Source organism: Myotis yumanensis, unplaced genomic scaffold (genome assembly GCF_028538775.1).
Source record: "Myotis yumanensis isolate MYYU_CA2020_CCGP unplaced genomic scaffold, mMyoYum1.0.hap1 SCAF_11, whole genome shotgun sequence".
Classification (NCBI taxonomy): domain Eukaryota; kingdom Metazoa; phylum Chordata; class Mammalia; order Chiroptera; family Vespertilionidae; genus Myotis; species Myotis yumanensis.
The window spans coordinates 40,994,317-41,282,674 of NW_027223762.1; the positions used below are offsets into that span (position 1 = coordinate 40,994,317).

At 42.7% G+C, this 288,358-nt stretch overlaps 6 protein-coding genes and 3 pseudogenes across 10 annotated transcripts in view; 7 read left to right on the forward strand and 2 right to left on the reverse strand.

Moving 5' to 3' along the window:
- The first annotated feature begins 449 nt into the window (after nucleotides 1–449).
- Nucleotides 450–55,406, forward strand: ANXA4 (annexin A4). Its single transcript, XM_070429402.1, has 13 exons — nucleotides 450–598; nucleotides 20,484–20,529; nucleotides 25,747–25,834; nucleotides 30,247–30,341; nucleotides 34,083–34,196; nucleotides 35,251–35,341; nucleotides 36,871–36,950; nucleotides 39,428–39,484; nucleotides 45,854–45,947; nucleotides 48,301–48,396; nucleotides 48,972–49,030; nucleotides 50,122–50,244; nucleotides 55,224–55,406. The coding sequence occupies exons 2-13, from the start codon at nucleotides 20,527–20,529 to the stop codon at nucleotides 55,281–55,283; spliced, it is 960 nt and encodes a 319-aa protein (XP_070285503.1). The 5' UTR covers nucleotides 450–598; nucleotides 20,484–20,526; the 3' UTR covers nucleotides 55,284–55,406.
- Nucleotides 3,059–3,127, reverse strand: LOC139020281 (U4 spliceosomal RNA; annotated as a pseudogene).
- Nucleotides 55,407–61,396: 5,990 nt separating the features above from the next.
- Nucleotides 61,397–116,757, forward strand: GMCL1 (germ cell-less 1, spermatogenesis associated). Of its 2 annotated transcripts, XM_070429403.1 has the most exons (14): nucleotides 61,399–61,866; nucleotides 68,659–68,782; nucleotides 70,606–70,702; nucleotides 72,047–72,144; nucleotides 74,418–74,530; nucleotides 75,166–75,231; nucleotides 78,662–78,746; nucleotides 83,369–83,459; nucleotides 89,597–89,734; nucleotides 97,689–97,758; nucleotides 100,381–100,456; nucleotides 104,630–104,775; nucleotides 106,734–106,821; nucleotides 114,654–116,757. In XM_070429403.1, exons 1-14 carry the CDS (start codon nucleotides 61,607–61,609, stop codon nucleotides 114,780–114,782), a joined length of 1,581 nt encoding a protein of 526 aa, XP_070285504.1. In that variant the 5' UTR covers nucleotides 61,399–61,606; the 3' UTR covers nucleotides 114,783–116,757. The 2 variants fall into 2 exon arrangements, with proteins under 2 accessions (XP_070285505.1, XP_070285504.1); XM_070429404.1 differs by lacking the exon at nucleotides 89,597–89,734 and having other exon boundaries at nucleotides 61,397–61,866.
- Nucleotides 116,758–121,111: 4,354 nt separating this feature from the next.
- Nucleotides 121,112–129,286, forward strand: LOC139019976 (U4/U6.U5 small nuclear ribonucleoprotein 27 kDa protein-like). 3 transcript variants are annotated; one of them, XM_070429405.1, is made up of 7 exons: nucleotides 121,112–121,286; nucleotides 122,897–123,017; nucleotides 123,693–123,796; nucleotides 125,109–125,188; nucleotides 127,392–127,450; nucleotides 127,780–128,025; nucleotides 128,866–129,286. In XM_070429405.1, the coding sequence occupies exons 1-6, from the start codon at nucleotides 121,163–121,165 to the stop codon at nucleotides 127,979–127,981; spliced, it is 690 nt and encodes a 229-aa protein (XP_070285506.1). In that variant the 5' UTR covers nucleotides 121,112–121,162; the 3' UTR covers nucleotides 127,982–128,025; nucleotides 128,866–129,286. The 3 variants fall into 3 exon arrangements, with proteins under 3 accessions (XP_070285506.1, XP_070285507.1, XP_070285509.1); XM_070429406.1 differs by having other exon boundaries at nucleotides 123,693–123,784; XM_070429408.1 differs by lacking the exon at nucleotides 127,780–128,025.
- An 11,460-nt stretch (nucleotides 129,287–140,746) lies between these two features.
- On the forward strand, nucleotides 140,747–148,823 carry LOC139019977 (U4/U6.U5 small nuclear ribonucleoprotein 27 kDa protein). Of its 2 annotated transcripts, XR_011473176.1 has the most exons (7): nucleotides 140,747–140,834; nucleotides 141,815–141,935; nucleotides 143,213–143,316; nucleotides 144,839–144,918; nucleotides 147,096–147,160; nucleotides 148,410–148,585; nucleotides 148,672–148,823. XR_011473176.1 is itself a non-coding variant. In XM_070429409.1 (6 exons), the coding sequence occupies exons 1-6, from the start codon at nucleotides 140,801–140,803 to the stop codon at nucleotides 148,462–148,464; spliced, it is 459 nt and encodes a 152-aa protein (XP_070285510.1). In that variant the 5' UTR covers nucleotides 140,747–140,800; the 3' UTR covers nucleotides 148,465–148,823. The 2 variants fall into 2 exon arrangements, 1 of the variants encoding a protein (XP_070285510.1); XM_070429409.1 differs by having other exon boundaries at nucleotides 148,410–148,823.
- Nucleotides 148,824–157,420: 8,597 nt separating this feature from the next.
- On the forward strand, nucleotides 157,421–179,954 carry MXD1 (MAX dimerization protein 1). The gene is made up of 6 exons (XM_070429410.1): nucleotides 157,421–157,697; nucleotides 158,394–158,493; nucleotides 163,009–163,038; nucleotides 175,242–175,356; nucleotides 177,135–177,294; nucleotides 177,527–179,954. The coding sequence occupies exons 1-6, from the start codon at nucleotides 157,625–157,627 to the stop codon at nucleotides 177,712–177,714; spliced, it is 666 nt and encodes a 221-aa protein (XP_070285511.1). The 5' UTR covers nucleotides 157,421–157,624; the 3' UTR covers nucleotides 177,715–179,954.
- A 16,484-nt stretch (nucleotides 179,955–196,438) lies between these two features.
- The window catches only part of ASPRV1 (aspartic peptidase retroviral like 1), a 116,173-nt gene continuing 24,253 nt past the window's right edge, over nucleotides 196,439–288,358 (reverse strand). Inside the window, 5 exon segments of the mRNA XM_070429411.1 lie at nucleotides 196,439–197,938; nucleotides 197,941–198,256; nucleotides 200,638–200,731; nucleotides 209,151–209,339; nucleotides 281,989–282,093. Coding sequence (XP_070285512.1) covers nucleotides 197,003–197,938; nucleotides 197,941–198,114 — 1,110 coding nt within the window. The 5' untranslated portion in view covers nucleotides 198,115–198,256; nucleotides 200,638–200,731; nucleotides 209,151–209,339; nucleotides 281,989–282,093 and the 3' untranslated portion in view covers nucleotides 196,439–197,002.
- LOC139019225 (large ribosomal subunit protein eL28 pseudogene) lies at nucleotides 237,019–239,080 on the forward strand (annotated as a pseudogene).
- LOC139019226 (small ribosomal subunit protein uS14-like) lies at nucleotides 251,280–253,664 on the forward strand (annotated as a pseudogene).

Below are 288,358 nucleotides of genomic sequence, written 5' to 3' on the forward strand. Positions count from 1 at the left end.
AAGATCTGGGGCTGCTGCTAACTCCTGTCTCCAAAGGCTCCCCCCAAGGAAAGGAACTCAGTTTTCCACCAGAGAGAAGTGGAACTACTAGGAACTCTTGCACCGTATATTTTAACGCGCAAGAGGGCAATGATGTGACTTTCCACTTTTCCAGCCACAGGCTCAGCGTGAGCCCCGCGGTGAGAAAGTGCAGTTGGCTGCAGCGCAGAGGCCCGCGGGCACCGGAGCCGCGGAGGGTACGGGAGCTCCCACTCTTCAGGGCAGGAGCGGGGCGGGACGGTACCGGGAGGGCTGGGCGATCCGGTGCCGGGAGAGTGGGACCTGCCGATGCCTGGGGAGCAGGCACGCGTCTGGTGCAAACCTCCCCCCCACCCCCACCCCCGGTGACGCCCCCCGCGGTCGTAGTCTGGGGTTCCGGTGCGCTTCGCCCCGGACGATTTTCCGGTCTCGTGGGCCGAGGAACAACCAGGAACTCTGGCTCAGTCTCCACCCTGAAGTGGGGCGGGTCCGCACGGAATAAGACCGGCTGCCCAGCCCCGACGAGGGTGTGACCTCCGTAGCCACTGAGGACAGGCGAAGCCCCGTCTCGGCGCGATCGGTAAGGGGACCCCGGGCCGGGGTCCTGCGCGCGGGGAAGCGGGCGCGGCGGCCACTGAGCGCCTCGCGGGGGAAGCCGGGCCTGCGCCGCGCTCGGGAGGGGGTTCCCGTCGCCGGCAAGTGGCGGCCGGCCCTGGCGGCGCTGGGTGGAGCGGGAGGCCCGGGCCAGGACTCGCTCCCAGGGGACAAACGCGGCCTTTACCCAGAAGGACCCCCAGAGCAGGTTACACAGCTCTGGACCCCAATCGTTCACGCGCCAAGCACTGTGCGGGTTTGGGCATTAAAAACGAAGGACTGAGCTCATATTCCCTGGAGCTGGCTCAGTCTGACACCCAAGTTTTACTTTTTAATTCTTTCCTTGAACCTTTTAAGAAACTTTCTCCTACTTTCTTACCTTTTCTCTCCTTGTGTATCTGATGCCCTCCGCACAATGCCTGGCACATAGGACTCTGTAACTAATATTATTATTATTATTATTGAATCTGTAACTAATATTATTATTATTATTATTGAATATGTTATTATTATTAGATAATAATTGTTTAATCTGCCAGCGGTTCAGTTTCACTGCTTTGTCGTGGCTTTGACCAGTTGGAGACTTGATATTATCGCTTTTCAACTATCTTCCCAACATTTGTGGGAAGAATGGATAGGACCCCCTCCTCTGAATGATCCATCCCATTGTCCATCAATTCCTCCTTCCATTGCCAGTAACTTTATCGATAGCCAAGCCAGGGACTTGTCAGATGGCAGACAGGTGGAAGAGCAAGCAGGAGAAGAAGGGGACAGGATTTAGAAAATGGGTAACCATAGCCAGCCAAAGCCGGCTTACTTCCCAAAGCCCTGTCTGGCCAAGGCCAGCTCCCCTACATTCATCGTAGGCCAGATTTGTATTGCTTTGGGCACATACATACATACACACATAGACACAAGCATGCACAAACACAACTACCGAATCAACGGTGTCAATGAATTTCCCTCCTAGGTGTTCTTGTCTTTGTTAGGGATAATTTTTCTCTGAAAGTGATTTCAAGTCAAGTGGGACCACACCAGCCCTCAGCATCTGAAGACGGAGCCTCCTGGTCACCCCCAGACTCATGTCTTGTGGCTTGTTTCTTTGCTTATGTCTGGTCACTCATTTGTTTTCCTCATCTTGCTCATCTGCTTGTAAACTAAGCCTGCTCCTCTCCAAGGGAGATGGAGGTGAATGGCAGGTCCTGGGGATGGTAGACAGTATGCTAGGGATCACCTAAAGTTTCAGAATAAATAAGGGGGGGGGGGGGGATTTTCCTTGGGTGTCAATTTTACCCAAATATTTAAGGCTAAAAAAATATTTTTTTTATACAACCACAGATAAATTTTGGAGTAGAATAGAATTTAAAGTGTAAATACCTTTTTAATATAAAACAAGAAACTTCAAAACATTTTTGCATAGGCTTTGGGCTGTGATTTGGCCCAAATCTAGCCCTTGAGGGTTTGCTTTCACTGCAATTAGGGCTACTTATGAAGGCAGTTTGATAGGTGCTCCATTGTCTTTCCTGGAGGGACTTTGAATAACAGTTACCCAGGTTACTCATTTTAATCTTTATTATACAGCCTGAGGTGGGGTTATTAACCTGGTTTTATAGATGAGGCTCCCAAGTCTCCACATTGTGATCTTTGGTCAGGGTCAGACTACTGGAAACAGATTTAGTCTCTGCCTGACTATGGCTCCATCAGTGCTTGGTTCATAGTGACCTGGGGTTTGGATTTGTGGCTTCCTGGCTTGTTAACTAAATCGTGACCAAATATCTTTCTCTTCCTCTTTAACTTTCCTTTTGTCAACCATATCTTAAAATATGGTTAAAAGAACTAGAGCTGTTTCCACTAGAGTGGGTAGACTGAGGTGGGTGTGGGGACACATGCTTGAGGGGCTTGGCAGGTAGGAAATCAGCGCACTCTGTGTGGAGCAGAGCTGGGTAGGAGTTTTTTGGGTGGTAGCTTCTGGTTAAATTTAAGGAAGTGACTTTTGAAACCCGTAGGCTGGGTGGGCTTGGAGTTGGTGAGCACTCTCTCACCAGAGGTATCTAGGCAGAGGTATTCACAGACTGTGAATTCTCCATTTCTGATGGAGCTGTGAAGGGTAGAAGGCTAACCTAAGACGACTTCTAAAGCCATGGTTTCCAAGCTGCAGGTACATCCCCCAGGAAGCTTGCACAACATGCAGATTTTTGTCGCTCTCCTAAAAATTCATATCTAGTAGGACAGGGTAGGACCCAGAAATCTGCCTATTTAAGAGGCTCCCTGGATGATTGTAATTCAGGAGTTTCTTGGACCTTGCTTTGATGAACTAAGTTTTAGAAGCATGCTTCTAACCATTTTATGAATATGTGCATGTTTGATAAATACAGCATTAACGAAACCATAGGCCTGTTATTATGCTATGAACTCTAAGTAATGTGGTAAATGCTGAAATTGCCCCATTCTCAATGAGTAATAATCACACCTCAGATAAACCTCATTGGCTATGATATTGCCATTGCTCAAGGCTGAAATTGTCCCCATTCTCGCTTTTTATTATACCTCCTGTTATACCTATCACATCAAATTCACCCCATAGTTTTACAGTGCTTAACACCTCTAGACCAATATAGATTTCCAACAAGTTTTTTTGCTTATTTTATTTTATTTATTTTTTAAAATATATTTTATTGATTTTTTACAGAGAGGAAGGGAGAGGGATAGAGAGTTAGAAATATTGATGGGAGAGAAACATCAATCAGCTGCCTCCTGCACACCCCCTACTGGGGATGTGCCTGCAACCAAGGTACATGCCCTTGACTGATATCGAAACTGGGACCTTTCAGTCCGCAGGCCGATGCTCTATCCACTGAGCCAAACCAGGTAGGGCTTTTTTGCTTATTTTAAAATAAACAAAGTTGAAACTGAGATGGGTTACTATATTAAGACTAATTTCCCTAAGATAAATAGGGCTAGGGATGTAATGTACAATATGATAAAGATTGTTAACACTGCTCTATGATATATAAGAAAGATGTTAAGAGAGTAAATCCTGAGTTCTGTTCATGTGGAGAAAAGTATTTCTTCTCTTCTTTTTATTATATCTGAGATGATGGGTATTGGCAGAACCTACTGTGGTAATCATTTCACAGTATATGCAAATCAAACAAATAAAAATAAAGTTTAATTTCCCAAGGAATTTAGGCTTTCTATTGAGGCCTCTTGCTGGTTTTGTGGGAGTAAGTTGTTGGTGTCCAGTTGTGTTTGAACTAGACTGAAAGTGTTTGCTATGGAAACCTGAACCACCACTTCTGAAGAATTCTTTTGAAAGGTTCAAGATGTCTGAGGTCAGGAAATTACCATATCACTTCTTGGTCTGGACTGCTAGACATGAATACCACAGTGAATCTTTTTTTTTTTTTTTTTTTTTTTTTTAAATATATTTTATTGATTTTTTACAGAGAGGAAGGGAGAGAGATAGAGAGTTAGAAACATCGATGAGAGAGAAACATCGATCAGCTGCCTCCTGCACATCTCCCACTGGGGATGTGCCCGCAACCAAGATACATGCCCTTGACCGGAATCGAACCTGGGACCTCTCAGTCCGCAGGCCGACGCTCTATCCACTGAGCCAAACCGGTTTCGGCCCACAGTGAATCTTTTATCTGTAATCACCAGCAGACATAAATTGCAGCTAAATGCCAGAACGTAAATTACTCTGGAAAAGACCTTTAACTTTCTTCCTCAACACCATTAACCCTTTAAGGCCTAGACGTAAGGCAGCATGACTAGCCTGACTTGTCATGGAGCAGGGGTCCCCATGAATGGCCAAAGAATCACTATGGATTCGAAACCCTGGTTTAGGGCACTCACCTTTCCACTTCCAGGAGGTAATAGTAAGTTACTAGCAGAAAGTAATGTAGAGGGGCCCTGTGGTGAGTGGGAGCAAGGTTCCTCACTTACGTGTAATTGAGCCATCTTCCCTGGAGGAGGTCCATTACAGGTACAAGCCCAGTGGTAATAATCAGCCTCAAACATCGCCCCCCTCACTCCTCCAGGGAGCTCAGGAAAGCATTCCCTGGGCCCTGCTTAGCTTCAACTTCTGCTACAGTTGCTTTTTGATGCTGTACAAGGACTTGTTGACTCACTGGTTCTTATCCTTGTTAGAGTCACAGACCCCTTTGAGAATCCGATTAAAGCCATGAATACTGTCTCGAGAAAAACACACATTTGACATTTTTCATACAGTTTCAAGGGGTTTACAGACACCCTTCTAAACCCAGTCACAGACACCTAGCAGGTATATAGACATTAAGTTAAGAATTGCCCTGGATTGCCCAGCCTGTGGGCTGCAATATTGATGGCTGCCACCCTCATGACATCATAGATGACATCACCAAATCAACAGTAGTGCAGTGGAATGCCCAGCTAGTTAAGAACTACAAAGGAGCCCTGGCTAGTGTTTCTCAGTGGTTAGAACACCAGCCCACGCATCAAAGGGTTGTGGGTTCAATTCCCAATCAAGGGCACATTCCTGGGTTGCAGGTTCAATCCCCTGCCCCGGTCAGGGCACATGCAGGAGGCAACCAAGCAATGTGCCTCACGTTGATGTTTCCCTCTCTCTCTCCCCCCACCTCTCTCCCTCCCTCCCTTCAATTCTCTCAAATATCAATGGAAAAAAAATATCTTTGGGTGAGGATTAACAACAACAACACGGCAACAACAACATCAAAACATCAACAAAAAGAACTACAAAAGAGGATATTTCAATTAAAGATCATTTGATATGGGTGTTTTGGCTAAGATCATTTGATAACCAAAAAAAAAAAAAAAGCCCTGAAATTGGGCAATGTTTGTAAAAAAAAAAAAAAAAAAATGCATTTACCTTTGTTCCAGCAATTTGAATTCTAGGAATTTATTCCAAAGATGTACTTGGGCATGTGTGTAGAGGCATGTGTACAAGGGTATATGCATTGCAGCCTCTTTTGTAGCAATAAAAGGTTATCAGTGGCCTAAAGGTCTATCAGCAAGAGACTGATTAAATTATGGACTATCCATGCAAAGCAATATTATGCAGCTTTTAAAAAGTAATAAGATTGCCCTGGCTGGGTGGCTCAGATGGTTGGAGTGTTGTCCCGTACACCAAAGGGTTGTGGGTTTGATTCCTGGTCAGGGCACATAAGGAGATTGTGGGTTCAATCCTCGGTCAGGGCACATACAGGCGATAACCAATTGATGTTTTTCTTTCACATGGATATTTCTTTCTCTCTCCCTCTCTCTCTCTCTTAAAAAACATATCCTTGGGTGAGGCTTTAAAAAAAAGTAACGCAGATTGGTAGAAATAGATATAAGATGATATCAAAGATACTTTTTTTCTTAAAAAAGCAAAATATAGGTTTTCATGGTAAGCTACCATTTCTGTAGATAAGAATGACAGAGGCCATCTATATTCTTGTATACTTGTTAATACATTAACTACTTCTGAAAGAATACACAGGAAAAGAGTTACCAATATCACCTGCCCATTTTAACATTGTAAAGAAGAAGAATGAAACAGAGATGAAGAATGTATAATTATCAAATTTTCCACCTTCAGAATTAATGTATGATCATATACGTTCTCATTTGAATACAAAGAGCCAACATGCAATTATGCTTCAGCATCCACTCAACTACTACACTACACACTCCATCTGCCTTAAGTTAATTTCAGTTCCTCTCATCTTCTAACTTATCTCATGTCAGTCCTAGTGTTTTGGTTTTGTCCTGAGTTTCTTTCTTTGTCTTTCCGTACCTTGATGAGGTTTTAAAAATATATATATTTTTATTTATTTTAAAAAGAGAGTAAGAGAGAGGGAGAGAGAGATAGAAACATCGATCGGCAGCCTTCTGCACACTCCCACCAGAGACAGAGCCCGCAAGCTGGGCATGTGCCCAGACAGGGAATCGAACTGTTGCCCTCTTGGTACAAGGAAGGATGCTCAATTCAATGAGTCACACTGGCCAGGCCTTCATGAGGTTTTTCAATGAGAATTCGGGAGAGGCTGCATCAGAAATAGCAAGTTCCTTATGTGAATCAGAAATCCCCTGTGGAAGGTTTTTAACAGTTGTGTTTTTGTATTCTTCTGCCAGGGTCAACTTGGATTCTGGAAAGATTTGGAACTAGAACCTTGCCCTGGCCCACTGAAGGAGTGGCTGAACCAGGGCAGGGGGAGTTGCCCACAAAGCTAGAAGATTTGTAGGGCATAGGAGGCATCAGAATAAAATGGAACATTTGAGAGCAGTGTTTATTCTTAGCTCACTCCCAGATCTCTAAGGCTGCCCTGGCCCACTGAAGGAAACTCTATGAAGGAAAATTCAGCTGCTTTTCCTATCCACCTGGGCAGTGTTTGCATCCCTCAGGGGCAAACAGAAATGGTGTTGTAGGGAAATGACTAGACTGCATAATACCTGTCTTCTTACCTACAGGCAAATAAGACCTAGCAGGACAACAGGAAGCCTGGCTGCATGGCTGCCTTTCTCACGGACTCACTGCACAGTATCCCTTCCCTCCTGCACAGTATCTCCCTTTATACACGCGAGATACGTTCCAAGAACCCCAGTGATGCTTAAAACTGCAGATAGTACTGAATCTGATGAACACTGGGTTTTCCCATACAGGCATACCTATAATAAGGTTTCATTTGTAAATTAGACACAGTAAGAGATTAATAGCAATGACTAATAATAAAATAGATCAATTATAACAACACACTGTAATAAAGTCAATTGTAACATACTGAATGTGCTCTCTCTGTCTCTGATAACCAAGATAGCAACTAAGTGACTAACAGGCAAGTAGTGTATACAGCATGGATATTGCTGGACATAGGGGCGAGTCCCATCGTGGGTGGAACAGAATGGGACAGTGCGGGATTTCACCCTGCTACTCAAAACAGCACGAAATTTAAAACTATTAATTGTTTATTTCTGGAATTTTCCATTCAGTGTTTTTGGACTGTGGTTGACCATGGGTAATTGAAACCACAGAAAGTGAAACCGCGGATAAGGGAAGACGACTATACTTTAGTTTTCTATTTGGGTCTGGTCTGTCTCTCCCCTTTCTGCATCACAAGGATTTTGTAAAGAAAGATGCAGTGGATTTTAGTTTCTTTGGGAAAACTAAAGAATAAGAGAAAAGACCAGATGTTAAATTCAAGGTTCTTTTTTTTTCTGATGAGAAAATTATTTGAATACAAAGAGCCAACATGTAGTGATGCTCCAGCATCTATTCTACCACCCTGGTATCTACCTCAACACCTCTTGGCTGGTTTGGGGGTGACTAGGGTCACTGATAGGTCCACCTCACAGTTCCTTAACTCAGGTGCTCCATCGAAGGCGCTCCTCTTGTTTTATCCCTAAGGCTTCCGGTTGCTGAGACAAGAGAAGCAATCAACCTTGGGATTTCAGCCTCAGGATAAGGTAGCCTGTAGTTTGTGACTCATAGGGACAGGCCAGTGGTGACGCAAGTGCAGTTGGACCTATGAGAGTTCCTGGTAATAGAACAGATGAGAACTGGAGATCAATGCCAGTAGCTTATGATCAACTGGGTTCCCTCCATTAAATTGTGACTTGCCTAGAGTAATTTACTTATGGTATTTCTGAAGAAGGAACATGGAATTTAAGTGACCCTTGATTCTAAAATAACTCTGGAAGTGAATCAGGAAACAAGATGAAAGACTAACTATGCTGGACAATTTTTTTTCTTTGAATAATTGTTATACCTGAGGACATATGATTTTACCCAGGATGCTGTGCAAAAGATATATGGATTTTTAGATTCTCCACTGAGTTGGATTTTTACCTCAGAGTGGTTATCACTAAATGAAGGATAACAGCAGCATGCTTCCCCTGAGAGGCCTCGGTCACCCTACAAAGCTGAGACCTTGGCCTCTTTTTATTGAGGCATAGTTCACATACAATAAAATGCACATATTGTTAGTAGTTAGTTTGATGAGCATTTTTGCATTTTATTTTTCTACAAATCCTATTATTTTTTTAAAAAACCTATTGTTTTGTTGATGAGCATTTTTTTAAAGGAGTTCACATTTTTTAAATTACTTTTACAAATTGCAGTAAAATACATATAAGATTTGCCACATTAACTATTTTTAAGTGTACAGTTCTTAAGTGTTAGGTGTAAGTTAATTATTTTTAAGTACATTTACATGGTTGTGCAATCATCACAAACATCCATCTTACGAAACTGAAACTCTACCTGTTAAACTATATACTAGTAACTCCATATTAGCCCCTTCTTCCATCCCCTGCTACTGCCATTCTACTTTCTGTTTTAGGAGTTTGCCTACTCTAAGTATCTCACTTAGCATCATGTCCTCAAAGTTCATCCATGTTGTAGCATGTGTCAAATTTCCTTCCTTGCCCAGCTGGTGTGGCTCGGTGGTTGAGCGTTGACCCATGAACCAGGAGGTCAGAGTTTGATTCCCTGTCAGGGCACATGCCAGAGTTTGCAGGCTTGATACCCAGTAGGGGGCATGCAGGAGGCAGCCGATCAATGATTCTCTCTCATCACTGATGTTTCTCTCTTTTCCTCTTGGTTCCTTTCTCTGAAATCAATGAAAATATTTTTTAAAAATTCCTTCCTTTTTAAGGCTGACTAGTATATCATTGTATGTATGTACCACATTTTGTTTATCCATTAATTCATCAATTGACACATGTGTTGCTTCCATCCTTTGGCTACTGCAAATAAGGCTCCTGTGAACATGGCTGTATAGATATTTCTGAGTCCAAGAAGTGGAATTGCTGGATCATATAGTAATTATTCTGTTTTTACATTTTTTAAAAGAATTTTTCCCCAAAAGAATTTTTATTGACTTTGAGAGAGAGAGAGAGAGAGAGAGAGAGAGAAACATCAATATGAAAGTGAAACATTGATCGGCTGCCTCCTGCATGCCCTCTACCAGGGATCAAGCCGAAACCAAGCATGTGCCCTGACTGGGAAAGGAACTGGCAACCTTTCAGTGCATGGGACGATGCCCAACCAACTGAGCCGCATTGGCCAGGTCTATTTTTAACTTTTTGGGGAACCACCATGCTGTTTCCACAGTGGCTGTACCATTTTATACATGGGTTCCAGTTTCTCCACATTACTAACACTTACTTCTGTTATGTTTTGTTTTATAGAAGCATTCGCAATAGGTGTGAGGTGAGTTCAGTGAGTTTTGACAAATGTATACATCTGAATGCTACTACCCCAATCAAGATAAGGAACATTTCTATTACTCCCTAAAGTTCCTTCTCTTACACTCTCTGGAGTTAGTACCCCCTCTGCCTCACCACCACCCCCAATCCCTGGCCCCAGGCAACCATTTTTGTGCTTTTTAGCAGCATAGATAAACTTTTTTAAAAATACATTTTTCATTGATTTCAGAGAGAGAGGGAGAGGGAGAGGACGAGAGAGAGAGAGAGAGAGAGAGAAACATCAATGATGAGAGAGAACCATTGATCAGCTACCTCCTGCATACCCCACACTGGGGATCAAGCCCACAACCCAGGCATGTGCCCTATCCGGGAATTGAACCTCGATATCCTGGTTCATAGGTCGATGTTCAACCACAACCATGCCAGCCGGGCAGTATATATAAGCTTTGCTTGTTCTAGAATTTCATATAAAACTTTGTTTGGCTTCATTTATTCAGAATAATGTTTATTTATCAATATTGCCTTTTATGGCTACTACTTTTTTGTATCTTCAGAAATCCTTGCCTACCCCAAGGTAGAGAATACAATAAGCCCCAATGTGACTGGCGTAATCGAAACTATGCTAATGCTTCTTTAGTGAATACCCTGGGGCTCAGAAACAAGGTGAGAGGAGGAGACTGTGGGTATAGCTGAAAGGGCTGTGGGGAACCTTCCTGGAGACCAGGCCTTCAGGAAGCTCAAGGAGCCAAGGTGATTAAAACTGGTCCTGCGGCTGCAGGAGCAGCTAGTTCAGTTAGTCAGCAAGCATTTCTTGCAGGTGCACTGTGTGTAAGGTCCTGTTAAGAATCCGAAGCTGGGCCCTTGCTCGTGTGGCTCATTGGTTAGTACATCGGCCCTTGGGCTATAGGGTCACAGGTTCGGTTTGGGTTCAGTTCCGGTCAAGAGGGCATACTTCAGTTGCAGGCTGTGTCCCCAGCCCTGGTCGGGGCATGTGTGGGAGGCAGCCAATCAGTGTGTTTCTTTCACATCAATGTTTCTCTGTCTCTCCCCCTCCCTTCCACTCTCTCTGGGAATTAATGGGGGAAAAATGTCCTTGGGTGAGGATTAACAAACAAACAAACAAACAGAAGAATTAGAAGCAGGAAAGTTGGGGGCCCAGGATGGGCATCTGGTGAGCAGAGTCCAGGGAAGTGCTGTCTTAGAATTCAGACAACTGTGAGGGCAATGATTTTATCAGAGGACAAACACATACTCACACAGAGTGCCTCATTGATTTGGTGGCCAAAAGGAAATCTGGTTTGACTTGCTGGTAGATGTGAAAGCCTGAACTCTACACCACAGATGTTTTTAATATGAGTCGAGTTGATAACCACGACCTTAGCTCACTGAACAGCTCACTAGAATATAAAGATAATGGAAGATACTTGGAGAGCAGAGTAATAAAAAGAATAGCTAACGTTTGTTGAGTACATAATGTGTGCACCTTTCTGATATAATAATTTGATTAATCTTTGCAACAACCCTATAAAGTACTGCTATTAATTCCGTGTGACCAATGAGGAAACTGAAGTACAGAGAAATAACTTGCCCCAAATCATACAGCTAGGAAGTGGGTATGGAGGTTTATAAACCCAAGTGATTGGGTTCTGGACTCCAGCCACTCTGTGAGGATGGTGTGGTCTTTGAAGGAGGAGTTCCTGCCTGAATGGCCATCATGGGAAATTAGCAACTAGGCTGTGAAGTTGGCTCCACCAACTCAAATCAGGACCTTCGCGTAGCTGTTTCTCATCAGGAGGATGGCATGGATGCTCCCATCTTAGTGGGCACTTGTGCTGTTCACGATGCCAGCACCTGCCAGACCTCGGGTCCAATGAGTGAACCCAACACGTTGTTACCGTGCACATTACCCAGAAAGTGGTCTTGGGTCTGTTTTCTGTCTACAAAATGAAGGGGTGGGCTAGACACTCTCTCAAGTCTTCCCTACCTGATAATCCAGCACTGGCGGAAATTATCTCTTTTAAGGGGGCAAGCATTCCTCCTCCCGCCCTCCCGCCCTCCTGCTTTCTTTGTGTACTTACATCTCAGCCTTGGAATTGCGCTCTCACCTGTGGTTAGCTTAACATTTTGATCTCATTGTTATTGGAAAGGGGACCTGGCTCTGAAAAGGCCTTCCTAGGGCCAGCCGGTAGTGTCGTACGGGACAAATTTCACAATGTGAGTCCAGGTGAATTTTATTTTCTTTTTTAAAAATATATTTTTATTGATTTCAGAGAGGAAGGGAAAGGGAGAGAGAGAAACATTAATGATGAGAGAGATTCATTGATCTACTGCCTCCTGCACACCCCCTACTGGGGATTAAGCCCAAGATCTGAGCATGTGCCCTTCACCGAAATCAAACCTGGGACCCTTCAGTCTGCAGGCCAACACTCTATCCCAGTGATTCCCAAAGTGGGCGCTACCGCCCCCCGGTGGGCGCTGCAGCGATCCAGGGGGTTGGTGATGGCCACAGGTGCATTTGGGGGCGATGATTAACTGCTATTAAAATTTTTTAAAAAATTAATTTCCAGGGGCTGAGTAATATTTTTTTTCTGGAAAGGGGGCGGTAGGCCAAATAAGTTTGGGAACCACTGCTCTATCCCCTGAGCCAAACCAGCTAGGGCTAGGCCAGGTGAATTTCAGAGGATGTTTATTAAAGCTGGGTACAGTGAAACAAGAAAGGACTAGGGAAATGAGCCCAGGCTGGTCTACTTTGGCTCACTAGGAAGTCAGAGAAAAGGGGGGCTTGGGGACAGGTTCAGGGTTTGTCTGGGACGAACTGCTGCTGCTCATTGCTGACCTGGTTGCAAGCCTCAGAGTTTAGGAGATGCAAGTCTGTGGGGGAAGAAGGCGGGGGAGGCACGGGCAGGCGTGCTCCTGGGAAGGAGAAGGCTCGCTGAGTCCTTTGTCTGGAGGCTTTTATCTCTCTCTTGCAGGCAGGAATCTTAGGGGAGTTCTCAGGGGAGGGTTTCAACAGAATATTTATCAGTTTTCTAGGTGTGCTCCTTCGGGGTTGTGGTCTTCACTGATTGGTTAGTGTCAAGACAGGGGGTCATTAGTCATTGCTGCTGGTACTGGTGTTGCCCACTTGGTTGCTGCTTTTCTGGATCTGGACGTGAGATATTACTGAGGCCTCCTCTTTCTAGGGAGGTGGCCTGTGTCTGCTGTAACTTGCTCTGCCAGTTTGTTCCGTTATCCGTCTCAGTTTCCCTATTCCACTTGTCCTGGCTTACTGGCCTGCCTCATTGTAAACTCTGTGATCAAAAGAACAGTTATGTTTTAAAGCTAAAGGGGCACTGCCTCTAGCAGTATAAGCAACTGCCACCAAGGGCTTGAGAAAACATGTCATAGCTGTGCCGAACCCGTAGCTTTGAATGAAAGTCTGTAATGTTTTTGGTTCAGAGCAAAAGCTAGAAGAGCTATTTCTGGTATTTCTTCTCTCACTTGCTACTGATGCATACTGGATAATATTATTATTGTATTAATGTGGCTAGCACTAGGATAAATAAAATCAAAAGGGTAATTATTTCTAAACTCCTTTGATACTAGCTGCAGAGCACAGAACAAAGAATGCAAGACTGGCTTTCCTGATGCTGAGCCACTAAGCAGTGGCCGGCCTGTCCTGTGGAGAAGTGAGCCCCATGACCAGAGGGAGTATGACTGAAGGCTGGGAGGTGACCATTGAGAAAGGCTGTAGAGAGCCTTGCAATGGGAAGGAAGTTCGACTGAGTCATCCCAACAGCCTCCAGAAAATTATTCCATATGCCTTTTCGGTTCAAGAATAGCTTCTTTTTAAACAATAGTCTACTCTTGAACTGAGAAGGCATATGGGATAATTTTCTATATGGAGGGGATACAGGTGGAAATTGAAGTTTGCCTTTTAGTGCCCAGAGTGGTACCAGGCATGGACAGGCATTCAGATAATGCTTGCTGAATGAGTGAACATGAAACATCAGTGCAACTATCATATCAGTCTCATGACTGTGAGCAAAAATCAGCATCGCCAGCACATCAGCTTCTTGTTTCAGTGGTCACTGACGTGGGAGGAGGGGAATCCAGTTTGTCTGCAGTTAAAAGGCAGAATAGTTCAAAAACACAGACACCAACCGAAAACCACCCACTAGAATTCCCGAGGTCTCCAGTTCACAGATTGTACTAGGAGTCACTCAGATAACAAAAGAAAACCAGCCCTAGCTCGTTTGGTTCAGTGGATAGAGCGTCCGCCAGCAGACTGAGTTCGATTTCAGTCAAGGGCACATACCTCTGTTGCAGGCTCCATCCCTGAGCCTGGTCGGGACCAGTGCAGGAGGCAACCAATTGAGGTCTCTCTAACATCGATGTTTCTCTATCTCTCCCCTTCCCTTCCACTCTTTCTAAAACTAATCAATGGAAAAATATCCTCGGGCCCTAGCTGGTTTGGCTCAGTAGATAGAACGTCGGCCTTCAGACTGAAGGGTTGCAGGTTCGATTTTGGTCAAGCGCACATGCCCGGGTTGTGGGCTCGATCCCCAATGTGGAGTGTGCAGGAGGCAGCCGATCAATGACTCTCATTATTGATGTTTCTATCTCTCCCTTCCTCTTTGAAATCAATAAAAGTATATTTTAAAAAATAAATAGAAAAATATTCTCGGGTGAGGATCACCTCCCCCCCACCCCCCCAAAAAAAGAAGAAGAGGAAGAAAAGAAAACCACTTGTGAAAAATTTCAAGCACTAAACTATGTAAGCTGAATTCAGTACCCAGAGAAACAAGGTAGGGTAGCTATCTATTTATAAAGCTTATTAGAATATGCTTTGATTTATGCCTTACTAGAAATTTCTGTCTGGGGAAACTGAGGAATTATGTGAAGTAGAAATAGAAAGACCTTTAGCAAGGCAGGCATTGAACAAAGAATAGTACCCAACCAACTCTCCCAACAATCGTTTAGGCCACCTCAGTGCTCTTTTTATTTTTCTAATCTTAGTGTCTCCAAAGGTTATTGAGTAGGTTAGTAAGATAATGCAGAGGAGTATTTAATAGATGTTTCTTCCCTCCTTTCCCCTGCCTTTTAGACCAAGGAATCATTGGAGTAGAGTAGAAACTTTAATAGACTGCTGTGAATCAGTGGCTAAAACTCAGACAAAAGTCCATCAGTAAGTTACTTGCCAGGTGCTGGGTTGGATTAGATTCTTCCCTAAGAATACTTAGGCAGGTTTCCAAATTTGTCTGCTTTGATTTAGCTCACACCCTTTGTCTTTGATTAAATGTTTGACTCTTATTTCTCCAGACTCAAAGCCCAGCTCTTCAAGTTCCTTTACTTTTAGAAGGATCTTAAGGAAAAAGAGTTGCTTTCATTTTCCTATTACATAGACAGTTTTGAAAGCCTTTGTGTTTGGGTGGGGCCCAGTCACACCCTCTACAAAGCCACAGACTAGAAGTATAAATTTGTCAGCCTGTGGGTTGTAAAATGAAACCATGTACCAAAGGAAAATGGTGAATGACTCACTCACATGTGATCTTCCGGGAGGGAGAGGGATTCAGTACGAATGTGACACAAGGACAGCAAATCCCTTCAGAATGACTGTTCGGGTTCCCTGTTCTGGGATGTGGGTCAATGTTATGAATCTGAATGGAGGCCACCAAGTTCAGTTGGAATCTCAAAGATAGTATCCGCTACTGGGGTGAATTCATCCTGTTGCCACAACCAGCAGGACCAGGGAAATTGTATTCATCAGCACATCAAGAAGGGGTTCAACTCTTAAGGACAGGTTTATATTTACAGGCTTATCATACACACACACACACACACACACACACACACACGCACACATGCACTTATACACAAACAGACACACTGCTAATGTATTTATTTACATTGAGAAATGCAATTGTTACTTAGATAAAAAGCCTTATGCTCTAGTACTTTGTAGACAGGTACACCTGGGAAGCCAAACTCTAGTCCAGAGGTTGCTTGGCAACCATGGAAGTAGAACAAAGGGTTTTCGATGGATAAAATTCATCTTCACAGTGGGGAAATATCTGACTCTGGACCATTGGATCCTGGGACTAAGCCACTCTTTCCTTAGGACTGGGCTTTGAATAATATTCCAGAGTAAGCGTCTCAGGATTTTGTGTGGAGTTTGCATAGCAATGGAAACAGTTTTTCTTTAAATATGCTAATACCTTTCAGCAAGTTAACGTCAGTTCAGGAGCCACTCTTTCTCATTGAAATTAGTTTGTATATCTTTGTTTTGGTGCTTATTTGCTGATTTTACTCATCTATGGCTCAGGGAACAATATAATTTGCCTGCTTTCCAAATTTTCGGTATGTGGGGAGGAATGCACCACACAGCCGTCTCCTTGTAAAGGCCCACTGAAGTATTACTTGAAATCTGAGGTTCTTGTTCCACAGACCTGCCATCTGCCATAAGGACATAAGAAACTTTCTCCTTGAGTCAGCACTCAGCTTTCAATTTCTGGCAGTGATCCCAGTGGGCAGTTTGCTGGATGGTGTAATAATGATCCTTCTAGACATTCAACCTGAAAACAATATGGATGTGCTCTCCACATATTTAATTTTTTCTTTATGAATCCATCATAAATTATCTCTGCAAATTTTTGTAATCTTACCTGAAATAGGTTGAACTTACTTACAACACGTTATTTCCTTATGTAACTGCTTTTGGAATAGGTTTCTTATGTTTAGTTCCTAGCTTTCTTTCAGTTTGCTCTAAAACAATGCCTTAAAATCTTCAGGAGCCCTGCCATGAACCCTCACGGCAGAATTCCATATTGTAAAGAAGTTACAGTTTCCCACCCACATACTGCCTACCGCTTAGGTATTTTTAGTGGTCACAAACATATGGTCCCTTCCGTCTTCATCGATCCTTCTTGAAGAATCCCGATGTTTTTAGGGTCACTTGAACCACACCCCGTCCTGAGTGTGTCTGTGTTTTATAGGTATCAAGGCTGAGCCACAGTTGTTCAATATTTTGCTCCACCTGTGAGCAGCAACAGAGTTTTTCAAACCCCGACACAAAGTCCGAGTCATTGTGAACTTGGTCACATGGTTCAGTTTATGGAATGGCAAGCTGGCCCTCAGAGAGAGAGAGAGAGAGAACGAATGAATTAAGGAAGCCAAGGCAGAAAAGGATTCCCATAAAGAATCCTTGGCTCTGCAGGGCGATGGGAAATATGGGAGGACTTAGACCAGTAGTGAGCTTCCCAGGGAGAAGGGCCTTTCATCCTTTGGGGGCTGGTCATTTCGTGCGGTTAAGAAGAGGCCTACTGCATTCTGTATTGGGAGAGGGGTGTGTGGGGCTCCTTCCCCTCTTTCCACTCCTCCCCTATACTTGCCAAGCTTTACTGAGACCTTACTGGGTGTCAGATATTATGCTAGTAAGCATTAGTATGGATTAATTTTACATGGATTATCTGATAGCTAATGAAAGAACCAAGGAGTGCCTTTTCTACATTCGTTTCTTGAATCTCTTTTGAAACTGCTTTGGTACTAGTAAGTAATAAATGCACAACAGCTGTCTTTCTATAAATGGGATTATGCTGTGTACTGTCCAAGTTTCAAAATAAATTGCCTGGCTAAAAGTACCCTGTGTTCAAGTACGGTACGTTTTTTCCTTTAGTAAAATATTTCTAGCTCATTGAATAATACCTCTCAGTTATTTCCAGAAGGCTTTGCTCAAACAGTCTTTCCACTTCTTGATGTGGACAAAAGAACTGAAAGTATTTGTATTAAAGTCTGGCTTCTGTGGGAGGTGTCCCCCTTCCCTGCTCTTTCACTCATTGTCCTTTAGTCCAAAACCACGTGGAAGCAAAGGGAGGGCCCTTGCTCCTAAAAGCAGTGTCTGCCAGGCTGTCAACCAATCAGCAGCAATTCAATCCAACTCACATGTTGATTATATTAATGATGAATGTGGGAGCATTTGATAATTTATATGAGATAAAACAGGGTCTCTAGATCAGGGGTGGGGAACGTCCAGCTCATGGGCCATATTACGCCCACAAAATCATTTGGTCTGGCCCTGCCAAGGCATTAGGGGTGAGTTAATTATATGTTTGACCAAATATAGCAGGCTAATTTTTAAGGTGATAATTTTGTATGGCCCGCTAATGATGTTATAAATATCAAGATGGCCATTGACAGGCACAAAATTCCCTGCCCCTGCTCTAGATGAAGGAGTGGCAGAGGCCCACGAAAGTCTCAAAAAGCCCTGCTCTTGGCTTACCCTGGCACATTCTGGGCAAATGTGAAAGAGGCACCTCTTCCTGCCTCCACAGATGGTCTTGGCCCTACTCCATCCCCATTTCATGCCACTCTGCCCCTTGTTCTTGTATTTTTAATATTTTATTTTATTGATTTTAGAGAGGAAGGGAGAGGGATAGAGAGATAGAAACATTGATCGGCCACCTCCTGCACAGCCCCCACCAGGGATCTAGCCAGCAACCTGGGCATGTGCCCTTACCGGGAATTGAGCAGGTGACCTCTTGTTTCAGGGGTTGATACTCAGCCACTGAGCCACACAGCAGGGCTGCCCCCTGTTCTTGAAGCTTTTGTCTATCCCTCAAACACAGGAAGTTTATTCTTGCCTCAGGACCTTTGCGCTAACTCCTCCATCTCTAGAACTTTGGATGGCTAGCCCCTTCTTAATTCTTAGCTCAATGTTATCTCCTTGACAGAACTGACTATAGATGTGACAGTGCTCCAATAAGTCTTCACTGATGAAGATTGAACATTGAGTTTCATGTAATTTTCACACCTCACGAAATATTCTTTTGATGTTTTTTATCAACTATTGACAATGTAAAAACCCTTCTTAGCTTTTAGGCTGTACAAAAAAACAGGATTTGGCCCATGAGCTGACCCTCCATACCACGAACCTGTTGTATTTCCATCTTACTGGTATCTGAAATTATCTTATTTACTCATTTGTTTATTTGTTGTTCATCTCTCCAGGTAGACTGTGAGCTCCTGGGAGGCAGGTTCTTTGTCTTAGTCACTGTGTTATCTCTATCAACTAGAACAGTGCCTGGACTGTGGAGGTGCTTTCTGAATATTTGGTGATAGGATTAATAAATCTATGTTTCACGAGCCACCAAATCCAACAAGGTCCTCGTTCCACATCTCTCTTATGTATGCGCTCTTCCAGGTGCCACACCTACCCAGGTCTTTGCCTCTCTCTGTCTGTCCCTGTAAGTAGTATCTCAAGCCTTCCTGAGCCCTTGTCTCTCTCCAGGCTACCTTATAGTAGAGTCCCTTGCTAAATAAAGTATGTCTTTTACTGTTTCTCTGTGAAAACCAAAACTTTTTCATAATTTTCCCATCATCTACAGTATAAAGTCCAATTCCTCAGTTAGGCTCTTACTAATCAGTTCCCTGCCTGCTTTTCCAGCCTTATTTCTGAGCCTTCCCTGGAATGAGCCCTCTGCTTGAGCAGTCTCATCTCCTCATTGACCCTGAAGCTCAGGCTGCCCCCCAGAACCCATTAGCATTCCCCTCAGGCAGGCATCCCCCTGTAATAGGAGGTAAGTGCGGTGAGTGATGGACAACAGGAAGGATGGAGCGGAGCCTAAGGAGAGCAGGAAGATGAAAAGTGAACGTGACCAAAGGTGACTCTTGTCGGTAATAAAAAGTGGGTTAAGGAGGATTTAGTTATTTGGGGAATCATTGAAAAGCGCTGCTTGGTAGTGTAATCTGGGCTAGTGCTTTTCAAACTACTATTCCGACAGATATTCAAGGAATCTTGTTAAAATGCAGATTCTGGCCTTAGGTCTGGGGTAGGGCCTGAGATTTTGCATTTTTAACAAGCTCCCTGGTGATACCTATGCTTCTGGCTCTGGGACGATTCTTTGAGGATCAAGAATCTAACTAAATATTTAAGAAAGGAGCCTTTTCCATAGGACTTAGATACGGAAACAGGAATTGGCCTCCCCTCAGAGACCGGCCTGTATATCATGAGAACCCCCAAAGGTCCTAGCCGACACTAAAGACATTTCTTGCGGTCTGAACGACTGGATGAATGAGAGAGGATTTGTCTTCTTGGTGAAGCAGGGGTTGCTAAAGAGAACTAATGAGTGTGTTCTCTGCAGCTTAAAGGAAGAAGCACCTTTAAGTCCTGAGTTGGTGGCAGTGAAAGTGGCTGTTGGGAAATGAAAAGAGGCTAATGTTGGTTGGGCTGCTGGCCTATCATCTCACACACACACACACACACACTCTCTCTCTCTCTCTCTCTCTCTCTCTCTCTCTCTCTCTCTATCACACACACACAGACACACACACACACACACACACACACACCCAAGGAGACACCTCTTCTGATCCACTAGAGCATACAGTTCAGAATCTAGGTTTTGGTGGAGTACAGTAATGTACTTCACTGTAACAAAAAAGGAATCGTTTCTGTAATGTGTATCTCCAAACAGAAGAGCAGGCAGGAAAGTATTTTGCTGGTATAATAAGCTTGCGTGTTCAAACAGTTTCTCTTTAATTATTAGCCTGGCCCTTGTAGCTTTGGCTAATCGATAGCTGGCCTTTTGATGAAATCGGGTGTCATTTCCTGTGGTTTAACTTTGTGCAAACTGTAAATTGTCCAGATTAATGATTTTAAAGGCACTTCCTTAACATCAGTAATTTTCCCTCTGCTTTTATCACAGAGGAACTTCTGCTCGAGTGACTGAACTCTGATCTTGACACAGCATGGTAAGTTGTGGAGTGCCTCACCCTACCTGGTGCCAGCCGCAGACAGGTACAGGATGCTTACTCAGTGGCTATTGACTTACACAGAGGGTTGTTTGCTCAACAGAGGGCAGGGAGGAGGAAATGAAAAGGCAGTTTCTTTCTTTGTTCTTAATATTTTTATTGATTTCAGAGAGGAAGGGAGAGGGAGAGAGAGATAGGAACATCCATGATGAGAGAGAATCATTGATTGGCTGCCTCCTGCACGCCCCGGCTTGGAGATGGAGGCCACAACCCAGGCATGTGCCCTTGACAGGAATTGAACCCGGGACCCTTCAGTCCACAGGCCAATGCTCTATCCACTGAGCCAAACCAGCTAGGGCAAGGCGGTTGTTGTTTTTTTGTGTTTTGGTTTTTTTAAAAGTAAATTTTATTGATTTTTTTTACAGAGAGGAAGGGAAAGGGAAAAGGATAGAGAGTTAGAAAAATCGATGAGAGAGAAACATCGATTCAGCTGCCTCCTGCACACTCCTTACTGGGGATATGCCTGCAACCAAGGTACATGCCCTTGACCAGAATCAAATCTGGGACCCTTCAGTCCGCAGGCCGATGCTCTGTCCACTAAGCCTAACCGGTTAGGGCCAGTGTTGTTTTTTTTAAGCACCATTTTAATTTCTTGTGGGGGTGGTGAGTAACTTGACCCTGAAAATTAATTCAAAGAGAATCCTTTGAATCCTTCTAACATCCTGAAATACAGAAACAAGTTGTAGGCCATTATAGAAAATTTAGGCAAAGAAAAAGGAAAAACTGAAAACCCTGTAGATTATACCATCAGGAGATGAGTGCCGTCCGCATTTTGGTGTAACCCCGTGGTTACAGACTCATCAAGAAGGCAGTATCCAGCCAGATGGGCTTGTCATCTGCCTCCTGCTTTTGACTGTGACTGGACTCCTCAGAGCTTGGTTATCTGATCTTTGAGACAGGCGGGCAATTGAATCCCTTTGAGGATTCCAGAAAGTTCAGGGTGAGATGGAAACTGAGACTCTTAGTTGCAAACATGGCTCTACCTGAGGCTGGCCATCTGCTCTCCTTCTCCCACCCAAATACGGTTTCTGAATAGGCGGGTGATTCTGACCCCTGGTGTTTGGGAAGAGAATAATAGAAGTAGAATCTTATACTTGGGAGAACTAGAGATCCCGTCAGATCTGGACGCCTTCCTTTAGGAAGATGGACTTGTAAACTATCCTGAACAAATAGTAATATTTAAAAAAATGTTTACGTTAGACATTCCAGAATTTTCTTCATCATCCCTGGCAGTCAAAAGCTTACTCATGTCTGTTCCAAATCATTTATGCTTTCATTTAAAATTCATTCCTTCTTGATAGATTCTCCTTGGACATGTCAAACATTTATTCAGAAATATTTACAGTGCCCTTACTTTGTGCCAGATTCGGTATTTGGCTCTGGGGACTCAAAATTAATAGGACACCCTTCCTGTCCGTAACAAGTTCACAGCCTTCCCACAGGTGATGACTGTAATCAAGAGATCCTTTAATGTGCTTTCTACTTGAGGAAAATTACCTCAGTTGCTCTCATCTTTCCTCCTGGGGCCTGTTTTCCCATCATGACTGTTACTTATTGAACAGGTGAAGGAAATTTTTTTAAATATATTTTTATTGATCTCAGGGAATAAGGGAGAGAGAGATAGAAACATCAATGATGAGAGAGAATCATTGATTGGCTGCCTCCTGCACACCCCCTGCTGGGGATCGAGCCAGCAAGCTGGGCATGTGCCCTTGACCAAAATCGAACCCAGGACCCTTCCATCTGCAGGCCTAGGCTCTATCCACTGAGCCAAACCAGCGAGGGCTAGATGAAGGAAATTTTTAAATGAAAGGAAAAACACACAATAGTCACAATATTGTAATTTCTAATTATTTTTCATCATTTTATTTTATACCCTACTCAGATATATCATGGTTTTTAAACAGTAGTAATAAGAGCATAAATAACAGTTAAGTATGTATTTACTCTAATTTTTGCAATGCTAACATGTTTATATTACATTTTGTACCTTATTAAAATTATTTAATCTAGATGATGAAAGTATGGATGTTTTCATTTTCTTCATAAATTTTTAAAAATATTTTCCAAATCTAGACAGTGATTATATGATACATTTCTAAAGGGAAAACGTGTTTTAAAAGCTATTGTACTCAGGCATTTAAAAAAATTTGTAGAGGTTTAATTTACATGCAGTGAAATGCAGAGCCCTTACGGTTACTGGTAAATGAGTTTTGACAAATACTTGTACCATGTCATGTATTTCTCTATCACGAGAGGACATTTTATCACTCCAGGAAGTTCACCGATGCCCCTTTCAGGTCCCCACTCTGTTTCTCACCCCACACCGGAAATGCAGCCATTTTTCTGACTGTTACCACCATGGATAGTGACTGTTTTGTCTGTTCTAGAACAGCCCATACATGTAAACACAGAGCCTGTACTCTTTTGTGTCTGGCTTCTATTGCTGAGCATTATATTTTTTGTAATCCATCTGTGTTGCTGTATCAGCAGTTTGTTACTCCATTGCTTTTTATTGTTGATTAGTATTCCATTATGTTGCATCCAATCCTTTTTACTTTTATCACCTTTTTTATCATTTCAATAACTGGATAATATCTCATTGGTTGTGATATATCACCTATTTCTAGCTATTCATTTTTGTCATTCTCCCCCACACCCTTCCTGTTCCCTTTGCCTGCTATCACAAGAAATTTTTCTGGGGTGGAATCCCCTGCCTTCCCAGAATGCATAATGGTACATTATGCCCTGGAATGTGATCAATACAAATATTTTAGAGGTGACAGGAACAAATTTCCCAAGCTTATCTTTTTCCTGGAAAAAAAAGAGTCACTAAGAATGCTAATGGATAAGCTGAACCATGTTTGCAAATCCCTCTATCGATTCATCTTGTTAGATAGTAATTTTCATCTCTTAGTCCCTTAGTAATGCATTTTGAATGTAGTGTTTGAGTACCATCCAATTTTTTTTTCAACACTGGAGTTCCAAAAGAACCTTGTGAAACATTCAACTCAGGAAGCTGTCTCATGGTAGGGTCAAGGGCTGAATTAGGCCATGTTGGAATTTTGATAGCAAATTATAAATATGCTTATTACAGACAATATATAGTAGAAGAAAAGAAGTGCCTGTGTTAATTTCCTGTAACAAATACTATGACCTGGGTGACTTAAAATAATAGAAATTTGTTTCCTCACAATTCTGGAGCCAGAAATCCGTAATCAAGGATTGGCACAGCCATGATCTCTCTAAAACCTATCGGGTGGTTTGCTGTCAATCTTTAGGTGTTCCCTGGCTTGCAGCTGCCTCGCTCCCATCTCTGCCTTAATCGTCATATGGTGTCCTCGCTGTGTGGATCTGTCTTCACATGCTGGTTTCTTATAAGGATACCAGTCATATCGAATTAAAGAATCAATCTACTTCAGTATGGCCCCATCTTAATTTATTAATTACATGTATAATGACCCTATTTCCAAATAAGATCACAATCTGAAGTACTGGGGCTTAGGACTTTAACATATCTTTTCGGGGGGGAGGGGGATGCAACTCCAGCCACAGCAGTAACCAAGAAAGCTAAGGTCATAGATTTCTACTTCCCTCTGTCAGGTGTATGAGGATGCTGACCAAGTGCTGGATGCTGACCACATCTAGGAGGTGAATGCCTGGTCTTTCAGCAGATGAGGCCCACGCTGTATGGTACCTGAGGCCTTTGGATGGGCTTGGTGTGGTCCAGAGGGGGCCTGAGAGGGCCAGGCCAAGGTGGACCAGCTCAAAGAGCTCAAGTCTGACTTGCCAGAGAACTTCCCTAGTGTAGAAAACTCCTCCATGCCATTAGATGACCCATATTGCATCATTGGGGCAAATTAAATCGTTAGAAAGCTTTACATCTATTCTACATGGTTTTTGACACCTTATAGAAATATTCTATTCCGGGTTTTGCTTTGGCATTATCCCATAGGCTTGCATTAGGGATTTTAACAGAAATATATATACAGTATAAGAATTTCACAATTATGTTCATTGTGGAGATGTTGCTGAAGTCATATTTAATTATGGCGATGATAGCCACTGAGGTTGGGTTTTTGTTTTAGAGTTTACTGTTTGCTGGGTTCTATGCTAAGTGCTTCCCTATATTATCCTGCTTCATTATTACAACAACCCCGTGAGTTGATGTTATTATCCTTAATATACAGGTGGGGAAAATTAAATTTCCCCTAGACCGTACAACTAGAAAGAATTGAAGCCAAGATTCAAACTCGGGTCTATCCCACTCCGATTTCTGTGTTCCTCCCCACTAAGCTTTACTACCTCTCACTATAGCCTATAATAAAATAAAATAGGACCACAGTATCATCATCATACCTAAAAAAATGTTTACACTGATTCCTTAATGTCATCAATATTTTCAGTGTTCAAACTTCCAATTGTCTCATAAATATCATGTTTTTTTACTGTTTGATTCAGGAGGCAAATAAGGTTCACCCCTTGTGATTTATTTATCTATAACCCTGTGGTGTGGGTTAATATTTTCTTCTCTCATATTTACTGTAAGTTGGTATTTGACTCTAGAGGCTTGATCAGATTCAGATTTGATTTTCTTTTTCCCTTTGTGTATCTGTGTGTTGGGGGGTAGGGGGTTGGGTGAGCAAAATTACTACATAGGTTGCTGTATCACTTATTTGACCACTCTGCTCTTTGCCCACCCCCTTGAGCCCCCCTGGCCTCTGTCCAGCTGCTCCCATAAAAGCTAGTTCCAGCCCCAGGGCCTTTGTCTTAGCTGTTCCCTCTGCCTGTAACACTTACCCCCGATCTTTGCATGGTCAGCTGCTTCATGTCACTGGGACCTCGGCCTATACGTCCCTCCACAGAGCAGCCCCCCAGGACCTCTCTATCTGATCCATAACACTTCTCACCTCCGGACACTTGGAGGAACATTTATTTGTTGGCTTGTTTACTATCTGCCCTTCCCTCCCCTCCCCCCTGAACTAGAACATCTGCTCCGTGAAAGCAGGAACCTCGTCCCTCATGGTCCCTATTGTATTCCTCGCACCTAGAATAGTGTCTGGTCCATGGTAGGTGCTCAGCAAATTTTGCTGAATGAGATGCTTCCATGTCAGTCAGATGCTGCTGCCTCTCAGTCACCTCTTTCTCTGTGTTCAGGCAACCAAAGGAGGCACCATCAAAGCTGCTTCAGGATTCAATGCCACTGAAGATGCCCAGACCCTGAGGAAGGCCATGAAAGGGTTGGGTAAGTGTTGTGCGCCACAGAGCTGCACAGAGTGCTCTGTCCACTGGCCACTGTGAAGAGGTCTCACTCTAAAAAAAACACAGTGGGAACCAGTTGGCTCTTCAGGACAAATTAGATGGAAGCGTCTTAATTATTAATTTGACTATAAAAATTTTAATTTAATGTTCTCATTCTATCTTTTTCCAATTATTTAAACCTGTTTTGCATCACAGCATTTTGAATCTATATATAAATATTTAGAAATGTATTTGTTCTCCGATTAATGCTAGATGTGTGTAGTGCCACAAGGTTTATAAAGCACTTTCACAAATACTATCTCAGTGGGTATATACAGTGACCCTGTGACTTAGTGAAAGCAGCTATTGCTACTGTTTCTTTTGCCCCATTCTACAAATGTGAAATTGAGCCCCAGAGAAGTTAAGTAACATAGTAAGACACATAGTAAATAGAACTGAGCCATGACTTACAGTCAACAGACCCAGTGCCAAGCTTGGCTTGCCCACGCTAAGGTCACATTCTTTCCCTTTAGTCCCTCTGCCTGTTGCTGTGATAGGCACAGCTGCCCAGGACCAACGTGCAGTGTATGGGACTTTATGTGACAAGACTGTGTGTACACGACTCGGAGGGCTTGCCTTCCCTCGCACTACCCTCCACTTAGCTCCCTGAGGCCAAGGCTTCATGCCAGGTGCACTGCAGGCTACCCTGGCCCGGTCCTTGCCTGGGTAGACATTTGGCCAGAGAAGTGCTCCCTGGTTGTAGCTGCTATTTAGAATTTCCCTGAGATTTAGATAAAAATCTTGGCCATGAGGCCTCAGTGCTTCGTTTTTCTATCTAAGAAGAAATCATTTTACTTAGCCCCAATGCTCCTAATTGCAGCAGCAACAATAACAATTATAATGAACATTTGGTAAGCCCTACTATGTGTCAGGCACAATGTATTACAAGGATTAACTGTTTTAATCCTGATAGCACTTTTACTGATGTGAAAATTGAGATTTAGCCTGGCCGGCATGGCTCAGTGGTTGATCAAGGACCTATGAACCAGGATTCCCAGTCAGGGCACATGCCTGGGTTGTGGGCTCGATCCCCAGTAGGGGGCGTGCAGCAGGCAGCCGATCGATAATTCTCTTCATTATTGATGTTTTTATCTCTCTCTCCTTCTCCCTTCCTCTCTGAAATCAATAAAAAAAAAAAAATTTTTTTTAAAAAAAAGAAAAGAAAGTTGAGATTTAGGGAGGTTTGCTAACTTGCCCAAGGCCTCAGAAGGAGTCAGTGTTAAAGTCAGGATTTTGGCAATTGCAGATTGTCTGACTGCAGAGCTGGAGTTTGAGCCACTCTGCTATAATGCTGCCCAGCTCTGAACAGATCATTGTTCTAAGTCCATGTATTTATCTCCTCATTTTCTATTTTTCATTTTTAAAAATAGGAATATGTACCTGGCCCACTCTTTTTCTCAGGTTTACCCTGATTCTTTGGTACATGTCAAGAACACCAAAATTTCAGAACTTGGACCACATGGCATTCAGAATTGTCAAATCAGTGTCAGGAGACATTTGACAGAGCCAGTGCTTTTCAGTGCTGCTGTGTGTAGGCCGTTGGAAGTTGGACGGTTGGAGGAGACAAGGGTTATAAAACCTAGCCCTTGTGGTCAACTAGTCCATGGAGACAAGGCGGCTAAGGCAAATGCAGAAGTAACTGTGACCAGTTCATAATATGACGGCAATAGGAGGGGCACAAATAAGATCCTATTAGGGTTCAGAGAGGAGATAGGAACCCCCACACTGCATTTGGGGACATCAGGCAAAACTTCTTGGAGAATGTAGACTTTGAGGTGGGCCTTGGGAAACAGATTGAGTTTTAATAAGTAGCGCTAACAGAGAATGCGTTTCAGGCGAATGGAATAGTGTGAACAAAGACACGGGATGAGTGTGAGGATCGTCCCATTCTCCAGTTTAGCTGAGGCCTAGGCAAGTCACGGTAAATACATGGAAAGGCTTTTAACCTGGGTGTTAGCGTTTTAGAGACCCTTCAGGCGTCCTGGCCACCGACTAACAGCTCCCTCCCCAGCCGGGACCTCTTGGCAAGACTGTAACTAGTGATGTCTGTACAACCAAAGACTCTATTTTGTGGTCTAAGGAAAATAAAATTGACTATATTTAAAAAAAATACATGGAAAGGTCACTCGTAGCAGGAGGTACTTGCAAAGCAGGAGTTGGCTGCCTGGGAACTGTCTGAGAAGGCAGGTAGCAAAGGGAAGTCTTAGAGTGCTACTGAAAAGGCCACCTGTGGCGTCACAGACATGGAGGGTGGATGGCCCACAGGCATTGGCCAGGAAACAACCAGTGCCAGAATCATGATGCCAGATGGAGAGGCTTAGGGAGACAAACCGATAGACTGGTGGTGAAGGAGGCCAGGAGCATGGAGTACAGCACAGTGGGGGCAAGGACAATAAGTCAAGAGCTTAGTCTGTGGGTTTGGCTGCCTGGTATCCTTTTATATGGATCTCTCTTCACACTAGTGAATGGGATGCTGTACAGAGTCTCAAATGCCTGTAGTAAAGCCAGCAGACAGTGGGGAGCTGTTGTGTACTCCTGGTTAGGGGAGGGGACACTGTGAGAGCTTTTCTTTCTAGGAAAATGAATCTGCAAAACTTTAGAAAGACCGATTGGTAGGTAAGCATACGGGTTAGCAGACTTTTGCAGTCGTTTAAGAAAAAAAACCCTAAAATCCTGAATGGGAGTGGTAGTGGTAGGAATTCAAAAGAGGGACCAGATGCAAAAAAGATCCCAGAGCTAGATTTTGCATGACTTGACAGGAAATTTGAATGTGGAGGAAGAACGAGGGTAAAAAAAAAAAAAGTCAAAGCTATTTTGAGGGTTCAGACTTGACTGGAAGAAGGATGGTGCCTTTCACAGAAAATGTGGTAAACAAAAGGTGATGAGACTTTTCTCCCTACCTGAGATTTCTAAAAGAGTAAATAATGGTTGTATCTATTACCCTCTTTGAGAGAAAGAGAGAGAGAGAGAAAAGAGAGGTGGATGCCTAAGGCATGTAAGTTTAAAGTCTTGTAGTTTCTTCCCTACACCTCACATTTTTCTGGATCTCTGATCTTGCAAAGAATGACCCTGGTGAATTTATAGTTTTTCATTTCTCTCTGAAATTTTTTAATAGAATCTTCTGTAACCCGTAACAACTCCCACACAGTACAAACAATGAGGAAACAGAAAACTCACGAAACATATGTGAACATGCAGCTATTGCTAAGACGAGGGACCAATTTGAAAATTCAGAATAAATGACCCTGTCAAAAAGTTGCTGCAAAAAAGCAGGCAAACACAACTTAGGGCATTTCTAATTTGTAATTCATATTGTGAAGTTTTGGTAGTGTAGTGCATCATGGAAATTTATGGGCAATTATAAAAAAGGAACCATCTGAGATCAGGAAAGACAGCTTGGAAATGAAAAACACTATTACTTATATTAAAATGCAGTAGATGCAGTAGATGCAGTGAGCAGCCAAAGTGCCAAATCAGTGAATTAAAAGCAAATTTGAATTGTTTCAAAACTCAGAGAAAATTATAAAGAGATTAAAAATGAGGAGAGAAAAGGTAAGAACATGGAAATAGATACAGGAGACCCAAAAGGCAGTATAACAATTCCAGAGGAAGGGAAAAAGCGTGCTCCCAATCAACATTTATTGACTACGTGCTAAGTCAGCGATTTTCAACCTTTTTCATTTCACTGCACACATAAACTAATTGCTAAAATGCTGACAAAAATTTAGGTATAATTTTGATTGACTTGCAAAAAAAAAAATAATAGTAATTACGTACCCCTTTTGCTCCAAAGTGACTTTTTAAAAAATCAGGTGCCTATACTTGTATATAAGGATTTCTGTTACCAAGAATTAACCAATCAGATGCAACCTTAATATGTGACATGAATAATAAGATGCAGTTGTGTTATATGACCTATATATTTATGGTTCAAATGGGGGATTCACACCCAGCAAACATTGTTGTGTTGGCTGTTGTCATTTTCTTATTTGGCAATCTAAGGGAAAAGAGGTCAGTGCCTTTTAAATAGTCAAGTATTGCATGTTTTAAAAATTCTTGCATCACACCGGTAAATCACTGTGCTAAGTAATTCACTTAATTGCTCTAGGTAACACTTGTAGTGACCTTGAGATCACTCACATTTATAGATAAGGAAACTAATGCTCAAAGAAGTTAACTATTTTGTTGGGTGGTATATTGTTAGACTAAGACTAGTGTCTGTGTTCCCCCAAAACAAACAAACCTCTTTTCTTAGAAAGCTCTCTGCATGAGTTTGGGTGACTTCAGTTTCCACAGAGGAACTCATTTTCTCATTCCTCTCTCAAATCGCACTCACTATCTTCGCTACCCCGCCAGGCACCGACGAGGATGCCATCATCAGTGTGCTCGCCTACCGCAACACGGCCCAGCGCCAGGAAATCAGGACGGCCTACAAAACCACCATCGGCAGGGTAGGTCACAGTCTCTCTGATCTAGATGCCCAAAGTGGCCCCGTGTTTTTGAAAGGTGGATGCTTTGCCTTGTTTAAAGATGTTCTTGAAAAAAACACACAAAGCGGTTTCAACAGACTTCCTCACCTCTCCTTGGCAAGAAGAGATTTCAGGGAGCTCTTGATTCACAGAGCTCAGGGCCAAGCTTGGTCTCTTCCCACCCAAGTCCTTGCAGGGACCTGGTTGTTGAATGGACTCAACCATTGAGCCCCAGGCAGAGCTGAGCTTGCAGCATTGCTCCCTGACCCTGACTAGGCTTCTTTTAGGCCACTGTGGATGAAGACCCTCCACACTGACTAAAATATTTAAATCCAGTTTGTTTTAAACAGGCTCTCCTAGGGTTTAGGGCAGGGGTGGGCAAACTTTTTGACTCGAGGGCCACAATGGGTTCTTAAACTAGACCGGAGGGCCAGAACAAAAGCATGCATGGAGTGTTTGTGTGAACTAATATAAATTCAAAGTAAACATCATTACATAAAAGGGTACGGTCTTTTTTTTTTTTTTTTTTTTTTTAGTTTTATTCATTTCAAACGGGCCGAATCCAGCCCGCGGGCCGTAGTTTGCCCACGGCTGGTTTAGGGTTTATTCCGACGCTCCCACATAAACCCGTCTGTAGCATATGTGCATTCCTTTGATGATCCTCAATTGAGGAACCCCTCAGATTCTAGAATGGGGCTTATGTGTTTGTGTATATGTGTGCAATTCATTAATGTATGCATTCAGAGGTTGTTTATTCACCATGTTTTCCCCTTCTGGCTTGAATCCCACACCCCTCAAGAACCCTCTCAGTCATTTTCAACGACTCACTTACCAGAGTCATCACATCCCGTTTTTCCACATCACTGAAAACCTACCTGTGTGATGAGTGAGAATCTTTTTATTGAGGAAACATCAATGAGTTTTCCAGGTCTCAGAGTCCAGAAACTCTGATAAGTGTTTCTATTCTTTTTTTTAATATATATATTTTTAAAAATATATTTTATTGATTTTTTACAGCGAAGAAGGGAGAGAGATAGAGAGCCAGAAACATCGATCAGCTGCTTCCTGCACATCCCCGACTGGGGATGTGCCCGCAACCCAGGTACATGCCCTTGACCGGAATCGAACCCGGGACCCTTCAGTCCGCAGGCCGACGCTCTATCCACTGAGCCAAACCGGTTAGGGCTTTTTAATATATTTTTATTGACTTTTTTTTTTTTTTTTTTACAGAGAGGAAGGGAGAGGGATAGAGAGTTAGAAACATCGATGAGAGAGAAACATCGATCAGCTGCCTCCTGCACACCCCCTACTGGGGATCAAGCCTACAACCAAGGTACATGCCCTCGACTGGAATCGAACTCGGGACCTTTCAGTCCACAGCCCGAGGCTCTATCCACTGAGACAAACCGGTCAGGGCAAGTGTTTCTATTCTTGAGATACTTTATAACCAGTCAGACTGTGGCTACTACTCAAAGATAGGCATTAAACTGCTGGGTGGGAGAGGGACAGGCCTGGCTCAGCCGCTCCCCAGGGCATCTGCATGCAAACCTTGCTGGGCACCCCAGTAGGGAATGTGATTATCCATAGCTCAGACTATCTCCATTCCCAATGAATTTTAATGACCGCAAATAGGCATGGGTGTGCATGTGATGTGGGAACTAAAGCATGTTGCCCCACACATTTGGGGTTAATTATTCCAAACTTCAGAACTAAGCTCATCTAATGGCAGTTTCTTAAGATGACCAACCTTAATGGATTAAGCACTAATGTATTTGTTCACTCATTCATTTGATATGTGGATGTAATATAAAAATAATCACAATAGATTGAAATATTGTGCTATGGAATCAGGTTTGTGAGGACCAGAGAACTTGACTTGACTAGCAGCTTGGCTCCTTACTGGTTGGTTGATGTTAAGCTGGTTCTTAAACTCTCCCAACCTGGAAATGTGAATAAATGTTTTTAGAATTTGGTACTTTGTCCAAATAATTACAGTTCTTTTTAGGAATTGAGCTGTAAGAAATAATTATGAATGACCAAAAAGATACAACTAAATTCCTGTGTCTACAACATTAGAAAGAGAGAAACACGGGACTGGTTAAAGAAGTTATATTGCATTTATATATAGACATTTCTGCAGCTATTAAAAATGTCATAGGTGAAGACTCAGATACAGAGAACAAAATGACACTTGACAAAGGGGAGGGTGATTGGGAGACTGGGTGAAAAAAGAGAAGGGATTAAGAAGTACACATTGAGCCCTAACTGGTTTGGCTCAGTGGCTAGAGCGTCGGCCTGCGGACTGAAGGATCCCGGGTTCGATTCCAGTCAAGGGCATGTATCTTGGTTGCAGGTGCATCCCCAGTAGGGGGTGTGCAGGAGGCAGCTGATAGATATTTCTCTCTCATCGATGTTTCTAACTCTCTATCCCTCTCCCTTCCTCTCTGTATATATTTTTTAAAAAGAAGTACACATTGGTAGTCACAAAATAGTCATGAGGATGTAAAGTACAGCATAGGGCCCTAGGCAGTTTGGCTCAGTGGATAGAGGGTCAGCCTTTGGGCTCAAGGGTCCCAGGTTCAATTCTGGTCAGAGGCATGTACCTCAGTTGCAGGCTCCTCCCTGGCCTGGGCCCTGGTCGGGGATCATGCGGGAGGCAGCCAATAGCTGTATTTCTCTCACATCAATATTTCTCTCTGTCTTTCCCTCTCTCTAAAAATCAATGGGAAAATATCCTCGGGTGAGAATTTAAAAATTTTAATTTAATTTAAAAATAAAGTACAGCATAGGGAATATAGTCAATAATATTGTGATAACTATGTATGGGGCAAGGTGGGTACTTGAAATATCAGGGGGACCACTCTGTAAAGTACATGATTTCTAACCACTATACTTTATATCTTAAACTAATACAGAATAATATTGAATGTAAACTGTAATTGAAAAAATGTCATAAGTGAATATTGACTGGAAATACATATATTGTTTTGTGTACAAATACATTTACGTTAGTGTCTATAAACTTTCTGATCTCGTGACACCTTTATACTCTTAAATTATTTAGAACATTTTGTTTTTATGGGTTACATCTATTGATATTTACCATATTAGAAATTAAAATTTAGGACATTTAAAAATATGTATTTGTTGTTAATTTATTAAGAAAATAATAAAGCCATTACATTAAAATTTAGGACATTTAAAAATATGTATTTGTTGTTAATTTACTAAGAAAATAATAAAGCCATACAAATAACATTTTCATGAGAAATGGCTACATATTCCAAAAAAAGAATTTTAGTGAGTAGATTGGCATTGTTTTATAGTATTTTTCAAAGTTCTGTGTTGCCTGGCTTATTGGAAGACAGCTAGAGTCTCATATCTGCTTCTTCATTGTTTGTTTGCTATTGTGTGGCTTTGGTTGAAGTATATGAAGAAAACCTGGTCTTGTACAGATATGTAGTTGCAAAAGGGAGGAGTATCTTAATAGCCTTTTAACATACTTGTAGATTTGTTGATATATCAAATAGTCTTTGGAAAACTCCACTCTACAATTGTGAGAGAAGGACAGTGAGGAGGCAGATGATGTCTTAGTGTTATTATGAAGATGGCTTTGGCCTTGCAGGTCCACTGAAAGGGTTGCGAAGACCCAGGGACCACACTTGGAGAACGACTAGTTTGAGTTCCCGTGACGGTTAAGCAAGCTGCTTTCTTGCGTTGCAGGACCTGATAGATGACTTGAAGTCGGAACTGACTGGCAAGTTTGAGCGTGTGATCGTGGGGATGATGACGCCCACCGTGCTGTACGATGTGGAGGAGCTGCGAAGGGCTATGAAGGTCTGTGCTTCTCTCCTCTCGCGCTCCCCATGCTGCTGGTGCAAATCTGCGAGCTTTCTCCTGAAACCCTGACAAAGGCCCTCTGAGAGGGGAGGAGTGGGGCTGAGGCCTAGGAGAAAGATTTTCCTTCCTTGATGACAACTTGAAAACATGGCATTACACTATAGCGATTGTAATTTAAAAGTTGTTTTCCAGCCCGGCTGATGGGGCTTCATGGTTGAGCAGGTCACGGTTTGATTCCTGGTCAGGGCACATGCCCCGGGTTGGATCCCCAGTTGGGGGGGTGCAGGAGGCAGCCGATCAATGATCCTCTCTCATCATTGATGTTTCTATCTCTCTTTCCCCTTCCCTTTCTCTCTGAAATCAATAAAAAAAAAATCTTTTTTAAAAAAAAGTTGTTTTCCCAAAAGGTATGGAATTATTCTCTTTCCTGTGGCTCCGTAGGGAGTGGTTACGGTGCTTTTGGTGCAGCTCCAGAAGCTTTCTTGCCGTGTTAGCTACGTTTGAGACATGAAACTTTGATGCGGACACCTTGGGGGCCTCTGGGTCTGTTGCAGGCTCAGAACTGGCAGAAAAGCATTCTCAGCCTCCCTGGATGCCAAGCCACTGTGCTTCAGCCCAGGGCTCTGCTGATTTTTAATGACCAAGTTTAACCTTCAAATCCAAGTACTCTCCTCAACCGCGTCAATAAATATTTAGTCTCATGGATGGTTCTTGAAAAACAAGGACATAACAGCCTTTGCCTGAAGATGCTGCCTTTCAAGGAAAGCACAGCCCGATCTAGGGAAGAGTAAGCCCCTGGAGAGCAGAAACTGTGCCTAACCTGGCACAGTAACCAACACATAGAAACACCCCATACGTTTGTTTTATTAGCAGTGATCACTGTAAATGCATTGGAATTTGAGCAGGACAGTTAAAAAGGAGAAAATCCTGTCGCTAAAACCCTGTGGGTAGTCTTTATTCTCTGCAGATTCCTGGTTCTATTCCTTCTCTCTCTGGGACTGGACTTTGTGAACTGACTCACAAAGCCCTCTCCTCTGGGTTTCCCATGCAGGGGGCTGGCACGGATGAGGGCTGCCTGATCGAGATCCTGGCCTCCCGGACACCTGAGGAGATCCGGCGCATCAACGAGACCTACCAACTGCGTATGTAGCATCCTCAGTGGCCCTGGCTGAGGTTTCATGGTGATCTGAGAACTAGACTAGCAATGGCAGGTTACCCACGGATCAGACTTTCTTCATAGAAACAACACTACGAGGGATTCTCACTTCTAAGCTCCATGTTAAGGCAGATCCCTGGCCAGACAAATGATTGTCTGTTGGCTTCCCATGACTTCTCAGGGGAATTTGTTACTCTACGTCGGCTACCCAGTACCTAAGGGACCTACTACCATTCATTACTCTGAAAGCTGGAAAGTTGTTCCTTATCATCAGAGAATCGAAGGTGCTTGTTCAAAAGTGGTGGCACCAGTGAATCTTTTCCAGGGAATGGCCTGGAGGGGCTCTCTCGCCCAACTCCTTACCTTCATTCAGACTGGACTGTATGTCCTCCAGCCATCTCAGGAAGATAGCCATTATTCCCTTCTTAGAAATCTCCAGAGGCTGGTACATATGAAGAGCCTGATATGATGCCTGCCTTTTTGCCCTAAAGATATAATAAAGAATGCACAAAGATTTAGATCTCATAGTGTTTATTCGGTATTTGTTATATTAGCTAAAAATGTCCAACAGTTTAGCAGATTAGCTAAATAAAATATGGTACACCCACACAGCACACTATTACATAGTCATCAAATATATATTGTAAGATATTATTAAGTTACATTAAATAGTATGGTATATGGATAAGTGAAAACTACAAATCATAAAATAGTATGACATGATCCAATCTTTTTAATAGAAGGATCAATAATATGGGTATGTGGGGTAAAAATAAGGAAAGATATGCACCAAAATGTGATCAATAATTATTTTTGAGTGATTAGATTATGGTGAGTTTTTTTGTTTGTTTGTTTTTAATCCCCCCACCCACCCCTGCATTTTACTTATTTACTTTTTCCTATGTTTTCTGTAGTAAATATGTACTAGTTTGGTAGAAAAAAAAAACAAAAAAAATAATGTTTTTTTGGTAAGTATTTAGAGAAGGCTGTTCTAAACCTTGGGAGTTTGGTTCTACACTGGATGCCCGCGTCTGCCGAAGGCAGGTCTTCCCCCCGTGAGAAGGGCAGCTGGAGGGCTGTAAGGGTTGGAGCTTAACTGAGTGACATGGCAGAAAAGGCACGTGCTAGAATTGGGGCTTGACAACCCCCAGCGTGTTCCCAAACGTGGTTCTGAAACTCCTGTATTTGTTTTTCAATGGTTACTGTTCTCTCCATCACTGAAAACTCTGTTTAGACAGCCCCCTCAAGAGTAGGAGCAGTGAGGAGTACGGCCCAGCCTTCTCCACCTCCGACTGTAAGGAACAAGAACATCTTGTTTCCACTGTAATGACAAGCTGCACTTATGGTGACCATTTCGCCAGAGTTGTTTTTGAGAAACTGTGCGTAAAGTGAAAAACCTCATGAGGAGCTGCTTGGGTAAACAGGCTGTTCCCGGAGGGGACAGGAGGCTCTGGAGTGTGGCTCAGCGCCGAACAGGGCTCCATCCTGATGTGGCCAATCTTACTTTCTTGCTAGAATACGGGAGGAGCCTTGAAGATGACATTCGCTCTGACACGTCCTTCATGTTCCAGCGGGTCCTGGTGTCTCTGTCCGCTGTGAGTGGCGCCCTCTGCTGGCTGCTTCTGATAGGGGTTGGGCTTATTGGCATGCTCACTCTATTCCTGTTTCCAGGCTGTCTCATCCTTTCAGCTTCCCAAATGTGAACATTCTTGGGCCTCTGTGGTGTTTTCTCTTCTCTCCTTTAGAAACTCTGACTAGGCATGTACATCCATTGGTTCTAATTCGTATGTACAAGTACCTAATATCAGCCTGGTCTCCTTGTGACTTAATGCACTGAGAGTTATGAGGATGATTAACAGGCAGCTCCTGGGCTTTAGGAGCATCCTATATAATAAAAGGCTAACATGCAATTTTCCCCTCAACCAGAGTTCAGCCAGGAGTTCTACCGGGAGTTCAACCAGGGAGCGGTTGGCCCCTCAGCCCGGCCAGCCTAGCCCAATCAGCCCTGATCGGGGGCGGGCCGGACAGACCCCACCCGGGCACGAATTCATGCACCAGGCCTCTAGTATTGTCATAGGGAATATATCAGGCACACAATTGCTATAAAGGCTTGAAGCATACGTTTCTAAGGAGAGACACAGAGTAAAAGGAAGGTTCAAGGAGAATTTTGGCTACAGAAGCAAACAAAAGGCTTCACAGCAGAGGTGCAGGTTCAGAGAGGACTTGGAGTCTTGCTAGGATGTCAAGAAGCAGAGGTGTGGTTGGGTACATTCCAAACAAGAAGAAAGCAAGAAGAAGGCAAGGAGGCAGGAAACACGGGGTGTGATCTGGGAACAACAGACTGAGCAGCCAGGCTGGTAATTCCATTAACAAGATGGAAGGATGAACTGGGATTCTATGTTGGGGAGAGTTACACTTCTTTGGAGAGTAGTAGGGAGCCACTGAAGGGCTGGGAGCAGTAGAATGATGCGGTTAGAACTGCATTTTTACAAGAGTAATGTAATAGTCGTGGGTAAGATTAATTGTCATGGCAATGAATTGGAGGCTGGAAGATGAGGTAGAAAGTCGCCTCAATAGTCTATATGAGAAATAAAGCAGTTCAGGGCTAGTGTGGGAGCAGGGGTGCCAGAAAAGAGATGATACACGAGATATTTCACATGACTTCCCAATTATATCTTTATCCCTGACCTCCTTCCTAAGTGTGAAATTCATTTCTCGCTGCTTTTTAGAGGTTTCCTTATAGATATTCTGCCATCACCTCAAATTGGTCCTCCTAAACTAAACTCATTTTGCCTCCACATTAGTTCTTCTTCCTGACTTGTCTTTTTTTGTTAATATTGTTATTGTTCAAAGCAAAACCCTGGAAATCATTGCCAACTCCCATCTTGCTCTGCCTCTGATATTTACTTAGTAATGCAGCTGGCATTTCTTACTTCTTACCCATTTTCCCCCCTTTCCTCCTTACTTACCACTAGAGGCCCAGTGCACAAATTCGTGCACTGGAGGGGTCCGGCTGGCTGGCCCGCCCCTGATTGGGGTGGGGGTGGGGCCAATTGGGGGCAGGGCCAGCTGTGGGGAGGGGCTGTGGGTGGTGGGCTGGCCAGCCCCGCCTCCAAATGGGGTGGGGGGACCAATCAGGGGTCAGTGGCCGGGGAGGGGCCGTGGGAGGTTGGCTGGCCAACCCCATCCCCAATTGGTGTGGGGGAGGGGGGGAGACAATCAGGGGTGAGCTGGCTGGGGGGCGGGGCCACAGGCCAATCAGGGTGGTGGGGGTCAATCAGGAGTGGGGCTGCAGGAGGTTGGGGTAGGAGGGGCGATCAGGGGTGGGGCCAGCCGGGGGGAGGGGGCTGCAGGAAGTTGGTCGGCTGGCCCCACCCCCGATCGGGCAGTTTGCTGGCCGCAGTAGGCCGGCGCCATAGTGACCAGTTGTTCAGGTCGTTATGGCGTTCTGGTCGCCAGCTTTTTATGTTTATAGATAGATTCTGCTGCACCATGCCTAGACCATAGAACATTGAGACAGCATAGCAATAAATATAGTCTGAGAAACTAGAGGAAAGTAGCCTGTTTTGCCACTCTTTAGCATTCCTCCTGCCCCGGTGCCCTGGTGATGTCAAAGAGGCATGTTTTCATGTGCTCCTTCAGCTCCCCCTGCTGGCTGGTCCCAGACATTCTTGATTCTCCTCTGTTCCACCCATTCGACAGAATTCATCAGTGTAGACTTGCCGGCTCCAAAGGCTTGAATCCGCTGGAAAGAGGCAGGACTGGGGGGCGGAGGGAGGTAGTAGTGGAGTGGGCAGTCAGCAGGCAGCACTCATTCCCCTTCCCTTTCTAATGTTGCAGAGATGGTGCAGCAGGGACTCTCCCTCTGGTAATGTTCTCTCGGCTCTGATCAGAGCCATAGGAAAAGCGCAGGCACCCTCAGAGGACGTCTGTCCTTTCTCCCTAGGCTGGAAGTGTGACCCTTGTGGCATTCTGCCTTGTTATCATGTCATTGGGTTCCCAGAAATTCTGTCTTCTCCAAATCTTCGTGACTACCCTCTCATTCTCTTTGGTTTGTTTTTCCCATCCTCAGGGTGGCAGGGATGAAAGCAATTTCCTGGATGATGATCTCATGAGGCAGGATGCCCAGGTGAGTAGAACTGCAGCTTCTTTCTTCTCTTCTGCCAGTAAGACAGTCCTTAATTGCCGAACCCCCTCTTATATTTCAGTGCATATTGGTCTGGCCTGGATATGTTAAGAAAAATATTCCTCACCGATAATGTATAAGAGCACAAGTTTCTTTCAGAAAAACCTGGGGCTTGGGGCTGGCATGAGGCATCTTTATATAAGCACCCCTGGATTTAGATTTCTTGACAGTGGGGCCATGGTGTGGCCACCCCAGAGAACCATGGAGTGTCTTCTGAATCACTTGGAGGTGAAGGGACCTGCCTTGCATTTTTATTTCCCCAAAGAGATTTTTGATATGATCTGTGTGAAACAGCTTGGCACAGTGTGTACCCTGTTGGGTAAAATCAATATCAAACCCAAACAGGCAGTTGCTTCTTTGGTACCCAGCCCACTAGTGGCTGTCCTGGCACCAACCCTTGGTCTCTTTTTTAAAAATATATATTTCATTGAATTTTTACAGAGAGGAAGGAAGAGGGATAGAGAGTTAGAAACATCGATGAGAGAGAAATATCGTTCAACTGTCCCCTGTACACTCCCCACTGGGGATGTGCCCGCAACCAAGGTACATGCCCTTGACCGGAATCGAACACGGGACCTTTGAGTCCGCAGGTAAATGCTCTATCCACTGAGCCAAACTGGTTAGGGCAACCCTTGGTCTATTTACTATGGCCAGATAACACTAATAATAATAGCTGATAAAAAGTGGGTCTTTTGCCCTAACTGGTTTGGCTCAGTGGATAGAGCGTTGGCCTGCATACTGAAGGGTCCCAGGTTTGACTCTGGTCAAGGGCATGTACCTTGGTTGTGGGCACATCCCCAGTGGGGGGTGTGCAGGAGGCAGCTGATTGATGTTTCTCTCATTGATGTTTCTAACTCTCTATCCCTCTCCCTTCCTCTCTGTAAAAACTCAATAAAAAATATATTTTTAAAAAATTTAAAAAAGTGGGTCTTTTAACAGGTACCAAACACTGTTTTAGCTCTTTTTAAAAATTTTTTATTTTATTTTATTGATTTTTTACAGAGAGGAAAGGAGAGGGGATAGAGAGTTAGAAACATTGATGAGAGAGAAACATCAATCAGCTGCCTCCTGCACCTCCCCCCCCCCCACCCCCCACTGGGGATGTGCCTGCAACCAAGGTACATGCCCTTGACCAGAATCGAACCTGGGACCTTTCAGTCCGCAGGCCGACGCTCTAGCCACTGAGCCAAACCGGTTACGGCTGTTTTAGCTCTTGATATGTCATTGAATCCTTGTAGTATTCGTATGAAGTAAGTATTGTTACCCCTATTTGGTGGAAATGGAGACTCAGAGAAGTCAAGTTCCTTGCTCGAGTTCATAGAGGTAATAAATGACAGAACTGGGACTTGAACCTAGGCAGTTTGGATATACAACCATAGAGGAGGACTAGTCCCATTCAGTCTGTGAGGCATGAACCACTGTGGATTCTGCAGGCAAGAACCTGTTGCTGTCCCTAGAGGAGAGAGGGGTATGTGTGTCATAGACAGGCAGCATTCTGAGGACTCAGGGAGGCCCAGGCCACACAGGAGACACAGGAAATTGCCTTCAATCCAGAAGCTTTGAGGAGGGAGAAGGTATTGAAAACCATGGAACTCTAGAATGCTTTTGTGAATGTCAGCTACCTCAAGGAGAGCATTTGGGGGCATGCTGGAAGGAACCTCCGGAGCCCAGGTGAATCCCAAATTAAATGAAGACTTAGTGAGCAATTTATTCCTGAAACATTATATTCATTATCAAATTTTTGTGGGTTTGCTAAGTGCCAAGCATTGTGTTAACTACTGTACATGTTTTCCTTATGGCAAATCTGGGCAGAGATTATGACATCTGTTTTAAAGACTAGGAAACTGATGCAGATATTTCAATAACTAGTCCAAGATCACAAGGTTGGTAGAATTGGGCTGTTTGAATCCACGTCTGTCCGATTTTTTTTAAACCATGCAATTCAACAAACACATATTTTTGGGCTCTTCAAAGAGCACTGTTCTCCTTGGAGGTGGTCATGTGGAAAGGTGCTTCGAAACAGGTTTGGGCTGGGGAAGTTGGATAGAGGAGTAGAACTTAGAAGAAAGTTTTTCTGGATTTTCCATGTCTTAACAAGAGGCAAGGAATTTAAGAACAACTCCAGTCGAGGCTTCAGCTCCTCCAGGATAAGACAGTAGAAAAACCTTGTCAATCTTTGCTCTTTAATTTGCTTCAGCAGCAAGGGTATCATTGGCAGACCTTGGTTATTATAGCTGGATTTTGATGTAGGAAAGTAAATGAGCTTGAGATGAGGAGAATGATCAGGGCAGGTGGAATTTGGTAGTAATTACTTATAAAAGGTAGAAATGTTACGATGTAGAGGCTATTATCTAACCAGTTCAATCTTCTCTGTTCTTGAGATGAAACTAGCACAAAGTGGAAATAATGGGTAGTGTTCAGAATTCCTACTTTAAAAAGAAATTCATAATGTGTTAAAAATGCCCTTCAAAGCTTTTGCTAGAAGATGGCCCAGATTTGATTCCCTTGTTCTGGGGGGCGGTGTGGGGGGAGGACCAGGGAATATAAAAATAGGGAAAACTGCTTCAGCACCGGAAACTACGGAGGAGGGCCATTACAATGCCAGATGGGCAGCAAACCTGGGCCAAGGACGCAGGAGGGCCACCCTGTCCCAGAAAAGAGGCTGAGCTCCCTCCAGCTGGGAGCAGGCTTCATGAAAACAGGAAGAAACTCCTCAGAGAAGACTTGTGCTATGTTTTGGCTGCCCTCAGTGGACTAGCTATAAGTGCTCCTGCTTGAAATTCATCCACATGAAAAGTGAGGAGCTCCTAGAAGAATCCACTCACCTTGTTCCGGGGCTGTGTGTTTGGGGGGTTGGTGGGGATCAGGTCTGCATAGACTGCTCATCATTTAAGGATGAAAGAGCTTGAAAATCAACAGATTCTCGCCTCAAACGCCATGTGGCCTATAAACAAACTGAGGCATGAAGGGAACCAAATAGGGTCACGCTGTAAGAAAGAGGAAGATGCCAGATTGCTTTGGGCCCTAAAATAATTGAGAGAAAACATGGGTTATAATTAAATGAGAGCTTTAAATAAAGATGCAGTGAGAAAATAGCAGAGATGAACAGGAGCTGGGCGAAGGGCAAGCAGAGCTGCTTTGAAAAGGGGAGCTAGATGAGTTGAGGAGAAATGTTCTTAGATAAAACAAGGAAAGCCAGGATTTTAAAGTTCATTAGAAGCAGGAATGATTTAAAATCATTTTGCTGAAAATGGAATTATTGTTGTGGAAAGCTATACAGAAAAAATATCTCCAGAATTCAGAAGAAAAGGATGAAGCAATTAGAGAAAAGGAGGAATGTAGAGGAAAAATGATGGCGATTAGAATTGTGACAAAAAGGATGTGGAAAACTTTGTACTGATACATACTTAAAGGTATAATAAAGGTAAAAAGTAAATTAAGGAATGTGGTCTTGGTGTAAGAATGTGAGAACCCAGGGAGTGATTAGAAAGTGTAAGAGCAGAGCCAAGCCTATGTGGGAATAGACAGGCAGCATTCTAAATCTGAGGAAAACAGAGTAATTAGTGGAGTTGGGACAACTGACTAACCATTTGGGAGAGAAAGAAGTTAGATCCCAATTTTCATATCATAATGAATTCCAAATAGATTAAGTGTTTAATGTAAATAAATGAGATCAGAAAGATACTATAACACAATGTTAAATATTTTTTAATCTGGAACTGGGAAAGGATTTTATATGCCTGACACACAAGACAAATCATAAAGGAAAATGGCTGGTAGTTTGGCTACATTAAAAAACAACAAAGCCCTGGCTGGTTTGGCTCAGTGGATAGAGCGTCGGCCTGTGGACTAAAGGGTCCCAGGTTTGATTCTGGTCAAGGGCACATGCCCGGATTGCAAGCTCGATCCCCAGTAGGGGCATGCAGGAGGCAGCCAGTCAATAATTCTTTCTCATCATTGATGTTTCTATCTCTCTCCCCCTCTCCCTTCCTCTCTGAAATCAGTAAATATATATATATAAACAACACAACAACATCATACAAATTTTTCAGATAATACCCGAAATAAAATTCAAGGTCAAATGATAGAATGGGGAAAAGTGTCACCTTATGTATAATAAGCTTAACATATACTGTGATACTAGAGCATAAGAATGCTCTCGTATTTTAATAAATGGACAATAGACTTTTTATCGAACTTATTGGGGGGGCTTTGGTTAATAAAACTATATAGTTTCCAGGTGTAGGGGCAATGGACTTTAACAGGCAACTCAAACAATTAGAAATAGAAATGGCAAATACACAAAAGTTGTTCAACCTCACTAGGTATTAAAAAGATTTTAACACAAAAAATACAATTTCCACCCATTATTTAAAAGGTTACTCTTTTCAAGGTCATTTTTATGGTATTTTACAAAAGTATCGTTCTGTGACAGATTGTAAATTGTTTCTTTGTCCACATGTTCTAGTTTCTATTGCTGCTTAACAAACCACCTCAAACATAGTGACATAAAAACAGTCACCATTTTATTATGCCCATGGATTCTGTGGGTCAGGAATTCAGACAGAGCTGCCTGACCTTTTATGATCTAGCCTCAGAAATCAGTGTCCCTTCCACCATAACTTTTTTTTAGGTTTATTTTTTATTGTTGACAGTATTACAGATGTTCCCTATTTGCCCCCTCCATCCAGTTGATTGAAGCAGTCAAGTCTGCTCAAATTAAAAGTTGAAAAACACTGAATTAGATGAACACTTCATGTCCTCCCAGCTTTAAAATTTCATGATTCTGTGAATTGGCACTAAAGCAATTAGGGAATTAGAGAAAGAAGGGAAGAAATAGATGAGGAGATGGAGGTAAGCCCAATGAATGACAAAATGTGTCAAGGGCATTTTGAAAAAATTAACAAGCCAGCTGTTCATTATACATGAACAGTAGGGTTTTAAAACATTTTTTAAATAAAATACACATAGCATACTAGTAAAATTTACCATCTTAACCATGTTAAGTGTACATCCAGTAGTGTTAATTAACTCTATGCACATTTGCAACCAATCTCCAGAACTTTTCCTCTTGCTAAATTGAAACTGTATACCCATTAAACAACTCATTTTCCCCACTCCTCAGCCACGCACCATTCTACTTTGTGTTTCTATGAGTTTGACTACTCTAGACACTTCATATATAAGTGAAATCATACAACATTTGTCTTTTTATGACTGGCTAATTTCACTTAGCATAATGTTCTCAACGTTCATCCATGTTGTAGCACATGTCATAATTACTTTTTAAGGATACATCGTATTCCATTGTATGCATATATCCCATTTTATTTATCCATTCATGTGTCGATGGAATTTGGGTTGCTTCTACCTTTTGGCTATTGTGAATAACACTGCTATGAACATGAGTATACAAATATCTTCTGAAGAACATGAGTATACAAATATCTTCTGAAGATCCAATTCTTTTGCATATATCCTCAGAAATAGGATTGCTGGGTCATATAGTATTTCTATTTCTAATTTTTTGAAGAACGACCATACTGTTTTCTACAGAGGCTGCCTTATTTTACATTCCCACCAACAATGCACAAGGATTCCAATTTCTCCACAACCTTGTTGATACTTTTTTTTTTTAAATAGCAGCCATCCTAATAGATGTGAGGTGATATGAACAGTTGTGTCGATTTACCAATAGCATAGCTAAAGCAAGTAGAATCAATTTCTTATATTCCTACCTGGTTGGAATATAAGTCATTCCTGATGGGTCTTGGTTTTACTGTGAGACCTTTGTAGCCCCAAGCAAATCACAACTCCTTTTAGAGCAGTGTTGTCCGATAGAACTTTCTGCGATGTGTGGAATGTTCTACTCTGCACTATTATGAGCAGCCACTAGCCACATGTGGCCACTGAGCACTTGACATGTGGCTGGGAGGCTGAGGAGTTGAATTTTTATTTGTTTATTTAATTTTAATTAATTAAAATTTAAATAGCCACATGTGGCTAGTGGCTATTGTAGAGGACAACCCAAATCTAGAGCATGCCTTTTAGCTCTTAAGACAGAACCATGTCGTCTGCATGTAGGAGCTGCTAGTGACCGCCCTGACTCTTGTGAGAGTTTATAGGGCCCCGTTAGTTATATACCTAAGGAAAAATCCTGAGTCATTACCACTCACCACCAATACCTCTTCTACTCCCATCACCAGCAAAATCAAACTAAGCCAGCTCAGCTCTTTAAGTTCTGGAAATAATGTGGATATGTGCTGGCACCTTCTCTGTGGTGTTTTAAACTTGTGCTTTAATTGGTTTCAGGACCTGTATGAGGCTGGAGAGAAGAAATGGGGGACAGACGAGGTGAAATTTCTAACTGTTCTCTGTTCCCGGAATCGAAATCATCTGTTGCATGGTAAGGCACTGGCTTCATCCTCCAAAGAACCTGTTTGAAAGCTAGTGAACACTATATTGCCCATAATTAATGGATAGCCTTTCCTCCTTTATTTGCTGCAAACACTGATTGTCCTGAACTGTCTTACATGTCTTACCTTGGAAATGTGTGAGTGTAATTATGTGCATGAGGGCCAATTTCTGAAAGATTAATGATGAATAATTAACGGATGTATTCATAGAAGTTTGGCATTCCTGTTTATAGTAAACCGACCTTCATAGTCAACCCTGTTTCTAGAGCAGCTCTATTTAAATTGAGTTACATAAGAAAAAATCTTCAGTACATCAGCGAGCGAGAAAATAGAAATAAATGTTGGTTGGCATTTATTCCTATTTAACATCCAGGTTGTAAAACTAACAGACGTGATCTCTTTGGGGGGTATGTTCCATCAGATGAACAGTGGATAATTTAAATTTTATTTCCTAAGTGGAATGTTTCTAATTTGCTTCTGATAATGCTAGTCTACATAATGTGCTTTTAACTTCTTTGGGGAAAAGATACCAAACAATTGTAGAATATTTGTTGTCAGGTTTATTTTCTTCTTGTAAACAGTAATGAGAGTTTAATAAGATATTTCATTTTTTATAAGCTCTTTAAGTCTTTATGCTATCTCATAATTTTATAAACCCACCGTGGCCTTATAATCACAATTTACAAAACTTGTGGGAAATTTGAGAATGAGTTCGCAAAATTGAAAACAAAGTAATTGAAAATTACAACACATTTGGAAGTTGAAATTATTTCAGATGTTCCACAGTGATGAGAAATAGGTGATTCCTCCTGTTAATAAGTGTCATGGACTATGTCACACACCAGATGCACCACCTTCCGACAGCTCCCTGTTCCTTCGCCTTGCCTTGCCTGATTACTGTGCTAATAACACAAATCTCCCCCTGGTGGTACTTTCCAAAAACTGCAGGTCCTCAGAAGTCAATTTCATGCAAATACATTTGTTACAAATTTCACTTCCAAGCACAAGTCAATAGTTGGACAGTTTAAAATAATCTGTTTGTAAGCCACTGGAAGAAAATATTTTAAGCATTATTTTAAAGAAAACTTTATAAGTTTCTTACCAACCAACAATAATAGTAAGAATTCATAACTAAGGTTTCGTTAATTCTCCAACTTCTAGGTGTTAGTGCTAAGCATATTATAAGCGTTGTTTGTTCAAAATCCCAATGGAACAGCTATTATTTTCCCCATTTTACAGTGAAAAAGACTGAGGTTTAGGAAATGTGTCAATTAGATTTTTTTATTCCAAGCAATATACACTGATTCCAATTTAAGATTTTTTAAAAAAGGAAATAATATAGAATGGGACAAGAGGGAAAATGGAGACTATTGGTGGCTCAATGAATTGAAGGGAGAACTGAACGACTCCAGGAAGAACAAAAATTAAAGCAGATCTTGGGGGTCTCGCTAGAAGGGAGTCATGGATTTTATTTCTAAGGCAGTTTCCCAAAGTCTCGTCTCCATGGAAAATGCTGATTCTTGAACCCCTACTTCAGACTGGCTGACTTAGAACAACCTCTGAGAGTGGCCCTCAGGAAGTATAACAGGCTCCCCAGGTGATTCTTTTGTTCTCTGAACGTGCTTTTGGCCATCCCCATGATCTCTGTACTCAATTTAAATATTCCCAGGAGCGTAAGACTGATTGGTGATGGTTGGGTGAACTGCTCACTGATTCGGTAGAGCTTGTGGTGTATGTTGAGGGACAGCGGTGTTCTTGGATTGACAGCCCTGTGAGAATCACACTATTGGGAGGCCAGCATGCCAAAGAAGGTGATGCTAAGATGATAAACAAAACAGGTATCCACTCTAAGAAGGCAGCAAGAGAGGAAGATACATTTATCACATTCAAAAACTTGATAAAAAAAAAGTGAAAAGTGTCATTATGTTAAAATCTATTAAAAGATGCAACCAATTTTGAAGAGGTTGGATTGCTCTAGTTTTGATGAGCCAAAAGGAGGATAATGGGTGATTGCCAAGGCCAAAATGATAGAAAGACACATTCATCTGATTACGGAAACAATGAGAACAGAAAGCAGATCTCTCCGAAGGTTATCTCCATTTGATGCGTGAGCAAACAGGGTCTCAGATAAAGGAGAAGACTTGCCTGACATCCTCTTCTCCTCAGGCTCATTCCATTTACCGCAGGCCTCCTGGGTTTCACCCCATTGCTAATTAGTTTCTTCCAGAAATATGCCGAAGAATAGTGTGATCTTGTTAAAAGATGCTCATTCCCTCCATAAATGTTAATTTCCTCTGTTCTTTTTTTTTATTATTTGTAATTCCATTTTGTTATTGTTTGTAGTATTTGATGAATACAAAAGGATATCACAGAAGGATATCGAACAGAGTATTAAATCGGAAACATCTGGTAGCTTCGAAGATGCCCTGCTGGCCATAGGTAAGCTTGGCAGGGGATGGGGTGGAGAAACGAATGTTTATAGACTTTGCTATCAGTTTGTAGTCATGGGATGTAGAAATTTTTTTCAGGGATAAAAAAAAAAAAAATTGTTTAAATCACCCATGCTGTGATCCACAATTTTAAACAAGAACTATTATATACAAACCTAATTTTCATTGTACCGTGTGGCTTTCTATATTTTATATCCTCTGTGCCTTTGTATTTAAGGGTGTGAGAAAGATAATCCTTTACTAGCTGCAACTTATAAGTCTGTGAATGGTTAAAACGAATAACTTCATATGGTAGAGATGGTTATTATGTTTAAACTATATGCTGCCTTTTGCTTTAATGGCCTTTGTTAATTACTTCTCCAGGAACCTGACAATAAATGAGTGCTTGCCATCTGTGAAAGTGCTTTCAGCATAGCCTGTCTTCATAAAACTTTGCTTGGCTACAATTTTTCTGACAAAGAGATACTACTTCATAGTTTATAGAAACAGAAGGAACAACTGTCATGTTTTCTCATAGATTTTATCGGTAATCTTTTCATTTCTTTTTTTTAAATCTCTTAACAGTAAAGTGCATGAGGAACAAATCTGCATATTTTGCTGAAAGGCTTTATAAATCTATGAAGGTAAAGGCTTCTTTTTAAGCATCTGAATGGCTCTGACATGTCTTGTGTCCAAATGAGACAAAATCAGTCTAATATATTCAGTTTAAATGATCAATACTTCACTGAGTGCCTGCTAATAGTACTACTAGGTAATATTTATTGAGTACTTATAATGTGTGATCATTCTTCCTAATATTCTATACATATATAGGGTGTCCCCAAAAATGTATATGCATACTTTGAATGACTATAAAGACAGTGCTTATTAAAATACATTTCATTTTCAAAATTGAGCTATAAGCTGTTAAAGTATGTATACATTTTGGTGAGGAAACCGTGTAGAATAGTTTTATTCCAAAACAACCTTATGAGGTAGGTACTATTATCAACCCCCATTTTACAGATGAGTAAACTGAGGGGTAGAGAGGATATGCAATTTGCCCAGGGTCCTCATTGAAGAAGTAATGGAGTTGGGATGCACACACTGGCAGTTTGGCTTTAGAACTCAAGCTCCTAACCATGCATTGTACTCTGTGCCGGTACCTTTGCTGGGAACCAGGGGCGGTGCAGGAAAGATGAAAATGTAGTCCTTGCTCTCAAAGAACTTCTAGCCTTGAGGGGAAGGCAGGTATGTGCAAAACACCAATAAGAACAAAATAGAATGCGATACAGTAGTTGAGGATCAAAACGTTACAGGAACAGAGAGGATAGGGTATTTTTTTTCCAAACATTTGGTTTTTTTAGAAGGTGTAGATCAGAAAAGAATATATAAAGAAATTGTTATGTCTAAGCAGGACCTTACAGGAAGTTTGACATTGGAAGATATTACCTGGGAGAAAGGGTGGGGAGGAACGGAGGCCATGGGCTAGATGGGTGGGAAGGAATCATTGCAAGCGAAGCTTGTAGCTGGAGAACACAGGGTATGTCCAGAGTGTCAGAACAGAGGACTGGGAAGGTAAGTTGGTGAGGAGAGGTATTCCACACGCCCCTTAGGTCGTGGCATAAAGGACATCATCAGGACAGTCATGCACAGTCTTGCCCTGACAGACTAAAGAGCACTGAATGGAAACCATCTAGACCTTACTAGGGTGGGGTCTTGTTCTCTTCCCTAGGGCCTGGGCACCGACGATGACACCCTTATCAGAGTGATGGTTTCTCGAGCGGAGATTGATATGTTGGACATCCGGGCACACTTCAAGAGGCTCTATGGAAAGTCTCTGTACTCCTTCATCAAGGTAGGGAGTCTTGCCCTGGCCCCGGGGGGAGCTCTGATGAAAGGACGGGGTTCTGACCTCGGTATTTAGACATTTCTTATCCTCCCCTTGGCAGATAATCATTCCCTTTAAAGGTGCTACTCTAATTCAGAAATTTCCAGTCTCTCTCCTTTCACACAGATGTTTCAATCTCTGCCAGGTTAGAAGCTGGAAATCTTTGCATTGTAAATATACTAATTATTTCATGTTGATCCCAGACACAGAAAGATTATATTTTAATGAATACTTTAAGAGCCACAATTTCTCTGTCTACCTGCTTACAATGAAAGATAAGCAACTAAACCAATCCTCCAGAATCCGACCCAGGGCCAACTGAGGTCTGCTGAGAATATAGGAAAGCATATTCACCATCATGTATTGCTGTTCTTTTCCTGGCACTAGACTTCAAGGCGGGCTAACATGGCATGGGAGTGATGAGAAATGAGTCACATCCCTAAAAAACCCTCATTATTTGGGTTTTGCTTCTGGAGGAAAATTATGAGGCCATGAATATGAAGCCAAGACCCATTTCCCTAGAAGTTGGTGTTGCCTGTACAACAAATTCAAATCAGAATGTGATCTGTGAATTAAATATTCTGTGAATTAAATAATCCTACTGAGAGCTTGGAGAGGTACAACTATTAGGTGATTTGAGCTACAGATTTTCATGGTAGTATTATTTATTCAAGAACTTGCTTCTATTTCTGTCTGGTCTATGAGGCAACTTTATTTTGCAGAGCCGATATATAACTAGGTGTAAATAAAATACTTTAAAGATTCATAGATGGCCATAAACACAGTTATGGGAAAAAATATTTATAACATATAAAATAGGGTTAGTATCTCTGTATTAAGAGCTTCTATAAATCACTAAGGAAAAAGAAAGAGAAAACCCCAAAAACAAACCTGGGAAAGGATATTAAATATGCACTCATGAAAGACAAAACACAAATGGCCAATTTATAAAAAATACTTAATCTCATGAATATTCAATGAGTTGAAAATAAAAATAAATCATTTTTCATCTAATATCTTCACAAAATTTGGAGAGTTCATAACCAGCCTTGGGAGGGGTTGGGGCCAACTCACCATCTCTTATGGAAGGACAATAAAACTGGTCTAACCTTTCTGGAGGCAATTTGGCAATTATCTGTTTGAAAGATGAACTCTACCATTACATGTTTAGGAATTTCTTTAGAAAAAAATAAAATAAAAGCCCATTAATCCACAGAATGGGAGAAAATATTTGCAAATTGTATCTGATAAATTGGGTTTATTATCCAGAATAGGTAAAGAACTACAACTCAATAACAAAAAGACAAACAGCCCATTTTACAAATGGCAAATAAGCACATGAAAAGATGGTCAACAATATTAATCATTAGGAAATGCAAATCAAAACCATAATGAAATACCACTTCATACTTAGTAGAATGCTTATTTAAAAAAAAAAAAAAGAAAATAATAAATGTTGGTGAGAATATGGAGAAACTGGAACCTCGTGCATTGCGAGTGGGACTGTAGAATGGTGCAGCCACTGTGGAAGAGAGTTTGGTGCTTCCTCAAAAAGTTAGACGTAGAATTACCATATGACCCAGCAATTCCATGCCAGGTATATACTCAAAAGAAGTGAAAACGGGGACTCAAACAGGTATTTGTACGCCAACGCAAACATTATTCACAATAGCCAAAAGGTGGGAACAAGCTAAGTGTCCATCACAGGTGAATGGATAATCGAAATGTGACATATAGATATAGACATAGACATAGACATAGACATAGACATAGGCATAGACATAGACATAGGCATAGGCATAGGCATAGACATAGGCATAGGCATAGGCATAGGCATAGGCATAGGCATAGGCATAGATATAGATATAGACATAGACATAGGCATAGGCATAGGCATAGGCATAGGCATAGGCATAGGCATAGACATAGACATAGACATAGATAGATATAAAGAATGAGGTTTCTGAAACATGGATGAACCTTGAAAACACGCTAAGTGAAATAAACCAGACACAAAAGGGCAAATACTGTATGATATCACTTACATAATGTATATAGAATAGATAAATTTATACAGACAGAAAGTGGATTAGAGGCTACCAGGGACTGAGGGAAGGGGGAAAATGGTGAGTTACTACTTCTTGATGACAGTTTCTGTTTGGGTTGATGCAAGGGTTTTGGAAATAGCAATGAGGGTTGCACAACATTGTGAATGTAAATAGTGCCACTGAATTATACACATAAAAAGGGCTAAAATGGCAAATTTTGTTATATATCTATTTTACCACATTTTTAAAAATCTATGACAGAATCTGAATAAAATCGTTTCATGAAATGTTAAAAAATACACTAAAGATTATATTTTTATTGTAGCATTTCTTATGTTATATTATTTTATATTATTTACTAGAGGCCATTGCACGAAGAGGCCATTCGCACAATAGGCCTTCCTTCCCTTGGCTGCCGGCACCGGTTTTCCTCCGGCACCCAGGACCCAGGCCTTTGGTCCAGCTGAAGCGAGGCTTGGCTTCTCCGCTGCAGCCACAGCAGAAAAGCCAAGCCTCCTCAGTCTTCAGTCTTCAGTCTTCAGTCTTCATTCGGGCCGGAGCCTTTATTCTTAGCTCCGTGCCTGTATATGCAAATTAACCACCATCTTTGTTGGGTTAATTTGCACGGTTGCTCTGATTGGCTGGTGGGCGTAGCAGAGTGGCACCAATTTGCATGTTTCTCTTTTATTAGTGTAGATATTTGAATAAATAATATGGCATCCATTTTTGTTTTGTTTTTGGTTAATCCTCACCCAAGGATATTTTTCCATTGATTTTTAGAGAGAGTAGAAGGGAGAGGGAGAGACAGAGATAGAGAAACATGGATGTGAGAGAAAACATCAACTGGTTGCCTCCTGCACGCACCCTGACCAGGGCTGGGGATTGAACTTGCAACTGAGATACATGCCCTTGACCAGAATCAAACCAGGGACCCTTCAGTCTGTGAGCTGACGCTCTATCTACTGAGTCAAACCAGCCAGAATGAGATACTTTTATAGTGTATAATGTATTATATATTCTCATTTTTTATTGACCAATGGGGTGACTTAAATAAATTATGGAACATCCATACAATGTAATACTATACAGACACTAAAATGATGGGGTACAAAAATATAGGGAGGGGCAAAAGTAGGTTTATAGTTGTGAGTAGGCAAAACAAAGTTTAATCTTGTTTTATGATTTATTAGTTATTATATTTTCCATATAAACAACTGTAAACCTACTTTTGCCCCATCCTGTATTGATTGGCCTGGGAGAACATCACTATAAATAAATTTATATTACATGTTTATATATATATAAATATGTAAATATATATGTATATACATACACACAACATTGTAAAAGACTAAAAATAAGGAATACATTGTCCATTCAATAACAATTTTCAGAAAGGGCATAATAGAAATACAAAATATGTAAGTAATAAAAAATGACAGAAATAAGGTAAAAATGTAAGTTATAATAAAAATAAGTAAACTCTCATGTAAGGTAAAAATATAAAATCCAACTCCATGGTATTTATAAGAAACAACTATAATACAGTGACATGTAAGAAGCTTATCAAAAGACCATGGAAAAGAACATTTGACAAACACGAAAAAGAAAGTAGGGTTATACTATAAATAAAAAAAAAGAATTTAAGAAGAAAAGGCATTAATAGGAGAAAGTGGATCACTTTATATCAGCGATTCTCAACCTGTGGGTCGCGACCCCTTGGGGGGTCGAATGACCCTTTCACAGGGATCGCCTAAGACCATCGGAAAACACATATATAATTACATATTGTTTTTGTGATTAATCACTATGCTTTAATTGTGTTCAATTTGTAACAATGAAATTGGGGGTCACCACAACATGAGGAACTGTATTAAAGGGTCGTGGCATTAGGAAGGTTGAGAACCACTGCTTTATATTGATAAAGGCAGTGATTCACAATAAAGATTAAATTCTTATGAAACTTTAGGTGCCAAATAGAATTGCATTCACGTATACAAATAAGACATTCGAGGCTCCAAAATAAGACATTAATAAAAATGCTGTGCGAGGGAGATTTTAACATACCCTTATTCTTTGGCAGATCGATGAGGCAAAGTATAAACAAGAATATATTACATGTATTTTAACAGATGTAAATTAAACTTTGAACCCTATAAACACAGATTCCATCTTTTTTAGTGCCCATGAAGCACTAGCAAAAACTGATCTATTAGCCCATAAAATTTTCTATGTAGAAATTATAGCACCTTCATGTAGGCTATTTTGCAACCCTTATCAAAAGACTTAAGATAATACATGATCATTAATCCAGTAATTCCCATTTTATGAAAATTTATCCCGAGTAAATCATCAGGGAAATGCAAAAAAATTGAACCATGATATACTTATTGCAGCAGTGTTTGTAATAGTGCAAAATTAGCAACAATACAAATATCCAATAATGGGGGGAAGATCAAATAAATTATTTACCTATGTACAGTGGAATTCTCTGTGGTAATTAACTAATGATGCTGTAGAAGAATATTTAATGCATTAAAATAGAGAAATATTCAGGCTATTTTAAGTAAAAAATCAGAATACAAAATACTACAGTCCCATCATATAGGAACCTGTATGCATAGAAAAAGGTCTGGAAGGATATGCACAAACCAAAATGTTAAGAATAGTAATCTCTAGATGGTGGAATTATGGATGATTTTTATGTTCTTTTGTGTCTTCATTTTCTTCATCGAACAGTAATATTACAAGTATTACTTTTGTAATAAGCAATAACAAATGTTATTTTTAAAACTCTGAGAAAAATCCAGACAAGCTTTACAAAGCTAGAGACTTCGAGCTGTGTATTCCATTTTAGAACTCATTTATCTGACTGTAACTTTGCTTCCCTCCCCTCAGGGTGACACATCTGGAGACTATAGGAAGGTTCTGCTTATTCTCTGTGGAGGAGATGATTAAACTGAAATCCTGGAAAGACAAGAGGATTCCCAAAACCTTGATATTTTTTAACTTCATTTTTCTACACTGCTATTAGCATTATCTCAGAACACTTATTTCCAAATTTAAAACGCCTACGTTTGCCTCCTAGGCTATAGACTGTGTTATTATTCATCTATAATTATAACTCATGATGCTTGAAAGCTATACTTGTATTTCAAAGCTTATAAAACTTAAAAGGAGATTTAAAATTAGAAATAATAATGTGCTCCATGTTTTTAACAGATCTCTTCCTCATCTGTGTTTCACAGAAATTGGATATATGAAATTATTTCATGTTTTCTTTTTGGTGAAAATCTATAAAAGTGGAAGACTGGAAGGCTATTCTAAAATCACTTTTCTTTCCTATTTCTAAAGTGGATAGTAATTTCTTAATTTGAAATTGTGAGCTTCTAGTTAGTAAGAACATCTGTCCAATTTCCTATTTCACATAGTCATAGTTTGAAAGCACCCACAAATGTTCTTTGTTTAGGTTTTGTTGATAGCATTAATTGATCTTTACTATGTTTGATGTGAAATACTTCCTCCATCACATCTTATGTTAAGATCACTTACTCCAATTTGAAGTATACCAAAATCACCAAGTTGTCTGAACAAATTAAATTCTAACTATGGTATACAGATCATATATGTCTGGTTACCAAACATAAATGCTGGACATTCCACAATATTTTTGTTAATGTCTTAAGTCAGTTTGAAGATGAATGTAACGCTCTGAATTTTACTTAAATTTTTTTGTGCTAAAAATAATTTTTTAAGTCATTTTGGATTTTGTCAATTTGTATTCATTTACATTTGCACTGTGTCTTTCAACTCTAGAATTATTTTGATTAAAAAGTTCAGTTTGTATACATCATGGAAAAATAATTTGAATAAAACATGGTGTCTTTAAGATGAGGTATACTCTTTATCTGACTTTACCACTTGTGAATTTTTTCATCCTGAAACCTGAAAGATATTTTTGAAGGACTTGTGTTACTCAGTTTCTATTAAGAACTAAAATATTGAGGGAAAAAACAACATAATTAGTCTTATATACTGGTACACCTACTGCTGTAAAACTAATGTTCACATATATCAAACAGTATTCTTACTTAATGACATAAAAATAATGTATTTAATTTATTCTCTGAAAATGAGTGATGCTCTCCATTCTAAGTGGAACACTTATCCTATCTAATAAAAGGCAAAAGGTAATTAACCATACCTCCGCTATGCTTCCCATTGGCTAATCAGGGTGATATGCAAATTAACTGCCAACAAAGATGGTGGCCGGCAGCCACGCAGCTGAAGCGAACACGAGGCTTGCTTGCTCCAGTGATGGAGGAAGCCAAGGTTCCCCGCCTGCTGCGGCCCAGCTCTGAGCTACACTCTAAGCAACAATGTTTCAATTATAGAAGCTAAACAAACCCCAGATACCTGCTTTCAGCCAGCCGCAGCCTCAGAGCTGGGAGCACCAGTGACGGCAACAATGTTTCAATTATAGAAGGTAAATAAATCTCAGAATAAAAAAAAGAAAGAAAGAAAAAAAGGAGAGGCTGGGAGCTTCAGTCCCATCCAGCCTGAAAACGGCCCTCAGCCCCTCACCCAAACTGGCCAGGCACCCCAGTGGGGACCCCCACCCTGAAGGGGGTGTGGCCAGCTGCAAACAGCCATCAGCCCCTCACCCAGGCTGGCCAGGCACCCAAGCAGGACCCCCACCCTGATCCGGGATACCCTTCAAGGCAAACCAGCCGGCCCCCACCCGTGCACCAGGCCTCTATCCTATATAGTAAAAGGATAATATGCAAACTGACCCTAACAGCAGAAAGACTGGGAATAACTGGTCACTATGATACACACTGACCACCAGGGGGCAGACACTCAATGCAGGAGCTGCCCTCTGGTGGTCAGTCACTCCCACATGGGGGAGCTCTGCTCAGCCACAAGCCAGGCTGATGGCTGCCAGTACAGCAGTGGTGGTGGGAGCCTCTCCTGCCTCAGCAGTGCTAAGGATGTCTGACTGCAGCTTAGGTCTGCTCCCCACTGGCAAGTGTACATCCCCCGAGGGCTGCCGGGCTGCCAGAGGGATGTCTGACTGCCATCTTAGGCCCAATCCCCCGGGGAGCAGGCCTAAGCCAGCAGGTGGTCATCCCCTGAGGGGTCCCAGTCTGCGAGAGGGCACAGGCCGGGCTGAGGGCCCCCCACCCCAGTGCACAAATTTTTGTTCACTGGGACTCTAGTCTATAATAATAAAAGTGTAATATGCTAATTAAACCAGATGACCTTCCAGACAAAGCAGGGGCTGCAGCCATGGGATCGAGGCAGCTGCCAAGGCTGCAAGGGAGGGATCCAGGCAGCCACCAAGGCTGTGAAGGCCTACTCTTGCATAAATTTCATGCATCGGGCCTCTAGTATTAAATAAGAATATTTTTCTTCTTTGTTCATTCTATACTATTTGTATTTTGACAGGTGAAATATTAGGGTTTGTTTTTCAATTTGTTTCTACTTGCTTATTATACTAGTAAGTGCTCAAGCAATTGGTAAAAGCTATTTACATGAATACTTAGTAATTCTAGTTAAATATAGGAAATGGTACTGCTGCTTTGATACCTACTCAGAAGAGCATGAAATTTCCAAATAATTTTATTTGATTTTAGAAGCATTACACTTTTTTTGGTAGTTTTACCTTTAAATTGTATATGACTTAGCCTGAATTTTAAAACAAATTGCATTTGTTGACTAGAAGTTTTCTAGAGGGCAGGATAAAGCCAACCTAGAGGAATGTTTGTTTTCCTATATGATAAAAGCATAGTATGCAAATTGTCCCCTCGACTGGCAGTTGTCCAAAAGTTTGACCAGGGGGTGGGGCTGGCCTGGGGAAGGGAAAGAGTACCCAGCCAGCAGCCGTTAGCCACTAGGGACCCTACCAGTGCACAAATTTTGTGCACTGGGCCTCTAGTATTCAATAAGTCTGATGTAATACTATAATTATGAAGTTACTTTATTTTTCTCTCCCACCATTTATATTTACTTATTAGGCCCAATTCTTCTGTCTTTAGATGAAAATTCCAATAGAGGATAGAGTTATAACTTTTTTGGTCACTCTTCCAACCTAGCCAGGGTTGTAGTAGTGTTGCCAGTGGAAATTTGTTGTGGGCTCCAGTTGGCTACTAGCTGAGAGGGAGAGAGAGAGGAAGAAGAGAAGAAAAGAGAAAAGAGAAGAGAAGGGAAGAAAGAGAAGAGAAGAGAAGAGAAGAGAAGAGAAGAGAAGAGAAGAGAAGAGAAGAGAAGAGAAGAGAAGAGAAGAGAAAAGAGAAGAGAAGAGAAGAGAAAATGAATCTCTTTGTTCCCCTGGGATTATGAGGTTATAGTATCTCAGGCTTGTAAAAGACTAGGACCACCTTTTTCAAAATAACCAGTCAATTTCCCAAGCTTTCCAGACTGCACTGGGCCCACCTTCCAACCAATCTAGTATGGTATTTCCCCAGGCTATGGTCAAGCACCTCCCCCTGTGCCATTCTGACTTCTCTTGTGCATGTGCTTAAGTTCCTCTTCATTGTTCTATCCCTTTCCCAGTGTTCTGTGGGGAACAGAAAGGTGGTTTCCTGGGGAATGTGTGAAGCTGTGACTTCCTGGCAAAGCAAGCAAGCTCATGCTCCCCAGTTGATTATACTTAATAATATCTACCTCCTGCCTTTATGAATAACTAGCTAACTGCCTCCACTAACATTACCTGACTGTGCTCTGGTGTTGGTGGTCATGCTGTGTGCTGTTGGCAGATGTTTAAAGCTGATTCTTGTGGGCATTCTCTTGGGTTCTTTTATCAACCCCATCATCAGGGAATTACACATCTTCGGTTCCTTTGGCAAGGCAAATGAAATTCTTGTTTTTCAGCCTTTAAGAATTTGATGATAACTTCAGGTTCTCTGTGCTGCACTGTTTGTCCCTCCATCCAGGCTTCGTGCACAGGCTCTACGATGATCTCATGCTGATGTCTTATGGTGGCCCACATCTGCTTCATGGCAAACACTGGCATATCCTTTGTGTTGACAGATTCTGGGCTGATCCCCTTGCGGCCATCATTCTCCTTTCCCAGCCCCTACCCCAAACTGCCCCAGCCAATCTTTCTCAATTCAGATTTCTCAGCGTAAGACACCAGGCCCTTGGGGCTCCCAAACTACATATACTGCTGACAGGAGTATAAATTGGTGAGATCATTTCAGAAGCAATTTAACAGTTAAAATTGAAAGTTTCTAGTAAATTCACTTCTGGGAATTTACCTGGTGAATCTCTTGCACAGGGTGTTCATTACTGCTCTATTAAGAGCATTAAAGTAGGAAAACCTAACTCCTTCAGTAAGGGAAAAAAATAAATTATGGGTTAGTCACACAATGAGCACTGAAAATTAACTAGAGATTTGTCAGTTGGATAAGTCTCAAAAGTATAATTTTGAGAGAGGAGAAAGGTGTAGAATGATAGGTATAGTATAATTCCACTTAATTACATGTCTAAATGTGCAAAAGAAAGTATATTGCTAATGTGTGTGTGTGTATAAATATGTGTGTGCACATGTGAACATGCATGGGAATAATGATATACACCATCATCAAGATAGTGGTCACTGTAAGTGAGGGAGAGAGACAGACTGAGATGAAGAGGGAGTGTCTACCTTTCTGTATCCCATCCTGTCTAATAAAAGAGTGATATGCAAATTGACCATCACTCCAACACACAAGATGGCCACCCCATGTGGACACAAGATGGCCACCACAAAGATGGCCGCCACAAAGATGGTCAGCACAAGATGGCCACCGCAAGATGGCTGCCACAAAAGATGGCCAGCAGGGGAGGGCAGGTGGGGGGAACCAGGCCTGCAGGGGAGGGCAGTTGGGGGGGACCAGGCTGACAAGGGAGGGCAGTTAGGGGTGACCAGACTAGCAGGAAAGGGCAGTTGGGGGCGACCAGGCCTGTAGGGGAGGACAGTTAGGGGAAATCGGCAGCAGGGGAGCAGTTAGGCGTCAATCAGGCTGGCAGGGTAGTGGTTAGGGGGCGATCAGGCTGGCAGGCAGGCAAGTGGTTGGGAGCCAGCAGTCCTGGATTGTGAGAGGGATGTCCGACTTCCCGTTTGGGATTGGGCCTAAACAGGCAGTCGGACATCCCTCGAGGGGTCCCAGATTGGAGAGGGTGCAGGCTGGGCTGAGGGACACACACACACACACACACACACTCACAAATTTCGTGCACTGGGCCTCTAGTTCTATATAAAAGAATGAATCAAAGCAAGTATAATAAATTTGAGTTTTTATTAAAATTTGTTATTATAGTTATGGTGGGTCCACAACTTATTACTAATTATTTATCTTATTACTCTGAGTAATTCATTATAAATATTTTATTTAAAAAGTAGCCAGAGGGAGTCAAGGAGTGAGAGTTGTCCAGAGTCCAGAGCAAGGGCTGCACACGCTGAGCAGACACCTGTAGCTTTTATGCAGGCACCTGTACATTGCGCTCCGGCCTCCAGAAGGCATTGGAAGCCCTGACCGTCCCAGCGCAGACCCCACGGCCCCTGGGTGGAAAGGAGAGGAGTGCAGGGAACGTTTACCATAATCCGTAGAGGAAGCCGAGAATCGATGCTTAAGGAACCCAAGAGCCTAGCATTCCAAGCCGCACATTCTAGGTCCTCCTCCCTCGGAAAGCCAAGCCCCCCTGCGGCAGGGCGCGACCCCAGCACGCGGTGACTCCTCCACGGAAGCGCTCGAACAGCACTCTTTGTGGCCCCTAGAGTAGCACAGGGCCCAGTAGACCTCTAGAGCTCAAAGAGCTTTTGCAGAAACAATGAGCTGCAATTCCCGGTCTAGTTAACACAAAGGGTGTGTGTGAAATCATGCTGAAAGCTAAGTCGGCCCCCAAATTCAGGCCGGTGGGAGATACAGGCCGATCACAGCGCAGACATCACAAGCCCTGGCGAGCGCCCGGCGCCCTTCGCCCTGGTCCGGTTCCGCGCAGGCTCCGCCCCTTCCGGAGGCTCGCCGCGAGCATGCGCCGTCCGGGCCGCGCTTATTTGCAAGAGCGAGGGGTTAAGGTCCTGCAGCCCGGAGACGCCGCGCGCACAGACGCGGCGGGCGGGGCGGCGGATGGAAGCGGCGGCGGCGTTCCCTGCAACGGTTGAGGCTGCGCGTGAGAAAGGGGTCGTGTAGGCACCCGGGCCTGGTGGAGACCGGCGGCGGCCGGGCCATGGCGGGAGACCGGGTCCGCCGGGCTCCCTGAAGTGCGCCCCCTGACATCCCGGGGAGCCGTGGCCCATGGGCTCGCTGAGCAGCCGAGTGCTGCGCCCCCCGGGGCGAACCCGGGCCCAGCCGGAACCGGGTTCCGGGGCGGGGGGCTCGGCCCGGAGGCCGGAGGCTGGCGGCGACGCCGCCGGCCACGGCTTCTGTTACTGCCCCGGCAGCCGCAAGCGTAAGCGGAGCAGCGGGGCCCTCTGCTACTGTCACCCCGAATCCGAGACCGACGAGGAGGAGGAGGAAGGGGACGAGCAGCAGCGGCTCCTCAACACCCCGCGAAGGTAGGTGGAGGGACGCGCCCGCACCTGTTGGGCGGCTCCCGCGGCCGGGCCGGGCCGGGGGACTAACCGGGCGGCGCTGGCGGGGTGCGACGTGTCCTGGACCAGGCACAGGTGGGAGCCGGCCCGGTGCCGCGCAGGTGGGGAGCGCCTTGGGGGACGCTGGGGGTTCGGGACGACAAACCACAGACGCCGCCCGGATGCTGCGACGGCCCCGAGAGGAGACCCGGCAACGCCAAGCCGAAGCTGGCGCCTCGTTAAACCGTGGACGCGACCTGCCGGCTGCCCCACGCGATACACCTTTGTCTTCTCCGAGTGGGTGGCGGTAAAGTTAGCTGTTTGGCATCCGGGGGCCTTAAATAGTACAGACGAGTAAGTTTAGTGTCTGCGATGGGCACTCCCGTGGTGGAGCACTCGGGGTGGCGGAAGTGACTGCGGTTCTTAGCTGTAAAGGTGGCGTTTACCGATGGTGCGCGGACGTTCCTGCCTCGGAACCGTCTTTCAAAGCCCCGAGCGCTTGACCGCTCACCGTGCGTGTGCATCAGGCTGTGCAGCAGCTGGCTCGACCTTTTTTTTTTTTTTTTTTCCGAAGAGTTGCAAACCAGGATGTTGACTTGTGAACTACAATGTTGTTTCTAAGTAGAAAATGTTTTCACACACACAGTCTGGTTGCTCGGTTTGTTTTTAAAGGTCACCAGTGGGGTCACCTAGGTTTAACTTTTGTAATGACATTTTTTTTTTAATGATTCAAAAATGTTTTGCTGACACAACCATTAGGTATTGTAAAATAAAAGCATTACAGATAACTTATGTTGATAGTTTGGTTTATAACATCTTTCATACAGTTTTAGGTAAGAATGCTTGTCCAGAAATGGACCCCCCCCCCCCCCCACTGTCAAATGGCTACCTTTGGGGAGAGTCATCGTAATGTAGTTTTAACAGCTCAGATTCCGAGTTCTAGTCTGTATTCTGCACATAATAGCCTTATTTCCTCATTAGTAAAATGGAGATATTAATAATTGCCATAAAGGGTTTATTAAAATGCATACAATGAGCAGTGCTTGGTATAGAAGAACTCAGTAAATCTGTCTCCTTGATGAATTGACTCCCTTTATCGTTACAAAATGTCTCTCTTTATCCCTGATAATATAGCCACCTCCACTTTATTTTAATAAGTGTTTGAAAGGTATATATTTTTCTACTTTCTATAACACTACCTGTGTTATATTTAAAGTGGCATCTACAGCATACAGATGGGGTGTGTGTGTGTGTGTGTGTGTGTTTTCAATGGGATAGTTTCTGCCTTTTAATAAGTATTTAGGTCACATATTTAATATGTCATTATTGAAATATATGTTAGGGTCTATTTGAAAGAGAAATCACACAGTAGTTTGAACAGGAAAAATTTAATATAACCAAATAACTGGAAATTAACTACTGAAGGTAAACTACTAAGGTAAAGAAATCTATAAAAAAAATAGAGCAGTCACTACTTTTAGGGCTGAGTCAGAAATACCCAAGGAAGGAACAAATTTGGACTAGAGCTGCCTTTTCCAAGCTGAGATTCTGATGTTGAAGGAGGTGTAGCTATAGCCCAGAAATGAAGTTTGCTGAGATGTGTAAGGGTGAGGCTGGCAAGCAGGAAACTGCCCACTAAGATGCTGGCAAAATTTTCTTGGAGGCCATCTGGCTTAGACAGCTGAGAATATTTACTGTCTAGACCAGGGGTGGGCAAACTTTTTGACTCGAGGGCCACAATGGGTTCCTAAACTGGACCGGAGGGCCGGAACAAAAGCATGGACGGAGTGTTTGTGTGAACTAATATAAATTCAAAGTAAACATCATTACATAAAAGGGTACGGTCTTTTTTTTTTTTTTAGTTTTATTCATTTCAAACGGGCCGGATACGGCCCGCGGGCCATAGTTTGCCCATGGCTGGTCTAGACCTTTACAGAAACAGTTTGCCAACCCCTGGACATGAGTGAATTGAAATGGAGACTTTTAAAAAAAATGTATTTGTATTGATTTCAGAGAGAAAGGGAGAGACAGACAAAACCATCCTATATAATAAATAGTAATATGCAAATTGACCATCACTCCAACACAAGATGGCCACCCCATGTGGACACAAGATGGCCAACAGGGGAGGGCAGTTGGGAGGGACCAAGCCTGCAAGGGAGGGCAGTTGGGGGGGTCAAGGCCTTCAGGGGAGGGCAATTGGGGGTGACCAGGCCTGCAGGGGAGGGCAGTTGGAGGTGACCAGGCCTGCAGGGGAGGGCAGTTGGGGGTGACCCAGGCCTGCATGGGAGGGCAGTTAGGGGTGACCAGGCCTGTAGGGGAGGGCAGTTGGGGGGGGACTAGGCCAAGAGGGGAGGGAAGTTGCAGGGGGACAAGGCCTTCATGGGAGGACAGTTGGGGGGGGGGGGGGGGTCCAGGCCTGCAGGGGAGGGGAGTTGGAGGTGACCGGGCCTTCAGGGGAGGGCAGTTGTGAGTGACCAGGCCAGCAGGGGAGGGCAGTTAGGGGTGATCACGCTGGCAGGGGAGGGCAGTTAGGGGCAATTGGGCCAGCAGGGGAGCAGTTAGGCGTTGATCAGGCTGGCAGGGGAGTTGTTAGGGGGTGTTCAGGCAGGCAGGCAGAAGCAGTTAGGGGCAATCAGGCAGGCACACAGGCGAGTGGTTAGGAGCCAGCAGTTCCGGATCTGAGAGGGATGTCCGACTGCCAGTTTAGGCCCGATCCCACCTGGCGGACATCCCTTGAGGGGTCCCAGATTAGAGAGGGTGCAGGTTGGGCTGAGAAACACACACACCCATGCACAAATTTTGTGCATTCGGCCTCTAGTCAATGATAAGAGAGAATCATTGATAGGCTGCCTCCTTCATACCCCCTCCTGGGGATTGAGCCCCCAACCTGGGCCTGTGCCCTGAACTGGGGATCAAACTGTGACCATCTAGTTCCTAGGGGGATGCTCATCCACTGAGCCACACTCACCCAAGCTGGAATGGAGACCCTTTTAAGCAAACTTTTAGTAGAAAATGCACATCAGAGTTTCGTATGTGTATATTGGTGGTAGGTGCTTGGTTTATTTAGCGCAGTATGGATGAAGGTATAAGAAAAAAGACCCAGACTTTTGGCACTAATATGTTTCCTGAGGTTGCCTATCCCACTTCAACCAACCACTGCATGAAAAGCTTGGCTACCAGGCCCACCTTACACCTCATACCTTTTGTCAACTGCATGTTTTACTTTATATTAACAAGATTGTTAAAAACTCAGCTGTTCTGCAAACACTCAGATCATGAGTGTTTTGTCCCTAGACTGTCTCTAAATATTGAAGTCTATCATTAGTATTTGTTGTTATAACTATGTAAATACTGTTCACTGTAGTCAAGTAGTGTGCTAGGACTGTAAATAATATTTCATGGGCCCAATGTCACATCCCTCTGTTTTTCTCATAGAGATTTTCTAACCTTACAGTTAAATGGAATATTTTTCTTATATTCCATCAAATGCATTGTCAGGCCCTGTTTTCATGTGTATGTTAATGGAGATACTGCCTTTTTTTATTGCTTTATTCATCTAGTTTCTAACTACCTCTTCCTCCCCTCCCCCCACACCCTCCTTGTTGACAAAAGAATATTCCTTCATCATATCTTCAAGTTTTTCTATCTTTCCAAATACACCTGCATGGACTCCTTCTGTACCCAAGGCCTTCCTCCTGGGTCCTGCCATCCTCCGTTCCCAGTCTGGATCCATTACTCTCTAGGTCTGCACTTATCCTGGGACTTACTTTCAAAACATTTCTAGGATTGGATCCACTGTTTTCTGTAGCCTGTATCTTCTTTCTCACTCATTTTAGGCAACTACATCCTGAAGTATTTTCTTAAGAAAGGATGCAAAAGGAGGTAATTTGTGTTTCCTCAGCGCTTCCTCAGAAGCACAGTGTTGATGAAAAATATGATGCTGGTGACCTTTTTATTTTCCTTTCTGGAACTTTTGGAATTTTTTCTTTTTATTTAGGTATTTAACTAGAATATGCTAAGTGTGGGTCTTATAATGGCCTTGGTACTTGTTGTATTGTTACAATCTAGAGACTACTTCAGTTGGAAAAAACTTTCTTCCATTCATTTTCTTTCTTCTGTTATCTTTGTTTTCTCTTTCTTGGACCCTTTTTAATTGGATTTCTTGGATTACACCTCTTTCTCTTCTTCTTCTTTTTTTTTTTTTTTTTATCCTTTCTAGGTCTTATTTGCTTTTGTTTTGAGAAATTTCCTTAACTTTGCCATTCAGCCTTGCTTAGGGCTTTTTCATTTCAGCAACCATGTTTTTAGTGTCTAAGAGCTCTTTTATTTTCTTGTTCTGAGTAATCCTTTATCATAGCATTCTGTTATTTTATGATTGTAATATTCTCAGATCTCTAGATGTATTAATTAGACTATTTTTGTTTTGTTTTGCTTTTAAGTTCTTTTTTCCCTGAATTATGTTTCTCTGGGGTCAGTTTCTCTCTTTTTAACAATACTTCATATTTTCCTCAGGTTGGATGATTCTAGGTTGTCTGCTTTTGTTTAAGAATGAGGAACTGGTGTGTGTGTGTGTGTGTGTGTGTGTGTGTGTGTGTGTGTGTGTCTGTCTGTCTTAATTAAGTAAGTAGATCTAGTATTACTAATCTCCTTTGCGTAGGGACACTGATTACTACATTGGATATGGGTGGGGCTTGCTTTGTTTTAGAGTAGAGCTTCCAAACTTTGTTTAAAACACCCTTAGTATCTCAGCTATTTTCTTCTTGGCACATTGGGTCCTAAAGAAATACCTGATAGTTAGGTCCAACCAACTTAATGGTAGTAGATTGCATGGTATCTGAAAGATGTTGCTGAGTTTCCTTCAAATTTAGAATAATCCATATACTTACCTGAGTTTGCTGTGGTGCTCCAGGTGCTTTGACTCACAGTTTGGGAACCATGTTTGGGTATTGGGAGCTATCAGGCTATAGATTCTTCATATGCTAGAATGAAGATTGCTTTGTCTGGGGCACTGACACCGGCACTAAAGTCTTAGATCTTTTTGATAGATCTGCTTTATTTTTTTCTAGAAGATCCTTGGAATCTTTATACCTGATTTATCCGTACTCTGTGTTCGTAGAGAGTGGAGAAGGCCTTTAGAGGAACAAGTTTCCCCATTTTCTGCCTCAGTTTCTATTTCTGCCTTTTGTTTACCCTGAGACATCTTCCCAAGTTACACACACAGGTTCTGAAGGGCAAATGGGCTTCAGCCTCCATCCTAGACCCTCATGATATATTTTGGACTGTGGCTTTTGAGGCTCTTTTTCATTCCAGTTTATTTTCTAACTTCCAGATTGTAGAATTCTGTCATCAATTAATAAGCCCTTTTTGCTGTTTGAGCTTATTCCTTTTTTATGTAAGTTGGGGAGGATGCTATAAGGAACTGGAATTTACATTGTCTCATTTATTTCTCCCAGTAATGCAACGAAGTGGGCGCTATTGACACCCTTTTTACATCTGGGGTAACTGGGCTGTGGTAAAGCTGGGACTCAAACCCAAGTCTGTCTACCACCAAAGAATGTGCTACTATTTCTTCTGCCTGTTGGGAAGAGATGTTAAATACTCTGGTTCAAGAAACCATCTGAAACAATTACTTCATTATTAAAATTTGTTAACTACTAGGAAAGCTGTCAGGCTTGGCCAGGAATATAAAGATATTGATAAGCCTCTACCTAGGGCTTTTCATACGTACTAAACCAGTGGTTCTCAACCTGTGGGTCACGACCCCTTTGGGGGGGTCGAACGACCCTTTCACAGGGGTCGCCTAAGACCATCGGAAAACACATATATAATTACATATTGTATTTGTGATTAATCACTATGCTTTAATTATGTTCAGTTTGTAACAATGAAAATACATCCTGCATATCAGATATCTATATTACGATTCATAACTAGCAAAATTATAGTTATGAAGTAGCAACAAAAATAATTTTATGGTTGGGGGTCACCACAATATAAGGAACTGTATTAAAGGGTCGCGGCATTAGGAAGGTTGAGAACCACTGTACTAGACCATCTTGAGCAAGACTATCAAACTTAAAAAAAAATTCTTTGTTTAAATTGCATCTTATGCAGAAATCCAAGATGCTTACAAATATAATATGTGATGCCACTCTGAAGTTAGGTGGGATGCCCTGCATTCACTTCTCGGCTCTTGGTGGCCACTTTTTCATTGAGCGTAATTTTGAGAACCTTTGGTCTAAGGCTGCAAACCCATTGTCCACTTGGGGGTGAGGTGACATTTTAACTAGTTTTTAAAATAGTTTGATACCAAAGTAAATTAAATGTAAATTATTTTTAAAATTACTTAGATGGATGAAATTTTTACGCATGTTCTCCATTCTGTAATTGTATAGTAGTATTATTGTAGTTGTATTGAGATGCTCCTTAGTGCTGATTTCTAAATAAGGGAATAAGTAAAAATAACTCTGACTTATCTTAATTTATTGAACAGGTAATCAAACATTGCAAAAACATGTATAGTGAAAGATGCTTCCCCCATTTATCCACTATTACCCCTCTTGGGAATAGAGTACCTCAGAGATAACCACTACTACTAGTTTCTTAATGTATCCTACTGTACATGAGCAAATTTAAGTATATAATATACCTCTGTCCTTTTACTCATTGGTTCTATTTAATACAAATTGAATAAAAAGAGTATTTTGAGTTATTTGCAAAATCAGTTAAACATTCAGTTTTACACATATGTAACAGTTGCATTTATTTTAACAGGAAGAAATTAAAGAGTACATCTAAATATATTTATCAAACATTATTTTTGAATGGTGAAAATAGTGACATTAAAATTTGTGCTCTGGGAGAAGAGTGGAGCTTACACAAAATATATTTATGTCAAGTAAGTATTTTATTTTTCTGTTTGAATGACTACATGTAAAAAACTCAAACTCTTTTAAATCATGTTCTTTATATTTGCATTTCATAGTAATCTTTTGCATGGATAGTGGTTAACTCCTATCATCTAATAAAAAGTATTTTATTAAGAACTATGACGAACATTGTTAGTGAAAGCTTAGTTTGGTCTAGAAAACAGATTTTGAATTTTCATTGTAATAAGGGCCTAGCAATAAATACCGTTTTGTCATTACTTCAGTAGGGTGCTTATTTTGGTGCCTTCTGTTGACAAAAGGGAAAAAAAATGTTTAACATTAAGGCTAAGATTGCTGCATTTGTTTAATATGTGTATGATTATTTAGTTGGATGAACTCAGAATGTTACTTTGTAGTTAACATTAAATGTGAATGGAAAGTTCTTGACACAATCTTCCTTTTCTTCTGGAAAATGCAGTTAAAGACAACATCAAAAAAGTATATAGACTAACTCATTTAGCTAATACACTTATTTGATTTCTGTGCTAAAAATACTGCTATCTGTCACCACATTTTAAGATTCAAAAATTTCAAAATAAAAGAAAATATTGCTTTAATGGCTCAAATATTTTATTTATTTTCTTATCAAATCTGTCTTTTCTTCAAATCATTGTTCTAGGCACTTGGGATAGAGCAGTGAACAATTCAGTTCTTATCCTGTGGAGCTTATATTTTTCCCTCTCTTTTTCACCATTTGACAATAATTACTGGTAAGATAGTATAGTTTAAGATTTTTTAGTTTAACATTTGAAAGAAATTTTTCTCTAACATTTTAATCATAGTTTTTATTTAATTTTTTGAACAGTTTTATTTTGCCTTAAAGTATATTGCCTAGAGAATACATCAGAACATTGGTCTCAGCTTGAGGATATGGTTCATATCTTTCTTTTTAATCTCTCAAAGCAGTTTTGTGATTTTAAGGATGAAAATGCCTCTTTCCATCTCAAGAGAAACTGGATTGATTATATGCAAGCCACATGCTAAATTATAAGCCCCCTGAGGACAGAAGCAGTGTGTTTTCTTTACTGCTATATTCATAGTGCCTTGTATGTACTAAGTACTCAGAAAAGTTTTTTAAATAAATTGGTTAATATTTGATCCATTCCAAAGTAATTCTGATTATGAGAGGTGCTATCTAGTAAGTAACTAAATACTTCATCCATTCTGGAATCTTTCCAAGAATTCAGGTTCATTCTGGAATTTTCTGATTAGATAAAATTAAACTTTGGATTTTCCCTAATTTCTTGGGAATCATCCTATTAGTGTTGACTTGGGACTGGTCTGGATCCTTTACAGCCACTGAGGTACAGTAGAGTAGAAACTTAACAGTTTGAGGGCTTTATTCTATTCTCCTTCCTTTATACATTTTTATTTATCCACCTTGTGTATTGTCATATGTTTGAGATACTTAAATATGTAACATAATTTCTAAATTTCAATTTAGAATGTCATTGACAAGGAAAACATATACATGTAATATTCTCAGAAATTGTTAAAAGCTAATGAGGTACATATATTACTATATAGGAATTCAGTTCAGATAATAATAGGAGAATTTGATTTAGTTTTCATTGAATTAGTACTAAATTGAAACTATTTTTGTATATCTAACAGTGTCCTTATATCAATTTCTTTCTCCTATAGACACATTTGGCAATTATTTTTCTCTTGAAATAATATGATAGGTTTGTTTCAATAGAATAGTTGGCTTAAAGTTAGAAATGGGGAAATAATTTGGAAGACATAGAAAGTACTGGGTAATCATTTATTTTTTTTATTTTTTATTTTTAAGTCTGGCTACTTTTCTAGTATGTTCAGTGGTTCTTGGAAAGAATCCAGCATGAATATTATTGAACTGGAGATTCCTGACCAGAATATTGATGTAGAAGGTAACCACCACCACAGTTATTACTATTATGCAAAATAATGAACACAACTTATTATACTTTTAATGGAAAATAAATATTTTCTAACTTTGGAAGCTAGAAAAAAAGTTCCATTTAATACCAGAAGGCAACAACATTATATTGATTTAGTCTATAGTTTATCACTTCTGACCTACTTATCTCTAATATTTTTAGTCATCTGGGCCATATCAATATGTTTACTTAGGTTTGTAAATAAATCTGCCTGGGATACAGAAGCTGTAGTGTGAAGGAAGGAATTTATTTTAATTACATAGAAAAGCTGGTGAATAATATTCATTGATTATTCCCTATATATGAAGACCTTTTCTGGGAACAATAAAGGGACAAATTATATAATCAATGTTGATTTATTTATTTAGTTTAAAAATATTTAATACATTTTGTTTATTGATTTCAGAGAGGAAGGAAGAGGGAGAGAGAGAAAAACATCAATGATGAAAGAGAATTATCACTTGGCTGCCTCCTGCAAGCCCCCTACTGGGTATCAAGCCCACAACCCAGGCATGTGCCCTGACTGGGAATTGATCCGTGACCTCCTGGTTCATAGGTTGCTACTCAACCACTGAGCCATGCCGGCCAAACTAATAAATGTTGATTTAGAGTTATAAGGATTCTTAGATGAGGAAGCTAAGACCCGGAGGACTTAAGGTGCTTATGTTAGGTCTCAAAGCAGTTTAATGAGCCTAGATCAGACTCTAGTTCCCGTAATTGCTATTCCAAAGCTGCTTCTACTTTCTTCTTTTTTACTCCCTTTTTATTGAATTTATTGGAGTGACACTGGTTAACAAAATTATACAAGTTTCAGGTGCAAAAATATAAAGTAAACCATGTGAGACGTATGTGCGAGTACAACAGAGAGAAGGATGGACAGGCTTATTAGATAGCTGTGGTGGCTGGGTGAGAGTGTAGCATGGATAAGATCATCGGCTATTGCACACCAGTGGTGAAGCCCTGAAAGCATTAGGGTTAATATTATCATTGTGCCTATACTTGTACTTAATTGGTCTACTCAGGGGTATCTTTATAAAACTTTTTGAAGGGTGTCTAAATTCTGACCACTAATTAATGTCAAGATTACATCTAGAAGAATCCAACTCGATTTGTTAAAATAAGTGGAAATTTATAACATTATTAACTTAGTAGCATTAATCAGTAACCATTACTAGCATTTTAATTAGTGATAATTCTCTTATCCTTTTAAGTACATATTAGATTTAGACGTATGTCTTAGTGTGTAAAGATAGTTGTTATTTTTGTAATACTCTCATAGATATAATTGTTATTTTATTCTACTTTTGCTTGCAGCACTGCAGGTTGCATTTGGTTCACTGTATCGAGATGATGTCTTAATAAAGCCCAGTCGAGTCATTGCCATTTTGGCAGCAGCTTGTATGCTACAGTTGGTAAGTATGCACGTTATTCAAATAAAGGATTACAGTTGTATTTTTGTTTCAAAGTATTCCAAAACAAAAATAAAGTTTAGCTTTTTATAATTTTAAAAATAAAATGAATTGTATAAATATGCCATTTGTGGTGTCATGTAAAATGCTTAACCAAAAGCAATTTATTGCAACCAAAGAGGTCATGATGTCTATGTAAGATGAGTGCAAGCTATTTCTGTATAGACATCTTAGAATGACTAATGTGGAAAAAATTTATTTGTCTAAGTCCATTTACTGATTTCTATTCATTAATGGCTTATTTTGACTGTTATGAAGCAGATGGCTTGTAATTATGTACTGATTAGTTCATGGGTTCAAAAACAATGAGTGCTTACTATGTAAACTTTTTCTTAATTATGGAATAACTGTGTGTAGATGTGTATAATCTATTGGTAGAAGGACAGATTGATTCATTCAGCAGAAGTGGACTGAGCATTGTACTAAAGTAGGCATAAAGATCCAAAGGTAAATTCAGATACTGTCTCCACCTTTAAGAAGCTCACAATATAATGAATGTCGAATGGGAGAGGAAGGGTTGATATGCAGACCCAAAGGTAAATAAGAGCTGTCCAGTGTTATAGGTACGATGATAAACATCCTGTAGGATTTAGTGGATGCACAAAGTGGTCTGTTCAACGTGTTTGTATCAAAGAAGGAAGTTGTGTTTGAGGTGAGTCTTGAAAACCAAAAAATGTACTTCTTTTGCAAAGTAAGAAGAGAGGAGAGGGGAAGAGCATTTCAGACAATAAACTAAGACCTAGTGGTAAAACTGCAGAATTAGAGAATCTGAATGGAACATGGCTCTAGCATAGAATATGAGAAGGGTTGGAGAGAGGGAGACAGAGGCCAACTCATGAAAGCCCTCTATACCTTTAAAAAGTTCAGGTTTTACATATAGTACATTTGGAAGATTTTAATCAGGGGAAAGACAAAGTTATGTTTTAGAAAAAAAGCTTCAGGAACAATGTGAAGGCTGGATTGAAGAAAAGATGAGTATAAAAAAACTATCGTAATCAAATGAGGGTCTAAATTAGGGTCTAAACATTAAGAATGGAGAGGAAAAACTGAATACCACAGAGGTTAAGCAGGGATAATCCACTGGATTTGGTGACAAAGATGTTAAGAAGAAAGGGGAGGAGTCTAGAATGACTTTTTCAGGTAAGTAAGTCAATGATTTATTTTGATTTTTTTTTTTAATATATTTTATTGATTTTTTTTACAGAGAGGAAGGGAGAGAGATAGTTAGAAACATCGATGAGAGGGAAACATCGATCAGCTGCCTCCTGCACATCTCCCACTGGGGATGTGCCGGCAACCCAGGTACATGCCCTTGACCAGAATCGAACCCGGGACCCTTCAGTCCGCAGGCTGACGCTCCATCCACTGAGCCAAACCGGTTTCGGCAATTTATTTTGATCTTTAAAAAGTTAATTAAGTTTCCTTTTATGTGGCATTTGTATACCAATTTATTTGAAGTTTAGTTAATAGCTTGTTAAATATACTTGCTTGGGGTTATTTGATTTTTTAAAATGTTTTGATCCTTACAATTATTATTTCCGTGTAATATACTTTAGTTTCTAACTTTAGTCCTGTTGTGGTTTTGTCCTAAATCCACTTTCTGCATTATCTTTATAGCTTAACTGTTTAACCTAATAATATACTTGCATGCATATATTTTAGAAATTTGAGTAAACAGTGACAGTCTTCTTCACATATATTGAATAAAGTTTGTTTGAAATCTTCTGTGTAAACATTTTAGATTAAAATTTCAATGTAAGCTTAAAACAATAATATATTTGATTTAGGTACATCTCTTAGATATTGATAAGTGTTTTAAACTTTAATAAACATTTTCTGATGATTCATAGTTTACTTACCTAGCCCATCACATGGTCTGTGTAAAAAGGTCTTAGTTTAAAAAGAACTGATAAAACAGACAGAATATTGCTTAAATTTGCGAAGGTCCCCGAAAGGGAAGAATTGAAAGGGAATAATAATATTCATCTCTGCCTTACTCCTTTTACCCCCGCTCTTCCACACTTAATTCTGAGTATTTAGTTGAATACTTGCTGGATTTTTTTTTTCCATATTTTTACTGGACTTAACTGCTGCACTTAATGAGTTTCTTTCTTTCTTCCTTTTTTAAAAAAACTTTTTAATATGTAAAAGCACATGTTCAGAGCTAATTTTTCCCACATGAAATGGGCCTTTCCACTGCTTATTTATATTTACAGGATGGTTTAATACAGCAGTGTGGTGAGACAATGAAGGAAACAATTAATGTGAAAACTGTATGTGGCTATTACACATCAGCAGGGACCTATGGATTAGATTCTGTAAAGAAAAAGTGAGTTACCCTTTTTGTTTTTCCTTCCATCCCACTTTTGGGAATTTGGCTGCTTTGGTTTCCTAAGAGAATGTGTAGTGTGACAAAGAAAGAAAGAAAGGAAAAAAAAAGTAGGATAATAGAATTTTATTTAAAAAGTTCCTTTTCACATTTGGACAGATTAGTAAATTTCTCAAAAGTGTTGTCTTTGTAAGTGACCATGGGTGGGTTACTAGTATACCTGCTTATAAAAACTATGGTCACTCTTTACAGTAGATCTTCTATAAAATCTTTCAAATAGTAGGCATACTAGACATCATATCAGTGCAACTACTGACGATGTTTTTAACTCTTGAGAATTTCAGTACCCATTTTCAAATTATAAAGAAGGTAATGGAAGTATGTAAACCCTTTCATAAACCATTTAACACAAACTTGAAATGAGGTTTTTCTTAAATTGAAATGCTCTTATTAATATAAAGGGAATATTCCCGTAATAACTGCTGACAAAAATAATACTGGGTTTTCAATTGTTAAATTAAAAATTTTGAGCATGTCCTAGCAAGACTAATATTGTGTTTTCATATTAACTAAGTCATACTTAGTAAATAATCAATCCATGATATACAATGTAATAATTCCTTGTTTAATTTCAGGTGTCTCGAATGGCTTCTAAACAATTTGATGACTCATCAGAATGTTGAACTTTTTAAAGAACTGAGGTATTTGAATTTTAAATAACTTTGTAATCATTCTAAATATTGTTTTACATTTTCCAAAGTATGCAAGATATTTTTGTGTAAGACAAAAATATGTTACTTATGAAAAATTAAATAATTTTTAAAATATATATCTATTTTTTTATTTCAGAGAGGAAGGGAGGGAGAGAGAGATCAAAACATCAAAGATACGGGAGAATCATTGGGCTGCCTCCTGCATGACCACTACCATGGGGTCAAGCCCACAACCAGGGCATGTGCCCTGACCAGGAATTGAACCATGATCTGATTAATAGGTCAGTGCTCAACCACTGATCAATGCTGTCTAGGTAAAAAAGTAAACAATTTAACAAAAGGTATTTTGACTGCATCCATGAACTGATGAAATGCTACACAAATTATAAATCATACTAGAGGTCCAGTACCCAAAATTCGTGCACTGTTGGGGGGGTGGTCCCCTCAGCCTAGCCTGTACCCTCTCATAGTCCAGGACCCCTTGGGTGATGTCTGCCTGCCGGCTTAGGCCCGATTCCCTAAGCTGGCAGTCAGACATTCCTCTCGAAGTCTGGGACCCCTTGCACCTTACCGCCTTCCTGCAGCGGAGGTGGGAGAGGCTCCTGCCACTGTGCTCGCCAGCCGTGAGCCTGGCTTCTGGCTCAGCGGCGCTCCCACTATGGAAGTGCACTGACCACCAGGGGGCAGCTCCTACGTTGAGCATCTGACCCCTGGTGGTCAGTGCATGTCATAGCGACCGGTTGTTCTGCTGGTCATTCCACTGTTTGGTCAATTTGCATATTAGCGTTTTATTATATAGGCTAATGTATATTATGTTGACTGGTTTAACCAATTTTAATGGAAAAATTCATTGCTGCTATAAAATTGTAGAAAAGTCTTTAAGTATCACCTCACTTTTGTTGGGCTCTTAGAGAACCTAAAAGTTTATTTTTAAAATCATCATTAGCCCTGGCTGGTATGGCCCAGTTGATTGAGTGTTGTCCTGTGCACCAAAAAGTTGCTGGTTTGATTCCCGGACAGGGCACATGCCTGGGTTTTGGACTCAATCTCCAGTGGGGGCATTTAGGAGGCAGCCAATCAATGTTCTGCACTACATCAGTGTTTGTTGGTCTCTCTCCCTCTCCCTTTCTCTCTCTCTAAAAATCAATAAAATCTTTAAAACAAAAAGCCCTAGCTGGTTTTGCTCAGTGGCTAGCGCATCAGCCTGTAGACCTAAGGGTCCCGGGTTCAATTCCAGTCAAGGGCACGTATCTTGGTTGCAGGATCCTCCCTGGCTGGGGCCCTGATCAGGGTATGTGCAGGAGGCAACCAATAGATGTGTTTCTCTCCCATGGATATTTCTCTCTGAATTTCCCTCTCTCTTCCACTCTCTCTAAAAATCAATGGAAAAATATCCTCGGGTGAGGATTAAAAAAAGGAACCCATTATTACCATTGAAACATTGTTTGAGAAAATTGTAAACTTTTTGATAAGTCTAATGAAATTAAATGCACAATTAGGTTGGCCTTTTGAATTAAGTCTGCTTACTATTGCTTTCTGTCTTCTTTTTACAAATACTTCCAGAATGTCCAGTATGTGTAAAGGTACTCTGTTCAGGCCTGTGGACGATACAGAGATGATTATGTCATGGTCTCTGCCCCTGAGAAGCTTATTTGTAGTAATGGGGGAATCTAAGAAATTTAGAGTGGGAATAATCTTTTAGAGGCCAGTAGGCTTTATAGTCTTGCATTTCAGGCTTGCATTTTCTTTACACTCCAGTGGAAATGTACAAAACCAATGACTTATCACTGCATAGCTTCCTGGGATGTCAATTTTACTGATTTAGGGCGGGGAGAGGGGTAGGAAGCATGGAGAGACAAAAGAGATAAGCACTTTTATACATTAAATACATTTAAGTACAGTATGGAGTAGAGAATTCAACTTTCTTTGAACTTTCAAGATAAAATACAAGAATTAATATAAATGTTATTTTTATGACTAGACCACCTTCTGGATTCTTGGATCCTTTCCTTTTCTCTACCCTTAAGTACTTAGTAGAAAATATTATTCTACCCAAAAAAAAAATCATCACATAGTGATGTCATGGCATAAACAAAGCTCTGCAGTATGTTTGGTTTGAAAATCATTAGAAACACTTTATTTTTTTCTTTCATAATCTCATTGAGCTTTTTAAAAAGTAGTGGCTATCTCAAAAACTCAGATGCTCTTTCTTTTTCTGACTTAAAGGAAGGAAAGAAAAAGGAAAAGAAGGAAAGCAACTGGTGATGTTATTTTTTATCTAAATTTAAGCTAACACATTTATTTTTTGTTGTTGTTTGTTTGTTTTTGGTAATTCTCATCTGAAGATATTTTTTTCATTGCTTTTCAAAGAGAGAGAGGGAGGGAAGTGGGGGGAGAAGGGAGGGAGGGAGGAAAACATTTATGTTTGGTTGTCTCCTACTGGCTCCCCTTGTTGGGGGCTGGGAGGGGGGAGGGAGTGAACACGAAACCCAGTACATGCCCTGACCCCTTGGTGCATGGGCCGATGCTCTAACCAATTAGCTACACAGGCCAGGGCAAAACCGACACACATTTCTTGATCTGACTCTCTTATAAATAACTAGAGGCCCGGTGCATGAAAGTTCATGCACTAGAGGGGGTGTCCCTTAGCCTGGCCTGCCTCCTCTCACAGTCTGGGAGCCCTCAGGGGCAGGAGGCGACCTGGCGATCAGGGGAAGGCGACACCCCATCACACCTCTGCTGCTGCCATTGCCAGCAATGTAAGCCTCGGGCGGCCCTGGGTGGCTGGGCAGCCACCATCCGAGGTTTGCCTGCGCCTCGGGCTGGCCCTGGCTGCTGGGGGGCTGAAGGGACTGGACGCCACCATGTTGTGGCTGTGGGCGCCGCCATCTTTGAGGGCGTGGCAGTCTATTAGCGTATTCCCTCCTTATTGGCTGTGGGTGCCGCCATCTTGCGACAGCATGAGGGACAATTAGCATATTCCCTCTTTATTAGATAGGATAAAAGCATGTTTTATGATGAAGCAGTTCTCTTAAGCCTAGTTTAAAGGTTACTTTGAAGATCTAACTGTTTCATTATATTTTGACAAATGTTTTTGTTTTATTTTAAACATTGAATGGGGAGGACAGAAAAAGAGGAAGGCTGCCACTTTATCAGAGCATACTAAATGTTATCTTATTGGGACCTTGCTTTAACTGGATTAATTAGCAGATCAGAATTCTTTTTGTTTTCCTATCAGTATCATCCCTGTGTTCAAATGGATTGTTTTCTGCCAAAGATTCTTTGTCTTGGGCTAAAAGACTGATTTAATTTTTAATTGCACATTTTCTTTTGCTAAAAGGACAAAGTTTTTAGTTCCACCAGCCTCTTTTAGCCTGTGCATGAAGATAACTCACTACCTCTATTTTATCTTTTCTAGTATAAATGTCATGAAACTGCTTATTGGTTCATCTAACTTATTTGTGATGCAAGTGGAGATGGATGTATACACAGCTCTTAAAAAGGTACTGATGTAATATAATGTGTGTAGGCTATCACCTCAGCATTGATTATAATAGCGAAAAATTAGTAACAGCTAGTGTCCAGTGATAGGGAATAGTTATACATTTAAGAAAAGTAAAAGAAAATATGGGAAAATGTTAAGAAGTCTTTGTGTGTATTTGGTGCCATGATGAATGATTTTAATTTGGTCTTCATACTTTCTATCCTAGAAATATATTTCTGTTTTTTTCCCAACAACAAATAGGTTATTGTTATGCTATTTACATAGTCAGAACTGTTAAATGTTTTACAGTTGACTCTTGAACATCTCAGGGGTTAGGGGAACTGAAATCAAACCCCCCTCCTCTAAGTTCTTGACTCCCCAAGAACTTAGTTACTCATAACTACTAATAATCTATTTTTGGTCTCACCAATTAACACATATTTGGTATGTTATATATTTTGTGTATTCTTTCAATAAAGTAAGCTAGAAAAAAATGTTATGAAGAAAATCATAAGGAAAAGAAAATACATTTATAGTATTTATTGAAAAACACACACACACAAGTGGACCTGAACAGTTCAAACCTGTGTTGTATATGGTTTTTCAGAAATGTTTTCAAGTTGGGATTTAAGTGAAGTAATAACTATAATGATATTTTCACACATGCTTTTCTAGAAAATGTTGAAATTATTCTCTTAAAGACCTTATTTGCATTCAGGCATATGTTTCATCCCATCCTTTTCAAAGGTTTCAACATTTTAAATGTAATTTTATTTTCACCACTCTCGTAAGAGACAAATTAGCTATTCTTTTTTGGTAATTAAAAAAAAAATTATTATCGCCCTAACCCTGTGGTCAGCAAACCGCGGATCGCGAGCCACATGCGGCTCTTTGGCCCCTTGAGTGTGGCTCTTCAACAAAATACCATGTGCGGGCGCACATGTACAGTGCGATTGAAACTTCGTGGCCCATGCATAGAAGTTGGTTTTCGGAAAGGAGGTAGATGAAACAAGTATACAAGACGAGTGTGGATGGGAGAGTTGGAAGAGGTCGACCTCAGCGAACGTACCTCAATCAGATTGAGGACGTTTTTAGCAAAGGCCAGCTTAGGAGTACCCTAATTAAGTTAATAACAATGTACCTACCTATATAGTTTAAGTTTAAAAAATTTGGCTCTCAAAAGAAATTTCAATCGTTGTACTGTTGATATTTGGCTCTGTTGACTAATGAGTTTGCCGACCACTGCCCTAACTGGTTTGGCTCAGTGAACAGAGCGTCGACCTGCGGACTGAAGGGTCCCAGGTTCGATTCCGGTCAAGGGCATGTACTTTGGTTGCGAGCATATCCTCAGTAGGGGGTGTGTAGGAGGCAGCTGATCTATGTTTCTCTCTCATAGATGTTTCTAACTCTATCCCTCTCCATTCCTCTCTGTAAAAAATCAATAAAATATATATTTTTAAATCATTTTTATTATTCTTTTTTTATTTTTTCTTTTTTTAATTAAATCTTTATTGTTCAGATTACATTTGTTCCTCTTTTTTCCCCCCCATAACTCCCCTCCTCCCAGTTCCCGCCCCAAACCTCCGCCCTCACTCCCCTCCCACTGTCCTCATCCATAGGTGCACGATTTTTGTCCAGTCTCTTCCCGCATCTCCCATTCCCCTTTCCCCCCCAAGAATAGTCAGTCCATTCCCTTTCTATGTCCCTGATTCATTGTAATCACCAGTTCATTCTGTACATTAGATTATTTTTTCACTTGATTCTTAGATTCATTTGTTGATAGATGCATGTTTGTTGTTCACAATTTGTATCTTTACCTTTTTCTTCTTCCTCTTCTTAAAGGATACCTTTCAGTATTTCGTATAATACTGGTTTAGTGGTGATAAACTCCTTTAGCTTTTCCTTATCTGTGAAGCTCTTTATCTGACCTTCAATTCTGAATGTAGCTTTGCTGGATAAAGTACTCTTGGTTGTAGGTTCTTGGTATTCAGCACTTTGAATATTTCTTGCCATTCCCTTCTGGCCTGCAAAGTTTCTGTTGAGAAATCAGCTGACAGTCGTATGGGTATTCCCTTGTAGGTAATTGAGTCTCTTTCTCTTGCTGCTTTTAAGATTCTCTCTTTGTCTTTTGCTCTTGGCATTTTAATGATGATGTGTCTTGGTGTGGTCCTCTTTGGATTCCTTTTGTTTGGGGTCTCTGCGCTTCTTGGACCTGTAAGTCCATTTCTTTCACCAGGTGGGGGAAGTTTTCTGCCATTATTTCTTCAAATAGGTTTTCAATATCTTGCTGTCTCTCATCTTCTGGCACCCCTATAATTCTGATATTAGTGCGCTTGAAACTGTCCCAGAGGCTCCTTACACTATCTTCGTATTTTCGGATTCTTTTTTCATTTTGCTTTTCCGGTTGGGTGTTTTTTGCTTCTTCGCATTTCAAATCTTTGACTTGATTCTTGTGCTCCTCTGGTCTGCTATTGGGTATAATATTCTTTATTTCAGTCCGTGTATGCTTAATTTCTAGTTGGTTCTTTATCATAGCATCGAGGGTCTCATTAGTTTTCGTGAGGCTCTCATCAAGTTTATTGCAAGCCCTCAAAATTGCGTTTTTTAGCTCCATATCCTCCATTTCTGTCATGTTTTTTTGTCTCCGCATTTTTTATGCTTTCTTGGTGCACCCCCTTGTGGTCTTTGTGCACAGTCTTGTTCTAGTTAAGCCTTGATTCTTATAGTTAATACTAGAGGGATTTGACCACCAGGCCGACTGGCTGTGAGAATCAGCTGTGTCTGCCCGGGAAAACTTCTGTCCTCTGGGGAGGTGCTAATCTAGCCTTTGCCTGAGGCTATCTGGCAAATGGCTCTGCACAGGGCTTGGGCAGGGCGGGATCAACAGGGCGGGCAGAGGGAGCAGTTATGACTGCTCTATGTCCTGTTCCCAGAGGTTCTGCTTCTCAGAACCCCGGCAACCGCTGCAAACCTTGGAGAGAAAGTTGCCCTCACGTTCCAACTGATGCTAGACAATCCCGCTTCTCCCGTTTGAGTCTGAGTCCCTAGAGACTCGCCTGGATCTGGAGCTCAGAGTCTGAGACTCCCTCCTGATTGAAAACGACAACCGCGCCCTCAGCCACCAGCCCGCTTTGCGCACGCACCTCTACACCTTTAAATTTTCCACACTGCGCCTCCTCTGATCCTCGGTATGCTGTTGTCTTTCCTTCTAGTTGAAGAGTCTCTCCTCAGCCAGCCTTCCTGTGGTTCTGGGTGATGTCCGTTCCGTCTTTTAGTTGTATTTTTGAAGTGGTTGTTTGCGGCAGCAGTCTCCAGTGTTTACCTATGCCGCCATCTTGGTCGACCCATTTTTATTATTCTTGTTCTATACATACTAAGACTTAGAATACTTACAATTACTAAGTGGCAGCCTTGAGGCAGAACCCAGGTATTATGAGTCCCAATCCATTGCTTTTCTCACTGCATAATTTGCCGTTAGCCTTTTGTCCCCAGCATAGAGTCTACATTTAACACAGTTGTGGAATCTAGGAATGCAACACCTTCTAGTTATATCATTGTGGTGGTTTGTTTTTATGGTAGGATGTGATTCCTATTTTTCTTCAAGAAAATTTAGTAATGGGGTTATCTAATCATTAAAGGAGTGGTAGCTCATTTCTAAGAGTAGTAGCTCACTTCTATCTCTGAGCCACTGGTAGCTTTCATACTTTCCTGTTATAACTGCTGTTATACCAGTAATGATAAATGCTTACTGTGTGCCAAGCACTATTCAAAGTGTGTTACACATACTAATTTTTTTAATGTTCTATGAGGTAGACATATTATACTCATTAAACAAATGAAGAAATTAAGGCCCAGAGATATTAAGTAATTTGCCCAGCTATTAATTAGTAGGGTCAGGATTTAAAAGTCCATGCTCTTTACTATTCTGTATACTGTCTCAACATCAATAAGGTAATAAGAAACTCCTTTTTCCCTTGTTTAATTTCTCACATTTATAATTTCACCTAGTATGTAGTGAAATTGAGTTATTAATTAGTATAAATTAGTATAAAATTGATATCGAGTTAGTAATTAGAATAAATTAGTATAAAATTCATATAAATTTTCTAATGTAATATATATTAAGCCTTTACCTTTTTAATAGTAAAACTACAATGTATTTGAGATCATAAATACTTTCAAGGATTAGTTTATTCTCTTTTTAAAAATATATTTTTATTGATTTCAGAGAAGGAGAGAGAGAGATAGAAACATCAGTGGTGAGAGAGAATCATCGATTGGCTACCTCCTGCATGCCCCACACTGGGATTCCAGCCCGCAACCCAGGCATGTGCCCTGACTGGGAATCGAACCATGACCTGGTTCATAGTTGGATGGTCAACCACTGAGCCATGCTGACTGGGCAAGGATTAGTTTATTCTTTATTGCACACTCACCTAGTTTTTATTATTGGACAATGATTAATGCCATGATTAATTTAAAGCTTGTAAGCATGGCATGTAATAGTTCTACTTCTTTCAATTGCTTGTAATGAAAATTAAAATTTTCGATATTATGTTTTAAGGGGGAGGCAGTTTGAAAACTGTAAAACCATAATAGGCTGAAGTTTTGACATTTTTCTCATTTACTTTTTTAACCTAGTGGATGTTCCTTCAACTCGTGCCTTCTTGGAATGGATCTTTAAAACAGCTTTTGACTGAAACAGATGTCTGGTTTTCTAAGAGGAAAAAAGGTATACCTGAAATTTTTATTGAAAACTTGTTTTTTTTATTGAAATTTATTAAAATCATTATACACCTAGAAAATTTTAGTGCTGGAGAGCACCTTAGCAATTGCCTAATTCAGCCCCTCATTTCCACCGAGAAAATTGAGGCTGGATAAGGAAAATGCCTTGCTTAGCAGTAACTGAATTATTACTCTTTAAACCATGTTTTGATGCCCAAAACTACTGTTCTTTAAATTTATCTTTTGTTTGACCATATTGAATTTTCCCTACAAATTAAACCTTGTATATTAGACAACAGTTCTTAACATGGGGGCCCATGGACGGGCTTCTGTGTGTCACTAACCTCTGAAAGTGTATGCAAAATTGTGTGTGTGTGTGTTGTAATTTGGGGGGAAAGAGTTTCCATAACTTTCATCAGATTCCCAGGGAAAGTTGACCTAAAATTGGTTAAGATCAACTGCCATAAGGTCTTCCTTATCTGGACAGAGGTAGAACGTGCAATATATTTATTTTACTCTACTAAAACAGATACAGGGAAAAAATTTCATGGCCCTCAGGTGAGGAATTAGATAACTCATAATCCTTAACTTCATGATTTTTTTAGTTTACTGACATTTTTGGTCTGTGCCTGGCCCCATTTTTGGTTTATTTTTAACTAGAGGCCCGGTGCATGATTCATGCACGGGTGGGGTCCCTCGGGCCTACCAGGGGGAGGAACCATGGGAGGTTGGCTGGCTGGGGGGAGGGACCGCAGGAAGTTGGCTGGCCGCAGGAGCTGGCCACAGGAGATTGACTGTGGTAGTGCACTGACCACCAGGGGGCATCTCCTGCGTTGAGCGTCTGCCCCTGGCGATCAGTGCACATCATAGCAACCGGTCAATCAATTGTTCAGTCTCTTAGGCTTTTATATATATAGATAATATATCAAACCTCCAGAAATTAATCTTCCATTACTAGAACATTAATAACGGTAGTCTGTTCATGTGCTTGCTTCTTTCCTTTTGTGTCCCCTTGATTTTCCCCAACTACTGTCTTGAATTTTAGGTTGTTTATTTCCATGCTTTAAAAAAAGTTATCACATATGTATGTATGTCTTAATGTACAGTTTGCTTTCCTCCAATTCTGTCATTTGTGTCCTGTTTCTTTGTCTCGGCATTTTTTATGCTTCGCTGTGTCAATAGAGTGCCTTTCTGTGCTAAGTGTCCCAATTACCTGAGGTAGACACTCTTGGTGCACCCCCTTGTGGGCTTTGTGCACAGTCTTGTTTTAATTAAGCCTTGATTATTGTAGTTATCACTGGGAGGAATTGACCTCCAGGCCAATTGGCTGTGAGAATCAGCTGTGTCTGCAGTGGGAGAACTTCTGTGCTGGAGACACCCCTCTGGGGCTAGACTTGCTTCGATGGGGCTTTGGTGCTCACTGAGTCTGCCCCCTGCGTGTGTCTTTTATGGTTCCACGGAGCTACAAACTGGATGGTCCCACTCTGACCTCTGGGCTTCCTGGCTCCTGGATCTCTAGGGAGGTGCTAATCTAGCCTTTGCCTGAGGCTATCCAGCAAAAGCCTCCCTACAGGGCTTGGGCAGGGCGGGTCCCATAGGATCAACAGGGCGGGGTTAGCAATTATGGCTGCTCTCAGTCTTGCCCTCAGAGTCTCTGCTTCTCAGTGTCCCATTAATCGCTGCAAGCCCCTCGGAGAGAAAGCTGCCCTCTGGTTCTGACCGATGCCAGACAGTCCCGCTTCTCCCGTATGAGTCTGGGTCCCTAGAGACTCGCCCAGAACTGGAGCTCAGAGCCTGAGACTCCCTCCCGATTGAAAACGACAACCGCGCCCTCAGCCGCCAGCCCGCTCCGCACGCACCTCCGCACCTTAGTATTTCACCTCCACACTGCACCTCCTCTGAGTCTCGGTATGCTTTTCTCTTTCCTTCTAGTTGTAGAATTTCCACTCAGCCAGCCTTCCTGTGGTTCTGGATGATGTCCGTTCCGTCTTTTACTTGTATTTTTGAAGTGGTTGTGCGAGGCAGCAATCTCCGGTGTTTACCTATGCCGCCATCTTGGTGGTTTTTTTTTCCTAGACATTATATAACTTAACTAAGTGATCACCCTAATAAATCTTATACCATCTAAAAGCATACATATTTACTATAATATTATTAACTATATTCCCTATGCTGTACTGTATATTCCTGTGACTATCTGTAACTACCAATTTGTGCTTCTTAATCCTGTCACCTTTTTCACCTATCCCCCAACCTTCCTCTCATCTGGCAACTGTCAGAATGTTCTCTGTATCTATGAGTCTGTTTCTGTTTTGCTTTTTCATTTATTTTGTTTTTTAGATTTATTTTGTCTGGTGTAAGTATTGCTACCCTTGCTTTTTTCGGTTTGTTTCCATTTTCATGAAATATCTTTTTCCATCCCTTTACCTTCAGTTTGCGTGTATCTTTCAATCTGAAGTGAGTCTCTTGTAGATAGCATATATAAGGGTCTTGTTTTGTTATTCATTCAGCCTCTATCTCTTCGGATTGGAGTATTTGATCCATTTGCATTTAAAGTAATTAATGATAGATATATATTTATTGCTATTACTCATATTTTTTATCTTTTTTCTTCTTCTTAAAGAAGACCCTTCAACATTTTTTGTAATACTGGTTTGGTGGTGGTGAACTCCTCTAGCTTGTTCTTGTCTGGGAAGCTCTTTACCTGTACTATAATTCTAAATGATAGCTTTGTTTGGTAGAGTGATCTTTGTTGTAGGTCCTTGCTTTTTATCACTTTGGATATTTCTTGCCAATACCTTCTGGCCTGCAAAGTTTGTGTTGAGAAATCAGCTGATAGTCTTATGGGAGCTCCCTTGTAGATAACCGCTTTTCTCTTTTTGTCTTCTTTTTCTCTCTAATATGTTTTTATTGATTTTAGAGAAAGAGGAATGGATAGAGAAATATCAGTTGACTGCCTTCTACATGCCCCTACTGGGGATCGAGCCCACAACCTGAGCATGTGCCCTGACTGAGAATCAAACTGGCAACATCTTGGTGCATGGGACAACGCTCAACCAACTAAGCCACATTGGCCAGGGCTAATATTCTCTTTGTCTTTAACCTTTTTCATTTTATTATGCTGTATCTTGGTGTGGGCCTCTTTGGGTGCATCTTGTTTGGGACTCTGTGCTTCCTAAACTTGTATGTCTATTTCCTTCACCAAGTTAGGGAAGTTTTCCGTCATTATTTTTTCACACAGGTTTTCAATTGTTTGCTCGCTCTCTTCTTTTTCTGGAACCCCCATGATACAAATGTTGGTATACTTGAAGTTGTCTTAGAGGCTGCTTATACTATTTTCATTTTTCTGGATTCTGTTTGGCTGTTTTCTGCTTCCTATCTTACAAATCTCTGATTTGATCCACTGCCTCATCTACTCCAGTGTTGATTCCCTGTAATGTATTCTTCATTTTAGTTAGCATATTCTTCATTTCTGACTGGTTCTTTTTTATGTTTTCTGTCTTTGTTTTTATGTTTCCTATCTCTCTGTTGAAGATCTCACTAAGTTCATCTACTCTTCCCCTAAGTTCATTGAGCATTTTTATAACCAGTGTTTTGAGCTCTGTATCTAGGAGATTGCTATTCTCCATTTTGTTTAGTTCTTTTTCTGGAGTTTTCTTCTGCTCTTTCATTTGAGACATGTTTCTTTGTCTCCTCATTTTGGCTGCCTCCCTGTATTAGGTAGAGCTGTTACATCTTTTGGACTTGGTAGAATGGCCTTATGCAGTATCCTGTAGGGTCCAGTGGCACAGCTTCCCTGATCACCCAAATTTGGCACTCCAGGTGCACACCCGCCTTGATTGCTGTTGGCCCCTCAATGGGAGGGATTTATCCCCAGGCCAATTGGCTGTGAGGACTGGCTGTGACCACCCTGGGGAATCAGCTGTGCAGGGGCTAACCCCATAGAGCAGGACTTATTTCAGTGGGATTCTGGAGCCCACTGAGTCTGTACCTTGAGTGTGTTGTTGTGGAGGTGGTTGGGTGGTGCTTTGACATGATCTGAAGCTGTCCACCAGGTGTGCTGGCTCTGGGAGATTCAGGCCAAGGTCAGCCACCACCTGTGTCCTGCTCGGGGCCACCCAGCATAAGCTACAAAGCAACCTGCAGATGGCTGCTATTTGTGCTGGGCTTGGAAGTGCCCAGGAGAGTCCAAGCTGTGAACCAAGACTGGCTGCTACTAGTGTCGGGCCTAAGGCCACTTAGTAAGAGCTACGTGGCACACTAAGGCCAGATGCTGCTTGTTTTAGAGATGTTTAGGAAGTCCAAAGCATGAGCCAAGACAGGCCTTTTGTATGGAAAAGCCACTGAAACAACTTAGTTGGGCCTGCAAGTTAGATGCAGTGGGATCTCAGGGAATCAGCAGGGTGAGGCTAACAGAATTAGCTAGGTTGACGGAGACTCAGTTATGACATCTGCCTACTGGCTCTGTGGAGGGGAGAGGGCCCCAAAAAGGAACAATGGCCTGTGCTAGTACTTCTGTCTGGGAGAAAGCCACTTCTCCAGCTCTCACCCCGATTCTAGACAACTCGATTTCTCCATGTATGTCCTTGATTTCCCAGTGCTGGAACTCAGAGCAAGTGAGACCAATTAAGTCCTTACTCGGGCCTTTTAAGAGAAACACCTGAGACTCCAGCAGCCCTCTATCTCACTAGACCACAACCCAAGCTGGTTTTCACAACCAGAGTCACAGGGACTTCTCTTGCTGGCATTGGAACCCTGGCCAGGGGGCCTGGTATAGAGCTGGGACTCCTCACTCTACAGGGAGCACCTCTGCATCCACGATATCTCTCCTGATTTTTATTTGCCACTCATGGGTGTGGGGCCAACCCATTCCACATCTCTGACCCTCCTACCAGCCTCGATGTGGCTTCTTTATATCCTTAGTTGTAGGACTTCAATTCAGCTGGATTTCAGGTGATTCTGAATGATGGTTGTTCTGTAGTTTAGTCGTAAATTTAATGTGGTTGTGGGAGGATTTGAGTACAGCATTTACCTACTCCACCATCTTGACCAGTTGAGCCATATACTTCTTTTTTTTTTTAAATATACTTTATTGATTTTTTACAGAGAGGAAGGGAGAGGGATAGAGAGTTAGAAACATCGATGAAAGAGGAACATCGATCAGCTGCCTCCTGCATATCTCCTCCTGGGGATGTGCCCGCAACCCAGGTACATGCCCTTGACTGGAATCGAACCTGGGACCTTTCAGTCCACAGGCCGACGCTCTATCCACTGAGCCAAACCGGTTTCGGCAAGCCATATACTTCTTAAACTTGAATTATTTTAACATAAATACTATCCATGTGTACAGTGGCTATAGTGTTTTTGTATCTTGTTTTATATTTGAATAAAAAATTAATAAATTGATTAGTGTTTATCGCATGTAGCTAAAGCATAAGTTAGAAGAATCCTAATAGACATTCCATGACCTGTGTATCTTTTGAAGACCCTAAGTGAGGCATCTGGGCTCTGGAGTTCCACTGGAGTTGTCAGTGCCTTCGAGAGGGTATCCTGGAGAGATACCATTATCCCAACTATCATTCTTTTTTTTTTTTTTTTTTTTCAAATATATTTTATTGATTTTTTACAGAGAAGAAGAGAGAGGGATAGAGAGTTAGAAACATCGATGAGAGAGAAACATCAATCAGCTGCCTCCTGCATGTCCCCCACTGGGAATGTGCCCGCAACCAAGGTACATGCTCTTGACCAGAATCGAACCCGGGACCCTTCAGTCCGCAGGCCAACGCTCTATCCAGTGAGCCAAACCAGCCAGGGCTTCAACTATCATTCTTAAGCATTCCTTTCCCACCTTGCTGCACAGTAAGCTCCAAACCCCAGAATGGTGTACAACTGAATTGTAGCAAGGTTCCACATAGGACCAAAGTTAATTTCCTGTGGCTTTTTTCTAAACCTCCCCAAGTTTTTATCCACACATCTGCGATTTATAAAATCCTTGAAAATTTTGCAACTAGCTTACTTGTATTCTAATAGATGTACGTGTGTGTGTGTGTCCCCAGACCCATGACAACATTTAATAAAAAAGTAAATTAATAGATTTGAAAAGAATGACTATTTAATTTGAACTTTTTTTTTTTTTTTTTATAGATTTTGAAGGTATGACTTTCCTTGAAACTGAGCAAGGAAAACCATTTGTGTCAGTATTCAGACATTTAAGGTTACAGTATATTATCAGTGATTTGGCCTCTGCACGAATTATTGAACAAGATTCCCTAATACCGTCAGGTAAGAGAATATAATGAAATTATGATTTTAAGTAATATCTTTCTGATTATAATAGTAATATATATCATAGAAAAGCATACTTAAGAGATATTATCCTTAATCCCAAGAAGGTACACAGTTTTATACCAAAACTGAATCATACCATGCAGGTAATTTTCTGTGTTCACATCAAATATTTTGGGTATTTTTCCATATCATTAAATACTCTCCAGAATATTTAAGTGGTTGTATAGTTTTCTGTAATATGGGTGTTCTTTCATTTTATTAACTAGTACACTACTTTGCACCAGACTTTTCAAAATGGTTTTTGTAGTATTCCTTAAAGTTTACAACTGCTTTCTTCTATTAATACTCCATAAATTTGCTTATTTTCTTTTTTCCTTATTCTAGTCTTAAAGCTCATATCAAAGCAAATGTAATATCTTTGCTAATTATTTAAATTTAAGACAATTACTAATTTAATATTCTCAGTTAAATCTCTAGTGCTTGTATAAGATTCAGTTTAGTACTATATATGCATGTAAGAAGTATAGAATAGCTGATATTTTGGCTCAGTGGATGGAGCGTCGGCCTGCGGACTGAAGGGTCCCAGGTTCGATTACAGTCAAGGGCATGTACCTTGGTTGCGGGCACATCCCCAGTAGGAGGTGTGCAGGAGGCAGCTGATCGATGTTTCTCTCTCATCGATGTTTCTAACTCTCTATCTCTCTCCCTTCCTCTCTGTAAAATCAATAAAATATATTTTTAAAAAAAGAAGTATAGAATAGACTTTCTACTTGAAGATTTATTTGTAAATTTGCAAACAGTAATAGATTTGTCTAAAAAATTGTAATTATCTGATACCTCAGTTTTTAATATAGCTGTGTTTATAGATTTAAATTGTTCTTGTAATCTGTAAACTTATTTAGAAAGGTATTCAATGGAAAGCAAACCTAGAGTAACACTCTGATACATTTGAAAGTAATGCATTTTTATAAAATCACTATAATAGGTTTATAGACATTGTTTTTCTATTAATTTCATATGAATCATTTTTAGTGAATACTTCATCTTACAGTTATAAATGGATGAATAGGTTTTCCTATATCCCAATAAAAATTACAGTTTCAAAAGCAAAATGTAAATTCAAATGATATCCTATGCTGTTTTTAAGGGGTTAAAAAGTGGCACATAACTCAAATTAGATAGATTAGTGTGCTCAATAGCAGTAAATCCTACATTTGAAATAAATTAAAATAATTTTTATTACTTAGCTAAAATTCATTGATTATTTTTCAGAAATAGTGCCAAGCACATGTTAATATTATTTAAAGTTATGCATTCTGAAGAGTTTTACTACATCCATTTTGACTATCCTTAGGTAAAAATTTTAAGAAATATGTTTAATTCCAAGTTAAGTCAGGATTTTGTATAGAAACAGCCTATTTTAAGATTCAACTATGTCAATCACAGTTGAACTCCATTATTTCAAGAAATTAGATCTGTCTTAGGTCAGATTATTAAATCTGTTTTATTCCATACTCTCCTTGTCATACTTCCCTCTGCCTTGATACCTCTGACCTACCTTGTTATTCCTCACAAACCTTTCTGTTATGTGCTCTGGAACTAGGGTTTATAAACTCCCATATCTTCCATCTCTTCCTTCCATGTATTTAGCTCTCCCAGAGGATACTATTTTCCCTCTATAGAGGACTTTCTGTCTATTAAGACATCCTGCCCCAGTATACGGGTAGGAGGCCAGAAAGTCCTGGCCCCGCAATGCCCTTTCCAAATACTATTGCATATCATCCAACTAACCTTCTATCCTTTCTCTCTTCTCTTCACATTCATATAAGACTTGAACGCTTGATTTACTGTCTACCTCCCCACTCCTGTATAGTCACATAATGGTCATTCCCTTTAATACCTTCGCTTCCTAGTAATTTGACCTCAATTCCAGTAACATTTATGTTTGCTGAACATTAGGCACCCACCACCTATGGAAACACCATGAACCTTATAACCCAGAATTTCTTAGCATGAGAACTCTGGTAGTCTTCAGGCTATATATAATCTTCTAGTATGTTCATAGCCTCATTCCCTTTACATTGTTATTTTATTTCCAATCCATTTTAAGCCTTTCATTGTCTACCAGTCTTTCAAACTTCTCCTATTATTTTTGGCCCTTGGATTTCATGATAGATCATCTGAGCCACTCTCTCTCACTATTGTCTTTAACTCGTCCTTTATTTGACAAATCCTAAAACTAAATTAAACCTATATCCTCTAGTCTGTGCTGAGTATTGCTCAGAGTATTCTGTAGCTTTTTATTTATTTATTTTTAATTAAATCTTTATTGTTCAGATTATTATAGTTGTTCCTCTTTTATTTCCCCTATAGCTCCCCTCCACCCGGTTCCCACCCCACCCTCTGCCCTTACCCGCCCCCCCACTGTCCTCATCCATAGGTGTACGATTTTTGTCCAGTCTTTTCCTGTACCTCCACACCCCTTTCCCCCTGAGAATTGTCAGTCCACTCCCTTTCTATGCCTCTGATTCTATTATATTCACCAGTTTATTCTGTTCATCAGATTATTTATTCGCTTGATTTTTAGATTCACTTGTTGATAGATATGTATTTGTTGTTCATAATTTTTATCTTTACCTTCTTCCTCTTCCTCTTCTTAAAGGATACCTTTCAGCATTTCATATAATACTGGTTTGGTGGTGATGAACTCCTTTAGCTTTTGCTTATCTGTGAAGCTCTTTATCTGACCTTCAATTCTGAATGATAGCTTTGCTGGGTAAAGTAATCTTGGTTGTAGGTTCTTGCTATTCATCACTTTGAATCTTTCTTGCCACTCCCTTCTGGCCTGCATAGTTTCTATTGAGAAATCAGCTGACAGTCTTATGGTTACTCCCTTGTAGGTAACTAACTGTTTTTCTCTTGCTGCTTTTAAGATTCTCTCTTAGTCTTTTGCTCTTGGCATTTTAATTTTGATATGTCTTGGTGTGGTCCTCTTTGGATTCCTTTTGTTTGGGGTTCTCTGTGCTTCCTGGACTTGTAAGTCTATTTTTTTCACCAGGTGGGGGAAGTTTTCTGTCATTATTTCTTCAAATAGGTTTTCAATATCTTGCTCTCTCTCTTCTTCTGGCACCCCCATAATTCAGATGTTGGTACGCTTGAAGCTGTCCCAGAGGCTCCTTACACTATCTTCATATTTTTGGATTCTTTTTTCTTTTTGCCTTTCCGGTTGAGTGTTTTTTGCTTCTTCGTATTTCAAATCTTTGACTTGATTCTTGCGATCCTCTAGTCTGTTGTTGGATCTCTGTATAATAGTCTTTATTTCAGTCTGTGTATGCTTAATTTCTATTTGGTCCTTTTTCATATCCTTGAGGGTCTCACTAGATTTATTGAGGTTCTCACTAAATTTATCGGCGGTTTCTAGAAAATTCTTGAAAAACCTTATAACCGTGGTTTTGAACTCTATATCCAGTAGTTTGTTTTCCTCCATTTCTGTCATTTGTGACCTGTTTCTCTGTCTCCGCATTTTGGCTGCTTCCCTGTGTTGATAGGATGGCTTTCTGTGCTAGGTGTCCTATAGGGCCCAGTAGCTCAGCCTCCCCCCTTACCTGAGGTGGACACTCTTGGTGCACCCCTTTGTGGGCTGTGTGCACAGTCTTGTTGTAGTTAAGCCTTGATTGTAGTTGGTATCACTGGGAGGGATTGACCTCCAGGCCAGTTGGCTGTGAGAATCAGCTGTGTCAATGGTGGGAGAACTTCTGTGCTGAAGGCACCCTTATGGGGCAAGACTTGCTTCAGTGGGGCTTTGGTGCCGACTGAGTCTGCCCCCTGAGTTGTGTCCCTTATGGATCTGAGGAGTTGTAATCTGGATGGTCCCACTCTGACCACTGGGTACACTGGCACTTGGATCTCTAAGGAGGTGCTAATTTAGCCTCTGCCTGAGGCTACCCAGCAAGAGCTACGGAGAGATCTGCAGATTCCTCTTCTTTGTTTGGGGTTTGGAGGTGCCCAGATGAGGCCCAGCTGTGAAGCAATGCAAGCTGCTGTGGGGCCTTGGGCCTTCTTTTGGATGTTCTGGGTCTGTCTGACCCAGCTGCAGTTTGTTAGGTCATTTTAGATTGCAAAGGGCCAGGTCATTCATATGCAAAAGCCTCTGTGCACAGCTTGGGTGGGGTGGAGTCTCAGGGAATCAACAGGGCGGAGCAAACAGCTATGGCTGATCCTCAGTCCTGCCCTAAGAGGCCCTGGGTCTCAGTGTCTCTCGGTAATCGCTGCAAGCACCTCTGAGAGAAAGCCGCCCTCCAGTTCCACCCGCTGCCAGACAGTCCAGTTTCTCCCGGTATGAGTCTGGGTCCCCAGAGACTAGCCCAAAACTGGAGTTCAGAGCGGGAGTGTGTGTCTCCATCCTGATTGAAAAAGACAACCGCGTCCTCAGTTGCCAGCCCTTTCTGCGAGTGCCTCCGTACCTCTGCACTTTACTTCTGCACCTCCTCTGAGCCTCAGTGTGCTTTTCTCTTTCTTTCTAGTTGTAGAATTTCCACTCAGTCAGCCTTACTGTGGTTCTGGATGATGTCCGTTTTGTCTTTTAGTTGTATTTTTGAAGTGGTTGTGCGAGGCAGCAATTTCCGGTGTTTACCTGTGCCACCATCTTGGTTTCCCGCAATCTACAGCTTTTTAATTGGTGCCACTGCAAATGCACATTTCAACAGTAAGCTTGGACCTTGGGCCTCCTTATACTACTTTTACTTGATCCAGTCCCCTTTTTCATTCACTTCAGCACTTATGTCAAACCTCTGCCCCTCTGTTCTATCCACTGAGCCAAAGTGGCCAGGGCTCTTACAACTTTTTATATCAGGAATTACTGTTGTGTGAATGATGGGGAAATACAATGCTTAATATTTTTATAAGTTAAAGAGATTGTTAAAGCAGTAAGAGTTTTGTGAAAATAAATTGCTTAAAATGAAAAGGTATATAAATTAATGTAATTAATGTTATTTCAAAAATAGTTTTGAATTACTCAGTACAGTATATTTGTCATCTTTTGGAACTAGATTTTTAGGTTATATACAAGAGTATCTTTGGGCCATACTTCTCCATAATTTATACTAATATTTAATACCTATATGCTCTTACAAAATAATTCTTATTTATCTATACAAGAACTTTTTATTATATAAACTTTTTCTCCTTCATCTTCATGATCTATATTTGACTTAAGTGTTTCATATAATAGTTCAACCTGTAGGCTGTTTTTTGCTATCAGCTTTATTGGTTATAAGAAGATTTTTGTCTGTGTTTGTACATGAAAATACTCTTCTTTTTTTTTTTAATATGATTTTTTACAGAGAGGAAGGGAGAGAGATAGAGAGTTAGAAACATCGATGAGAGAGAGACATTGATCAGCTGCCTCCTGCACATCTCCTACTGGGATGTGCCCGCAACCCAGGTACGTGCCCTTGACCGGAATCGAACCTGGGACCTTTCAGTCCGCAGGCCGACGCTCTGTCCACTGAGCCAAACCGGTTTCGGCAAAATACTCTTCTTTTTTTTCCACTTAAACAATAAAATGCTGGGCAAGTTAGGAGCTTATCTTTTTGTTTGTTTTGTAACATTTATAAATCTAAGAGATTAATTTTCAGATAGTATGTGTTTGGAGGCCCTCTTCCCCATATTGTTTGTCTAAGATCAAATAATCTAAATAAAATCATTCTGACTTATTTATTCTATTTAAAAAACACTGTGTTTACATTCAGAACTGCTATAGTCTAGGGCTGCAGCTGGTCCATAGCTCTGTCAAATACCCCCCTTGATGTGCTCATTCTGAGTTTTTGTTTTGGACTTTGGTCTGATAATGTTTAAAATAAGTGCTTAAACTTGTTTTCACTGAGTGGAAGTTTCTTGATGGCACTTTTTCATAATCTTTCCATTGAACATTAACTCTCTGCCAAGAAGGATTCTGGCAAACTGCCTAGTGTATCTATCTGCCTTCTGGAGATATGACTGTATAACCATATTTAAAACGCTGCATAAAGGAACAGGTTTCACTTATTTTCATCTCATGTTTTTCAAATTCATTTTAGCAGGGATTCTTTTTAAGCGTTTTTCTATATATTATCTGTCAACATTACATTTGAACTAGTGTCCTGTTGACTTATTTCTGGACTGCTACTACTGGATGAAATACCAGTGTCCAGAAAGATTTCTAGTATGACTTTGCTTTTTTAGATTAAGGTAAGAAAGCAGGGACAAATATATGTACCCGTGTTTTTAACTTGTTATAATGCTTTTGGTTTTAAATGAAATTATTTAAGGGCTGTTGAAACTTAATTTTTAAAACATTTTCATGGGATATATATTACATGATATTAAGAATACATATGTGTAACCCTTTCATTCCAATTTTATAAGTGAATCACGAAAAGCCATATTCTGTCTCTTGAATTTTAAACTGCAAACATAACCATTAGTGAGTTGAGAAATCATTTTTATGGAAAAGGATCAGCTTTTTTAAAAAATAAAATAGCCCAGCTGGCATGGCTCAGTGATTGTCTACCTATGAACCAGGAGGTCATGGTTGGATTCCCAGTCAGAGCATATGCGTGGGTTGCGGGCTTGTTCCCCAGTAGGGGGCGTGCAGGAGGTAGCCAATGGATGATTCTCTCTCTTCAGTGATGTTTCTATATCTCCCTCTCTCTTTTCTCTGAAATCAATAAAAATATATTTTAAAATAAATAAATAAATAAAAATAAAATACAGTTGGAACAAAATTTATAAATCTGAATGCATTGCAAATAAGATAAGTATGTGTGTATGTATACTGGGTCACATAAACTTTGCTTTTCAGTAGTATTTACCTACTGGAGACAAATTGTCTCTGGCCTGGATATTTAGCAGTTATTCTTTATAATAGCAAGAATAGTATTTTGGTGATAGAAGAATTCAAGAGTTTTGAGGAATGATACCAATAAATCAGTACAAGTCATCTGGATACCTTTATTAGAGACTTATGAAGTGAAAATCCAGATTTTAATCACACTAGGGTTTCCCCCTTCCTTTATTTTAGGTAGAGATTGAGAACGTAAAATATAGAAAAACTGCCCTGGCCAGGTAGCTCAGTTGGTTAGAGAGTTACCCTGATTAGCCAAGGTTGTGGGTTTGATCCCCCAGTCAGGGTGCATACAAGAAACAATGCATAAATAAGTGGGACAACAAAGCAATGTTTATTTGTTTTCTCTCTCTCTAAAATCAATAGGTAAAAAATTTTTAAGAAAAAGTAAAAAAATTTACATCATAAAAAAAAGAAAATCCTTTTCGTTGGGAATAAATAAAAGCAGAAAAATATGGTGCTAAGCTAATTCTACTTATATTTTTAATATAGCTATTTTTTATCTAAAATAATTTCAGCTTACACATACTGATTTGGTGGGGGAAATTATGTTTATTAAAGGAAAATATCTGCAATTTTTATTCCATTTATAATAATATAAATTAGAATTTTTATTTTTAATAATAGTTACCTAAGTTTAATATGCTAGAATTATTTCTCTAGTGTGCATACTTCATCTGGTAATTTAAAGATGGTTTATTTTCTATTAATTAGTTATTTTTAGATAATAAAGGAACAATCCATTAGTTTCCTGTTCAAACTTTTGTAAAAACTGAAAATATTGCTTTAGGGTATGTTTCTCACAAATGAAAATTATTATGAGTTATGAAAAGGAAACTATTAAATATAAGAATATACTTTTAGCTAAAGATTTAAATTCTAATTTAAATGTATATAATCTAAGTAGAATCTAACCTAAGGCAAAGCAAAATAGCACTTACCACTTTAAAAATCATTAGGCCATATTGTTATAGCATATTTATAAATTTTATCAAATTCTTAAAAATTTTAAATCCTTTATATTCTTTCATGTTTCTAATATATTTATTCATTTTTACATTTTAGGATGGCTGTCTTCTGTGTATAAACAGCAGTGGCTTGCTATGCTCCGAGCAGAACAAGACAGTGAGGTGGGGTAAGTATGTTACATTATATCATTTCTCATTAGAAAAAAAACTTTGGCTATATAAATTTAAGGGCATTCATTATATTGAAAAATCAAGAGCTGTTAAAGTAGAGCAAAGATCATGTAATCAGCTTTATTTCTTAAATAAATTCATGCACTCGGGGCAGGGGGGGTCTCCTCAGCTCAGCCTGCGCCCTCTCGCAGTTCGGGAGCCCTCAGGGGATGTCCGACTGACGGCTTAGACCTGCTCCCCACAGAGGCTCCCGCCACCGCCACTGTGCTTGCCAGCCGCGAGCCCGGCTTCCAGCTGAGCGGCACTCTTCCCGTGGGAGCTCACTGACCACCAGGGGCAGCTCCTGCATTGAGTGTCTGCCCCCTGGTGGTCAGAGAGCATCATAGTGACTGGTCGTTCCGCCATCGGGCTGAAACCGGCTCTCTGACATCCCCTGAGGGGTCCCAGATTGCAAAAGGGCGCAGGCCAGGCCAAGGGACCCCACCAGTGCACAATCGGGGCCAGGGAGGGACTGTATGGGGGCTCCAGGGCATGTCCAGCCTGTCTGGCTCAGTCCCAATCAGCCAGACACCAGCAGCAAGCTAATCTACCGGTTGGAGTGTCTGCCCCCTGGTGGTCAGTGCACATCATAGCGACTGGTCGACCAGTCGACTGTCAGTCCCCTGGATGGTTGAGTGGCCTTAGCATATCATTAGCCTATTACACTTTGATTGGTTGAATGACCGACTGGACAACCGGACACTTAGCATGTTAGGCTTTTATTATATAGGCTAACATCAATCTTGTAAATATTTATTTTTCTGGTCAATTATAATAATGGAATGTTTGAATTGTCATTTGCTTTATTAGTGAAATTGAGTAATTCATATACTTTGTTTCACCTAGTGTTATAATACAGTTTTCTTTTTAACATATTGAAATATTACTTGGAATAATCCTATATAATAAAAGCCTCATATGCTAAGTGTCCGGTCAGCCGTTCAACCATTCAAAGCGTAATATGCTAATGATATGCGAAGGCCACTCAACCGCTCGCTATGACATGCACTGATACCAGGGGGCAGACAGTCGACCAGTCGCTATGATGTGCACTGACCACCAGGGGAAAGATGCTTCGACTGGTAGGTGAGCTTCCTGCTGGGGTCTGGCTGATTGGGATTGAGTGAGACAGGCCAAACATGCCCTGGAGCCCTCCCATGGTCCCTCCCCAGCTGGCCAACCTCCCACATCCCTCCCTGGCCCTGATCATGCACCAGTGGGGTCCCTTGGCCTGGTCTTCACCCTCTTGCAATCTGGGACTCCTTGGGATGTCGGAGAGCTGGTTTTGGCCTGATCCCACAGGCCAGGCTGAGGGACCCCACTGGTGCACAAATTTGTGCACCGAGCCTCTAGTGCTTTCATAAAGCATGATTTTTATGAAGAATTTTGAGTCTAAAATTAATTAACATCCTCTGGTTACTTATTGCCTTACCCAAAAGCATATGACCTTCTACATAAATATTTATGGGGGAGAAAATTATCTCTTCTTTCAATTCATAGTCTTTTGTGGTTTACAAAAGTATTTCCACATTTATTATTTGATCTTTATACTAGTTCCTTGGTATGAGCAGAGTGATGAGACAATCCATGTGTGAGTATATAAAAGAGGTCTTAAGAACTTTAATATTTTTGCCCCTGATCCCTTTTAACCATTTTTTTAAAAGATTTTTTTATCGATTTTTAAAGAGAGGAAGGGAAAGTGAAAGAAACATCGATATGAGAGTGAGACATCAATGGGCTGCCTCTTGCATGCTCCCTACCAAGGATTGAGCCCAAAACCCAAGCCTGTGCCCTGACCGGGAATCAAACTAGCAACCTTTCAGTGCACAGGTTTCTGCCTTACCAACTGAGCCACACCGGCCAGGGCTAACCCATTTTTATATACCAAAGAACTTTCTAAAATAATGGCCTAGTTATGTTTATATCCAAACAATGAGGGTATGAAAGTTTTATACGAATTTATTATAATGATTGTGAGATTATCCAGAGTTCTTATTTCTACTTTATATCCCATCTTTTTCCAAATGTATTCACAGAATATTTATCTTATACAAACATAAGGTTGTTGAAACAGAAATAATAAATAAAAAAACTAAAAAACAAAAGTTAATTCTCTAGAGGAATTCAGATTTTAAGCATTTTAGTAATGGAGGAAATACTTTATAAATCATTCTTCTTTTGTATATTCAGTTTTTAACTGTTGGATGTTCTTCATTTTTTAAAGATTTTTCTCATCTATATACTTATTGAATTTAAAATAGAGTCTCACCGAAGGGATTGAGCTAGAATAGTGGTTTTCTTGCTCTCAGAAGTATATAATTAATTATATTGGCCCTAATGAAGCACTCTATCCACAGATACTGAACATCTGCTCATTCTACAGAGCTATTAAAGTGAGGACTAGATTTAATCAATGAATTCTTATTTTTATCTGCACCAAAAAACATTTTTTAACAAGTTTTAAAACATTTATTTTTTTAACTAGTAACAAGTTTTTCTGTTCATTTAAACACACAATTCTTTTTCGATTATTAGTTGCCTATTTCCTATGAGATTTCATGATTTATGTGTATTTCTAGGCCTCAAGAAATCAATAAAGAAGAACTAGAGGGAAACAGCATGAGGTGTGGTAGAAAGCTTGCCAAAGATGGTGAAGTAAGTATCGGTTGTGACCTAATAATTTTGAGACAACTTGCTCTACTTTCAGTGCAAAATTCATTTTTTAGTTACAATCATACACCAGAAGAGCTTTTTTGATACAGTCTCTATAGCACAATCTCCTGGACAAGAAGTTACATGCTCAGTGGTGATTGATTATTTGGCCTTGTATCAGTGTTGAACTTTTTGGGTCCAGAAATAGATATGAGAAAAGGATCCCGGAGCAATAACAGAAATTAAGATAAATAAGCAAATATATGGGAGCTGTTACATAGTCGAAAAAGTAATTCTATTTTATAATTACCATCAAAGACATTCAAGCCATTTAATTGCTAGAATGAAGAATTACATTTTTCATTACCACCCAATATAAATGTGTGAAAGTGAAACAAAAGTGTTATGAATCAATACTACTGCTGTGTCCAAAGATCCTATTTGCTATTTTATTGTTTTGTTAATCCTTACCTGAGGATATTTTCCCCATTGATTTTTAGAGAGAGAGGAAGGGAAAGGGGAGAGAAAGAGATGTCGATGTGAGAGACACACATCTATTGGTTGCCTTTCTCACACACCCTGACCCAGGGCCAGGGATGGAGCCTACAACTGATGTACATACCCTTGACCAGAATCGAATCTTCAACCCTTCAGTCAGGGCTCTATTTAATTTTTTTAAAAAGTGGATTGTCACTCATTAAATTTATTTTATAATCCACTAAAGGGACATAAACTACATTTTTAAAAACCCCACCCCCTTCAGAATCTCCATTTCAGGCATATCATTTTTAGACTTTATCTCCTATTATCTTTCTAGCACTCTCCCCTCTAGCACCTGACTCCAACAGCTTTTTTTTTTTTTTAACTCCATCGATTTTTAGAGAGTTTGGAAGGGAGGGAGTGGTGGGGGGAGAGAGTGAAACATACATCTTTGTGAGAGAGGCACATTGATTGGTTGCCTCCCGCATGCACCCCGACAGGGGCTGGAAATTGAACCTGCAACCCAGGTACATGCCATTGACCCGGAATCAAACCCGGGACTCTTGAGTGTGCAGGCCAATGCTCTACTACTGAGCACACAGGCCAGGGCCCTTGGCTTGTATGCATAATATCCCTCTGTCAAACTCACCTGGCAAAACCCAATTCTTATTAAATACCAACTTTCCATAAACTCCATGCCTGCTGCCAAACAGATAAATGTGACTAAAGAAAGACACCATACCCCACCCAGCAGGGGTTTGTAACTACATTTCAAGCAGGTCTTGAGTGTTGCATGGTGATCCTTCTAAAGTTCCCTGAGTGAATGTATCCTCCCACTCTGATAACTCTACCTTCTCAAAGGGGCAGTGCTGCTACCCTCATTCTTATTGATGGCCTTGCTTCTTTCTTCATTTGGAAAATAAGAGTAAGAGAATTTGTACGTCCTCCTACCAATAATCCTACCACACTAGCTGCACCTGTAGCTATGTGCTGCACTTTTCCTCTTATTAGAATAGAGCAGGGGTGGGCAAACTTTTTGACTTGAGGACCACAATGGGTTCTTAAACTGGACCGGAGGGCCGGAACAAAAGCATGGATGGAGTGTTTGTGTGAACAAATATAAATTCAAAGTAAACATAATTACATAAAAGGGCATGGTCTTTTTGTTTGTTTGTTTGTTTTATTCATTTCAAACGGGCCGTAGTTTGCCACGGCTGGAATAGATGAACCATTTGCTTCTATCCTAGTCCATCCCCTCATGGACTCCATCTTTTCTCACCTGTTCAAAAGTTTTGTTCCTGCAGTTATCAACTCCCTCTCCTGCATCATCAGTTTTTCTCTTCTACTGGGTCAGTCCCATTTAGCATATAACATGCTGCAGCATTACCCATCTTAAACCATCCTGACCCCACATTCCCCTCCAACTACCACTTTGTTTCTCTGCAGCCCTTGGAAGCAAAACTCTTTGAAAAAAGTTGATTGTGTTTGTTGTCTATAATTCCTGTTTTCTAATGTTCTTTTGAATCCACTCCAATTCATTTACTTCCGTAAACTCCAGTGAAGAGCTATTGTGACATTGCTACCAGGGATTTCCACATTGCTAAGTCAAGTAGTTTAGTTTTTAGTTTCAGAAAGCTCTTGGCAATGTGACACATCTGTTTACTTCTTCTTGGGGATATTCTTCATTTGACTTCCAGGACTGCATACTTTGCTGGTTTTCTTCCTACTTCATTGGCTGCTCATTCTCCGTCTTTGCTAGATTTTTTTTTTTAATATATTTTATTGATTTTTTTACAGAGAGGAAGGGAGAGGGATAGAGAGAAACATTGATGAGAGAGAAGCATCGATCAGCTGCCTCCTGCACACCCCCTACATGGGGATGTGCCCGCAACCAAGGTACATGCCCTTGACTGGAATCGAACCCGGGACCCTTGAGTCCGCAGGCCGATGCTCTATCCACTGAGCCAAACCGGTTAGGGCTTTGCTAGATTCTTTTCCTCTTTCTCAACAAGTGTTGGTGTGACTAACAACTCAGTACTTGGACTTCTTCCCTATCTATGCTCACCCCTAAGTGATCTCACCTTGTCCCATGACTTTACTCTGATGACTTCTAACTCCAGATTCATATAGCTACTTGCTTGACATCTTTCTTAGAATCCTAGTAGCATCTCAAATATCCCAAGAATCCCAAACTGAATTCTTTGACTTCATCCCCAAGCTCCCTCCTTCCCAAATAGCCTCCAACCCGTAACTGGCTCCTCTGTTCATATTGCATAAGCTCCAAACTTTGGATTCTTCCTTCTTTCATACTGCACCTGTTACCCATCAGAAATTCCTCTAGGCTCTACCTTCAAAATATATTCTTCACATGTTTACTACTATCACCCAAGTCCAAGCCACCATTATCTCTTGCCTGGGCTGTATGGTAGCCTCATAACTGCTCTCCTTGTGTTTTACTCTTGTTCTTCTACATTCTATATTCCATACAACAGTGAAAGTCATCTTTATAAAGTCCAAGTTAGATCATGTCACTTCCTTCCATAAACTTTTCCATTAGCTCCATACCACACTTAGAAGAAATCCAAACTCTTCCTTATCATGATCTACTAGGCCCTACATTTTCTGGCCCCTGGCTGACTCTCTGAACTCATCTCCAGCTTTTGTCCCCCTCAGTTATTGCCCTAGCCACATCGCCATTCTTACTATTCCTCAGGTAAGCCAAGCATGTTTTTCCCTACAGAGCTCTGTACTTACTGTTCTCTTTGACACTCTTTCCCCAGATAGCTATCCAGTCCATTTCTTAGTTGACTCAGGACTCCACTTACCTAACATCTCCTTAGAGAGACTTTCCTTGACAACCTGTCTGAACCAGCAGGCTCCCCAACTGCAAGCCCCCCTCTTCTACCTTGTTCTCTTTCCTGACTTTCTATTCTGTTCCCTTTTCTTCCATTCCACTTCAGTCCATATGCATTATTAATCTACTGCCACAAAAACATATAAACATATTAAAATATACATCCTATTAGGGCAAAACTTATTTACTGCTATTTCTTCAATGCCTAGAGCACATAGTATGTGCTCAATAGATATTGGTGAACTATTAAATTAGTGTTGTAATTCCCAGTGTCAACTAAACACTTGAAGACCCTAACTTTACTTCACTGTACCACACCATCTTAATAGTCCCTCATTATTAAACTGTAGAATAAACAAACTTGTGAACCTAATATGGTATTTAAAATTATTCAGTTGTGTATCTGTTGGTTACTTATGGTACTTTTAGAGTACTTTTAAAGCAAGGTAGATTTTAATGGGCTCTTACTACCTCCATTTAGACTCCTAGACCCTTAATATATACCTACTTAGAGTTGCAGTGAAAAGCCACATTATGTTTGATAGCATTACATCATGGAGATATATAAAACAGATCATGAAGAGGTGATACTAGGAAAGTACTTTAAGGAACATTGATCATAAAGGCTGCTTTGGGGCTTTGATATATACTCTGTCTGTATGGTACACCTTTATATATATTCACAGATATAAGGAAAGCCTCAAGGGAAAGGCACTGACAAAAAGTATGGACCCGTGAGAGAAATATTTGGAATGAGTTAGAGAAAAAAAACAAACACATTTTGAACTTCGATTTGCTAGTATGACAAACTGAAGTAAATCTTTCTCTTTTGTGTTTCTTAGTACTGCTGGCGGTGGACAGGTTTTAACTTCGGCTTTGACCTGCTTGTAACTTACACCAATCGATTCATCATTTTCAAACGCAATACACTGAATCAGCCCTGTAGTGGATCTGTCAGTTTACAACCTCGAAGGAGCGTAGCATTTAGGTAGGTTGAGATCTCCCCACCCTATTTCAACTCCCAAAGAAATACAAAAAATGAAATAAAAGCTTGGTAATTTACACCAACAGTAGTAGAACTTTGATAAGATCCAAATATATGAATGTGTAAGGAAATGATAAGGTCTATTCCTATAATATGTTAATAATCTAAGTCATAAGATCTGGATCTAGTATGTCATGGAGAAAGATAGGCTGTAATACGAATGATAAAGGATTAATACTGAGCTTGATGCTGAAGCTGTTACTTGCTGCTATTCCTAGCAAGTAAAAGGTCCAAACTGGAAATACAGCAAGGTATTTTTCCACGAAAACATGCTTGGTATTATCCTTCACTTTCTATAAGATTTAATATGTCCAGCTTTGCCTGATAGTTGAGCTGGCAATATTTTTCTGAAGAGGATGCTGACAAATTAGAAAATAGCTTAATGAACATTTTTTTAAGTCACTTATTTATACTTAAACTATACACAAAAATTAACTCAAAATGGAGCAAAGACCTAAACATATAAGCTAAAACTATAAAATAACTCCTGAAAGAAAATACTGGGGAAAAGCTTAGCATTGGAGCTGGCAGTAATTTCTACAATATAACACCAGAACATAGGCAGCAAAGGAGAAAGAGAAATTGGACTTCAGCAAAATTAAAAATCGTGCATAAAGAGCATTATCAACAGAGTGAACAGGCAACTCACAGAATGAGAGAAAATATTTGATAACCATATATTTAATAAGGAATTAATATCCAGAATATACAGAAATCTCCTAAAACTCCACACAAAACAAACTACCAGATTCAAAAATGAGCAAAGAACTTAAATAAGCATTTCTCCATAGAAGATATGAAGATGGCTACAAGGCCCATGAAAAGATGCTCCACACCATTAATCATCAAGGAAATGCAAATCAAAACCACAATGAGATACCACCTCACACCCATTAGAATGGCTATTGCCAAAAACAAAACAGTATTGGTGAGGACATAGAGAAGTTGGACCCTTGTACATTGCTGGTGGGAATGTAAAATGATACATCTTTTGTGGAAAATGCTGTGGCATTTCCACAAAAATTAAACAATTACCATAAGATCCAGCAATTCTTATTCTGTGTATATACCCCCCAAAAATTGAAAGCAGGGACGTGAACAGATATTTATACATTCATTTTATAATAGCACTAGAGGCCCCCGGCCCCACCCCCTGGTCGAATTCTTGGTCGAGGGGACAATTTGCATACTATGCTTTTATTATATAGGATTATTCACAATAGCTAAAAGGTAGAAGCAACCCAGTTTCCATTGAGAGATGAACAGATAGATAAAATGTGGCATGGAATATTACAATGGGATATCACGCAACCTTAAGATGGAAGGATATCCTGACATGCTACAACATGAACCTCGAAGACATTATGCTAAGTGAAATAAAGCAGTCACAAAAGAGCAAATACTGTATTTATTCCACTCCCACAAGACATCTGGAGTAGACAAGATCATAGAGACAGAAAGTAGGATAGTGGTTGTCTGGAGCTGGGGTTACGGGAAATGGGGAATTTGTGCTTACTGAGTACAGAGTTTCAATGGGGCAAATGAAAAAGTTCGGGAGACAGATGGTGGTGTGAGTGCAGAACAATGTGAATGTATTTATTGCCAAGAACTGTACACTTAAAAATGATTAAATGGTAAATTTTATGTATATACTACCACCATAAAAAAGGCACTTATTTTTTCAGATATGTGTAATAGCACAAGCTTGTAAATCTAAATGGAATCATTTATAGTTTGAAAAGACTTTTTAAAGTTTTTTTTTATCAAATAAAGACTTTTAGAGAATATGGAAGACAAAAATAAATATGAAAGTGAAGGGGGGCTTATTTAAATTAATCTGTGGTTTTAAATAATTGTATATGTATTTTTTTATTTGTGATGTTTGTTTTTTAAAATCCTAGATTACGTTTGGCCTCTTTCGATAGTAGTGGAAAACTAATATGTAGTAGAACAACTGGCTATCAAATACTTACACTTGAAAAGGATCAGGTATGTTTGATTACTTTTTTATTTCATTATAGTATTTGTCTTTTGAATCCTTTTAATTAGAATTTAAATTCTTTGTATTGATTTCAGAGAGAAAGGGAGAGAGAGATAAGAAACCTCAATGATGAGAGAGAATCATCAATCGGCTGCCTCCTGCACGCCCCTTACTCAGGATTCAGCCTGCAACCCAGGCATGTGCCCTGACCGGAATTGAACCATGACCTCTTGATTAATAGGTCAACACTCAACCATTGAGCCACACCAGCCAGACAGAATGAAAATTCTTAAGTAGAAATAACATGTGATTTAAAGGTTGGTTTGACAGTGTTTTTGAAGGTAAAGATGTAAGTATCATGTTCACTTCTATATAATTTACCCCATTCTAGAATACAACTAAGATAAAAAAAAGAAAACACAATTTGATTTTGAGGAGCAGGGAAAAGCTTTAATAGGGAAATAATTATTTATCCTCAAAGAGTTATGAATCTTAATTGTTTCATTCATTGTCTTCATAAGTGCATTTATTTATGCAATAGCAAATACTTTGAAGACAATCCAGTTTGTCTCTATATAGTTCTTGAATATTGAGAGAACGTTATCCTCTAGCACAGCGGTTCTCAACCTGTGGGTCGCGACCCCTTTGGCGGTCGAACAACCCTTTCACAGGGGTCGCCTAAGACCATCCTGCATATCAATGTTCCCAGATTCTCTAAAGCCATTTGTTTCTTCATTTTTCACATTCATGTTGAAGTTTCAAAATGTCATGATGAGAAAGTAAACCATTTTAGGAAAGTAAAATGAGAGCAGTTAAAATATTGCTGAAATTTATTTCTATTAAAACTAACCACCATTCCAGAGGATGTGCTGTTTTATTAAAGGGTTCAGAGCCTATAGTTCATATAAATTATTAGCAATTTTCCTCAAACTGAAGAGCCTCTCATGGAACATCAAAGTTCAGCATTTCAGGGAACCCTGGAAGTGATAGTTCTAGCCTCACATACTCTGCCCAGCCTTTTTACACAGGGTCCTCCAATCATTGCAGGAGCTCTGGCAACAGAGCTGACTCTCATGTGGTAGATAGTATTTGAGTAGGTAAGAAAGTTCAAATCTGCCTCTATTGGAATTCTCTATCAATGTGCCCCCTGGAACTGCATGAAAAATGACTATCTTTACCTCTACCTGGAACTTCATAAAAAAAATATTGGCTCAAAGCAGCCAGAGACTTAAAAAGCACTAGGCCAAGGTGATAATTGTATTCCAAGTGTTCCTTTATTTGTTCATTCAGCAAACATTTGTATTTCTGCCACATGCTAGTTTCTATGCTGCAAGTGGAGAAAGTAGAGAGGAGCTTATGTTATACTAGAGGCCTAGTGCATGAAATTCATGAACTGGGGGCAGGGGGGCGGTCCCTCAGCCCAGCCTGTGCCCTCTTGCAGTCCGGGACCCTTCACTCCTTACCACCCACCTGCTCACTGCTCCTTAGTGCTGCCACAGAGGTGGGAGACGCTCCTGCCACCACCACTGCGCTTGCCAGCCGTGAGCCTGGTTTCTGGCTGAGCGGCGCTCCCCCTGTAGGAGCACACTTACCACCAGGGGGCAGTTTCTGCATTGAGCGTCTGCCCCATGGTGGTAAGTGCGCATCATAGCGACCAGTGGTTCTGGTTGTTCCCTCGTAACAGTCGCTTAGGCTTTTATTTATTCATTTTTTAATATTTTTATTAATTCAGAGAGGAAGGGAGAGGGAGAGAGAGATGGAAACATCAGTGATGAGAGAGAATCATTGATTGGCTGCCTCCTGCACACCCCACACTGGGGATTGAGCCCACAACCAGGCATATGCCCTTGACCGGAATTGAACCCAGGATCCTTCAGTCTGCATGCTGATGCTTTATCCACTGAGCCAAACCAGCTAGGGCTTAGCCTTTTATTATATAGACTAGAGGCCCGGTGCACAAAAATTTGTGCACTCGAGGGGGAAGAGGGGGTCCCTCAGCCTGGCCTGTGCCCTCTCGCAGTCTGGGACCCCTCGGGAGATAACGACCTGCTGGCTTAGGCCTGCTCCTGAGTGGCAGAGGGCAAGCCCAATCCCTAGGTGCAGCCCCTGGTCGGGCTCAGAGCAGGGCTGATTGGGGAGTTGGGGCGCCGCCCCCTGTCATGCACAGAGCAGGGCGGATTGGGAGGTTGCGATGCCACCCTCAGTCACGCTCAGGGTAGGGCTGATTGGGGGGTTGGGGCACCGCCCCCTGTCACACTCAAGGCAGGTTCAATGGGGAGGTTGCGGTGCCCCTGTCACGCACAGAGCAGGGCCAATCAGGGGGTTGGGGCGCTGCCCCCTGTCACTCACAGAGCGGGGCCCATCAGGGGGTTGGGGCACTGCCCCCTGTCACTCACAGAGCAGGGCCAATCAGGGGGTTGGGGCACTGCCCCCCCTCCCCATCACGCACAGAGCAGGGCCCATCAGGGGGTTGGGGAGCTCCCCCTCTCATGCACAGAGCAGGGCCCATCAGGGGGTTGGGGAGCTCCCCCCTGTCACGCACATAGCAGGGCCCATCAGGGGGTTGGGGAGCTCCCCCCTGTCACGCACAGAGTAGGGCGAGTAGGGCCGATAGGGGAGTTAGGGCACCGCCCCCTGTCACCCACAGAGCAGGGCCAATCAGGGGGTTGGGGTGCCACCACTGTCACACTCAGGGCAGGGCCGATGGGGAGGTTATGGCTCTACCGCGTCACACACAGAGCAGGGCCCGTGGGGGGGGGGGGGGGTGTTGGGGCACCACCCCCTGTCACACACAGAGCAGGGCCGATCAGGGGGTTGGGATGCCACACACTGTCACACACAGAGCTGCAGGGAGATCAGGGGGTTTGGGCGCTGCCCCCTGTCATGCTGATCTGGTGCCAGGAGGCCTCGTGGCTCCGCTGATCCCTGTGCTGGGAGGCATATTACCCTTTTACTATATAGGATAGAGGCCTGGGGGCTGGCTGGTTTGCCCTGAAGGGTGTCCTGGATCAGGGTGGGGGTCCCCACTGGGGTGCCTGGCCAGCCTGGATGAGGGGATGAAGGCTGTTTGCAGCTGGTCACACACCCTTCAGGGTGGGGGTCCCCACTGGGGTGCCTGGCCAGTCTGGGTGAGGGGCTGAGGGCTGCTTTCAGGCTGACTGAAGCTCCCAACCGCTCCTTTTTTTCTTTTTTTTTTTTTTTTATTCTGGGCCAGCTTTAGCTCTGGCTCTAGCTCTGAGGCTTCCGCTGCTGGTTTGTTTGCCGTTCTATAATCGAAACAATGTATAACTTCAGCTCTGAGATCCCGGCCTATATTTGTTAGAATGTTTCAAACTGCCAGCTCAGAGTCCAGCAAGTCAAGCGGGGAACGTTGGAGTCTGCAGTCACTGGAGCAAGCAAGCCTCATGTTCGCTTCCAGCTGCCTGGCTGCCGGCCGCCATCTTGGCTGACAGTTAATTTGCATAAGGATACGCTGATTAGCCAATCGGAAGGGTAGCGGTCGTACACCAATTACCATTTTTCTCTTTTATTAGTGTAGATAGATAGCTTAGTTTAAGTAGCATGGTAGAGATGAGCACAGAGTAATGTGTAACATTGAGGGAGAAGTCTCTAACCCTTACTATGGGGTTGGAGGCAGGTGTATATATTGGGGGAGTTTGGAGAAGGGAAGACAGGTCAGGGAAAACCACCTCTCCTGGAAAAGTTGACAAGTGAATGGATACCTGAACCAAACTTCAAATGATGAATAAGATGGAGGCAAGGGAGCACATGGGTCATTCAAGGATATGAAAGAGGTTTGGAAGAGTTCAGTAGACTAAAGTCAGGGCTGTAGATGGAGTTTGGACTTTTCTCTGAGATCTCTAGAGAATTATGGAAGGATTTTATTTGGGGAGTTTTATATGTGTTTCACATAGGTTGTAGATGTTCGCTATGGAAAAATTAGAAAATATAAATAAGTGAAAAGAAAATCATACTTACCCTACTTAGAGATGACACCAAAATTAAATTTTACTGTTTTATTTGCAACCTGCTTTTTCCCCACTTTGTTGTGCATAGCTTTTCTTATCAATAAATACAGGGTGTCCAAAAATATGTATACACACCTTGAATCATTATTAATTCCAATGTGTTAAATCTGAAAAAAAAAAAAGATCAATTGAGTTATCAGCTGTTAAAGTATGTAAACATTTTTTTGGGACACCCTGTATTTAGCCACACATTTTTTAAAAAATATATTTTATTGGTTTTTTTACAGAGAGGAAGGGAGAGGGATAGAGAGTTAGAAACATCGATGAGAGAGAAACGTCGACCCTCTCCCTCCTGCACGCCTCCCACTGGGGACGTGCCCGCAACCAAGGTATATGCCCTTGACCGGAATCGAACCTGCGACCCTTGAGTCCACAGGCCGACGCTCTATCCACTGAGCCAAACCAGTTTTGGCATAGCCACACATTTTTATTTCTGTATAATATTAGTTATTTTGTATATACCATAATTTAAATAATTCTTCCCTTTTTGGGGGATTAGGGGGGGCTCACTATTATAAAAAATGTACATATATCTTTGTACATTTTTATCATTTTTTTAAATGATAAATTCCAAGAGGTAGAATTCTTGTCAGATAGTATATACATTTCCTTATAGCCAAATTGCCCTCCAGGAATACTATCCAAATTACATTCCCTCCAGCAGGAGAGTATAACCAAGATTAGTGTATTATCATTCTAATCTTTTCCCAATATAAAAAGTGGAAACAAATTGTATTTAATTTTCATTTCCTTGATTACTGGTATAGTTGGGGTTTTTGTTTGCTTCTTGGTCATACTATTTTGTGTAAATTGACAGTTTATATTCTTTATTTTTAAATTTTTATTAAGGTGTTTGTTTCCTTGTTAATTTTTAACAGCTTTTATTAAGAATAATAATGGCATTCTCTCTCCAGAGAGCACACTTGTGCCATTCTTTTTTCCTTCTCCTCCCCCTCCTAGGCTCTCCTGTTGCTTCTTCTATGCCCTTCCTTGTTTCACTGCCCTAAGTATGTTTCTCTGCAGTCAATGAATTCTTGCTTGCTTTTCTTTAAAAAAAAAAAAAAGTAATACAATTTGTGATATGCTATAGTTTTCCCATTGTGTCATTTGTTTCTCAAACTTCATGAAGTATGCCCTGACTGGTTTGGCTCAGTGGATAGAGCGTTGGCCTGTGTACTGGAGAGTCCTGGGTTCGATTCCAGTCAAGGGCATGTACCTTGGTTGCGGGCACATCCCTAGTGGGGGAGGTGTGCAGGAGGCAGCTGGTCGATGTTTCTAACTCTCTATCCCTCTCCCTTCCTCTCTGTAAAAAATCAATAAAATATATTTTAATAAATAAATAAATAAAAGGATTGCAAAGAGGTTTAGCATTTTAAAAAAAACTTCATGAAGTAATCTGTCAATCTAATCATTTCATGATTTCTTTTGGTGTGGTACTTAGTCTTAATAATTAGGATTATATAAATAGTTGTCTCTACTTCTTTTCTATTCCTTTTATTTTTTTATATTTGAGTATTTTGTGATATATCTGAAATGTATCAGATTTACCAATGTATTTGAAATGCCATTTTTATCATATACTAAATCCTTATGTACTTGGTTACATTTCTAAACTTTCTGTTATGTTTTGTTGATTTCTTTGTTGTAGAGACAACAATACATTGTTTTAACTAGACTAACTTTAAAATTAATACCTAGTAATACAAACTACCTTCATTCTTCTCTTTTCAAAAATCTCTGGATTCTTTATGAATGATTATTCTATATCAGATATAGAATCATTTTGTCAAGTGTCCCCTCAAGACTTCTTATGAGGACTTTGATTTATATTTGTTAGTATATGTGCTGTTGAAGCAAGCACTGATTTATATTTGTTAAATATATACAATAATTTGTGGAAAATTGATATCTTCCTTTCTGGAATATAATATGTTCTACATTTATTTAGGTCTTCTCTTATGTCCCTAAAATATATAGTTTGTTCCCCATGTTATTCCTGTATATTTCTTGAAAGTATAATGCTAAGTATTTTATATTTTAATTGCTAATATGAAATGATTCTTTTTTTCTAATAGTTTTTGATAACATATAGGAAATCTAGTGATTTTTGCATATTTTATAACTACTCATAGGACTATGCTAACTAGATTTGCATTATAGAAGGCTCTCTGAGCAGTGGTAAGAAAAATTAGAGATATGATAATAGCAGGAAAATGACTTATGTAAGAAATGGGTGTGGTTCAGTGGTTGAACATTGACCTATGAACCAGACGGTCATGGTTCAATTCCCGGCCTAGGCACATGCCTGGATTGTGGGCTCCAGCCCCAGTGTGGGGCATATGGAAGGCAGCTGATCAATGATTCTCTCTCATCATTGATGTTTCTATCTCTCTCTTCCTCTCCCTCTCTAAAATCAATTTTTTAAAAATATTTTTTAAAGAAATTATGAGAACCTTAAGATAGCAATGGGGATGAAGAAATGTTAGTGGATTCTAGAAATAAAGCAGTGCAGTTGAAAGAATTTGGTTCCTAATTGTGTGTGAAGGTGTGAGAAAAAAAGTGATCAAAGGTAATTTCTGGTTTTCTGAGTTGGTCAACTTGGTTTATAGTAGTAGTTTTTCCTGAGATTTGAATTATAAAAGGGAAAATGACATCCTGGCTGGGTAATATGCCAAGGTTGCAGGTTCAATCCTTGGTCAGAGCACATACAAGTGTGTGTGTGTGTGTGTGTGTGTGTGTGTGTGTGTGTGTGTGTCATTTTTGTTCCCTACTTTTTTGTTGTTGTTGTTAATCCTCACCCAAGGATATTTTTCCATTGATTTTTAAAGAGAGTGGAAGGCCCTGACCGGTTTGGCTCAGTGGATAGAGCGTCGGCCTGCGGACTGAAGGGTCCCAGTTTCGATTCCAGTCAAGGGCATGTACTTTGGTTGTGGACACATCCCCAGTAGTGGGTGTGCAGGAGGCAGCTGATGGATGTTTCTCTCTCGTCGATGTTTCTAACTCTCTATCCCTCTCCCTTCCTCTCTGTAAAAAATCAATAAAATATATTTTTAAAAAATAAATAAAGAGAGTGGAAGGGAGAGGGAGAGACGAGAGAAACATCGATGTGAGAGAGACACATCAATTGTTTCCTCATACACTCACCCTGACCAGGGCCAGTGAACCTGCAACCAACCAGAATCTAACTGACACCCTTTAGTCCATCGGCCAACACTCCATCCACTGAGCCAAATCAACTACCTTCTTTATCCAAATTTATCTCACTGTTCCCCCAACACAGGAGACTGTTGAGCCTATGTCAGTCATGCAGATGTTCCAGTTTCAGTCCCTCTTTATTTCAGGAATACATTCCAGAAGCATCTGCCTTAGTAAAATATTAAAAACTCTAGTTTAATTGAAACCAAATGAGAAATCTACATATATCTGGACTATGTCCATTGATAAAATATGTAGGTACTTGACAGAAATTTTTCAACAATGAAAATAACTACTATAATTGAGCACTTCATATATGGCTGCTTTGCTGAGCCTTTCTGTGTGCATTGTCTCATGGAATCCTGTGATGTGGGCACTCTTATTGTCCCCATTTTACAGTGAGAACACTGCAGTTGACAAGGTCAGTGACTTGCTCCAAGTCACACAGCTAGTGGGTGGGAGTTTTGAGATTCGAGTGGTGACTCTCAGACTGCAGATGCAAGTTCTTAACTACCCTACTGTCTCCTTCAGTTCATTCAATTCAGTAATTTGGTTTTCTGTTTGTTTTTTGAATATTACTATCTACTTGTCATTAAAGCAACAAATTTGTTTTATAGGAACAAGTAGTGATGAACTTGGACAGCAGGCTTCTGATCTTCCCTTTATACATCTGCTGTAACTTCCTGTATATATCACCAGAAAAAAGAACTGAAAGTAATCATCATCCAGAAAATCCAGAAAATTGAGGACCTTTTCAGTTGGAAACAGTAGCACTTTGAAAACTTTTTCGGCCAGCTTTAATTTAATGGCCCTATGTTGTTCACATCTAAGGTGACTAACAATGACAAAGGCCTTATGAACTGTACAGATAAAACAGAAGACTATTCTCATTCTCATTACATTTCTATGACTATATTAAAACATTTTAAAGACAAGAATATATCTGTCAACCCATTTCTGTTATAAAGATGTCAGCTCATGCTTTTAGCATCAGTAGAAAATCATTTAGGTAAATTTCACATTTCTCTGCAACCAAATATAGATTTAATTTTTAGCTTAAACTTTGATCTTACTTAATGTTAATGTACCTCAGTTATCCATCTATAAATTTTGTCTATAAGAATGCTAAAGGAATAATTTGAAAGGCTAACTGTAAATTCTCTTTCAATTGACGCATTTAAGGCTGTTCTTTAATTTTTTCAAATGCTCTTTATGATTCCTCCTATTATCCTTCCAATATGTAGTTGTTTTTAATCATTAAATACTTTTTTTCATGGCTTTGGAGACTAACTTGAAGAAACTTTTTACTTACCTTAAACATTTTTTTATGCTATTTTATTTTGCTTTTAATTTAGTTTTTCTAGGGTTTCAACAACAAAAGAATTGGCTTCAGACTTGCAAATGACTGGAATGGGAGAGAAAAATCAGTGTGATTCTGAGTATATTCTTTTGCCTTACATGGTCTTTTTTCTTTTTTTTACATTTTTGTACAAGTTTATTATTAGCTCATAAGATTATTTATGTTCCAAATATTACACTCTAAATATTTTCATATTCTCTGCTCTTTAGAATTATTTATGTTCAAGTTTTAGTTCGGAATCCTGTTTCCTACTTACTCAGGACTTTATAACCTCTGAATTGAGTGCCTTTGAGTTACACATGCTAATAGTTTCCTAGAAAATATAAATAAGGTTGGAGGATGTCATATAGAAGCTGGTAATAAAGCATTAATGTAAAAATAGATCTTATTTTTGTCAAAAATGAGATGTACACTTGTCATGATTTATATATATGTTGGTTTCTTGTATTTACTGCTGTTTTGAAAATAGCCATGCTCATCGTCTTTCCAGAGTGAATTCTTTTTGTGCTTAATGTATATTTTTAGTATGTTTAAAAAATGGGAATCACTTTTATGTATCTGTACAAATAATAAATACCCATTTGGAAAATGAATAAATAAGTTCTTATATGAAATGGACAAAAAAGCCTTAATTGAAACCAGAATTTTTTAAAGTTAGATATTTTCCAATTAGATTTAACTTTTGGAATTTATGGATAGTTTTTCTTCCTCAGTAATATGTCCATAGATTTATAAATTGCTTTTGGCTTTCCAGAATTCATCCTCCAGGTTAATTTAAAGGAGGCTTTAAATGCCTCCCCTTCCTCTGCCCCCAGAACTGCAGTTTAAATGTTTCTAATACAATAATTTGGCTGCATCAAGAGGCTACATTTCTTATTCTTATATTTGCTATAATTATATTTCATAAGATGCTTTTGGATTTTTTTCATTATAACATCAGAGCTTCTTTACCCTTTATATATTTAAAAATGTAAATACCAATCTTGAAGTTTTTTAATAATTGCATTTTTACAAATCTTGGGAGTAAAGATAATTAAGGTTTTGAGTATCTTAGTAAAATTAGCTGTTTTGTTTCACTTATATAAATCAAATTGAAATTATATATGGTTCTCTCTCTTTTTTAAATTATATATGGTTCTTGTGTGTTGGTTCATTCCTGGCCAAATTGTTTGTGTCATCCACAAACAAAATAATTACTTCTTTAGTCACAAGTAGGGTGTGTTCTCATTTGAGAAATCGGGAATTGTCAGTTAGTACTTCACATTGATAGTAAAGACCTGCTTTTGTTTTCTGACCCAATACTTTAATGTTTGCATACTTTTTACTATTTTCAATAGGAATAGTTTCAATAAAATGTTAATATCAGCTGACATCATATAAACTATATATGAAAGCAATTCTACCCTTTGCAAAGTCTTTTTCTTAACATGCTATGAGTAGAAAAAAATACCCAGTAATAATTATTTTCATTTGACTATCAGTAAAGAAAAGGTATTTAACAGAAAATGTTCCAGAGTCACATGCTAAAGTATTAAAGAGGGATATGAATATACCCTTCCTTTAGAATATACATAAATATATATATTTGGCTTGAAACTTAACAAGCCAAAATTAAATGAACAGTATTAGTTACTAGCTCTTTTTTTGTTTTTTTAATTGATTTCAGAGAGAAAGGGAAAGGGAGAGATAGAAACATCAATGATGAGGGAGAATTCGTGATTGGCTACTTCCTGCACGCCCCCTACTGGGAATAGAGCCCACAACTCGGGCATGTGCCCTTGACCAGAATCAAACCCAGGAATCTACAGTCCACAGACTGATGCTCTATCCACTGAGCCAAACAGCCTAGGGCTAGTTATTAGCATTTTTACCAAGTGTTTAGCAGCCAACATTTAATTGAATTTCAAGCCTTTGAATACTATTACCATTGTTACTGAACAATTTGTGACATCACATGCAAAAATAGGGTTACCAAGACTCACTGTGGGTATCTAAATTTGAGTTCATTAAAATAAAATATACTTTCTCAGTCACGGCAAGCATATTGCAAGTGCTTAGTAATCACACGGAACTACTGGTTACCAGTAGTTAGTGCAGATAGAATATGCCCATTATTGCAGAAAGCTCTATCAGATAGATTTGGTCTAGAATGCTGGACTGTCCATATTAAAACCATATCAAAGGTTTTATTCCCTTAAAGGTGAACCCATGTAAAGAACAGTAAAGATAATAGAGCCAGGGTACAAATTAGGTGATGATTTGCCAATCACCTAAAATGATATGTTGAGTCATATTTCAAGCAATGTGGATCTAATCGCTTGATGGCATTAAAAAAAAAAAAAAAGGCATAGTACAGTTCTTTCCCCAACCAGAGCCTGAAATTCTTCCCAGGTGTACAAAAGCAAAGTCTCAAACAACAACAATCACTGTTAACTAGTGGTCAGACTACATCTAACTAGGGGAAAATTGCTGACTCAATAGCAAGCATCCATATGGAATGGTAAAGTAGGATACTTTTGTAAAGGTTTATCTGAAACAGGACTGCAAAGGTAAAACAAAATTTAACAAAAGCTAGAGATAGTACATTTGCAGAGAATCAGATGGTTCATGTTGATTCTTACATAAGATACACATAATTTAAACACAGTTTGGCTTTATTGAGGAAATCTGGGTGGTTGGAGAAGAAACACAAATATCACATATTGACCTCCCCACTCAAATTCTATCTCAATGGCCTTAGAATGAGAGAACTTCAAACCAGGTATTGGAAATATAGAGGGTTTTCTTCCAGATACAGTGCTGAAGATACACAGTGCTGGATAATGTACATCCTAAGAGAGGGCGACTTGATCAGTACATAGGAAAGCCCTAGCAGAACCCAATTTCTATCCCACATCTTAAAGGGGAGGAGCCATTTCTTGGCAAAGACTGATTCCCCCTTATAGAATTTAATCGTTTGCTTTTTCCCTTTCTCTTCTTTTTTCCTCTATTCTGACTCATTCACACCAATATTTGAGTGGATGTAAGATTCTCCCATCTTTGAAAAACTGTCCGTCACACATTTATCTCTACCCACTATATGATTTGCCCAACATCACCACAAATTCCAAGGGTTCTCCAAATTGTCTTCACTTCAAAAGCCATCCACAACTCAACTTCACTAAACTTCCAGAGTCAACAATGACTTTTTTGCAAACTATTACAGTCTCCATGTGTTTGGAATTTTTTTTCACTCCTTTTAACTAACGTTTCAAATTAACCACTTATTTTGCCTTTAAAAAGCAGCCTTCTCTTAAACTTCTCTGATACCACACTCACCCTGTTTTCCTCCTGTTTTTCTGGTCATTCCTTAGTCTTTGTGGGTTCTTCCTCTGAGTATCTCCAGGCCCTTGTTCCTGAGCTTGCACCAGGTGGGTGACTTCATGCACTCTCTGTGCTTCAAATGCACATCTGTATTCTGATGATTTCTTTTTCTGTGGTTCCAGCATAGATCTTTCTTTGGAATTCCAGAAACACACCTAGTCGGCATCTCCTCTTGGGTGTTCAAAATGGCACCTCAGATTACCTTGTCCTGATCTGAAGGTATCTTCTTTCCCCAGATTTTATCCTACATGCCTTATCTTAGCAAATGATGCTACCATCTACCTAGTTCCACAAACCTGAAACTTGGATGTCTGTCTTTCTTGAATCTTCTAATTCCCTCATCTTCTGCATCTAAACATCACCAAGTTATTCAGGTTTCACTAACTGTTTATCAAGTGTTAGCACATTCTACCATACCTACTGACAGCATTCTACTATAGGCCACTGTAATTTCCCATCTAGATTATTGTACCAGACTCCTATTATATTCCCCCCAGTGAAGCCTCTACATTTTTCAAGTGTTCTCTGAATGAACTCAATCTGATTCCCTCCCATCCTTTGTCTCAGGATAGCTGCCATAGTTTACAAGTTTATTCTAGCCATGTCTTTAGATTTCTACTCCTTGTTCTCCAAGTGGCTTCCATACTTTTATTTTCCTGCATAGCTCATTCTTACTCTTGCATTTTCAGCTTTGACAACCTCTTTCACCTTTTACCACAACAAGCGTCACCCCATTTCACTTAGCTAATTTGTACTCATCCTTAAGGTCTTGTTTGGACATCATTTCCTTCTGGAAACTTCTCTTGACCACCCTCCCCCTCAAAACCAGTTAGGTACCAGACTTATGTGCCCTCATAATGTTTTTCCCCATCAATGCACATTCACACTGTTTACTAGTTTGTATCCCTCAGTGGCCAACAGTCTACTCAAGAGCAGGTATGCCTTTTTCACTATTAATCCTCTGTTATGCAGGTGTGTAATAAATGTTAGTGTGAATAATTGTTTTGCCCATGCCTTTTTAAAAAAAATTTTTTTAATTGATTTCAGAGAGGAATGAAGAGGGAGAGAGAGAGAGATAGAAACATCAATGATGAGAATCATTGATAGGCTGCTTTCTATACCCTTGGCCGGAATCAGGCCTGGGACCCATCAGTCCTCAGGTGGATACTCTATCCACTGAGCCAAATCAGCTAGGGCTGCTCATACCTTTTTATCTCTTTTATTTGCTCATGTTTTGACACCTGGGGCCTTGGGAAAGTGCTTTCAATTGGCAATCTATATCCTCCAACCACCTTCTTTACCAAACTTTCACAAGCCAGGCAACATTCCTCTAACCCAGCAGTTCTCAACCTGTGGGTCAAGACCCCTTTGGGGGTTGAACGACCCTTTCACAGGGATCGCCTAAGACCATCAGAAAACACGTATGTAATTACATATTGTTTTGTGATTAATCACTATGCTTTAATTATGTTCAATTTGTAACAATGAAATTGGGAGTCACCACATGAGGAACTGTATTAAAGGGTCGTGGCATTAGGAAGGTTGAGAACCACTGCTCTAACCTAATCACTCCAGAGTCAGGTACCAAATAAACCTGCACAGCCCCTACCTCCCCAAACCACTGAAATTATTCAAATTTGACAATCACAAATTAACCTGCTTACCCTGCCTCTCCCATTCCTTCCTGCAAATAGCACAATCAGGTTTCTTATTCATGCTTTCCCCTGGCTCCCTCTACCTCCTGACCCACCCTCGTGCTTCCCGGTGTGGGCTTAAACTGCTTGTGAATGCATTTTAGAATTGGTTTGATATGAAATAATTTGTGCATTTGGCTAAGTGGTTGAGCATAGAACTATGAACCGGAAGATCGCAGTTTGTTTCCAGATTAGGGCACATCCCCAGGTTCCCGGCTCCATCTCAAGTTGTGGGGCATGCACGAGGCATGGTTCTCTCTCATCATTGATGTTCTCTCTTTTTCTCTCTCCCTTTCTGAAATAAATAAAAATACTTTTTAAAGAAATATTTGGTATATTTAACAAGAACTGCGAAAATAAATGGTGATTGGGGGAATGAAAACTGAGTTTGGGTGGTGGGTATACGGGTTTTTCCAGATTTCTATAACAACATCAACTAGCACACCTTAATGCCCGCCACAGAACAAAAGCCTCGGCTAAAATGGGGCTGGAGAAGCGGAAGTAACAACTTGGTCCTCACCCACATCTCCCCGCTCCAGTGGGCCCCTTGAGTCTGGGCTGGCTTTGCGCAGCCGCACTTCTTCAGACTCCGGAACCTTTGCGCGTCGTTCCAACGGTTTCCAGTCGGCAGTGAAAGCGCACTTCCGGCCCTGACGGAAGTTGTTGCTCAGTCGTTTCCGAGGCGTTGTGAGGTAGAGGAGCTTTCCAAATGGATCGCAGCCGAAGCCACAGCCGCAGCCGCAGCCGCAGCCGCAGCCGCAGCGGCAGCCGCTCCCGCTCCCGCTCCCCTCAGGGGGGTGAGTCTGGAAGCAATTTGGAGGGTCTGGGGCTCGGTAAGAGGCGCTTCCTGTCCCCCCTTATTTTCTGTGCGAAGGCCGCGGAGATGCAGGCCCTTTACGCCTGAGGAGACGAGCGGCGTGTGGGTGGGTGTGGATGGGCAACGAACACCTCCGTCCTCCGGTTCCAAAGCAGGCTTTTTTCTTTTTTCCCCCTTCTAAACGGAAGCTTCGTTCTTTATCAGCCTCCAGTCATAACTTTTTTTAATCGTTGTGACTGGGTAATTTAGAATCAGACCACGGTCCCTTCATTTAATTTCGAGGGTGACCATGTGCAGTCATCCAGCCTTTCGGAGCCCTCATTCCCGTCGTTAGACATTGGGGGTAATATTCCCTAGCTTTAAAAACTGATGTGAGCCATAATGGCACATTCGACAGCACTCAGCACGTGATACCGCCTGTAACGTGAGTGCTCAATGTTGGGTTTTTCCAGCTTATTATAATAGGGAAATGTATATTTTTGAAAAACATGTTTTTGTTGATTTTATTTTTTAATTTTTTTACATTGATTGGAGAAAGTAAAGGAGAGGGAGAAACACCTACTGGCTGCCTCCTGCACACCCCCTACTATCTCCTAATGGGAATCGACTCTTTATTCCAAACTGGAATTGAACCAGCAGACCTTTGGTGCATGGGATGACGCTGAGCCAACTGAGCCCCACAGGCCAGGTCTATTTTTATGGATTTTCGAGAGAGAGAGAGAGGAAAGGAGAGGGTGAGAGAAAAAGCGATTGGTTGCCTCCTGCATGGGCCCCCTACTTGGGATGGAGCCCACAACCTAGGCATGTGCCCCAACCTGGAATTGGGCCAGTGACCTCTTGATGCGCGGGACGCGCTCAACCAACTGAGCCACACCGGCCAGGGCATGATCTTTTTTTAAACATATTTTTATTGATTTTTTTTTTAGAAAGAAAGGCAGGAAGACAGAGGGAGAGAGAAACATTGACTTAAAAGAGGGAAACATCAATTGCCTGCCTCCTGCATGTCCCCTGCTGGCAATCTGGGCATGGGCCATGATTGGGAATCAGACCCGGAAACTTGGTGTGCACCATAGGAAGCCCAACCAACTGAGCCACACCGGCCAGGGATGGAAATTCATATTTAGAATTTTCCATCCAGAAAAGTCACCTCCTAAGGTCTCCTGATCCCCACCCCCATAAGTGAGGCAGAGCCGTGTACTCTGACTTAGACCCTCGGTTCTGCCCCTGGGTGGTTTTTACCACCTTCAACTTGTCAAGACGTGATTTTCTTAAAAGTTAAATGAGGCCGGCATCCACATATGGCTATTGAGGATCCCAGTCAGAATAAAGATGTGCCCCATCAGGATTAAGAAGTGCTGTTTAATTGTAGGACACACACCGGATTTCCTTAATTTACTACAAAGAAATCCAAAAATGTCAATTTTTTTATATTGAGTACTTTTTGAAATGATAATAGTTTGAAAATATATATATTTAGTCAAATAACATTCTATTAAAATTAATTTCACCTGCTTTTTACTTTTTAATGTGAATACTAGAAATGACTTGCATTATATTCCTATGAGACAGCCCAGCTCTAAATATTTGAGGTAATTTTTGGCTCTGCTATTTTGTTCCTTGTGTTAGAACATAAGCGGTCCCCGTCCGCTTCACCGGAGAAAGAACCCAGTCGCCAGGAAAGGTCTCAGTCCAGGGAGAAAGAGCTGAGAAGGAGCCGCTCTGGGTCCCCGCAGGGAAGACGCTCCAGGTAAGTGCGGAACATGGGCAGAGCTTTACCACGAGCCCCAGAGAAACTAGTTGTTGCCCTTTACTTTGTTTTTATCACTTATAAGGCCATTTACAATGCCATGAAATGGGGGGACTTAAGCCCATCTTATTCTAAACCTAACATTTCCCTGGGTGTTTGGGATTAATAAGTCTCTTCTCCTAGAGTTGCCTTTAGGAGTAAATGAGAAATAATGCCAGAAAAGCACTTAACATGATGCTTGGCAAAAATAAGAAATAAGTGTTTGTTCTGCTTTTATTGACTTTTTGGTGATAAAGATTTATTCAAGTATGTAATAAAAAATGTGAGATCTTGGAAGTACCTTAGAATGGACTTGTGATTTCCTAATAAGCATCCATTGCTGTTTAAGTCAATTTTTTGTGTTTATGTGCAGTTGTTAGAAACTGTTTAGTTACATTTTTCTGCCTTGCAGAACATTTTTTAGCCCTAGCTATACTGAGCAAGACTGTATTTTTGCTAACAGTCAGGCTAGGCGGAACCTTCTAGCTTATTCTTCTATAGGAAATGGGCTCGTGGTTCTCTGCAGCCTGGCTCTTGTTCAGCCTTTACCTTTCAGGCACTCATGCATATCTGTGCTGATTGACACAGTGGTCAGGTATGTCTCTGTTTCTGACATGTTTACTTATTAAATATTAGATCCCCAAGACGACATAGATCCACATCTCCTTCTCCTTCTCGACTGAAAGAAAGAAGAGATGAGGAAAAGAAAGAAACAAAGAGCAAAGAACGTGAGATAACTGGTAATGTTATTAGAAAATAACTATAGGAAGAGTGCAGCCTTGTTTAGATAACTTCAGGCATGATAACATTATAAAAGTATTAAGTTGTTTATAGTGTTTATTGCATATTAGAGGCCCGGTGCATGAAAATTCATGCACTGGAGGGGGTCCCTCAGCCCGGCCTGCCCCCTCTCACAGTCCGGGAGCCTTCGGGGGCAGGAGGTGACTCAGTGATCAGGGGAAAGTGATGTCCCATCACACCTCAGCTGCTGCCACTGCTGGCAGCGCAAGCCTCGGCCGACCCTGGTTACCTGCGCCTCGGGCCGGCCCTGGGAGACTGGGGGCTGAAGGGACTGGGGGACTCCAGAGGCAGGCACGTGGCTAGGCCAGACCTGCCTGGGGGCGAGCCCGGCCTTGCTGTGGACCTGCTGCCCCAGCAGGGCTGAGGGGACTAGGCACTGCCATCTTGCAGCTGTGGGTGCCGCCATCTTAGAGGGCAGAGCAGTCAATTAGCATATTCTCTCCTCATTGGCTGTGGGCACTGCCATCTTAGAGGGCAGGGCAGTCAATTAGCATATTCCCTCCTCATTGGCTGTGGGCGCCACCATCTTTGAGGGCGGGGCAGTCAATTAGCATCTTCCCTCCTTATTGGCTGTGGGTGCCGCCATCTTTGTGACAGTGTAAGGGTCAATTAGCATATTCCCTCTTTATTAGATAGGGTGGTTTGAGATTTTGTTTTAATTGTACCTTAGTGAATTCCTGGTTATCTATCGTGCTCCTGATGTGGGTAGGACATGTGAGCATATTTTATTTTGGAAGTACCTTCAAAACAAGTGTCATGTCTGATATGAAAGGTGGTCCTGCCTAAAGGCTTCAACATGTCCTTTTAAGCAGTTTCTTCTGTTGGAAGGTGGAGAGCACATTCCTTCCTTGCACCTCAAGTTACATTCTGCCCAAATTGAAGAGAAATTTTTTTTGTTAGACTCAACTCTTTACCTGATGGTTGTTGTTTTAAATATATTTTTTACAGAGAGGAAGGGAGAGGGATAGAGAGTTAGAAACATCGATGAGAGAGAAACATCGATCAGCTGCCTCCTGCACACCCCCTACTGGGGATGTGCCCACAACCAAGGCACATGCCCTTGACCAGAATCGAACCTGGGACCCTTGAGTCCACAGACCAACGCTCTATCCACTGAGCCAAACCAGTTAGGGCTACCTGATTATTTTATATGTCTTCTGCTGGTAACATGGAATGACTATTAATCTAGTGCCACCATTCCTTTAATATATAAAATGATAGAGTTTTAAAAATTACCTCTTATTTTTGCAGAGGAAGATTTAGAGGGAAAAACAGAAGAAGAAATAGAAATGATGAAGGTAATGGGATTTTCCGCCTTTGACTCAACAAAAGTAAGTAAAACTCAAAGCCAGTTAAGCATTCTGATTTGAATTAATCCATTATGACTGTCGCATTTTTCCATATTCTTTTCCTATTGCCTGTGTAATTGATACAAGTTTATTCAGTTAAAAGACAATAACTGTCTGTGTGAAGGGGTTTGAGGGTACAGAGAAGGAAGCAGTGAGGTGCCATTGAATCCAGGGAGTGTTTGCCTGGGATGATGTTGAGTTAGATCTTAAAGGGCCAGTACAAAGAAGAAGAAGAGGATCATTTTAAGTAGAAGGAGGAGTTCATGAAAATGCCCTGTAGATGTGAAGTAGCATAGTGTATTGTGGGAATTTCAAATTCAGTGGCTGTTAAAAAGATGCTGATGGGCCAGTGACTACAGTGAGTCTGGAAATAGAGGTAGGAAGCAAATCATGACAGACTTTTGCTGCCCTTTGTCATGCTAAGGAATTTAGAGTTGATTCTTTGGATGGTAAGAGATAGCAAAGATTTAAAAAAAAACCCAAAACCACAAAAGAGTGATAGGATTATATGTGTGTTTTAGACAGATGACCTAGGGCAGCCTTGGAGCACAGATGGGAGGCATTTGATTGGAGGCAGGGAGAACTGCTGAGTCATGCAAGTGAAAGATGATGAAGACATGAACTGAGAGGAAGATCCGTAATATTGAGAAGCATTTAGGAGCCAGAGTTCGTGGTAGTGGGAGTGAGCAGTCAGTGATGACTGAGGTGGCAGGCTGAAAGACTGGGTGGTAGGGTTAACCAAGAAAGGACAATGGGAAGAGGAAGTGCTGTGAAACAGAAGAAAACTCAGCTGCTGAATAGAGATGACATTGGGTAGCTGCACACGTATCTCTTAGCTCAGAGAGCGGTGATTTGGACGTTGGATGCTATAATACTGGAAAGAATGGAAAAGGGGGAGGGAAAAAGAAGGGATTGTGGACAGGGAGCTGAAGTCAGGGATTATAGGGAGGGTGAGGGGAGAGAGTAGAGGAATAGGGAGATGGGTAAAGAGAAATAGGGGAAAGAAGTGTTGGAGAGGGGAAACGGATAGGGGAGGAGGGGGGTTGAGGGTGCTAGTAAGGATGGACAGAAGGAAAGTATATGTGGAGAGAGAATATATTTTTTAAACTTTCTTTTATATCTGTTTAATTCCATAAATGGAAATTGAGAATATTGAGAAAAATAGTGAGTTGTGAAAGTAGGGTGATTTCACATGCTTTAGGAGTTTCTAACTGATATGATCGTGTAGGGCTCACATATTTGTGTGTTTAGTGTGTGTGTTTTATTTTTTTTTTATTTTTTATTAATCCTGACACAAGCATATTTTTTTCCATTGATTTTTAGAGAATGTGGTAGGGAGAGGAGAGGCCCCCACCAGGGCCAGTGATCAAGCATGCAACCTAGGTTTGTTTGAAATCAAACCCAGGACCTTTCAGTCCAGTCTGATGTTCTGTCCACTGAGCCAAACAGGGCATGTGTGTGTTTTAACTGACAATGTATAAACTTAGAGGAGTACTGAGGCATGACTGTTTTGAAGTGAAAAATTTAAGGCCTGCTGGAGTGGCTCAGTGGGCATCATCCTCTGCACTGAACGGTTGCTGGTTCGATTGTGGTCAGGACACAAGCAGGGTTACAGGCTCCTTTCTGACGTGCAGAAAGCAGCTGATTGGTGTCCTGCTGGAGCATTAATGTTTCTATCTTCTTTCTTCCTCACTCTCTAAAAATAAATAGACTATTCTTGTAAAAAATACATTAACTATGAATATTGTATTATTTGTTTACATGTGACTATAAAAAAGTGAACAGTTGTAATACTTGGGAGCTCATAGGATATCATCAGGATCTGAAAATTCTTTCTCTCATTGGGCTACCTCATTCTTAGATGGATCTTGCCATGTAAGTCTGTCTATAGCAGGGGTCCTCAAACTACGGCCTGCAGGCCACATGCAAATACAAATATTGTATTTGTTCCCGTTTTGTTTTTTTACTTCAAAATAAGGTATGTGCAGTGTGCATAGGAATTTGTTCATAGCTGTTTTTTTTTTAAACTATAGTCCGGCCATCCAACGGTCTGAGGGACAGTGAACTGGCCTGGCCCCCTGTTTAAAAAGTTTGAGGACCCCTGGTCTATAGGATCCAATTCTTTTGATCAAGGCATTTAATGTATCCTTCCTGTTTTTATCATTTGTTTATTGCTTTTCTCCAGGGAAAAAGGTTGGTTGGCTGTGTAAATGCCTATGCCGTAAATATATCTCAGAAATACAGGTACGCATAATCCCCATTTCTGTGTTTGAACCAATGATATAAATTATGTCCTTTGGAAAGAATTTGTTATAGGATAATTGTGTTTGTAAGAAATGTAGCAATTTTCCATAGAGTCCCTTGTTTTAATCTTCCTTGCTTATGATCTGGATTTTAATTTCCAATTTATAGGTAAACTAATAGCTATTATAGAGAAGGGTAGTTAGCTTAAATGGTTTAGAACTGTATAGATAGTTCTTTCTTCAAAACGTGAGTTTTAAAAAGTCTTTAGAGTTTATTTTTATTATAATTAAATATTTTTCTTTTAAATCTTTTTTTTTTACTGACTTTAGAGAGAGAGAAGAGGAGAAGAGAAGAGAGAGAGAGAGAGAAGCACGAGAGAGAAATGATAGGCGGTATCGTTCACGCACCCCGACCAGGGACCGATACCGCGGCTCAAGCATGCGCTACGACCGGGACTCGTACCGGAGACACCACAGTTCACGGGACTACTCTCATTCAGCTGAGCCACACCGGCCGAGGCTAAAATTATAGATTTAAAATAGATCTCTCCTGAATTACTCACCTAGATTGATTATGTAAGGATTTTAACTGTAAATACATTCTTCTGTTAAGTGGAAACATTTTATTAATACCACAGGACAAACCAATTCATACTTAAAATCTTACTGAATTCCTAATGAATTAGAAAGTCAGGAAGACATCTTCAAACATTGCCTTTCTCTCTACCTTTATTACTGATAAAAGACTAACATTCCAATTAATTTAGAATATGAATAATGTGATTTGATAATCTGGTGAGTTAAGGAACCAGAATCATCATTGACATTCCTTTGTAAAGTTACCTTCAAATAAAGTGTTATGGAGAAAACCAGTATGCAATCCGATTTACTTGGCAAGTACCTGTTTTGAGCTCTGCTCTATTTCTTAAATTAAGTGTTTAGTGTTACCTAAAATAAATATATATTTTGAATTAATTTTTTTAAAGTCTGTGGAATCTTCCCAAATAATTATGAAAGTAGATTCTTACACTTCTATTTGGATTTTACAGTAAGTAGTCTAAAATACTTTTGCTTATTTTGAAAGTGAAGTAATACCATCTTACTGTACATTAAATAATCTTGAATACTTCTTACCCTATCCTTTGCCATCTTAAAGGCGATTCAGGTGTAATCTCTAAAGCATGTGATTATTTTTATTTTTTAAAAAGAAAGAGACATTGATTTGTTGTTCCACTTATTCATTAATTGATTAATTCTTGTATGTGCCCCACGAGGGATCAAACCCTCAACCTTGGCATATAGGGACGACTCTCTAACCAACTGAGCTACCTGACCAGGACCATGGTTATTTTTTCATAAGAGGAGTCCAGAATTTTTTTTAAAAATAAACATTGAATTTTTTTCTTCTTGTCATAGGCAGGACATGAATTGCAAAGGTGGATTCAACAGACCTTTGGATTTCATTGCGTGAGAATTGAAATGTTGAAGAATGGTTGTTTTTTCCTTCATCTTGATCAGAAGAGTGGATTTTGTTTTGTTTTTTGTATTTCATATGCATCAAAACAGGATCACAGTCCTTCTTTGTAAAGTAAGAAAATTTTACCTATGATGTGTGCAGTTCGCTTACCTTGCCTCAAAAGAAGAAATGTTAAATACTTCATTTTTTTCTTTTAGGAAGTATCATTTGGGGCAATCATCAACCCCATTTTTTTTTTCATTTTTTTGTCTTTATTCCTGTGGAAGCTGTATATGTTTTCTTCTTGGGTGCTTGATAGGACTTCTTAAAACACGTAAAAGTAATTTGGATGTAAGCTTCTCAAATAAAGCGATATTTCTACCCTCTTGTATTTTATAATACCATATTGTATTACTACATGAAAGTATCACCCTATAAATTTCCTTTTTTCATACATAGATTTAGATATCATGATTCTTAGTTAAAAAATTAGGAGAATGAAAAAGTATAACTGGATTTTTGTATCTTAGTTTTTTCCCTCAATATCATTTATTTACCCCCATTTTATTTTTAAAATATATTTTTATTGATTTCAGAGAGGAAGGGAGAGGGAAAGAGAGATAGAAACATCAATGATCAGAGAGAATCATTGTTGGGCTGGCTCCTGCACACCCAGACCAGGAATTGAACCGTGATCTGGTTACAGGTCGATGCTCAACCACTGAGCCATGCGGCAGGGCTTTCCCCCCATTTTAAAAGCAATACATGCTTATTATTTAAAGAAAGAAACAACAGAAGAAACCAAACAGTAAAGGAAAAGCCAAAATCACCTGTAAAACCTACCCCCAGAAACACTCAATGTTAATATTTTGGTATATATCTTTCCAGGATCTAATGGGTGTATATTTCTTACTCCCAACCATGAGATCAGAATGCAGTTCTCTTTTGCTAATCCTGTGCTGTGAATATCTTTTTAATATTCTTACATATTCTTTGGAAACTTAGCTTTTAGGAGGTACTTGGTTGTACCATAATATATTATTAACTAATTATTTACTTGGTGAACATTAGCTTCCCTCCCATGATTTGCTGTAAGTAGTATCCCTGTTACATGTATCTTTTTGTACTTGTTGCATTATTTCCTCAGGTTCAGTTCTTAGATGTGAGATAAAGGGTGTGTGTGCATGTTTTAAGGGTTTTGATACATATATATGGTTAGAAAGGTAACAGCTGACTCTGACGAGTAAAGTATGAGCCTTCCCATTTTATACACCAATATTGTGCAGAATTTATTTATTTTTGGGGTGTTTTTTTTAGAGAGAGGGAAGAAGGGGAGGAGAGAGAGAAACATCGATGGGAGAGGGACACATGGATCGGCTGCCTCCTGCACACCTCCTACTGGTAATCGAGCTCAGCATGTGCCCTGACAGAATCGAACCAGCAACCTTTTGGTTGCTAGGGATGACGCCCAACCAACTGAGCCACAGAGGCCAGGGCCATAATAATTTATTTAAAGCTCCCAATCTGATAAGTAAAATATTGGTATTTTGTAAAGTGCTAATTTCAAATATTGAATCCATTGGTGTTTTGGCAAGCTTTTTTTCTTTTTGAAGGATACTCTTTTAATATTGAAGATAATAACCATTACCCATTCTGTTTCACATCTCCTTGATATTTGAGGCTCTGGTTATATTTTAAATTTGGGTTGTCTTTTGTGGGGTTTTCTGAGTAATACAAACACCTGCGACATAATTTGGACAGCACAAAGGACATAGGGGTGAACTAATTGTGTATCCTTTCAGAGATATTCTGGATGTACACAATGCATCTTCTTATTCAAATGTAAGCACATTTTACACACTATTTTGCACCTAACCTTTTTTCACTTACTTGTAAATCTTAACATTGTTTCTTCCTTTTTAAAAAAAAAAATATTTTTATTGATTTTAGAGAGAAAGGGAGAGGGAGAGATAGAAACATCAATGATGAGAGAGAATCATTGATCAGCTGCCTCCTGCACACCCCCTACTGGGGATTGAGCCCGCAACCCAGGTATGTGCCCTAGACCGGAATCAAACCTGGGACCCTTCAGTCCACAGGCCAATGCTTTGTCCACTGAGCCAAACTGGCTAGGGCTTAACATTGTTTCTTAGAGGTACAGGTAATATTGTCTTTTTTTTTTTTAAATCATGAAATATGATTTATTCCAGAAAGTCCAAGAGAAATATTAATACAATTCACAGTCTCCATGTGGCTTCTTCTGTATATCCTTAGTTATAAGACTGTTCAGCTGGTTTTCAGTGTGTTCGCAATGATGGTTCTATAGTTTAGTTGTAATTTTGATGTGGTCCTAGGAGATGAACACATTTACCCACTCCACCATCTTGACTGGAAGTTCTGCCGCCTTTTTTTTTTTTAATCCTCACCTAAGAATATTTTTCCCATTGATATTTAGAGAAAGAGTGCAAGGGAGGGAAGGGGGAAGAGAGAGAAACATCGATGTGAGAGAGACTCAACTGGTTGCCTCCCATACTCGCCCTGACTAGGACCAGGGATAGAACCTGCAAGCGAGGTACGTGCTCTTGACTGGGAATCAAACTCAAGGTTCAAGGACCAGTGCCCTAACCACTAAGCAAAAGTGGCCAGGGCTCTGCTGCATTTTTTTTTTTTTTAATGTTAATCCTCACCCAAGAATTTGGTAGGGGTTTTTTCATTGATTTTTAGAGAGATGTGAGAGACATCAATTGGGTTGCTTCCCATATGTGCCCAATGGGGGATCAAACCCATAACCTGGATATGTGCCCTGACCTAGAATCGAACCCATGACCCTTCTGTGTATGGGATGAAACTTTAACCAACTGAGCCACACTGGCCAAGGCTTTTTTTTTTCTTTTAAGGGCACCAATTATATAGTCCACTTAATGATAGACTATAATTTTTTTTAACTAATGCCCCATTGATGGACATTCAAGTTGTTTCTTTTACTATTTTAAAAAATTCTATAATCACTATCCTTTTATGTACATGATTTTATGTGTCTTTTAAAAATATATATATTTTTACTGATATTTTAAAGTGAGGATAGGAGTAAGGAGAGATAGACTCATTGATGAAAGGGAAACATCAATCAGTTGCCTCCTACTGGGGATTGAGCCTACAACCTGGGCATGTGCCCTGATTAGGAATTGAACCAGCGATCTCTGTGCCTGGGTTGATTGATGTTCACCACTGACCCACACCAGCTGGGCTGTTTTTTCTTTTTAAATGTTTTTATTGAGCCCAACCAGAGTGGCTCAGTGCATGGTGATGACCTATGAACCAGGAGGTCATGGTTCGATTCCCTGTCAGGGTATGTGCCAGGGTTGTGGGCTCTATCCCCATTATGGGGTGTGCAGGAGGCAGCCAATAGATGATTCTCTGTCATCATTAATGCTTTTGTCCTGTCTTCCTCTCCCTTTCTGAAATCAATAAAAATATATTTTAAAAGGACAAATATAAGTGTTTTTGTTTATATTAGAGAGAGAGGAAGGCAGAAGTATAGTGATAGAAACATCGAAGAGAAACATTGATTGACTGACTGCCTTCAGCACAACCCATGTTGGGGATTAAGCCCGCAACCTAGGCATGTGCCCTGATTGGGAATCAAATTGGTTGACCACTTGGTGCATGGGTCAAGTCTCAACCACTGAACTACACTGGCCTGGCTGATATTATGTCTTTAGCTGGATTTTTAAATTCTTCATGGCATCTGAGATTTGACCACCTATTATAGTTCCTTTTAAATTTTTTTATTTTTAATTAATTTATTTTTTATTTTTAGAGAGATGAAGGGAGAAGGAAAGAGAAACATCTATGAGAGAGTGAAACACTGATCAGCTGACTCCTGCACTCCCCCTACCAGGGATTGAACCTGAAATACAGGCATGTGCCCTGACTGTGAATCAAACCGTCAATCTTTTGGTGCACGGGATGATGCCCAGCCAACTGAGCCACACTGTCCAGAGCTATTGTAGGTCTTTAAAAGCTTTCCTGGCAGGTTATTCCATATAAAGAAAATAGTAGTATGACTGCATTGCATAATACAGTGTACAGAGCACCTTGGTTCATTTAATCCCTATGAAATACAGCAGGTATTATTATTTCCATTTCTCAGATGAGAAAACTTTTCAGACCATAAAGGCAGAAATTATTGGTGTTTATACTACAGGTTGCCTTCAGTGCTTAAATATTTGAATGTGCTACATTAGCTGCACAACTTGTAGTACCCATTGCATGAGTGTCACTGCCTTAGATTATTTTGCTTGGACTTTTTGCAAGCTGAGCTAAATAGACTCCCATACCCCCACTCACCAAAATACTCATGTATCTCTAAATTATCCATGACAAGGACTCTTTCTGACCATATATGTGCATACCCAATAGTTTGAATATGGAAGCTAAAAATTACAGGATAAAATATAACTCAAACTAAATTACACTTCTGGATTGTCATCTTAATGTGGTGTTTGTGGAAATTTGACTTGAGATCCTCAAGGTAGCATAGTTTGTAAAGAAATAACCTGATAATATCTGGTAGGTCAATAGGTTCATGCTCCATCAACTAACACCAAAGCAATAGAGGAGGGAATCTTTCAAAACCTAAGATAAGACACCTCTGATCCTAAGAGAAGTCTTCATTTGAAGAGTCTTTTATCTATCAGATTATCTAACAGGTTGCTGCCCCTCAATGGGCATAAATTATGCCAAATCTATTTTCAAGCATCTAAATGTTATGAGTGCTTCAGGGCTCAATCCCTGGTCTAGTGAGAACTCTATTTGACTTCAAAATCTTTAGTCATGACTCTCAAATTTATACTTCCAGCTTGACCATTTTACTGAATTCCAGGCTTGTATATGCACCTAGATTATTAGGCACCTCAAATTTAAAATTAACTGAACTCTCATTTCCCTGCCCAGCCTTCTTTGAGGTTTTCCCATCTCAGTAAATGGCTGGCTCCTTCACTCACTTCTTTGGTCAGACCAAAACCCTTAGGGTCATCCTTAACTCCTCTCTTTCTCCTGTGCTCCATATCTGATTCATTGGCCAATTCTTTTGACCCTAAGAGTATATTTTGAATCCACCTTTTTTCTCTTAATTCTCATTCAAGGATTTTTAGAGTGTGGAAGGGCAGGAGAAATAGGGGGGGGGGGGGGGAGAGTGCGTGTGTGTGCTCTTGAGAAACATCGTTTTGAGAGAGACACATCACTTGGTTGTCTCCCACCCAAATGTACCTCATCCAGGGCCTGGGGTAGAGCCTGCAACCTAGGTACATTCCCTTCACTGGGAATTGAACCCGCAACCCTTCAGTTCATGGACCAACGCTCCAACCGCTTAGCCACACCAGCCAGGGCTTTAATATAATTTTTTCAGATTTATCGAAGTATAATTGACATGAAATTATAAGACATTTCAAATATACATCGTAGTGATTTGATACATGTTGAAACTGACCACTCTTACCACCTATATAACCTAAGCCATCGCTCTTGCCTAGACTACTCTAGTGGCCTCCTGATAACTCCCCTTCCTTCTCTTGCTGCCTCCGTTTATTCTCCATCCAGCAGCAGAGGTGAACCTTTTAAAATGTGCATCAAATCGTGTTGCTCCTGCCTCTGGTAATTTTCTGTGATTTAGAATAAGTCTAGTTCTTACTGTGGTCCACAAGCCTGAAGTCTGGACCCTGTCATCCCACAGCCTCCCCCTCATCCTACTGCCCTCAGCCATGCTGCTGGCCTCCTTGCTGTTCCTTCCGAACAAGTGTGCATCTACCTAAGAGTCTTCCCACTTGTTCCTCTTGGTATGTTCTTCCTCCCCTACAAATACCCCTCTTCCCGATTTTACCTGGGTAGCTTCTTTTTATGTTTGGATCTTTGTTTAAAATAAGATCGTTCCTGAATACCTTGTCCAACATATGAAATCCTCCTCCCCTCTTTCCCTTAATCCTGCTTTACTTTTTTTTAACATTTAAAAATTGAGAAAAAAGTCACCCTCTTAAAGTATACCATTTCAGTGGTTTTTAGTATACTCAAGACTTATGCATCGCCCTAACCGGTTTGGCTCAGTGGATAGAGCGTTGGCCTGCAGACTGAAAGGTCCCAGGTTCGATTCTGGTCAAGGGCATGTACCTTGGTTGCGGGCACATCCCCAGTAGGGGGTGTGCAGGAGGCAGCTAGTCTCTCTCATCAATGTTTCTAACTATCCCTCTCCCTTCCTCTCTGTAAAAAATCAGTAAAATATATTAAAAAAAAAAAAAAAAAGACATGCATCCATCACCAGAATTCCAAAAAAAATTTTCATCACCACAAAGATAAACTGCACCCATTTAATTCCTCATCCCTCCCCACTAATTTATTTCCTGTCTCTAAAAATGTGTCTGATGACATTTTCATATAAATGGATATTTCATGGAATGGAATTACACAATAATTTGGTCTTTTGTGTCTGGCTTGTTCCAGCATAATGTTTTCAAGATTCATCCATGCTATAACATGTATCAGTACTTTGTTACTTTTTATGGTTGAATATTCTGTTCTATCACATAGCACATTTTTATTAATATATCAGTTGCTGGGCATTTTGGCTATTATGAATAGTGCTGGTATGGACATTCTTATACAAGTTTTTGTATGAATATGTTTTTTATTCTCTTGGGTGTATAACTAGAGGTGGAATGGTAGTGGGTCACATAATAATTCTGTTTAACTTTTTGAAATACTGTCAGTTTTCCAAGCGGCTGTACTCTCTTATATTCCCACCAGCAATATATGAGGGTTCAGTTTTCCACATGTTCTGCAAACTTTCCTTTTCCTTACAGCTTCTCACTGCCTGACACACTCTATATTCATGTTACTCTGTAGTTCTCCTGTCTTGTTTGCTACTGTAGACCCAGCACCACACAGACCGGCACAGAGTAAAGCAGTCAATATCTGTTGATTTTGTGACTTTTTTTCACTTGGTCACTTCCCTTCATTTTTATGTTAACCTTCACTTACCTAAGTAATAGACACATTTTCTTTTAGTTAATCCTTACCCGAGGATATTTTTCAATTGATTTTTAAAAAGAGTGGAAGGGAGAGGGAGAGACAGAGAGAAACACCAGTATGAGAGAGACATCAATTGGTTGCCTCCTGCACGCATTCGAACCGTGGCGGGGAACCTGCAACTGAAGTACGTGCCCTTGACTGGAATCGAAACCAGGACCATTCAGTCTGAGACTGATGCTCTATCCACTGAGCCAAACCGTCTAGGGCTAGACACATTTTCCCTGTAAAAATTTTAAAACATTATGACAAAGGTAAATCCCATTTGCACAGTACACCTCATCCTGGTCCTGTTGTCCTTTCTTTGCACCGTATCTTTTCAGACCTTTATTTGTGCATGCATATGAGTAACAAAGAGTTCAAAATGAGGAAAATACATTGGGATTTTTTAAATGCAAATAATACGCTGTAGGATTATTTTACAACTAAATATTTTTTCATTTATTTTCTATTGGCAGTACAGTAAAACCTCAATCTAACAGACTAATAATTCAGGCAAGGTATCTGTTAGTCCGTTTTATAATAAAGTAGGTTTTCCAAATGTATATGTTAAAACATTAATTAGCTTACCTATTTTTACTATGTAAACACATTTGTGTAATTAAAATTAAGTTTGTATGAAAAGTTAAATATCACGGTAAAGTTTTCTATATGTATTGCAGTAATTTTAAATTTATATTGAATAGGTCTAGTAAATGCATGCATTCACCAGTTACCAGGAGTAAATAAATGCACATAACTGGGGTGTGGCTTAATGTATGTTAGAACATCAGTTAAATATGTAGAATATAGTTGTACATATGTAATATTTATTTATTTTGGCAAAATTACTAGTGTTCCAACATATGGCCTATTCCCTAAAATTTGTTAAAAATAACAGTGAACCCAGCTGGCGTCGCTCAGTGGTTGAGAGTCAACCTATGAACCAGGAGGTCACAATTTGATTCCCAGTCAGGGCATATGCCTGGTTTGCGGGCTCAATCCCCAGTGTGGGTTGTGCAGGAGGCAACTGATCAGTGGTTCTCTCTCATCAATGTTTCTCTCTCTCCCTCTCCCTATCGCTCTGAAATTAATAATAATATTTTTCTTTTAAAAAAATCAATAGCCCTAACCAGTTTGGTTCAGTGGATAGAACATCGGCCTGCGGACTCAAGGGTCCTGGGTTCGATTCCGGTCAAGGGCATGTACCTTGGTTGCGGGCACATCCCCAGTAGGGGGTGTGCAGGAAGCAGCTGATCGATGTTTCTCTCTCATCAATGTTTCTAACTCTCTGTCCCTCTCCCTTCCTCTCTGTAAAAAAAATCAATAAAATATATTTTAAAATAAAAATTAAAAAATCAATAGAAAAAATATCTTCAAAGATTACCAAAAAATAAAAACTAACAGTGAGTTAATAATAGAAGAATCCGTTAATTTAATTTTAAGCAGATCTTGGTTAAAAAGAACTTTAAAATTAACAGAGTGTTACTTTTCACATATGACATATGGACCAGAATTTTGTCCAGTAAACTGAAGTCCGTTAAACCAAGGTTCACAAAATTGAGGGGATGACTGGAAACTTAGCAAGCCAAAATTAAATGAACAATGGTAGTCATTAGCTTAACATTTTATTGAATTTCAAGCCTTTGAATACCATTACCATGTTTACTGAACAATTTGTGACATCACCTGCAAAAATAGGATTACCAAGACTCACTGTGGGTATCTAAATTTGAGTTCATTAAAATAAAATGTACTTTCTCAGTCACAGTAAGCACATTGCAAGTGCTTAGTAATCACATGGAACTACTGGTTACCATATGGGACAGTGCAGATAGAATATGCCCATCATTGCAGAAAGCTCTATCAAATAGATTTGGTCTAGAATGCTGGACTGTCAATATTAAAACCATGTCAAAGGTTTTATTCCCTTAAAGGTGAACCCATGTAAAGAACAGTAAAGATAATAGAGCCAGAGTACAAATTAGGTGATGATTTGCCAATCACCTAAAATGATATCTTGAGTCATATTTCAAGCAATGTGGACCTAATCACTTGGTGGCATTTAAAAAAAAAAAAAAAAGGCATAGTACAGTTCTTTCCCCAACCAGAGCCTGAAATTCGTCCCAGGTTCAGGGTACAGATGTAAAAAAGCAAAGTCTCAAACAACAACAATCACTGTTAACTAGTGGTCAGACTACATCTAACTAGGGGAAATTACTGACTCAATAGCAGACATCCATATGGAATGGTAAAGTAGGATACTTTTGTAAAGGTTTATCTGAAACAGGACTGCAAAGGAAAAACAAAATTTAACAAAACCTAGAGATAGTACATTTGCAGAGAATCACAGATGGTTCATGTTGATTCTTACATAAGATACACATAATTTAAACACACTTTGGCTTTATTGAGAAAATCTGGTTGGTTGGGGAAGAAACACAAATATGATCACAAGTGTTGACCTCCCCACTCAAATTCTATCTCAATGGCCTTAGAATGAGAGAACTTCAAACCATGTATTGGAAATATAGAGGGTTTTCTTCCAGATACAGTGCTGAAGATATACAGTGCTGGATAATGTACATCCTAAGAGAGGGCGACTTGATCAGTACATAGGAAAGCCCTAGCAGAACCCAATTTCTATCCCACATCTTAAAGGGGAGGAGCCATTTATTGGCAAAGATTGATCCCCTTTATAGAATTTAATCCTTTGGTTTTTTGCCTTTCTCTTCTTTTTCTCTATTCTGACTCATTCACACCAATATTTGAGTGGATGTAAGATTCTCCCATCTTTGAAAAACTGTCCGTCACACATTTATCTCTACCCACTATATGATTTACCCAACATCACCAAACTCCAAGGATTCTCCAAATTGTCTTCACTTCAAAAGTCATCCACAACTCAACTTCACTAAAACTTCCAGAGTCAACAATGACTTTTTTGCAAACTATTACAGTCTCCATGTGTTTGGAATTTTTTTTTTTCACTCCTTTTAACTAACGTTTCAAATTAACCATTTTGTTCTCCTTTCAAAAGCAGCCTTAAACTTCTCTGATACCACACTCACCCCGTTTTCCTCCTGTTTTTCTGGTCATTCCTTAGACTTCGTGGGTTCTTCCTCTGGCTATCTCCAGGCCCTTGTTCCTGAGCTTGCACCAGGTGGGTGACTTCATGCACTCTCTGTGCTTCAAATGCACATCTGTATTCTGATGATTTCTTTTTCTGTGGTTCCAGCATAGATCTTTCTTCTGAATTCCAGAAACACACCTAGTCGGCATCTCCTCTTGGGTGTTCAAAATGGCACCTCAGATTACCTTGTCCTGATCTGAAGGTATCTTCTTTCCCCAGATTTTATCCTACATGCCTTATCCTAGCAAATGATGCTACCATCTACCTAGTTCCACAAACCTGAAACTTGGATGTCTGTCTTTCTTGAATCTTCTAATTCCCTCATCTTCTGCATCTAAACATCACCAAGTTATTCAGGTTTCACTAACTGTTTATCAAGTGTTAGCACGTTCTACCATACCTACTGACAGCATTCTACTATAGGCCACTGTAATTTCCCATCTAGATTATTGTACCAGACTCCTATTATATTCCCCCCAGTGAAGCCTCTACATTTTTCAAGTGTTCTCTGAATGAACTCAATCTGATTCCTTCCCATCTTTTGTCTCAGGATAGCTGCCATAGTTTACAAGTCTATTCTAGCCGTGTCTTTAGATTTTACTCCTTGTTCTCCAAGTGGCTTCCATACTTTTATTTCCCTGCATAGCTCATTCTTACTTTTGCATTTTCAGCCTTGACAACCTCTTCCACCTTTTACCACAACAAGCGTCACCCCATTTCACCTAGCTAATTTGTACTCATCCTTAAGGTCTTGTTTGGACATCATTTCCTTCTGGAAACTTCTCTTGATAACCCTTCCCCTCAAAACCAGTTAGGTACCAGTCTTATGTGCCCTCATAATGTTTTTCCCCATCAATGCACATTCACACTGTTTACTAGTTTGTATCCCTCAGTGGCCAACAGTCTACTCAAGAGCAGGTATGCCTTTTTAACTATTAATCTTCTGGTACGCAGGTGTGCAATAAATGTTCCTTTGAATAATTGTATTGCTCATGCCTTTTTATTTTACTTTCTCATGTTTTGACACCTGGAGTCTTGGGAGAGTGCCTTTCAATTGTTAGCCTATATCCTCCAAACACCTTCTTTACCAAACTTTCACAAGCCAGGCAACATTCCTGTGCCCTAATGACTCCAGGGCCAGGTACCAAACAAACCTGCACAGCCTCTATATCCCCAAACCCGCTGAAATTATGCAAATTCGCCAATCGTAAATTCGCCCTGTCTCTCCTATTCCTTCCTGCAAAAACCACAATCATGCCTCCTGACCGACCCTGGTGCTTCCCGTTGTGGGCTTAAACGGCTTGCAGTTTAGAATTGATTTGATATGAAAAGTCTTGTGCATTTAGCAAGAACTGCCAAGATAAGTGGTGGAATGAAAACTGGGTTAGGGTGGTGGGTATATGGGTTTTTCCGGATTTCTATAACATCAACTAGCACACCTTAAGTGCCCACCATGAAACAAAAGCCTCGGCGAAAATGGGGCTGGAAGAGCGGAAGTAACAACTTGGTTCTCAGCCGCATCTCCCCGCTCCAGTGGGCCCTTTGATGCTGGGCTGGCTTTGCGCAGCCGCACTTCGTTAGACGCGGAACCCTTGTGAGTGGATTCAACGTTTTCCAGTCGGCAGTGAAAGCGCACTTCCGGCCTTCACGGAAGTTGTTGCACAGTCGTTTCCGAGGCGGTGTGAGGTAGAGGAGCTTTCCAAATGGGTCGTAGCCGCTCCCGATCTCCGCGGAGGGGTGAGTCTAGAAGCAGTTCGGAGAGTCTGGGGCTCGTTTAGAGGCGCTTCCTATTCCCCCTTATTTTCTATGCGAGGGCCGCGAAGATGTAGGCCCTTTACTCCTGAGAAGGAGACAAGCGGGCTGTCTTGTGGATGGGGGAACGAAGACCTCGGCGCTTTGGTTCCGAAGCAGGGTTTTTTCCCCTTCTAAATTGGCGTTTCGCTCTTTATCAGCCTCCAATAGTAACTTTTGTTATTCTTGTACCTGGTAATTTAGAATCAGACCACGGTTTTTTCATTTAATTTCTGGGTGACCGTGTGTAAGCCATCCAGCCTTTCGGAGCCCTCATTCCCGTCGTTAGACATTGGGGGTAATATTACCTAGCTTTAAAAACTGATGTGAGCAATAATGGCACATTCCACAGCACTCAGCATGTGATACTGCCTGTGTCTGAATGCTCAAGGTAGGTTTCTCCGGTGTATTGTAATAGGGGATCTTGTGTCCTGGGAGCTCACACCCTAAGGTCTCCTGATCCCCACCCCCGTAAGTGAGGCAGAGCCGTGTACTCTGACTTAGACCCTCGGTTCTGCCCCTGGGTGGTTTTTACCACCTTCAACTTGTCAAGTCGTGATTTTCTTAAAAGTTAAATGAGGCCGGCATCCACATATGGCTATTGAGGATCCCAGTCAGAATAAAGATGTGTCCCATCAGGATTAAGAAGTGCTGTTTAATTGTAGGATACACACCGGATTTCCTTAATTTAGTACGGAAAAGGTAACATAATCGCAATACTTTCTTATATTGAGTACTTTTTGAAATGATAATAGTTTGAAAATATATATATTTAGTCAAATAACATTCTGTTAAAACTTATTTCACCTGCTTTTTACTTTTTTAATGTGAATACTAGAAATGGCTTGCATTATATTCCTATGAGACAGCCCAGCTCTAAATATTTGAGGTAATTTTTGGCTCTGCAATTTTGTTCCTTGTGTTAGAACGCAGGCGGTCCCGGTCCACTTCGCGGGAGAGAGAACGCAGGCGCCGGGAAAGGTCTCGGTCCAGGGAGAGAGATCGGAGAAGGAGCCGCTCTCGATCCCCGCACAGAAGACGCTCCAGGTAAGTGCGGAACATGGGCAGAGCTTTACCACGAGTCCCAGAGAAACTAGTTGTTGCCTTTTACTTTGTTTTTATCACTTACAAGGCCCTTTACAACAAGCATGTCAAACTCAAAGGCTAACGCGGGCCAAATAAACAAGGTTTAAGTTTATGTGGGCAGCAAAAAAACCCAAAAGCTTAAATTTTCATAGAAATGTAGGTTTATTTAGATAGAGACATGCTCAATACAAAGGGCTGAAATAAATGAGTAATCGTTAAAATAATAGAACATTTTAATAAAAATTAATATTTTTTCTTGTTGAACTTTAATTTACCAGACACTGAATAACTGCACAATTTAATAAGTGTAATGCAAATAAACTTATTTTTCTTCTTCTCTGAAAGTGAAATATTTTCTGTTGGGCACACCAAAAAAGTCACTACAAGACTAATGTGGCAATCGGCTGCTAAAATATTCGCTGCTAGATTTAGTGGAGAGAAATGGTGTGCCTGCATGTAAGACGTGTAAGGGAAATGAATGCAACATGATTATAGGGGTCAGTCATTAGCGAACGTTGTTATTAATAATTATGTATAACAGGATATTGTAAAAATTAAGTTATGAAATTTTTATTAAAACGTTTCTTACATACCGATATATTGGCTGGGCTGAAAATATATTCGTTGTGGGCCGCCAGTTTGACATGCTTGATTTACAATGCCATGAAATGGGGGGACTTAAGCCCATCTTATTCTAAACCTAACATTTCTCTGGGTGAATGGGGTTAATAAGTCTCTACTCCTAGAGTTGCCTTTAGGAGTAAATGAAAAATAATACCAGAAAAGCACTTAACATGATGCTTGGCAAAAATAAGTAATAAGTGTTTGTTCTGCTTTTATTGACTTTTTGGTGATAAAGATTTATTCAAGTATGTAATAAAAAATGTGAGATCTTGGAAGTACCTTAGAATGGACTTGTGATTTCCTAATAAGCATCCATTGCTGTTTAAGTCAATTTTTTGTGTTTATGTGCAGTTGTTAGAAACTGTTTAGTTACATTTTTCTGCCTTGCAGAACATTTTTTAGCCCTAGCTATACTGAGCAAGACTGTATTTTTGCTAACAATCGGGCTAGGCGGAACCTTCTAGCTTATTCTTCTATAGGAAATGGGCTCGTGGTTCTCTGCAGCCTGGCTCTTGTTCAGCCTTTACCTTTCAGGCACTCATGCATATCTGTGCTGATTGACACAGTGGTCAGGTATGTCTCTGTTTCTGACATGTTTACTTATTAAATATTAGATCCCCAAGACGACATAGATCCACATCTCCTTCTCCTTCTCGACTGAAAGAAAGAAGAGATGAGGAAAAGAAAGAAACAAAGAGCAAAGAACGTCAGATAACTGGTAATGTTATTAGTTAAATAACTATAGGAAGAGTGCAGCCTTGTTTAGATAACTTCAGGCATGATAACATAAAAGTATAATTTTTAACCATTAAGATATATTAAGTTGCTTATAGTATTCATTGCATATGGATTGAGATTTTGTTTTAATTGTACCTTTGAGTTCCTGGTTATCTATGGTGCTCCTGATATTGGGAGGACAATTAAAAATGTGAGCATATTTTATTTTGGAAGTACCTTCAAAAGAAGTATCATGTCTGATATGAAAGGGGTCCTGCCTAAAGGCTTCAACATGTCCTTTTAAGCGATTTCTTTTGTTGGAAGGTGGAGAGCACATTCCTTCCTTGCACCTCAAGTTACAGTCTGCTTGCACAATTCACCATGGCTAAGATTTGGAAACAGCCTAAGTGCCCATCAGCAGATGAGTGGATTAGAAACCCGTAGTACTTCTACATAACGGAATACTATGCTGCTGTAAAAAAGAAGGAATTCTTACCATTTGCAACAGCTTAGATGGAACTGGAGAGCATTATGCTAAGTGAAATAAACCAGTCAGAGAAAGATAAATATCACATGATCTCACTCATTTGTGGAATATAATGAACAACATAAACTGATGAACAAAATTAAAACCAGAGTCATAGAACCATCAAACAGACTGTCCAACCTATGAGGGAAGGTGAGGGGTGAAGGGGTAAGAGATCAACCAAAGGACTTATATGCCTGCATATGAGCATAACAAATAGACACAGACAGTAGGGAGTTGAGCTGGGGGGTGGGGGTGGCCGGGGAGAGGACACTGGGGGAAAAGGGAGACTTATGTAATACTTCCAGTGGTCGACAAACTGCGGCTCGGCAAACAGCAGCTCGAGAGCCACATGCGGCTCTTTGGCTTCTTGAGTGTGGCTCTTCCACAAAATACCGGCTCTTCCACAAAATACTGACTTCTGTGCTTGGGCCATGAAGTTTTAATTGCACTGTACATGCGCGCCCGCACATGGTATTTTGTGGAAGAGTCACACTCAAGGGGCCAAAGAGCCGCATGTGGCTCATGAGCCGCAGTTTGCCGACCACGGCTTTAAACAATAAAGAATTTTTTGAAAAGTTACATTACAAATGGAAGAGGAATTTTTTTCATTAGCTTAAGTCGTGTGTGTGTGTGTGTGTGTGTGTGTGTGTGTGTGTTTATTAAAAAAACAGTTTATTTCAGAGAACATGGGAGAGGGAGAGAAAGATAGAAACATCAATGATGAAAAAGCATTGATCAGTTGTGTCCTGCACATCCACACTGGGGATTGAGCCCAAAACCGGGATATGTGCCCTGACCAGGAATCAAACCATGACCTCCTTGTTCATAGTTGATGCTCAACCACTAAGTCACAGCAGCTGGGCTAGACTTAAGTCTTTAGCTGATTGTTTTGTATGTTCTCTGCTGGTCAGGTGGAGTGACTGTTAATCTAGTGCCACCTTTGCTTTAATATATATAAAATGATAGTTTTAAAATTTTTCACTTATTTTTGCAGAGGAAGACTTAGAGGGAAAAACAGAAGAAGAAATAGAAATGATGAAGATAATGGGATTTGCCTCCTTTGACTCAACAAAAGTAAGTAAAACTTGAAGCCAGTTATGCAGTTTGAATTGAATTAATCCATTATGACTGTCCCATTTTTTCATATTTTTTTACTGTTGACTATGTAATTGCTTCCACTGATACAAGTTTATTCAGTTAAAAGACAATAACTGTCTGTGTGAAGGGGCTTGAGGGTACAGAGAAGGAAGCAGTGAGGTGCCATTGAATCCAGGGAGTGTTTGCCTGGGATGATGTTGAGTTAGATCTTAAAGGGCCAGTAGAAAGAAGAAGAAGAGGATCATTTTAAGTAGAAGGAGGAGTTCATGAAAATGCCCTGTAGACGTGAAGTAGCATAGTGTATTGTGGGAATTTCAAATTCAGTGGCTGTTAAAAAGATGCTGATGGGCCAGTGACTACAGTGAGTCTGGAAATAGAGGTAGGAAGCAAATCATGACAGACTTTTGCTGCCCTTTGTCATGCTAAGGAATTTAGAGTTGATTTTTTTTATATATATATTTTTTATTATTGATAGTATTGCAGATATCTCCAATTTTCCCTCCCTTCCCCCCTCCCTCCCACCCTCCCAAGAGATGATTCTTTAGGTGGTGAGAGAAAGCAAAGATTTTTAAGAAAATGAGTGATAGGATTTGTATGTGTTTTAGACAGATGACCTAGGGCAGCCTTGGAGCACATTTGGGAGGCATTTACTAGGTGTACCGGTTAATAATGTGGATTTTTTTCAATAGATGGAGTTACACATATGTTGATATATATGCGATTTGACATGTATGCTATTTTGTTGTATTGACAACAAGCTTCAAAACTTCATATGTCAAATTTTCTGAAGGTGTTAACATCATAGATATTTTTACGCTTAAAAATGTTGAATTTTGTGCCAAAAAAGCATCTGCGGAAAGTTTTAATTCATTACTTTATTTTGAAGAAAAGTGCTGCTGAAAGTTATCGTATACTTCAGGAAGCTTATGGTGAACATGCTCCATCTCAAGATACTTGTTCTTGGGAGGTCAAAATCCTGCACCTCAAGTAATTTACCCATTATTCTTCCCTTCCCCCAAAATGTAGTGAAAACAGGAAAAGTAAAATCAAACATATTTATTTTAGCTCCACTTTAAATATGTGCATCATTTGTATATGCCTTTAGGCCAGTGAGTAAGAATCCTTTTTTTTCCCTAACACAGAATGATAGGGTACACTCCCATGAGTAATAATGAGGAAAGGGGGGATTGAGGATCATGTATGTGAGGGCTGTGTGTGTGTGTGAGAGAGAGAGAGAGAGGGAGGGAGGGAGAGGGAGGGAGGGAGAGAATGCAAGTGAGCGCTAACCGATGATGTTCATACATTTAACAATCATTTTCTGAGCACCTGCAAGTGCAGTGGCCTAGCATGTGAGTATGCAAAGGTGACTCAAAGGCATATCCCTCCCTCAAGAAGCTTGCAGTCTCATAGGGGAAATGACATCAAGTGTATACATCATGATAATGCAGGTTGGAACATGGTGGGTATCGATGCCTCTGGATCATTTGAATTGAGCCTTGAATGATGTATAAGCACCACATAGTTGAAGATAACCAATGGGAGTTGGGATGGTAATTCAGGCATGAGGAAAAGCAAGTGGTGAGTTAACCTGGCTGAATCAAAAGACCCATAAAGGAATTAATGAAAAAGAGGGTAGAAGCCACATGAGAAAAGGCCAAGATATAAGTGACACTCAACATTAGCATATGTTACTCTGTATTCTGATTTCTGATTTAAAAACCCGAATTGCAAGGCCTGTGTAAGAAATGGGATTTAGATGAATGGTGACCGATCCAGCCATACTTTGAAAATGTGAATTTTTCTAGAGAAAATACCGTTAACTTATATATGGTTTCAAAGAATTCTTTCACCAAAAGAGGTTAGGATCTGCTACACTATTTCCCTTCATGCCTTGCACATAATACATAAACCAGGAATGTTTCTTGATTTGAATATTGTATTATTTGCTTATGTGTGACTATAAAAAGGTGAACAGAAGTATAATACTTGGGAGCTCATGAGGTATCAGGATCTGAAAATTCTTTTTCTCATTGGCCTACCTCATTCTTAGATGGATCTTGCCATGTAAGTCTGTCTATAGGATGCAGTTCTTTTGATCAAGGTATTTAATGTATCCTTCCTGTTTTTATAATTTATATATTGCTTTTCTCCAGGGAAAAAAGTTGGATGGTTCTGTAAATGCGTATGCCATAAATGTGTCTCAGAAGAGGAAGTACAGGTATGCATTACCCCCATTATTATGTTTGAACCAATAATATAAATCATGTGCTTGAGAAAGAATTTATTATCAGATAATTATTTGTAGGAAATGTAGCAATCTTCCATACAGTCCCTTGTTTTAATCTTCCTTGCTTATATTCTAGTGTGTTATTTTCTGATTTACATGTGAACTAATTATTATAGAGAATGGTAGTTGGCTTAAATCTTTTACAACTGTATAGATAGTTCTTCAGAACATTTTTTTAAATCTTTTTACTTTAATTTCATTATAATTATAGATTTAAAAAATAGATCACTCCTGAATTACTCACTTGGATTGATGATGTAAGGATTTCAACTGTAAATATATTAAGTACACACATTTTATTAATAGCATGGGACAATTCATACTTGAAATCTTACTGAATTCCTAATGAATGGAAAAGTCAAGAACACATCTTCAAACATTGCCTTACTCTCTACCGTTATCACTGATAAAAGACTAATATTCCAATTAATTTAGAATATGAATAATGTGATTTGAGAATGCTGGTGAGTTAACACGTTAAGCGCCCAGCCTGTTTTGTCTTCCGGACGGAAAGTATAGTGTCAGTCACCAGTGACTTACTGGGTGTTTAATGTGTTAAGGGACCAGAATCATCACTGACATTCCTTTGTAAAGTTCCCTTTAAATAGAGTGTTATGGAGAAAACCAGTCCAGTATGCAATCAGATTTACTTGGCAGGTACCTGTTTTGAACTCCGCTCTGTATCCTTTAACTAGGTGTTTGGTGTTACTTAAAATAAATAAATTGATTTTTTTTTAAGTCTGTGGAATCTTCTCAAATAATTTTGAAAGTATATTTCCATACTTCTATTTGGATTTTACAGAAATCTTTAATGCTGTTGCTTATTTTGAAAGTGAAGTAATCTCTTCTTACTGTACATTAAATAATCTTGAATACTTCTTACCCTGTACTTTACCATCTTAAAGGTTATTTATAGGTGTAATTTCAGAAGCATCTCTTTTTTTATAGAGAAGAGAGGAAGGGGGAAAAAGAGAAAGAAACATCAATTTGTTGTTGCACTTATTCCTTGATTGATTGATTCTTGTATGTGCCCCGACTGGGGATAGAACTTGCAACCTTGGCATATTGGGATGATGCTCTAAACAACTAAGCAGCCTGACCAGGACCATGGATATTTTTTCACAAGAGGAGTCCAGAATTTTTTTTTTAATGAACATTGAATTTTTTCTTCTTCTCATAGGCAGTACATGAATCGCAAAGGTGGATTCAACAGACCTTTGGATTTCATTGCGTGAGAATTGAAATGTTGAAGAATGATTTTTTTTCCCCCTCATCATGATCAGAAGAGTGGATTTTGTATTTTGTATTTCATATGCATCAAAACAGGACAGGATCACAGCCCTTCCTCCTTGTAAAGTAAGAAAATTTTATCTTTGATGTGTGCAGTTCACTTATCTTGCCTCAAAAGAAGAAATGTTAAATATTACATTTTTTTCTTTTAGGAAGTATCATTTGGGGCAATCATCAACCCCATTTTTTGTCTTATTCCTGTGGAAGCTGTATATGTTTTCTTCTTGGATGCTCGTTAGGACTTTTTAAAATACATAAAAAAGTAATTTGGATGTAAGTGTCTCAAATAAAGCAATTATTTCTACCTCTCTGTATTTGATAAATATTTTATTACTGTGTAAAATATCTCCCTACACATTTTCTTTTTTCATGCATAGATTTAGATATGATTCCTAGTAGTTAAAAAATTAAAAGAATGAAAAAGTATAACTGGATTTTTGTATCTTCTGAGGGTTTTTTCCTCAGTACCACTTATTACTTTCCCCCCCTTTTTAAAAGCAATAAATGCTTATTTAAAAAAAAAACAAAAAACACCACACACACACACACACACACACACACACACACACAGACAAAACAACAATGTGGGAAAAAATCAAACAGTAAGAGAAAAGCCAAAATCACCTATAACCTACCCCCAGGAACACTCAATGTTACTATTTTGGTATATATCTTTTCAGGATCCTGTGGGTGTATATTTCCTACTCCCTACCATGAGATCAAAATGCAGTTCTCTTTTGCTAATCCTTTTTCTCCCATGTGCTGTGAATATCTTTTTAATATTCTTACATATTCTTTGGAAACTTAGCTTTTAGGAGGTAGTTGGTTGTACCATAATTTTTTATTAACAAATCATTTACTTGGTGAACATTGGCTTCCCTCCTATGATTTGTTGTAAGTAGTATCCCTGTTACATATATCTTTTTGTACTTGTTACATTATTTCCTCTGGTTCGGTTCTTAAATGTGAGATAAAGGTGTGTGTGTGCGCGCGCACACACATGTTTTAAGTGTTTTTGGTACATATATATGGCTAGAAAGGTAACAATGGACTCTGACAGTAAGGTATGAGCATTCCCATTTTATACACATGTACTAATACTGGGTGTAATTTATTTAAAGTTTCTAATCTGATGAGTAAAGTATTGGTATTTGCTTTTAATTTATTTAATTTCTGGGGAGGAGGAACATTTTAAAAACATGTTCGCCATATATATTCCTTTGTAAAATGCTAATTCTAAATCTTGGTTCCATTTGTATTTTGGCAAGTTTTCTTTTTCTTACTTGAAGGAAACTCTTTTTATATTGAAAACAATAAACATTACCCATTCTATTTCACATCTCATTGGTATTTGAGCTCCATAGTTAGATTTTAAATTTGGGTTGTTTGTTTGTTTTTGAGTACAAGCACATGGAACACAATTTGGATAGCACAAAGGATATAAAGTGATGAGCTAATTGTGTATCTTTTCAGAGATATACGCAAATATATATTTTATTCAAATGTAAGCAAACTTTACACACTATTTTGCAACAAGCCTTTTTTTCACTTGTAAATCTTAAGATTATTTCTTATCAGCATATGTAATATTGCCTCTTTTTAAAAAATCATCAAGTATGGTTTATTTCAGAATGTTGTTGTAATCTATTACTATTTTTTAAAATTCTATAATCATGGTCCTTGTATGTACATGATTTTATGTTTCTTTAGCTGGATTTTTAAATCCTTCATTGCATCTGAAATTTGACCATTTATTATAGTTCTTTAAAAGCTTTCTTGGCAGGTCATTCCATAGAAAGAAAAGAGTAGTAACCTACTAGTACACGAGGCTAGTGCTCACGGATTGTCTTATCTTTTCATCTCTTCTCTCTCTCTCTCTCTCTCTCTCTCTCTCTCTTGTTGAATATATTAGGGAGATAGTGGTTAATAAAACCATATGGGTTTTAAAATAAAAAAAAAGAATGAATAAATAAAAAGAAAAGTAGTAGAATGACTGCATTGAATAATACAGTGTGCAGAGAGCACCTTGGTTCATTTGCTCCCCGTGAAACACAGTAGGCATTATTATCTCCGTTTCCCAGATGAGAAAGCTGAGGCTTTTCAGACCATAAAGGCTGATATAATTGGTGTTTATACTACAGGTTGCCTTCAGTGCTTAAATATTTGAATGTGCTACATTAGCTGCACAACTTGTAGTACCCATTGCATGAGTGTCACTGCCTTAGTCAGTCAGATTATTTTGCTTGGACTTTTTGCAAGCTGAGCTAAATAGACTCCCAAACCCCCACTCACCAAAACTTGTATATCTGTAAATTATCCAGGACAAGGACTGTCTGTGCACACCCAGTTGTTTGAATAGGGAAGCTAAAAATTCTGGGATAAAATAATATAACCCAAACCAAATTACAGGTCTTTGGATTGTCATCTTCGTTTGGTGTTAGTAGAGATTTGACTTGAGATCCTCAAGGCAACATAGTTCTAAAGAAATTATCTGAGCCCAACTGTGGCTCAGTGTTTGAGAGAAGACCTATGAACCAGGAAGTCACAGTTCGATTCCTGGTTAGGGCACATGCCTGGGTTGCAGGCTTGATCCCTAGTGGGGGGCATGCAGGAGGTAGCCTATCAATGATCCTCTCTCATCATTTATGTTTTTCTCTCACCCTCTTCTTATCTCTCTGAAATCAATAGGAATTTTTTTTTTTTTTTTTAAGAAATCTGAAAATATCTGGTAGGTCAATAGGTATGTGCTCATCAGCTAACACCAAAGAAATAGAGAAGGAGGAAATCTTTTAAAATCCAGAGATAAGACACTTCTGATTCTAAGAGAAGTCTTGGTTTGAAGGACCTTTTATCCAGCAGATTGATTCTGTAAGAATAACAAAGATAGAAGGGACATCCTCATCTTCCTCTAACAGGCTGCTGCCCCTCAATGGGCATAAATTACACCGAATCTTCTATTTTCACATATCTAAATGTTATGAGTGCTTCAGGGCTCAATCCCTGGACGATTTGTGTGACTTCAAACATCTCCTGTCATGGCTCTTGAATTTATACTTCCAGCTTGACCATTTTACTGAATTCCAGGCTTGTATATGCACCTAGATTATTAGGCACCTCAAATTTAAAATTAACTGAACTCTCATTTCCCTGCCCAGCCTTCTTTGAGGCTTTCCCACCTCATTAAATGGCTCGCTCCTTCACTCATTTCTCTGCTCAGACCAAAATCCTTAGGGTCATTCTTAACTCCTCTCTTTCTCCTGTAATCCATATCTGATTCATTAGCCAATTCTTTTGACTCTTATTTGAGAATATAATTTGAATCCACTTTTTTGTTCAGATTTATTGAAGTGTAATTGACATAAAATTGTAAGGTATTTCAAGTATACATCGTAGTGATTTGATACATGTTGAAACTGACCACTCTTACCACCTATATAACCTAAGCCATCGCTCTTGCCTAGACTACTCTAGTGGCCTCCTGATAACTCCCCTTCCTTCTCTTGCTGCCTCCGTTTATTCTCCATCCAGCAGCAGAGGTGAACCTTTTAAAATGTGCATCAAATCGTGTTGCTCCTGCCTCTGGTAATTTTCTGTGATTTAGAATAAGTCTAGTTCTTACTGTGGTCCACAAGCCTGAAGTCTGGACCCTGTCATCCCACAGCCTCCCCCTCATCCTACTGCCCTCAGCCACGCTGCTGGCCTCCTTGCTGTTCCTTCCGAACAAGTGTGCATCTACCTAAGAGTCTTCCCACTTGTTCCTCCTGGAATGTTCCTCCTCCCCTGCAAATACCCCTCTGGCCCTCCCTACCCCAGAAACCACGTTCTGTCTCTAAAGATGTGTCTAATGTGGACATTTTCATAGAAATGGATATTTCATGTGAGTGGAATTATATAATAATTTAGTCTTTTGTGTCTGACTTGTTTCACTTAGCATAATGTTTTCAAGGTTCATCTATACTGTAACATGTATCAATACTTTATTACTTCTTTTTTTTTATTCTCCCCGAGGATATTTTTTTCTATTGACTTTTTTCTTTATGTTTTTATTGATTTTTAGAGAGAGAAAAAGGGAGAGGCATATAGAGATATAAAAACATCGATGAGAGAGAAACATCGATTGGCTGCCCCCTGCACGCCCCATTCTGGGATTGGAGCCTGCAACCCAGGCATATGCCCTGACCAGGAATTGAACCAGTGACCTCCTGGTTCATGGGCTAATGCTCAACCACTGAGCCACACCAGCCTTGATTTTTAGAGAGAGTGGGAGAGAGGTGGAGAAACAGAAACATCCATGTGAGAGAGACACATCGTTTGGTTGCCTCCTGCATGCGCCCAGACAGGGATCGAACCTGCAAAAGGTATATGCCCTTGACTGGAATCAACCAGCCACACTTCAGTCCAAGGGCTGGCACTCTAACTACTGAGCAACCTCTAGGGCCTTTACTTTTATGGTTGAATAATACTCTGTTCTATCACATGCCACATTTTTATTTATAATGTAGCAGTTTATGGGCATTTTGGCTATTATAAATAGTGGTGCTATGAACAGTCACTGCCTTGGAAATGTTTCTATACCAGTTTATGTACCTCTACTCTTTTTCTTTTCTTTTTTTTTTTAGCTCCTACATAGTGTTTTGTGTACTATATATATCACTTGGTTAGTCATTCCTTTGTTTTTGAAATATTTGTGGAATAACTAATTTTTGCAAAGCAGTGTTCTTTTCTTTTATTTTTTATTTTATTGATTTTTTTACAGAGAGGAAGGGAGAGAGATAGAGAGTTAGAAACATCGATGAGAGAGAAACATCGATCAGCTGCCTCCTGCACATCCCCTACTGGGGATGTGTCCGCAACCCAGGTACATGCCCTTGACCGGAATCGAACCTGGGACCTTTCAGTCCGCAGGCCGACGCTCTATCCACTGAGCCAAACCAGTTCCGGCCAAAGCAGTGTTTTAAAGATTTTTAAAACTTAATATCATGTCATTAGATGTCATGGTATTGAGGTGTCCAAAGTAACCACAAAGATGGGGATTGATATTATTGAAGTAGGAAATTCCAGTCCTGATTTTTACACTTCAAAGAACAAAATAAGTTCCTCAAAAATTTATTTACAGCCGTAACCTGTTTAGCTCAGTGGATAGAGCGTCGGCCTGCAGACTGAAAGGTCCCAGGTTCGATTCCGGTCAAGGGCATGTAGCTTGGTTGCGGGCACATCCCCAGTAGGAGGTGTGCAGGAGGCAGCTGATTGATGTTTCTCTCTCATCGATGTTTCTAACTCTCTATCTCTCTCCCTTCCTCTCTGTAAAATCAATAAAAAATATATATATATTTTAAAAATTTATTTACCAATTTTTATTTTATTGTCATAGTGGTTAAGAAGTGTCAAACTCTGTTACAAATAAGGTGTTTTACTTTATTTTGGAACTTTTTAGACATTTAAAATTGTAATACACCGGCTATCTTTTCCCTGCCACTCTGAGGTACTTGCTGAAGAATTCTGTCAGAACTCCCATAGCATTTAATGAACCTGCTGCTCATTCAGCATTTACATACTGTCCCATGCCCACCCGGGGTATGTAAGCCCCTTCAAGTCAGGAGACTGAGTCTTAGCTTTCTAAAAGATGCAGTAAAGATTATATGATGGGTAATATAGCTTCTGTATTTGTGCTTTCCCATTTTCAACATTTCCTTTTTACTTCCCAATTCTATTAGTTGATCTTAATGCCTCTCTAAGATATATAAACTATTGTCATGCCATATTTATGCTGTGACACATCAATTTATTTAAATTTCTGATAATAAAAGTCAGGTTCAAACATTCTAGAATTTCCTATTTTTATTTTGGGGGTTGTGCCTATCAGTCAATGCTTAGGTAATGCTCTGAGGTTCTAGGCGCTAGGGGTCATCACTTCTACTTTGTTTTAGGATTTTCAGTACTTCAAAATCTGCACCTTCAAGTTATCTTATTTACTTGGTCATTGTATATATTTGTGTAAAATAATTTCTAGAAAAACAAAACCCAACCTTTATTTTGTATTTACTGCTTGATTTCCAGTAGATGGCACCAAATACCCTTTAAAATTCTTGATGCTAATTTCTAGTTGGTGTTGCTGGTTAATTCATGTTTCTTCCACCACCACCAGGGAACAGTAATGATCCATTCTTTGGTCTAATCCTCTGATTGTTACATAACTTAGTATTTTTTTGTGAAGTGTAAGATAGACCTGTTGGTGTTCAAATTTTAATTCGCTATTTCTGACTCAGATTTCAATGTTTTCTTTATTTTTTATGTGTGATTTTCAATCAGGGTTATTCTAGGGGAAAGATCATGCTACAAAAATAAGAATAGGTTAGAAAAAAAAAAGAATTGAAGGTAAGAGAGGAAGAATAAAGAGATATGCTGAATGTTAGATGGAGTGTCGTCCTGGGCACCAAATGGTCTTGGATTCTGTTCCTGGTCAGGGCACATACCCGGTTTGCTGGCTTGATCCCCAAAGCAAAACATCAATGTTTCTCTTTCTCCCTCTAACCTTCCTCTCTCAAATCAGTAAAAACATATCCTCAGATGAGGATATTTTTAAAAAGCATACAAAATCCAAAATTAAGATGACATCAAAGCGTATTCATTATGATTTCCTAATTCGTTTTACAAATAACTTCTAATTTTAAAAAGTCCTTAAAAATAGTCTTTAAAATTGTTATATCCTCATTCTCATCTCCAATTTTTTGTGCTTGTTGGAAAACGTTGCCTTCAGTATGTGTATATACTAGTGTTTTTTAAAGAATCAGCTTTTAGATCCAATTAACCATTAAAATCAGAAGTGTTTCCTATATGTTAGGCATAATTTACAATGTTTATTCTACTTATTCTATCAGGTTTATTTAATTTTAATGGATCTGTCAACCATTAAAAAGAACCCTTTTAAAATTTCCCATAATTACCTTTAAATGCTTTCCTTTCTTTTTCCTCAGAGTTTTAAGTGTCAGTGTTTTGTGACTCATCTAGAAATCTATTTCATTTTCTTTAGAACAAACTACTAATGGGAGCATTGGTATTGCATGGGCTCTGGGTGAAGCAAATCAAGGTACAGTTCCCATCTCTGGCTGAATGACTAGGAAAGTCATTTAGTTTCTGTGGACCTCAGTTTCCTCATTTGCAAAATGTAAATAAGTAACCTACCTGATGTGAGGTTTGGAGATAATTTATGTAAACTACCTGACACAAAGTAAGCTCTATTTTCATATATTGGCAACAGTTGCCAACTTTAAAATAAAATAAAAAACGATTATGGTTTCTCAGAATATTTTTTCTTTCCTTTTTTTTTGGTGACTTTTTAAAATATATATATTTTATTGATTTCTTTTTTTTTTTTACAGAGAGAAGGGAGAGGGATAGAGAGTTAGAAACATTGATGAGAAATATCGATCAGCTGCCTCCTGCACCTGATACATGCAACCAAGGTACATGCCCTTGACTGGAATCCAACCTGGGACCCTTGAGTCCGCAGGCCGACGCTCTATCCACTGAGCCAAACCGGTTAGGGCAATTGCAAACTTTTTTTAAAAAGCTTTGTGAAATATGTTCTTGCTTCACTCATTTCTATATTCAGGACTCTAAATTTACTACGTTTTATTTATACTTTTTAAAATGGAAGTGTCATTATATTAACAGTGTAATTTGAGTCTCAAAATAATTTTCAGTAATCTGACAGGCTTAGCGAACAATCCTTAAATGAACTTATTCTATACATTTCTATTGGTACCACCCTACACACAAACACATCATTTATAGCCGACTTGAAAAGTATTTTAAAAAATATTTTCATCTAGAATCAAAGGGGAAAGCAAGACCCTGAGAGATTTAGGTCAAAGAATCCCGGGATTCAACGTCAGCTACAGGAAGTTTCTGCGCTTTTAAACACCACCCGTGTAAGGGTCACCCTGCCAGCACTTGGGGTGTAGAGAGTGCCTTTGCAGAGGAGCTCCGGCTGAATACAGCCGCCCGATTCTAGCACTTTCTGGGAGAAGAGAAACGCAGGGAGGCGAGCATTTAACACAACTCAAAGCCAGGCTTTTTCCCTCAAACAACACAGCTACGTGGCACCCGGCGGAGCCTGGAGCCCACTGGCCCCTGGCCGGGCTGCCAGCATCGCTCTCCCTTCGGAGGGATTCACTGCGGGGTCCTCAGCCTCCCGGATCCGGGGAAGCCTTGGAACCTCGGAGCTGCTGCAGAGCCGGCTCCGGCCGACCCCGCGCGGGGCAGATTGCCTAGGCGAGGCGTGACGCCAGCCTCGTACTCCAGGGAACTTTTCCCCGGGGGCAGGTCCTGGCAACAGGTCCCAGGGGAGCAGGGAGGGGCCGGGTGGAGCCGAGCTCCGCGACGGCCGGTGAATCAGCGCCGTCGGGCGCCGGGTCGCCCTTCCTGGCGAAGCCAGTTCTGGGGAGGAGAAGCGGGGGCCGCTGACTACCAGCCACTCAGGGATCGCCCGGCTGGGGAGGGTGACGTCATGGTAGCTGGGAGGTTTCGGGAGCCCGCCAATGGGAGGCGGGCGCAGTGCTGGCTCTCTGTAGCTCTTGGCCAATACTGACAAAGCGGCGGGGGGCCCGGTTGTCGTGTAGAACCAATGAAAGCTGGGAAGGAGCACGAGGCGGAGTTGCGAATCCTGTCACCAATTGGGAAGAGGGGGTGGAGCCGGGGCCTTGTCAAGCATGACCAACCAGCGAAAGGAGCGGACTCTAGGGGGCGTGGCCTTAATGCCCTTCCCCAATCGGGCAAAGCCAAAGGCGGGGTAGTCTTGGGGTGCCCAATGAGGAACGCAGGCGAAGCGGGCCTGTCAAGAGAAGGGACTGGGGGCGGGGGGATGGTGAGTCGGGGATAAACACTCCGCGGCGGGGGCGGCTGCTGCTCTTCTTCGGGTTCTGTCACGGTGTCGGCGGTGCCCAGCTCACCGGCCCCCTCCCCCTTCCGGCCAGCGTGGTCGCCACAGAGGCTCTGTGAGCCCTGCTCTGCCGGGTCCACAGCGGGTCGCGGGTGTTCGGCGGCGGCGGCAGCGAGCCCGTGGGCAGTGGGGGTTGGTCCCGTGGCTCCGGCCCCCGGTGCAGAATGGCGACGGCGGTTCGGATGAACATCCAGATGCTGCTGGAGGCGGCTGACTACCTGGAGCGGCGGGAGAGAGGTGCACGGGGACGGGAGGGGTCGGACCCCAACAGGGGCCGGGGGCTCTGAGGGTCCCCGCTGCGGGTCCGGGCGCCCGGCCGCTCCGGGGGTAGTTGGAGGCGCGGAGAGCGCGACCGCGAGCGCTCCTAACCCCTCCGCTCTCCCTACGCGCGGTCCGGAGGGAGGACGCCCGCTGCCCCCCAGGCAGTGAGTGGGGGTGGAAAGGGGGCCGCTGCACCCCGGGGTCCGGTGTCGCATCCTCCCCACCCCGTCGCGGGTGGAGTGCCGGGGGCCCCCTCGGCCAGGCCCTGGGTCTACCTCATCGGGCTCTTCCCTGCTGGCCCGTCTCAGGCGGAGGAGCAGCGCCTCCCCTGTCCTCCCACCCCCCCGCGCCCGGCGTTTGCCCCGCATCTTCACTTAACACACCTGCTGGACGTTGCCAGTGGGGAGCCCGGGCTCCAGGCGCTTAGCGACTTGATGGGTCTTTCTCAACAATGAGCAGCTGGAATGCTCCTTACACCTGCTCCGAACTGAGGGCATTCACACAGTTTTAAAAACAATCATTGTTCTAAGGATTCCACCTGGCTGCGTTTAATTATTTCCACTCTATTCTTTCAATGAAATATAGGTAAAATGTAAAAAGGAAATACTGTAGAGAAGAGAGAGTATTGAATGTTCCAGGCTCATTCATTAACTGGATCCTCCGGTTTTCTAGAAGCTGAACATGGTTATGCCTCCATGTTACCATATAATAACAAGGACAGAGATGCCTTCAAACGGAGGAACAAATCTAAGAAGAATAACAGCAGTAGCAGGTAATTTGGTAAATATTTCTCTTTCCCTTTTAGGTTATACAGCCGATGACACAACCTGCAGAATGGAAGTTACCTGTTGTGATTATAACCCAGTAAATTAAGTGGCGATCATGATTCAGTAATGCACACATGGTCGTAAGCCATGGGAGGAAGCAGCCCTCTGGGTGGAGGGAATTGAAAAGAGAAATGGACATTATCCACTTCTTTCACTTTTCATAATGAAAAATCTATAATCATGTTAAAGTATCTGACTTGGCATGGGTGGTAGGATTTCATATTTGACATGTGCATTAAATACAATGGTTTGTCTGATAATCTAGTTTGTCATACCTATTTATAATGACAAAGAGGAATGAGTGAGGTTAAAATCTGCCTTTTGGTGATGGAGGAACATATAACATCAAAATATTAATATGCCACAACCCTTTTATATTAGCCTTATTACAGTTCTTAAAATCTGTGACTCCCACTAGGAAGTACTAGCAGTTGACTAGTGGTCAGTGAAATCACATATTAAAGCTCTGAACATAGTTCCTGGCACATAGGAATACTCTATTAATGCTATTGTCCTTTTTCCACTCCTTGCTCTTCAAATATAAGTTAGCTAGGAAATCTATTTTATTAGATCCATTCAACTATACCTTTCATTCCAGTAAATTAAAACCGTTGACATTTTCATTGCTGATTTAGAATCCTTATCCCCTTCCCATCCTCATGAATAACTCCCTGAAAGTAGCTGTATTTGGTTAGCCTCTATGGTATAATACAGACCACTGGAAACCAGAAGGTTCCTACTTAAACCTAACTCACTTGTTCTTGCTGTCTCCTCTGTCCTTGATTCTGCTAGTTGTCCTCAGTGTTGGTAGAACCACAGGATGTGAGCAGCACACAGGTGCTGAGCTCTTGAATAGGAAGGCACTTTGTGAAGCACGGACCTGGTAATTAATTACCTGGTGATTTTTTTGTTTTCCTTCCCTTCCTTAGCATTACCTGAAAGTGGTAGCTAATAGATCTGTGCATGGATACTACCCGGGCCTTTAATAAGGATGCTGATACTTACTTGCCTCATATAATGGTGTAGGACAATTTAGCTATGTTGCATTTTGTTACAGTGTTAATTTTTAAATTTTTGTTTGTAAGAACTTTGAAGCCTTTTGGGTTATTTTCCTGGAAAAGTGTAGTTCATTTGTTCTTGTCTACTCATGATGTGAGAGGAATTGTCCACATTAATAGTCAAGCCTGGTCCTTAGCAATTAATTTTTTCCTAAGTTTCACAGGAAAGTTGTCAGGGGATGTTCAGTGATAGGGAGAGGAAAAGAAGAGGAAGTTGATGAAGAGAAGTGGCTTGGTCCCAGAAGGTGATTAGGAAAGAAAAATAATGATAGTTGAGAATTTCAAGCCAAGAAACAGTCTTTCTCTTCTCTTTAATATGAAGCATTATTCCTGAAAAAAAACATGGCTGCAACTCCTGATTTTTTGAAAAGCTCTGTTACTTCTCTTAATGGATTTGGTTTGCTTTCAACGTAAGAAATAGGAGGCTCTCACAGTTGCCCATATTCTTGACTAGTAGTGAATTAGTGTGATATCTTCAGTGATGCGAGGATCTCTTGAGAGACCATGATTAAACCTGGAGAAGACGCCAAGCAATCATGTGAAGCAGGAGCAGGTTGTTTTATTTAAATGTAATCATTTCCTTCCTGACCTGAGCAGAAAGCCATCCCCCCCCAGAGAATGCAGTTTGATCCCTTGATTTGAATTAGACTTATATCCAAAGCTCTGTATCGTCGGGATTGTGAACTGAAGTAAGGGCTGTGGAGAGATTGCTGCTGGTTTACATAACCATTGGATAACAGTTTATTCTTGTTAATTCGGGTTGAAATGCTGTGCTCTTTGTTTGTAGAGCTGGGGTGGGGGGGGAATACTTTTCCTTGGACAATAAAAAATAAGATTTAGCCACATATCAAATTTCTTGGGAACTGAAAATGCAGATCTGAAGTTTTTCTAATTGCTTGTTTCTAAAAAACAAACAAAAAAAACCACAAATGAAATTGTGAATATTGATTGTTTTGGAACCATCCAGAGAACTACTGGAATACAGGGAGATGGAATCTTTTTTTCCTCCCTTCCTGGTTTTTGAAATAAGTTATAAATATGTAGAATTGGAATCCAGGCTTTTAAAAAGTATGTTAAATTGGTAAAGCAGACTTTGGCACTCATTTGAAAGAGGAAGTCCAGGACTTGCCACCCAGTTCTTTTATGAGACAGTGGCTGTATAGCTGACCTGACATGGGGAGTCTTTTTGAACCAAGGACTTTTCTCATTCTCAAATACTATGTAGTTTGGTTTAGTTATCTTTCTGTTAGAATATATTTTTAAATGGTGACATTGACCTTCAATTATTACAGATTTACCAAATCTTCAGTAATCACATGGAAAAATCATTGTGATACAAAGTATCTGTCTCTTATCATGCTATAATTAAAAATATTAATGTTGACCCATCAACAGAGTTTGCAGGCAATCTCTGATTATTTCTTAAAAGGTCTGCTTTTTATTAAAAACAAACTCAGTTTCAGTAAACCAAATGCACTTCAATAATGCCCAAGCCATTAGGTAAACATCACAATGTGTTCAGCACCCCTAAGTAGTCAAATAAGATCTTTACTTTCCAAAACTCTGTTCAAAGTTTGGAAGGAGTTGTGCTTCCTATGGAATCTATTAAAAAGCCTCTCTTGAGGATTCAGAACTTTTTTTATATGTATCTTCAAAGAATCCAGAAATTTTTGGTACGAGTGCCCCGTGTGCTGTTATTTTCTCTGACAGGAGACCATGTTCTTTTCAAATATCCACCCTCCTCCACCACCACCTTCCAAGAATGGCACTTGAGGAAGGTCCTTGTCTGCGGTTAAACAGGGAAATCTTTGCCAGTTGTGGTCATATACTTCCATCCATTTAAAAAATCTGTCAGACTTTGAACTTGTTATTCCCTGTTAAAACTAAAATGTCACGTGATTTTAAGCCAAAGGTTTGCACTGTAAGCCAGATTCTTGTTAACTGTGATGTCCTGCTGGCCATTGCAGAAATAAACCTTCAGAAAAATGTAACTGAAGAAGGCTGAGGAATAACCAAGGGACTCAATCTAAAGCTTTTAAGTTAACCAGTTTTAAAGTTCGCACGTCCTTTATCCAGAAAACAAATGCTCTAAAACTGGAAGTGCTGTCATTTTTTTCTAGTTTTTTTCTTCGTAGAAGAGAAGTTTAAGTGCCAGATTGGAAATGTCCCATTTCAAGACTACACACACATACACACGCACACACACACACCCCTAGTCTCTGATGTGAACAAACTTGATCCCCCCCCCCCCATGTAAATGAGTGGCTGAGAATTCATGGCAGTAGTGATCCTCCATGATTACTCTGAGAATTTATCTCCTAGGCACAGTAAGGTTCTAATGATGGCCCCACAGAATCTCATGACTTGAACCAGGGCATAATCTGAACTGGTTAGATTCTAGAGAGCTTCCATAAGGTCAGGATCCAGTGCCTTTGTAACACTGGGGAGTTCCTCAGGTTTATTTATAACTAGTCAGGGAGGAACTGTGTGAGCAGGACACTGAAGTGACCACTTGACTGACTGCTTGTGACTTTTGTGAAACCTGTCCATAAATTTTTAGACCAGACCTTATATTCAAGGTCAGCTATAAATACACTAATAATATGAATTCACGTCCACCACAGCTTTCACCCAAGGCTCTCTAATCACTTTTACAGTTGCTGCCTCATTGATCCATGCTTGTTCAGTAGATAATTAGCAATGCTTTTTATTCCCATTTTACGGAGGGGTTAACCAAGGACAGAAGGGTAAAAGTTTCATTTCCTCCACAGTACCAGTCAGTGGCAAAGCTCTAACCAGTCTGTCGTCTTTATGTTGAAACGAGTTTTGGAAACTCCTCCCTAAACTCATTTCATAGCCATTCAGTACTAGCTCCTTCCAGGAGGTTGTATATGATAAAATAGTTACTTCAGGGAATACAAAGATTGAGGGAAGAGGGGGGATTTTTACTCATTTAAAACTGAATCCTGTAGTCAAACAACTTAGCATAAAATTTTGGTGAATACTACACCTAGAAGAACTCCAGGGCTGGAGTGGGGGTGCCACCTCCACTGTTGTACCCTCAGCCTAAAGTCAGCTTGTGGACTGATAGAACCCAAATTCACATCACATTGTCTTTGTATAAATAGACTTCTTTTACTTCCTTTCTTAAAATGGATTACCTTTCCACTAGGGAATGCATGCCTCTTGGTTTTTCACTTCTCTTTGAACTCTGTTTTAGATATTTACATGTACCTGACCCCCAAAGGGACTGGTTTCTTTAATAGAACCCACTGAGTTATTCTCCCTTTTTCTGTCTTCTATCAACTTTGGAGAGAAAGAAGTTAAAAATATTTGTTGGTGTTGAAGTAGTCCTTTAAGAAAAAAAAAAACTTACCCTTTTCTTATTGTTCCCTCTTTCAGATCAACTCACAATGAAATGGAGAAGAATCGGTGAGTTGGGGATTTGGGGGGTGGGATGGCGGGAGTTGTGATGCATTTTCTATTCATTAAATTAGGAATTGTTTGCTCTTCTTAACTCCTCCTACAATAGGACCTGATTTAAGAGTTCACTCTGGGCCCTCTGAGCAGCACTGCCCAGAAATCACTTAGGTAGATGGAGAGCTTGCTAGTTCTAAAGACCACACACCACCCTCACCCCTGCAGCCTCCTGAGGAATGCCTTTCCGTGTGACTGTTCCACAGGCCAGAGCATTTTAGGTCCTAGGCAGTGTTTCCCAAATGGTGTTTTTTAAAAATTACGTGCTACTGAATATAATTGACAGTGCTGTATTAAATCATGCACACACAGATATGTCTATCTATCTATCTATATATATATATATACTAGTGTATATATATATGTGTGTGTGTGTATTCACACACACACACACACACATATGTATGTGTGTAGTTATAATATCCTTGTGAATAGAGATTCTCAGAATTCGGGCAAATAGATGCAGAGCAGAAATTGGATTAGAGCAGCGGTTCTCAACCTGTGGGTCTCGACCCCTTTGGCGGTCGAACGACCCTTTCTCAGGGGTCGCCTAAGACCATCCTGCATATCAGATATTTACATGACGATTCATAACAGTAGCAACATTACAGTTATGAAGTAGCAATGAAAATAATTTTATGGTTGGGTCACAACATGAGGAACTGTATTTAAAGGGCCAGAAGGTTGAGAACCACTGGATTAGTGCCTTGTAAAGGAGCCTGCCACCCTCACTGGGCTCCGTCTTGCCACAGGCCTTAGTTGCTCTCTCGCCGGGATTGCCTTGTGCTGCATATTTACATCTTCATTTTCCACAGCAAGTGTGCCCATCCTTCTAGGACACAGCCTGGTGGCTCTCAACTCTGGTTGCACATTAGAAGCACTTGCAAAGCTTTTATTGTAGTGTTTTAATAATTATTTTTCATGTTAAATACATTATACTTATATAGTTATACATTTGGGAGGAAGAGAACAAATTGTTGTTTCTGCTAATTTTATAAAGTAACTTTTTATTATAGAATTTTTCAAATTTACAAAAATAGAGCAAATAATGTAATCAACTCATATGTACCCATCACCCAGCTTCAACAGTTATCAATATTTTGCCAATCTTGTATAACTAAAACCACCCCTCTTCATGGGATATTTTAAAGCAAATCTATCTCTAGTAGACTTTTTACAACAACAAAAAACCATAAACACTTGCTTTTACTATGCAGAAAAATCATGATAATTCTTTGTGCAACTTAAAAAAACAAACACAGACCTCACCCCTAACAATTCTGATTTAATTGGTTTGGGTTGAGACTGTCCACTAGCCTTTTTTTTTTTTTAAAGCTCTCAGGTGATTCTCGTGTCCATTCCGGGCTAAAGTCACTGAACAACCCTCATTCTAGCTTCCGGGCTCCCTGTCCAAACTGACGGGCTTTCTGGGTGCCTGGCATGAACGAGAAGATGGCGTACAATGTCATGCACACCCTCTTTGACGAGGGAGCCTGACTGTGAAAGTCAGGACATGAGTGACGTGTCGTCAATGAAAGGGCAGACCAGACCCTTACTAGGAAGGCAAATCTCGGAACAGGGCAAACGCTTAGTATTATTCCATTGTGTGTGTGTGGGGGGGAGGGGGGGTAGCAAGTGTGTTGCTGGGCCCGTGTTTCTCCCCATCTCTTCCCGTTTCATTTCTCTGTTGCACATGTTTTAAGTCAGAGCTTTTTTAAGTCTGAGCTTCCTTTATGCTTTAGGGCTTTATATATCATGAACTGGAAACTCAAAAGTGTCTCTTCTGGAGGAAAGGGAGCCTAGCTTTTGTTTTCCATCTTTAGATTCTCTCCCATCTTCCTGCCTTTGGAGTGAACTGGGTAAATTGGGAGTTTTTCTGCTGAAAATTCTTCTAGTCTTCCTTCTCCCCTCTAACATTTTACTTAGGCATTTATTTTAATGATTGAAATTTCATCCCTCCCCATAAGGGCTCTTAGGCTTACTACAGCTTTGTGCCTTGCGCCTCTGCAGGAACGCCACCAGAATGTCAATTCTTACCATTTATTATAGTCGTTCAAAGATGTTTGTTTTCTACCATCAGTGGCCCAAGAACTTGTGCTCCGCACAGGTGTTAAGTGAGTTCATACTGGGACAGTAAATCAGCATGGTCCCCACCTTAGAGAAATGTAGACTGTCCGTGAGCAAGACACAGAGAGTTCCAGTTAATATGCTGAGTGCTGAAATCAAGGTATGCACAGGTGGCTGTGGAGGCTAGAGTTCTAGAAGACTGGATTTGAAGTCGCCATTGGGCAGGGCAGGCTGCTTATAATTCCAGCTGCTTCTGTATGACTCGTCAACTTTTGTTCGTTGAAGGGTTACTTATCTAGTTTCCTTATTGTCCTTTCATTTTTGGAGTTTGGTCTTTTAAGGTCTTGATAATTCTTCCTCTTGCCTAGAGCCTGTGAACAGAAGAGAAGGAAGTAAGGACTCAAATTTACTTAATTTAGCCAAGCATTGGTTGCTGCAGTCCAGGGGAGGAGATTAAAGCTGTCGGGCACTTCTCCCTTATTAGTGTGGTTGCCTAAGATTTTAGGGTTTTGAGGTCAGTTGAACAACTGCTGTTACAGCCTCCCTGGTTTCAGTAACTGAATGCTATAAAAGAGCACTGCTTTGCTAAATGCTACTACATGGGGCCATTTTTTACCTTAACATCATATGACAAAGACTGGCATAGCTCTCAAAAAAAAAGTAGTAATTTAGAAAAACACAACTTCTAACAGGGATTTTTTTTCTCTCTGAATCTTTTCTGTGGCACTTTAGAGATTCTGAATAATTGGTGCTCATCAGGACTCCACTCTGAGGATACTGTATTCAATGTACCACTTAAATAATCCTGGCATTGATGGGAAGAGAAAAGAAAAGACCTAGAATGGTGGAGGCAGTTGGTATTTTCCATTCAGTGGACTAGGTGCCGTGACCACCAAAGAGGCTGTGTGTTAGGTGCTGGGAGCCCGGAGCCCAGTACAGACCTGCTCCCGGGTGGAGGCTCAGTGTAGTGTCGCTGTGGATGCTGGGCCCTGGCTTTTCTGCATTTTAACTAATGTTGTGGGTCCAGCCTCCTAAGGAAACACCCTTGGTGAGGAGATGGTGTGTTTCTTTTTTCTCAAAAACTAATCTTGAAGAAGTTTCTGAGAAATATAGAAAAATCATACTAAAAATTAAATCATCCATGAATCTAGCAGCCAGAGGAAATCAAGGGACCTTGGAAATGTATCTTTTCAATTGGTTTTGGAAAATAACTTTAAAAATCTAGTTTAGTGTAGCAAATTCAAAAATTCAGAAAAGCAAAGGGAATAGTAAAAAAAAAAAAATCACCTGTAATAGACCTTGCAGCAGTAACAACTGCTAACATTCCTGCTAAGTTATATATTTATCTAGACTTCTGTGCATACTTTTAAAAATTAACATCAGATCATATAGTAAATAGTTTGAATCTTCTTTTTAAGTTACGTTAGGAACATTTTCCAATGTTGTTAAATCTCCTTTCCTAACATTACTTTTAGAGAATGCCCAGTATTGCATCATATGAATGCACCATAATTCATATAACCAATCACCTATTTTAGGTTCTTCCCGGTATTTTGCTATTGTAAGCAATGCTTCCTTAATTTACCTTGTAGATAAATCTCTGTCCAACATCATAACTATTTCCTTAGGGTAAGGTTATAATTGTGGAATTAATGGTATACAAGTTGATAGGGGTTTTGATGTTGACTGCTGGATTGCCCACCAACCAGGTTATGGCTGAGTCTTCCCATGCCAGTGTACATTGTTTTTTTAAATTATTTTTTAAAAATATATTTTTATTGATTTCAGAGAGGAAGGGAGAGGGGAGAGAGAGATAGAAACATCAATGATGAGAGAGAATCATTGATTGGCTGCCTCCTGCACGCCCCCTACTGGGGATTGAGCCCACAACCTGGGCATGTACCCTTGACCGGTATCAAACCCAGGACCCTTCAGTCCGCAGGCCGACACTATCCACGGAGCCAAACTGGCTAGGGCTAGTGTACATTGTTTTAATCACTGAGGTTTTATCATGCACTTCAGGATCTGGTAAAGCAAATCTCTGTTCTCCTCCCCTTCTTTTTTTATTTAACCCTGTTCTTAGCTATTTTCATCAGTTTGTTTTTCCTGGTGATTTTATAATCAGTCCATCAATTCCTCATCCCATAAATTCTTTTGGGATTTTCAAAATAAAAATTAAGTAATTCCAATATAAATTAACCTTAAAAAGTTCTTATTTATATATTAGATGTTTCCATGTAGATCTTGCACATTTTTTGTAAAAGATATTCCTGGTTTACATATTTTTTTATTGCTATTGGTTTCCCATTGTAATTACTCATTGATTTTTATTGGAAAAAGAAAATATTTTAATCTTTTGTTATTCTCTTTACTGATGGTAATTCTGCTGTTTCCTTCTCTTCACTGGGAATTCTTCTGGTTTGAATACCTTTCAATAAGCCCTTAGCAAATGGAGACTGAGTGAATGCACAGAAGCTGCAGCCAGTGTCAGGAGTCAGGTGCTAGAATGGACTCTTTTTTTTTTTCCCCTAAAAGAAGGCTCTAGCATCTCCATTAGTAGCAGACACTGGTGTTTCTGGAATGGTGCATGTGCAGGCCTTGCTGGAATTAGGCAGCTGGTCTAGAGAGATTACCTCTGCCAGAGTCTTCTGAACCCCATGACGAAGATTGTTGTGTGTGCTCCGTGGGGAGGACTCAGCAGCCTGATGTAAGCTGTTATTTTCGTTTTGTCAAACAGTGTTTCAGTGGCATCTGGTCTGGCATATGAAACCATTTCAGCCAGGTCCTTTCTAGCAGGATATTCTAATTCATTGCAGGTCCCTGTAGTTGTTACTTTCGCATTTTGGCTTTTCAAATAGCTAAGCTCCTTCAATCAAAGGGATAGAGGACTGACTTTGCATGGGGTCTGAGTTGTGGTATGTATTGCACCACTCTTACTGCTCCTGAACTCCCTCAAGTACATTCAGATCTCACTGTAGGATGTTGTAACACATCCACATTGCTTTGTTGCCACATGAGGCTAAGGGCGCGACCTGGTTATTACACAGGAAGTATATAGGTATCAGTGTGCAGTATTTGATGGTGTGGAGGAGCACTCCGATTTGTACCACTAGAATCCATCTTTCCTCTTGGGTAGGTGGGATCTGCCCTTGGAAGAACTTGGAGAAGAGATATATGCTGGTTATTCAATCAGTTTCCAATCCCCTACCCGGAACACTGGGGCTTCCCTGACTTTTTGTCATAGGCATTAATAGTCAAAGTGTGAGATAGAGCAAGCAAGTACTAGTTTATATATATATATATTTAATTTGGGCTCTAGAAAGGAAATATTAATGAGGCATACTTATGTATTTCATACTTTTATTAGAGAAGTGATTTTATAACTTAAATGTAGCCACCATGAATTGCTATTTATACATTCACTGTTCACTGAGTGCCATGTTCCTGTACAGCTAGCATATATAATTACCTTTGTAAATTTTTACAAAGATTACTATCACAATTCTGAAAAATCTCCAAGACCAAGACCTTCCAAAGCTTTAATTAAGGTGGTAATAATGAAGTCTTTGGCAATTTTTTATAAAGGGATCATTTTAGAAAAAGGAAGAAAATCCTTTTTTTTTTCTCAAAGCATGACTTGTATGTAGCCTTCATCAGGGTTTTTTTATTTAACCCAGTAAGGTTTTGTTCTAAAACCAAACTCTGGAGAAGGTTAGGCCCTATCATCACTTTTAGGGAGTAATTTTTGACCCCTTAAGATTTGTTTCTTCTTACTTTATACTAAATAACCTCTTTTCTTACTATATACCTACATCTGAAATTATTTTTATTCCTCTCCAATTATCATTTAAGATTTATAAGGCTATTTAATTGACTAACTCTGTGTCCACACAAAGGTAGGAGATAAAATGGTGAAACCTTGGCGTTAAATAGACTATTGTTTATATAACTCTTTTTCTTCTTCTTTGGTTAATAATCTTAGGCCCAACTTTAGTGAAAACTAGTACTCAGTGTATCATGTTTGTTAAGTAAGGCTTTCTTCAAAGAGAAGGGATATGAATTACCGAAGATAGCAGATTCTACTCTTAGGTCAATATCTGCAGACACATTGTTATTTCTATTTAATATAAATTAGAAGACTTGGTCTCTTCCATTATTTGGTAACGAAAGAAACAGAACAAGTTGGATACATAGGAGGTCTGTAGCATGTGAATAAAGGAATATGATCTATTTGAAAAAAAAAAAGTTTTTGATAAGCTATAAAAGCTTAAAAACCTTTATGAAGTCAAACAAGATATGATTGAGGAAAATGAAGAAATATGTTTGGTAGAGGGCAAAGTGGGTCCATTCTGGAATTTTCGGTGGGAGCTGGTATTGGTCATGGTCTGAAGGTCCCTCAGATAAGTAATCTTGCAATAATTTGTTGATGTGTCTGACCACTCCAACTAGATTTTAAGTGCCTCCAAGGCAGGGACTTGGTCTTACTCAACATTACACCCCCCTGCACCTAGGAAGGCAGCAGTGCATAGACTTCTGTCCTTTGAGAAATACTAGTGGAGTAAATGCATGAAAGAGCTCAGTGTGTGTTTCAAGATTCCCACCTATAAACCTATTTATCTACCCTCTTCACAGACTTTCTTCCATGTTGTTTGCTCTGCCTTGACCTTATAATTCTTTTTTGTATCATTTTCACTTTACTGTGAAAATCTGAGGGAGAGAGCTCAGTCACACCTTCAATAAAAAAGACTAATCTCTGATAACAATGCCTCCCTCACAACAGAGAAGCACGACATGCACTCGGAACGGACCTGAGACCATTCCCAGTCTCTCGGTCCACGTGAGGAAGAGCCTTAGGGTTGACACAGCAAATACATAAGCACTCTCTGCAGATTGCACCATCTACCTAGATTCTTACTCCTTTTGTTGCACCTGTTCCCTAGCTTACCAAACCTGCTGGCCTGAGACACACATGGATAGAATCAAGGAAGCTAGAGTGTGGAGGCAGAAATAAAAAGAGCAGCATTGAGGCTCATCTAAGAGCACGCTGGTCAGCCTGGTGCCTTGGCCAGTGCGGAGCTCAGGATGACTGCCTCAGGGCCCGAGCCTCGTCATTAGTGGCTTCCTTCACTTGCTTGTTTATTTTCTCAGACTCATGGCTGACAATAGTTAAGGAAAACTAACCACGGAACTGCATGGCATCCAGATGCATTTTATATTTAAATCTTTAATATATTTGGAATTTATTTTGATGTTAGTCTCCCCACTTCCCTGCCATTTTCTGACTAATCCATTCCCCCTCCCCCAAGGATTTGCAGTGCTATTCCCACTAAATGCTAAATTCATATCTATTCTTGGGTCTGTTCCTGGGAATTTTTTTTTCTGTTCACTTGATTTGTCTGTCTATTCCTGTATTAGTATATACTGTTTTTAATTATTGAAGCTTTATAATACAATTCAATATCACATTTCCTCCTCATTCTTCTTTTTAAAAAATTTTGGCAGTCTTTGTCTCACACATTTATTCTTCTAGATGAAGTTAAAACTAATTTCCCAGTATTATAAAGAATACTGTTGGGATTTTTTCCTTGGAATTATGTTAAATTTATAGATAAACTTGGTAAGATTGACATTTTTACTTTGAGGATTCATATCTGGGAATTTGCTGTTTTTTCCATTTATTCATATTTTCTTATGTCTCTCAGCAAAGTTTGGTCATTTTCTTTCCAGAGATCCTTCCCAGACTGTTTTAAGTTTGTTCTGGAACATGCCATCCTTTCTTCTTGCTATTGTGCTAGGTGTTTTAGGGTCTCTGGATTTGGAAACACATGTAAGATGTGCTTGAAGTTCCAAGGTCAGCACTTTGCCCCATCTTACCTTTCCTTTGGCCATCGCAGTAGAGGTGTGAGAGGGAGGCCAAGCATTTCGGATGTGCCCTCCCTCCTTTGAGTCCCTCCTTCCCCTGCCTCTACGTGATGTGGGTGGCCTGAAGGAATCTTCTTCTTTCGCATGCAATAGCTTTATAAACTCTGTGCTAATTTTATAATGTAAAACAAAAGTGCTTTTAGCATAAGCAAGATCTGTGTTTCCATAGAAAATGGATAAGACTGTCCATCTTTTAATGGCAGAAGAGATCTATTTTCTTTAAGGACGAGTTTAGTGATTGGATTTTATCAGCTAGCATCTACCTAGTGAGACACGGAGTTCCCTACTGATTTTAAAGAAATATTATAGAGCTATGATTATGGGTTTGCTCCCAGTAATTACTCTTCTACAGAGGAAGCGAGGATTGAAAGAATAACTGCTCCCGGAAATGGAGCACTCCATGTCAGACCTGGCCCAGGGGCTTCCCTGCCTTGTCTCAGTTAATATCACATGGCCCCCAGGTGGGCATTGCCACCCTTCTGAGGAAATGAGGGCTCCATGGAGTAAAGAAACTTGCTCAAGGTCACACAGGGAGGAAGGGGCAGAGTCAGGGTCCCAAAACTTTACTCTTCATCACTATACTAATATTAGGTTGTATAGAGATTGACAGATTCAGATTTTAAAATAATTAAAAACAAAAGTAAATAAAATTTGAGATATTAAAAACTTACTGACAAGAAACTATAGTTTATATCTAATTTAGTTATAGGCCACACTTTATTCCGAGTGTTACTGATTATAGCTCAGATCAAAGATTGGTTTCTTTATGCTACTATAGACCAAAGGTGTATCAGCCCATTCAGAATAATTAAAGCAACATTTCTGAAGAGTCAGCAGGTGAAGTTGTCAAAGTTCATGACCTTGGTACAGAGCAGTTGGATCATGGCAAAAAGAAGAGGTAGTCTGGGGCCAAAGGGAGCCAGGATTTGGCAAAACCCTCTTCTGCTGGGGGTGGGGAGTGGGGAGGCAGCTCTTGGCAGCAGAAGGCGAGACTGTCTGAAGAAGATGTGATGGGAGGAGCTGCACGGAGGGGTCATGGCGAGGTGTCTAGTGGCTTCCTGTCGAGGATATGTGGCAAACCCCCTGCCCGTTCCCCAAAGGGGAGTTGGACCTGGTTCAAAAGTGGTCACCAGGCCCCTCCTGCAAAACCAGATCCCTGGGCAGGAGGCTGTCAGGACTGAGGGGAGAGCTGAGACAAGGGATTGTTCTGCTTGCTTTGGATCTTGGAGCTCCATGGTGCTCAGGGCTGGCTGCAGGAGTCCAGGTCCCAGGGTGGAGGGTGTGTCTGTCTGTGTCTCAGGGTTGAGGATCCTCAGGGGGAGTTGTTACAGAGATGTCTGTAGAATTTTGTTATCTGGTTCAGGAATTGAATATCACTGCTCTGTGATGGAACTGAGCCAGGCACCAACCAGGGGTGTGTCTGCAGGCAGGTGGCAGGTGGGCACGGCGGCCCTCAGGCTGGAGCAGTGAGGCGCTAGGAACGTGCCAGAAGACACGGAGTGAACATGTATTACCTTCAGCTCAAATTAGTCAAATTACTTATTTCTAGTTTCACAACTGGGAGTGTTCTTTGGAAACCCACATTTGGGTAGTGAAAATACTTTCTGGGCTAGACTCCCTGTGTAACTAGAATGACGGTGCATGGAAAGATGACTTTATTATTATATTTTTATCAGTAGACAAACTTCCTAAAAAATTTACATACTCATCTGTAGATAAACCTACATCATAAAGACTAATGTGACTCTGTTCTGAATCACGCAGTCTTTGCAAATAACAAGCCAACTGAAAAATGTCCAACTCTTTTTAATTTGAGCTTTTTTTCCTACCTCAACAATTAGTCTATAAACTTCGTAGTAAGAAATAAGTTGGATAACTGTATGTATAAGTATGTGACTGAGTATACTTTCTTATGGTGTTTCTAGTAACGATCGATTTTCACTGCTCTTTTTGAAGAATATTACTATCCACGGTGAACAAGTACATTTTACACAGGTTCTGCTCCCCCGCCCCCATGCAGGAGGAGGAACAGACCTCTAATGTGAGTCTTTGCTTGTGACCATAACAAATGGACAGGTTTTCAGAGCAAGTGGAAGTCTTATAATATAGTTAGGCATTTGTCCCCTTCAGTCTTCCTGGCTCAGGAATGAGTGCGGTTCTTCTCGAGCTTATTAAGGCTTAGAGGGCCCTTGGAGAATGTAGAACAGCTCCTTTAAGATCCAGACGAGGAAGGAGGCTCAGAAGCAGATGAGGCAGGGGCTCAAAAGGCTGTCGAGTGCACCCCTGGTCAGATCTGCCTTGGGGTGTCACCTGAAGTCTTGATATGAAGGGTGTGAACTGACTTCCTTGCATACTGACCTATCGTAGAGCTTTCTGACGGTTTTCTCCTTTTGGTCTGCATTCCCAGCTTCCATTAATACAGTAAAGTTTTTAAGAGGGAGGAAAAGGGCAAACTAAGCTTTAAGGTTTTCTTTAAGTTCAGCTGCAAGGAGGCTCCCAGGCTCCTAGGAGCTCTGCTCAGGTCATTGTGTGTAGGGAATGGCCTGTGTCTGACACCCCAGGACCCTGAGCACTGCTGAAGGCGCAGAGAAGGGAGAAGTGGCCTCTCCTCGAGGGGCTTGAAGTCTAGTTGAATAGATGGCATCATCCGGTGGGCAAACATGTATTAAGCCTGTGGGAGGGGGAGGCACTGTGGCAACAGCAGTGATGAAGCTGCAGTCCCCACTTTCTGAGGAGCTTGCAATGAATGGTTCCGTCACAATGCCAGACACCACATCAGCACAGTCAACTCCCAGGGCACAGCATGAACAACGAAGTACTCAGAGAACGGAATCTCATGGGCTGGAAGGCTTGCGAAGGCTTTAGGAGGTGGCAGCTGAAACAAACTCTGAATCTTGGCCATGTTCATAGAATCTGCATGTTCTACAACAGGGGTGGGGAACTTTTTTCCTGGCCAAGGCCGTTTATAACATCATTAAAAATTAGCCTGCTGTATTTGGTCAAACATTTAATTAACTCACCCCTAATGCCTTGGCAGGGCCAGACCCAATGATTTTGCGAGCCAGCCGTTCCTCACCCCTGTTCTAGAATAAAACCCAAACCAAGATGTCAATGAAATTAATATTTCCAAAAATGCAGGAACTTTTGTGCTTCTGGTCAGTCTTTGACGAAAGGCCCTCTCTTCCGTGTGTTGCTGTGGCTTCTGCCTCATCCAGCCTCTCTCCTCTTCCGCTCTGTCCCGTAGCTCCATTCTGCCGCTCTCCGAGATACACGTGGTTCTCTCCAGCTGTTCAGCATGCTTGTTCATGTAGCATTACCAGTGGTACTTTTTCATTATTTTTAAAAAATATATTTAACTTTTGAATAGCAGTTTACATGGTTGAAAAACCAAAAGGTATAACACATTATTCAGTGAAAATTATCCCCCTTTCTTCATCCCAGTCTGACTGTTCCCTGACTTCTCTCTGCCCAACTACTGTTACTAGTTTATGTATCATTCTAGATTTTATGTCCATACAAGAAGACACAGATATTTCCTCCATTTTTACCAAAGATAGCATGTTATATGCAGTTTGCTTTTCTTCACTTAATATACCTGAGAGTTCTTTCCTAATAGCACATAGAACATATTCTCTTTTCATAGCTGCATAGTACTCCACTACATGGATGTACCCTAGTTATTTACTCCCTATTGATGATCATTGGGGTTGTTTCTGTCTTTGCTATTTCAGATAAAACTTAATGACTAATATGTCATTCACATGTATAAATACTGTCTACAGCAATGATGTAATTGTAGTGACTTAGTGGTCCTGAATGGGTAAAGATAAGTATGGTTTAAAAGGATTCTCACCTGGCATGTCATTATTTTCTGAATTTGGATATTCTCTATTCAGAAACCTGGAGATAACCTGATAAATATGCCTGGTGAACAGTAGATATTAGTCCCTATTCCAACACAGGTATTTCAAATAGATTTAACTGTAGAGAACCCTGGATTTTGCTTCTCCTTGGTTTTCACCAGAGATATATATCGGGCAAGAGGTCATTGGTGGTCTTGGACATCACTGGGCCTGGGCAGCTTCCTACTCTTTCAGAACTTGTTCTTGAAGCGTACCTTTTGGCCTGCCATGAAATTCTGAAGTGCTACTGTGATCTTGTTTTTATAGACGGGCCCAACTTCGCTTGTGCCTGGAGAAGTTGAAGGGGCTAGTGCCGCTCGGGCCTGAATCAAATCGACACACTACATTGAGTTTATTAACAACAGCCAAATTGCACATAAAGGTAAGTGTATCCTTGAGATGCCTGTTTATCTTTGCCTGAGCAGTAAGGGTTTGTTACGAGGACAGCAAATGTATATCTGCAGGACCTGAGCGCTTCCTTCCCGCCTTTTGGATGAATCACAGGCACCCCAAACGCAACCGGTTCAGACCCATCTGAGTGTTTCTCACCCTTAGGCACCAGAAGTTAAGTGGTCCATCCAACTGCCCATCGGATTATACAGGCCAGAAACTCGGGGCAATCCTTGTTAGCTCTTGCTTCTTAGCCATATATCTAAGTTGTCTCCAAGACCTAAATATTTCACAGCCTGTCTCCTTCCCTTTCCACCCCATCATCTACTGTAATAAATCCTGCAGTGCCTTCCTCTGAGCTGATCTCTGTGCTTCCCAAGAACAATCCGTCCTGAGCTCAAGTTCTGTCACCCTGTAAGAATTCTTCTGTGGTTCAGGACATACTCTGCCACCAGGCCTGCCCCTCACCTGTGTGCAGTATCACCCTCTCTGCCCCAGACCTCCTTTCAGTCCCTAGCGCTTGTCATGTTCTCAGACCACAGGGCCTTTGTACATGCTGTTCCCTCTGTTTGGATGCTTTCCCCTCTTTACCTACTTCTTGTCATTCTTCATATCTCAGCACAGATACCACTAGCTCAGGGAAACCTTCCCTGACCTGGTTACTTTCTTCTGTGACAGGTGGTCCTATTACTGGGTGATTCTTAGCACTTGTCACCGTTGGCATCCCAGCAGGGGTTTGTGTGACTATTTGGTTGTCTCCATCCTTAGAATATAGACTCCCCAGGGAGGGGAGCAGGTCTCTGTGGTCACCTTGTATCCCCAGGACTTCCGAGAGGGCTGGCACAGAGGTAGCCTTAGTACGGAGCTGGGATAGCAAAGGGGGAGTGAGTTCTGTTCAGGCTCTTGCAGCATGTGTTTCTAGTCATGACTAGAGGCCCGGTGCATGAATTCATGCATGGCTGGGGTCTGGCTGGCCCCTCCCCCTGTTGAACTCCGGTCAAACTACCGGTCTAGGGGACAGTTTGCATATTACCCTTTTATTATATAGGATTGGAAAATGTCACTTTAATTATGGTTAGTAGCCTACATTCATGACATTTCTTGGGGAGGGCGGGAGAAGAATCTCTGTTTAGAGCAAAACAATCACAATTAAACAATCTTCTTAATTATCTGAAGAATATGAGAAGCTAGAGGACAGATTTGTAAAAACAAGTGGTCTACGGAAATGTGTTTTCAAAGCTCTTATGTTGGACAATTTGGAATCAGGACTTCAAAAGGGACTATTATTTCCTGCTAACAAACAGAAGTTAATTGAGATTTGGCATGATGCAAAAAGTGCTTATGTAATTGGGCCATGCACTTGAATAAACACACATTTAAATAGAAGTCTGTTTCCTAAGCTCCCACCACATGCACTGCTCTAGTTCGGAGATTAGGTGTTCAGGGTGTCGCTGCAGGCACGGGAGACCAGGTTGGGGGTTCCTGCCTGCAGTCTTTTCCGTATCAAAAGTGAGGGGCACCAGGAGGCTAGTCTCAGAGCTCCCCCCTAGAGTCCTCGTGACAGCACAGGCACAGCATTGTCAGTGCCGAAGGTGTCAGGCGAAAACAGGAGTCCCCAGGCCAGTCAACTTCCTGTCTCTGTGCGAAGCTACTCACACACCGAAGGAAATCTGCCAATTTTTTCAGAAGCCGATGCTAGAGAGGAAGATGCAGGGTCATTGCCAACTGTGAAATCTGCCTGTGGACTCTAACTACCCCTTTGACTTGCAGAAACTTGAAGATTGTGATAGAAAAGCCATTCACCAAATAGACAAGCTTCAGCGAGAGCAGCGGCACCTGAAGAGGCAGCTGGAGAAGCTGGGCATCGAGAGGATACGAATGGACAGCATCGGCTCCACGGTCTCCTCCGAGCGCTCCGACTCCGACAGGGGTGAGCCCCGATCCCTGCCCCTCTCCCCCTCTACCACCGGCCAGAGGCAGGACAGGGAACTAAGAACCTGCTTGTGATGTAGGGAAGCTGAGCTGACAGTCAATAGCGAGTCCCTCTCTCCTTTTAGCAGTTAGGCCCCACTGTCCAGAGGGCTCGGCCTGGAGTCGCTGGGGTTTTCAGCCTGAGTTCTCTGAAGGGTGCCTTTACCACTGTCTCTCTTGTCCTCCCACAGAAGAAATCGATGTGGATGTTGAAAGCACAGACTATCTCACGGGCGAGTTGGACTGGAGCAGCAGCAGCGTGAGTGATTCTGACGAGCGGGGAAGCATGCAGAGCCTCGGCAGTGACGAGGGCTACTCCAGCGCCAGCATCAAGAGAATAAAGCTCCAGGACAATCGCAAGACGTGCCTCGGGCTATAAGAGAGAGGTCTCCTGTCGGCTCCGAGTAGGTAGTGTACTGGACCTGCCCACGGCTCCCTTGCACGTCAACTTGCGTGTACCACCTTCACCACATCAGCTCTGTAAACGTTTGCAAGGAGTGCTTAGGATTTCATCCACTAGCTTCTCTTTCTCTCCACAAAAATTCGTCTGAGAGACTGTACATTCCAATCGATTTGAAGCACCCGAGAATTCTTAGACCGAATAAGCAATTTTCACATCTCAGCAGTTTCCCCTCTTATTTACTGTCCCCACGTAGCCTACCAGACCTTGCTTAACGTTTTCTGGCTTACTGTGTTACTTGCCTAGCAGAAATGTATGACTGTGTCTTGTGCTTAGGAATTGAAGGAAACAAGCTTCAAAGTTGAGAGCCTGACCTCAGAACTCCAAAGTCGGCTTTGACAGTGGCATTTAAGAGCACTTACCCACAGACCTCTCCCCAGGGAGGAGGCAGGAATACCTCCAGGAGACACCCGCACCCCGTGCTCAGTCCCAGAACCCCGTGCGGATGGGCGTCTGTCTCTCTGAAGTGGACACCTGGAGAGTATGGCTTTGGGGTTGCACAGCTCATCAAAGTTCCAATATTGTTTGTTCTCACAAACAAAATAGCACCGTCTATTTTTGTGATGTTTTTGGGGCTGCGCTGTGTACTGCTATCCCCAATGCGCATTCTTCTCCAAGTTTGTTATGCTACTTGTCTCTGGAACATTTTTTTTTCCTACCTCAGAGATAAATTAGATCTCCATTTCCCACTTAACACAAAGTGATTATGCCTCTTTTCCCCCAGAATAAGTGACATTTGGTCCAATTCTAATCTATTTTCCTATTTAACTTTCAGCAATAACTGAGCTTTGACACTAGCTGAGCTAGTGCCTACCACCAGTGAAAGGAGAGTCCACGTTTCTGCTCTGTGTTGCAGGGGAACAGGAGGGGCTGGTACGTGTTACTAGAATCCCTCGTTATTTTTGGACTCACCCGGAACTTCTTCATGAAGGCTTTTGGGTTGATAGTTTAAAAGGCTGATTTTTTTCTTCTTGGTTATGATTTCTCCCTTACGTGGTCTCCCACTTTGTAGCATTTTTATTTAAGCTAAAACAGAGCACATGTATATGTACATAAGACACATTAAATCTATAAAGACTATTTATTCATTTTATATAAACTAATGTAATGGAAAATAAATTCTTATGACTTTGTGCTTTTATAGATGTCCTAGAAACTTTGTATGTAGGTATCTACAAATTGGTTCATTCCCCTTAATATTTTTGCATTCATATTTTTGAGGTCTTGATATTTTCAGCCTCTGGCGAATCTTTTCCATTGAATTTAAACCATTTGTAAAATCTGTGACGCTGAAACAGAGTGTATGTCACAAAGTGATAAGAACATTCCTAAAATCCACAGACGCACTGCAACCTAAGGGCTCAACAGCTGAACCACTGCGGGGCCAGCCGTGCCCGCGCTGGCCTGCGGTCTCTAGCATGCCACAGCCTCACCACTCCACCTCCACACAACCAAATGTTCAAACACACTCTGCACAGCAGCTCATTCTAGACAGGAGAGCAATGTAAACAAAGCAAGATTACTTTTGTGTTTTCTCAATTAATGATTAAAAAATTTTTTAATTGGAAGCAGTGGATTGCTAAATAATCCCAAAGTCATGTATAACTCTCCTGTGTTTATTTTGTTCTGGTTTTTCCTTCATTTCAGCTTTGGGTGGGGGCGGGGCAGGTGACACAAAGGATTTTTTTATTGTTGGAATCTTTTCCAATTACCAGCTGAAGATTTGCACTGAAATACAATTTGTATGCCTTCTGCATTTTTAAAGCCTGCTTCCTGAGTTTAAGCAGAGTGATAGTGTTCAAAGAACCAGCTCAGCCTGTAACGTGTTTGAAAAGATATGTCTGCACTTTGAGGTCCCTTTTGAATGCCATTCGCTAGACCTCACAAGCATTTTGTTTAATAGCTATGTTCAAGCGCCTCACAAGTCCACGATGCTGGATGGCATCAGAAACTCAAGACTTTGGGAGAAGCTTGTGGGCTTGCATTGGGGGAGGGAAGGGAACAAAATTTGTGTATTTGTTAATTTAGAAATAAGGCATCTCAGAGATGCCATTATTTTCTGTGTTTTAATTGTTGTGCCTTTGAGTTAAACTGCATTTTTTTGTCTTTTGGTTGAAATATGAAATGTACTGTCCCGATATAAAACAGTAATTATTTGACCTTTGCACTGTTTGTCTGGTCCTTTTCAATCTGACTGCATAGAAATGTGGAACTTGCTAGATTAACTGACACCAGGGTTAGATGTTACTTTCTAAACTCGAGGTAGACGGATTCGGCAAGCTAGATGGGCTTCTCTCTGACCAAAACTGTAACCTTCAGGACCAGCAAACTCAGCCCACGGCAGCTAATCCCCTTCTCCACGCAGCTGATGGGCAGCACGGTTTGCCAATCTGTCCTCTCATTCACTGATCCACCAGCTTGACTGTTAAGAACTATACAGTCCTCTTGGTTGTTTTGAGTTTTTTAAGCAAATAAAAAACCTTTCTATTAGGGTTGTTGGGGGGAGGGGATGAGCAAAGAGATAAACCCCAGCCTTTAAGATTTTGACAACTGTACGTAAACAGATCTGTGTATAACTATAGGCACATGCATATTTTTATGTGAAAATTGATTTTAAAAAACTGAAAGGAAATCTCAACTACATTCTTACGGAAACCATTGCAATGCAAATGGGAAATAAGAGTGTGTCGCCCAGTTTCGTTTTATGCTGTGAGGAGGTAGGTGTGTGTGCTTCTGTTAGCATCCAGGAAGCACAACTGCCCGTGCCTCTGGCTTAGGACGGCGGCAGGGCACCCGGGCATTTTGTGTGTTTTCTGTTGCTAAGCAGGGATGCGAAGCCTTCAAGGTGCTGACAGCGACTGCTGGCACCTTCCTCTAGTGACTGGTTCAGGACCTGGATTCTTCTCCCTGTCAACCCAAGACTAGAATAATTTCAGTTTCCATTCAAAATTGAATACTTAGGTCTAAGCAGGTCCTGACCCTGCAGTTGGCCACGTGAGTGTTTTTTGGTGTGTTTTTTTAAGGTGGCCATTTTCCTTTAACCTCTACTTTTTTAAAAAAGAAACGAAGGAACCTTACCTGGGTTCCCAATGGGCCTCTCTTCTTCATCCCTCACGTGGCCAAGAGCAAATCCTAGGGTGTGGGGAGAAAAAAAAGTGTAAACTAGATAGGATTCTGATGTTCAAAATGACTAGCAATATTTGAGGGCTTGCTAATGGATTTTTGTGGGGTTTTTTTTCTTCTTGCCTCTCCCCATTATTTAAAGAGAAAACTTATTTTTGCAAAGAATATACATACACACTATCATTTAGATTTCTATACCATAAGGTATTGGCAAGAATATCGCTTTCATTGTGCTTTATAATCTATTTCCCCAATTCTCCGTCCTTGTTTTCCCAAGTGTTGTTTTTTTTTTTGTCTTCCCTTTTACCTGCCCTGGCACCAGGAGGCCAAAGGCTGCAAGGCATTTCCTGCATGGCAATCTATTATTTTTTCTATGTCTAACTCTTAGATGCAGTATGTTTAGGTAGCTGGCTACTCATGATTTTAAAAATTCTTCTGGGAGAAGATGACCCAAAGGCCCTGTTAGATGAGTTGGTATTTCTCATTCTACTTGATCAGATCTCTTTGTTTTTGAAGATACCTGGGGGTTGTGGGGAGGGCTGCAATATGTGATTTATCATGATTTTTCATTAATATTACATGGGCGATTTTCTTACATTCTTCTGAAAGAAGAAATAATTGCCTGGCACTGCTACTCAGCTATTGAATGGCTGAAGAAATCGAGTATCTTTGTCTTCTCACAAAAATCATAAAATGAGAATTAGTAAGACACCCAATTCTAACGTTGATCCAGATCTTTTATTTTGATTTCTTATTCTCTCTAGAGGGCTGGGGGGAGGAGGGGGCATTCTTGATTTTACCAAACTTGCCTTCCCCCTGTCCCTAGACTTGGTGCTCTGGGAATGTTGCTGTTAACCATCAAGTGTTGGGGGCCATTTTCCTCATGGTAAACACACACTAAACAGGGAGATGACAGTATGCAATTCTGTTTCCAGATGTTTCTTTATGTAAATACGACGCCAATGTAAATCCTGTGTCAAGACATAGAGAATGGTGCTTTTTATTACAGTTAGCACATGCGTTTTTAGAAGGACTACATGTTTTAGAGAATCTTTGCTGTGTATATGTAAACGTCTGTATTGTTCAACCATTAACAAATAATAAATTATTTCATTATTAAAGAAATCTGGGTCTTGATGTTTTGTACCCCAATTTAACCTCTCATGCTTTTTACTTACAAAACTGAGTTAATAAGATTTCTTTTTTCTTTTCATTTCATGGAAAAATCCATTGGCCAAAAGTTTTCAGCCCTTGGATCCTGTGCTGAGAGTTTCAATTGTGTGGCTTCAGCTGAGCCTGTTTGTTGATCAGAATTAGTAACAGCACCGGCTGCTCCACTTACCCATGTCCCCTGCTCTTGCACTCCTCTTGGCTCCCTCGTCATTGTGACACCTCCCATACAGGCAGCATGCGACAGGCAAGACTTCCTGTCTTCCCAACAGCCCGTGGTCTGACGGGGAAGACAACACCAGGGTAGTTAGTTGTGGAATAAACTTGGGCAGGGACATGCTGTGAGAAATCGGGGGGAGGCATCCGAGTCGGGCCCCTGAGAAAGAGTGGGTATTCACAGGAAAGGAGACGTGCCGAGAAGGAAGAGGCAGGTGTTCAGGGGTGGCCTGGAGGCCGAGAGCTCGTGGTGAGCGATGGGACACGTGCAGGGAGGACACCACATTGTGAAAGACCTCGTGTATGACACCACTCACCGAGAGGAGGAAGGAACCCAGCGGAGCAGGTTCCTTTACGCGTTAACCCCTTCGGTTCATTTTAGTGTGTTAATTCCTTTAGCAAGAGGGACTGAACGCCCGCTCTGTGCTGGGCTCCGTCACAGCGGAAGACACACGGAAGCACACACCACGAAACCCTGCCCTCTGGAGCCGGCCTCCAGTCGGACTGCCTGGCACGGAGCTCCTTCCTCGGCCTGGCAAGTCTGCTGACCCGACTCCTCTGGCTCCCCCAAGAGAGCACAAGCTTAGAGTCAAGAGGAAGGAAAAGGGTGTCTTTCTCCTTGACCAGTGACTTATTCTAAAAACCACCTGATACATTTTTATTGATTTCAGAGAGGAAGGGAGAGGGAGAGAGAGAAACATCAATGATGAGAGAGAATCATTGATCGGCTGCCTCCTGCATGTCCCACACTGGGATCAAGCCCACAACCCAGGCATGTGTCCTGACCAGGAATTGAACCCTGACCTCCTGATTCATAGGTGGATGCTCAACCACTGAGCCACACCAGCTGGGCCCGCTTAAAACTTGGGAAAGGTTTTCATGGCACCCTCGGAGTTAACTCTGTGGCCTGCAGCCTGCGCGTCTTATGAGAAAGGATCTTCCTGCGACTTCTACTTGGGGAAAGTGGCCTGGCTCTTCCGCTTTCTCCAAAACTGAGCAGCCACGTGCAGAGCCTGTCGAGGATGCGATTCTAGGGTCCCCCTCTGGACAGGCTCCAAATTGAACCCACCAAGGAGTGGCCTGTAGGAGCGAACATGGGAGAAAACTGTCTTCTCCCAGGGGCCCTGCTCACTCGGCTGAGGAGAGGAAGCTCTGCACCACAGATAACTAAGCAGACAGCTCTCACGTACAGAGAGCCTCCCCACAAGATGACAAATCTTATCCAAGGTTTCCTGACTTTGTCCACAGCCGCCTGATGAAGAGTGTCCTGCGTTATACTATACGGCCCATGATACAATATTGTTTAACCCACATCTCCTGAGTGCTCGGTGCCTCCATGACCTCTCACACAGCCCTGGGTGGGGGAGGGGGAGTGCCATCATGACCCCATTTCATAGCCGGCGAAGCAGGGAGAGAGGTGAGGCATTGCTCAATCCACAGAGCCAGCGAGCTCTGACTCCAGAGCCCCATTCCTTTGCCTCCGTTCCTGCAAAAGCGATGTCCAACTGTAATCAATTTTCCAAGTAAAGCAACTTTCGTTTTCTAAGCCTTTGAATGCAGCTATTCACGTACCATAGCGCGGCCTCAGGTTCCAGTTAATGGGGCAGAAATTGTGAGTGCACAAGACAATTGTGGATGCTCATTGCTAAGTCATCACGCTTCCCTCTTTCTAACTCCCTCCCTGAGGATCGTGAGGAATAACGTGGACTCCTGAACCTCCTGGGGCGTCTTGTGCAATCACCCAGCATGCTCCTGGGCGTAGACATCCTGTCCGGGATTGGAGACATTCTTTCTACACCACATCTTTTTGGTTGTGGACCCCATGACATCACTGTACTTAACCAACCAGGACTTACTAAACACAACTTCCCCGAAGGCCTTGGAGTCCTCTTTGGTCTGCCTCTCCGACGTCACTGTGACCTAGATGAGGAGGGACATCAAGGCTCTCTGCCAAGAGTCTCTGGAATAGCAGTTCCTCGTTATTGCTTTCTTGGGCCTTCCCATCAATTAGGGACATTCGGCTCCAATGACCAAGGGCGCCCCAGGCAGGGACTGCACAGGAAGCATTGCTCAGGGCTTGGCACTAACTAGGTGGTAAGATGCCTGCCCACTCTGCCTTGTGGAGACCAGTCAAGGTGGATGGGGCTGCCGACGGCTGCCTCGGGGTGAGTGTATCGGCCAGAGGGGAATAAAGCAATGTGACTCAAGGCCGAAAGCTCTGGGTCAGAATGTGTCTACCTTTAAGGAATCCATGGGCCTGGGAGAGAAAAGACCTGGGAAGGCCAATGGGACAGAGGAAAGGGAGAAACACCAGCTCACCAACCCTACTGACCACCTGGATGGCCAGGCTGGGTAACACCTAGGGGCCACCCCCAGCCCCACAGAGTGGCCAGTGGGGACGGAAGACCCAATATCCATCTGCTAGAATGGTCACCTGGTTAAAGTCAGAGTGTTGGACAAACTCTTGCCTTGCCAATATTCCCAACCCAGAAGGTAGAAGATGCTGTTATCGTAAGCACTGGAGTTCATTATGATCAAATGTGAGCGAGCTGGCCAAGCAGAATGAGAGGCTCTGAGGGGAGGGGTGCCACGGCTGCCACGCCCTGTAGTTACCTGGGAAGGGGTCCTGGGTGCTGGTCAAGCACACGGACTAATCGGATGGATCTAAGGACCAGTGGCAACTCCACCCTTTACACTCGGTGACCTGGGCAGCTGTCCTGGGCTCTGCTCTCCTTGTCTGTAAAGTGAGGACGGTCCAGTTGTCCCTTAGCATCCAAGCGGATTGGTTCCTGGACACCCTCCCCCTTGGACACCAAATTCCAAGAATGCTCCGGCCCCTTATAGCACATGGCGTGGTATTTGCATAGAACCTGCATTGGCAGGTGGGCTGAGCAGGTGTGCCTACACATCGCTTCATCCAGGTGGGCTCGGAGCAAGTGCTCGGCACGTGGCAAATTCAAGGGTTGCTTTTCAGAACTTTCTGGGATTTCTTTTTAAGAATATTTTCACATTGGTTGTTAAATTAAATTCACGGATGTAAAACCTGTGCATGAAGAAGGCTTACTGTACTTCCCAGGGCTTTGGGGGAGGGGGGACTCGAGAGGAAAGGGATGAAAGAGAGCCGAGCCCAGGGCCTGGCGTCAGGAAGCATCCAGGACATGGGAGCAATGGCGGTGATTATACTGACAAGGAGAAGAGTCGGAGCGCTGGCAGGGCTACAGATTTCCAGAAGACAAAATTCTGACACTCGGACAGGTAATCAGCCTTAAGGGGAAATGACACCAGATGGTAGGGGAGTGTTCAAATATGTCATTCTGACTGTGCTATTCAGACGACAAATCGTGGGCAGGAAGTGGTTAAGCTGAAAGGGGGAGCGGAGAAGAGGGTGACTCAGGGACAGACAGCCCACAGTGGGTCGGGGCCTTTTCCAGGTGGCACCTCCTCTAGGTGCTGTTCAGAAAGGCACAAGCCCTAAGACCCCTCCAGCCCTGCAGGGCAGCTCAGACTCTCAAAGAGGAAGCCCCGGGGTGGCTCAGCGAGAGGCCCTGGCTAAAATGCCGACATTCTGCAAGTGTTCCATCTGCAACATGGCAGATGCCCGAAGCCCCAGCATGTGCATGCACCTTCCCAACAGAAAGGCAACTCAGAACAACGGTAGCTGGAGCTCTAGCCAGACAGTCAAGAAAGACACCGCACTCAAGTGTGAACCCCAAGTTACTGCGGACGCCGTGACAAGTCCCTGCGACTTTGGTCAAAGCAGCTGCCAGCCACGCGCAGACCAGCACCGGGCACAGAACAACTCGGAGCCCAGAAGAGGCATCCGTGGAAATGGAGGATCAGGTGGGGCCCGGCGAGGCACTGCTTCCGCTCCATCACACTGCAGTCCTTCAATGTCGGGCAAAACCACCTTTCAGAACTCAGTCCAGGAATCCCATCGCTTTCCCTGAAGAACGGGTGTGTGTTTCCTCCGGGAAACAGTGAATCATTAAATGCACCCTTTTCCTCTTCTTGCTTTGGCTGCCAGGAAGCTCAGAGCCAAATTCACACCTCACCTTTAGTAATCATGTGAGACACCCTGATTTGTATATTTTTGTCTGAAATTCTCTGACCTTGATTTTTATTTAAATTTTTTCCTGTGTTAATGCATGTAATCTTGGAAGACAGCTCAAATCCACCTTTGTAGAGAACAGGAAGGCTGCTGTGCACAATAAAAAATGCTCTGGTCTTTTCTTTTGCACGCAGAGGGAAGTGAGCCTGACTAAGCAGGAGTGAGTTTATTGGAGTTGAGAGTGTGGAGAGGAAAGGTGTGTGGGGGTTTCTTTAGGGGTTTTTGTGTGTGTGTGTGTGTGTGTGTTTTAAGTACTGGAAGCAAACTTGCCAGACTAGAAGGGAGCTGCCTCGGGGCTGAAGGCAATCCCCACTCACTGTCTAGAGCAGTGGTTCTCAACCTTCTGGCCCTTTAAATACAGTTCCTCATGTTGTGACCCAACCATAAAATTATTTTCGTTGCTACTTCATAACTGTAATGTTGCTACTGTTATGAATGGTAATGTAAATATCTGATATGCAGGATGGTCTTAGGTGACCCCTGTGAAAGGGTCGTTTGACCACCAAAGGGGTCGCGACCCACAGGTTGAGAACCCCTGGTCTAGAGGAACCGGGGCTCTAGGAGTTTCCACAGAGGCTGGAGGCAGCAGCAGAGCTGACCTGGGTCTGAGTCACCTGTCTGAGCGGAAGGAGCACCACCCTTTCTCCCAGTTCGAGAAAGTGCGCTGGACGGCAAATAAACGAGAATGACATTTTTACAGGACTAGCCTGGACTCTGCTCTGTTGCATATTTAAAAAAAAAAAAAAAAGTGACTTGCAAATTTCAGCATTTTATTAACAAATTACTCGTGACCCCACCAACATTAAATTAGTGGGCGCTGGTTGATTTGCAAGAAGGCATCCAGTGGCGTGACTGGGCCACTGTCCCCAGCCCCGTCCATGTGACATGAATACAGTAATTTGGAGTCCGATACGGACGGCACATTCCCACAGCTAGGACAACCCCGAGATAGCTGCCAGATTGATGGGGAGGGTGCCCCTTGGACAGAGATAAGTGAGGCTCCTGCACTTGGCCACGGATGGACAAAGGGAAGCTGTTTACAGCCAGGGGGTCAAAGAGAAAAGGGCTCAATGCTGAGTCTCAGAGTGAAGGGACCATCGCAGAGGGAAGACCTTCTGTGCCACATGCAGAGGCTGGAGAGCAAATCAGAGTGAAAGAGGGGCCACCGGCCCAGATCGGGGCAGCCCTGGGCCTTGGCATAGCCTGAGCTGGTCTCACTGCTTCCCCCCTAGTTCTGCCCCCCCCCCCCCCCCCCGCCCCAGGCTCTCCCCAAAGCCTAGATCCTTTGAAAACAGACATCAGGTCCCAGCCTCCTTGGCACAAAACCCTCCTATGGAGCTCCGTCCGCTCAGCAGAACATCTGAGTCTCTCTAGTGACAAGTCCCCTCCTGACCACCCTCCCCCACACACTCCACCCCACCAGCCCTGGCCTGTGCGCTCTTCCCAGACACCCAGGGCCTTTGCACGCGTTACTCCTTCCACCTGGAATGCCTTCCCCATGACACCTGGCTGTTCCCTCACTACACTCAGGCCCTCTGGGTCCCTCTGCATAACATTGTACATCCCTCATCACTTCTGCCTGCTATCCCCCTGGCCCTGGTTCCATTCTCATTACCACATGACACATTAATGTTTGTGTCTGTTTGATGTAAAAATGGGGCTGAGCCAGAGCAGGGACAACTTGCCACTGTGGCTGTCCCAGCACCTAGAACAGCACCCGTACATTGGGGGCGGGGGGGGGGGGGAGGTGCTCAGCGAGACACACTTGTGGGTGGGTGGGTGAGAGACAGAGACAAACCAGTCTCAGGGCTAAGGCAGACCAGTGGTCTCCGATGTCACATGCCCCAAGGGAAGATGGTAAAACAAAGTGAGTGAGGTTTCACTGCAAATCAAGGACTTGATCAGCATCAGGGGAAAGCACCACAGTGAGGGCCCGGGAAATCCTAGGCTCTCGCATAATCCAGATGACTGCTCAAAAGCAAAAGCTACCTGATAGAAAACAATCTGGTTGAGAACACGGGGCGGCGGGGGGGGGGTGGGGGGGGGGTGGGGGGGGGGACAATTCAGCCCAAAGGACAATTTGGTCTAAAACTATACTCCACGTTATTCTTTTTTTAATTGGGGTTTTTATGTAGCACGGAGGTGGAGTGCATCCTTTTGTGCCTCTTCAAGTGGTTGGCTTAAATCAATTTTACCCTCTGCTTTAAGTTTCCAGTTAATATTTCAGCCAACTATTTCACTCCTGTTCATTTCTTAAAATGCACTGTGTAGTGTCATAAAGGTGCAGAGAAGGCGAATGTGCCGCTTGGTGAGTTATCTATCACACGGAGAACAGCCCAGGCAGGAAGGGAGACACTGCAGGCCCTTCTGCCGCCATCACGCCCTTTCTCGCCTTATAATTGTGCCTCCTGAGCCTGCATGTCTGTGCACCGTGGTTCGGTTTGGCCTATTTGTTTTAGAATCGCATACAAACGGACTCCTGCTGTGCGAGCCTGTGTCCGGCTGTGAGAGGTGTGTTGTACGTGATTGCAGTCCTTTCCTTTCACTACTGTTCTGTGAGGTTTCTAACAGCGAAATGTCCAAAAAGGGGGGGGATTGGTTTAATCAAATCTGGGTATTTACCAAACAGAGAGTATTACGTAATCCTACTTTCGCTAAGAGGGAAAAAGAATGAGAGAGTGAAAGAAGACAAAAGAAGAAGAATACATCCGTATGAATGTCTAAAGAGAAAGGCCTGGAAAAATACGCCACGTCTGACCTAAGAGGGAGAGCGGGTGCCGCGCTCCCCGTGGAGTTTATTTGTGTATGTAATTGGAGTGACCTCATTTTCCGGTTTTTCTATAAATGGGCACTCACTGCTTTTTTTTAGAAAGAACAACAAAACAAAAAAAACACAAAAAGGAATTTAAACGATGAAGAAATTAACCAGGCGACGGTAAGTAACCATCAGAGAGCAGGGTCTGATTCTGTGGAGGTTTCAGGAGTCTTTTCTCCCAACTATGTCTCCTCTGCCTGGCTGATGATTTTGATGAACTTTTTATTTTCATATATTGATCAAATAACAATGAATGTCTCCATGTTTGTGAAGTTTATAAATACCTTATACACTGTTCAGTTAACAAGATCTATTTGTTAGATACTTAAGCCTTTCAAATTCATGCCCCCCACTCTGTCCTGCCCTGCTCTGTTCATGACGGATGAAACAACCTTAGTTTGGATGGAGCCTTTGTCCAGCAGATGAACTGAACACTGTGAGTCAGGTCGGCTTCAACTCCAGCCTCGGTTCAGCACTGACCATCTGAGCAACTGACGGTTGGGCAGACTAACCTCCCCTGGTTTCAGTGTCCCCATCTGTCCAATGGAGACAAAACCGATGTTGAGGGGGTTTGTGAGACTCAGAAATTGCTCCATCGGCAACCTGCATGTCACTGCAGGCCAGTTTCTGGGCCTTTGCACCATGGACATTTGGGGCTGGAGAATTCTGTGTTGCCAGTGGGGGAGCTGCAGGGGCACGCTCTGCATTGTGGGAGGGTCAGCAGCATCCCTGATACCACAGATGACAGCAGCGTGGCCTCCCAAGTTGTGACAACCAAAACTGTCTCCAGATGTTGCTAAATGTGCCCTGGGGGCAAAGCTGTCCCCAGGGAGAACTGCTGCTGTAGGCTTGTCCCTCTCTCACCTCCCATAACTGATGCCCCAGGTCCTGCTGGTTCCTTCTCCTTTTACCTCCAGAATCCGTGCCCTTCCTCACGGAGCCTCCTCAGCCTGCCCGGGGCCAGGTCAGATCCTCAACCCACTCCCTCCATCCAGTCTCCTTGCCGGTCCCCTCCCGAGGCTGGGGGACAGGACAATACTAATGTGTGCTTTTGCTCTGATTCTCCCATCTCAGTAAGGAGCCGGCTTTTCGGGGCTCTCTTATGTCACTGAGCCAGTGTTGCCTCTAAGATATGACACTTTTCTTCCCCATCCTTTCTCTCTGCCTAACCCCACGGATGAGAATATGTTCAAGGGCCCTGGTCGGGGAGTTGGGGTGGCCTTGGGGTGCGTAAGAGGAGATGAGGAAGACAGTCGGGCTGGACCAAATGGATGGTGGTCAGTCCTAGGGAGAACAGGCACCCACACGTCACCCAGCGGCTCAGCCTAAGGAAGTGGCAGGACATCACAGGGAGGAGCTGCGGGTGTCCTGGGAAGACAGGACCTGGGACCGGGGCTTCTAATCTCCCCACCGGAAGCAGCACAGCCACAAGGCCTAAAGGGATCTCGTGGACAGGAGCTTGGCCTCTCCGTGTGAGAGGGCATCTGGGCACCATTACTTGTAGCACCCCGCCCCCCTTCAATGCTGCGTAAGACTCTGGGACCTTCCCCAGTCCGAGCAGGGAGGGAGTGCCCAGGAAGACTGAGAGTGGCTGTCTGCAGGCTGGCTGAGAGTGGGACATAATTAGCTTTAATTCTGGAAAATCATTTAAAAATGACATTCCTCCCACCTCACTGAGTTTGTGAACTGAGGCTCAGAGGCGTCACAAACACAGATGTCAGCATGTCACATCCCTGCCTACAACCCTTCCCGGCTCCCACCTGAGGCCGAAGGCCCTGACGACACAGCAGAGCAGCAGGGCTCACTCTCCATGCTTGTTCCCAGGGCAGGCATCACTAATCAATCATGGCATCTTTCTGGCTGCGTCTGAACACAGTCCCAGAATCCTTTTCAGCACCACCCACCAGGCCGCTGCACGGAGCTGACTTGGTACCTGAGCTGAAGTCAATCATTTTCTGGACGTTAGGAGCCACTCCCACCATCACCACTCCCGCACACATTTTACTGCTCCTTAAACCAGGGTGGACCGTTGGGCCGTATATTTATGTTACAGGGTTTATTTTTTCTTCCTCCAAAAAATATTACATTTATAATGTACGTTTTAATTGAGTGCATCTTAGAGCAGAAGAAACGTAGCACCGGCTATCCCGGGCCTGGGGTTTCCTCAAAAGGCCTTCAGGATCCTCCACACCGGCCTGTGCCCCTCCCCAGGCCCCCGTTAGCCTGCACCTGCACCTGCACCGCCCGCTCTTCCTTGCTCCCTTTCCTAACTTTCCTCCCTCTCTCCCACCTCTTCTTGGGAAATATCCACTTGTCTTTCAAGACTCAGCGTAAAGATCTCCTCTGTGGAGCCTTTCCAACCCCACACGTGCCTGTCCCTGAGTCCTGCACAGAAGGGAGGGGACAAATCCCTAGAGGCCAGGGCCCACCTCACGCACTTCCCAGGCACAAAGAGGCTCTAACGGGAACCCAGAGAGGCAGAGCAGGACGAGGTTGGCCCCCCGTGCCTTGGAGGGGTGGCCCGTCCAGGCCTGGGGAAGGCCTGCCCCCGTATCTGAGCATCAGAACTTGAGAACCAATGCACGAACCCACAGCGAGGCACAGACCAGCTGGGTGGAGTCGATGCTCAGAGTGGCCTGACCAGAGTTTGCCCTCCTTGCAGCCCAGCCAGGGAAGCCACATTTATTACCCTGGGTTGCTTGGCAACAGGGGACTCTGGAGAGGCCGGTGACTGATAGGACTGGAATGTGCGGTGGCGTCAGCTGGCAGCTGCCTCGGTGGCTGAGGACCAGGTGTGCAGGCCAGGTCACCTCTCTGGGGCATGGAGACGGGCCACTCCCTCGGCATCGCCACGGGACGACTTGTGGCCTTTGGTCTCTGACTCCAGCTGGCCTCCTGATGGGCACATTTTGTCCTCAAGATAAAGTTGTCCCTTTAGACTGGCACCTAAAGCCATGCACAGCTGTGAGCCTCAGCATTTCTTAAGGTGACCGCAGTCTGATGGCATAATTTGTCTTATTTGCTGCCAAGGACCACCCACACCTGGCACCGAGGAGGTGTTTAACAACTGGTTGCTTCTAGGTGTGTTTTTCACAGATATATGGGTTAGTATTCTGAAACTACTTTCAGGAGCCAGGTTTCTCATTGTTGGGAAAAGAAGTTACAAACAAGGAAAGGGGGAAGGTTAAGAGAGACCCTATGGTGCTGGGCTGGAATTGGAGGTGTCAGTATGACCTCAGATTTTTAATATAGAGAATGACAGATATAGAAGCATATACAGATGTACTCATCTCCAAAAAATATTACATTTATAATTACATTATAGAGCATTTTTATCTCAGCTCTGACCACTGAGAGACTTAAGAGGTCATGACACTCATTAGCAATGAGCACACCTAACACCCAGACCCTGTTTTCTGCATACCAGGCTCTACCAAAAAGAACCAGGGCTCACCCTAGCTGGTTTGGCTCAGTAAATAGAGCATCGGCCTGTGGTCCCAGGTTCGATTCCAGTCTAGGCCACATGATCCAGTTGTGGGCTTGATCCTCAATGTGGGGCGTGCAGGAGGCAGCCAATCAATGACTTTCTCTCATCATTGATGTTTCTGTCTCTCTCTCCCTCTCCTTTCCTCTCTGAAATCAATTAAAAAAAAAAAAAAGAACCAGGGCTCTTCAGAGAAACAGCTGATTCCCAGGGCTGGTGCAAGGAAGGTACAGGATGAACCTGGAACATCTTGTGACAGAAAATAAGGAAGGGCTCAGATGATGATGGGGACTCGTCCCAAGAAGTCAGGAGCCAGCGTGAAAAGGCTCCTGAGGCCAAATCTGAAGACATTTGAGCATCAAAATAAACAACGACAGTAACAGAGTACAACTGATGGAATAAAATAAGTCTGTGAGTCCACAATGGTACACACAGAGAGTAAAGAAGTAAACAGAAGGGAAAGCTTTTCTTGAGAGTTGAGGGCCAGCTGGCAAATGGAGAGGCGCAGAACTGAAAGGTCACATTGCAGGCAAGGCCCAGCAGTGGGCCCAGTGGGCGACAGTCCGACGAGAAATGGGCTATTTATGTATTTTACCTATAACATACATTTCTCAGAGTATCAACCCAGAAGACTCTCAGTAGCTACACAGGAAAGTTACTTTACAATGGAGGAACCCGACAGACACCACTTTGACCAACCGATTAAAGTTGAATCACCAGTAATGAAACGAATAAGCATTTATTCCGTTATCAAATCCCGTGCCTCCTGACATGATGCGCTTCTGGGTTTTCCTGCCAAAAATGTACAGCCTGAATCTGATCATGAGAAAATGAAGGTTCATATTCTACATAGTAAGTGACCAGGTCCCTTCACAAATGTCAAGGTCATGAAAGACAAGACAGATTGAGGATCTGTTCAGATTAAAGGAGACTAAAGCGATGTGATGACTAAAATGCATTGTGTGGCTGGATTGGATCCTGGACCAGAAAACAATTGGTTCCTTTTGCTATAAAGATCATTAATGGGATAATTGGGGAAATGTGATACGCTCTGCAGATGATAACAGGATTATACCACAATGTCCTGATTTTGATCATTCTATTGTGGTTACATAAGAGGATTCCTTCCTTCTATAGGAAATAAACACTAACGTGTTGAGGAGTAAATGTGTATCATATTTGCAATTTTCAAACAGTCCATATACATATAGATACAGAGAGAGAGATTGAATGATAATGTTAATTGGTAAAATGTTAATAGTGGGGGAAATTAGGTTAAACATATATGGAAATTGTACTACTCTTGCAAATTTTCTGTAAGTCTGAAATTAGACAAAAGCTTAAAAATAAATGTTTGCTGGATGAAAGCACGAGAAATTACCTAGCACCGTTGAGAATTGGGAGGCACTCAGTTTGTGGTGGTCACTGTTAGAAAAGAGGGGTCTTGTGGGGCCGTGAGTTGCCCTTCACTAGTGGGATCAGAATGTTCTAGGCCAGGGCTTTCGTGTGCATGCGAGTCACCTGGAGATCTGGTCCGAGGCAGGTGCCGGCCTGGGCGAGGATGAGATGCTGCGTTTCTAACCAGCTCCCAGCTGGTGCTCAGGCACCTTCCTGCTGGTCCCAGGACCAAAGGAGGTGGATACACCTGAGCTTTAGGCTGGGCGCATTGGGCCCATCTGTTGAACCAGCTTTAATTGCTCTTCCCAGGCGATTCCAATGCAGCCAAGGTTAGAGCTTCACATTGACGCCTGCCTGTCTCCTTTCCATCATCTCAAGCGCAGGCCCTAAGTCTGAAAACTGCCACGGCTTTCAAGCTAGATTCTTTGCTGCTCTTTTACTCCAACCTACACCTAGAAGCCAGATCTTTCTTGTCCTCCACCATTCAAACACTCCTTGCAAGCCAGCCCAAACTCCTCGTCCAGGCATCAGCCCTCGGCGCCGTGGCCGACCCACTCCCTGGCTGCTCTCCAGGGCTCCCCCTGATACTCTGCTCCTAGGAGAGCGGCATTCACCACCCACAGCCCAGGTTTCACCTTCACACATTGAGGGGTGTGGGTGGCACTGGTAACCCCCTCACACACGCACTGTACCCGTCTTAAGTCTCACTCGGGGTGAGACAAACGGCGCTCTAGTAAGAACCACCACCTAGTTCCTTCCTCCATGGGGCCCCCTCCGCACGTGGGCCCCAGCTGGGCCCTCATGCTCCCCCAGGAAAACCGGTGGCCCAGAGCAGGGAGGAGAGGTCCCTGCAGCTGGGACACAGGCCACCTGCTCTTGTCCACCAGCCGGCTGTGCACGGGGAGAGGGCAACTCGGGTGCTGCCTGGAATTCTGGCCTGGCACCCATTCCCTGTGCCCGCACCCCTGCCCGCTTCCCCACCCGCCACTCCACAACCTTCCCGTCTCAGCCCAGCCTGTGGCTAGGAGCTGAAGGACCTGGAAGAAATAGGTTACAGGGAGGTGCCACCTGGGCTGTCCCCTCAGGGGAGGGTTTGGCCTAGTAGACAAGCAGCTTCTGTTAGAAGTTAAAACCAAACCGAAGAAGGGAGGCCTGGGAGGTGGGGGACAGGAGAGGGCCTCCTTCCCCGTTCTCCTACCTCTTCTCTGGTTCTGTCTCCACGGCTTCTCGCTGGGCCCACCCTCCTCCAGGCCTCGCTTTCCTGGGAGAAGACTTCCCCCTGAAGCAGACCCGCCCATCACCCAAAGTTCCTTGGGGCTGACGAGCTAATTCCCCTGACGATGTTGGCTGCCCAGGGCTGGGCTTCAGTAATCACGAGGCTCAGGGGCTGAGCAGGTGCCTCGGTTTACAGATAATCAGCTGGAATTCGAGGGGGAGCAGCGGCTCCAGGCTCAGACTAGCTTCCAGAGGTCCAGGGGCAAGTCATACTCACCCTCCGGGCAGGCTGCTTGTCTCGGGGTGTCCCAGTGGAAACCTCAGGACAGACTTATCAAACAATCAGGAGGGAGGGGACGAGGCCCTTCCCACCTCCCAATGAAAGCTCTCAAAGCTTTGTACCGCAGTCCCCTTTTGGTTGGGATTTTCAGATTCCTGGCCCTGCTCATTCCAGAGAGGGGGGCAGGCACTTGGAAGCAAATTATGAGGTAGACCCTAAAAGAGATGGACACCCCATTCCCACATCTGGGAACCCCTCCCCCCACTCCATCCTGCCTCTCCAGTTTGAGGCTCATTCCAAGTCCTTCCAGCAAGAAGCTGTCCTCCCACCACCCGGGCCACCCTGGCGTCGCCACATCCCCTTCTCCCAGAACTCCCTTGGGTGGCCCATGCAGGCCAGCACTTGTCCCTGGCCTTGTGTTCTGCCCCAATCCTGGCTCCCGGGCGGCTATAGGAACCTTCTTGCCAGGCAGATCCTTTCCCATCTGTTAACACGCACTGTAATGTTCCAATCCCCGATCAACACACCTCACAAATAACTTTAGGGTAACTTTGGGTATAAGGGGCAATTCTGATGCTACAATATTATAGTTTGAAATGATTAGAGGAATTATGACTCCATTAGAAATGATGGTAGGAATTATGGAGAAAATAAGTCAAAATATTTGAAATTGAGGCTGTCATAAAATCCAAGATACACAGTCACCATCTATGTATTCTCCTATATCCAGGGTAGGCACTCAGTAAATACTGGAATCTTCCTTCTCTTTGACATTTACACCCTGTTTTCCTCACCCTCTCACATCCATCCCATTCGTCCCCAATCAACACATGATGTGGTTTTGCCATGAGTCAATCTTTATTGGGTTTGGAAGTAATGAGTTATTGGCACAGGACTCCATGGGTTTCAAAGTAAATGACAGAAGGAAATATACATCACACAGGTGGGAAGGCCCGACAGGGAGGAGTCCCCGAGGAGCTGTGAGGACCCTGCAGCCAGCCCAGCGGATTCAGGCTGCACAGACCTGGGGAGAAGCAGCCATGTCTCAGGGGTCTAAGAGGTCCTCTAGTCCTCTCTCAAAGACAATCACTTCTAGCCTTCATGGAACCTTCTTCCAGCCTTTGAGTCTTTGCCACCAATAGCAGCTTGGCAACCGTGAGGACCCTCTCTCCCTCTAAGAAAGCCAGCCTGCTCTCCCACACCCGTGCGATTCCCAGGGAAGCCTCCCCCACCAGGGCAGATTCAGGTCCCTGCAGAGGGAGGAGAGGATGAGTAGAGGAGGGAAAGAGTTGGTTTTAGAGGGTTGGCCAAGCCCAGGGATCCCCTGAGGACCTGCCCTTCCCCTCCGCTGTGGGGGGTCTTCCACCAGTATTTGGGGGGTAAGGAAATGGGGGCTTTTCAACAGGAGGGCTGCTGCCCCTCCTCTGAGGGGTCCTCCTCTATGAGCTCCAGGTCAAACTCATCTTCCAGGGACCCTCCAACAGGCAGGAGGCGGAACTTCTTCCCTTTCAGGGTGCACGTGCGATGCTCGAAGTCCAGGACGGCGTTGTGGTCCTGGAGCACATCGGTGCCGATGATGGCTTCCTCAGCACTGGCGTTGGCCACCAGGAACTCTGCCTTGAGCTTCAGTTTGCCCAGCGACACCACCGTATCCCAGATGCCCAGGATCTTCATTTCTGCCCCATTGGCCACTTTTACCACATTCTCAAAGGGCCGAAGGGTGTCCAAGTCCCCATCCGTGACCTCCTCCCACAAGTTCGGGTGGACCACGGAGACCTGGGCCCCGGAGTCCACCAGGAACCTCACGGGCACTTTGCCAATTTTCCCCTTGAGGTAGTAGCCCTTACCCATGCTGTTGGCAAAGACGATCTCCTTGGGCAGGTGGCTGCGGGCGGCTGTGGGCCCCCCGAAGGCCTTCAGCAGGGCGTCTTTCACAGCCTCGTAGTCCCCCTGGTCCTCGGGACTGAGTCCATCGTAGGCCTTCAGGGCATCTCCCCTGAGGGACTCTTTCAGGAACCTTAGCTGGGTGGCATGGTCCCAATGGTTGAGGTCGTTGATGACCTCAAAGCGGTGCAGCCAGAGGTGGGGGGCTATATTGGCTCCATTGAAAGGCTCCGGGATGAAGGCATGCTCCCGACGGCCTCCCTGGCTCCTGGCTCCGCTACCGGCCATCCCTCTGCTCTTGACTGGAACGGCAGCAGCAACCCACGCCAAGTAGAGAAAGCCACAGAGCAGTGCCGGCGCAATCACGCTGGAGAACAAGTCCTCTTTAGTGTTGCTGAGGTGCCCGGCCTGGGGCAGGCAGAAGGCACCAGGTGAGGGTTGTCTGACGGATTGCTGGGTGCAGAGGTGGCTACTGTGGCATGCTCACTCTGCAGAGCCTTTTTGATGCCTAGCCTGGCCCCCAGGGCTCCCCTTCTTCTTTGTTCTAGAAGCTCCGCCCCTGCTTGTCCTGCCCTCCTGCCAGCATCCTGCCCAACGAGCAGGATCAGTGCCTCGCCCTTCTGCATCCATCCATGAGACCGGCACAGGCCAGCCCACGTTGCCAGCCTCAGTCAGAGGGGGGCCACTCAGGTACCCTCCCCAGACTGTGCCCCAGAATAACACGTGAGGACACAGAAGACGTTATGACATCCAGGTGTTTGTCATCAGCTGGAGAAGGAAGGGGGAGGCAGGGATCAGAGGCCCATCAACCTTTAGAATGGGGGAACCCTTTGCCCTCAGCCCCAAGTGACCACTGTGAGTGGTTAAAGGAAGGGACCTTACATTAACTGCACTCCTACTATGTGTGCGCATACCTTCTGAACCAAGTGTGGAATCCCATAAGATTCCCCAGAGAGGGAGAGAGAAGAGGGTCCCAGAATCAAGAATGCACAGAAATAGTTTTTAAATGATGGGACACACACAGCATTTTCCATGAACTCGATTGCTACAGTAATTCTCCCTCGTTGATCACATCCAATTCAGAGTCAGAACTCTTCCAGGCTGGCCTTAGCCCTTGTGCCCTCACCAAGTCCCTGAAGTGGGCTGGTGCAGACCTTGAACTCTGGGAGTGAAGCCACCGGAAGCCAAAGCGGGATCCAGCTCCAGCTCCAGCTCTGGGCGTGCCACATGTGTCGTCTCCTCCCGATGGCCCCTCTCACCTTCCCGGAACCTCCCAAGAGCCCCTTCCCCCCGCCCCCCACCTGATCATTTATAAAAAGAGCAGCCAGGGAATTTTACTCCCATCTGTTCCCAGAAGGGGGAAGTCTGCCATGTTGGTGAAGCTTTGGCTGGAGGAGGTTGAGCTGTATAACCTCCTGCTGGGAGGTGGGGGGGTGGGGGGTGCAGGGTCACCCCATGGATGCCCAGAAGGTGAATCTGTGGGCTCCAGGGCTACAGCCTGACTTGGGCTTGTGCAGGGAGATTGGGGCTGTTGGGGGGGCCCACTCTTATGAACCCTTCAAATGACACCTCCTCCATGGAGCCTTCTACCCTGCCCCTTGCACGGGTGCCCACTCCCAGTCGAGTGTGTTGCAGTGTGTTGTGCTGGTTTATTCACCAGCCTGTCTCCTTCGATGAACTGGGGTGTGAGGCTCACACATATCAGGCAGGTGTGACTGTCTCCAGCCCTCACAGAAACTTATTCTGGGGTCAGCAGGTGCTCTCTGCTGGGCTCCAGGCCTGGCCGAGTGCTCTCACCAAACAGGAGAGACTAAGACAGGAGAGGAGCAAGAACCAGTGGCATACCTGTGGCCCTGGGCTGTTTTCCTGGCCTGTGGCCTATTCCCACTGGCTTCCTGTACCACTCATCACCGTCATAGTACCTGGCTGAATCCCAGGGGACCCCTGGCCCCAATCCTGCCTGGAGACAGTCCAGGTTCCTGACGGTGCGGAAAGACCCTCATCCCTGCCACAGTCTTCACCCCTTCCACCTGACACAGTGAGCCAGCAGATAGGCAGCTGGGTCAACACCTCTCATCACAGCTGCCAAGCTAAGGTGGGGCCATTCCAGGAGCCCAGAGGAGGGGGAATGAAGTCACTGGAAAGGTGTCAAGGGCAGGTGGGTCTCTGAGAGATTGCATAATAAATAATCCTGCACCCAGAGAAATGCCCCGGCCACCCGCAGGACCAGGAAGCCCCTTCCGCAGGCGGACTTCTGTGGACAGACGCCCAGCCCCTGGAATGGGCGTTGTTCTGTGGCCCAGGACCTGACCTAGTGGCCTCCTGGCTCCCTGGTATTTGTCACCCACACACACACCTGGTCCCTTGGCAGTGAGAATGGGTGAGGAGGCTGACATGTGACCAAGGGAGGTGAGAGGCAGGTGGCTAATCAGCTGGCGAATTAGAGCTGCTAGATGCCCCAACTGTGGCTCTTCACACCACACTGAAGTCAGACCTCCCCGGTGCTCTGGACTAGAAGGAGGCAGCCGTGGAACTTGGGTCATGGCACTTCACTTGACTGGGTTTGGAAAAGTCATTTCCTATCCATCGCCTCATTGAACTCCATAACAATCTGTGAGGCAGACCAGCCCACCCTCCTCTAGGGTCTGAAGCACAGGGAGCTTGAACGTCTGGATGGTTCGCTTCAGGCCCCAAGATGCCCAGTGCATGGAGAAGGGCATTCTGTAAATAAAATCTGGGAAGTGACCATGCTGGGCTCAGGGAGGTGTGCAGCTAGGGCCTGGGGGCTTGTGCTGTTGATGGCCTCTGATGGGGACAAAGATCTAATGAGCAGTAAGCAAGAGCTGATTGTGGAGTCAAGAATTTCATGAGCCAGTTGTTAAACCAACTGGTAGCTTTATGGAAGTATTTACACCACAGAAATTGGCAAATTCTAGATTAAGACTTTTCCCCCTCTGGAAATCCAATTTATCATCACACCCCTGCATGAGGAAGAACTTGTTTTCCCTCTCTCCCCCCGCCCTCCCTCCCACTCTCCCTGGCAGACAAAGCCCCATGGCCAGTGCCTAACAAGTTTATAGTAATCTCCACTCATGCCTGGCCACTTATTGAAATCCCCTCTCTAGCCTAGCTTGCCCCATGTTACTCACAAACTTTACACTTTTGGGTCCCTTGGCTTGAGGCAGGGGGCCTTCCGCAGGGAGCTCCAGAGGCTGGCTGGTCACACAGTCCCATCTGGGATCCCTAAGACAGAAGCACATGGAACTGGTGGTTACCAGGAGAGCCTGGATGGGCTGAGTTCAGGGACTAGTCTCTGGCTCGGGTCAGAAACAGGGTGAAGTAAGTTCTCAAGTCCTTTGGGAGATGCCCGCCAGTGCAACACCCCAAAACCACTCAGGGACCTCAAAATTGCCATGCTATTGCTACACTGATGAGCTAAACCAGCTGGGGCAAACCAGGTGTCTCCTCCCAGAACCTCAGAAATCGTGGCTAATTATTGACAAGTATAGGTATTGGGGCGGGAACACCCTCATTATTACCCATTAGCATTTCCTGAGCATGTTCTGAAGCAGGCACCGGGCACTTAACCTGAGAGGAGGCAAATCAGGACAGTAAACAGGAAGGACTGAGGGAGTCCCCACCTCCACACCGTCACGGACATCTCAAGGCTGTGAATGCTGCCTGCACCATGTGGCCCCAGCTTCCCAGCGCCCCTTTGCCGCTTCTCCCCCCACCCCCACCCTATCCCACCCAGGACAGGGCCCATTAGGGCCCCTGAGAATTGAAGCACTTGGTGGGCAGTGAGGACGCAACTGGAAACCATGGGCCGCCTTCTCTGTGCTGTTTCTGCTGCCTGGCGATTTCTGAGAGCACAGAGGGCATGGTGCTGGCAGGAGCCTGAGCCTTCAAGTCCTGAGGGTGGAGGCAGGGCCCAGTGATGCAGGGTGGGCTGGGAGGGGACCTGGACATTCTCAGGACATCTTTTTTAGCAAAGAGCTGAGAGACCTTATGGATTTGGGTGCCCCGGTGAGGCCCAGACTGGAACAGAGGGAGGGTCGGGAAAGGTGCAGCAAGCCCCACAGGGCACAGGCGCTGCTGCGGCTCCTCTTCAGGCTCATAAGGGGAATGGGGGAGAGGGAAGGGGGATTCAAGGACTCAAGACAGCAAAGCAGGGCTGAAGGGACACCGGAGGCGCACAGTCTCCATTTGACCTATGAAGTCACACGGGCTCTCACTCAGAAAGGTCTAAGCTTGGTCTGCTGCTCTGCTGTTGCTGTCTTGAAATTCCCAATAATTTATTTTTATTTATTTTATTTTTTTGTTAATCCTCACCAGAGGATATTTTCCCATTGATTTTTAGAGAGAGTGGAAGGGAGGGAGAGACACAGAGAGAAAGAAACACCGATGTGAGAGAAACACACCGATTGGCTGCTTCCCGCAGGTGTCTGAACCAAGGCCGGGGATTGAGCCTGCAACCGAGGCATGTGCCCTTGACCACAATCAAACCCGGGACCCTTCAGTCTACAGGCCAATTGCTCTATCCATTAAGCCAAACAGGCTGGGGTAAAATTCCCAATAATTTTGAATAAGGGGCCCACACTTTTGTTTTGCACCAGACCCTGTAAATTATGTGGCTGGTGTTGTCTCCAACCAACCTAATGGGGACTTCCCTTCACACACACACACACACACACACACACACACACACACCACAATACAAACGCACATACACAGACATTCATTACCACACACCACACACATATACACTGTCTACAAAAACACACTCCCCACCACTATACACTGGGCACATGTAAAACACAGTCACTACAGTTCACAGTTCAAAACAGCTGAGAAACTGTGTAACCTGCATATAGGTTCAGCTCCCACATTTCATTTTACATATCTATTTGCACACATTTACATTGAGCATTAAAATATTTATTGGAGGCACCTGCTGTTTATTAGCCTCTGGGCACACTTGCTGGCTCAGAAGACTAGGTAGGTCCCCATCACCATGGCTTACAAGCCAATGAAAACAGGATTCAGATGTTTAACCGCCCAGTTTTGAAGAGTTTAAGACCAACGTGTATGTGCAGGTCGGCCACTTGAAGCAGCCCCATCACAGCCACGCCGCTGTTAAAGTGGGTCATCCTGCCATCTGCCCTCCCACGGTGTGGGCCAAGGACAGGATCCCTCCGTGGTTGCCACCTCTGGGCACTCGCCGCCACGAGAGAGGTCCCACTTGTCTGCACAGCTCCCGCCCAGCCCTCCGACGCCCCAGCCCCGGGTTGGTGTGACTGTGTCGGTGTCCTAGGAGCAGGGCCACAGCGGCTCCCAGCATTCTGTGTCAGCAGTTATGGCCTCCGGTCCTCAAGTTGAAAGGAGGAGCAATGGGGTGACTTCTGCACAAAAATCCCAGGAGTGCATATCGGAGCCCAGTGAAGTCTGGTGGCTCAGACCAAGGAAAGGCGTGTGGGAAACCCAAAGCAGCAGCAGGTCCCTTATTCCCCAACCACAAACCCGGACGACCAGCGCCGCTGTTCCCCAGCAGGAACTACCCAGTGGTCACGTCGGTCACGGCCAAACGGCCAAACGGCCCAGCACACTTGGGCCAAGACAGCTTTGTCTTAACTGGTCCCTTTCTTGGTCCCTGTCACAGCCTCGCTGACACAGGCCGCCTGCTGGCAGGGCCTTCCCGGTTCTCCATTGTTCCAGAGGCTCTTCCTCCCATTTGGGTTGCCACCCATTTCAGAACTCCCACCCAAAGCAGCCCAGCTCAGCCCATCAACGGCACCCCTGTGTCAGCAGCCAGCGCGATGCTTGGTGCCAATCGTGGCCCTGGAGGGTGCTGGAGTGTTTAGGCAATAGTGGTCCTGGGCCCCCATGCCACAGCCAGCCCTCCAGGCCCAGGGTCAGGGCCAGGGCCAGGGCCAACCGAGAGTGGGTCAGAGCAAGGCGCTGACTACTCCCTACCAGACCAATACGCCAAAACCGGTTCTTTCCCTGTTTTTATCTTTCAATCAAATCTGAAGATTACTTAAGGTGTTCTGAAGGCCGCCCCACTCCCCTCCTCACAGCCCAGCCCTGTAAATTGAGTTTCCGCCTTCTTCCCAATTCCTGATGCCCCCACCCTAGAACAAGCCCTCATCCCTTCCTGCTCTGGTTTCTGCCATGCTCCCCCCGGGCCACAGATGCCCAGGGTTCTGCGTGGCCAGAGGAACTGTCTCTAAGGGAAGACCCTCTGCAGAGCCCCTCCTCCACTTAAGGTTGGAAGTGGGACTTGTAACACAGACCAAACAGCTCTGGAGACATTAACCCACTTCCAACAAACACTCCTGAAATTTATGAAATGTCCAGACAATCAAAATATACAGACTGGGTATTCTCTAGATCAGGGGTGGGCAAACTTTTTGACTCGAGGGCCACAATGGGTTCTTAAACTGGACCGGAGGGCCGGAACAAAAGCATGGATGGAGTGTTTGTGTGAACTAATATAAATTCAAAGTAAACATCATTACATAAAAGGGTACGGTCTTTTTTTTTTTTTTTTTTTAGTTTTATTCATTTCAAACGGGCCGGATCCGGCCCGAGGGCCGTAGTTTGCCCACGGCTGCTCCAGATACAAGAGGGCTTCTAATGACACTAGGGAACTTGGCTCAGAGCTAGACACATGGAAGACTTTTGTCCAACTTAAAATACCTCAAAGGCAGCTTTGAACTAATCCTGAAATAGTTTAATTGCTGCTAATGATAACTGGTATTGTGAGCAATGCAAACATATAAAATAACCTCACCGGTTGAGACTACTCCAGTGAGGTTGGGACAAATAAAGGGGACCAGTATGGACTGATGAACAGGTGTAGATACAGAAGCAGAGCAACATTGAACAGAATGTTAAACTACAATGGGGAGCCTGGGGAGGGTTGGGGGGGGGATTAAGAGACCAACTGAAGGACTTATATGCATGCATATAAGATTAACCAATGGACACAAGACACGGGGCGGGGGGGGGGCGGGGGGTAGGGGCTGGGGGAATGTCATGGGGGGGAAAAAGGAGACATATGTAATACTCTTTGTAATACTTTAAGAAATAAAAATTATTATAAAAAAAAAAAAAAAAAAAAAAAAAAAAAAAAAAAAAAAAAATAACCTCACCATGAAGAACTGCTTCTTTTGAATCCATTGCCAACTTAGCTTTGCTCCTAACTTATAGAAGATGGGGGACAAAGCAGGGCCCCTCCCTCTGGCATGTCACAGCTGCCTCCCTTCTTCACCACCCAGGAGAAGTAGGGGGAGGCAGGAATGGGCAGAAGGAAAAAACAGCTACCATGCATGGAAATCTCCAGGTCATTGGTAGCAGCAGTAATAAAAATTTATTGAGTACCTACTACGTGCCAGACACCATGCTGGAGGCTGTAAATTAATATAAGGCACTCTGAGAATCTGCAGCACAGATGAGGATGGGCAATGCCAAACAAGTGGGTTGATTCAATTCCATACATATTTCTTAAGGCCAACTCTGCCTCATGTAGCGCGGTGAGTCAGCCCTGAGCCCCACCCTCACATAGCGCTCAGGTGAGTGGGGTGATAGGATCAGATACAGAGAGATGAGTATGGGACGTGGGCAAGATGGGGGCCCAAGGAGCATTGAGCAACTCGTCCCACCAGAAGTCAGCCAATGTTAGCTAAGAAAAACCATGAAACCAATGTTAAAGGGGAGTCCTGCATTAGCACTGAACTCGGGGAGACAGGGCACCACAAGCCACAAACGTGGCTCCATTGTTGCTCATGAAGCAGACTCTCTGTGGAGGGATTTGGGGGTGAAGGCCATGGCACTGAGCCACTGGTGTGGACACACTGAAAGGAGGGAGCTGAGGGGTGGGGTTAGTCTCTGGATAAAATAGTCCAGTTAAGAATATGTGTATAAGCCCTGGCTGGTATGGCTCAGTGGATAGAGTGTTGGCCTGTGGACTGAAGGGTCCCGGGTTCGATTCTGGTCAAGGGCACATGCCTGGGTTGTGGGCTTGATCCCCAGTAAGGGGTGTGCAGGAGGCAGCTGATCAATGATTCTCTCTCATCATTGATGTTTCTATCTCTCTCTCCCTCTTCCTTACTCTCTGAAATCAATAAAAATACGTTTTAATAAATAAATAAAATAAAAAAATATTTTAAAAAATATATGTGTATAAATGTAGGGAAATAAACTGGGAGGAAATACACCAAAACAGTGACAGTACTAATTTTTGGATAGTAGAATCACAAATGATCTCAATTTTCTTCTATATACATTTTGAGAATATATTCTTTAATGAGAAAACAGCATTTAAAAATATTTTAAAATTGTTCCTGAAATTTTGTGTAAGCTTAAAGTTATTTCCAAATAAAAAAGTTTTTAACCAGAGGTAAGTGGGTAATCACTGTATCTTCCGCTCAATTTTTCTCTGAACCTAAAACTGACCTAAAAAATGAAGACTGGCCAAAACCGGTTTGGCTCAGTGGATAGAGCGTCGGCCTGCGGACTGAAGGGTCCCGGGTTCGATTCCGGTCAAGGGCATGTACCTGGGTTGCGGGCACATCCCCAGTAGGAGATGTGCAGGAGGCAGCTGATCAATGTTTCTCTCTCATCGATGTTTCTAACTCTCTATCTCTCTCCCTTCCTCTCTGTAAAAAAATCAATAAAATATATTTAAAAAAAAAAAAATGAAGACTGTTAAAAAATGTTTTTAAGTTTTTAAAAAGGTACTTAAAATAGATAAATAAAATAGTAAACAGGTACTTAAAGGGGGTGTCATTAAATAACATTAACAATAGTAATAATCATTGAAGCTAAATGATAGGTATAAGAGGGATGTCCATTTGCATTTCCCACAGCTCTTGGGTGTGTTTGAAATTTTTCCACAGCAAAAAGTAAAATAATAAGTAAACAAAACTCTGTGCCAAGACCCTGCCTGGCCTGCCCAGTTCTAGGCCTGCTGCATGTCACCTCTCCAGAGCCCAGAACTGCTCTACACTTATCCACATATCAGGACAGGCCGCCTTAGCCATGTCTCAGTGTCCCTGCTCGGCGTCCGCTCCCTTGCCCCATCACAGAGATTCTCAGCGAACTCAGCTGCAGCACCGGCCTGCACACTGGCCCCGGGCTCCAGGTGGGCACCCAACCCTCAACCATGGCCACAGCACCAGCCCCGACCCTGCACACGGGGCACCATGGACCGCCCCACCTGCCTGGGCTGCCACCCAGCTTCCCCTTGCAGGTCTCCCTGACCCGTACCCTCTTTTTCTTCATGGGCTCCCCTCTCTCACCCGAGTCAGCATGCACCAATCTCTCACAGCTTAAAAACTAGCCCCTTCGCATGGTCCAGCATCCCCGCTCGGTCAATGACTACTTCGCTCCCTTCTCCAGTCAGTTTTCTAGACGGGCTGGTGTACATCTGCAGGGCCATGGCACGCATGGGTGCTCCACTGTGGGGCCTGTGAGGGCTGAAATCCAGCCTGCACCCCTCTCACCGAGCCCGAGTGCTGGCCAGAGGGTTTGATCTGCCTGGAGGAAGGCGTGTCCCTTTCTAACTCGCACAAAGGCACCATATGGTCTACATGAGCCCTGCTCTCTCCGCCTCAGTGTGACATCTCCACTCACTGCCAAAGCCCCGGCTCCTGCCACACACCCTCCACGCACCCTTGCCCAGGGCACCTGTGTCCTCCCACGGCCACATCCCATGGCCCCTTCAGGAATTTGATTTTCTTGAAGCATCTGCATTGCTGTGTTTCCTCCTAGGTCTTTTCTGCCCCCTTGGCTCCTGTGACCCAAGTTTCTGGATCTTGTGAAGGGATTAAGAAGCATAAATCGATATACAAAATAGTCACGGGGATATAAAGTACAGCACAGGGAATATAGTTAATAATGTAACACTTATGTATGGTGCCAGGTGGGTCCTGGAAATATCGGGGGGACGGGGGCGGGGGTCAACTCTGTAAAGTGTGTGACTGTCTAACCACTATGCTGTACACCTGAAACTAACACAAAATAATAATGAATGCGGACTGTAACTGAAAAATACAATTTTTTAAAATTAAAAAATAGAAAGACCACTTCCCTCAGTCTTTCATGGGCTTTCTCTCATCTGTCTCCCTGGCCCAGCCCCGCTCCTCTGTTCCAGCTGCCCACTGCCATGTCCACCTACAAGTGCGGCTTCAGCTGAAAGCAGTATCTTCTCCCCAGTCCCTCTCTGCCTCCTATGCTCTTCATCTGGGCAAAAGGCACCACCATCTACCCGGTTCCCCAGTCAGCACCCCTGGAGTCACCCTGCCCTCCCTCCCCTCACTGCCGCATCCGATGATTAACGGGTGGCCACGTCCTGTTAGCTCCTGAGTCTCTCTCCCTCCCACCCTCCCTCTGCATCCCCACGGCCCTGTTCAGGCCCAGCTCTTACAACAGTCACCCTGCAGGCCTCCCTGCCTCTGTCCCCTCTGCATTAATCCGCTCTCCTCAGGGCGGCCAGAGTCCTGGGATGTAAGTCTCCTCATGCCACTCTGCTCAACATTCCTCCATGGCTCCTCAGCCCAAAAGCAAATCCTGACTCTCAAGATGGCATCTGAGGCCTCCTCCCTAGCTCATGGTCCACTGACGCTAAGTGGCCCATATTTCCCCAAACATGACAGGCTTTTTTTTTTTTTTTTTTTTTGCCTTTTCACAAGCCACTCACTTAGCCAGACTAGCCTTCCTCACACTAGTGGCAATTAAGTTTTTCTTTATTGTGATTATAGTAAGAAAGATATTTCTCATCATACTCCAGTATACATATGCATTATAATATATTAGACACATATACCTATCTATAAATATATGTGCTCTCCATAATATATTCATATATTATTAGTCTGTTATATCATCATTCTATATCACATATTTAACATTAACACATTATCTATTATCTATTTAATATTGTACATGTACTTATTTTTACATATAGCTGAAACAAAGTGTATTTATTACATGCAATGTACTCTGACATTTTCTGTCTTACTCCACTTCTTTTTCTTTATTTCATGCTGGTGATGACACTGAATTAAGCTCCCAGCCCACAAACTGTTCCACCCACCTGAAGCCCCTGCTGCAGTCCGCGGGGATCAGTGAGGGCTTCCAGCGGGAGCAGCGTGACAGAGGGGGGATTAGAACGCACGTCTCAAATGTTCTAAGGGGAAGCGCCAATTTTGTAAATTTCCAATCTGTCATGTATTTGACTTTTAAAAAACATAATAAAAATGAATTACTAGAAAATAAAAGAATAAAGGTATGTTTTACATGCAAGCCCTGATTTGTATTACTAGCGGCAGGAACGTGCTGGGCGGTGGACACCAGGTAGGGGCCAGAGGCACGAGGCGCCTTTGCCAGTCCTTTTGATGCCCCCAAGGCCTTGACATGTGCCACACCTGCCCTCCCTGTCTCTGTCCTGGAGCAATTCCAGTGTCCACAGTGGAAGGGGCTTTACTGAGGAGGAGGGGCTGCTGTGCAGGCTCCCGCCTTGTCAAGAGGGCCGGCTGCCTGAGTTCGCATCCTGACTCAGCCACTAACTGGCTGTGGGCAGTGGATAAAGGACTGAACCTCTCCAAGCCTCGGTTTCCTCCCAGGATTGTCCCAGCAGATTAATAAAGCAAATCCGTACCTCAGGGCTTGGCCCAGGGCCAGAACGGGGTTGGCACCCCACCTTCCAGATGTCATGGCTATGATGCTGTTGTCGTCTCCTGTCTCAGGGTCGCCTTGTCCTCACAGGCCCCTTCTCTTTGTGCCTCACCCACCTCAGCTCTTCGCTTCTTCTCTGCCTCTCACTCTCAGAAGATGTTTGGCTGGCATCCTACGTGGCGGAGAAAATAGTACATAAATGAGTGTGCAATAAATGTTATTGACATGAAGGATGTTTAGCAATTTACAAATAATAATAAAATATACAGTACTCTTTACTGTAAATTGCATAGAGCAAATGGAGTCTTACAAATGCTTTCACTGATTTTTAGCGACCTGCTGAATCCATACCCAACCTATAACTATAATTGACAAATGAGTGTAGTTCCTATGTAAATGCTGGTTGATAGTTTTATTTGTGGCAACTAGTAAGAAAAAAGTGACACAATGAAGATACATGCTGGAACTTCACTTGTTTCTCCGTGATGTGAGCACATCTTCACTGAATGAGAGCATAGTTTTTGGACACTGGAAAAACTTGGCTCAATTTTTCAGTACAATTTACCATATAGTGGCTACAGGCACAATATACATTTAAGTTTAATGTGCATTATACATTTTCTCTATAACTTTGTTAAGTCTAGACAGTCAATAAACAATAAATCAAACCCTGATTTGTGGGGTTTGCAAACTTCTATGCTGTAAATATTTCCACCTGACCAATTTCAAGCTATTAATATGATGTCACTGAATGCAAGTTGGGAAGGACAGCATAGTAACACATTATATAGTATCTCCACAGACATAATAAATGTAAATAATCTTACAAGCATAAATAATAAAATGTAAAATTCTTAGGAAGTTTTGAGTATTTATCTTTGTTTCCAATATAATTGATCTAATTGTAATGTTATATAATTTAATTTTAAAATAATAGCTGGTTTAACTACTGCCTTGTAAAGTTCCTAAAAATTTCACAATCAGCTCTCAGGAGCTGGTGTGATCACACACCTGGATCCATCCCCTTTCCCCCAGCTGTGCTTTGAATGGGGCCTTCGAAAAGCTCTCCAAACTTGATGGCCTCTTCCAATGTTCTTTTCAGGTCTTATAAGCAAAACTAAACTCATTTTCTTGCTCTCAAACCTGCTCCTCTCCAAGGCTGCCATCTTGGTGAATGAAGGACTTCACCATCCATTCAGCAACCCAAGCCAGACCACATGGCATCACCAACCTGCCACCTTCACACCTCCTCTGGCATCAGGTCACCTCCATCTGAATCCCTCGCAACTCTGCCCCTGCTCTCTGACCCCTGGCCTGCTCAGGATCACACCCCTGCAGCTCCTCCCTGGGCCCCCCACAGCCTTCCTCAAGGCATCTAAAGCACTCACGTCCCGTCCTACCCTGTTGTATACTGGGAAAAGCCAGTCTCCCCAGAGCCCAACAGTCATTGTCCCCTGTCCCCTTTCTCCAGAGTCATCTGCGGCTCACTCAATCTCTGCCCCAATGGCAGAACTAGCTACAGTTTCCTTACCACATCCCACTCTCCCAAACCTCCATCCCTCCATGCCAGTCCCTGTCTTGGAATGCCCTTCTCCATGCAAATTCCTGCTTCACAATTCTCAGCCCTTCTTTCGGACTCACCTCAAAGATTAGCACCCTAGTGAGCACCCCAGCCCCAAGCAGAATCCATTCATTTGATCATTCATGCATTACTTCATTACTGATATTTTAGTGCTAACTATGTGCCAGGGTCTGTGCTAGATGCTGGGATGCAGAAGGGAGCTTGGCTCTCAGAAGCTCGAACAGGGGAAACAGAGCTAGGGCAAACAGCCCCCTGGCAGACAGAGCTCTGCGGGGTGCTGGAGAAGAGCAGAAGGGGGCACCCTTACTCAGGCTCCCGGGGCTTGTAGCCCTTGATCTGATCTTTGCTAGATGGGTAGGAGTTAGCCAGGGGAGGGATGGGGGACAGTGCTCCAGGCAGAGGGAAGCGGATGCAAAGGCCCTGAGGCATGAGAGTGCCTGCTGGGAGCTGCAGGTGATTCTGTCTGCTAGTCCTCAAGGTCCAGAGCAGCGGTTCTCAACCTGTGGGTCGCGACCCCTTTGGGGATCGAACGACCCTTTCACAGGGGTCGCCTAAGACCATCAGAAAACACATATATAATTACATATTGTTTTGTGATTAATCACTATGCTTTAATTATGTTCAATTTGTAACAATGGAATTGGGGGTCACCACAACATGAGGAACTGTATTAAAGGGTCGCGGCATTAGGAAGGTTGAGAACCATTGGTCCAGAGGAAGGCAACACCAAATCCACGGGGTCTTTCTTAACTGGCACGTGGAAGAAGCTGAAATGGTGATGCTGACAGTGGTAAAGGCGACCGGAACAACAGAAGTCTTCCTGCGCCAGAGCCACGGCCTTTCAGAAAGCTCAGTTTGAGAGATAATGGAGAGACACCTGACGAGAATCAAAACGCTGGGCTGAGAGGTGAAATGGGCAGTGCAAGCAAGAACCGCTAAAGGCCACCTCCAGCGGCAGTGCCGGGGAAGGAGCACACAGTTCAGGGGGGCGGGGGGTGGAGAATCAGCAGTGCCGGTGACGCCCTGGAAGGGAGCACTAAGGGGGCTGCCCAGTTTCTGGCCAGGGTGACTCGGAGGAGGAGGGTGGCATTCTCTGGAGTGGAAATCCCAAGGCGTGGCTTTGCGGGTAACCTGAGTTCATCCCCGGACATGCTGGTGGAGGTTCAGCCGGTGGAAAGGGCCCCTCAGCAGCTGTCTATTGGCACCTGGACTTCAGGAACAATTCCTAATTGAAAGATGGAATGTGGAAGGCACCAGCAAGTCAGCATCTGGGAATCCTCTCCCGCACGGAGAGGAGATGAGGGTCCCACACAAGCCTGGGAAGCACCGGCATAGAAGGGGCCAGCAGGATGAGGAGGCAGAAATGGCGAGGGAGGAAGGAGCAGAGAGTAGCACAGGGACCCAGAGGACAGGAGAGGAGAGGAGAGTGGTTCAGGGAGGAGAGGGTGCTTCGCACAGACCAAGTGTGGCAAAGATCGAGAAGTACCCGAGGATTTTAGCAACTTGGGGATCACTGGTGGCCCCGGTGGCACTGGGTGAAGGAAGCGTGGCTGGCGAGGAAAAGTGCAGGGCAGCAAAGGGAAGGAGGAGGTTGGGAAACTGAGATGATGGCTACCAGGACTGTGGGGTCCCTAGGGAGACCAGCAAGGGAGTGGACCCCCAGCCCCCCTGAAATATTAGCCTCTGGGTGGTGGAAGAACTGCCTTTGTGGAGACGAGCCAGGACACAAGGGTGGAAAGAGGCAGGCAAGTATTCAGACTGACCAGCCAGGAAGGTGGACTCTGGGAAGCAGGTGCCAAATGGAGTTAGAAGAACAGGAGTCCTAGTGGGGCGGCGATACCTGGGGGGGTTGGGGGGGGGGGGCAGGAAGAGGCAGAGAAGGCCTTCAGGTGCAGAGCAGGAGGGCAGGCAGGCAGAGCCTCTGGCTTGGGGCAGCAGTGGCCGAGCCCTCACACCCCTGCCATGCTCACCGCTGGCTGCAGCTGATGGGCACGTGCCCCCCAACCTCTCCGGGTCCCTCTGGCAGGGAGGACTGAGCAGCACTCCCTCCACAGCAGGGTGCTCCCCATCTGGTCACCTCTGATTTCCCAGAGAAGTGGGATTTCGGTTGTTGCCCTAAGTGTGGTGGAGAGATGACATAAATGGGTAGATGACAACAGAGGAGGCTTGAAGAATCCTAGGGAAGCAGAGAGGCTGAGGCTGGCTGGCTGAGGTTTGGCTGTGAGTGGAGGCCTAGAGTGTGTAGCAGCTCCAATCCTCCCACCGGGGAGACGACGGTGGCAGGAGGTTGGTGGGACCCAGAGCTGGGATGACCAAGCCTAGTCAGGGGCAGTGGCAGGACAGAGGAGAGAGGGGTTGGCAGGTTTGGGACAGACATGTCTGATGTGAGGGAAAGGGTCTGGGCCTACAGGAGAGGGAGGTGAGGACAGGCTGGAGGGGAGGGTGAGGGGAACCTCCAGGTGGAGGGCAGGGGTGGTGGGAGTTGTGGAAGAAAACTCTGGAGAGGAGAAGGCTGGGGTCAGAAGGTGAGGACTCTGGTAGAACAGTTCTGGGGATTGACAAGGTTAGGTGGTCACAGGGGCACGGAGCCATGAGGCCAGGCCATTCCCAGGTTACGGGGTCATGGGCTGGTGACATCCCTGCCACATCCCCTGTCAGCTAGTTGCCCTGCACCCCTGTGTCTGAGCCCCCAGAGCTCCTAGGGACAGAGCTGGTCCTCGGGCACAGGCCTGGCAGCTCACCCATCCTTTAGCGAATTGGTAAATTTGGGAACACCCAAAATCACTTGAGGAAAAGATTGTAGCAGATACATTTGAATTTGCCAAGAGGCTTTGCTATCAGATTAGAGACAGAGGCCAAATCCATGGTTTTGTCCGTGATTCCACGTTTTCATCTGTAAAATGTGGGCCTTGCTGAGTGATAAGGGGAAAGGAGTGGAGTGAAGGAGACACGAGCCAGAACGCCCCTCATTGTGCAGGCGCCGAGTGGGTGCCAAAGATCACTTACTGAATGAGAGTCAGAGCATAAAGGAATGGCGAGACTGCCTATTTCATGTACCCTTCCTTTCCCTATGGTTAATGCACTTGCTTTGGGGCTGAGCCTGAGTCCATTTCCAGACGGCCTTGGGCCACAGGCATGTGCTGGAGACTGCACACCTCAGGGCACAAGGGGAAATACCTGTCCTTGCTCAAAAGCTACAGGAAGTTGCTAAATGGGCCAAAAGAAGAACCAGCTTGCTTGCTGCTCTCTGTTGTCTCCCCACACTCCGCTGTTGCTTCATTAGGGTCAAAACAGGCAAGATAAAATCTGTCCGACTCACAGCTCAAAGACGCAGGAGTGAGAAATGTGGCCCGACTGCAGCTCTGCCCACCCAGCGCCCTCTCTGCCTCTGTGTGGCCTGGGGCCCGACCCAGGCTGGGCAACCCCGGCGGCCCGTGCCCTGCTTGGCCAAGGTCTCTGGGCTTCCATATTCTGATCTCTCATGAGAGCCAAATCTGGTTTTATTTCTGGATGGTGGATCCTGTTGTTTTCATCTTCTCTGACAAGAAGTTGGGTATAAGTCAGGGAGGGTGGACACCCATGATCCCCCCAGCCCTGCTCTCAGCCACAGGCTTCACAGAGGGGCTGCGGAGGCCATTTTCCTTGGAGGCCAGGCCCAGCCCCACAGCGCCGCACTCACTCCAATCTGATCGTGGTGAGGCAGCAACGTGGATGGGCAGCCTTCACCCCGACCCAATCCTGGGGGGCCTGGAACTAGTCATCAGTCAACCTCTGAGCCCTGCGGTTGAGTGGAAGCTCTCAGGCAGGCCATGGGACCCCCTGGAGACTCTCCTATTGTTCCTGCATATGAAACACATTCTTCCTGGAACCTGACACCGGGCCCTTGCCCAGAGGTGATTTTAATCATTATTGTTGAATGCTCTCCAGAATTATTTGAGTGAATGAATGACATGGACACTGAGTCAGGAGCTTTCAAAACCTGTAAGCTTCTGGGCTAGAAAAGCCTTTATCAGCCTCTTTTGTTTCACTAAGAGACCCCACCTCACCCCACCAGTGGACACCATGGCAGACCCCTTCTCCCTGCTGGTCCAGCACACACACACACACACACACACACACACACACACACACGCGCGCGCGCGCACACACACACAGACGTAGCACAAACTGGATAACAATGTAAGAATTCAATTTCACCTAATCATTTTTTTCATTATGGGATTTTCCAATGTCTCAAAAGAAAATTACAACCCCAGGCAAGCCCATATAAGAAAACAACACAGAGACCCTGGCAGCAAGCCCACTGTGGGCAGGAAATCACCACTAGGGAAACTCTGCTCCCTCCACGGGTTCTGTAATCGTTTCAGAGGTGTCATTCCTGCTCCTCCGGCCATACCGTAAGTTGTGCAAGATGCTGTCGAAAGAGCATAGGGCTGAAAAGCGAACTTCAAGTTCCAAACCCACAGGGCCCCCAGGTCACCGTGACCTTGGGTGAACCCCTTAGCATCGCTGGGCTGTCCTGCTCGTGTGTGAAATGAAGGGTGGCCTTCACAACCTCTGTCTGAGATTCCCACTGTACACACAGGGCCTGCCCCGGTCCTGCCGAGAGAGGGCTTCATGAGTACGAATGGGAAGAAATGGCCTAACAGGATTTTTGTCAGTATAACTCCAAACCTGGCTTAGATTTGGTTAAACAAGTTGCCATTTCCCAACGAGTTCATCAGGAAAGTTGTATAAAATGCATCTTGAGAGGTCACAGTCTTGGAATCTTCTCTTTCTTCAAGTCAATTTTTAGCCCCTGGGGTGAAGGGGAAACAGGTGGAAATTAGAAGCAGGAGTAAGGATGGGGCAGCGGGGGACCGATGTGACAGAATCACTGAGGGGGAGGCTTGTTGGTGTCACTCTGAGCTGCACCATCCCAGGCTGTCTTGGATCTGTCTCTAGGTGGTGAGCCCCAGATACAGGTCCCTGCCCTTGGGTGGTGCACGGCGACAGTGGCATCTGTCTGCCCAGAGACTGGATGCAAACCCAGACACCACTTCCCAACCAGCAGGCAGGCTGAGGTACTCCGTCCCTGACCACCTCTGCATGAACCCGACTGGCCACATGCCTGTCCTGCCTTTGGAGAGAGGACAGCCCTCTGCAGGGCAGGCATGCAGTGAGGTCCCGGACCTCAGGCCTGGCAGTAACTTCAGAACTCGGAGAAATGCTTGCTCTTGCCCCCAGAGAACCTCATCCCCAGGGGTTCTCATGTTCCTCCTATACTCCCTTCTCCATCTCTTCAGGACTCAGGGGCCTGGGAGTCTGCAGGAAGAGTTTTGAAGATGGTCACATACTTGTCCTAGAATATTTGCCCTCTGAGTCCCTCTGACCCCCTGTGGGGACACAATCCAGAAGGCTAAGCAACTCAACCTCAGAGTCAGGCCAGCTCGGTCCCTCACCTACCTTGTGGCTGCGGGAAAGCTATCTGGCCTGTTTCCTCTTTCATAAAATGAAAACAATAGGGCCAACCCAACAAGCAGCTTTGCGGATTAAATGAGATAATGCATGGAGAGCACTTAGCCAAGCCCATAGCCAGCTCATCTTTACCATGATGTTACACGGAGCTACAAAAACACTCTCACGGATTAAACCAACAATAGCCTCAGTAAAAATCAGTCTTCTTGGTCGGGTCACATGACTGGAAAAGGACAGGAACTCCAAAATAAAAGAAGCCTTAGCCTTCTCAGGAAGTGGGAATTAATTGGAGGACTGTGAGTGCCCACAGCTACTGTAGAGGTTACAGCACCCACCACCTCATAGCACAGCTGAGGAAACAGGCTGAGAGACAGTGGGTGACGTGACTAAGGCCGCAATGCAGGTTTGTGACAGTATCTGGACAAGAGGACATATCTTCCTGTTTCCCCTTGGTGTGGGCAGATTATTTTCTCAGATATTATTTGTGTTTAGATGGTTGCGTTTTCCTTTCCCTTCCCAAGCCAGGGTCTTGGATTTGTCCTCTTTGAGTATTGGGACCAGACAGAAGCCACCCCAGGCCCTTCTCTCCTTAGTCTGTTTCCTGAGCCTGGGCTCCTAGGAGACTCTGAGGAGAGTGCCTTGAAGGCACCATGGGAAGGAAGAAATGATAAGGAGAGGGGACCAGGGGTACTGGGGCGCAGGAAAAGGATGGAGACCCGGGTTCTGCACCTCCAGGAAGGGACAAGCCTTGGAGGTGGGTACAAAGACCTCAAGCACAGCCTGAGGGCAGAGTCTGAGCCTTGCAGGGCACCTGGGACCATGAGAGTAGACAGCCCACAGAAATGCTCCTTTTCTGGGCAGCCCCATAAGCCTCCTGGATTCTGGGTGACCCTTACCAAGAGGGAGCCTATAATCACCACAATGGAATTTCCTCCCCATCAGGCAAGATGGGAGCTCAGGGTTGGAATTGAGTTGATCTCAGAAGCATTTCTTGCCCTCTGGGGATGGTGGATTGATATTCATATGTCCACAGAAGGCACTTCTCAGTTCCCTTTGCAACATTGTTCCCTATGATGTATGGTGCTTCACAAAGTACCTTCACAAATGGTCCTTTCGGTCTTTGAGACTCCGCCTGCTAACCAGAAGAAAAACTAGAACTCAGAAAATGGACTAACTTGCTGAAGTTCACATAGGTAATAAGAGAACTAGGATGAAACTCCAAGTCTCCTGACTCCTAGACAGTGCTCTTTACACACGTCACTGCCCACCTGCACGGAGCCAGCCAGCTGAGCCCACTGTCACCAGGTTCCACAGCCCGCAGGCCTCAGTCCAGTTCCCTGGGTGCTCGCCTGACACTGACTGTATGTCAGCTTGAATGGAAGCTAAGGGCCTAGACACTGACAGAACCCCTATAGCTGATTGGGAAAAATTTTTTAAAAACTACAACTGGCCAACAAACAGATGAAACAATTGGTAAACCCACTAGCAATGAAGAAATGCCCACTAAGCTCGTTATTGTTATTGCTGTTATGCCTATTAGGTTGGCAAAGACTTTTTTCCCTTATAGTATTAGTGGGAATATAAAATATAACTTTTATACAGACACGTACTTCAAACAGCCTTAAAAGCACTCACAACCAAAATACAACATGATGTCTTGGAATGGATCCTGGAATGGAAAAGGGACATTAGTAATGAAACTCTTGGAAGTCAAATAAAGCCTGGAGTGTCATCAGTAGTGGCATAAGAATGTTAACTTAGTATTTTTGACAGCTACACTCTGGTTAGGTGAGATACTAGCTAGGTATAGGGGAACTCTCTGTACTATCTCTATAAATCTAAAGTTCTTTCAAAACAAAAGGGTCAATTTTTAAAATATTCACATTCTTTTACCCAGAATTTCACTTCTAAGAATTTATCTCAAAAGTTATCAGAGATGTAGACGGACATTTACGTACAAGAATATTACACCACTTATGATAAGCATAAAAATGTGGAAATTCTCTACATGTCTAAGAACAATAGGTTGGCTGAATAAGTTACAATGAATCCAATGATGATAGAATGTGGTCAGAAAGGATCACATTATAATAATATTTATTAACACAAAAAATGCTTACAATAAATGGTAATGTGAAAGAACTAGGACACCAAACTATATATATTTTAAGCTCAAAACAATTAAAATGATGCACACAAGCAAGAAGGAACTATGCCAATATATTAAAAGTACTTATTAATGGGTCATATAGAGTGAATTTTATTCTGAACATATTTATATATATTATAAATTTTCTACAATGAACATGTTACTTATAATCAGGAAAAAAAAGGTATCAGAAATCCCCAACCCATGGCAGTTCCTCAAAAATTTAAACACAGAATTACCATATGACCTGGCAATTTCACTACTAAGTATATATATAATCAAGAGAACTGAAAACATATGTCCACACAAAAAACTTGTACATGAATGGTCATGGCAATATTATTTATAACTAGAGGCCCAATGCACAAAGTTCATGCAAGAATAGGCCTTCCTTCCCCTGGCTGCCGGCACCGGCTTCCCTCTGGCACCTAGGACCCGGGCTTCCCTCCCAGCCCCGGGTTCATCCGGAAAGTCATCTGGAAGGACATCTGGTCTAATTAGCATATTACACTTTTATTAGTGTAGATAGCCAAAAAGTGTAAACAACTCGCATGTCCATTGTGATACACAAGATGTGGTCTACCCATACAATGGATACTGTTCAGCAATAAATAGGAATGAAGTACTGACACATGCTTCAACATGGATAAACTCAGAACTTTAAGTGAAAGATGCCAGACACAAAGGCCACTATTGTATGATTCTATTCATATGAAATGTCCAGAATGAGCAAATACCTAGAGACAGAATTAGTGGTTGCCAGCTTCTGGGGGGTAGGGAGTGACTGTGAACGATCCAGAGCTTCTTTTTGGAGTGATGAAAATGTTCTGGAATTAGACAGTGATGATGGTTGCACAAACTTGTGAATATACTAAAAATCACCGAATTGTACACTTTTTAGTTGTTGTTAATCCTCACCCAATGATATTTTGTTCTATTTTTGAGAGAGAAAAAGAGTGTGAGAGAAAAACATTGATGTGAGAGACACACATCGATAGGTTGCCTCCTGTACGAGCTCAGACCTGGGCTGTGGATCAAACCTGCAACCTAGGTGCGTGTCCTTGACTGGGAATAGAAACTGTGACCCTTTGTGGGCCGATGCTCTAATCACTTAGCAAACCAGCCAGGGCAAAATTATACACTTTAAAGGATGAATTTTGTGGTTTGTGGATTATTATCTCAATTTTCAAGAAAGAGAAAGAGAAAGAAAAAAATTCCCCTATCCAAATGCCACATTTCACTTCTACTCATACTTTTCTTTTTTTAAAAAAAAATGTTTTCCTTACTTGTAAATGATGCTCAGGCTCGTTGAACCCAGGTGTCCCCCAAGCCAGGCCCATGTAGGCAGAGCAGGTGGCCATCTGTTTATGTGGTGGTCGGAATCCTGAGAAGGTGACTGTGACTGGACATCTCTCCCCAATCAGTTCGTTCGTTCCTTCCTTCCTTCCTTCCTTCCTTCCTTCCTTCCTTCCTTCCCTCCCTTCCTCCCTCCCATATTAGAGCTACACTGCCTGGAGGCCCACAATGAAGAACTAATCTTTAGAGTTACCCTTTGAAATAGACACCCTGTCCCATCACATCTCCCCTTTATAAAATACAAGTTTCCTGGAATTTTACACTTACCACCTATGTGGGAATTAATTGATTGAGCCTGCTAACACAGAGCTGGCTGAAAGGGAAGGAGACACAGGAGCTAAGCTTTAATTAGAGTAACGGGAAAGGAAAGGTACCTTTCAGAGTGGACACTGGCACTGGGAATGTCACTGACCCCTGCGAGTCCGAGACCTGAAACCGTGGTCCTTCTGCCCAATGTTGCTAACACCAATAGAATGAAACTGTTTGGTAAAGCAGATCAGAAACTTTATTCTTTGGCGAAGGAATGGAAAAGGACAAGCTTATGCTCTAGAGATCCCTTCTGCCCGATTCTGGGGAGTTAGGAAAGTTGGGGTTTAGAGTGCATTAGGTAGGTTCAGGGGCATAGATTTTCAAGAAAAGGGTGGAGTTCTCAGACTTCCAAAGGAGTATGTGCAGTTCCCAAACATGCTTGGAACATGCCTAGCCAAACATCTCATGTCTCATTTTAATGTTAAATCTCCACCCCTGGCCGTGATAGAATGCTAATGAATAAAAGTTCATCAAAAGGTCACTTGGGAAGGGTTTTCAGACGCCTTCTGAGGCAGAACTCCATTTCCCTAAATTCCCAGTGGGACTGTCAGCACTGAATCCAACCCAGCCAATGAGACTCCATCTGGAGACCACACAAGGAGGCTGGCCTACTTCTGCCCAAAGGCAGCCTTCCTATTCCTGAAACCCCAGGCTCAACTTTCCTGGCCTTCCTGAGGTCTCAGAGTCAACCTTTACTTAAGTCTGTGGGCAGGATTCTTCTAACAATTAGCTTTCTTTTTGGCTTATGTTAGCTACAGCCAAACTGATAAAGCATGCAAAACATGATGCCATCTAATAATCCCCATTATTTACTGAGTGTCTACCATGTGCCAAGAACAATGTGGGGCCCATCACATACATTAATCTAATTCTCATCCCACAGATGCAGAAACTGGGACTACTCAGAGAGATTAATACCATGTCTATAGTTCTACTATTAAAGAAGATGGAAAGGGGATTCAGGTCCAGTTTGATCTAGCTTCCAAGTCTAGGCTCGCTCTCCTTCCCTTCCCTTCCCTTCCCTTCCCTTCCCTTCCCTTCCCTTCCCTTCCCTTCCCTTTCCTTCCTTCCTTCCTTCTTTCCTTCCTTCCTTCCTTCATTCCTTTCCTTCCTTTCCTCCCTCCCTCCCTCCCTTCCTTCTTTTCTTCCCTCCTTCTTCCTTTTGGATTTGAACCTTGGGGCAGAGAACTGATTATCCAAACTCTTCAAGTTCATGGCACTTGATCACCACTGGTCCATGCAAAGCCCCTCTCTTATTTTTTTACCAAGTTAATATTATTCTTCCCACAGCACTGCACCACCTTCCCACTGCTCAGGATGATGGCTCACGTGTGATAGGGTTTGGCCTCTCACTAGCAGATACCAGGTATTGGGGAGAGTCAAACCTTGAGTTTGTTTCCTTGAAGATCAAAATCCAGTTTGACCTGGTAAACTTTTCCAGGTGACTCTCCAGCACTCCATCAATTGGCCAACCCATCAGCCCTAGGCTGGGCTGAAATGTGGAATTGGTAAGAAAGGGAAAGACCCAGTCTTCACCTTTAGGAAGTTTAAAATTCATTTATTTGTACACTCAACAAATACTTATGGTGCACTGACTTCATGTGCCAGGTTCAGAGATAAAAAGATACAGTTGGTGTCCTCTGAGAGCTAAAGCCCAGTCGGGGAAAAGACAATTAAGCAATTAGACCTGTGTCACAAGGCTGTGGTAGGGGAGGTGCAGGAAGTCAGGCCAACATGGAACCCAGGCCTGGGCATGGCTCAGAGAGTAACATTAACCAGGAACCAAGGAGAAAGAAAACCTATAAGTACAATTGTTTCTGCTCATATGCCTCAGCATCGTACAATCATGATGGTGGGATTTTCATCAGGTTTGGAGGGGAAATGTGGGGTGGCTAAACTTAAAATGCAAACTTTATGTCATGTGATAAATGAACTGTGGGAAGTCCTGAGGCACATGGCAGAGAAGGAAGCAGTCATCCTACACGAGACCTGCAGACTGGGGCCAGGGGAGGCCTGACTGGAGGCCTGCCTGACTGTTGAATGGGACACAGAGGTCCTGTATGCAGATACCTTCCCTGGGGAGTACAAACAGAGTGTCTAATATGAATCCCAATCAAAAGATTCCAGCAGAAGGCTCTGCCCTAGTTGGGCTGCTTCCCACGTGGGTAACTCCACATGTGGCTGGGATAATTAGAAGTGGGGCAGTGTAGCCATCAGTGGTGACTGACCCTCCTGAGCAGCCCAGCTGCCCAGCAGGTGAGAAGGCAGCAGTGGCACCCCCTCACACCCTACGCAGAAACTAGTGTGCCTGGACCCATATGTTCATAGCAGCACAATTCACCATAGCTAAGATCTGGAAACAGCCTAAGTGCCCATCAGTAGATGAATGGATTAGAAAACTGTGGTACATCTACACGATGGAATACTATGCTGCTGTAAAAAAGAAGGAACTCTTTTTTTTAAAAAAATATATTTTATTGATTTTTTACAGAGAGAAAGGGAGAGAGATAGAGAGTCAGAAACATCGATGAGAGAGAAACATCGATCAGCCGCCTCCTGCACATCCCCTACTGGGGATGTGCCCGCAACCCAGGTACATGCCCTTGACCGGAATCGAACCTGGGACCCCTCAGTCCTCAGGCCGACGCTCTATCCACTGAGCCAAACCAGTTTCGGCAAAAAGAAGGAACTCTTACCATTTGCAACAGCATGGATGGAACTGGAGAGCATTATGCTAAGTGAAATAAGCCAGTCAATGAAGGAAAAATACCACATGATCTCACTCATTCATGGATAATAAAGACCATTACAAACTTTTGAACAATAATAGATACAGAGGCAGAGCTGCCTCAAACTGATTGTCAAACTGCAGTGGGAAGGCCAGAGAGGGTTGGGGGGCAGGAGGGAGGGGAGTAAGAGATCAACCGAAGGACTTGTATGCATGCATATTAGCATAACTAATGGACATAAGACACTGGGGGGTAAGGGAGGGCAGAGGATTGTCAAGGGTGGGCGGGGGGGAAGGACACATATGTAATATCCTTTGTAATACTTTTAGCAAAAAAATTAAAATTAAAAAAAAAAAAGAAAGAAACTAGTGTGCCTGGGACAGAATCTGCTTGCTAGAGGCTGTCCCCTGGGGTAAGCGAAGCCCTCCCAATCAGCAAGTCCTATGGGGACACCTAAAAGGTCCTTTAACTCAGGCCCTTATGTCCCCAGTCAGAACCATATGGGACATCAGGACCTCACTGCTGGTCTCATGCTGACTGGGACCACTGATGGGGACCCAACCATGTGTGCCTCTCACTGGAAGCCAGGAGAGTGGGAGGCGACTGTGAGGTCACTCAGTGGGGAAGACTCTCGTCCTGAAGAGGAGCTCTGTCTGTGCAGCACCACAGCGCATGCTGCGTGACACCATTCTTCCCTCCCCTGCCAGCGTAGATGGCACAGGGCTGGGCTTGGCAGGGAAGGGCAGTTAGAATGGTGAGGAAAGCCCTGCAGATGTTGTGGGCTCGCCTTTGGGCCTTGAGGGATGGGCTACTTGGGTTAGGAAGAAAGGGAAAGGAGCAGGAATGTTGTTCCAGGATGAGGGAACAGCCTGAACAAAGGTGCAGAGGTGGGAACAGGCATCTGGCCAGAAGTCCAGCCTAAGTGAGAAGGCACCAGGAAAAGGAGCCCAGGAGAATAAGACACTCCAACCCCCCACCCCACCCCATCATCCTGCCAGTTCCTCCCAGCCTTCCCTCACAGCACGGGAGGCAGAACATGCCAATGTTCCCCCCGGGTGTCTCATCCTCTTGGCATCTCCTATCTCTTCTCCAAAGAGCCAAGCTCTGGAATCCATAGAAAACAAGGGTGGCCTTTCACTACCTTCATATTGTCCTTTCCTTCCTATTCCTCTGGGACTCCTGACTCTGATCATGGCTCTGAATGTACTTCTTCCTTTCATGGTAAAACAAAAATCCGCGCCCCCCCTCACCCCCCCCCCCCCCCCCCCACACACACACCTGCTTAAAAGTCTCCAACTGCCCTGGCCGGTGTGGCTCAGAGCTTAGAGCATCAGCCCTTGCACCAAAGGGTCATGGGTTCGATTCCCAGTCAAGGGCACATATGTGGATTGCAGGTCCGATCCCCGGCCCCAGTGGGAGTACCTGAGAGAGGAAACCAATCGAAGTGTCTCTCTCACATCAATGTTTCTCTTTCTTTCTCTCCCTTCCACTCTCTCTAAAACAATGGGGAAATGTCCTCAGGTGAGGATTTAAAAAACACACAAAACTCTCCAATGACTCCTCACTGCCTGTGGCAGAAAACCCCAAATCCTTACTCTAGGCTCGCCCCCACCCACTCCCCAGCCCCTCCACAGGCTGGCTCTGCCACTCCAGCCTCCCTCTCCCAGCTGCCACTGGCCTCAGGTCTTCCACCTCCTGACCTTTGCCTGTGCTGTCTCCTCTGCTGAGAAGGCTCTTGCCAGCAAGCTCCAACTTAAACATCATTTCTCCCAGAATGGTCTCAACTAGGAACTCCCTTCCACCCTCTCTCACTGGACCCTGTTTTTTCTGTCACACCACTCACCCCACTTTCTACAACTGTGTGTCTCTAACTTCCTGCTCACTCTCCACACTGGAGGGATCTGCTTCTCAAGGCGAGGTCTCTGTTTCATTCACCCCAATTCCCCAGAGACCAGCACACATCCTGACATGTATTTGTTTTCTAATATTTAAATGACACCCCTCTGGCTGTAGGGTGAAAATCTAAGCTCTAGGCACAAAGACCTTTCACAATCCGACCTTCACCTGTTCTCCTGCCTCTTGTCCCTCAAGGTGGCCACCCCCACTCTGCCTTCCTTAAGAACCCTGGACTCCAGCCAGACCCGGCTCCTTGCTATTTTTTTTTTTTTTTAAACATAAACTGCTTTCTTTTTTTTTTTTTTTCATCTTTTTTTTTTTATTGCTTAAAGCATTACAAAGGGTATTACATATGTGTCCTTTTTTCCCCCCCACCCTTGACAAGCCCCTGCCCTCCCTTACCCCCCAGTGTCTTATGTCCATTAGTTATGGTTATATGGATGCATACAAGTCCTTCGGTTGATCTCTTACTCCCCTCCCTCCTGTCCCCCAACCCTCCCTGGCCTTACCACTGAAGTCTGACAATCGGTTTGAGGCAGCTCTGCCACTGTATTTATTATTGTTCAAAAGTTTGTAATGGTCTTAATTATCCATGAAAGAATGAGAACATGTGGTATTTTTCCTTCATTGACTGGCTTGTTTCACTTAGCATAATGCTCTCCAGTTCCATCCATGCTGTTGCAAATGGTAAGAGTTCCTTCTTTTTAACAGCAGCATAGTATTCCATCGTGTAGATGTACCAAAGTTTTCTAATCCATTCATCTACTGATGGGCACTTAGGCTGTTTCCAGATCTTAGCTATGGTGAATTGTGCTGCTATGAACATCTGGGTGCATATATCCTTTCTGATTGGTGTTTCTGGTTTCTTGGGATATATTCCTAGAAGTGGGATCACAGGGTCAAATGGGAGTTCCATTTCCAATTTTTTGAGGAACCTCCATACTGCCTTCCATAGTGGCTGCACCAGTCTGCATTCCCACCAGCAGTGCACAAGTGTTCCTTTTTCTCCACATCCTCTCCAGCACTTGTCGTTTGTTGATTTGTTGATGATGGCCATTCTGACAGGTGTGAGATGGTACCTCATTGTTGTTTTGATTTGCATCTCTCGGATGATTAGTGACTTTGAGCATGTTTTCATATGTCTCTTGGCTTTCTGAATGTCCTCTTTTGAAAGGTGTCTATTTAGATCCTTTGCCCATTTTTTGATTGGATTGTTTATCTTCTTTTTGTTAAGTTGTATGAGTTCCCTATAAATTTTGGAGATTAAGCCCTTATCAGATATGACGTTGGCAAATATGTTTTCCCATGAGGTGGGTTTTCTTGTTGTTTTGTTGATGGTTTCTTTTGCTGTGCAGAAGCTTTTTATTTTGATGTAGTCCCATTTGTTCATTTTCTCTTTAGTTTCAACTGCCCTAGGAGCTGTATCAGTGAAGAAATTGTTTTGGCATATGTCTGAGATTTTGTTGCCTTTGTATTCTTCTAGAATTTTTATGGTTTCCTGTCGTACATTTAAGTCCTTTATCCATTTTGAGTTTATTCTTGTGTATGGTGTAAGTTGGTGGTCTAGTTTCATTTTCTTGCATATGTCTGTCCAATTTTCCCAACACCATTTATTGAAGAGACTATCTTGGCTCCATTGTAAAACATAAACTGCTTTCTGATCTCCATACTTTCCTATAAGCTTTTCTCTCAACAGAGAACGGCAAACTCCTATTTATCCTTCAATACTCATTTCAACATCCTTCCTGGACCCGCCCCAGGCAGCGTACCCTGTTCCTCCTCTCCCCACCTACCTGTCCTCTTTCTTGTTCACCATGAAACTCCTGGAGGCACCCTTTATTCCTCTTTATCTCAATGCCTATTACAGGTCTTGGCACACAGTAGGGCCTCAAAGCAAAGATCTTACATGCTGATTGGTTTCTACTCAGTAAGTGTGGGCTTCCTTGTAAGGTAGTTAACCCCCTGCCATGGGGAATTCTTTAGGCAGACCCTATACAACAATGTTTTTTCAAATGCTTTGTGATTCATTACACACACACACCCAAATATAAAAAAAAAAAAGTTTCACAATATGATACTTTTCTTTTTTTCTATGTGGTACACACTGGTATTTTTGTTATTTCATTTTTCATAAATGCTCATTTTAACCACTAAAAATTGGATACACAAGCCACAAATAGGTAGAGACCTAAAGTTTGAAAAATGGGCCCAATCTAGGTAGCACATGGGTTCCCTGACCTCCACAGTGCACCACTGCCTCTTTAGTGCCACTCCTTAGTTACTCTAAGTAACATACCCCATCAAAAGGGCGGTTCTTTTAGAACTGAGCAGGGACTAGAAAGGGATGAATCTGTTGACTGGGTACCAGCTTCAGGTACAGCTGCCTAGAGACCAAGGCCTTCCATTCATTCAACCCAACAAATATTTATTGAGTATCTACTATGTGCTGAGTGAGCACTGTCCTAGTCTCTTGGGATACAACGTGAATAAGAGATTTTTTTTAAAAAAATCCTGCCACAATGGTGAGGATATGTAGATATTGAAACCCTTGTGCATTGCTGGTGGGAATATAAAATGGTACAGCCACTGTGGAAGACAGTATGGAGGTTTCTCAAAAAATTAAACATAGCCAGTATGGCTCAGTTGGCTGGCCAGTGTGGCTCAGTTGGCTGGAGCATCATCTCATATGACAGAAGGTTGCAGGTTCGATTCCTGGTCAGGGCACATACCCAAGTTACAGGTTTGATCCCTGTTTGGGGCACATGTAGAAGGTAACCAATTGATGTTTCTCTCTCACATCAATGTTCCTCTCTCTCTCTCTCTCTCTCAACTCAACTATATATTTGTATTAGACATAGAATTATCATATACCAGCAATTCCACTTCTGGGTATACACCCGAAAGAATTGAAAGCAGGAACTAGAACAGATATTTGTACAGCAATGTTCATAGCAGCATTATTCACAATAGCCAAAAGGTGGGAGCAACTCAATTGTCCAGCAACAGGTGAGTGGATGAACAAATGCAACGTATACATACAATGGAATATTATTCAACCTCAAAAAGGAAATTCTGACACAGGTTACCACATAGATGAACCTTGAAGACATTATGCTAAGTGAAATAAGCCAGACACAAAAAGACAGGTATTGGTTGATTCCACTTATATGAGGTTCCTGGAATAGACAAATCCATAGAGATAGAGTAGCATGGTGGTTGCCAGGGACTGAGGGGCACAGGGCGGGGTAGTTACTGTTTAATGGGTATAGAGATTCAGTTTGGGATGAAAAAGTTCTGAAAATAGATGGTGGTGATGAGTGCAGAACAATGTGAACGTGCTTAATGCCACTGAATTGTACACTTAAAAATGGTTAAAATAGTAAATTTTATGTTATTATATTTTACCATATGTTTTTTTTAACTTGCTACTTGGACCTTATGTTCTAGCAGCAGAGACCTGGTGAAGAGCTCATTGACAAAGAGTAGGGATAACTCTCCGCACCGCAGAGCAAGGGTCATAAACCACGTCTGGTTCTGCAGAATCTGGGTGGGGCGGTAGGAGGGGTCAAGAAACAGGTTCCCCCAGCCTCTCTTCACGGAGAACACTTCCCCTTGTAACTGTCTTCAATGTTAAGCATGTTCAGATAAAGTTTTGGGGAAAAGGTCACCAGAGAGATCCACCAATCGTAGCAAAGATGCCGATCTGGTAGAAGATATTGATGATGGGGAAGGCTATGTATGTCTGGGGTCAAGGGGTATATGGGAAATCTCTGTACATTCCTCTTAATTCTGCCGTGAACCTAAAACTGTTCTAAAATAATAGTGTGTTTTTTGGAGGGAGGGTGGGGAGTGGCACCGCTGCTTAAAAACATTTTTTTCTAAACCACTGCCTTCCTTCTGTAGAATGACCACTGGGTGAGAGATGTTTCCATAAAGAGTGAGCAAGCAGGGACCACTTTGCAGGAAAGGTCCCCTGAGTACTGGCAAGTAGTACTGGCTTTGTGAGGAAGGTCTTGTGAGTAGACAAGGGTTTGAGGAGCAGCAGACCGGCCTGGAAGGGTAGGACTCTCAGAGCCCTTCTGGCCCTTCCCCGGGGCTGGGGTGTTCAGATATTAGATCTCTGGCTCCATCTCCTCCTGAGGGCAGGGTTCTCAGCTGAGTCACCTCTGGTCTTGAACAGGGTGGGGTGTGGAAACAGCACCTGATTTTGGCCTGGGAAACCTTGACTTCAAGTTCCAGCTCTGCTCTTTCTGAGACACTTAATGTCCCAGCCTGTTTACTTAACTGTAAAATGGGATGACCTGACACCTCCCAAGATATGATGTGCATGACACCACCGGAAGACGCCCAGCAAAGTGCCAGGCATTGAAAGGGTGTGCACAGGAAGCTTTAGGGTTTGGGCCCTAAAGCTAAGGAATGTAGGTCCCAACTGTGCTTGGGAGGCCCCGAGGCAGGGCCCTGCACCCTCAAACCTGCCCAGCTAGACTGGCCAATCCTAGCATTTTCTTGGGGTACACAAGAGGCACCTTGTGCACAGCCACCCCCACAGCAAACAGCCAGAGAGCATGGGACCAAGACAGCAGCCCTGAGATGCCTGAAAATGCTGTGGAGCCCAGTCACGGTTTCAGGAGCTGGTTTCCAAGGAAGGAGGTCCCAGGCCACCACCCCAGGAACCTTCCCCAAGCCCCTTCTCCACATGTGACAGCTCTCCACTTTCCACCCTGGGCTGTGACTTCTTAAAGGCAGGGATCCAACCTACTCCTCTTTACTGTCCCAGCACACAGAGCTCAGTAACTGTGTGATAAATCAGTGGTGGTGGTGGTGACAATGACAGGGACAGGGACAATCACAGCAGCTGTCTGGTACATGACCCTTACCACAAGCATGGCGCCATTTTAAGTGCCTTGCTTTAATTCTTCTAAACCTCATGAAAGCCCCAGCAGGTGTGTGCTACTGCCATGATACTTATTGTTTTTTAAATCTTTATTGTTGAAAGTATTACATATGTCCCCTCTTCCCTCCCCCATTGACCCCTTTTAGCCCACCCTCATCCCCTACCCTAGGCCTTCACCACACCATTGTCTCTGTCCATGGACTATGCGTATATGCATACAAGTTCTTCGGGTTCTCTCTTCCCACCCACCCCTACCTTCCCTCTGAAATTCGACTGTCTGTTCCATGCTTATATGTCTTTGGATCTATTTTGTTCAACAGTTTATTTTGTGGAATCTAATGATCCTTATTTTTAATGAAGAGACTAAGGTGTAGAGAGTAACTTGCCAAGGCCACATACAAAGTGACAGAAGCAGGATTTGAACCCTTGTACTGCTGCTACAAAGTGCTGACTCCTTATGGGGCAAAGGGATGTCGAGGGAAGGGACTTTAGCATCCTCAGGCCACTTTCTTAGCAGGCTCTGCAGTGCCCTCTGAGATGTCCCAATATTGTTCAAAACTTCCACTGACAGGGAAAACCCAGGGCATCTTTTGCAGATGGAATCCAGGCCTGCTCTCAGGTGGCCCACCCTGTGGAAATACATAATTGGCCCCCCCCTTCACCCTTAAGTGGCTCTTCAGGTATCTGGACTCACCTCTCTGCCCCCAGCTAAAGGCCCCGGCCTCATCACCCACTCCTCTGTCCACAGACCCTCTCCTTCCTGGTGGCCTGCTCTCAATGTTTCCAACTTGGTTAGTCTCCAAGACCCCGGCCACACACTGGACATCCATGTGGGCTAAGGAGTGGGGAGTGGAGAAGGGCTGCATTCCCTCCTTTGTCCTGGGTCCACAGTCTGGTCTGTGGAAAACCAGTCTCCTAGGGCTCCTCCAAAGCCATCTGGATGAGTAATTTTGTTAAATCCAAATATAAAATGTTACATTTTCCCTTGTAAAATTCCCTCCTTTTTCCACCCTAACAAGACTGGTTTGAATCCTGACTTTGTCACCCCAAAGCCATTTCACTTGTCCCTCCCAGGGCTGTGTCATCTGTAGCCTAGAGTTGTTATTTTTTTAACTGCTAAACAGGACAAGTTTCAGTTTCCTCATCAGTGTTTAAATCTAGGACTAGTAAATGGGTGTGTCTCTGGTTAGACCACACCTCTCCCCAGAAATGCTAATTCAGGGGTGCTAGTCAATCTGGATGAATGAGACAGGTGGGGAATGTGAAAGGTGGACTTTGCCCCAGAAAGGGTTGGGGGTTCCACTAACATATCCCCTATTTTTGGGAGATTCATTTCACCCCATATGATCTGTGTTACTTTCTCCCATTTGAGGACTATTCTCAAGGGAGACAGAGTTGGAAACAAATGGGAATTGGGACCGTTTCTTTCTCTCTGGCATTAACACTCCACACCTTCCCCTAGCAGAGAGCCTGTCTTCGCCTTGCTCATCCCCTTGCTCAAAACAGACGTTAATAACGAAGCAAACAAGCAGCCTCTGTGCTGGCCGGGCTTTCTCTACAATCACTGCTTCACTTCTGGACTTCATTCCTTCTGGACGTTCTAACATGAGTGGATTGCACACCAGGTATCATGTAAGCTCATCTGTCTTCTTCTTTTTACACTTTGATCCTTTTTACACTTTGACCCATTAAAATCATTTGTGACCCTATCATCAGAATCTAACCTCCACTAGTCAGAATGCTTAAGGTTGGGTGGCTTTTTCTACTCCTCACATTACTATATTCCTACCGAAGAAAAGAATTCCATTGGTCGGCTTCTTAGAACCACCAATTAACCAAGCCCTGCTCCATTTCTGGCCTTGGAATGGCTTTGCAAACCTCTGAAGTTTTGACTCAGACTTTTGATATTATGCTCTCGTTTAATATTACTATTCTCCCCCATAAGGAGAAACAGTTTCATCATTTTGTAATCAAAACAACATTTTCAAGTATCAACAGAAGGATGTGTAATGCACTATGCATTCATTCTGTATCAATGATTTTCAACCAGTGTGCTGCAAGAATTTTTAAAACATGCAATAACTGACCATTTAATCAGGGGCACTGACCTCTTTTCCCTTAGATTGGCAAATAAAAAAGTGACAACAGCTAACACAATAGTCATCTGGTGTGAATGAATCAAAATTATACCTTTTTTTGTAGGATCAGCAAAAAATAAAACATTTTTTGGTGTGTCACGTAATTTTAGTAATTAGTTTATATGTGCCATGAGCTGAAAAGGGTTGAAATTTGTTGTACTATATAATAATCTATTGTTAAGACAGAAACCTCCTAGTGGTGTGACACATCTCCAACCCCACTGCCTTCTACTTAACGCTCACTTTCACAGATGGTGTAGAATAAATAATCTTTGTCTCAGAAATATCTGACTTTCTTTTAAGGTCCCCGACTGGAACACCCCTGCAGTCACCTGACATAACTCACAGAAGCAGATCTGGAGATCAGGTGGCCAGGGAGCCAGGGAAAAACTGGCTACCAAAGGAAAGGAGACCAGGCCCTGCCTCAGTGAGGGGGCTGCCCCAGGCAAAGTGAAGAGGGGGAATTCATCCTCCAAGCGCACCCCACACACACACTGCTCCCTGAAAACCCACCCCAGCCCAAATATTCAGTGGCTTTGGATGCCCTCTGGTCATTTAGGCCACCCCACCCAGGCCTGCCATCCCCAGGGAGTGTTCAGCTCAGAGTCCCCTCTCTACACCTATCAGTGCATCAGGGAGCCACTGTCAGCAAGTTTTCAGACTGGAAAGAATTTATTCCCAAGTTCACATTGGTGAACAAAAGACTCCAACAATAATGGATGGGTTTGCCAAAACCGGTTTGGCTCAGTGGATAGAGCGTCGGCCTGCGGACTGAAGGGTCCCAGGTTCGATTCCCGTGAAGGGCATGTACCTGGGTTGCGGGCACATCCCCAGTAGGAGATGTGCAGGAGGCGGCTGATCGATGTTTCTCTCTCATCGATGTTTCTAACTCTCTATCTCTCTCCCTTTCTCTCTGTAAAAAAATCAACAAAACATAAAAAAAAAAAATGGATGGGTTTTACCCTGTGAGGCTGACTAGAGCATGAGGGTGGAGGGGGTGGGGAGATCTTGCTCCATTACCTGAGATCACAGCATGCCTTACACCCATGAAGGGTATGACTAGCCCTAATCAGGAGCAGCTCAATAGCATTGAATTTATACCGAATCACTGAAATTCTCATGAATTACTTTTTCTGAAAAGTGAAACTTCAATGGCCAAAACACTGTTTGGCCAATTTAAAGGGAAATCTTACCACAATGTGGCACATAGTTCCCTAACACCTTAAAAAAAATCCTTTTCCACTGGTGTTGTTATGGGCATTCCCTATGGAACTAGACAATAACGTGACTGTGTTTCCTTCTTATCGTTTCTCTGTCCTCTCCATGGCCTTCACATTCCTGTTATCTACAAGCCCGTCTCTAATAACTACCTACCGCCACCACCCTTCCAGGCCATTTCTTTTCCTCTGCAGGGTGTTGAGAGCCACTCTTGTTAGGATAGCATGCTAAAAAATAAACGCCAACAGAGGGGTAAAACACCTGGTTTACATGCAGGGGTTTTGATGTAGTTATTTCAGTGGTTTCTGTTTTCAGTAACTCCCAGTTCAGGACTAAAGTCCAAAGGGAAAGGGGACTCCAAGACTTACTCCCTCCTGGAATGCTCCCTAGATGTATTTGTCCTCCATCCTCTGGCTGGTCAGATGTCTCTATTGTGGTGCTGCAGGCAGGAGCTCCATGTCTTGCTCTTCCTGCTGGTTGTAGCCCCACAGGGGATGCCACTGGTGAGCCCCCACTGGGCCTGGGAGCTGTGCTTCCATGAGGAGCCTCATCAAGAGGGCTGAGATACTCAGTCCTGTGGCACCTGACACGGACCTGACATCTTTCTCCCGGGTGTCTGGAGTAGAGACTTCCCACCCCCTCCCACAGCATGAGACAGCATCTGTGACCATGGCCACTTGATGGCACAACCACCTGGGGCCCTGAAAGGAGACTCCAAGGAGAGAGCAGAGCGTCACCAGGTGGACCGCCATCAGGAGCACGCGGCTTCCAGAGTCGTCATCTGCCAGCTCTTCGAGGAGCCCAGGGGGGTGACGTCTGGACAGGGCCACTTGGCCTGTGTTTGGAGCTGTTCTGAGCAGCAATGATCTGCGTTTTCCGCCCTGTGCATTGTGCTGCATTACTGAGTTGTGAAATCAGTTTAATGGGTCACAACCAGTATTTTTCTTTAGAAGAAATAAATGGAACAGGATGGAAAGTAGCCAAGTACCTTTTTTACAAAACACTTGCTTCGGTGTTATGTATCGGTATGTATGTCTGTGGTAGTTGGGACATGAGATTTCTTTCTCCCGGGGAGTGGAGATGTAGCTGGAGAAGGAAGTCTAAGGGGCAGTGAGCTGACACACATCCATCCTACGGCTGTATCTTCCTAAGATCCATCCCTGTCACTCCCACCAGCAACTGGGCAGTCAATGGAATCTGTTCAGGGCCCTAGGACTGCCTCACCTGGAAGGCGCAGGAGTCTGGGAAGCCTTCTTGGAGGAAGTGGGGTTTGCTGTGGCATGAGCAGAATAACAAATAGGGAGATAGGGTGGCAGGGCATAAGGAAAGGCACAGGCACTGTCTTGTCCTTGGAAGGAGGAGTGGGGCAAACAAGGGTCGGGAGAAGCGGGTGAGGGAGGCTGTAGATACCTGCCTCCTTGGGGAGGCAAAACAAGGGCCAAGGCTACAGAGGTGAGAGAAGGAAAGCCCATTTGATTTCAAAGACCCATTTTCAAAGGTACCTCTGTGGAGTATTGATAGTGGAGCAGCGAGTGGGGTATCAGACCCAGTGTCCCTATATCTCATTGATCCAGTAAATGCAACCTAATAGTATCTGCTTTTCTTTTGTCGATTTAAATTTAACTTTTAATTAATTAAAATAAAAAATCTAACCTTGGCCAGTGTTGCTAAATGGTTAAAGTGTCGGCCTGTGCATGTAAGGATCACAGGTTCAATTCCTGGTCAAGGGCACGTACCTGGGAAACAGGTTCAATTCCTGGCCCTGGTAGGTGTTCACGAGGCAACCAATTGATGTGTCTCTCTCACATTAATGTTTTTCTCTCCCCCCCACCCTTCCCTCTCCCTCTCTCCCTTCCACTGTCTCTTAAAAAGCAATGGAAAATCCTGCATTCAATGTATTCCATCCCTGGGAACTACTTTCAAGCCAGAAGCAAATGAAGTCCAGCAGGATGAGACTTTTCACCTAAAATTAATCTCATAGATATGAGATGACAGAAATAGCAGTGGGGAAATGTTAGGGGCAAAAATAGAATGTTGGGGGCTAGGTATAGTTATAAGAAATATTAATCATGCTCTGTTAACCATGATTGCCTTGCTCCGATTAAAGAAAGGACATTCTAAATAATACTAATAATAAAGCAATGGAAAAATATCCTCAGGTCAGGATTAACAAAAAATAAAAAATCTAGTTCCTCAATTTACACTATCCACATTTCAAATACTCAATAGCCACTTGTGGCTATGGTATTGTATAGCCCAGAAAAACATTTCCAGCAATGCAGAAAGGTTTACTGGACAGGGATGTTCTAGAGTAAATGAATAATCCATTCCAGGTTCACCTTCCCTCAGGAAGGCAACACCTTCCATTAGTCCTATTACACCTCTAGTTCTAAGTGCAAATGTTTCTGGAAGAGATAGTGAAATTCTTACCAAAGAGTAGGATCTCCAGGGCCTGAAGAGAGTCATAGTCTAAGAAGCCATCCACCAGATGCTGAATATGTGTGACAGTTTGGGGGGTAAAGGGATGTCAGAAAATAGGACCCTGCCCCCAACTGAATGCCCCATCTGAGGATACTGATGGATAAGGACTAAGCTCCTCCATCAGATGTGGAAAACTTTGAGACCTATGAGGAAAGGAAGTGACCCAGAGTCAGTATTCATCTTTAAGTGAGAAGACTGAGTTCATTCCCCCACAGTCCTCAGCAAGGGGGTTATTACATGAGAAAGAAGCACTTTTCTACTTCTAGAGAGAGAATAAGAAGTGAATGAAGGTTCACAAGTGAATGCTTGTGAACTTGGCCCTCTTCTGTCCTCTATGTTCACTCAATGACCAGGCCCATGGCTTTATCTCCTTCATACCAGTGATTCCCTGAAAAACACCATAGGCCCAGGCCTAGAGAGTCAAATACTAACTGATTTCCACCAGGAGCCTTCACTCAACAATCCCAAAGGGAATTATAACAATCTCTGGTCCGCTGCTCTCCCCCTTCCTTTATTTCCTATTCTGGCTCATCCTCCCCCTGCTCGCTCTATTATTCAGTCAGCACCCTGTGAGTCACCCCAGACTCCCCCCGCCCCCAGCCACTTCCTTGCTCCACCACTCAAAGCCACCATATCTTGGCCACCTCTCCACTCTGCCTTGAATCGGCCCTGCTCGATCCCCTCTAGCCCTCACTACCACAGGAGCCACCCACTGGCTGTCCTGCTTCCATTCATAGCCACCTCCAGACCAGTGGCTCTTAACCATGAATAAGCAACAGAATGAGAGGAGTTTAAAATCTAGATTCTGACTCAGTACATCTGGCCAGGTTGAGCTTGTGTATTTTGCGAAAGTGCCCCAGGTGATTCTGATGCATACCCTTCTTTAAGAATCACTGCCGCGCCTCCTCTTGATTAATAACAACAAAAACAACAATTAAAATTTTTTGTGCACTTACATGTACTGCCTCATGTAATCTTCATGACAACCCTGTGAGGTAGGAGCTATCATCTATTTACTCCCATCTTACAGTTGTTAAAACTGAGGCACAAAAGTCCCATGGCTAATAAAGGGGGAGGATTGGAACATGACCCACTACTCTTAGCCATTTTGCTCCCCACATCACTGTACAGACTTGACATTTGGCTCACTCTTTAACATCCTTTAACGATAATTCTAGAAAAATAAGGCATCCTGGGGGCATACTCATGATTTCCCTCTCTACCCAACCTCCCACCAACAGCTTCTTAACTGGAAAAGAAATACCTTGATCAGGGTGGTCATTATATAGTGTACACATATGGAAAAATTCACTGAGATAGGTGATTGGGATCTGTGAGTTTACTATATGCTTATTACTACTCAATAAAAACAATCCTGAAAACATCACTTGAATAAGAAAGAATGTAACAAATGTGAAATAGGGAAAACATGCATGCACAAAAGCTATCATGATGCTGGCAATTATGAAGAATTCTTTCTGGAATAACACACTTAAGAACAGATTAGGAAAAGATCCCCAGATCGAACCCATAGGAAATCCTTAGAGGAGAACAGGCTTAGAGAAAACACTGGCTGGAGGCAGGGACCTTGCAAGATGGACAGGAAAATCCAGTAAAGCCTGGCTTGGCTACGGGGGCGGATATGGCTGGAAGCTATGGTGGCCATAGCAGTATGGACAAAGGGGCTCTGGGGGTCCACAGGACTATCTGGGCCAGAGTCTGGGGGCTGCCCCAAGTGGAGGTCAATGGCAGTGAGGGGCTTCTTCCTAAACAGTCCGTGTGATGTCTATACCAAGAGGAAAGTCCAGCCCCACCAAATCCAGCTTCTGGAATGTTTGTACTTATGATTTTAAACAAGCCAAACTGGGGTCAACTGTTTCCAGCTCCCACTGTGCAGTCCAAGGGAGCAGGGCTTGGCATAATGATTCTGAAGCCTACCCTAAAAGACCAAAGAAAATTCTGAGAAAGAAAAAAAAAAGCATGATGACACATATACCTTATCCAAGCACCTATTGAGATATATTTAAAGAAAATGTGATCAAAACAGATGGAACAAACAATTCACTGGAACAGACCACAGAGACCGAAAGCAGACCCAGATATACATGGAAGCGAATTGTAAGATACAGGTAGTATTTAAGATAGATATTTTAATCATAAGTGACTTCAGAAAAAATAAGTTAAATCCTTAACTGTCACAATTCACCAAAATACCACAAATTCTGTCTAGACTAGAAGTTAAATGTAAAACAACAAAAAACAAAAACATTAAAGTATTATGAGAGAATTTATGTGCATATATAATTCTGTAGCAGAAAAAGCCTTTCTGAGCTGACACAAGACAGAAACCAGGCCAGGCTTAGAGATCCAAATACCAACAAGTTCTCTCCAGCAGGAGCCTCCGTCAACAATCCCAAAGGGAATTATAACAATCTCTGCCTCCTACCCGCTTCCTATATTCCTGATTCTGGCTCACCCTCCACCTGCTCACTCTTGTCGTCCAGGTCAGCATCCTGTGAGTCACCCCAGACTCCCCCTCCTTCTTCACTTCCCCACCCAAGTCACATCTTGATCACCTCCCCACTCCGGCTAGAATCTGCCCAGCTGAATCCTTTCCAGCCTGGCCCTGATGCAGGTCTTGTCCTGCCACCGCTGTGCCAGCACAGGGGCCACATGGGCCTCCCTGCTTCCAGTCACAGCCACCTCCAGCCCAGTGGTTTGGAAAGCCTGTATGGAGTACCTTGACTACATGGACATCTGAGATTTATGAATGCTTAAATAGTAAACAAAAACTAAACGGCAAACAACAACCTAGGACAAAGTATTTGTAATATAAGAAATACAGCCCTGCCCTAGCTGGTTTGGCTCCGTGGATAGAGCGTCCACCTGGGGACTGAAGGGTCCCAGGTTCCATTCCAGTCAAGGGCACATGCGGGGGTTGCCGGCTTGATCCCCACTAGGGGGCGTGCAGGAGGCAGCTGATCAATGATTCTCTCTCATCATTGATGTTTCTATCTATCTCTCTCTCTCTCCCCCTTCCTCTCTGAAATCAATAAAAATATATTTTAAAAGAAAGAAATACAGCCCTACCCGGTTTGGCTCATTGGATAGAGCCTGCAGACCACAGGGTCCCAGGTTTGATTCCAGTCAAGGACACGTACCTTGGTTGCAGGCTCCTCCCCAGCATAGGCCCTGGTCGGGTCTCATGGTCTTTCCCTCTCTCTTCTACTCTCCCCGCCTCCGCCCCCCAAATCAATGAAGCAGCGTGAGGAGCTGCCATCTCTGCCCACCTGCAATGGATGATCGTGCGGAACTGCTCCAGCTTCCTGATCAAGAGGAACAAGCAGAGGTACAGCACCGAACCCAATAACCTGAAGGCCCGAAACTCCTTTGGCTACAACAGGCTGATTCACTGCAAAACGGTGGGCATGGAGCCTGCCCCCGATGGCAAAGGTGTAGTGGTCATCATGAAGTGGAGATCCGGCCAGCGAAAGCCAGCCACTTCCTATGTGCGCACCAGCATCAACAAGTACACGCGGGCCACCAAGCAGCATCCAGCACATGATCCGCAAGAACAAGTACCGCCCAGATCTGTGCATGGTCGCCATCCGCAGGGCCAGCGCCGTCCTGCGCAGCAGAAGCCCGTGATGGTGAAGAGGAAGCGGCCCTCCCACCAAGAGCTCCTAAGTACCCCTCCCCCCTAAAGCAATAAAGGTATCAGCCAGCTCTCCTCAAAAAAATCAATGGAAAAATATCCTCGAGCGAGGATTAACAATAAATAAATAAATAAATAAATAAATAAATAACCGAAAGTAAAAAATAGACAGCCCTGGCCAGTTTACTCAATAATTAGAGTGTCAGCCCTGGGACTGAAGGATCATGGGTTCGACTCCTGGACAAGGGCACATACCTTGGTTGCAGGTTCAATCCCCAGTCCTGGTGCGGCACTTGCGAGAGGCAACCAGTCAATGTGTCTCTTTCATATTGATGTTTCTCTCTCTTTCTCCCTTCCTCCCTCCCTTCCACTCTCTCTCTAAAGATCAATGGGAAAAATACCCTTGGTTGAGGATTTTTTTAAAAAGAAAGACATAGAGTTAATACCCTCAATATATATCAAGTACTCTTATAATCAATAAGACAAAAAGAATAAACCACACTAAATAATAATAAAATACTGCACAAAAGAAATATACTTTTTAAAAATTGATTTCAGAGAGGAAAGGAGAGGGAGAAAGAGATAGAAACATCAATGGTAAGAGAGAATCATTGATTGGCTGCCTCCTGCACACCCCACACTGGGGATCGAGCCCGAAACCCGGGCATGCGCCCTGACCAGGAACTGAACCGTGACCTCCTGGTTTACTTCTGGTTTATAGGTCAACACTCAACCATTGAGCCAGGCCAGCCGGGCAGGAATATACTTTCTAATAGGAAAAGAGATAAAGCACATAAACAATTTGTCAAAAGAGAATCACCAATGACTAATTAGCCTGTAAAAAAAAGTCTATCTATATATATAAAAGGCTAAGTGACCGACCATCTGGTACATATGACACGCACTGACAATCTAAAAATAAACGTTGACTCGCACATGTGAGATACATATAAAGCTGTCATTGGCGCCAATCCCACGTGTGTTTCGATCTGTCATTGTCAATCATGAATTTGGTTGTTTTTGTTGACATTCTGAAGCTGAAAGTGGTGGCATCGACAGATTATGTCTGAAGACCAATTATTGGCACAACTGTCCCCGTCTGACACTGGCCTCCCACTTAAATTAATTCGAAGACAGTTTCCCGTGATGCCAGCATTTGCAATGACTATTAATAAATCACAAGGACAAACTCTAGACAGAGTAGGAATATTCCAACCTGTACCCGTTCTCGGACATGGTCAGTTATTTGTTGCTTTCTCTCAAGTTTGAAGAGTGTGTGAGGTTAAAGTTGTAAATACTTCATCACAAGGCAAATTAGTCAAGCACTCTGAAAGTTTTCTTACTCTTAATGTGGTACACAGGGAGATATTAGAATAAATTTAATCAATTTATCAGTCATTGTTTTTAATCAATGTTTTTATATCATGTTTTTGTTGTTATATCATTCTTTGTTGTTGTTATACCATGTTATTAATCAAATTATATATTATTTTCATATACATTTTACTAATTTTCTTTCATCTCTGACACTTCTATTATAGAGAAAGGGGGAATAGTGATATTAAAATATTTCTTCTAATTAATTTCCTTTCAATGTACATGAATCCATGCACTGGGCCACTAGTGTAGTAATAATAAAAAAGAAAAACAAAATAAAACAGCACAATGAAATACTGTTTTTTGCTTATCAAATTTGTAATTTTTTAAAAAAATAATACCTGGAGTTGGGAAGGATGTAGTGAAAGAGATACTCTCATAGGACAGGTGGTAAGAGCCTGCGTTGATATATCCTTTCTGGAAGGCAAATGGTCGATATATATCAAAGCAGTTCAAAGTGTGCATGCATATACTTTGCTCTAGTAATCCTACTTAAAGACTATGTCCTAGGGATAAAAGTATAGATGTGGAGAAATACAGATGTGCACAGAGTATGATATAGTATTATATAGGCCACAACTGTTAGTAACCTATAGGGGCAATAGCAAGGGATTAGTTACGGGTAAATCAGATTAAGTACACAATAAAATACAAAAGATCCTAAGAAATTTATTTATTGCTAAGTATAAAAATGTAAGTCACATGAATCCACGTATGTAACAAAATGTGTATATGTGTATATATTCATATGTATGCACAGGAAAAAAAAATATCTTAAAGGAGATAACCAAAATAATAACATATGTATCTGACAAGAGTTAGTATGATTTTAATTTTTTTCTTTGTTCTTCTTTGTGTTTCCTACTTCTTTTACAACATGGAGGTGTGATACAGAACCCCACCACCACCATCCATCCACCTGGTGGAGAATCCCAGTCCAGAACTCCTATTTCCTCTGAGTAACCAAATCCCTTATATGTGACATATATGGTATTTCATGTGCTGCTCTTTAACTTTTTAAACTTAACCTTATCTCCTCAATTCTCTACACTGTGGGTATGGCCTGTGTCTTACATTTCTTTTGTATTCCTCTCAGTCCCTAGTACATAGCAAGGTCGCAGCAAATGGCCCAAGAAAGAATGTGCCACTTCTCTGCCCGTACCCCTGTGGGCTGCCAGAACATGGGTTGGTTGGCTCCACAGGTGTGGCATCCAAGCCCAGTTCCAGGTCAGGTTTGAGACTGTGTGTTGTGGGCCACCTGTCAGTCTGGTCCTGTGCTAATTACTGTTGAGTGATGGACTGTGTAAAGCATGGGTTATTGCGCCCACAACCAGAGGCAAAGCCAATCCTATGGCATCCTATAATTAATGAGCCAGTAAGTATTTCCTCTGGGGTGAAGTTGGCTTTGATCCAACAGATCCCTTCCCACTTCTTTTACCACCCTCACCCCATTTACAACTTCCCATCTTGGCTGCTAGAGACCTCCTTTAGAGATGCACCCCCCTCATCCAAACTGCAGGCAGACAACCTGTGTCCCTGGCCCCAAGCTTGACTCACCGGCTCCTCCTTGTCCTCCTGGATGATAAAGTTTGCTTTCATGTCTAAGCAAAACTAACTACTCAAAAGCATCTCAGTCTGAAGGCTCAGAGACTAAAAGGACTCTAAGAAACCACTGTAGGAGTGACAGAATTTTTTCATGCAAATTTAACAAGTAAATTGTCATGGTTGTCCATAATCTCTGCAATCAGTATTTAGTTCAATTAAGCCCTTTGGAGAGAAAAATACAAAAGGTATCAGAAATTGAGTCAGAATCAGGGCAAGAAAACCAATCAACTTACTTTTTTCTCTCTCCTTGTACAGACATAAACAATCCCTGGTGCTCCCAAGGTTCTAGAAGAAGCAGAGAGAGGAGAGAAGTCCTGGAGCACTCACCATGAGCACATGTGAGAGGCTCCATGGAAGCCAAGCCTAGAGTGCCAGCACAGGAACCTGGGACTAGGTACTTTAGAGCTCCATGCCTCAGCTTCCCCATCTGTAAATGGGGTGATAATAGTGGAACCTGCCTTATAGACTCGTGAGGATTACATGAGTTAAAGGATGTAAAACACTCCAAACAGTGGCAAACTCTAGGTGACCAAGACGTGTTTGCCACTGTTAACAAAAACAGAGGAAGTCACAGTGACAGCCACTTGCCGGGCAGTCTGCCCACTGTAGCCCAGGGTCTTTCAGTCTCAGGAGTACTGACATTTTGGGCTGGATAACTCTGTTGTGAGCAGCTGTCCTGTACAATATAGGATGCTTAGCAGTATCCTTGGCCTCTCTTTACCCACTAGATGCCAGTAGCAAACCCCCATGAAGTTGTGACAACCAAAAATATCTCCAAGCACTACTAAATGTCCCCAGCTGGTGTGGGGGAAGAGGGACAAAATTGCCTCGATTTCAGAACCACTGATAGAGTCCTATGGAGAAGCCATGTCACACACTCTGACAGCCCACCTCCAGGTCTGATGTAGATCTAGGCCTGGAGGTCCCACACTGGGACCCTTGTGGTTAGATGTACGAGCTGCAGGTATGGAAGTAAAGAGCAACCAATTCTGTTCCTCCAGGTGGCTGCCATTTTCTCTTCTTGCAGATGGAATAGGAAACTGGGGCCAACGCAGCCCTCTAGTTGGGAGGTACCCTCACCTTGAGAGACCAAGAGGGTACAGAGAGAAAAGGAGGCTAGAGCTGAATTCTCTGGGAGCCTGTGGCTGTTAGAGAACATGACTTCTGGGAGCCCAGCCCAGAGGGTGAGAAGGCCAGTCTGAATTCAGAGATGAAGGCCTGGCCATGGCAGAGAACAGGCCCTTACTAGTGAGGCCTCTGGACACAGGAGCAGCAGCCCCTCTATTCTCAGGAAACAAGTGGGCTCTTCACTAAAAGAAACATATTGCTCTTTTCATGAAAGAATCTTCAGACCATTTCACATTAAAATTTAACACACACTTATTTTGACCCAGCAAGTACAGTGCTACAAATGTATTCTACATAGAGACATTAGCACAGGTGCACCGGGTGGTATACTACTCTAGAGTGCAGGGTTGGGACCTGACTACCTGGTTCAAATCTCGGATCTACCATCAATCAGATATGTGATTGTGAGAGTTATTGACCTCTTTCTGACTTAGTTCTTTCATTTATGAAGCAGGGGCAATAATAGGGTCTATCTCATTGTGCTGTTACAAGGCTTCTGTGACTGACTATATGCAAAGAAAGATGTCTGTGGCCAATAAATGCTAGCTATTATTATGTTCATTGTGCCCTTAATTGATAATAGCTAAAAATCTGGGCCAATCACCTAGTTAAATACATGTGACACATCTATTCTATGGAATACTGAGCATCACTGAAAGAAATGAAGTAGGACTATATCTACTTTAAACAATGCAATTTATTTAATAATAAGGTCAAATGTTAAAGAAGCAAATAGGTTGCAGATAAGTATATACAGCTGGAGAGTATTTGTATCTAAAAAGAGCTATGTAGAATAGATACATGTCTTTATCTGAATAACAAATTTCTAGAACTCTCAAGGAGCTGTTAGCAATAGTTACATCTAGAAAGTGGGAATAGACTGAAAACTTTTGCCTTCTCCTTTAGTACTATTAGAATTTCCTACTACGAGCATGTATTTTAAAAAATTTTAAGAATAACATAAATCTGTATCTACAGCTATGGGAACATTTTTTAAATATATCATGAATTTTTTTCAAACGTGGCAAACATGAACAGTACAAACTGCAGTTCACAAATTTAGGTATGCAAGAAACTAAATGTTAGTTTCTATAAGTCAACTCAATGTTTATGTTAAGCTTCCATCCTGCCAACAGGAAACTTAATTCCAGGTGTGTACAAGTCTTCCAGAACACTGAGAAGTGCCAGGCACAGGACAAGAGGAAGTGGCTGTGAAGTTGGCTGAAGCCAGGTCTAGTAGCCTCTGCTGCTTTGTGCCACGTGTGGGCAGCCAGGAATCTTGGACAAGATCACATGTCTCTCCACAGCTTGCCCAACAACGTAGCCACCATTCCCTGGGGTCTTACTCCTGCCTGCCCAGGTAAGCTGATAAAAGTCAGGATAGAGATCACAGATCTTCCTCCCCTGTCTTTCCTGCCCCCAGCCAGTCTGGGTGGGGAGGGCTTCAAAGGGTTGGGGGTCTTTCCACTCCAGGTGAACTCCTTCTTCCATCTTGTTTCTAGTCAAGACATCCAGTCTCTGCAAGAGAATCCTTTTTCTTTGATGAGCTATTCCTCAAATCCCGAAGTTTCCCTTAAGTGAGTAAACTTTGGGCACACAAAGCCAAAGACACCTGAAAGTGGATTCCATTTTCTAATCTGGGGAGCTAGCTCAGGAGGAAATGAGTTCCATAATCCTGAGAGTGGAAAGGGGGAAATCTAGGGAGGGGGTGGAGATTAATTTCTCAAATATTATGCCAGCCACACATATGTGTGTAAATGCAGAGCAAAAGTCTGGCCATTTCTACCAAATATTTAACAGTGCCTACCAGCAGGGTAAGCTTTAGGATAAGGGGAGGGATGCAAGGGGATTTTTAACTGTTTGGATTTTTAAGTGATGAAGCTATAACCAATATTGCTTACATAGGGTGTCCCAAAATTCACGCAAGATTTGAATTTTGCGTGAGCATTAACAACAACAACAAAAATAAAAGCCTAATTTTACTTGGTTTATTGAATCAGATTCTAATATCTGTTGCCCTTTGATTTCAATCCCTTCAATTTGAAAAGCATTACCAAGTACCAATTATGGCCCAGGAGCAGGGACAATGAAGACCAATGAAGACCACGGCTTTGTGTATGTGCCAGCAAAGCCGTGAAGGCCATTTACCCGATGTGCTATTCCATACATAACCCTATACTGTATACTTTATGAATCAATAAAGAAGTTACAATTTTTAATTATAAACCTGTGTTTTCTATCAAAATTACTTCTTGCGTGAACTTTGGGACACCCTATATAATCTACTTTTAAAAATAAATACCCATATATCTTTTGCCTCCAGGCTAGAGATGAAGGCTGATGCAGGTCACACCTATCTGGTCCTCTGGTGGGCAGAACCTTGGGAAGTATATTTGCATGAGGGGCTAAGAGGCCTGTTAGGAAAGAACACTTTCTAAGAGAAGGAGACTGATACCATGAACTACCCCAGAGACAAAGCTTTGCTCAGTGGAAAGGAGATAATTCTGAGTTAGAGTGGTATTTATGATTCAGACATATCTGTGGGGCCATACACTATGGCTGTATAAGGCAATGAGGATAGCATCAGCCCCATAGCCTTGCTCTTACAGTGGAACGGCTGATCTCATGCCAACAGGAGTGTCAGTCGTTCCCAGTAGGTGTGGGGTGCCTAATGGGTGTGGCAATGTCCAGCAGAACTGATATTGCCATCAGGTGTGGCAGGGGCAAAGGGAGGTTACAGAGCAGAGAAGGGGAAAAGATAGCTGGAGGTTTGGGGGTGGTAACTGTCTAGCCTTATCCACCAGCACATGGGAGACACACACTCTGAGGACGCCCAAAATGCTCATGGGGTGAGGGGGTGGGAACTAGGCAGGACCTGCATTGGAAGTAGAAGCCAAAGTCAGAGGCACATGTGAATGAGCTCTAATGATGTCAGAGTGCACAGGAGTCCAAGTGTATGCACAGGTGGGGAGTACAGGACAGGGAGCCACAAAGTCTACATGGGAGGGTCAGGGAAGGTCTCCTGAGTCAGCTGCCTGGTAATCCAGTGGGTGGGAAGGGTGGAGGAGATGAGGAACCACGTATACAAAGGCCTGGAGCTGTGAGGGAGTGAGCGAGGTTTGGGGGAACTGAAAGCAGCTCAGGCTGAATACAGGGGAATGGTAGATAAGGCCACAACAGTAGTATTACATGTATGGGCCTGGACTTCATCCTACAGGCAGTGGTGAAGCCCAGAAGAGGGCTTTAAGCGGGGAAATGAGATAATCAACTTACCAGGAAAGCTTTTCACACCACACACTCCCACCACTCCTAGCTAATTCCTACCCAGTGAGCAGTTTCACAGTGTTGCTTCCTCCAGGAAGTGTTCCCTGACCACCCCTCAGGCTCAGCTCCTCTTAGCTAGGGTTTCTAGGGGTTCTCAAGCACTCCTATCACACTGTCTTGATTACCTGTGGCCTGTACTTTTTCTCTCCCTTTGTATGCTGTGAATGGTGGAGGCCAGGGACTGGCTATTTGTTCTTTGCTATATCCCCTGCACTCTGCATAGTGTCTGACATGATAAGCGCTCAATATGTATTTTTAAATATGTTTTTATTTCAGAGAGAGAGAGAGAGAGAGGTAGAAACACCAATGGTGAGAGAGAATCATTGAGCAGCTGCCTCCCACATGCCCCACGCTGGGGATCGAGCCCACAACCCAGGCATGTGCCTAAGAATCGAACCATGACTTCCTGGTTCATAGGTCAACTCTCAACTACTAAGCCATGCCTGCTGGGCCAATATGTATTTATTTAGTGGGGGGAAAAACAACTGTGAGAAGATAACTCTTGTAGTTTCTAGCCTGAGCTATACAGTATAGGTTGGAAAGGGGAAAGGGGGCCAAGGAGGAGCCTCTTGTAATGGTCTGGGTAAGTAATGATGAGGGCCTGATCTGAAGTAGTGGTGACAGAGCTGGAAAGCAGGGAGAGATTGGGAAAATATTTAGGAGGCAAAAATGATAGGCCTGGGTGATTAGATGAGTGAAGGGACGGAGGGCTCCTGGGCTTTTGGCATAAGCAGTTGGGTGGATGATGGATTAACCACAACTGGCTAGTCTGGAGGAGGAAATGTGTGGGGGAAGATGATTAAATCAGTTTAGACATACAGGTAAGGACACAAATGGAGAAGTCTGGGGGGCAGGTGGAATCATAGAATTGGATCAGATGCCTGGGACAGATATCTGATCTGAAAGTGAAGATTTGGGAGCTGTCATCCTGTAGGGGATGGCTAAAGACCAAGGAAGGGATAAGATCACCAAGGGAGTAAAGGAGGAGGTGAAACAACAAGGAGGACACCCACCTGTAGGAGGTGGGCTGAGAGGAACTACGAAGGGAAAGGAGACATTAGAGAGGGAGGGAGAAAAGAAGAGTACTACAGCTGCTAGGGGAGAAGTAGCGTCGAGGAGTAGCAAACATGGCTCTATAGTGCAGACAAACTAAGAGCCCACCCAGGCTCTCCTTAAACTTAAGAAAACTAAGGTGCAGGGAGGCTAACTGAGGTGTTCAAGGCCACGAGCCATTATTACCCATGGTCACAGTGATCAGTGGCTCTCAAATTATGATTGCTGGACTCCTGGGAGTCTCCAAGACCTTTCCAGGGTGTTCAAGAGATGAGGAACATTTTTATAATAATACCAAGATTTTTTTTTGCAGTATTCACTGTGTTGACATTTGCACTGATAATGCAAAAGCAACAGTGGGTAAAACTGTAGGAGCCTTAACACAAATCAACGAAGTCATATTCTTCACCACCCATGCACTTAAGGCTTAACAACAAGTCCAGCTCCATATAAGAATGTCCATGATGGAGTAATAATTATTAATTAAAACATTACCCTTGAGTATAGATCTTGTTAACATCTGTACATAAAGCACTTCTGCTGCATACTGAAGTAATGGACACATTTATGTGATTGACTGCACTGAAAGCTGAACTACCTGCTTTTGTTGTGGAACATCATTTTTGTTAGAACAACTGACAAACTGATTATTCAGAGTTAGGTATTTGGAAGACATTTTCTTGAAAATGAATGAAGTGAGCTTGTCACATTAAGTAAAACAACTGGTAGTAATTTTTGCCAATGATAAAATTTGAGCTGTCAAGTGAAAACTAGAATTTTAGAAAACTTGTATCGCCAGCCGGTGTGGCTCAGTGATTGAACACCGACCTATGAACCAGGAAGTCACAGTTCAATTCCTGGTCAAGGCACATGCCCTGGTTTCGGGCTTGATCCCCAGTAGGGGGCGTACAAGAGGCAACTGATCAGTGATATACTGTCATCATTGATGTTTCTATCTCTCTCCCTCTCCCTTCCTCTCCGAAATCAACAAAAATAAAAAATAAATTAATAAAAAATATATATATATTAAAAAATGAAAACATATCCACACCAGGAGCTTGACTGCTTCCCAACACCTAAAGACTTTGCTGATTAAACCAGTGGTGATATTAACAAACCTGAGATAAACATATAATAACGACAAATGGAAAGAACTTAATCAACAGGAAAAAGAAACCCACACTCAGGGCCAAAAAAATAAATAAATAAAATCTGATATTGTGGAATGAAATGTGTCCACTTTCAAAGGTCTGTGTAACTCACTGAGTCATTGTTTTCCAAATAACCAATGCATGATGTTATAAAATCAGACATGAATAAAAGACCTACTCAAGGTGTAAGACAGACCAAGAGAGTTTAATATAGCTGACTATGAGGAGTTAGTTCATTGATGTGGCTTCAGATTCCACACTGCAAACTAATCTTTCAGAAGCTGGCTTTGTCCAATTTTGGTGGCATATCAATGATAGCCACAATGATCTGAAAAGGCTATTAAAATACTCCTACTTTTTCCAACCACAAATCTGTATGAAGCTAGATTTTGTTCATCTACTCCAACCAAAGAAACGTATTGCAATATCTGAATACAGAAGCAGATATGAGAATCCAGCTATCTTCTCTTAAGCTAGTCATTAAAGAGATTTGCAAAACTGTAAAACAATATGACTCTTTTCTAATTTTTTTATTTTTAGAAAACATATTTTTATAAAAATCACATTATCGAAACTGATTGTCAAACTGCAGTGGGAAGACCAGGGAGGGTTGGGGGGCAGGAGGGAGGGGGGTAAGAGATCAACCGAAGGACTTGTATGCATGAATATAAGCATAACTAATGGACATAAGACACTGGGGGGTAAGGGAGGGCAGGGGATTGTCAAGGGCAGGGAATAAAAAAAAAATCACATTATCGTGTAAAGGATTTATTTCTTGTTTATTTTAAAATAATAAATACTTTTAAAACCTCTGTTTCTTTTATTTCCATATTTGTAATATCTATAGCTACAGACCACATAAATAAACTTAGCTGAAGAAGAGATAAGACAGCAGGCAAAAAAAAAAAAAAAAAAAAAAAAAGACAGCAGGCACAGTGAACTAAAGAGAGAATAAGACTCTTTTCTTCCCTTCAAAATAATGTTCCTAATTTAAGGGCCAAGGCTTGGTAAGTGGTCCTACCAGGCAAGGCTGGGTTCATCCACAATCCCCTCTACTGCCACCTGTGGGAGAAGAAAGACTAGGGACAGAGGGCTGAATGGGCATTCAGGTCTTATCTTCTTCACATTCCATATCTAATTTGACACAATAGCCAATGAAGTAAGGCAGGTGGAGCCATTTTTTATCAGTTAGGATTTATGGGGAGGAAACAGGTTTGTGCCTTGCCTAATACCAGTAAATAAAAATCAGATTGGAATCAGCAGCCTGGGGTTTTAATCCAGGGGGGATGGGATGTGGAAGGCAGATACTCACTGTGACTTCCAAGTTCTGCTGACTACCTGGTCTAAAGTATCCAGCTTGTCCAGAAAACAATAAAACTGATGCTGCAATGACAGTGACGACATTAAAGGCCAGGACAAGTGTCAATGTTGAGAATGTGGCTAGAAACCCAGCATCAGAGAACTGAAACCTCCAAGAGTAAGAAAGAGGTTTGATGTCATGGCACTTCCCAACTTAGGCTGACACGATGATTTAAAGCCCTAAGGAGGGTTCCCAGATTCCCCCTATCTAGTGAAATGACATCTAAAATCCCAAAATTAGAGCTCTCTTCCTTTCACTGAACTTCCACTAGTTTGGGCAGTGCTGGGTGAAGCAGGAAAGAGCTGGGACCAGTATTACTCTGAGCTGCTGTCACTCTTTTTCACCCCAGTACAGATGAAGGCTGAGAATCAAGTGTGATAGGGTAGGTTTGGGAGTGGATGGAAGTAATAATGAGGAGAAAACTTTCTAATATTGCCTGCAACTGATTATATTGACGATTTAGATCTTTCAGGTCTCTCTCCCTAACCCCTCTGAACCCATTTGGGTTCTATCTTTGGAAACAATGAGCTTCTTTGAAGTACTCACCACTCCCTGCCACCGGAGACCTTACAAAGTTGGGTGCTTTTAGCATGGGCTCTATGTAGACTCAGGGCTATAAGTGATTAATTCAAATCCTTCCTCTCTGGGATCCTCTGTATCCAGGAAGGGGACGGTGACATAATAGGAAGCCTGGTGTATTTTGATGTGATCTGTCAGGCTCTTAGAAATCCTCCTTCCAAGCCCTGGCCAGTGTGGCTCAGTTGGTTGGAGTGTTGTCCTGTATACCAAAGGGTGGCAGGTTCGATTCACAGTCAGGGCACATGCCCAGGTATAGTTTGGTGTGTACACCACGTAGCCAATCAATGTTTCTCTCTCACATCTATGTTTCTCTCTCTTTCTCTCCCTTCCACACCCCCCCCCCCCGTCTCTCTCTCTCAAAATCAATAAAAATTTTTTTAAATCCTCCTTCCAAATATATCACTCCTATTCCAGACCCACCTGACACTCAAAATTTCACCTTTAGAGGGTCTGTAACATTACTCACTAGGTCTCTAAAAAAACACAAAGATCATTTAACTCAGGGTTGGGGGTGGGATTAGTGAAAAAAATCACACAAAAACAAACCAGTGGTAGCCTGGAATTCCTAGATGAGAAGCTCAGAGGTGACAACCCAGTGGGCAGAGGGCAGGAGTAAGAAAGTGGGAGGGTTGGAAGTATCTATATTAAAGCTGTGTTTTCATAGTGCATACATGGTTTTCAATTATATTGAACTAGAGGCCCAGTACACGAAATTCGTGCACAGGTAGGGTCCCTAGTGGCTGCCAGCCGGGTACTCCCTTCCTTCTCCCGGCCAGCCCTGACCCCTGGTCAAACTCCAGGACTACCAGGGGACAATTTGCACACTACACTTTTATTATATAGGATATTTGGGGTGGCTTTGGCAAGGAACTGACAGAGATTTGGGATGCTAAAGACTGGCCCATAAAACACCCTTTGACTCTACATCTTCAACAAAAGAAACAAGCTGAGCACCAAGACCATGGAAATCAAAACACAAGCAGGGAGTAGGTCAAATTCAATACCCTCTCCCTTAGTCATTTTGCTTGTCAGAGGCAGGTAAACACCTCAAGGCTGAGCTGGGAAATATCCACAAGGATCTTGAATCCTCAGAAATCTCCTCAGGGTCCCCTCCCTGGAGGATGGGAATGCAGTCCCTTTGGCCAAGAATGGCAGGAAAAGGGCAGAGTAAATTGTGGGCTGGATTGTCCCAGTCACATGATGCAATCTCACTGCTTTTTGTCACGTAATCTTTTTCCCTCCTCCTCTGGTCCCTCCCTCGCCTCCTTTCCTCTCCCTCTGCTCTGTTTTGATTTGGTTAAAATAGATGCAAACTCTGGTGTTTTCTATTTTTAATACCCAGCGATTACATAATCTATACCGTAATTGCTGACTTGAAAAACTACTGGCAACAGTAGAAAATCCCCAGAGTTTTAAACAGGAAAAAGATTATTACAGCACAAAGCCTTTGGCAGTTTTACTGACTGGTAAACCGCCTGTAATCGTCACTTGCCAGTGTAAGTCACATGGGCCCTGGGAAACACTCTCCCCACCTCAAGGAAAGCCGGCTGGGGGAGGGGATGAGCTGCAGCCTCGGCTGGGAGGAAGCTCTGAATGGCAAGGCAGGGGGTGGGGTGGTGCACTGAGAGTTTTCTCTGGACCCAGACTCAGGGTTCCTGGAGTGAGCTTCAGGTTACCACCCCCTCCCAGCGGCTACCTTTTACTGCTTTTATTTCTTGCTTTAGAGTAGTCTCTAGCATCCAGGATCTTTCCCTCATCAACTTCCCAGGTCTTCCTATAGCAGCGGTTCTCAACCTGTGGGTCGCGACCCCTTTGGTGGTAGAACGACCCTTTCACAGGGGTCGCCTAAGACCATCCTGAATATCAGATATTTTCATTACGATTCATAGCAGTAGCAACATTACAGTTATGAAGTAGCAACGAAAATAATATTATGGTTGGGTCACAACATGAGGAACTGTATTTAAAAGGCCAGAAGGCTGAGAACCACTGTCCTATAGCCTCCAATACACTCCTAAACAAGCCTGAGTGAAAGGAAACTATTGCAGTTAAATAGATGATTTAATAAAGACAGAGGAGCAAGGAAGGCTGCTTGTTTATCACAGAGACCTGACCCACTCCTCTACAGGGCTTTCCACATATTAGGCCAACATCCACACTATTTAATTCTTCAATAAAATATTCCAATAAAAATATAAGAACTATAGGTTTGGTAAGGGTTTCACAACCAAATCAAAATGATCTCATTAAGACAAAATTTTCTGTATGTGTATGGGAGGTGTGGGTAGTATAGAAGATACAGAGGGGATAGAAACAGCTTTCCCTGACTTTGCCAATTCTGCCACAATCCTATCCCCAATAAATAATCAAGGAGGGTGAGTCCAATTTGGGTAACTTAACTATATGTGATGATTCATTCAATAAATGTTTGCTGAATGCCACACACTGGACTCTGCAGGGGATATAACAGTGAGCAAAATCACTGCCCTGGTGGAACTGCCAGGTCAGTGAGGGAGACAATCAAAATATTACATAAACATATCACTATTAACCCTACATGCTGAAGGGTTACGAGGGAAAAACACAGGGCACTAGGGATATGTAGAACAGGAGGCCTGATAGGGCCTGAGGTTTCTTAGAAGATTACCCTAGGCACTTCAGGGTTCTTTTTTCAGTACCTCCTCTTCTTTCACTTCCCCATCCTCCCTCTTGCCTTGCTCCCTGTAGTTAATATTTACTGTTCCCCTCTCCCCCCTATGTACAGAGGATAATGCTAGGTTCTTTATATGTACAGTCTCATTTGATTCATATAGCAAATGGACAATTCAGCACTTTAAGACAAAAGGATCTGTTGAAAAAGGCCAGATCACCTTTCCTTTTGTGTCGTTGCTACAGAGAGAGCAACTCTACTGGAGCCATCTGAAGAAATTCAGCCAGCGTTCTCGTTCTTGCCATGTCTGCTCAAACGGCCACAGTCTGATCTGAAATACGGCCTCAACATGTGCTGCCAGTGTTTCCATCAAGTGAAGGACATAGGCTTCATTAAATTGGACTAAGACATCTACCTTATGACAGAATGCTATCTCTTTATACATAAAAGTTAAAAAAAAGAAAATTAAAAATTAAAGGCCAGATCACAATTTATAATGAGAATTATATACAATTCATACCATAAGTTAAGACTATACTGGCTGCAGGTTACAAAAATCTAAATCAAAGTTTCAAAAGAGAGAAAAGAAAAAAAGGAAAGCTGGGGCCCATGTAAAATGAAATGCCAGCATTAGATTAGCTTAAGGCATGGTTAGATCCAGGTGCTCAAAAGATGTCATCTAGTCTCCATCTCTCTCCATCTCACAGCTCAGCTTTCATGTGTTGGTCTCAGCACTCCACCTGGGGTGGCAAGACGGTTACCAGCAGCCTCAGAGTTATGTACAAACTACAGGCTTGGCAACCCAGTTGTAAAAGAAATGAGAATTTACCTGTTAATAGTTCCAACGAAAGTTTAGAGTGCTGATTGGTCTGGATTTGAGACCATGCCCATTCCAACTGCTGTTCTCTGATTGGCATAGTCATGTGTCCTCCATCAAGAGCCAAGGGATGAACTTGAATCCAGTCTGAGAATGGGGAAGGGGGTGGTCTCCCAAAGGAAAACTAAGGTACTCAGACCTATAAAGGGAGAATCCATGCCGGACAGTCAAAGCCACTGATCCCCACTGTCCTCAAACGTTGGAATTACAGTGGATGTTAAGACTATCCAATAGATTCTTCCTCCCTAAGGAATGGGCAAGAGTGCTGTACAGTGTGGCACTGTCTGGATTTGCCCTAGTCCCACTCCAGCTGCTCGGGGACGTTGGCTTCTTGCTTTAGAGCACTCACTAGAGTCTTAATACTTGCTTAAATACTTGCTCAGAACAGTCTTCAAGTCCTAAGGCTTTGTGGAAGACTTTTCCCACCTCCCTTCACTCCAAAATGATGTGCCCTACTCAGCACTGGCTAAAAGAGGCTACAGTTCTTTGGCTCTTTGGCAAGCGTCCACAGGGTCTGTGCAAATTATAGAGAGAGGAGGGAATGACAAGTCCTTTGTTGGAAAATTTTACTTTCCTTCTGGAGTCTGAACTGAAAATGGCTTTCAACATACAGGAATATTAGGATAGTTCATAAAGCACCCAATAAACAGATGTCCATAAGAAGGATCCTGAGAAGGGGAGTAGGGGAAATCACTTAAACATTCTATATGGTACACAGCACTATAGCAATGATATATCAATTGGAACCACCTGTCCTTGGGCATGTTTTAGAAGCTGCCTGGATCCGCCATTCCAAATTTTCGTGAAGTCCAAATCACTGTCCCACAATTTCTACAATTCCCAGCAGCTAATGCTCTTAACAATCCCTTTTGGCTCTGATTCCAGTTCCTTCTGGACTTGGGATCTCATTCACATTTCACCTTCTAAGGCTGGTCTCTTACCTCTGTTCGAGCTGTCCCATGCTTTACCAAAAAGGAAAAAATACACATATACAAACTCACTCAAAACATTGTGTTCATCAGATGATCCTAAAGTTATGAAGAAACAGAGGGGTTTTATATTCCATGCTGCTGGGCACCTTCACCCTTCCAGATATTTCTCATATTTAGAAGGGGTCTCTCCTTCCCTCAGGAAATTAAGCTCCCCTTATATTACTCAGAGTAACTTAGCTCTCCATCCCCCTTCCTCTGAACTCCAATGCCATCAGAGCTGGAGTCAGCCCCATTATGAACCATCCACTCCAGGTTCCACCCCAGACTAGACTGAGGAACAAAAAGAGGTTTTGAATTTTCCCTCTCTCACTACCACCATTAACTATATGTGTATGGGAGGTGATGATGCAAATGGAATGATTCTTTCCTCTGTAAATATGAATTATGCCACTCCTCTTTAGAACAGACTTAGCTATAGTCAGTTTTGATTTTAAATCAGTTTCTACACGCATACCTCAGAGATATTACAGGTTCAGTTCCAGACCACCACAATAAAATGAATATCACAATAAAGCAAGACACACGAATTTGGGGGCTTTGTAGTATACATAAAAGTTATGTTTAAACTAAACTGTAGTCTAAGTGTGCAATAATATTATGTCTAGAAAACAATGTACATGGTCAACAATATTGTAATAACTATGTATAGTGCCAGGTGTATACCTGAAACATTGGGGGGAACACTTTATAAAGTAATGATTGCCTAACCACTATGCTGTACACCTGAAACATACAAAATAATGCTGAATGCAAACTGTAATTGAAAAAAAAAAAAAAAAGAATGAATGGATCCAGCAATTCCACTTCTGGGTACTTATTCCAAGAAAGCACAAATACTAACTTGAAAAGATATTTGCACAAATACTAACTTGAAAAGATTTATTGCAACATTATTTACAATAGCCAAGATATAGAAGCAACCTAAGTGTCCATCATTAGATGAGTGGACAAAGAAAATTTGAGAGATACAGATATAGACAGAAATATAGATGTATAATGTAATCTATATCTATATATATAAAAGCCTAAGCGACCGTTCGACCGGTAGCTATGATGCGCACTGACCACCAGGGTGCAGACGCTCAATGCAAGAGCTGCCAAGCTGCAGTGACTTGGCAGCTGCGCTTCTCAGGTGACGCACCCAGAAACAGAGAGGAGGGAGCCCGATTCTGGGGTGCATCACCTGAGAACCACTCTTTCACAATCCAGGACCCCTCAGGGGATGTAGGAGAGTCAGTTTCGGCTTGAATCCCACAGGCCAGGCCAAGGGACCCCACCGGTGCACGAATCAGTGCACCGAGCCTCTAGTATAATATAATAGATATAATATAATAGATATAAAATAGTATTCAGCCATAAAATATTATTCAGTCATTGTGACAACACTGAAAGACCATGAGTGCATTATGTTAAGCCACATAAGTAGGACAGAAAAAGACAAATGCTGCCCAAACAAAAACAAAAAAAAAGAAAAGAAAAACAAACCAAAAAAAAGACAAAAGAAAAATACCAAAAAAAAAAAATGACAAATGCTGTATGACTTCACTTTTATGTGGGATCTAAAAACAAAACAAAAACCAATCTCTTAGATGCAAAGAACAGATTGGTTACCAAAAATAGGGGTAGGGAGTGGACAAAATGGATAAAGGTGATCAAAAAATATAAAATTCCAGTTATAAAATAAGTAAGTCATGGGGATGTGATGTACAGCATGGTGACTATAGTTAATAATATTGTATTGCATATTTAAAAGTTAGTATGATTGTAAGTCTTAAAAGTTCTCATTACAAGAGAAAACATTTTTGTAACTATATACAGTGACAAATGTTAACTAGGCTTATTGTGGTGATTGTTTTGCAATATACACAAATATTAAATCATTATTATGTACACCTGAAACTAATATAATGTTATAAGTCAATTGTGCCTCAATAAAAAAATAAGCAATGTACATACCTTAATTAAAAAAGACTTTATTGCCCAGCCAGTGTGGCTCATTTGATTGAGCATCATCCCATGCATCAGGAGGTCGCCAGTTCAATTCCTGGTAAGAGCACATACCCGGGTTGTAGGTTTGATCCCCAGTAGGGGATGTACAGGAGGCAGCCAATAAATGTTTCTCTCTCATCAATGTTTCTATCTCTCTCTCCCTCTCCCTTCCTCTCTCTGAAATCAATTTTTTAAAAAAAGACTTTATTGCTAAAAATGCTAAACATCATCTGAGCCTTTAGTGAGTCATAATCTTTTTGTTGCCTCCATGTTGATGAAAATGAAATTATCTGCAAAGCGCAACAAAGAGAAGTACAATAAAATGAGGTTGCTGTATTACACCACTCAATGTAAACTGTCCAGCTCAGAGAAAAGCCTGTGTTACAAGTCCAAAACAATTCACATATACCCATACTGGGGTCCGCTGACACTGGGAATGTGTCTAAGGAAAGCAATGCTTCTGTCCCAAAGGCATTACCTGTCTTTCAAAGACAAAGGGGTTTATGTCCTCCTGTTTCCAGGCTAGAGTTCTAAAGCCTCAAACCCCAGTGAAATAGGCAAAACTAAGGTGTTAGCTTCAAGGACTCTTTTCATCTAGGTTGGTGGGGGCCTGACCTGAGACAAAGCTTAAAGCAGCTGAGAGGCTTCTCTAAAGGAAAGGAAAGGATAAACGCAAGGAGCATGTTTCCTCCCAAGGCCTAGGCCAGCTCTAAGCCTTGCCTTCTGGAGCCACTCTAGTAAAATTTCCTTTGGTTTCTAAGGGGAAGGAGCAAACAGAGGAAGACCCAGCCCCTCCCACTGCATCAGAGGCAGGAGGCACAGAGGCTCCACAAGGCTGTAAATAACAATGAGAAGGGAAAGAAGAATTCTGAGCTTTGAATTCCTTTGTTCATCACACCAAAAAGTACTACAGCAGGCACAAGGCCCAATAGTCTGCCTCAGAAGTCCTTTTAGTTCCTGGGGAGGGAGTGATAGTAAAAGGTCCCTAAATCCTTATCAGAAGTTACAAATTATAATGCAGAGTTAAACAAATAAAGTTAAGAGGGTGAGGAGGGAGAATATACCTTTTATCTTACTAAACAAAAGACATAAGTTGACTTTTCATTTATTAATATAATTAGAATACAGTCTTAAATATTTTTAACGTAAATGAACCCTCTAATAAAATTTATAACAGAATGAATACATTGCAAATCAAATAAATAGGAATGTGCTTAAAAAATAAAATGGGAACAGTCTATTATATTGCTCTGAACTTGCTTTTTTCAATGATACAGAAACCTACTTCAATGTTTTCATGGCCATATAGTATTTCACAATCCCCTTCTCAGGGATATTTACCAAAACAATGAACATTCTTGTTCAGAGAACTCTGTGCTCTAGGATAAGCATTTCTTTAGATGAAATTCCAATTTGCTCTGCCTATTTGTATTGTTTGCTCATTTTCTATTGGGTTTGTTGTCTTTCCCTTATTGATTTATAGGAACCCTTTAAAAATTATAATATACTAGAGGCCTGGTGCACAAAATTCGTGCACGGGGGGGGGGGAGTGTCCCTCAGCCCGGCCTGCATCTTCTCCAATCCAGGACCCCTCAGGGGATGTCCGACTGCCTCTCACAATCCGGGACTGCTGGCTCCTAACCACTCACCTGCATGCCTGCCTGATCGCACCTAACCCCTCTGCCTGCCTGCCTTATTGCCCCTAACCACCTCTGCCTGCCTGCCTCATCGCCCCTAACTGCTCCCCTGCTGGCCTGAAAGCCCCTAACCGCCTCTGCCTCGCCCTGCACCCAGGACCCAGGATTCCCTCCTCCAGCCAGTTGCAGGCACCCAGGACCTGGGCTTCCCTCCCTCTGGTTAGCCGCAGGCACCCAGGACCTGGGTTGGCTTCACTCAGGCCAGCCACAGCCACAGGGGACCGTGGGTGGGTGGCTTTGCCCAGGCTGCAGCTGCAGGCTCCCAGGACCACAGGTCAGGCAGCTTGTCCCTCTCCCAGGCCACTGCCCCAGCCGCTGGCGGTCGGGACTGTGGGGCGGACAGCTTGTCCCTCTCCTGGGCCACAGCCTGGCTGGTCCCCATTCCTCTCTCCCCAGTGTTGAGTATCTCAGCTGTTAAGGCATGATGGCGTGAGGGTGTGACAACCATTTGCATATTAGCTCTTTATTATATAGGATGTCTTTTACATATATTGCAAAATTTTTCTCCCAGTGTGTTGGGATAACTTTAGCCAGATAGAAGTTTCTCATTTTCATGAGGCAAAACCAATCACAACTTAGAAAGCACTGCCATGGGAACAGTGTACCCTGAGCTCTGAACCACACAGCTTCTTCTGCTGGGGGTCACACAACCTTGCTTAGGTTCCTGAGGGGAATGGCTGTTTAGGCAATCATTTTCTGAGCTGTTCACATCTGGTTTTAAAGCCAGGGCAATAGTGTAAATAGATCAAGTTAAGAAGGGGCAACAAGAATTCTGAAGATTTTATTTGTTTGTTTTCAGCTATTTGGAGGCTCCTTTCTTAAATGTTTAGAGTCTTGTACTAACAATGTCAAAGGAATCCTGAACCATTGCAAATCCAAAAACATCTTTATAAACAATAGTCTGAGTATTTCCAGACTTTTTCAAACTATGTGGGCTTTAGGGCATTATTTACTGCCACCATGGATGGAGGAAAAAATAAATTCCAGACCCCACAGGAATAGAAAAGCTCAAGAATCCACCAACTCCTAGACTTTTAAGCAAGTAACCTTTACAAAATTTCCCACAAGCCTCTCACAGAAGATGGCACTGGCCCAACCTGACACTGAACAACTCAAAAAACCCTAGTGGCCAAGTGAGATTCTGCCCACAAGAGTACTTAGTCCCTGGTCCCTGCAAACTCTGCCAAAGGCCCAGGACTTGGTGGCAGTCCTCCCACTTGGTCAGAACCCCCTCCTCAACCCCTCCCCCGACTATTAAAAACCCCATGGTGTTTAGGAGGCTGTGCTGAATGCAGAACTGAAAGATGATTCCGGCCTCCTTCCCCTTGCCAAAACCTGACACTCCTTGAGGAAATTGACTTCTGGGCAATGAAGATTCGGCCATAAAATCATTCATCAGTCAGTACCCAGTGGTACCAAAAGGAGAAACAATCTGTCCCAATGCTGCTGCACAGCCATTATTCCTACAACCTTTAAAAAAAAAAATCCTTCTTTTGTTGAGGTTTGCACCAAATAACTACACTTCTCCTCACTGTTGTCAACTACTGACTGTTTGGTCATCAGGGGCTTTGGCTTTTGATCAGAGTCTGCCTTTCCATTCTAAGTCAGACCCCTTGCCTGGTCATGACCTTCTATATTTCTACCCCTCCTTGTCTTTATTTCTACAGCTTCTGTTATTCAACAGCATTTAGATTTCCAGTTCCTTGAAACCAGCTGCCCATTATATTGCTGTTTATCAGTCCTTTCTTGCATTCACTTCTCTCTAGCCAACTGGATGACAACCACTCTGCTACCAATTCTTATGCTCCCTTCACTCCAAGTCTACCATTTGCCCCACAAAACACCACTCCTATTGTCCTCTGCTTTAACCCCTAAGTTGCTGAGTGCTGCTAAAGCAAGCACTATTATGAGGGCTGACTCCTCTAGAAATTCATTGTCTTCAATGATTAGTTGGGTCTGCAGCACTGTTCCGTTATCCTCCTACATACCCTGATCACTACCATTCGCACAACAGTTTTTAAAACTGCCACTGTCCCCAATACCCCACCTGCTCTAGCCTATGACCTCAACTTCTGCCTAGAGAAAACAAAACCCAACTGAAGGAAACTCCAACTTTCTGTTTCCCCAAAATCTTACCAAATTCCTCTGCCCTATCATATCCCTCCCCCTATCAAATGAGATTTAAAAGTGTTCAAGAGTGGCAGCAGAAGGTAGAAAAGCAGTAGACAGTGGTAGTGGTGGTAGCCTAGTCCTAGTTCAGTTCAAGTGTAATCTCTGGACTAGTGCTCAGGATATGGTAACCTGCTCCACCAGCGCCTTGCTCAACAATTTTTGTTTTTCTTTCAATCTCCAACTTCATCCTCTTTAATAGTTCGTTCTCCATAGCACAGGGATATGCTTCTAGATCCCATGTCTCCCCTTCACTAACTCTCCTCATTTCACAGAAAAGCTTCGCGAAAAAGTGGCCTTCCTGACTGAGTCCACACCCTCCTTCCATCTGCTAGCTGCAGAGGTACTGTCTCATAGGAGAGAGTGGACTGGTCTTATTTACCAAAGGTCTGCTCTTTGGAAAATTGCTTTAGAGATTAGCAAAGAAGCATAGTGAAAGGAAATACATTGTGTTGCTATTAATTCAGAGTTTTAATAATAAGAATAATTTTTAATAATAGGAATAATAGATTTCCTTTGTGTCAACATTACCTCTGAATAAGGTATAAGGAAGATTGTTTAAAGTGTTCCTTAAAACAATGAAAGCTGGCCCGGCTAGCATGGCTCAGTGACTGAGTGTCGATCCATGAACCAGAAGGTCAGAGTTCGATGCCTGCCCAGGTTGTGGGCTCAATCCCCAGTAGGTGGCATGCAGGAGGCAGCCAATCAATGATTGTCTCTCATCATTGATGTTCTTCTCCCTCCCTCCCTCCCTCCCTCCCTCCCTCCCTCTCCCTTCTCTGAAATCAATAAAAATATATTTAAAAAAAAAAAAAAGGAAGAAAGCTGTTTAGATACAGCTTCCCTGATTCTCTAGATCCAAAAGCTAAAAACAATCTCTCCTCAAGGGAGAAGAGGGAGGTGGAGGTGAAACAGGGTACAGGGGAGATAAATGGTGATGGGGGAAAAATAAAGAATCAAAAAAACTAAAATCAAAACAATCTCTCCTCTGAGTTCCCACAGTTAGTCTATACTTGTCATACTCTGTCACTTTATCTCAAGTTATCATAGAACTGCAGTTAATAAATATTTGATAAATGAATTAATAGACTTTACAAGCACCAATTATAGATTATATAATTCTAATTACTAATCAATCTAATTGACTAATTAAATCAGGCCCCCTGAAGAGCCTCCACTAACATTTTGCTAACTTAATATTAGTCTTTTTATATATATTGAAATTAATAAAGTTGCATTAAGTCAGTTACATCCTGTAATTTAGGGTTTTACTTATTTACACGTGCCTTGCAAAATCTCAAACACTGAGGTATTACTGTGTTGTTTGGGGTTCAGTCTGAAAGGACTAAGGTAAGAGTCAGTGAGACAGTCCTTGATGGTGCTCCATTGGTTGGAACACAGTCCCATACACCAAAGGATTGTGGGTTCAATTCCCATCAGGCCACATACCTAGGTTGTGGGCTCAATCCCTGGTCAGGGTATGTGGACAAATGAATGTTTCTCACATCTGACAGATGTCTGTCTTTCTCTCTCTCTCTCTCTCCCTTCTTCTAAAAGATATAAATATATATATTTCCATCCATCCTTGGGTGAGGATTTTTAAAAAAAAGTCAGTGAGGCAGAATTTACCCAATCGAAGGGATATGAGCAGGGCATTTGGGGGAGGAATGCATTTGTCTCCTCCTTCACCTGAGAAATACCCCAAGAAATGCTCCTCCAGGAGCACTGAGACTTCCTCTCATGCAGTCTGCTCCCTCTGCTTCAACTCCTTTCACATCATTTGAGTGTCAGCTCCTCAACACAGGCATGACTTTGTCCTTGCTGGACCCTTCCAAAGTTTACTCTTTTCTAAAACAAGATGTCTGCCTAGAAAGTCTCAAAAGTTTTTTTCTGATGTGAATAACTGCACATTATTTACAGCATGAAAATAAAGTTTTATCTTGAAAAGCAGGTTCAATGCTTTAAAAAACTCAGTGGCAAATCCTTTTGTGATATGAAGAATGTCCAAGTCCCCCTATCACTCCCAATATAACTGCTAGATATCTCTCTGAGACCAATAATTCTCCTCAAGCAGGACATGGAGACACGTCAGGAGCTTTTTCCAAAGCACTGACATTCTTGCTCCCACAATCCCTCTGAAGAAGCCAGTCCTTAGTCCTTACACAATTAGAATTATGGGCTTGGAGTACTGTGCTAAGAGTAAAAGAGTGGCAGGGAATACACGTCAGGAAACATAGGGCAGGGCCAGGTGACAGCCTCAGTCTCTCTGGAGCCAGATCCAGAACCTCCCAGTTTGCTTTACCCTCACAGAGGGTGTAATTTCTAACAGGGCGAAAAATCACCAATGGCACACAGACAAAGGGCAGGGCCAGGCTGGGTAAGCAAAAGCTAGCAATGAGCCCAAGAAGCTCCTGATTTAGAATCCAGGCAGTGAGGAGGAAGGGTCTTGGAGAGGTCCCCAGAGAACTTGGAAAGTAGCTGCCCTCTCTGGGTAAGATCCAGGTTGCCAACAAGAAATCTCATACCTCTAGAGGCCTCCTCACTTGCTTCAGAGACTTTCTCAGCAGCCTGATCTCATTAGAAGGAAAGATCGTGTGACTGGGACTCAACAGACACCAGCTTACTGGTTTGGACAACGTCCCTTCTCTGTGGAGTCACCAGCTCACAGAGCAGAAACTTCCCATGGTGCTTCCATTTCCTCCCTTCCCACCACAAAATCCGAAGGAAAGATTTGTCCTCAAAACCATCCGGCTAAGCTGCAGTGTGAGACTGTGGGAAGACTTCCTCACAGCTCAATATGCCTCAGGGAGAAAGAGTTCTTTGGTCCTTCACTCACTCACTCACTCACTCACTCACTCACTCAACCACGGCTTCCTGACTGCACACTCTGCTCCAAGCACTGGGCTGCAAGGATGTCTTGCAGGACTCTCAGAGGATATTAGTCTAGCAATTGCCTAAGAACCTCTTTAAAGTGGCCCCCGTTAATTCAGAACTTCTGACAGGAAATAACTACTTTTTGTGATTATGCTATTAGAATGGGTTAGCAAATAATTTAAACCCATAAATATGATTGTCAGCTGGAAAACTGAAGTGACTTAAGACTTTGGTTATTTTACTCATTAAAGCAGGTCCTCTTAGGAACTCTACCAGCTGGCACATACACAAGTGATCTATGTGATCCCAAAAGTAAACAAACCTAATGACTTTGTAAAAAAATTATTTTCATGTAATTAATTCAGACAAGCCCTTCCCTCCTGACTCAAAGTAATAGGCTTTTACTGTATTACTTTCAAAAGAATGAAGCCAGAATTCAATAAACCACTAAGCCACCACACTAACTCTGCTGTAACCAAACTGGCGACCTTATTTCCGAAATACCTCAAGCTATTTATGGACAGATTCAGACATTTTCCCCCTTGAATTAAACAGAAATCCAACATTCTCTAGTTTAGAGGAATGTCAGGGCCTACAAGGGGCAGGGGACAAGGCAGTGACTATGAGTGATATGGTGCCTTCCCCTCTTCTTCCTCCCACCGCTTACTGTGGATACCCCTAGCTCCAGGCTGCAGCTTTTGCTCTATTCTTTCCCTCCTTGGAAAATTCATCTCTACGAGATGGAGAGTGAAGAACTGAGAAATAGAATTTGAAGCCTGAATACCTGAGTTTGAGTTTGAATTCTACTCTCTAATTGTGTCTCAGTGTCCATATAAAAGAAGCAAAATAATAGCACACAGCATACAGGACTGTGTAAGCTAAGTTGCTGTATATAATGGCCTTTGTAAATGGTAGAGTGCTTTTTAAATAATGCTGTGGCTGTTGTTTTATTATGAGTACTGCCCACTCCTACCTCTTTTTAAGCTCTCTACTCAGGTTCCAATTGAGACCACTGCCACACACTCCTCTCCAGAATCTGTTGGGACTGCTAACAGGAAAGAGAGAACCAAGATACATGATCACCCCTTCCTCAAGTATCTAAAGGTGTCAAATCTAAAGAGTTCCCACTCCCACCTATTGCCTCTAGTTTAGAAATAACTTTTTCTCTAAACAGGAATCTCCAGCCTACAAAACATTTCCATTTGGATATACATCTGGCCCTTCAAATTCAACTCCAAGAAACAAATTTGTCTCCCCTTCTAGAAGAGTGGTTCTCTCTTCCAGTTACCTCCATTTCTGTCATGACAAATAACTTTCCAAATTCACAGGGTAGACCAGTGGTTCTCAACCTTCCTAATGCCACGACCTTTTAATACAGTTCCTCATGTTGTGGTGACCCCCAATTTCATTGTTACAAATTGAACATAATTAAAGCATAGTGATTAATCACACAAAAAATGTAATTATATATGTGTTTTCTGATGGTCTTCGGTGACCCCTGTGAAAGGGTCGTTTGACCCCCAAAGGGGTCTCGACCCACAGGTTGAGAACCGCTGGGGTAGACAGACACCATGGTATTATCAGTGACTTGCTACGCTTTCTTCTTTATCTTCCTCCTGACTGAAACTATCAAATCAGTGTTTCCTTCAGAATGATCCTTGTCCTTATCATCCCACTGCCTACTCCAGTTTATGCCTCATTATTTCAGACCTAGACTGCCACTATCTTATTTATCTAATTGCATTTTTCACTTCATTCATGTCATACATTCACACCATAAATCCTTCCATAAACACTGCTTTTATCACCACTATTCATTACCTAGTCCACCAATCTGGTTTTAACCTACCCACCACCAACCACAGTCAAGTCAGAATCTATTTCTTATTTTTTTAAGTGGCTTTTTCTTTTCTGAATCAGAAAAGATAATTTCTGTTAACAATGTGTTGCATGAATTTTTAAATAAATATTTCAATTGAAACAGGTTCATATGCTATTTTTCTCATGTATATACTATAGCCATCTTTCTGAGTTAATAATTATATATCTATTTCATTTATCATTGTATAGACATACCACAATTTATTTGACCCTATCAATGGCCATTTTGATTATTAGAAACTCTATAGTAACATATAGTGACAAATATCCTCACACATATATCTCTGTATACTTGCCCTTGGGATAAATACCTAGAAGTAAAAATTGCTGGTTTAACAGTGTATGCACTTTATTTATTTATTTTTTTATTAAATCTTTATTGTTCAGATTATTACATTAGTTACTCTTTTTTCCCCCCATAACTCCCCTCCTCCCAGTTCCCACCCCACCCACCGCCCTCACTCCCCACCCACTGTCCTAATCCATAGGTGCACGATTATTGTCCAATCTCTTCCCTCACCCCCCACATCTCTTCCCCCCCCCCACCCCCCCGCACAGAATAGTCAGTCCATTCCCTTTCTATGTCCCTGATTCTATTACAGTCACCAGTGCATCAGATTATTTATTCACTTGATTTTTAGATTCACTTGTTGATAGATGTGTATTTGTTGTTCATAATTTGTATCTTTACCTTTTTCTTCTTCTTCCTCTTCTTACAGGATACCTTTCAGCATTTCATATAATACTGGTTTGGTGGTGATGAACTCCTTTAGCTTTTTCTTATCTGTGAAGCTCTTTATCTGGCCTTCACTTCTGAATGATAGCTTTGTTGGATAAAGTAGTCTTGGTTGTAGGTTCTTGGTATTCATCACTTTGAATATTTCTTGCCACTCCCTTCTGGCCTGCAAAGTTTCTGTTGAGAAATCAGCTGATAGTCGTATGGGTACTCCCTTGTAGGTAACTGAGTTTCTTTCTCTTGCTGTTTTTAGGATTCTCTCTTTGTCTTTTGCTCTTGGCATTTTAATGATGATGTGTCTTGGTGTGGTCCTCTTTGGATTCCTTTTGTTTGGGGTTCTCTGTGCTTCCTGGACTTGGAAGTCTATTCCTTTCACCAGGTAGGGGAAGTTTTCTGTCATTATTTCTTCAAATAGGTTTTCAATATCTTGCTCTCTCTCATCTTCTGGCACCCCTATAATTCGGATGTTGGTACGCTTGAAGCTGTCCCAGAGGCTCCTTACACTATCTTCATATTTTCTGATTCTTTTTTCATTTTGCTTTCCCAGTTGGGTGTTTTTTGCTTCTTCATATTTCAAATCTTTGACTTGATCCTTGCGACCCTCTGGTCTGCTGTTGGGAGTCTGTATAATATTCTTTATTTCAGTCAGTGTGTGCTTAATTTCTAGTTGGTCCTTTACCACAACATCGAGGGTCTCATTAGATTTCTTGAGGATCTCACTACATTTATCAGCGGTCTTACCAGTCTTTTCGAGGATCTTACTACATTTATCGGTGGTCTCACCAGTCTTTTCGAGGGCCTTACTCAATTTATCGGCGGCTTCTAAACAGTTCTTTAAAGACCTTAAAAGTGTGGTTTTGAACTCTATATCCAACAGTTTGCTTTCCTCCAATTCTGTCGTTTGAGTCCTGTTTCTTTGTCTCGGCATTTTTTATGCTTCGCTGTGTCGATAGAGTGCCTTTCTGTGCTAAGTGTCCCAATTACCTGAGGTAGACACTCTTGGTGCACCCCCTTGTGGGCTTTGTGCACAGTCTTGTTTTAATTAAGCCTTGATTGTTGTAGTTATCACTGGGAGGAATTGACCTCCAGGCCAATTGGCTGTGAGAATCAGCTGTGTCTGCGGTGGGAGAACTTCTGTGCTGGAGACACCCCTCTGGGGCTAGACTTGCTTTGATGGGGCTTTGGTGCTCACTGAGTCTGCCCCCTGAATGTGTCTTTTATGGTTCCACAGAGCTGCAAACTGGATGGTCCCACTCTGACCTCTGGGCTTCCTGGCTCCTGGATCTCTAGGGAGGTGCTAATCTAGCCTTTGCTTCTTCATATTTCAAATCTTTGACTTGAGGCTATCCAGCAAAAGCCTCCCTGCAGGGCTTGGGCGGGGCGGGTCCCACGGGATCAACAGGGCAGGGTTAGCAATTATGGCTGCTCTCAGTCTTGCCCTCAGAGGCTCTGCTTCTCAGTGTCCCAGTAGTCACTGCAAGCCCCACGGAGAGAAAGCTGCCCTAGGGTTCTGAGCGATGCCAGACAGTCCCGCTTCTCCCATATGAGTGTGGGTCCTTAAGAGACTCGCCCGGAACTGGAGCTCAGAGCCTGAGACTCCCTCCCAATTGAAAACGACAACCGCGCCCTCAGCCTCCAGCCCACTCCGCATGCACTCCGCACCTTAGTATTTTACTTCAGCACTGCGCCTCCTCTAAGCCTCGGTATGCTTTTCTCTTTCCTCCTAGTTGTAGAACTTCTACTCAGCCAGCCTTCCTGTGGTTCTGGATGATGTCCGTTCCGTCTTTTAGTTGTATTTTTGAAGTGGTTGCTCGAGGCAGCAAACTCCCGTGTTTACCTATGCCGCCATCTTGGTTTCTCTGCAGTGTATGCACTTTAAATTTGATACATATTGCCAAACTGAACTTCAGAGAGACTGTATTCATTTATATCCCTAGCAACACAGTATGAGTTCCTTTTTCCTCAAGCCCTCAGCAGCAATAAATATTTTGTTTAATATGTGTCAGTCTAACAGTTGAAACATGATATCTCATTTCTGTTTGCCTTTTCTGGATTATAAGTGAAACAGCTTTTTTCTTTTTTTGTGTGTTTTTGTTTTTTGTTTATAAGCCCCTTTTATTTTTTTAAAATATGTTTTTATTGATTTCAGAGAGAGGAAAGGAGAGGGAGAGAGGAATAGAAACATCAATGATGAAAGAGAATCATCAATTGGCTGCCTTCCACACTCCCCCTACTGGGAATCAAGCCTGAAAACCTGGGCCCTGACTGGGAATTGAACCATGATCTCCTGGTTCATGGGTCAATGCTCAACCACTGTGCCACACCAGCTGGGTTAAAACAGCCTTTTTCTATAAGCTTTATTGGTCATTTGTATTTATTCTTCTATGACTTTGGCCTATTTCCTTTTTGTGTTTTTCCTATTGATTTGTAAGTGGCTTAAAGACATGTTAGAGACATTTCAACTTAAAGACATGTTGAAAACTCTTTGTGCCCTGGCCAAGGAACTTAGTTGGTAGAGCGTCCTTAAGTACGCCAAGGTTTCATGTTTGACCCCTCCTCAGGGCCCATACAAGAGGCAACTAATAAATGCAAAGTAAGTGAAACAACAAATCAATGTTTCTCTCTCTCTCTCACTCTCAAATCAATTGTAACCAGTTTGTCATCTGCTTTTTATTTTGTTTATGGTGTCTGTTGCAATATTTTTAGATAATCTATCACACTTTTTCCTTTATAGTTTCTGTCGTTGGTGCCCTAAGAAACTATTTTCTAGTATACTTATTACTTTAGTTTTTATGTAAAAATATTTAATTCATCTAGAATTTATTTTGCTAGAAGGTGTCAGAATTTTTTTTTTAATGGTTAGACATTTGTCCTAAACACTATCCTTTCCCACTGAAACCCAAGTCTGTTTCTGGGCTTTCTAATCTATTCTGAGCTCTGCTCCCCAACAAGAATTCTTTCCAGTTGGACTAGTTTTTTCATTGATCATAATAGTTCTATGTAGGTTGTTGCCTATATTCACATCGTTGCCCTTGGAACATCATCAGACCTTCCCTCCACTGATCCTTCAAAGCGAAACCATTTCTGGGGTAAGAAGAAATAAATGCTATCTAAAACAAGAAATGCTTTCAAAAGAGGGAAGGTAATGTAAAATAACACATCAGAGGTTCCACAAATCCTTTAATACCCTTGTACTGAAGTACTCCTGCTGAGGATCCATAATGATAATCTAAGGAGAGGATCCTTGTAGATTTTTGTGGGTATTTTACTAGGTGGGGGGTATTTTGTGCTAGATGATTTTCAGCTAATTACTTCCTTAAGATGGTAGATTATTTATCCTCTTTTGTTTTAGGGTTTCTGCCTCATTTAGAACCATTTTAAAGGAACCAAATTCCATGAGGCTCTGAGATGACTTACAGAAGCAGCCAGTGGGGAAGGTGACAATTACTCTGCTTGCACAAGAAACAAGCTGAGGGTCATATGGCCCATCCCTTCTCCACTCTGAATGCTTCCAAGGGGTCTTTTGATCCCTAACCCACCTAGGGTGTTCTTGGTCAACATCTCTTCCATGATGCTTACTCCCGAGGTTTTAGCCCTCAGATGCTTCCTTTCCAGACTTCCATTTTACTTAGAATCTTAACCTCAGTTAACCTTTCATTGTTCTTCGTTTTTTACTATCTGTTAACTTTTCTATTGGATTCAACTATAGATTCCTTGCAGGCAAGAACCACAACCTGGAAAGAAAGAAGAACGCGAGGAAGGGAGCAAGGGAGGGAGGGAGGGAAGGAGAAAAGAAGGAAGGAAGGAAATCACCCACCCATATTCAAACATTTTCATTACACTGAGAGCCTATTAAATTTATGGTTGGGGAACAGTATAAGATAGTGATACAGAAACAAGTTTACAGGCATGCTCTCCCTCCCTGGAGCATGCTTGCACCTTTCCCTTCTCCCTCTTCTTCCTCCACAGGCCTGCATCCCCTAAACTCTAAACTCATTGAAACCAGGGTTGCAAAGGACAGCACCAGTTCATCCCAAGCTAACTTACTGCACCTGTCTCCAAGATCCCCTTTCTCTAATTTTTTAGTGAGTCAAAGTAGCCCTGCCTAGGCTCTCCACTGTTGCTTCTTCTATTCTAAGCCCTTCTTTGTTTCACTCCCCCCAGCTTTAATAAATGTAGGGGGAACAAATTTTTTTTGAAATATATTTTATTGATTTTTTTACAGAGAGGAAGGGAGAGGGATAGAGAGTCAGAAACATTGATAAGAGAGAAACATCGATCAGCTGCCTCCTGCACAACCCCCACCAGGGATGTGCCCACAGGCAAGGTACATGCCTTTGACCAGAATCGAACCCGGGACCCTTGAGTCCGCAGGCTGACGCTCTATCCACTGATCCAGACTGGCTAGGGCAGGGAAAAAATTTAAAAAGAAAAAGAAACAAATTTACTAAGCCCAGGAACAAAGGAGGAGGAATAAGAATAGGAAGGAATAAGGGAATAGAGAGGAGAGAATGGGTTGATAAATATAATTTGGTTTGTGATATGTTGATTTAAAACTGCCTAAGAGCCCTCCAGGTTATAACATTAATAGTGTTTGGCCATTGTGAGAACTCAGAAGAGAAATTTAAGTTGGAGATAGAGATGTAAGAGTTTCTGAGATATCAGTGGTAGCTAAAACCATAAGCATAAATGACATCACTCAGGGATAGTAGAGGGAGGAGAGAAGAGAGCTAGGAACAGAATCTTAAGGAATGTCTTTATGTAGGGAGCCTGTTAGGCAAAGACTAGTCAAAGAAAACAAGCCTTTTACAGTTATAGGCCAACTAATACTTATAAATACCTACAGACTGACCAAATAACTGACTGGCTCTATTTAAGATCTCTAAATGCTCACTCCCTGATCTTCACAGTTAAGACTTTCAGAAGAAGGGGCAGAAATGGACAAGTGCCATAGGTGAAGGCTCTTAGGATGGAGCTTACAAGTAGAGAATACTACTTGTTGGTTGTTCAAAAAACATACCTAAGGGCATACCTAGAAGCTGAGTCTTGCCCAAGCTGGTTTGGCTCAGTGGATAGAGCATCAGCCTACAGACTGAAGGGTTCGATTGCAGTCAAGAGCACATATCCAGGCTCTGGGCTTGATCCCCAGTAGGGGGCGTGCAGGAGGCAGCCGACCAATGATTCTCTCTCATCATTGATGTTTCTATCTCTTTCTCCCTCTCCCTCCCTTCCTCTCTGAAATCAACAAAAATATATTTATTTTTAAAAAAAAGCTGAGTCTTTCCATCTATTTTGTTTATGATTAGCTCAGCCAACTGAGTCGAGGCTGGCTGACCAAAGATCTCACTAATGACAGTAAAGACATATACATCAGGGTCTCAAAGAGACCTAGTAATTTCTTAGTCACAAGACTTAAGAGATTTCTATCTGCTTCAAGAAGTTTTTTCCAGTCTGTACTGGTTGAGAATCACATACAAAGGAAGTGACTGATTTCCTCTTTGGTTACCACTTATGCCAGCTTGAGTTCCTAACACCTGATCACCCTCCCTACCAAATTGATCTCCACCTGCAAGATCATCCTGCCCACAGAACATGGGTTTATCTAATTGAAAGGTTGAAAAAATTATTATAATCTGCACTTCCTATGAGCTATAAAAGAAGAGGAAAAGTAGGAAATATAGAATGTCACAGTTTTTCCATAAGAATGAGCTCCATCCCACTTGGCAGAGATCCCTATATGTAAAGTCAAAATCCTGAACGAGCAGTGAGACTTGAGACTGATGCTGAGATAAATAGTCCTGGAGTAGGAGGAGTGCTTGAGAAATCCTGGAAGAGGTCAAACATGGGGAAAGAAGCCTCAGAAGCCCTCCTTCCTTGGATCCAGAAGCTAATGATGTCTGTGGCCATAATGGCATCACCCCATTCACCATTTCCTGTTTCAATTGGAGGAAAGGGGAAGTGGATCCAAATGTGGGAGAAAGAATGTAGAATATCTACTTCCTCCCCACCTTAGGTTCCACTCCAGGTCAGAACTGGCCTTATGCAGACACACAGTAAACAGTCAAACACTGGTGTGACTCCAGCAGAGACTGGTAAATAGTAGGTGGTTCAGTGGATTTGTTCAATGAAGAACACAAGGAGAAATTTCCAATCCCACAGAATTTTTTTCACTGATAGGCACATTACCTTCACCTGGAATTCCTCCATTTGCCATCCATTCCTTTGGGGAAAAGGTTCACACTTTCCAAAACTGTGCTCCACCAAACTCCATATTCTGTGAGATTTTAATAAATATTCCTTCAGAAAATAAAATGGTTCTCTAATTAAATGTACTTTTTAATTCATTTTCGAAAGAGAGGAAGAGAGAGAGAAATAGAAAAACACTGGATGCCTTCTGCATGCCCCCTATTGGGGATCAAGCCTACAACCCGGGCACATACCCGGACCAGCAATCAAACGGTGACCCCCTGGTTCATAGGTTGATGCTCAAACACCAGCCAGAACTGGCTCTCTAAACAAATAAATTTGGAAAATGTCATATTCTCTATCTCCTTCTGGAGCTTTATAAATGCATATTAAAAGCTCTTTTTTGAGGCAGAGGCAGCTGGAGAGCTAGCATGAAATTCAGGATAGGGGCCTAAGCTAAGAACCTTGTTCCAGAAGTGCAGCTGGACATATCAGTATGACATCCAATTAGCCAAAAAGTAGCAAGCAGAATTCAGAGTGGTCAACACTGGGAGATTTGTGGGTGAACAGGACTCTACCTACCAAAATCTAGATGTAAGAAAAGGCTCTAGTATCAGAGAAGAGACCTGGCCTAAGGAGCCCCTGGTGAGGAATTGACAAAGGGGTGGAGTCCTGACATGGCGAGGGGGTTTGAATATAGCAATTGGACAGAGCTTGATCCTCTTAATAAAAAGCCAAAATATAGGTGACATGGAGGGGAGGCAGATTGTCATTTAGGGCATAGTACACATGACCAGGAGTCCCTCCCTATTGGAGGTACTGGCTCCAAAATCTTGGTGATCAGCAGATCCAGCTACATCATTCGATCTTGTGTATGGGCTACAGTGGTTGGGGGGGAAAGGATGGGGTGTGGTACCTCCAGAAACCTCCATAGCATTGTACTCATTCCAGTAAGGATGAAAGTCCAAACCTTGTCAAACTTTAGGAGGTGAGTGATAGAGATCATTTCTAGGACAGCTCTCTAGGAAAATATGCCAGAAGAAATGTATAAGAACCCCAGTAGTTTGAATGAAACCAAAGGTTGATCAAAAGAAAATGCTCTTGCCCTAGCTGGTTTGGCTCAGTGGATAGAGGGTCAGCCTGTGGAATGAAGGGTCCTGGGTTTGATCCCCAGTAGGGGGCGTGCAGAAGGCAGCCAATCAATGCTTCTCTGTCATCATTGATGTTTCTATCTCTCTCTCCCTCTCCCTTCCTCTCTGAAATCAATAAAAATAAAAATAAATTAAAAAGAAAATGCTCTCACCCTAACCGGTTTGGCTCAGTGGATAGAGCGTCGGCCTGCAGACTGAGAGGTCCCAGGTTCGATTCCGGTCAAGGGCATGTACCTTGGTTGCGGGCACATCCCCAGTACGGGGTGTGCAGGAGGCAGTTGATTGATGTTTCTCTCTCATCGATGTTTCTATCTCTCTATCCCTCTCCCTTCCTCTCTGTAAAAAATCAATAAAATATATTTTAAAAAAAGAAAATGCTCTCGACTTAGGGTAGGAAAGTAAACAGAGTAAAGTTGAAGCCTAAGAGTGAAGGACATCCATGAATCCATCTGTGAGGAGCTGGGAAAGGCAGAGATTTGGGTTGCCTCTGTCGGAGATCCCCTGGGGGAGGAAAAAATGTGAAAATTCAGATCACGAAGATGAACAATTAGGAAGGCTCTCTCACTTTGAAGTAACTCAGGCCAAAAAGTTGTAGATCTGAATCACAGGTGCTATGCTGGCAGCCTCTGGATTAGCTATTTTGGCTCCATAAAGTTAGTGATTAAGGGAATGTGCACGTACACCCAAGTGCTTTGTCATTGCTTTTGACATGGCTTATTTTGCCTTCCCATAAAGCCCTAGCTCAGCCCAACTGATTGGGAAATCAAGACCACAAGTTGTCTGTGACCAGTGGTCACTGAGGAAGTACCCTGCCCATGTTGTCATCAGCGGCCTCTTTTGCGCCACCACTTTACATCATTTCTGTGAAGCTTCCTCTTGCTTCCTAAGATCTGTGACAGTCTTGTCTGAGGACATAACAGCAAACCACAGACCCAAAGGTCCTGCACTCCTTGTTACATTTTGCCTGTCAGCTGCTCTCCAGACAATAATGTGCCTGCATACCCAGCATGCAGGTAGGAAATCTCTGCCCCACACCCTTTCTTGTGGTTAAGAGCCTCCATCCCCACCACCCTCAGCTGCTAGTTTTCTCTCAGACAAAATTGTGAAGGAAACAAAATGTTTCTTTAGGGACCCAACTTCTCTTTGCAGAGCCTTTATATCCAACTCAGTGGTGTCTCCCTCCTGTCCCTATGACTAGGAGCACAGTGTCCTCCTCTCAGTCCCTTGCCTTAATCTAGTTCTCAGAAATTAATCTCATAAACTGAATCACACTTCCACTTGGGATGACCAGGATGCTTCACAATCAAACCCCTTCCTGGAGTCTCATTTTTAGTAGGGTCTCAAAGACTTTAATCTAGGGGGAAAGTTTCACTGTGGAACTCCAAACAATAGCAAATCGCTGAGGCAAGTCTTTGAGGGGCAGGACACATTCTAGGTGCCCCTAAGATTACATCAGTTGATAGACTAGCTCTGTCTCTTCTTATTCCATCACCTGACCTCTCAAGCTGTCTACTCTGCCAGCGCAGAGGCCAGGATCCCCTGGATCTTGGCCAACACCCACTGCCATCTGGTCTCCCTTAGAAAAGCAAGAGAGAGACACCTCTTGTTTACTCAGTAATAATTCACTGCAATAGTCACATAACAGGTGCCACCAGCTCCAGGAAATGCATTAAGGGCACACCACACCCTCACCTCTGCCCCATCATGACTTACTCCTTGGGACAGACCAACAGATTTTATTTGAATAGGACAGGGCCTCTTACACACTAAACCAGTGTTGCCAGTGGTGTTTTGACACTTGTGGGTTACACTGCAATGAGACCTAGAGGTAAGGAACAAAGGCTTTTTTAATCCTCCCCTGCAGCCAATTGGTATCTTTCCCACATATGTTGTTGTAGCATCTCTATATATAGAACCTAGTTTTCTATAAACAGGATGCTCTGGCTAAACAGGTCTCAACAAGCAAAACTGTGAGGCACAGAAAGATGGCATCTCCCCATCTTCTATTTTTTTGCCCACCCTCTTTTGCTAAATCTTGTCAGAGAGACAAGAGCTGTGATAACAGCATGGGCTTTGGAAGTGGACAGACCTGAGGAGAAATCAATCCTAGCTCAGCCTTTTATTCACTGTCTGACCTTGGGTAAGTTACATAAGTTCTATGACTTTCAGCTTGCCCGTGCAAAAATGATAATTTATTGGTTTGCATTATGGGAACTAAATAAGAAAACATATGAAAAGCATCTAATTACGTGCCTGGCTCTCCAGGGATGTGAGTTTGTTCTTCCTCATCTAGCACATCATGTACCTGGTGCCCTCATGTTACTCCCTGGCTGTCCAAGGCCAAGGTATGTGCCCTGCGTAAACCTTTCCTTCCTTTCCTAAACCCTATCGTTTCCATCCCTTAGAGGAGCTGATCTAATCATATTGCTAAAAAGGAAAGCAATTCTGATTAAATGAGTTCAAGTAAAATGTGGATAATATTGCTGGGTTCCTATATTAAGTGTGTATAGCGGGGGGGGGGGGGGACGGGGGGGGGGGGGGGACGGGCAGGGAAGGGGCCGTATTTAAAGAGCCTGGAAATTCAAACAAAGGGACATCGAATGGTGAGGCTCTCCTAGAGGACATTATTATTGGCCTCTTTCCCTGCAAACAGCCCATATCACTCTCTATGCTGAGATGAGAAACCATCAGAGTTCCAGGACATAATCTCAAAATGCTGAATGTCACACCTCAAATCAACAGGTCCAGAATAGAACTTGTGAGGCTTGGCTACCCCTTCTACTCTGGCCAGCAAACGCCACTTCCTTAGCCAAGAAGTTACGGTGGTGATTTTTTTCCTAGGAGGTTTCCAATACTATTTTAAACTCCTTAGAATCAAGCAGCAACTGGATTTGACTATGGTCATAACCTTGGAACAGCCTGTAGGAAGTCTGGGCTCCATTTCCAGAATCACACCTTACTTCTCTGAATGATCCCAGCAAGGCCCAGCTTAATACAGGAGGCAGAGTGAACCTGTGTTTTGACTTCTCTCTCAGTAATCCAGGAAGGAAGACTGTAAGAAAATTTCTAAGCTTTCCACATATAGGATCAGGAAACAGATTATTATGACTACAATGGCCTAAGTAACACAATGTGCTATGCTGACTATAATTCCAAGTCAGCATGGGAGTTCTCCTTAGCAGGGTTCTACTTGATTTTCTGGCAAACCCCCAGGGAGTCCAGGGCACAAACCCAGGCTGGGGTCTCAGGAGCCAGACACCACTGCGGGGTGAAAGGGGCTAGCTGGCAGCTTCAGCAGATGGTGTAAAGAGAAAAGTGAAGTTCAAGGTGAGGGAGGGGCTGGTCAGGGCAGGATTATCCAACAGCATGTGCTTAGGGAACTAGCAAAGCAGAGACAATAACAACAAATGTTTTAAATTATTTAATATTTATCCAAGCAGTCACCATGGTAATTTTGCTGGATTTTCTTTATACTTGTTTTATTTTAATACTGTTCTTAAAATATATATATACTGGGGGCTGAAGTATGAGGGACATGATAATTATTTTATTGTGTAGGCCTCTAAAGTTTTGTTGTTTTTTTAAAAATATATTTTATTGACTTTTTACAGAGAGGAAGGGAGAGAGATAGAAGAGTTAGAAACATCAATAAGAGAAACATTGATCAGCTGCCTCCTGCACACCCTCTACTGGGGATGTGCCTGCAACCAAGGTACATGCCCTTGAGCAGAATCGAACCTGGGACCTTTTAGTCCGCAGGCCGATGCTCTATCCACTGAGGCAAACCGGTTAGGGCTGCCTCTAAAGTTCTTAATCTGATCCTTGGCTTTAACAAGAAGCAAGAAAAACTAGGATTCCAAAGCTTCAAGGTCAACATTCATTTCTTTATTCAATGAACATTTCCTGAGGGATTAGCTAGTAAGTGCCAGGTCTTTGCTCAGTCCTGGGCTATAGCAGCAAACAAAAGATATGGTTTTGACTGGCCAGCATGGCTCAGTGGTTGAGTATCAATCTATGAACCAGGAAAGTCACAGTTCAATTCCCAGTCAAGGCTTATGCCCAGGATGTGGGCTCGATCCCCAGTATGAGGCATGCAAGAGGCGGCCGATCAATGATTCTCTCTCATCGTTGATGTTTCTATCTCTCCCTCCCTCTCCCTTCCTCTCTGAAATAAAAACATATTTTTTTAAAAAATATATGGTTCCCGAGTTCCCAAAGTTCAGTCTAGTGAGAGGAGCTGACAATAAGAGCAGGATCCAAAGCAAAAGGTCTATAGTGGAAAATAGACGAGATTCCAGAGCCAGCAACAGGATGCAGGAGGAAATCTCTCCTGGGATGCCAGCAAGAGAGACCATGGGCAGACAAGGAGTTACACTGAAGAGCTGGGTCAGATAATGTCCTTATCCCCGCCATTCCCAGTGGCAGGGGAGAGAGGCACTGTGGTGATTTGTGTTCATCAAGAGCAGGTGACCGGGACAGCCACAGACAGTGCTACCAGGAAGCAGCTCCTTTTCTGCTCACAGCCATGAACTGTGATATGTGCCATATGAGCTATGTGTGAGATCTTAAAAGCTCCAAAGAAAAATAAAGACTTGAATTGTCTACTGAAAGAAATTCTTGGAAGCATAAGCGGGCCAGAAATGAGAAGCATAATTCAATTGCCAGGAGCTGGGTGACCCTCCCCTCAAATGTCACCCACACTTCTCTGACAATGCATGGAAATGAAAAGTAAAGCCTGAAGGGTTGGAGTCAGTAAGAGACCTGGTGAAATGACCAGGCTATAGTCAGAAACCTCATGAGAAGAGTTTCTGCTTCAGGATGTGAAGTGGGCAAGGATGGGGAAAAGGCTGGGCCTGCTGTGACAGAAAGGAGCCATTCCAGCAGCTCAGCCCCAGCACTACCAGAAGCTGATGGCTGTGGTGAAAGTGGAGAGCTGACAACAGCAACAGCAGGAGCTTCAGGGTAAGTGCCCAGCCAGCAGAGCAGTGGCCTTGAGAGATCTCCAAATATTTGATCATTCTGGGCCTCCATTTCCTTACCTGAAAATGAAGACGATAATAAGAGTGTATACTGGTTTCTTAGGGCTGCTGTAAAAAAGTCTAGAAACTGGGTGGCTTTAAACAACAGAAATTTATTCTCTCACAGTTTTGAAGGCTAAAAGTCAAAAATTAAGGTGTCAGCAGGGCTGTGCTCCCTCAGAAGGCTGTAGGGAAGAATCCTTCCTTGCCTCTTCCAGCTTCTGATAGTTGTTAGTTATCTTTGCCATTCCTTGGTTTGTAGCAGCATAACTTCAATCTCTGCCTCCATCTTCATCGGCCATCTTCCCTCTGGTATGTCTCCCTCTTCTTATAAGAACACCAGTTATTGGATTAGGACCCACCCTAACCCAATATGACTTCATCTTAGCTTGATTACATCTAGAAAGACTCTATTTCCAAATAAATGACATTCACAGGTTCTGAGTAGACACTATTCAACCCAGTACAGAGGATCTACTTCGTGAAGAATATATATATGTGTGTGTGTGTGTGTGTGTGTGTGTGTGTGTGTGTGTGTGTGTGTGTGTGTATAGCTTAGAACAGTTCCTAGAACATAATATATGCCATGTAAGAGTTAGCTGCCCTTCTTTATTATCTCTGGCAGAGAGTAGCTGCTGCCATGGGATATGTGGATGCTCTACAATACAAGAATCATCCTCCCTCTATCTTGAGTCAGAAGCAAGCAACTGGATGGACTACAGTGCCAAAAGAGCTAGTAAGGGCAGACCTATAACACAGTGAGTTTACTACTATTCAATACTTCCTATCAATACCCCAACAATACCCCCAGGCTGCAGTGAGGAAATATCTGCTATAGTCACTTTGTTTCTCGAACAACACATAACTTATTATTACAAACTAACAATGCCCCTTCAAAACAGTCCCCAAATTAGGATCCACTTAGGAGGAGCCTCCAGAGCCAGTGGAGAATTGCACCAATGGACAGAGCAGTCTCATCACTTAGAGTCAAGTTGTTAGTTCTGATCCCAAACTGCTTTACACAGCATATTCATTCCACAGCTTAGCAACAGAATGATTATTGACTATTGACTGAGTTTGAAATGGAGATTTGCTATCTCTAGGATATCCTACTTTCAAATTAAAGGAGGGGAGAACAGATTCTCCTGAAGGGAGCCCTTCCTCATTCTTGCTCCTACTCTTGATGATTCTTCTTCAATAAATGGGTTTGGGAAACAATCCAACTAAAAGAAAGAGCCAGCCCTAGCTGGTTTGGCTCAGTGGATAGAGCGTTGTCCTGCAGACTGAAGGGTCCTGGGTTCGATTCCGATCAAGGGCACATGCCCGGGTTGCAGGCTTGACTCCCAGTAGGGGGTGTGCAGGAGGCAGCCAATCAATGATTCTTTCTCATCGCTGATGTTTCTATTTCTCTCTCCTTCTCCCTTCCTTTCTGAAATAAAAATATTTTTAAAAAAATAAAATAAAAAGGAGGAGCCAGATCACAATAGCTGTCTTCATATGAAAATAAATTTCAGGTGGTTTAAAGACTTAAAGATTTAAAAATAGACATATACACAAAGTACTCAAAGAGAATGGGTTACTATTTTTATAATTTTGAGCTAACAAAACATGCCTTTTTTATTTATATCTTTTATTCAATTTATTGGGATGACATTGGTTAATAAAATTATATAGGTTTCAAGTATACAATTCTATAATACATCATCTGTATATTGTATTATATGTTCACTACCCAAAGTCTAGTCTCATTCCATCATCATTTATCCTCCCCTTTACCCTCTTCTACCTCTCCCCACTCCCTTTTCCCTTGGGTAATCACCATACTTTTGTCTGTGCCATGAGTTGTTTTTTTGTTTTGGGTTTTGTTTGTTTTTGCTTAATCCCTTCACCTACCTCACCCAGCTTCCCCCCCCCCCCCCCCGACCTCTCAATACCCCCTCCCTCTGACAGCTGTCAGTCTGTTAAAACATGACTTTTCTAAAGATTGGTCTAGTAGCTCAGCTGGTGTGACTCAGTAGTTGAGCACTACTTATGAACCAGGAGGTCACAGTTTGACTTCCGGTCAGGGCACATGCCCAGGTTGTGTGCTGGATCCCTAGGAGGGGGGCAAAGGGGGCATGCAGGAGGCAGAAGATCAATGATTCTCTCTCATCATTGATGTTTCTATTTCTCTCTCCCTCTCCCTTCCTCTCTGAAATCAATAAAAATACGTTTTTTAAAAAAAGATTGGCCTAGTAGCAGAGAAAACTATAAAGGAAAAGATTATTTTGATTACCTAAAACTGTAAAACTTGCAGGCAGGAAAAAAACCTGCATATACAAAGATAAAAAGACAAATGACAAACTGGGAACAATTCTGCACCATACATAATAGTCAACACTTTTTTTTTTTTTTTAATATATTTTATTGATTTTTTACAGAGAGGAAGGGAGAGGGATAGAGAGTTAGAAACATCGATGAGAGAGAAACATTGATCAGCTGCTTCCTGCACACTCCCTACTGGGGATGTGCCCGCAACCAAGGTACATGCCCTTGACTGGAATCGAACCTGCAACTCTTGAGTCCGCAGGCTGATGCTCTATCCACTGAGCCAAACCGGTTAGGGCTTTTTTCTTTTCTTTTCTTTTTTTTTTTAAATACATTTTATTGATTTTTTACAGAGAGGAAGGGAGAGAGATAGAGAGTTAGAAACATCGATGAGAGAGAAACATCGATCAACTGCCTCCTGCACATCTCCTACTGGGGATGTGCCCGCAACCCAGGTACATGCCCTTGACCGGAATCGAACCTGGGACCTTTCAGTCTGCAGGCTGACGCTCTATCCACTGAGCCAAACCGGTTTTAGCAATAGTCAACACTTTAACTCTTACAAATTATTAGAAAAATATGACTGGGAAAATGTGCGAAGGACATGAATAAGTGATCCAAAGAAACAATATAAATGTCCAAAATACATCTGAAAAGATACTTCTGAAAATATGTTCTATCTTTAATATTCAAAAAAAGTAAATTAAATTATACTTATTGTGTGCTACATCTCAATTACTCTTTCAACTCATTTTACTTGAATTAATTGATTTACTCCCCCATGAAATCAATACTATCATTATACCCACTTTACCCAAGACAAAACTGAGGGAAGAGAAGTTAAATGACTTACCCAAGGACACACAGTAAGTGGCTGAGTCAGAATTCACGCCCCAGAAGGCTGACTCCAGAGTCACATTCTCAACTATTATGTTACAGTGACAAGACCATGTCTCACCTATGAGATGGGGAATACGAAAAACACACAACCCAGTGTTACTCATAATGTGGAGAAATTGGCAATCTCATGCACTGTTGATAGAAGTTAACATTCTTAAGGGTAGTTTGGCTCTATGAATTGACAATTTAAATGTGCATAATCCTTTAACTCAGACATTCCATTTCTTGGAATTTATCCTAAGGAGATAGATAAGTGTGCTAAATTTATATACCAGGGTATTTATCACAGAATGTACATAATAACAAAAATATTGCAAATTAAAACTTAATAGTTACACAAAAAGTCCAACAAATTCATTCATTCAACAAATATTTATTGAGCACCAATAGTGACCAGGAACGATTCTAAGCACTAGGTATACGGTAGTAGAAAAAAAGGGGGGGGCGGGGAGGGGAAATCCCTGTCTTCATGAAGCTTACATTCTAATGGTTGGAGCATGTTAGACAATAAACAAATATTTTTAAATGTATATCAAGTGGTACTAAATACTATAGAAAAAGATAAAGGAGATAGGAAAGGAAGGAGGTTTGTTACAATTTTAAGAGTATGGTCAGGAAAGGCCCCATTGGTAATATGTGAGATAAATAGATTAAATATTAGAGAACAAAATGTATTATGGTATAGCGGCACATTGAAATATAATTCAACCACTTACTCTATACCAGTACTGGTTAACATGAAAAGATGTCCATAACATACAATCAAATGAAAAACGGTCCTCACCACACACAAAAAATAGGTAACTATGTGTGGTGATGAATGTGGTAATCGTTTAACAATATACTAGTATGTATAAAAAATCATCGCATTGTATACCTTGAACTTACACAATGTTATATATCAATTATATTTCAGTAAAATAGGGGGGAGGTAAAAAAAAAAAAAAGGATTACAAAACAGTATTAAAGAAAAAAACAGCACTAAGGTATGATTCCACTGGTATGAAATTACATGGGTATATATGCTGATACTTTAAATGGAAGAGAGGAACAACACTGGAGATTGAGAATACCAAGCAAGGGTCCAGGCTGAGGGACAAACAAGTGGTACAGGTGACATTTGTTTGTTCTCCTACCCACTCACTCATCCTCCTCCCACCTACACTTTGTTCCAGAAAGCATGTAAGGATAGCAAATCCACATACCCCCTACCAGTTATTCAACTCTTTCTATCTTTCCTCATCCTTTTCCCTCCTCTTCCCAGAAGCCAGACCAGTGATAGGATGAAAGGGATAAAAGCTTAAGATCAAGGTAAGCTGAGGTGACATAAGAAGGATGGAGAGAAACCCTCCAAGATCTGGATGGGATTCCACAAATTTCGGCAAAAGGGAAACAGATCCTGAGAGGCACACTTCCAACCGGCAAACCCGTAACACTTAAAACAAGGCTATCTGATTCAGAGTCCCTATTTCATCTACTTAACCTCAAATGCCTTGCAGAGCAGCCAGGAAGTGACATTCACAGGAGGTGACAGACACAGCAGGCCAGAGCTCTGTGCTTGGCACAAGTGCCTGTATCTCCCTATGAGCAGAAAATGACACAGAGCTGAGCCCTTTTCTCTCTCTACCGTATCCCTTTCTCCATACTTGCACCTAACAAGCAAGCTATCCTGGCTAAGTTAAACTCATGCCCAACCCCATAAACCCACCACCTTGCCACAACTACCCTAGAGTTTCATACACTTCTCCACTAAGATTCTCAAGGCTAGGTCCCTACTAAGAATGTTGTCTATATAGACAGGTGCTGGGACCAGCCGGAATGGCTCAGTGATTGAGCATCAACCTATGAACCAGGAGGTCATGGTTTGATTCCCGGTCAGGGAACATGCCCTGGTGGTGGACTCATTCTCGTGTGGGGTGTGCAAGAGGCAGCCCCTATCTCCCTCTCTGAAATAATAAAAAAATATATATATTTTTAAAGTTGCCTAAGGTGACAAGACAGGCTAGTTTGTTTGGAACATTTTCAGTCTAGGGTGAGGTTTTAGGGGAGATTATATTTCTCGCCCGAGCATAAAGCCACAAACAAGGAACTGGAAGCTTCCCAAAGGTGGAATCCATGTTGCTATCCCCTATCTCTTTAGCAAGAGGGTAGGAGTGGAGGCACAGGAATAGAGGTAGGGGTCCTAGAGAAAGATTTAACTTTGAAAATATTTCTCACATACTCTCTTCTGTCACCTCCTGGGTACCTACTATATATCAGGACCTGTGTTAAATGCTTTCATAGACTATCAGCTAAATGAAAAATCACTTTTATCAAACATTCCTACTATGTGCTACTACATTTAAGAAGCATAAGGCACATGCAGATCCAGCTGCCCTGCTGACAGCTGAAAATCCAGGCTGGAGATTAGGAAGAGAGCAGAAATCTGAGATTCTCCTGAGGACCGCAACACAGAAGTCTCAGGACCACAGCCTTATCAGTCCACAGCCTTAAAGACCCCATGCCAGCTTCTGATCTCTTTCCTGGGCTTTCACCAGGAAACATACCCCTCTCCCTCTCTCTCTCTCTCTCTCTCCTGGGCTTTCACCAGGAAACATACCTCTCTCTCTCTCTCTCTCTCTCTCTCTCCCTCCCTCCCTCCCCAATACACTTTGTCTGCAAATGTAAACATTTTTTACTAGTGAAGAGTACAAGATAAGTCAATCTTCCTTGAATATGTAGTTTCTGAGTAACTTCTATTATGATCCTGACTAGAGGATATAACATAAGACATGTCTCCTGCTTTAAAGAATTTATTCCAGCCCTGGCTGGTTTGGCTCAGTGGATAGAGCGTTGGCCTGTGAACTAAAGGGTCCCAGGTTCGATTCTGGTCAAGGGTACATGTCTGGGTTGCGGGCTCGATCCCCAATGGGGGTCAGGCAAGTGACAGCTGATTAATGATTCTCTATCATCACTGATGTTTCTATCTCTCTCTTCCTCTCCCTTCCTCTCTAAAATCAAATTTATATATATAAAAAGCCAACGACCGGAATGCTGTAATGACCAGAACGACCGGTTGCTATGACGCCCACTGTGACCAGCGAACCGGCCTGATCAGGGGATGGGGCTGGCCAGCCAACCTCCCGCAGCCCCTCCCTGCAGCTGGCCCTGCCCCTGATCGGCCTCTCCAACCCTGATCGAGGGCAGGGCGGCCGGCCAACCCCCCTGGCCGACCATGACCCCAATGGGCCCCCACCACCCCAATTGGCCTGCAGCTGCTCCCCAAAACCAGTAACACCCCCGATCGCCCCCCCTTCCAATCAGGGGCAGGGCTGGCCAGCCAACCACCCATGGTCCCTCCTCCAGGCAGCTGGCCCCCAATTGGCCCCCACCACCCCAATCAGCCCACGGCCCCTCCCCCCAACCAGCTCTGTCCTCTATTGCCCCCCCCCACACCAATCAGGGGTGGGGCTGGCCGGCCAACCTGACACGACCCCTCCCCCAGCTGCTGACACCCAATCTGCCCTCACCACCCCTATCAGGGGTGGGGCCCACTGGCCAATTGCCCTCAGCCCCTCCCCCCAGCCGGCCCGGTCCTGATCGGGCTCTGATCGGGGAGGGGCCGGTCAGCCAACCTCCTGCTGTCTCCTCCTCCCGACAGGCCCCCACCTATGCACGAATTCGTGCACTGGGCCTCTAGTAAAAATATATTTTTTAAAAATAATTTATTCCATTTGGAAAGACAAAATCAAGACACAGAAAACATGTTATAAAAAGAGGGCCCCAAAATTTCTAGTGCACGGAACAAGAAGCACAGAGATGCTAGTAACACAAAGGAGTGGATGAAGTAAGACAAATGGTAGTGTATCCTGACGTACACAGATATCTTTAATTTCAAACACAACCTTCCCTTTTGTTGTTGCATTCCTAATAAAAGATGTGTTTCACTTAAAGAAAAAAATCTTAAATACAAAAATCCAAAACATAAAGTTGAGGATCATTCACTAGACAAAAGGGATCCTTCTCTTTGCTATAAAGTTTAGAGAGATACAATTTAATAACACCACAACCATTCTCGCCGTTGCCACACACACACATGATGTTTATGATCATATGTAAAGGGTGAAGCAAAGTACTTTTTAAAAGTTTATAAAAGACAATATATTGACAGATGAATAGATAAAATGTAGTATATATCTAAAATGGAGTATTATTTAGCCTTAAAAAGGAAGAAAATCCTGTCATGGTACATGAGTGAACCACCTCAAGGACATTCTGCTAAGTGAAATAAGCTAGTCACAAGAAGACCAATACTACATGATTCCACTTTTATGAGGTATCTATAGTATTCAAATTCATAGAAAGAGAAAGTAGAATGGTAGTTACCAGGAGCCAGGGGGAGGGGAAAATGAGGAAGTATTTAATGGGTATAAGAGTTTCAGTTTTGCAGGTGGGAAGAGATTAACCAAAAAACATATATACATAACCCATGGACATAGACAATAATGTGGTAAAGGGCTGGTGTGGGGTCGGGGTTGGATGGAAAGGGGCAAGGGAGAGAGAAATAGGGGACATCTGTAATACTGTCAACAATCCTATATAATATCCTATATAATAAAAGGCTAATATGCAAATTGACCAAACAGTGGAACGACGGTCACTATGACACGCACTGACCATCAGGGGGCAGACGCTCAATGCAGGAACTGCCCCCTGGTGGTTAGTGTACTCCCACAGGGGGAGCACCACTCAGCCAGAAGCCGGGCTCATGGATGGTGAGCGCAGCAGCGGTGGCGGGAGCCTCTCCTGCCTCTGTGGTAGCACTAAGGATGTCCGGGCCTAAGCCATCAGTTGGACATCCCCTGAGGGCTCCCGGACTGCAAGAGGGTGCAAGCCTGGCTGAGGGACCCCAACCCTCCCCACCAGTGCATGAATGTTGTGCACCAGGCCTCTAGTAAAAAATAAATAAATAAAAGAAAGGAATAGACAGGAGTGCTAAGAACTGAAAGAGAGATTAAGAAAGGAAAGAGTCAAAATAGTTCAATGGATTTATCAAAAAGTAGCTCAGTGGTGACAGTATCAGTTTTATGAAAAGGAATTGCATCAGATTGTGGGGAATGGGGCTGAGGAAACAGAAAGTGCACCAAACTTCTTTCAAATGTCTGAATGCCTTTACATTGATTTACCAATAACTGAACTATAACAAGAACAACCACATACTCACAAAGAAAATTCTATACACAAACAGTAATTATTATTTGAGATTTGGAATTATACTTCTATGAATGCCCAAAGATAAAGACTTTTATTCTAAGAAGAAAAAAATGAGTTTCAATTCTGGTAACCTGTTGCACAACATGTGCATATACTGTACACTACTGTATGAATGGTACACTTAAAAATGGTTAAGATGGTAACTTTTGTTATGTTTTTTACTACAGTTTTTAAAAAATGCAATGCACATATGGGTAAAAAAAAACACAAAACTTCAACACAAAGATATTAAAAAACAAACTCTGGAAGTAGTATAATAAGTATATAGAGTCCACCCTTTTTCATACAAATACTAAAGCTAACAGGCCACAAATACTATTCTGTACCTTTAGTTTTCTGTTAATGATAGATCTTAGAGACTACTGTTCTTTTTTTTTAATATATTTTTATTGAATTCAGAGAGGAAGGGAGAGAGAGAAAGAAACATCAATGATGAGACATAATCACTGATTGGCTGCCTCTTGCACACCCCACAATGGGGATCGAGCCCACAACAGGGGCATGTGCCCTGACCGGGAATGGAACCATGACCTCCTGGTTCATAGGTCGACGCTCAACCACTGAGCCACAAGACTACTGTTGTGTGTGTGTGTGTGTCTGTGTGTATCTAATTCTTTTTCATAGAGCATAATATGATAATATCTGCCATAATTTACTCAATTCGTATCTTACTGATGTATTTTTAAGCAAAATGTATTAAAGGCTTTGTATACCAATTTTGCATATTTTTCCTCTCAACAAAAATGTTAAAATTTCATTCTTTATCCTCCAAGCAACTATGAATGATGACTGAAATTTGCTTTGGTTTTAATTTAATAGTGTTTCACCCTGGCTCATTTCTGGTAGGCTGTATGTTGACTTCGTCATTATCACGAGGAATCCCCAAAGATATGAACTATTTGTTTCTTTTAGAGACAGTGCAATGAAGTAGAATGAGTGAGGACTCTACAGACATATCGAGGTTCAAATCTCAGTTCTGTCATTTCCAAGTTAATCCATCTCTCAGAGCCTCTGGCTTGTCATCTGTAAATCAAAGGCAATACGTACTATCTATCTCCTACATACGTGAA

What these genes read in the sequence shown, in the direction of transcription:
- ANXA4 (XM_070429402.1), top strand. An exon ending in GAAGGCCATGAAAGGGTTGG is followed by an intron (nt 25,835 to 30,246) that starts GTAAGTGTTGTG and finishes CTACCCCGCCAG; the next exon opens with GCACCGACGAGGATGCCATC. An exon ending in CTCTGTACTCCTTCATCAAG is followed by an intron (nt 50,245 to 55,223) that starts GTAGGGAGTCTT and finishes CCCTCCCCTCAG; the next exon opens with GGTGACACATCTGGAGACTA.
- GMCL1 (XM_070429403.1), top strand. Translation starts at nt 61,607, where the DNA reads ATGGGCTCGCTGAGCAGCCGAGTGCTGCGCCCCCCGGGGCGAACCCGG. An exon ending in CCAGAATATTGATGTAGAAG is followed by an intron (nt 70,703 to 72,046) that starts GTAACCACCACC and finishes TTTTGCTTGCAG; the next exon opens with CACTGCAGGTTGCATTTGGT. An exon ending in TTAGATTCTGTAAAGAAAAA is followed by an intron (nt 74,531 to 75,165) that starts GTGAGTTACCCT and finishes GTTTAATTTCAG; the next exon opens with GTGTCTCGAATGGCTTCTAA.
- LOC139019976 (XM_070429405.1), top strand. Translation starts at nt 121,163, where the DNA reads ATGGATCGCAGCCGAAGCCACAGCCGCAGCCGCAGCCGCAGCCGCAGC. An exon ending in CCGCAGGGAAGACGCTCCAG is followed by an intron (nt 123,018 to 123,692) that starts GTAAGTGCGGAA and finishes ATTAAATATTAG; the next exon opens with ATCCCCAAGACGACATAGAT. An exon ending in CAAAGAACGTGAGATAACTG is followed by an intron (nt 123,797 to 125,108) that starts GTAATGTTATTA and finishes TTATTTTTGCAG; the next exon opens with AGGAAGATTTAGAGGGAAAA.
- LOC139019977 (XM_070429409.1), top strand. Translation starts at nt 140,801, where the DNA reads ATGGGTCGTAGCCGCTCCCGATCTCCGCGGAGGG. An exon ending in CTCCCGATCTCCGCGGAGGG is followed by an intron (nt 140,835 to 141,814) that starts GTGAGTCTAGAA and finishes TCCTTGTGTTAG; the next exon opens with AACGCAGGCGGTCCCGGTCC. An exon ending in CCGCACAGAAGACGCTCCAG is followed by an intron (nt 141,936 to 143,212) that starts GTAAGTGCGGAA and finishes ATTAAATATTAG; the next exon opens with ATCCCCAAGACGACATAGAT.
- MXD1 (XM_070429410.1), top strand. Translation starts at nt 157,625, where the DNA reads ATGGCGACGGCGGTTCGGATGAACATCCAGATGCTGCTGGAGGCGGCT. An exon ending in CCTGGAGCGGCGGGAGAGAG is followed by an intron (nt 157,698 to 158,393) that starts GTGCACGGGGAC and finishes CCGGTTTTCTAG; the next exon opens with AAGCTGAACATGGTTATGCC. An exon ending in AAGAATAACAGCAGTAGCAG is followed by an intron (nt 158,494 to 163,008) that starts GTAATTTGGTAA and finishes TCCCTCTTTCAG; the next exon opens with ATCAACTCACAATGAAATGG.